At 42.2% G+C, this 288,358-nt stretch overlaps 3 protein-coding genes and 1 long non-coding RNA gene across 13 annotated transcripts in view; 2 read left to right on the top strand and 2 right to left on the bottom strand.

Annotated features, from left to right (window-relative positions):
• Positions 1-14,585: 14,585 nt before the first annotated feature.
• On the top strand, positions 14,586-15,439 carry LOC125326982. The gene is made up of 2 exons (XR_007204098.1): positions 14,586-14,771; positions 14,935-15,439. It is a non-coding gene; the product is annotated as an uncharacterized LOC125326982 (long non-coding RNA).
• A 30,566-nt stretch (positions 15,440-46,005) lies between these two features.
• On the bottom strand, positions 46,006-109,129 carry PARVA (parvin alpha). 2 transcript variants are annotated; one of them, XM_048307090.1, is made up of 13 exons: positions 108,841-109,129; positions 70,169-70,258; positions 69,999-70,069; positions 69,280-69,382; positions 67,241-67,381; positions 65,170-65,285; positions 59,712-59,770; positions 58,869-58,888; positions 57,586-57,647; positions 56,839-56,907; positions 55,008-55,109; positions 54,160-54,232; positions 46,006-50,845 (listed from the first exon to the last, which is right to left on the bottom strand). In XM_048307090.1, exons 1-13 carry the CDS (start codon positions 108,974-108,976, stop codon positions 50,769-50,771), a joined length of 1,119 nt encoding a protein of 372 aa, XP_048163047.1. In that variant the 5' UTR covers positions 108,977-109,129; the 3' UTR covers positions 46,006-50,768. The 2 variants fall into 2 exon arrangements, with proteins under 2 accessions (XP_048163047.1, XP_048163048.1); XM_048307091.1 differs by lacking the exon at positions 108,841-109,129 and adding an exon at positions 80,431-80,736.
• A 5,566-nt stretch (positions 109,130-114,695) lies between these two features.
• MICAL2 (microtubule associated monooxygenase, calponin and LIM domain containing 2) lies at positions 114,696-234,088 on the bottom strand. Of its 9 annotated transcripts, XM_048306547.1 has the most exons (37): positions 233,993-234,080; positions 210,742-211,099; positions 192,982-193,189; positions 192,223-192,339; positions 191,128-191,229; positions 189,140-189,295; positions 188,126-188,226; positions 186,265-186,522; positions 185,321-185,436; positions 184,128-184,254; positions 183,848-183,938; positions 183,609-183,756; positions 180,950-181,149; positions 180,356-180,468; positions 177,219-177,290; positions 176,485-176,634; positions 175,261-175,365; positions 173,821-174,039; positions 173,509-173,610; positions 172,784-172,912; positions 167,146-167,244; positions 166,649-166,729; positions 165,097-165,283; positions 163,954-164,042; positions 163,529-163,628; positions 146,649-146,841; positions 143,483-143,655; positions 142,358-142,432; positions 138,367-138,464; positions 135,329-136,658; positions 128,877-128,971; positions 126,897-126,989; positions 125,483-125,576; positions 120,007-120,106; positions 118,733-118,806; positions 118,376-118,499; positions 117,769-117,849 (listed from the first exon to the last, which is right to left on the bottom strand). In XM_048306547.1, the coding sequence occupies exons 2-36, from the start codon at positions 211,003-211,005 to the stop codon at positions 118,414-118,416; spliced, it is 5,745 nt and encodes a 1,914-aa protein (XP_048162504.1). In that variant the 5' UTR covers positions 211,006-211,099; positions 233,993-234,080; the 3' UTR covers positions 117,769-117,849; positions 118,376-118,413. The 9 variants fall into 9 exon arrangements, with proteins under 9 accessions (XP_048162501.1, XP_048162500.1, XP_048162503.1 ...); XM_048306544.1 differs by lacking the exon at positions 118,376-118,499 and having other exon boundaries at positions 114,696-117,849; positions 234,019-234,088; XM_048306543.1 differs by lacking the exon at positions 118,376-118,499 and having other exon boundaries at positions 114,696-117,849.
• Positions 234,089-271,393: 37,305 nt separating this feature from the next.
• Positions 271,394-288,358, top strand: part of DKK3 (dickkopf WNT signaling pathway inhibitor 3) — a 23,245-nt gene continuing 6,280 nt past the window's right edge. The window contains exons 1-3 of the mRNA XM_048307114.1: positions 271,394-271,579; positions 273,194-273,331; positions 273,834-273,917. Of these exons, the coding sequence (XP_048163071.1) occupies positions 271,409-271,579; positions 273,194-273,331; positions 273,834-273,917 (393 nt within the window). The 5' untranslated portion in view covers positions 271,394-271,408. The remainder of the gene's footprint in view (positions 271,580-273,193; positions 273,332-273,833; positions 273,918-288,358) is intronic.

Below are 288,358 nucleotides of genomic sequence, written 5' to 3'. Positions count from 1 at the left end.
GGGTTATGCAGTATGCTATTTAAAAGCTATTCACCAATGTCTTTTTCCTTTTAGTCAGAACTCTATGGTAGAAATTCAATTGAAGAAAGTCAATTAATTGAAATTGTGGTTCCACAACAGAGGGATTGGATGTGTAAGATGAAGCAGCTGAAGGAAAGAACTACATTTGCACACCTGACTTGGTCCTAGGCCCAGGTCTGCCACCTTGGAGTTACCTCTCTGCCAGTTTGCTGTTTTGAAGGGGCTACATCCTGCTTATGTCCTGCTGCTGTGGCTTAACCCCAGCTGACAAATCCAAAACACAGCCCCGCACCGAATACGATAAAGAAAATTAACTCTATCCCAGCCCAGAGCAGCACATCTGCCTTACTCCCTTCTTTTAACAAAATGCTGCCACTCAGCATATTTCTTCTAAGCTCAAGAGTCTCCTTGCTCCTTTCCAAACCAAAGGGTTCCCAAAATTATTACATGACTACTCTACTTTCAAACTGGCATGCTAATGTAAGTCAGGGCAAGGAGACTTTCTCCCTGGTTTCACGGGCTGCGCCCAGGATGAAATAACTCGTCACGCCCAGAATTCCAATGCCAGCTCCCAAGTTCCCAGGCTCAAGTGACCCAGTAGGACACAGCCACAAACCTCCACACTCACACTTCTGCACCTGCTGCAGACTCAGGGTGGGAAAGGGACAGTGCAGGAGGTGTCTTGGGCTTTGTGGAAGGTGTACACATGCACCAAGGAGCACCAAGACCGGCTGCTTTGATAGCTTGCACTGTCCTTGTGCACTTCCAAGGCATTATCCAAATTTCTTACAGGAGTGATTGATAGGCAGCAGGCTGGCAACACACCCATGCAGATGGTGAGGTAAAATACCCATCCCCTGAAGTCAAAACCCAAAGAATAGCAAGAGATAACTGTGGAGCTGGAGGTCACTACTTGATTTGCATCGCCCAAACACCTTGCTTGATTTTCCAGAAGAAATGAAAAATGCTTCCCACCATGACAAATTCCTCACATCTCGGGCAATGCATTTAATTTCACCAAAATGCAGTTACAGTTGGGTTTACCACATCGATCCAGTTTCACATCTTTTTTGGTTAAAAATTTGTAATCTATACTGCCAATGACAGTAAGATTACCTAGCAAACAAAGCTCATCAACAACAACGCTTTGCTTTGAAGAGTCACCTACACATGGCATGGATGATGTCTGCAAGGCAATTCAGGGCTCTGTGATGGTTGAGATTTTGTTGTGAGGGTTGTTTTTCTTTTCCCTAAGAAGTTCATTAAAATTTTTCAGTTGATATAATAGATTCTTCCGTCTCTTCAGTACAGCAGAGGAAATGAAGTGAAACTAGCTTCATTGTAATGGAAAAGTGATCTCATAATTTAATTCACTTTGCTCCCTAATCACAAATGCTCAGAGAGCACGAGCTAGGGAAGGAAGGTGTAAAGTGATGCTGCAGCGTAGCACCCACAATTAAAAATCTCCCTTCCTGAAGAAGTCTGGGTTACAAATCAGAATGAAGCACACATGTTATTGAGATTACTGAAAAGCTGTGGGCAAGGTTATGATTTAGAGGCAACAACCCTGCTCTTCTGAAACTAAATTCAAAATACCTGTCGATTTTGCTGACACCTTGGCCTAGATATTCTTGAGGCCTGATCACAGAGCATATTAATACACATACAGGTGCCTACAATGACTTGCTATACAGCCTGATGTGAAAAAGAAGTTACAAAATGAATGCAAAGATGACAGACAAGCCTCCCCTCTCCCAGCCAGGAAAGCTTTTATTGCCACCTCTTCAACACTTTCACTCCTGCCAGAAGTCCCCTCTGCCCACCTGGCCCCTCCAGCTGTCCGAAGTGTCTCCTCCAGACAGCACTGCTGAGCAGGCAGAGCATGGATTAAACAGTGTTACATGTTCTTTCTGTCATTTTTGGTTTCAGTAATTTAGAAAATCATTTTTCTCATTGTGGATATTTTTAAATAGGGTAAGGGAGGTGTTACAGAAAAAAAAAAAATCTCCAAGATCAGAATATATCAGAAACATGACAACACTTAACATGTCATTGTGACCATGAATATGTACAGAAACACACACACATACAATTAAAGTCAAGTATTTTGGAGGAGGTTTAAAAAAATAAAACATGCTCAACAGGAAGAGTCTGTTTAATGTAGGATTTAAGCAAGGCTCTCCCATTTGCATAGATCACTTACAGCAACAGCAAGTCATTAAATTCTCCCATAAAATCGTGCTATATTTTGTCAAAAGTGACACATTCCTTGCAGATCACAGTGCCTTTCTCATGCTGTTAATAAGATAATCTGTTACATGAGGTTTACAAATCCATTTAAATTGATTTTAATTAATGAATCAATCACTAGCCACTGATGACTTGGTCTACAGACAGCAAGCAATTCAAAGCCCCAGGCTTCTAATCCAAAACCAAAATCCACATTAGAGCAACAGGACATCTCTCTGATTGATAGCAACACAAAGATGTTCAGTTCATACACATTTAGAGTGTATGAACTTGATCAAAATGTATCTCCAGATCTTATGCATTACAATTCCCATATTCAGGACTGTTCAACTAGAAAAGCAATATTAAATCATTTACATTTCTTTGCAAGGGGAAAAAATTAAATCAAGCAGAACTATAACCTGTTCCTAAACTTTAGATGCTTATTCCACTTGAAGGTTTTTCCCTTTGTTCTTAAACAATCTGTTGTTTAACATTAATTAATAGAAAATTGCACTTCTTATGATCACAAACAGGAACAATGCTTTTTACATTTGCTTTGATGCCATGAAAAGCCACCGCTATTCTCCACTGCTCAAGTGTTTACATTTTCCCTTAAACAGAAAACAGGAAAGAAGCAAGATTTCTGCCCCAAAATCAGCAAGCAGAAGCAGCGGGAAGAACATCCTTGTTATTGTAGTAAGTTAATTATTATAATTATTGTTATTACAAGAAGTTAATTACAATGCAGTAAGTTAAATCCACAATGGGTGGTGTGATGCTGAGCACTGCAATCCCTGAAGCAGCAGCATCTGGCTCCCCGCGGCAGAGGGGACACACCTGAGTGAGGCTGCTTCTCCTGTGTGCACAAACAGCTGGTGCTCCCACACAGCATCTGGGACTCAAGCACCTCTTGAACTAGCCCAGAGAAAGGAAGGAATGATGCATGCCTCCCCAGGATCCTCCTTCAGGGATGCAAGCATCTTCCAGAGGAAGAGCTGCTCCTTCTTCGAAGGTGACAGGGAAGGAAGGGTGAGACGGGCCAGCCTGCCTCCAAAACAGTCTCATGTTTATACAGCTACACGGTGCCAAGCCCAGGCCACCCTGCTCACACAAGGCTCTGCACTGCTCAGGCCTCACAGCACAGATCTCTGCGTGTCTGGGATGTGACTCTGCACTGATTCCTCAGCCTCACACAAAACCTTACCCTCAGAAGCAGAGCAGGAGGCACTTGGAGATCACTACAAACTTCCTGTACCAGAGAAGCTGGTGCTGAAAATTGCAGTCATGGAGCAGTTATGCTGGTTTTGATTTCTTTAAACACTCTCTGCACCTTTATGGTCCACTAGCATCCCTTTAAATATTTTAAGAAAAAACCTGATCCCTCAGATTCCACAAAGCAGCTCGCTTGGATGCTCACTGTCATGCCAAAAGTCCCAGCAACCCAGCTCAGCACAGCACCATTATGATAAAACACTTGTAGTGGCCTCTCCCTGGAGGGATGCTACCAGCCCTGCTGTGGGGGAAAAGAGCAGTTGGCATGAGCTGCAGGAAAAGTGCTGTGAAAACAGTGCTGACACAAACCTGACAGTCAGGAGGGGACAGCCTCTGCCTCTCCCCTAAGGGCAACCTCACAAACAGCCCCTCCAAGGCTCCAATGTCATTGCCTGAGCAAGGCATTGACCCTCTCCAGGTCTTTCCCATGGACATGGAGTTGCACAGAGAGCGGGAAGAGGTGGCAAAAGTCTCTGTTTTGGGTACTAGTCTCCACATGAAAGGGCTCCCAGCACCCAGCTGCCTTCAAGGTGGTCTGTGTTCCCTCGTTTCTGCCCCCGTCCGATCCTCTTCTATCGTGCTGGACAAACACCTGACTCCAGCATGGACAGCAGCATGGGATCAGCTGTGCCAGCCCTTTGGCTCCAGAACCCTCCAAGCACCCACCATCACACCGAGGTCAACTCACCAGCACGGAACGGCACCAGTTAAGAGAGGACCCAACTTTTAGCTTGCTTTATTAAAGCAATTTCACATGTTATCTGATACAAAAGAAGGTGCTGCCTAATGTCCAGTAACCATTCTGCCTGCTTAAATGAAGAGCTCTGTATTTGTTTTAATCAATACTGCATACAGAGTTTAACTAACCCTGTCAAAATTAGACTCACTTTTTTTAATGCAGTATCTACTAATTTATCTCCCAATACTCTTGCTCTTCATGGTTTGTTAAAAACAAAGATGTTTTGGAGGGAAGAATAAAAAGAATAATTAAAGAAGGTGGGTTTGGCTTTTATATGCTGCTAATTAATTAGAGAGTTAAATTAACCAAATAATAAGTACAAGATACCAAACTATCTTTCATAATATTTAAGAAAAGCATAAAGGGTTGAACAGTTTCCAGGTGTAAACACATTAAGATCAACATTGTACCAAGCCTGAATCTGGCCCCATTAGCTCAAAAAGGTAAATAGTGCATCCCCTTGCACAGATGTCAGAGCATACAGGCACTCCAAGTTTAAAGGACAGATTCTGCAGCCAACAATGCTCCACTGACATAGAGACAATCAATGTGTCCTTGATTATGAGGAGGCAAACAGTTTTCACTGCAAAAAATGGAGACTGAAAAACAAATCATGTGTTTTTATTTTATAAGTTCCAAGTTTGGGTTGGGTTTTTTTCAAGCCCTTTTGGAACACTGAAACAGAACAAAAATAGTTTGTTGCACAAGCATAAAACAAAGTAACTGCTAAATAAACATTTTAAATTTACTCCTATGCGTTCAGTTCTCACTCCCATTAGCCTTCAGGAGTTGGATGATTTCACTAAAATATCTTCCTGGTTTCTGGAAAACTGATTATATGGGTTTTGTCCAAGAATTGTGCCATAATGTGTTCCCTTTATTTCACATGCTGAATATCACTGCTGGAAAACGTACTGCAGCACAGAACATAGTATATGCCAATGCATCCTGACATTCAAATCAAGACCACAAATTATAAACAGTTTCAGCAAATTGACTGGAGTGCCTTTGTTCCTCAGACATACATCTTCCTATTGCTTACAAAAGCAGCATATACTAACCACGAACGCTGCTATAGCCAGTACTGGGAAAGGAAGTTATTGAAGCCTGGATTTCCTGCTTTCAGCCCAAGCCAAGAACTGTGAGGCTTGTAGTGGTTTCAGGAACTGACTCATCTAATGATTCATGGATAAGATACTGGTTTTAATATATTTCTGATCATAAGACTCAAACTTCAAAACCAGTGATGCTTAATTTTTATTTTAAAGTAAAAAAAAAAAAACACAACAAAAAAGTACATAAATCAAGAAAACTAATATTGTCATGGGACAAACAGGCTAATAATTATAAATGTGTTTTACAGTGAACTCTGTTTGAATAAAAAAAAAAAAAAAAGGTGTGTTAAATGTCCTGGAAATTCATTTCAAGAGAATGTTGACATTGAATTAAAAATCCCCTGTCAAAAACTCGAGTACTTTCGTTGCAGTCCTGATACAGCTGAAATTCAAGTGGAGAGCAGCTGGGACAGCAGTGCATTTTTAGATGTGCCCTTAGGTACAGGTATGACTGCTCCACCCTAATCCATGAATCCTAGAGCTACCATTGTTAACGCACCTGGTTTATGTAGCTGCGTACAGAAAGGATCATCAAAGACTGGCTGGTAGCAAACACTGGGGCATTTGAAACAACAGGAAAGTTTTGTCTCAGGAGTGACTGAAACTGCAGTGGTCAATCCTAAAGCAATGACTAACACTGATTTTAAGTGCTCACACACACACCTGCATTTTGTGCTCATTCAGAATTCAAGCCCAGCCATCTTTATGCATTTAGTTCTTCCAGAGGGAAGCAGCCTTCCAGAGCATCCAAATGCTTTTTGCCCACAACACAAATCTCATCAGTATGCTGTAACTTGAACTGCCAGGCTCTTGCACCTAAAAAATAGCTGGTGATGGAAGCTGAGTTCTGCGAGGCTCATGTATGGAAAAGTACTGGTTTACTTTTTAATTTCTGAACTGCAAGCTGCAGCCACTCACACTCTCAGTGCAGCCTGGTGGGGACGGAGGGGGACGTTAGCATTTCTGTATTTCACCCTGTGCACAACTAGCACAAGGGAAAAAAAAAAAGAAAACAAAATGCATCTTGCTTGGAGGAAAAGAAAAAAGAAAAGCAAAGAAAAAACCAGCAGTTAAAACACTTGACAAGAAAAGGCCAAAGTGCACTCCGTGGCTGGCAGTCATTTTATGGCTATAGTCCTACAGCAGATTTACTTAGATGACGTCAGTGGCTCCAATCCAGCTTTTCTTTGGTAGCATTTACCACTTGCCTCTTGAAGCCTCCACTATGCTACAGAGCAGTAGACCATAATCAAAATTCCCTTTGTGAAATAGAGTTTACCTCAGGGCACAGAGGCATTGCAAGCTGAATTGCAGGCTCTTCACCCTTTACTGCATGCCCAGAAATAAATAACCTACAATACTGTACTCTCCTTAATACAGAAGAACCATTAAAAGCAGCCTGCTACCTAAAAAAGGGTTCTTTAATTTGTTTCCAAAATCTCAGAAGCCAGCATATTAGTTAATTTTCCAAGCAACCAAGAACTACAATAATTCTACTACCCTTTGGACTTCTTCGTATTGCTTTTAGAGATTTTGGATGATAAAGTTATTTATGGGTCACTGTTTTACCAGCAAAAATTATTACTAATGCTAGAGGCTAAAGTGAATCTGTATAGGAAGCTGCATATTTAAAACTGTCTTTCAAATGTGCCCCTTCAACTGCTTATCTACAGCTGCTCAGTAAGCATATAGTAAATATGCCAAGAAGCAGAGCAAGAAATTACTGTGCATAAGTGATGGTCAATTTAATGAGCAAAATGCACATTATTTGGAGCTGTGGATTTCCTATCACAAAGCAGTGGCTGAAACCAACAGAACACCAGTAAAGCCAAGTCAAGGAGATACCAAATAAAGTGAAACTTCACAGGCTCTGGAGTTTAACCAAAATAACCCCCACAACCATAAGAAATACGTATCTTATAGTACTAAACAAACATAGATTTGTTAGGTTTTAATGGACCCATCAATCCAAAGACAGCCATACTCATTATGAGTGGTAACTAGATACATTAGTGAACTGAAAATTGCCTCTCACAGTCAAGCACTCAGAAATAACTCACAGGGAAGATGCACACGTGCCTCAGAGAGCTGAAAGTCTCAATACCCTTCCTTTCCCAGGGTCTTTGCTTACCTTGCCCCTAATCACACCAGAATGAGAGATCACAGGTCTAGTCTGCAATGGGCCAGAGGCCAAAAAATGCTACTGTAACCCAACTGCATGAATCACATCATGGACCTGAACTCTAAATCTGAATTCAAAACAGATTTAAAATGTGGGGCAACCCCCAAACCAGCTGTAAGTGGACAGACACACACATTTCATGTCTGCAGAGAAACATGGCAGCCTCAGATGCCAAGGGCAGGAAGCCTTTCTCATTTTCTGCAGGTGCCCATGTCAGCTCAGGCAGAGCAGCAAGGTGGGAGCATCACTTCACTGCCCATCCAGCTGGCTCCTGGGTGCTGTGTCAGCTCCTGCCTCTTTCCAGGCAGTTCATCTGGGTGAACATCAGTGAAATGGCAAAGAATGGCCACTGTTCAGACTGTCCATATTTCTCTGTTCCAAATGGACAGGAGAAAAATTTACTTCTCTTTGACTTCTTTCCGTTGCTAAAAAAAGTGGTGTCAGCAAACAGATTCAGAAGATGATTGTAAATTTCTTTGAGAGAGAATCTAATCCTTTTCTTGGTCATTAAGGATCTGGACATGAAAGGCACGACAAGAACAAGTGGCCCTTTCTTTTCAATACCCAGGGCCAGGAAGGACTGGAAGCAGCAGAAACTGCGATGGGCAAAGGGACCCCACAGTGACACCATGTCCGTGAGCAGCAGCACAGGAGGCGGGATAAGGAGGACCTGCCAAGAGGGATTGCAAAAGGAGGGAAACAAAAAAATCACAGCGATCCAAAGGCAGGAGAGCTTAACCAAGTGCTGCCCAAGAGCAAGTATGTGTATTCCCAGGGAAAAGGAGGGTCCTGGCAACCAGGGACAGCTGTGGCGCCCTGCAAGGAACAGCAAGACTGAGCCTGTAGGGCAAGGGACAGAGGAATGTGCTGCAAGGTCAGAGAGCAGCACAGATCCAACCCTAAGGACACCACAGAGGCATTGAATGGAACACTGTAGTTATGGCTGGAGACCTCCTGCAACAAAATAATGACTCCCAAAGAAAGGCAGGGGTAGGGGGAAGATGAAGGAACTTCCACTGAATCTTCCAGTCTTCTCCAAGGCTTTCAGTTGATCGTGGAAAAAGCAGGGGAAAAAAAAAATCTTCAAAGATCAGCTGACAGCAGATGCAGGGACATGACTGGTTTTAAAGGTTAATTTTTTTGAAAGAATGAAGGTAAAACCAGGGATGTGGAAAATGAAACTGTTTACAGAGTTTTGCCTTTTTATTTTAAACTGTAAACCAGCTTCAGGACAAAAAAAAATATGTATGTACTCATAGTGGTGATAGATTAAGTGTGAATAAAATTTCCTTTCTCCCATTATTGTCCCACGTCACCATATTTTTTTAAATTGAGATACACATAACAAAAGCTTTAATCCCCTAAACCTCTATGAATTTACCTTTTCTTCCAACGTCTGTTCTGACATTTTCTCCCCTCAAAACCAAAATGTCACTCCTGAATTATAATCTCCCAACAGAAATACAACCGTAAAAAAACCAAAAAACCAAACAAACCATGCCAGCTAATTCCAAAAATAAGCACCACTGTTCACAGCACCATGAGGTGAATGAATGGTGAGAGATTCCACCAAGGGAATAATTGTGATCTCTATAATGTTAAGGAATAATTTGGCACCAAAAATACCCAAGGCCATACTGGTTGGCGATTCAAACACGAAGCATATCAAAACACTACTGATAAGCTAAATTAACAGATAGCTTATCTGAAGCATATACTGGCCATATGGTGCCACAACTTCTGTTGCCTGTTGCTGGCATAACAATAGGCTACTGCAGTCTTAGACTGGAAGCACTATTTGACAAACTGTCAACAGCATTTTTATTTTTTTTGCAGAGCTCTAGGGCAATGGCACACTCGCCTATTTGCATTTTTTTTTTTAAACAGGTGAACAAAGAGTAAACCAGATGTCGACTTTAGAAATCGAGCTGTCTGGATCAGGAGATTTAACAGAGGCAAGCATACTGCTACAGCTCAAATCTAGACAATGAGCTTTTCTAAAAACACTCTGGCCTAGGGGAGTGGCTATTTAAAACACTTGGCTTCTTTTATTTCAGCACTATGGAAGTGAATTCTACTCTTAAGTGCCAGCTCAAATGAAGTCATTTTGTTTCACTGGGGCTTTCTTTGCATTTCAGAAATGTAGCATGTACTGTAGTAACGGAAAAGACAAAAAAATCGGGGGGGGGAGTGTGTGATGTGGAAACCAGCAATTTGATCACATACAAAAAAAAAAAAAAATCTTTGAAAGGACAATTCAAGTGCAAGTTACATGAAATTTACTTTTCTCTCTTAGGAAAAAAAAAAAAACAAACAACACAACCAAAACAAAACTACCAACAAAAAATAAAGCCCAAACCACTTCTGAGTGCTTTAGAAAGACCTGGTATTTACAACCCCCTCAAGCTCCACAAAGACAAGGGAAACGGACCAGTAAGGACCATTTGCAATGGGACTTGAATATGTTACAGAAACACGTTCAGTTAATACCAAAAGTATAATGAAAGTTGTCTTCCTGCTTTATTTTAAAAAATTAAATCTTACTACTTGAGGACAAAAAAATCTTTTCATAACAACACAGCGATCTACTCAATCACTTTAAAAACTGACAAAATAAAAACTACTGTCAATCAATATAGAGTAGATCTGTCTATGAGATTCAATTATGAAAATGTGCTTTTAGCTGTGTTCCGTAGGAGTGTGAAAGACATAATGAGAAAAAGAGATAACTTTCTGTTCTAATAATCCGTTCTGCTTTGATAGGCAGTTATGGGAACATATTTATTTTCTGACTTATACCCAGCTAAGTATGTAGCATTTTTAGACTATCTTTCCAAATTGTTCTTGAACATTCTCAGTTAAAAAAAAACCAACTCCTTTCATGTTAAGTTGAGATTGCACTTGAACTCTTTCCAAAAGCCAGAGCTGTACTGAATTATGATAATTAGAAAGCTGTGCGCATAAAAGGCAGCATAGTTGATGCATTTAAAAAAGTTCATGCCAGAGAATATAAGTTCAATATGTTCTCACATAATTAACATTTCCCATCATTAGCAGCAGTTTTCAGTTCATGTATCTGTAAAAACAACAGCACTCGTCATTGTTTTAGATTCCCAGTCAATAGCATTTTAATAGTTTTACACATAATCCTAAACTTTCCTTCCCTTCCCCCTCCCCGCACATGGAGATTTCACATTCTACCTCCTGACCTGCTAGCAAATAAACTTGGATTCTGTGCTCATGTGCTCCTGCTGCCACACAGACTGACTCCAACCCGACACTTTAGGGAACACCTAACAAGGGCTAGAAACCCAAGAAGGCCGTTGCAAAGCTCCAGCAGGATGCAGGGGGAATAATCACGTTGTTCCAGTAAACAGTGAGGAGAAGACAAAGAACAAGAAGTTGTAGGTGATACCTTCAACTGGACAGGAGCCAAACTAAAACAGGCTGTCTCTGAGAAAGCAGGCACAGGCTGGAGGAAGCAGGAAATGGGGTCACAGCCCTGCACCAACCGGGCAAGTGTCTGCAAACCCTTCACACCCTCTGCGGATTTCCACCGCGTTCTGGACGTATGTACAGAAATTCATTGAACAAATGAGGGCATGAAGCACATGATGGGCTACTCTTTGAGACTTCCTGGGTAGAGTATCTCCAATTAGTTGTTAGGAGCTGGATTTTGACTTCAATTCCTGTATTTTGAAATTAATTTAATTCTGGTGGAACATTAATAACCTGATCCAGTATAAAAGTTGCTGAATCTGCATCAACACAGACAGAAATTTTGGCTTTACCAATAGCAAGATAAAACTCACAGTGATTGCAGTGGGATTAGGATTTCATACAAAAACGAGAGGTTTGTTGTATTAAATCAGAAAACAGCTGAATTTTGTGTGACAGATCTGAGGAGCAGACTTGAAGTTGCTGCCTCAAAGGACTTAAGTCTGCAACTTTTCACTCTCTTCTGTTTTGGAAGTGAGCAATCATTACAACCAAACACAAAATTATTCCAGGAAATATTATTCTATCCTTGTTCCACTTGCAAAAGTCAAAAGGAGTTTTGTCCAAGAACAGAGAGCAAGATACGGTCATAAAGTGAGAATTTATTGCAGAGATTTTTCTTCTAAAACTGTGTCTTCAGCATAGCTTAGAGTCAGTTGGCTTCACAATAAATAATGCCATTAATCTGTTCATATATCACAGGATGCAATTTAAATTATACAGCACTTTCACAAACTGCCACAAACCCTCTAACAGCCCTTGCTTTCAGAGAGATGATTTACCTCCTGAAAGTTCTAAAATTTTGTTGAGATTCCAATAATTTTTTAATAGTAAAGGGCTGCAGTTTAGGAACATAAAACACCCCTGCTCGCGGCAAGCGCTAATGGCAAAGTGCAACATGGCGACACAACAGTAATTAAACCTCAAATCCCAGAAACCAGGACTATTTCTCTCATGAAAAGGTAGGCCCCTCTGATGAGCTGGGGACTTCAAAATCATTTTTAAAGGGCCAGTTCACACCCTCATTCCAGCCAAAGTAATCCAGCAACAGGCTGTACGAAGTTGGTGGAATTAACCTGAGTTTAGACCAGATTTCTAAAAAGTCAGCCCTCACCTCATATTTGCACATGCTATGAATAAGAGCCCGAATGGAATGAATGATCAGCTGTTAATAGAAATTTGCCTTCAAGTCTTAGGCAGATTACAAGTTAAGCAGAACATAAGCCCCGTGCAGAAATTTGAATAAGTGTGTGTGTCAAATCGGTATTCTTTTAAATCAAAGATGTCCTTCTTTAGACATCAAATATCACACTAACCATGTACATAAAGCATATGCTGTAAATATCTTAGTATTTGATCCAGCAAATATTTATTCCTATGAGTCATCCTGGTCACTTTAACCTGAGTAAGGATTGGATCCAGCAAATATTTTCTTCCTAAATAAATGGAATCACTATAGAAAGACAGCTTTTAAACCATCTCTGGAGGGGTACAGGATTAATAGTAGTGACATGAAGGAATACCAGATAGAATGAGTGATGTATATATATGTATGGTGTATATCCAGTAAGAAACCAAGTGTTCATAACAGGTTTGAAGGAAACCTTCTCCCAAACACATTCAGAAGTGTACAGTAAATCTCCATGTTTTGGGCACCTTCTCATCAAACCAGATTACTTCTGGCGAAATTCTTCCAACAGTGTAACCATCCTAATTTACAGATTGAAAGCTGACAGCTGTATCATAATACACGACTGCATATTTTTACCTTCCCCTTTTTTTTGAAGTGAAAGACACCAGTATTTCTCTGTAGCTCCAGAAGTTTTTATTCCTGTATTGCCTGTATCTTACCTTGAAGGTTTGCTTACAATACTATCACAAAGGCGGCTTAAACAGAAAGAAGGCAGAAATGTTTTTTTCCTCTGCATGTGACTCAACTGAACTTTTTCAGGCATGGACAAACAAAGCCTAGAAACCACTTTAACGATATCCAAAGCCACTACAGCATCCAGCAGCAACAACAACAAAAAAACCCACTGGTTCCAAATGACACCAAACACGCTACACACATGCTCACACATCTCCACACATCACCATGCTCAGCTGGACACTCACGGCCGGGTCCACTTCGTAATTAAGTTTCTGCTGTTCTTTTCTAGCTGTTTAATTAAAACTCCTTTAAGCACACTCTGTCTTTACTAAGACTCCTGTCAAATCAACATTTTCCCTCTGCTTCACTGCTTGCATACACCCCACTCAGCACTGACTAAGAAACTGGAGAATATAAAACTATAATTTGAATCTCAAGAGCTGTTGTTACACTGCCCTGGCTGAAAAGGCCAATAATATTTACTTCACCAAAGCGGCGTACACAGAATTGATGCTCCAAATACACCGAACGTGTTTAGCGATAAAGTACTTTCCAAAGGTATTTCTAGATTGCTAAGAAGAAAAATTGAAAGAAATCCTTTGCATCCAAAATTTCTGCTTGGTCAGCTGATAAAAACCTGGAGCAAATAAAATGCAGAATTATCCCTACTGGTATAGAAAACGCCTTATGACCTAATTAAACACCAGTGCAGTGTGAAAAGACATGTTTTACCACAAAGGTGAAAAAATAAATGCACCTCTAAATGTTTACCCTCAATGAAAATAATTTCAAAAAGTTGATTTTAAAAACTTGCAACTTCAGAATGTGACCCAAACATAAAATCTTCAATTTTGTGTTTCAAGAACATCCACTGTATTAATTCTTGTATTTCTATTCCTAGATAAAGGATGCATGTGTGTGTATATAAAAATATATATATTCACATACAAACAAACATGCAAGCTTCCCTCCCACTCCCAGAAGTAATTTAATATACAGGTCTGTGTCATTTTTAATAGCACCATCTTACCATCAGTACAATCTAATATTCTGTAATGGTATTCCCCAACTATTTATAGAGATAGCATACATCATACATTACAGACACACATTCCCAATCTAGGCTTGTAAGAAGAATCCTACATAATTTTAAATTAATGTAATTATAACCATTTTTGTTTTCATATTCAATTGCAGGTAGCACTTAGTTATTTACATGAATTTTCCTGTTAGAGGCATTCCCACAGAGATTTCCATATTAGATGTGCTGCATAATAACCGAGCATGCAGCTAGGGAGAGCAGCATGTTATCCATACAGCTCCCAGCTTTGCCATTACCCAGGTCAGACAGCTCTGTAAAACCGCTAACTGCCAAAATTGCATTTCTAAACTTTATCAGCACGAAGAGAAAGCAAATATGCTTCTGCTAATACAGGAATACAGCTGCATATGTACTTTTTCTCCCTGAGGCTCTGCCATTTCGGCTTACCTTTCTTATAAATCCTATTTCAAGTGAGAAAACACCAGTACAATCTGATGCTTCTTGGCCTTTCTTGCCTAGATGGTGTTCAACACAGAACAGTTAAAAAATACTGGGAGCCATTTACATTCAGAGAGCGCAGGGCAGAACTGCTCCCTAACTTTCCAGCACTTCTGGAGGTCACTTTTCATTTCTTCATATCAAAGGCAGGCACTTGTTTCTAATAAGTTAACAACTCTCCTGAGAAACGTGGGTGGCTGGTATTTCATTGTTTCATAAATATTTTTATACTGGTAACACCATTCAACTTAAAACAGATTTCAAGAGGAGAAAAATCACGACTAGGACCGCGTTCAACAGAGGTAGGAGCGCAAACTTTTTTACTTGGTGAAAACAGACATTATTTCCCCCCTCTTCTCGCTTTATTTCGCCTCGCTGTTTTTGTTTGGTAGTGTGGAGGGGGCCGCTTTGTTTTAATTTGGGTACAAAAGCCGCACTGTATAACTTTTCCCTCCCCCTTGGAAGTGCACTTCCTTTGAAAGCGCTCCTCTGCGAACAAAGGCTGCCACCGGCCCTCCGCACCAGCGCCGGGGACAGCTGTGCGATGGAGCTCTTCAAAACCTCGCCGAGAGAAGAAAAAAAAAAAACCCTGCGGTTCCTACCGAAAGGAAGTTTTCCAGGGACAATCTCCTCGGTGTTGCTGTAACTGCGACTTTGTCTTTTTTGGATACAATGTTTCTGCTGACTCCCGAAAATTTTCCACTTGAATGTGCAATTAACCAGCAGCGGCGGCAGCAGCAGCTCTGGAGAAGGAGAAGAAGCAGCGAAAAAGGACATTCCTTCTTTCATCTTTCAGAGGAAAATAAAAGAGGGGAGGGAGGCAAAACTGGGGGCAGCGCGGCGAGCGGAGCTCCGCGCCAGGCCGGGCCGCCCGGGGATGGCTCCTGAGCGCTGCGAGCTCTGCGCCCAGCCCGGGGCTGCTCGCGGCTTTCCTGCTTCCCCGCGTTAAAAAAAAAAAAATGTGAAAAATGCCAAGGATCGGTGCGCGCGTGTGCGTGTGTGCGGGGGGAGCCCGTGTGTGTGTGTGTGTGCGTGTGTGAGTGCGAGCGGCGTGTGAGCGCGCCGGTGCCGGGCGGTGACTCAGGCGAGTAAGTGGAGCGGCGGCGCGGGGGAGCGGAGCGGGGCGGGCGGCAGCGCCTGTTGCAGCTCCGGCCGCGGCCCCGCAGCGGCACAACTCCGCGGGAAACTACTTCTGCCCCCGCCGCGGCCCCCGGCCCGCCTGCCCCGGCACCTGCGGGGGCGCCGGCCCCCCCCCGGGCCGCCCCCGGCCGGGACGGGCCCCCCGCCCCGCCGCACAAAGCGCCGGCGGCGTGCGCGCCCGCGGCCCCCTCTTACCTCCGCGCCGCGGCCCCCTCCGCGCACCGCCAGCGCGCCGCGCTCCGACGGCAAAACTTCGCCCGCCGCCCCCGGGCCGCCCTGGCTATTTATGGCCCCGCGCCTATTTTTAATCCGCCGCTTGCCTATTTATACCGCGGCCGTAGGTTGCCGCGGGCCGGCGGACGGAGCCCTCGGAGGATGAGTTGCTGCCCGGCCGGCGGCGGGGCGGGCCGGGCTCCCGGCCGGGCTGCGCGGCGCCAGCGATGCGAGGAATGCGCGGAATGAGGGGAGGAATGAAATGAACGCGGGAGCGGGGCGGCCGCGGGGCGGAGCGCGGCCCGCCGCCCCCTGCGGCCGCGGGCGGGCGGGCGGGGCGGCGGGCGGGGCCTCCGCGCCGCGCTGACCTCATAGGGGAGCCCGCGGGAGGGGACCGGGCCGGCCGAGCGGGGCGGCCGCGGGACCGCGCTCGGCGGAGCCGCGGGGCGATGCCGTCCTGCGCGCCCGGCGATGGACCGGCGGCGGGGTCCGCAACACGGCGTGCGGTGCCGTGAAACAGAGTTCCAAAGGATGCGCTGGACAGGGCTCTGCCATGGGGTCCAGCTGGGGAATGGATGGGGAGGCTCCCCTGGGAAGCTCAGTGTACCCGCACTCACATCCAACCCATGGGTGCCCTGTAAAGCCCTATGCAAACCCTCACGAATCCCTAAGAAACGCAGCTCTGTGTCCAAAAGGCCAGCACAGCACCCCAGGGCTCAACAGAGCCCCAGAGCATGGGATGAGAAGACATCGCACCCCAAGCTGACATGGACATAACACGGCCCAGGGGTCCACAGTCTTCACCCACAATCCAGATCCTGACCTTTCTCATAAAACTGTCCACAGATTCAGATTGTGCAATGCCAGTTTTGCACCACTCCAAATGAGTGAGCCTAAGTGCCACTGGACTGTCTATCTGTAGCCTTCTTGTACTTGTGCAACCCATCCCCCAGAAACACTCCCCAAGCACCATCACAGGCATATCTCCTTCAGTTAACAATCCACTACCTTATGGAAATAATTGCAGGGAAGGCACAGCTGTTGTGCTTGTGAAAATTCATATTTGCATAAGCAAAATGGATAACTGGACAACCTTGGTGTTTGTGAAATAAATTGCCTGTTTTGATGTGCAAACACACATTTCTACCCACCTTTGAAAGTTTGCCCAGCAGGGCTGTGGCGTTTGCAGCTATCAGGAAAATCATATTACAGCCTCAGAAGAACAAGGTGTCAGTGTCACCAAGCAGCATTTACATGTTCACACGGCATGTAAGTTCATGGCATGCTGGTGGAATCCTCAATAAATGCCCTGTGTATTACTCGGTGTGACACAGAGAAGGGATGCCCAGCGCGTCCTTCTGTGAATACCAGGAACACGCTTCTCCTGGTGCTTTCCCTGTACCAATCTTGTGAGACAGCCATGCTGTTAACAGACATCCTTGTAGCCTGTGACTGACCCGAGAGCCTCTTGAAAGGGAGCCACTTCAAGATGACATTGTGGTTTACAGGGAGGCTGCAGCTGGTTTTTACCTTTGTGGACCAGGCACGGAGTGTGTATGACAGGCAGTGCAAGCAGAAGGTGCAGGGTTCCCACTGGTCACACTCATGACACTGACTAAAACATTCCTGCAGGGAAGTGTGCAACAAGTAGCAATATCAAGGTAAGCCAAATTCTGAGCAGGTCTTGGTCAAAGGACTGTGAGAATGCAAAACCGAATGTATTTTAGGGTATTTTTTCCCCCACGCCATTCCATACTGGCTGAAAAATTTCTTCCCCAAAACAGGCTACAAGAAACCCCTTCACACACGCAGAATTTCTTTTCTCTTCCACTCCTTCTTTCCAAATAGTTCTAGTAATATTGTCTAATAAGTGTCTGAGTGCCTGCACAATTGGGAAAATTCAATCACTTTGCAGATGTCTGCACAAAAGCCATAGTCTCTTGAGTGCACTTAGAGTTTACCAACTCTTTTCCAAAGTTGGAACAGAAAAACAGGACAAAACATTGCCCCCTAACATCTATAACATAGATTTCTTCAGTCACTAGGCTTAAACTCCCTCATCTATCCTCGCTGCATGCGCAGAAATGTGAAATGTCTTTAAATTAATGTGGTTTTTTTTCCATAAAGCTTGCAGAGGAAGTACCAAGAATATTGACTCTTAAATTCTGTGCCTGTGCAGGGCCCAAAAGTTATCACAGCTCTGTACATGGGAAGGAAGAGTAGCAGATCTTTGGACGATGGATAAGTAGAGTTTGGAAACCTGTTACCTGTAGCAAATTCTCACAAATGAAAGGGATGAAAATTTTGCAGGATCATGCTCTCCTTGTGGAAAAGAAAAAAAAAGAAGACTGTTTCTGCAGCCATCATCGTGGATCAGACAAATCAGACTCAAACCAGGTTGTAGCTGTTTGCTGTATGTACAGACAGACAGTTCACTAGCTCTTTCGCAATTCAGAATTCAGAATTGTGGAAGAATAATTAAATTTACCTGATGCCTGCATATTTTTCTGTTAACTGCAAGCAGCAGGGAAGGCTCACACTATCCTATTTCCGAGGTTCTGAAGCTTTTTATGTTAGTGTCCTTCAGAGGAAGAAATGCTCCCATGGAAGAAAGGCAAAAACAAACATCTTGCGGAGGACTGGAAACGTTCCACTGGCACAATGTAAAAGTTCTTCCACAATCCACAGTTTTCAACTCAAGGCTGAGTCCTGACAATATCTTTCTCACAGACAACTGTACATACCAATTAAACCGCCAAAACTGAGGCCAGGATGAACAGCAAACCAGTGTGGTGACTAAACCACGGCCCTTGCTAAGCACAGCCAGCAAGCTCCAGACAAAACCAGTGTCCTCTGAACAATGAGGTAGGGAAAGTCTGTCAAGTATTGATCTCTCTTGCCTCCTGGCTCATATATCCTGGAGACTGTCATGTCATGCCATACCACATTGGCAGTCACTTCAAAAAATACGTACCTGGAATGCCTGTGAATATCTGACAGGAAAAAGTGGTATACTGGGGAGAGAGAGGTCTGTGCCTTTTGACAGATGGTAAAAACAGCCTCAGTATCAGCCAGCCTGTTCATCCAGCCACCCTCTCCATGCAAGGGGAGGCTCTGGAGGCCCTATGGATAAAGAAGGAAGGTACACTGGCAGCACATTCATAGACAGAACTTTGATAAATTGCCTGCCCTCTGTTTATTGATGAATGGCTTCTCCAGGCACACAGGTGTGCTGAGAATTACAAAAGCTGGAGAAAACGAAGGGACATGGGGACAAGCCCAGGCAGGGGCATTTCCTGGGGACAAATGCTTATCTCAGCTAGAAAGGAGACATACAAGTGGGGAATATGGGAAAATGTGTTAAGAAAGGGAAAGAATGAGATTCAAGAGACAGATGCCAATAAAAGGACTTCAGGGAGAGAGATTGGGGAAAGAGAAAAGACAGAGGAATTAGGAGAGAAAGTGAGAGAAATTTTTGAGACTACAGACAGAAGACAGGAAAAATGAAAAAAGTTTTAAAAAGGGTGATAAAAATGGAGAAAGGAAAAGCAGAAAAAGAAAAAGAATTGATGGGGCAGAAAGAACAGCTGAAAGGAAACCAGCTGGGAGAGCAAGGGAGACTGTAGCTTAGGAAAAGAAAAAATAGGAAGTAGTAGAAACAGGAGACAGCAGTGAGGAAAGGGAATTAACTTCACCATGAAAGGAGTAAGGTAAGGAAGGATAGAAAGAGCAAGCAAAAGAATTAGAGAATAAAGGTCTGCAGTAAAATCAAGTCTTGCGTTTGTCAGAGAAATATTATTTAGAGTGCAAGTCCTATTGAGTCTGGGGCAGAGGCAAGTGTGAACACACTTAGAGATAAGGTGGAGGCTGGGCTGTGCTTTACGTACAGAAACCACTTTTGTCTTTATTAATGAGACCGCTGATAGCAGGGGGCACTAGGTACAGGGACCATGGCTTACACATTTCAGCTCAGCCACCCAAAACCAGATGGTGCCTTTAGGTCTCCAAGAGATGAAACAGCACCCAAAGATACAGGGTTAACAGAATTCCTTGCTTACTCTAGGAATAAGTGAACTCTCATCTGTTTAGAGAGCACTGGCAGATGAAAACAAGACGGACTTTGCAAATTCTAGATCCAGAGCCCATTTTGGACTTGGAATGAACCTCAAAGCTCAACAACACTTGCAATCAGTGTTTTGGTTACAAACACTGAAAGAATTTTAAAACTTTGTATTTGGATTGCAGTTCAGATTAGGAAAACCGCTAATCCCAGGAAATGCTTAAAGCAGTGCATAGATTAGGGTTAATCTATAGTGTGCAAAGAATTAAATATCCAGATCAATGTGCTGCTGAACATGCCAACAAAAAAATGCTGTGGGGATGCTGTAATGTAATGGAACAGAGCTCTCCATATTACAAATCCAGCTGCTGAGCTTTGTAAAACAGCAGACAGCGTAAAGAATGAAAACAAATAACAATTTAATAATGAATTACAATAATTGAGTCGAGAGGAAGCCAGGACATGAACCACGGCCTCAGAGCCCAACTGAGTTAAAATAGTACAGAGAGTGGAAATGTATAATTTCAGACAATCCTGGGTGCTTATTTCTAAAGGTGAACTCAGAGCTTTTTAAAATGACACGACCAGAGTCCAGGGCTGTGTATTTCTCCCACTGATGAAATCACAAACACCAAAATGGTGTGGCTCTCGTCCTGCTTTAGAGCAAACAATATAGGCACAGCAGCCTATTCCTTCTCCTGACAGCAATAATTCCTAGTGCCACTGATTGAAATGAATTGCTATCAAAACCACTGGTGTGGCTGGGCTTTAATAAATATGTTTTGCACTACAAATTTTGTGATGTTCCCATCATTTTGTGCTGGCAGAAAAAAAAAGGAGAAAAAAATTCCCATTCAAATTCCCAAAGTATCTATTTGATTCATAAAAATATCAGGTTTTTGAGCATTTCTCAGCCTGCTTAATATGCAAATGGCATAATTTGTTCTCTCCCTTCACTTTGGCCCAGATTTCTAATGGTGTTTAGATGCTTGATGTTAGGTGCAGGTATTTTTAATCCTCTTCAGTATCTAAGTACCTAAGTTATTTTGGTTTCAATGGAGTTTAGGTGGGTACCTCTTCTGGGAATTCTTCATGCTTATCTAGACACATGAATAATAATAATATTATAATAATACAAATAGCAATAAAAATAACAGTAACAATAATAATGAAAGACACCTTAATGTTTATCTTAACCACCAAAGTACCGTTAGAGGCTTCCTTTGGCTCATGCTTGAAATCTACATCCAAAGAATATTTCAAAGCACTTAAAAGCACCATCTGCTGCGAGATCGGTTGCCCAAGGTCATTCCCAAGCATCCACTTATCTCACCAAAATGACTCCACAGGTGACTTCTGCAGGCAGAGGCATTCTGCCATCTCAAGAAATGGAAGATGTTTCACTAGAGAAAGTGCCAGGCAGCTTCACAGGGACATGATGCGATCCTGTCACACCAAGAGCAGCAGATACAGACTTCCCTGGCTGCCGCTTCACCTAATCCCTGGAAAGCCACATGCTAAGGGAGAGCTTGCCATACATGAGGAAAGGCTACCAAAACCAGTGAACCACAAGTGACAGTGTCTAAAGTGAAAACAAGCTGTCCCAGACATGGAAGAATTGTTTCACAGCCCTTACCCACACAAAACCCACAGTGTCACTGGAAGTTCTGATAAATACAAACCCAAACTTCATGCGCGTGGCAGGGGTACCCAATATGTGAGCAAGGCAGGTAGGACAGATTGCACACTAAAGGCCCAACTAGAATACAGTTATCCTTATTTTGCACTGATTTTTCCATTTCTCCACTCATAATGCATGCAGAATCACACGTTAAATAAAATTTAGAGAAAACAGAAGCGAGAAGGTCTGAGCTCTGCAGAGGCGCTAAGGGCAATGTTGCTAAGAGGGAAGAAGTCAGAAGATATCTGTCCTCTTGTCACACACTCTTCTATGTCATCCGCATAATGAGACTTGCAAAAAGTACCTGAGTTTCTCCTGCTGCATTATTTTCTCTTTTCTTCTGCTCTAATAGAATACACACCAGTTCCAGACAGCTGCAAAGCTCAGGGTTTGTTCAGAACAGAGCAGGGGAGCTGAGAGAGCACAGCACCAGTTCTCAGGCAGCACAAACCCAGTAGGATTCAATCTTTCTATTTTTGAATGGGAAAAGGGGGGTGGGGGGGTTGGAAAGAAAGGGACTCTTACAAGACTATATTCCTATTTCCCATTAAACTTGACTTTTTAGATGTTCAAATGAGTATAAAAGGAAATCTAAAGAGAGGTAATGCATTCCTTAGTGCGACTAATCCTTGAAGGCCAGGTTTACATGGTTTTTTGGTAGGAAAATTATGAAGACTAATTTGGAGTTGATTGGTAATGAAAGAAGAAAAAATTTCCAAAAGTTGCTGGGAAACCCTAATGGTGTATGGGTATGTAGTTAGATGGGCTCAGTTCACAGGGATGAGAACCACTGAACCAAGTTTCTGGAATGGCTATTACAGAATTTGTAGTAGTAAATATCACCATGTAAATCCCGACCTTTCCTCATCCTTCCCAGGGGGAACCACAAATGCTTTTCATCTAGCCGGTATTTCGGAAGACAGTTTAGAGACAGGGGTAAGAAAGAGCCAGCTGAAGATGTAGGAGCCACTGAGGCTGGGTGGTGCTCTACCCCATCAGAATAGGATCCCCACTTTTCATTTCAGCATCAGACTGTCTCTTCTCTCACTGCTTTTTCTGTCGTGTTCCAGAAATGACAAACACTAACTGGACTGACAGTGTTAAATGAAATTAAAACAACTGTTTAATGCATTTAAAATTCAGAGTTTTGCAGCTTTGCAAGCTCCAGTGGATAGAGTGGCTGCTATGAAGCTTAATCCTGATTGCAAATGCTCTCTTTGTTCTGCCTTTGTTGCTCCTATGCTCATGGTGTGTTACATCCCATCGAGAGCCAGTCAGGACACACTGCCAGTGCTTGGAGCGATCCATGCAAGTGGAGGACCATCCCAAACCAGTGTCCTGCAGGAGGAGCAATGCCTCCCAAACGTGGGGGAATAGCTGTCCAGTCTTCATGGCCAGGTTTTGTCAGAAGGAGGCCAGGGACGAGCACGAGTCCCACTGGTCAGTAAATGCTCCCAGCCTGGGGCCGTGTGCTCTGCTCACAGTGGTGTCACAGGTTCATGGGACACACACACCTGTGAGTCACAGGGCCTGTAAATGCTCATTAAAGAGCTGGGTAGAAGTGTCAAACAATGAGATGATGTAATGGACAAATGTTTATCACAAACATAGAGAATCCTGACCTCATTTCACATGTGATTTCATCTTAGCTGACCTCACAAGCCCAGTTACTCTACCACCTGCACAGCCTTGTCTGTTTTATGCTTCTTTTACCCTCTAGATCCTGAGGAAATGAATTAATTTGTTATTTTTCATAATCAGTCCCAGATGGATGATAACTGTCAGCATTTTCCAATTACATAACAGTTATCATTTTCAAAGCACTTTATACACATTGAGCAGTTGATCCTCACACCACCCCTGTGCCCTAAGCATTAGAATTTCCTTTTTACCAACTGAAAAATGTAGTGGGAGGTCAGAGCAATCCTCACAGTAGCTAAGGTAACAGCAAATCTCTGTACCATCCAAATACACCTGTAGCACCTCAGAATTTCCCAATGCAAGCACATACACCACACTGCCCTCGAGTAGTTCTTTTTTCTTTCTTATTTGCATATAAAAATCCTCTCTGGTAGTTCTTCCAACTTTTTGGTGTCTGGTAGAGCTGAAGAGCCAAGCTCCCAACCTGTTCCCAAGTCAGCTTCCAAAGTATTCTAAATGAGAACAGCTTCTTTGTGCCCTAAGATATTTTATCCCACATGTATTCCAGGTACAATCAATAGTTTTAAAAAGTTATCTTTCTAATTTATTCACTTACTACGAGGTCACAGAGTCATCTAAATTCCTTCTGGGTACAGAACTGAGGTTCACTGAAAACCAGGCCCCAGCTGAGCTTTAGTAAATTTTTAAAGTAAGCAATTAAATGGCTTGTAAAAGAGAGGTATTTCCAAACTGACATCAGTAACTCTTGGAAAGAACTGAAACTCAGAAGAGCTGTGTTCTCAGCTGCAGCAGAGCATTCAGCACGTTAAACTCCTTCCAAGCACATACAAAGGGAAGTAGTTTGATTTATTAATAATAATGGCCTTACATACATAGCTGTAGGCAAGTGAAGGCGTTTGAGTCACTTTTAACAGCCAAAGGCAAGTAAAGAAGAAACCCTGGGTAGTAGTTAGACAAAATTAGAAGCCTGTAACCCCTTCCTTGGGCACTGTTTCCTCCTCTAATCTTACTAATCCTCCTCTTGTCCATACTAGCAATGAGTAGTGGTACCTGGTTGAACTCTGCCTGAACACCACCACCTGCCACCCCTCAGCACAAAAAGGTTCTGTGAGCCAGCCCACTGCTTGTTTGAGTCATTCACACAAAAAAATCACCTGAATAAAACCTTAACAAAAGCACCATTTTTTCATGAGAATACTTCTTCCTTCACTCCTTTTTAAAATGTTTTCTCTGTACTGGCCTAAGTGACCCCAGACGTGATGCTCTTAAGGATAAACCTCCCCTACACTCAGTGTTGCAACCTTGACTGACGCATTTGCTTTCGTGTTTGACAATGCTTGGGAAAAGGCAGGTGCCTGAGAACGAGACTCAGCACAGGCAAATTAGAGGTACCAGTACCAGCTAAAAGGGAAATCCGTAGGAAACCAGTTAGAGGCCTGCCTTCTGTCAGCACAGACACTTGTTCAGTATAACAGGAGCTGCTCTCCTGCTGTGACTTGGACCCCAGTGACCTCTGCTGAGGGTGGGTGTCTCTGCTCTGCTTTTCAAACTGGCAGATGGCCTCTGTGCTTTACAGAGAGGAAGAAGGGGACATTGCCATTCACTCCCTTGCAGCAAAATAGTTAAGCTTCAGTCCACTCAACACTGAAGGAAACTTAAGTTTAATGTCCTCCTCTGCCTGAGATAAATCCACTCCTCCAAACCCCATGGAGGGATCACTGCCTAGCAGGAGGCTGCTCTGTGAGAGAATAGTAGGTTCTCCTTCAGAGATACTATTTGCATTTTACTGTGTTCCTTGCAGAAGAAAGCAGTGGGTTTCTTCTAGAATTCTCGGCAAGATTAGTGGATTATATCTGTTAGTGGATATTTCCCTCCAAACCGGGAACTGAAATGGGAAATAATCTCCCCTTTCCATGAGACCAGGAGCATGGCCACCAGTGTACCTCTCAAAAAGGTAAGAGGGCTCCATCAGTTGTGTGGCCTCAGCATAGCCCAGGAAAAATTCACTTGTTGGCTTCGTCTGGACGGGAATTAGACATTAATGTATCTCTGCATTGTAACTCCTGCTCACTCTGCTCCCTTTTGCAATAAAAGAATTAAAAGTTGAAAAAGGGCCAGAGGCAATGAGAAATCTAAAGCCAGTTGGAAGGAACAACTGCTCAGAAGGAGCACTCATTGACTTTACATTTTCAGTCCCTAGGCTGGACTCCTTCTGGCCATGTGTTACAGCAAAACAACAGGGAAAACAAACTTGCATGGGATCGAGTTGTTTTAGTAACACATCAATATAAACATCCTACATATGAAGCACTGCAATACCTCTTTGTTCTGTTTTCTTTTCTCTAGGTGACTGTTGTCTAACCTGCCTCATTAATTCAGGCCAGCGGAAAACAGTAAGTAAAAACTGTTTGTTTGAGACATGGGCTTGTTCTGCTGCCCAGGTTTGAAGGGTTTGTGGCTATTTCCCAACATCTCATGAGCATTGGCTCAGAAATGTGAGCCAGTTGCAGTGGCTTAGCAAGGCAATGCACATCAGCTGAACTATGGCTGCTCAGTTATGTCAGAGCTTTTCACGGCATCCATGTGAATCCTGCAAACAGGGTATAAATCTGGCATCCAGGCTGCAGGACTGGGGAGGGACTTCTATTTCTGCTTAATTTTTAATCTCCAAAAGCATGAAAAGATCAATTAAAGTGTGGCAAATGGATGACACATGCTGTGCTCTTCTACAGCACCACCATTAACAACTGATGGCTTATGTTATTGGAGAGGAGGGGAGTTAAGTGATTAAAAAGCTAATTTACGTCTCTTTCTTCAGCGTATGACTCAAACCGGTTTTGCAATCAGTTACAGGTTAACTAGCCAGGGTTAGGCAGGGTGGGGCCTGCAGCAGATTGCAGAACTGGTTTATTCCATTCACAGCGCGAGAAAACATCCTTAAGAATAGGCATTCGAGAAGAAGACCAGATACCTTGCTGTCAATTATGGCGCGTCATGCAACAAAACAGATTTTCAGGCCCCTCAGCTCTGGGTGCCTCGCTGGCTGAGGCGCTGCAGCTGCAGAGCTGCCGTGCCCGCAGCCCGGGGCTGTGCTCGGGGCACGCCCTCACCTGCAGCCTCCTGTGTGTGCCAGTGCAGCGGGTTAATACATCACCATCACCCATCACCCATCACACTTCGTCCCGGCCAGCCGCCTCGGCACACGGGCACGGAGCAGGGCAGCGCGGGGCTGCTCCGCAAACTCGCGGCGTGCGGGTCTGGAGCTGCCTGGACATCCACAGGTGATTCCAGGTAGGGAAAGAAATGGAAAAGACCTGTCCTGTTTTCAGCAAAACCAGAGAGGGACTGCAGTCTCTTGTCTCCTGCAGGGCAGGGCAGGCAGAAATGCAGGAGATGAGCTGCAGATTTACCCGTACAGCTCCATGTGGATGTGGGATGTGCTGCACAACAGGTAAAGCTCTCCTTCGGTGCTAAACTGAGCAAGACGCAATGCACAAAGCACGGGGGAAAAAAATTAAATTACTTCAAAAATCTATTGTGTATGTGTTAAAATACATGCCAGATGGTTTCAGAATCTTGCACCCTCTCTTGTTATCAAGGCAGTTCTTTTTATTATGTCCAGACAATACAAATGTTGGCATTGTACGTACAACACTCTAAGAGAAAAGTGAAGTATGTGATCTACTTTTCTTTATGCAGCCAATAACATCATTGTACTTAGAAGTTCTTCCAGTCTATAACCTTAGAAATGCCATCAGAAACTGAGAACCCTGCTATCACTTGCATTAGTGGGCCTTTCATATTGCTCCAGCAATGTAAAAAGGTCCTAAATTTTAAGTTAAAAATGCACTTTATCTAATTTCACAGCTATCACAGAGTATTCTGAGTTGGATGGGACCCACAAGGATCATCGAGTTCAACTTTTATGTGTAACATTATCATATTTGAACGTTTGTTCTAGTGAGACACCAGAACAGCCTGACTCGTGGGCCAGAGGAGCTTCCCTCACGGGAAGTTTTTGGGAAGTTAGGATGTGCGTGTGCCAGGGTGGTCTGGGAGTATTTGATCCTACCTCAGTGCAGGGCTAGACTGAGTGATTTTCTGAAATCCCTCACAGTCCTACAGTTCTAAAGGTTTCTGGTTTCTTAAGAGACAATTTCTTTGTGTGTCAGTCAGCGCAGTCTGGTTTTATCCCCAGGATACTGATCCATATTTTTGCACAGGCTATCAGCTTCCCCACTGCAGTAGTGAAAGTTAAAAACTGCGTTCCTGAAATTGGCCCATTTCCTAACAACATACCAAAGAAAAGTACACGGAAAAGGTATCACACATCATCTAATTAAGATTGCTTCTTCTGTGTTTGCTACGGTGTTAACACATTTTCACTTCTTGCTCCCCCAAACTGTCCAGCCCAGCTGAGTTGTGAGCTGTGATTCTAAGGACATCCCACTATTGTGCTTTAAAAAAATGTAATTAAAGATTTCTCCTTTCATCTATAAATTCCCCAAAACTGTTTGAAGCCCTGCTCTGTCTACATGGCAGGCTGTTTTCTTTTTCTCAGAAGATGTCAGTTTTAAAATGAGGCTGCTGCCTTTGGTTCTGAGCACAGTAGCCCCTATTTGTTTCAAGCAACAACTGTTGGGAAGGCACCTTCGCAATGACTCTTAGTGAAACTCCAGATTTAACAGTGTTAACATCTAGACCAAAATCAGTGAGATCAAGTTAAGTGTTAATCCACAGCTCTCCTGTCCCCTGCCCATGGAAGTGGGCAGTTTTAAACCAAAGGTGTTCAAATGTCCTCATGCTGCCCTACAGAAGAGGCATGAGAATACCCTCGCTGGAACCTACATTGCAGCAGAGAGAGCCAGGTGAGCAATCTGGCTTGGGAAATCCCTCAGTGGTGTCCCACAGAGCTGCTTTGCAGGGTAACCAGGCCATATGGTGGTCTGGGTTGCAGTATCAGGGACCTCTTCAGTGCCAGTGTAGCCCAGCTCCCAAGTTTCGACATTGAAGAAGAAACTTCAGTTTGTGTGGGCATTACTGCCAGCCTTTTGTAACGCCACATTCGTGCTAGAGGCATCAGTCCCTAGGGAATCAGAGCAGAGCTGGCATTTCCCCTCCCTGGAAGGGAAGTGGAGCAGCCCTTGGTCAGAGCTGCACTCTGGGTGACTGAAGTAATGAGGTTCTGCAGTCCATAGCTTTTCACTGTGCATTTCCTCCCCAAAGAGTCGCAGGCTGGTTTACTGCAATCACACACAAATAGGTCTCAGTGCATTTCTTAGTGGTAGATATTAGAAAAAACCCCTCAGATAATTGTGGAATTCTCTGGTGGAACCTGAAGAAGCGTGGCTTTATTCATGGCTTTGGGACTAGCTGGAGGCTTGACTTCAAAGGAATCTTTTAACCCCTTCGTGTTTCAGCTTCCCTCCACTGTAGAAGAGGGATACTCACCTGCTCTGTGCTACTCTCATGCCAGCATGGGCCGAGCTCCTTCTGGGAGCAAGGCTGGCCAAGCCTATGCTGGCCTCCCACACCTGTTCCCTGGACAACTGGACAGCTTCAGTTCCAGTGGCAGCCAGTACAAGACCTTTACCAGCATCCTATCCATGGAACAAGCATGTATTTTTATTGTTGTCATGACTGCAGCTGGCTGACAGAAATCCCATAAAGCCCGAGGCTGTAAAAAATAATAAGAACATTTAACATTACAACAAAGTTACTTTGATACTGTGTGCCAGGCTGGCATGGCCAGAAGTGAAGCATCACAAACACCAGCACTACTCATGCTCCTTCCACTCATGGAGAGGCTGAGGCCACTCTGGACAGATCCCTTGGTCCTGACACCACCTCAGCTCACACCTTCCCAGAGAAATCCTCAGCCAATCCTGCCCTTCCTCCACTCTCAACTCAGGCTACTTCAGTAGCTCAGAAGTGGCTCTGGGTTGTGCTGCTCAGCTCCAACTCAGAAACTGCACTTGGTGAGGCAAAAGATGCTTTGCCAAGACCTCATGCTCTGGACCCTCTACCCGTGTAATGGCCATATCTGATCATTTCATGGAAGCCAAGGTCCTAATTTTTAAACTGCTGCTCTACAGGTCATCATTAGATTTGATCTGCATGTCTTGTCTTGGGATTTTCTTTTACAGCATGTGAAGTATTATGAAAGTTAGCATTTTTCTAGGGCAATAAAATCTGCCTTTCAGAAAATTTATAATAAATATTTATGAAAAATAAATTAGGTAAAGTTTAGCTTATTTTAATTTTTATGACTCCTCTGGATGGCAGGACAGCTGTATTGGCTGCATAACATATTTTTTGGGGTTAGAAATATATAGCCATCTGTTCAGCTCATAACAAGTGTTAACAGGTATCTCAAGTTTCAGTTCAAGAAATAACCGTCTTAATAAATAACGTAATAGCAAGGAACTTGGGTTAACTGATGGAGACCTAGCTGTAGCAGTAGTGCATCTGTTTGAGTTACTCATCACAGAAATATCCAGGTACAAAGTACTTGGCTAAATGGGACCCTTCGCTAAGAAGCATTAAAAAACTGCATTTCCTGGAAGTTTGTGACTAAGAAAAAAGACCTGGCAAAAAGATTTCCAGCTTTATGTTGACACTTGGATACATTTTAGAGAGATGAGAGATTTTTACTAACCATTTACTTACCCAAGCTTCATCAATTTCTCCTAGGACTTGGTGGCACAGAGATGGCCCTTTAGAGAACTTCAGACCCAGTTGGAATTGCAGTTCAGACCCCTAACTCTAGTGAAAGAAAAAAGCCCTTGCAAAATACATGAGTTAAGACCACCATTAAATTAATCTCAAATCGTACAGCCCCTGTAGGACAATATCCTGCTTAAGTGGTCTCAGTGCAGACAGCAGTCAGCTCTGAACTTGTTCTGAAAGGTGAGTTAGCACTGGATGGTTGCACTGGATAACCTTGCACAGGTAAGCATGAAACAATAAAGTAAAAATGTGGTTTGGGGTTTTTTCTGTTTCAAAAGACTCTTTTTGCTGCACGGTAAAAAGAAGTGTAAAGAGCTGTAACTCCAGGTCTTTGGTTGCCAAGATGAAGAAAATGTCACTCTCAAGCAGATGGTGCTGCTGATGCAGAAGGTCAGGGACTTGGAAATTCATTTGAACAACCCATACCAAAAGCAAGGGAACGGTAGCAACAGTCCGTTATCATCTTTGAATATTAAAAACAGGGTTGAGGAATCACAGGAGAAAATGAAAGCCAGCCAGCTTATCCTTAGATCAGCTGCAGAAAATATATTTAACTTCCTTAATAAGAACTAGAGGGAATCATTAGGCACCAAAAGAAATCCTGATCAGATCCTCAGACCTATGGATGCGGATCATACCTGAGTATGGGGAACCACAGAGGACACGGCGTCACTATAATGAATGGTCTTTACAGCATGTTTCATTGCAGGGATGCATTCCACTTCCCCAGCAACCAGCTGGGTGCTGGAGGGGGCTAAGTGCCCTGGTTGATGCTGCTCCTGGCTCAACCCTTAATTTTAGGACTGAGAAGAACACAGAGCAGCTGATACCTTCTCCCATCCCCAGACAGCTTCCAGCTCAGCAGACGGGTGAATTCCAGTCCCTTGTGGCTAGTGTGGGGCAGATGTGATACTGGAGAAGTCACAAGAATATGACTTTATGATTTCATAAAGTACCTTCACAGGAACTAATTAGGGGGTAAGTTATTAACGGAGAAACCACCAAGTTATGAATGAACTGTCAGTTGCTGTGCCAAGTAGCTTGCATCAGCAATTACAGTCCTAAATGTTCTGGGTAAAAGCACACTTAATAGGACCCTTTCACGGGCTGTGCAGTCTCTGTCACAGGAACAATTTAGTGGTTCCTTTGTTTGTGCCAGCCACAGAAGGGCCTGGAAGATCTGTGATCTCTATTCAACTTCTGTGACATGAATTTGCACCCATCTTTGCTATTCATTAACCACTGCCCTCCCCTCCCCCAACTTTTTAGCTCTTCTGCCTGGGGAGAAAATGTGATTCAAACATATTTTGAAACAGCAAGTTCTCCCTGAGTCTGCAGAGAGCCTAATAAGATGCTTGGGAATATAAACTGCCCTATTCATATTGATCATACCTTCATTGGTCTCACAACCATAGAACTGCTAATTTTTCAGGAACGTACCAAAATTAATTGAATTCTTCATGTGGGCTTTGCCAGGGACACAGGACTTTACTCTTTGTTTCTCTACTCTGCTGCAATCTCCCAGCAGCAGTTCTTATTGCAGTGGTTTTCCTAGAAGCAGGGATCTGTGGGATTGTGGTCCATCACTCCCACTCTCTGCATTCAGTCAGGCAGCTGCATAACTCACCTCTGGCTCAGCCCCTGGTGGTGTGGCCACACTGAGGTGACACCAGGAGCCCACACCAAAGTTACAGCTCCTGGCACCCACGCCATGCCTTTGGATCTTCAAGATTGCTTATAAATGGGTATCACCCTGTGACAACCTGCCAGGCCACCTATCTACAAGAGGCAAAATCAAACAGTGTGCTGTATTTTTTCATGCTCTGCTTATCCCTAGAATAGCTTGTAAAACTCCAAGCAGCTTTTAACAGTTTCACAGTACAACACAAGCATCGACAAGCTTTTGCAAACGCACGGCTCCGAACAGAAATAATTCCCACACAAATTGCCTGTCATAGCTCAGCAGCACACACAGAGTTGGAAAACTCCTGCAAACAGAAAGAGATGTGGCATCTGACTGGAAAGAACAACTTTCTATCTTATTTTAAAATGGAGTAAAAAAAATTATCTTCCATTTTTATCTGTTCCTTAGTAAGAATCATATCAGAAAGAGAAATATTCATCGTAAAGTTTCCTAAGTAAGAAACTAGCTGTTGGTACAGTACTTCCTATGTGTTAGTATTCAAGTACTTCCAGATTATGATTAAAATATTATGAGCTGCTTTATGAGAACTGAAGTCATGTAAGGAGATTTATATAGGCTATTGCAACCTTCCTATCAACTGCAACTTTGCTTAAGGCTACTGTTTATGCTTTCAGAAAATACTGGAGATATCCAAGGTCTAAGGCACCAGAAAAAAGGAAAGGGAGACAAGCATCTGTCATGCTACATGGAAAATGAATCCTTCTGGCAACTCCTGCCCAGCCCTAGTTTAATATGGATTTACAATTAACATCATCAGTGAATCAAGCAGCATTGTAATTGTTTTTGCAGCTATTCCAAAACTTTCTTCTGCACAGACATAACCTAATTCCAACTTAGTGAGACAGAACAGCTTGACACATTTGTTATCTAAAGACCACTTCAGCCAAAGAACATAATGAAAAAGCATGGGAACTTGACTCAGAAGCAAAGGATCTTCTTTAATATTGGTTCTAAAAATAAAAAAGCCTCTCCCCCTTACAACTCTCATTATTTCTTATTCTTGAAGGTCTAATTTTGCCCCAAGGACTGCTTCAATAATACATTCTCTTTGATAGGATTGCTTAATACTGCTCAGTCAAGTGGGATTAGAGCCTTCTGAGGGAAAGAACGTATTTCTTACTCATTTTCTTGACTAATTAGTAAAGATTACTTTGGGAAACCTTAGTTATAGATGTATCACTCCCCTCTTTTTCACAGTGGGGATTAACAAGCAGTGGGCTCTTGCCCAAGAGCAGTGACAGGCATTTCTGTGACACCAGAGCCTCGTGGAGTCAGCGCTGTGGCTGCTGTCTTCCTGTAGCAGCTCTGGTTTCATCCATGTCAGGAGCAAATCTGTTATTCCCTCTCACAGGCACACTCCCACTGACTTACCAGTACAGTATCTAAGGGTTCTACAAAGGGGCACTAACCAAGCATAACCCCTTCTGGAGTTGTGCCTCCAACCAGTCTCCAGGGAGAATCAAATGAATTCTCATCTTATGTTGAGGGTAGGGAATATACTTGTGACCATAGCTCTGGAAATAAAGTGACAGGAAGATGAGGTGGAAAGAGCAGACACAATGACAGAATCAGTTTCATGTCCTTTCTTCTCTGTGCTGTGGCCAGACATATCTCACTTGTGAGAATTAACCATGTTCCTCCAAGTTTCTTTCCTTAACTAAGTTTCACTCCTTAAACTCAATGAATTCGTACAGACACACACAGTAAATAAAAAGAACGTGCCTGAGTTTGTTCAGCTATGAAGTCTGAGAAGAAAACAAGGACTCTCACTTTGTGCGGTGCTTTGTTTTCACTGTGCTTTACACCATCAATACATTAAGGTATTGACACTTGAAATAATTTCCAATAAGGCTGAGACAAGACAAAATCAGACCCATGGATCTGAGTCTACAGTTCTCATTAAATCAAAAGCAGGACTGTTGTTGACATTTATGCTAAATAATGACTCAGACCTTAAAAATCCATGATGTTGACTTACATTTGTGATTTTTTTTTTTAATATACCCAACTGTATTTAGAGTTCTATGCATGGGTCCAAGAAGAAGACCCAACCATTGCATTTCCTACAGTTGATTTGCTGGAGTGTTTTTGTAATCCAGTAGATAAAACTGTCAGGGTGTGAGGCAGAAAAAGAGGCTTTAGGAAAAAAGCATGAGACGAAGCTGAGACGAACTTCCCAGCACAAGGAGAAAGGGGTTTTTCCTGTTCCTCAGCACCACTGCCCACCAGCTGAGCTGAGACAGCCACACTACAAACAGCCACCTCAGATATTTGGTTGAGCCATGGCACTACATGGCACTACTCCTGACTTCCTCGGAAGGCTGTTGCTCTAAAATTTGTTGTCTGGCTTTCTGGGTGAACTGTGGATGTCAGACAGATGCTCAGAATTAAGAAGACAACACAGATCCTGCAAGAGGTATTAATCTTTTTTTCTGAGAGAGAAAAGTATTCTAGAACAAAACTCCCATTCTTTGTGGCACACTTCCACTCTGAATTTCTGAAGAAAGGATTTCTTCCCTTGTCTGGTCATTAGAAACACACTGACAAGTGGTCTTTTTGGTCTTTTTGTGTAGAACCACATGCACCAATCTAGGTAACATTAGGGTAACATGTTGGGAACTGTCACTTCCTTATGCCCAAACAGCATCGTTCACTTGCTGTCAGAGGTCAATAGATGAAAAAAAGAAAAGAAAAGAAAAGAAAAGAAAAGGAAAAGAAAAGAAAAGAAAAGAAAAGAAAAGAAAAGAAAAGAAAAGAAAAGAAAAGAAAAGAAAAGAAAAGAAAAGAAAAGAAAAGAAAAGAAAAGAGAAAAGAGAAAAAAGAAAAGAAAAGAAAAAAGAAAGAAAAGAAAAGAAAAGAAAAGAAAAGAAAAGAAAAGAAAAGAAAAGAAAAGAAAAGAAAAGAAAAGAAAAGAAAAAAGAACCAAAAGAATCCAAGAACACAATTCTTAATGCACTGTCAGAGCTTCCACTTAGACAAGAGCAGTTGGGTCTATTACAGCAGGTGATGAAATCCATTTCTCTTCACTTGACAAAATGGGACCTGATCATAGGATTTAACTTCTTGTTTCTCTTTCTTGAAGAAGTTCTGCCCTGAAAAATGGTTTCTGAGCTTGACAACATTAGTAATATTAATTCTTGTACTTGCTTGACAGTATTTTGGGACTTTCACAAGGACCCCTCAACTAGAGCTGAGCTGTAAAAAAATCCTATTTTTCCCTGAATGTAGCAGAATGTGATGTGTTGCCATGTCCACCAACTGCAGACATGATTTTTCAACAGCTACAGGGATTGATGTAATACAGCTGTAACCATGAAGCTTCTGGAAAGCCTCCCTGACACTTTGAGAGAGGGGTTCTATGTCCAGATTTCTCTCTTAGGACTAAAACCACCACATCAGGCAGAAAGGAATCTGTGAAGAGCTTCCAAGTCTGAAAGATTGCAATGTAACATTTTACCTTCCCCCAAAATATCAGAGCTAGTCTGAAGAGACTGCTGTGTAAACCCCTCACTAACACACCTGCACAATGCAAAAGAACATCCAGCAGGGCCAATTTGGGAAACACTCCAGCACAGGGCGTGTGATGTCCCTGCAGGAGCCAGCACCAGGGGGAATGTGGCACGTTTGGCTCTGTTCGGTTGTACGCTCACCGTGGATCACGCGAGTGGCTCCGAGTTCGCTGCTGTGGAAGCACAGCTGGCATCTCTGAAGCTTCTGCTGAACTCTGCACAAAGGAAGAGGGCAGCCCCTTTTCCTGACAAGCACCCCGTTGTCATGAGGCTGCTGGGGTGTTGTGCAGGCTGCTGGCAACACCTGGGTCTCTGTGTGTGCATGAACCAGGCTAACAGGAGTGGATCTGGGAGGAGGAGGAAAGGGAAAGGCTTTTGCTGAACATCCTGTGAAATTCCCGAGGAGTTAAAAGTTGGAAGATGTGGATTTTCATAGGGCTTGGCCTCCAAAGATGCTGAAGTAACAATCTAGAGGGCTATGAACAAGCAAAAGCCTAGCTCTTCAATGATATTTGGGCATCTAATTCCTATCAGTATTGACAGGCACTTGAAGGATGTAGCAGCTCAGATTTAATTAGGCCAGGAACCACCACAGTCCTATTGCTTCAAGCTTCTGCTTGACTCTGACTTGAAGCCAGACATTAAGGAATGCCTGACATTGGCAGTGAAGTGGGCATATCTGGAAAGTCCAAGAAAATCAGCCATGGTCTTGATGGAAACAGGGTGGCAGAGTAATGGAAGGAAATCACCTTATTGCTAGAGACATGGATCAATGCCTAAACGTCAGTATCTACTTCATTTCAGAAGTCATAAGCAGTCGTAACAGAAGAACAAAACCAATCAAAACCTTTTCAAAATGTTTCACTGATAATAATGTAACTGTCTGGTTCCTTGCTACAACCAGAAACAGATGTAAATAAGAATAGTAGTATGATAAATTGTTAATACAGAATGAAGTTAAAACAGTAATTAAAACCAAATCTCTATATAGCAATGTACATTTGGTTATTAATCTTGCTGGGATAACATTCCAGCTAGGAGGCAGTTAAACTTCTGTATTTTGAATTTGATCTTGTCTTGTCATGAAATGAATTTGAAAATTCTGTAGGTGGTATCTATTAAAAAACTTCCAGTCTGAAGCACATGATTAGCATAGGACACATGTTCTACATTGATATGCATGAAAGATTTTCTTTAAATCAGAGCACTTTAACAAGCAAATGTTCTCTACCCACACATTGGGAAGCAGGTCCTGTGGTCAGGTAGAGCACTCTGGGCTTTCTCACAGGGAAATTGTTCATGTGCATCACAACAGACTGCCATGCTTTAGGAAAACGCAGCTCTGCCATGGTGTGTTCTAAATTACAGGCAGGCCTCAAATGGTCTCCAGATGCCAACTCACCAGTTCAGATATCCCATCTGTCTGAATGTCTGTTGCATTTCTTCAGAAATTTGGGTACATAAAAAAAAGTATTTTTTTGGTTGCCTCTCTTCTCCCTCTCACCCTCCTCCACCAATATCACCTCCTTTAGGATGTTAAGCCTCCAAATGGCTTTGGGGGCAGCTTTTGCAAAGGAGTCCCATTTTGGATGCTGTTCTAACTCACCACAGGAAAAAAATAGTCTTTTCTCCTCCTCAGAAGAATGTAGTGTGCATTCTTAATTTTGCAATACAAAATCCATGATCCACAAACATCCCTAATGTAACTCTTCTGAAATTAATGACATGACCTCAAGAACTGGTTTGTCTGTTGATTTTAATACCAGAAAAGTGCCTCATCCAGCAAGAAAGCAGAAACTTAACACAAACTTCGGTGTGTTAGGCAGCCTCATCACCACAGCTCTGTATTTGCTTTTGAATGGGTTTATTATCCATATCCATAACTTCTAAATCTGGATATTGCATTTGTTACTCAAAAAAAAGAATTAGTTTTACTGCTCGAGACAGGGAGTGCTGAGACAGCTGAGTTCCAGCATATGTTAATAGTCTGACTGTCCTCATTTAAAGAGATATTCAGACCTCTAATAAAATCTTCGTTTTTAAAGGTTTCCTCGCCCAAAGTACACGTAACTACCATGTACCATTGCCATCTAGTGGAAAGGTAAGTAAGGACACAGGTTTTCTTGACTAATAGCTATCCACGATGATCACTGAGGATTATTTTAGCTAATTTGGGAAACCTCTAGAAAGTGTATTGCTGGAGTCCACACATATTTCAATGCCTGCCCTGCTCACAGGGAAATTGATACCTTCCCATTTTTCTTATCTTTTGTTGTGATAAAGAGAAGTGTTTGATTGCTGTTAGCCACCTACTGAAAAGAGGGGTTTTTTTCTGAAACAGAGGAAACTTAGCTTGTTTTCTTATCTTTGATTAAAAGTAACATTAAATAACTTAGCAGAAATACAGCATGTTAGTGGATACCCAGGGTCAATGAGGATGTATTTCAGGGACAACTGCTGTGAAAGGGGAGGTGGTGGAACAGCAGAAATAGAAATAACACTGCAGTAATGCAGTTTCTCCTTGGCTTGTCTAAAAGAATGGAATTAACGCCACTTTTTGCCATTAAAAGCATGCGGAAGTTTTGGGAAGGCTGGCAGATTAAGCAGTAAATTGAGGAGCTTCTATACAAAAACTCTAGTCAGGCTAGAAGACTCATTTCTTGTAGCCATTTGTTTAATGAGTTTACATCTGCTGTAACATTCAAAGAAGTCAGCAGAGCTCAAGTGTTTGACAGCTGCTCTTAAAAAACCCAAGGAGGGTGCACTTTGCTCATCTTCCTCACAGCCTTTAGATAAGGATGAGAAATGTTACAGAGATCCACTGGAAAGCCTCAAAGGCAAAATACACGATATCTAGTTTTACCAGATTCTTATCATTTACAGTTCACCCTAAAACTCCCACACATTTGTTTCTTAATGTCCCTCATGCTCCGTTAAACCTCACTACTGCAATGTTCCCATAGGAATGTGGCCACTTGCCAGACTCTCTCATGAACATTTCATTAATCTTCTTGGCTCTCATACAAACTACAAAACATTATTTGTTAGCAATTTAACTGTTTTGCTCCCAAATGTGCCAGAAATGTGATCCTTGCTGTGCTTCCATTGAAGAATACACGAGGATAATTACAGAGTAAATGAAAAGAGGTTTTTTACATTTAGCAAGATACAGTGCCAAGAAAGGTAAACTGATTATATCTTGTTTCTGGAATTAATTCTCATACTATCCTAGATGCAAAATCAATCTCAAATGTTAAGATCTAACTGAAACGTAGCAAAGCACATATTTAGATACAGTTTTATTTCATTGCATTACACAAATATCTCTGACTTTTTTGAATAATTCAGACCATACCATATAATCTACTTACTTCAAATAAAAAGAAAATATTATTTCTGTTTTCCGTAAGTCTGGCCTGACCTATGCCCAGTGGTGTTGAGAAAAGACAATTACTGGCTTTGCAGTAAGGAGGAAGAGTCTTGGAAAGCCTGCAAAGCTTTCCAAGCACACATGACTTGCTAAAGAGAAGGAAAGAAATTTAAAGGAGCTTCATCTTCTGCAGAGCAGGGGAATTAATTCTAGACATACAAATATACAACTTTTATTTCATAAAATGGGAAGCTTCAGAGTGGGATCAGTGGATAAAGCTGTCCTCAGGTGCATATGACACTGTTAACTAAAGAAGCAGGTTTTATCACTTAATTTCATCTGGGCTTAAAACCCAACAGTATCACAGACAGAAATGCAACTCAACTTCAAGTGAGAAGTGTAACATCTTCATTTCCTAACTTCCATAACCTTCATATGTGTAAACTCCATGGGGTTTGGTTTTTTTTTTTTTAACTAACCTATAAGAAATTCAGTTAATGCCTAAAATCCCATGTTCACTTTGTAACAATGGGACTGCTTTAAACAGTATATGTCCATGGCACTGAATGCACAGAAATGTGCATCAGCAATGGAGGGGTGAAGAAAAGAGTGAATTGAGACTACACCCATTTAAATGGACAGGAACAGAGAATTAAAGGGAAGGGGAAGAACAATAGCACTTTTATAGGCCTTTTTGTTTCTCTTCTGACTTCTGTAAGTGCACACAAGAAACCAAAACATTTGGGAGGTATCCAAACACAGGCTCTTTTGAGGTTTTCCCAGCACATTTCTGATTTAATATTGTACTGTAATGTAATGGGCAGAGACACGGAGCCACACTCTTCATGGTGTGCAGGCACTAAACTTCAGTCTATGTGAGCAGACACGTATTTGACCAGCACGGAATGAAGCAATGGCCACAGCCTGTTTGCTGGCTCAGAATTTGGATCTTTTCCTTGAAACAATCCTTAGGAGAAAAGAAGAAGGTATTGCAAATTATGTTGCAGGATGTGCTGGATTGTGGCAAGAAGGGATTGTTACAGTTCTTTCAATCCTGCCTTTTAAAATTATAGCAGGAGGATGAGTGAAAGATTGTCTTCAGTGTGTCTATAGAACATGAGAGGCTGATGATAGAAATAAGAAGCTCTATCAGTTGTTACACGCAGCCAGATAAAGAAACCATTCAAAGCCCCTAATGCGGCCTGGAGAAAAGAAACAGGAATGACATAGTGTTTAAGAACAGTTTGGAAAGAACGGGGGTTTGGTGAAACAATGGCACGCCCAGCTGCATGATTTTGATGGTTTGATGTTGGGTTAAGCAACTGCCTTAACCAGGGAGAAGGGACAGATAGAAAATGAGGTAGGTGGTAAGGTACCAACAGATGAAGGGGGCTTGGGGAGCTGGGAATTTTTGAAGGGTTACAGTAGTTAGGAAAAATTTGGTACAAAGGCTCATACAAGATCTCAGGAGAGTCAGTCAAGCAGGAGATAACCAGTGGCACTGAGGAAAGTTGCTCTTAGATGGTGACGGGAGAGCTGCCGCAGCTCTTTTAGCCCTGCACCAAGAGCACTCACCTGCAGCACTGCGAGGGTTAAAAGCAGAGACAAGTCCACAAGACCTCTGTCCATATGCACAAGCCCAGGGACAAGCACATATGTAACTTGCCACTCGGAATGAGCACTCCCAGTTCAGCTTTCAACCGGTGGCAAAGCCCAGTCAGAGCAGTGAGATGCCAAATACAAATTTAGGCAAAGCTATGCTGCTGTACACTCCTGAAAGCTGTAGGACCAGGAGTCAATAGAGTATAACTGACATAATTTCTTATTTTCATTTCATAGCTAAAAACAACTCCGGGGAACCCTGAGCACAGAGTCTTGCTCAACCCACACCATAATTGGGCTGGCTGACTGAACTAGCTGGTTGGCTAAAATTGTATTCTGATTAAATTGTAAGACTCTTTCTCCAAATGGCAAAGCTCTCCTCCCTGTAATTCCTCAGAGACCTATTGGAGAATTACAATCTAAAGAAGAGAGTGCAGTGTCAGGCAGCCTCTGTTGTTCCCCTCAACAAGTTATAAATAAATATAGAATACTTACACTGCTCAGTACTAGAGAAAGCCAGGATCAAGGCCAAGTGTCACAGTCCTCCCTGAAAATAATTGCAGCATGCAATATAATCCTACATGATCTAGCAATATGTAGTCTAAATAGAAATGAACTGCATAGAACTGGATTGTGGGTGGTGGAATTGTACCAGACCTTGGGAATTTTATGTTAATTAAGAAATGCTGATTAATAGAGAATGGTAAGTTTTAATAAGCCAGTAATAAAAGAGAAATTGCGTTTAAATAACAGGCGTGTCTTGGTTCCTTGGAACAAATCTTCTGATTTTTAATTGGGGGAATTCACCTAGTGGAAAATTTTGTCTGACTTAAGACAGCAGTTTTCTGTTGGTGTTCCTGTGGTTTCATTCCCCATCCTAGAGGTCTGCCTGGGTAACTGAGCCATTGGGAAAGAAGGCTTAGAAGCAGCAGAAGTTAACGGTCTTGACACCAAAATTACTGGGTGAGGTCGTGTCACACTAGAGAAGAGAACAGAGGATCACAAGCCTCCTGGGGTTAAAGTGTTGGAGACCCAGCAGCACAAGATAGTTCAGCTTAAATTCCTGGAAGTGCTCAGAAGGCAAGTTACAGGCTTGCTAGGAAATATTTTAATAAAGGCACTGGGACTGCTGTGCCCAGCAAGATCCATCCTCTTTCTCACATCAGGGTACAAATACTTCTGCCCCCTTCTAGTAGCACAACCACACATAATGTCCTTAAGTTCAAAGCAAAGGAGAGCCCTGGATCTTTTCCATTACTGAGCATGCATGGTGATGGGAACATCCTGAGTTTTGATGCAGATTTCCTCGTACAAATATCCCCAAAGGAGGGAGAGCTGACTCAGAGTAACTTGCCCATTAGTGTCAAATCACCACATCATCCTCTGCACCCTGGTGCAGATCTACAATGCTTTCTAGATTATATAAAGGAGCTCTGTCCAATAAAGGGACATTATTGTAAGCATAAAAAAGGAATCCAGACAGGTTTGGTAATCCAACCTCAATCAATGTTGGCATAAAAAATCCACTGTAGCAAAGGAAAAATTAAAAGCAAGGTCTAGTTATCAGCAATGGAATTTCAGAAGTTAATGCTCAAAACTTCCAACTGAGGAATACACATGTCCCAGAAAAGCAGCATAACTGTTCACAGTATCAGTAGATAAATCTGTGCCCTAAATCTGCCTCCTACCACCTCGGTAACTTTCTAGAGTGATTGGGAAGTGCACATTGTAACAATTCACTGCCAAACTGCCCTTTCTTGCATGGGAGGACAGTGTCCTCCAAGCCATAAAAATCTCTGGGTCTGGATGTGGAGCTCTGGCTAAATGAAGCTGAGTCTGCTACGTGCCCTTAATTTCCTTGCTTTGATGAAAGTGTTGATGTCACCACTTAGGCAACGAGAAGGTGAGTTAGGGCTTTATCAGGACTAACAGGCAGCAGGCAGAGCTGAAGGCAGATCTCCATTAACTGCTCTAAGCCACTGGAATTAAACTGTGGGACTGCAGAGTCTGGGAAGTAGTGGTCCCCATGCAAGTTTTCATTTCAGAGCCCCTCAAACTAAGCCTCTCTTAAACCTGACCTTTTCCCTCCAGCTCTCCTCTCCATGCTACAGGTAACCTGGAACCTGCCAAAGTAGAAGCCTCACTTATTAGTCACCAGACAGATGGTGGCACACAGAGCATACTCCTGATTAATTTATCACTCTGGGTTAGTTTATGTCCAGCTGGCCCACCCTTCTTGTGTTATATGAGCATGCTGCAAACTATAAAGTGATCACAGAAAGATACCTTTCTCTCTCTTCCCCTCAGTCTCTCTGCTTTTATTCTGTGCTTGGTTCTTCAGAGATTGTGGTGGGGTGGGATGGCTCCACCAATATCTGAATGCCTGCTTCTCATTTGCCTTAAGAATCTCTAAAGTGTCATGAAGAAAGGTTAGTGATAAGTAAGATTCATGCTTTGATTTCTGTCAGGATTAGAGAGGGGTGGTTTTGTTTCCTTGTTTTTCTTTTGATTCTTTTAAAATTGTGTAAATACAATTAGTATCGCTTCTGTTTTGACAGTATTCTCAACTCAGTGGCTCAGGTTACCCTCCCTGCAATTTATATTTGAGGAGTTTATTTGATTTTAGTATTGCTTTATGAAGAGAAGGCACAATGACCCAATTAGAAATACGGATACTGACCAAATAATTCTTTACATGTTATCTTAAAAAAGAATGAAAGAAAATAAAAGTTTTCAGGCAGCAAAATTATGAAAATCACAATGGGAAATGCCACTTAAGACTATACTTCTACTGAAGTTCTAACCACCACAAACTTGTTTTCCATTTATCTGAATCAAGACAAGGAATATTTTCCCAATGTATTAGAATTGTGAATTTCTTTTTTTTTGTTCTTCCAGTTTGCAAGGCAAACAAACCAACCAGATTAATTACAATACTTCAACAGTCTGTCAAATAAAGCACTTCTGTCACTTACCTTTTAGGCTAGTGCATTCATGGGAATCTGTTTTTTGCAGCATTATCTCATAAAAATACACATGTAAGTTTAGCACAAACCATAAAAATGTGTTGTACACTTCAGCTAATCTAGTATCTTTCATTTCTAAGGAGGATTTGGGTGGAGGCCAAGTTAATTAAAACCAGAATAGAAATGTGTTCTATTCACATGAGTCATAAACCTCTGACTCACAATAGAGTCTGTGCAGCTAATGGGTTAATTTGTCCTGATAACAGAAAAAATTGAAGCTGGAGGTTATGACTGTTTGGAGTGAGTGCTGGTTTCAGACAGTAGATGTACAAGGTTTTTATGCAATTGAGAATACAGACCTGCTCTAATGATGTCCTTTCTGTCTATTCAACTGCTGTAACAAACAGTTCAGAAAGATCTGGAGGTACAGAAGGCTCAGAAACCCAGGACTGACGCCTTCAAAACTTTATTATTGTAACCATATGCACATGGACGTGTTTCAGCTACTGTCACATAGCGGGAAGCCTAAGTCACATGCAAGCAGCTTGTAACGCTGGCAATATTCCCCCAAGCTGGTGGCCCTGCAGCACTTCAAGGGGATTAATTCCTCCCCCAGCCACCTAGGAAAACCACACACTTACTTACCTCAGTGGCCCAGTGCTGAGCACCTACATCTTCACCACAGAAATGTGGAAATCTTTTAAGCTAACAGCCTTCTTACCTCCTCTGGTTCCTTTGCCCCTGGGGACTGGTACCCACGCCAGCCTCACAGGTCACCTTCTAGCTCCTGGTTTTTACACCACAACTTAAAGGCAGAAAGATACAGAACGGGGAACTCCGTTCCTAATCCACACCTATTGTTCCTATCATGAGATAGAGAAGTTCACAGCTCTTCTCCTGCATTCCTGCAGGACTGTGAGCCTTTCAAGACAAGGGCTGTGTCATCATATCATCATTCATGTATTCAGTGTATCATTATATATGTATTTTCTATACAAGTAGGAAACAGTCTGTGCAGTCTGCCACACCATGGCAATGCCAGAAGAAGAAGATGCTCCTCCTGTTTTCCCTCCCCAGCCCACGTGAGTAATACTGCCCCAGGCAGATTTTCTGCTCTTTGCCCAGAATGTAGGCACCAAGGTTGCACCAGCTTCCCCTGAAGCCATCTAAATTCATCCTTGGTTTTCAGCTGTAAAGTCCCCGGCATGGTCTGCCTGCATATGTTCAAAGCTGACTAGTCTCAATGGGACTGAGTAGTTCTGGTTTTAATCTGGCTGGGATCCAAAAATAAGACACAGCACTTAGTCCAGTGCTGTGCTCAGAGAAGCTCCCAAGAAACCTCCACTGGCTTTACAAAGTGCAGTGGTGTTTGCCATTCTCCTAAAACACAGCTTGGAGATGATAGGGTGCTCACCTTCCCACCAGAGCTCACCTAATGGCCAGAGGACAGGTAGGAAGCAGGGGAGGAAACTATTATTTGTTCTGCCTGAGGAAATGCAAACCTAACTCAGGCTGCAGGCTGTGTGGGGTAGGAATACCTTCTCTTGGGGCTGCTTTGACAGCAGGCCTGGCAGAGAGGAGTGAAAGCAAAAGCTCAGCAGGAACTTTGCACTGAAACAGAGATGAGTAATGTTAGTCTGTTTTCTCTTCAAAATGTGTTTGGGACCTTTAACACCTTTTGATTGACTGAAATATAGAAGCAGGCCTTACAGGAGGCCCAGAAGACACATTCTTCCCCCAAATCCCTTTCCACCTTTTAACAGCTCAATCACCAGCTATGCTCTCTCTTGCGCTCCCCTTCTGTCTCAGTTAATGTGAAGTTACTCTACACACTGAGTTGCAGCTAAGGTGTCAACAGTGCCCCTCCAATACTAAAAACACTGTTTCACCTTCATTTCATGCCTCAGGTTTCTAAAAAGGAGGAGGAATAACTCCCAACGGCTGCAGAAGGGTATTACACCCCAATCTTTTACCTTCTGTGTGAACAGTGATGAAAAAATTGAGGTAGGCAGGCCGTGACCTTCGTGTTGTACTGCAATGTTTGAAGAGCAGCAAGTCTACTTCACTCTTCAAGACAAAATCCATAAAATTCAGGACAAAAGCTCCAAGTGCATATGGTGGGGGTTAAGAATGTGGATCCTAAGCAGGCAGGATTACTTCTATCCAGCCCTGAGGAACAGACTGGGATTGAAGACTAGCCTTAAAACTCACCCTGTCTTTAGTGTTCCCTGTTGATCAGGCAGCTCTGCTTGGTGGTTTCAGCTTTACAAGCAGACCTAAAGATCAAACACCTGCTTCTGGATTCAGTCCAGTAATTCAGAGCTATAAATGTCGATCTGGAGCACTTTAGACGTCTATATTTTGGACTGGTTCCAAGTTCTGCATTGAAGCTCCTGCATTAAAGGGTCACAAAAAAACCTAAGTTTATTAACAAAATAGATCTCAAAATCTTCCAAAATGCCATTATTTTCTGAAATGGACAATATAGTTTCAATCATTTTAATGTTTCACGAGCATTTTGTTAGATTTGAAATTAACAAAATTGCCCAGCAGAGAATTGCATTCTATCCAGCTGCGATATCACCACTGAAGTGCTCATCACAGCAATGTTAAAAGTAAAGGTAGACTTTGCTACTTTGAGTCAAAGATTGCATTTTCCTGACCTGCTGCTGTTAATCATTTCAAACATATGTTTACATGATTGCTTTTGCCAACCCACTTTCAGCTGTCGCCAGCCCCCACAGAACATAATAATAAACACCTTGCACACCCACAAAGGGGTTACTGGGAAAGGGCCGGATGCATGGAGAGGTCTGGAAGTTTCCAGAACACAAAACACACAGCCTCCCTAATTTTTTGTCAGACAACTCATCCTTTGACCGAACAACAACATGCTGTGTTGATTTTCAGGTGCAAATTTTATTGTGGATCATAACAAAAGGTTTCAGAAAAAGCACAGGAAAAAAAATCAGCAAGAGTGTGTCTTTTACTTACAGAGTACATATATTCTGTGAAAGCTACTAACTCTGCAGTTGAAGGCAACGCAGCTTAATTTCAACTAATAATTATTTTCGGATACATGTTCAGCAAATTTTGAAAATATTCTTTCTTCTCAGTTAGTGTGATATTGAAATTGAGGACCAAATGTTTCAAGGACTCTAGCATTGTTGCAGAGTGCATGGTATTAAACTGTTAGACAGAAAAGAAAATCTCATTATTGCAGAAAGAAATAGTCACACAAAATATTTTCAAAATACATAAAACTAGCCCTTGTAAATGTTGAATGACCCAAAACCTCTTCGGAAAATCTGTGGATGCTGAGGTATGCCTAATTTTAACATTTTGGTGATGGTATCTCAATTTTTCATGTGACAAATCAAAATAAAATATCTTAATGCAAACTAATTGTAACTTTTTACAAAGGATTTCTTCAGTCTGTAATTGTACTTTGACTGTAAAGAGAAAGCCCACACTAATTCTTACAGTAAAAAGACAGAAGTCTACTAGGTAATAGTGTAAAAATCTTGCAAGAGGTCTTCAAGGCACTGTTTTCTCTTTGGATGCTTGGCCATTGATGACAGTTGTTTTGGGAGGAAGACAAGAATAACAAAAACTAGACCTAAGGCTGGTATCTAGTATATTAAATACCATATATCTCTTTCTCAAATGAAATAAACTTCTAGAAGCCATTCTGCTTTACAACACTGTGGCTTGCAGTAAGGTGTCTGCTAAATTAATCTGAAACATGAATTTAAAACCAGAAAAAAAAGTAGGAACAAAAGTCAACCAAGTAGCATTTACCTCAGTCATCAAGGTCTGCTTGAATGCAACCATTCCCAAGCACTGCAACCCTCTGTAAAACAGAGGCTCTGTTGATTTCCTGCCACTGGTTCATATGGAGATGTGCCAGTGGGCAACTTTGTCCACAGTTCATTGAAGTGGATTAGGACCTTATCCAGCTCCTGCGGGTCCACTTGAATTCCTGAGCTGTGTAGCTGCAAGGGCTGCTATCCTCTGCAAGATGGAGATACTACTGACTAGGAAATGTAAAGAACTGGATATTCTACAGTCAGCTCATTTAACAGGAAACTTGGTTCGTCTGTACTCCATCAGAAATACAGAGCAATCCAATCCTGGGCTTTATGAGTGTGTCTTGGGTAAAATTATGCAAAGACTCCTTTTTACAGGGCCTGATCTTTATGGAAAATAACAGCCAGTCAGCTGAGAAAGAAATCTGAAAGGAGCTGACCTCAAGACATTAGGATTTTAGGTAACTATTTTGACAACACCTTATTGACACACTATGAAAAATCTGTAGCTCCTCTTTAAAAAAAAACCCAAACAATGTTTTGTGTGGTTGAAAGAGCACACCAGGACCCATTAACAGGGAAAGGATGCCCATCTCCAGCCACAAAAGAAGCCTAGATACCATATTGCTGGATGCAATGGATGAATTAGAAGTCACAGAAAATGGTTCTTTTGGTGGTTTCATAATGCCTCAGCAGCAGCAATGTTTACTGCTTGTTTGCTACTCAAGGCAGACCAAGAACTGGCCAGGTTTTGGTAGGCTCAGCTACCTGTGGGCCTTTATGTGACACAGCACAACAGACAGGCACATTGGTCTGGTGGATGGGATCCAAATACCACCACGAGATCTTCAGGCAGTGGCTTGGACTTACCCTACCTGGCTTTAGGATCCAGCCAAAGTGCTGAGATAGCAGCCTTGAGACCACAGGCTCTCTCTGGGACCACTAGAGGAACTGGCCTCTCCAGGTGGCTGCTCGTGTCTTACATGAGCTAAATCGGGTACATTTAATCATTTAAAGTAATTATAAATAAACCTGGGATTGACAAAAATTTAAACAACTTTTATCTTGATATAAGAGTGAGGAAAATTCTGCTTTCAGCAGTACATCAGGGGGCACTGCTGTGTATCAAGAATAAAAGCAATGCAGGTGGCAGAATTTGGCCCAGATAACTTTTCCCTTCCCTGAAGGAAAGGGCTGGCCTACACCAACTGCTGAAAAGCAAACTGTCCACAGTAGTATTCTATATTTCTATAATATTCTGAATCAAAGCAATAAATATTAGATATAATCTCTATATTAGATTTCATATTTATCTGATAGCTATTTAAATCTACACTGTCAAAAATATAAGCAGTGACCCACTCCTACATGGCAGCATGTACTATTTGTGTGTAAGTGTTAAAACTATCACACAGATCTATATTTACATAGGACACCGTTGTCTATATAGCAGATTTTAATTTACATAAATTCTTACCATAGGATAGATAATTCTGTAAAGGTTGGATATTGTTTAAATGTTTCTACAGTTCTGCATAATTGCACTTCAGCATGAGGATTTAATCATTCTGTCTCAGTTTGTGTTTTTTAAGGGTGGAAATGGAGTCTGACAGATAAATCTCCAATAATGTTATACCAATATCTCACAAGAAATACTTATTTTGAAGTCTAGGCAAAGAAAACAGTTTCACTGTTCACTTTATGCATATAAATCTCCTCTTTAAAGAAAATGCATTCATGAAAACAAAGGCAATCAAAATCTTTCGGCACTGTCGAAATGTAAAAAGCTGAGCAGGGTCTGCAGAAAAAACATCATACATTTTTTAATTAGCTATGACAATTACTATTAGGTGTGCAAATGAAGAAGTTGCATGTTAAACATTAAAATAAGCTGAAATTGCTGCTGCTATATACATGAGAAGTTCCGTCTCAGTTTGCTCAAAAATGTTTGGTTAATTCCTATTGTTTAGCTTCTCAGATATTAAAGATATAATGAAAATGTTCATTCTCACTGAGGTCAAAATGTCCAGTTATTTCTCCCTGTAAAAGGCAAATAACTGTTGTTTTCTGTACCTCTAATTTCAGAAACTCAGTTAAAAATACAGAGGTAAGAAAATATTTTAATAAAGATATTTAGAGTGCTTATAACAATCAGGTAATTTCTGAGTTCAGAGAACATTCAGATACTGTCCTTTGGATTGAATACTGACTTCCCCTTGAAAAAGTTCATATTATTTCTCAGAAAAATAATTTTGTAGCCCCCCAGCAGAAGTCAGTATCACCTTACATTACAAACATTAGTTGGTATTTACCAAGGACAAAGTAATTGCTGGAGTTCCCTCTGTGCTAATGTTGTACTGGAAAGCTCTACATAAAAAAAAAAAAAGCCCTGGAAAACTGAAAACTATGTAATGCTTTACATCATAAGTAACATCCAGCTGCTATTGACTGTTCTTGCCAGCACTGCCTTTCTCCTGACGAAAGACTGAAGAACTGACATTGCTTTTCCTTTTACCTAAGCCAGCTCTGCCATCATTGGACGGCTGTTAACAACTCTCCCTCCTGCACTCCAAAGATTTCTGAAGAGTTATCTAGGAATCTCTGCCTAAGGATTTTTTTCATGAGTGTGTAACCCAGGATCCCAAGAATTTGTGGCTGCAATGGAACGCTTTGTTTCGGAAGTGATCCAGGCAGTCTCTACCAGCTTCTTCTGGAAGCATAACTGGTGCTTGGTACCACTCTAAGGGAAGAATTAACTCCCATTTCCCTTTTGTGTCTTTGCTAAAGCTAAAACCAAACAGGTAACAGCTTAGAATTGGTGGTAATCAAATAAAAAAATCTTTGTAGACATGTAAAATCGCCAAATAACTTTACACTGTAATGGAATCTTTGCAGATGGGAGTAGTTTTGACCATTTCTAGAAAATGAATCTCATTTTTTTGTCTTGAAGATTATGCAGCAAAATACATTCATCATAAAATCAACCAAAGGGACAGTTCTAAGTTCTGTTTAGCAACCAATCTAAACTTGCAATCTGATAATTCTGTGATTAAGCTGCCAAAATAAAAACAAGCCATTCTTCTACTTTCTAATACTATGTAATAATAGAAATATTATAGAAAAACTATATTATACAGGTGTCTCTTCCTGAAAAGCGTTCCTTGCAAAAAAGATCTCTGCCTTGAACAAAAAGAAGTGACAAGCTGCAAAGTGTACTTCTGTGGAATGCTCAATTGCATATATTGAAAGCAAAGTATCACATTTTAATAAGTTTGAAGGAATGAGTAGCCACTTCAGTTTGTACCCAGAAAATGAAAGCCTAATAATAGCACTGGAACTATATATTCATCAGGCTAAGTTTCTTCTTTTTAGCTGTCATGTGAACAGGTGTATTTAGCTGTTTCTCCCTATGCACATTCCTCACAATTAGAATGGAACTGTCTTATCATGCATAGAAAATATTCTTCCCCTTCCCAGATTAAAAAAAGATATATGTAAAAATTATTAAAGTACTCACTACAGAATATTCCTATGATTGGCTCCAAAGGCTGATTTGAATTTAACTTACAAAAGTTTTTTTATTGTTGCTTCACCTATAAAAAACAGTGAAGACAACCGAGACATGAATTCTCCCAGAATATACCCAAATACCTTCCTCCAAACCTTTTTCCTTTATAAGTTGTACAGTTTTAAATCTACTATGAAAATAGTAATGCCAGAATAATCAATTAGAAGTTCTTCAGGTAAATGGTTTAGCTCCTTTCAGGATAGAGGTGCAGAGGAATACTGAGGAAAGATATGCTAGTTATGATGCTTTTTTTGTTAACACTCCTTTGTGACCCAAATCAATTCTTCACTCCACGTTCCTGTATTTGGAAAACAAATTGTACAGTACTCTCAGCGTAGACTTCAAGTCACAATTTACAATATCTAGAAAAAAGACAAGGGAAAACAAATTAGTAACTTCATTAGCTCCAAATGTTTTCCAGAAATAGTGCCTATTCTCTACTCCCTTCCCTTGCTCACATTAATGCCCATGAACATGAGATCACAAGGAAAGCAAAAAAGAGTAGAAATATCAATAAAATACAATTTTCAAACTGGCAACTCAAAACTTGGTGTTCTAACCACTTCTAGTTAGGGATACAAATAGCTACTGCTGCTGATGTTGACATGCAACCAAGCTCAGATGCTCCTAAGTCAAAGAGTGCCCAGGATTACATATACTTATATGACTTCATCTTCAGTCAGTTGTGGCTGAAAAGTAATGATTTTGAAAAAAATCATCAGGCAGGAACCAATGGAACCTTCCTCTTATGTAAGAATTGTAGGACTTGGCACATTCTGAGCTGCAACGTCCTTTACTAGGCCTAATTTCAGCAAGATATCTAGAGGCAAGTTTAAATTTTCCAGAGGACCTAAAGAAGCTAGGTGTACAAGTGCTCCTCGAACAAACATCTGAAAATTCTTGGAGTTAGCTGACATTCATGGCTGAAATCAGTCCTCAGAAACTCAACATCTAAAGTAAAGGATTTATATGAAACAAAAAGCTAATGAATACCTTCTGTTTCAAAGAGCAGTTCTTGAGAAAGTCAATATTATTTCACAAGAAAACTATAAAACAAACTGACAAGTACTACTGCAGCACTCTACACTAGTGCTTCAAGGAATAGCCAATCTCAAACACGGACTCAGAATTGCCCTCAGAAAGAGCAGAGGGGATTAGAATTGTCCTGTCTCTTTCTGTTGAATGCATTGGAACTCGAATTCCTAACTTTGGTTTTTGGAATTGGCCAAAACCTCCAAGTAAGTCCAGTAAATGGTGGATGTAATCATCATTAGCCATTATATTTATCTACACTGATGTTTCTCATAGATTGTGAAGGGGTCACACTTTGAATAATTAATCCAATCAAACCTATGCATGGTGTCCTGGCTACATGGCAAATTTACATCCGTGGACAAAGGGTGCAAACACTCAAGCCTAGATTTTATGCTGAGCCTATGCACGGTCATGAAACCACAGCCAGCATGGGTTTGTGGCTCTTTATAAATCAGATGAAAAATGCTTGGTATAAAATGAAGAGGAAATGCCAAAAGCTGCAGGAAGGGTGCATTGCACCCACAATATCCCGTTGCAATCTGCATTACTGTTTGCATGTAACGCCAGAAGTTTCCTCCTCCAGGCCAGCAGCAAGGTGCAGAACAACTTTTTTTCCAAATACAGAACTTCTATTAACAAAGAGGTAACTTTGTTAGGTCTTTGCAAAGATGCAAAGAGACTCCACCACCACCACAACAGAATTCCACAGAAGGGCTCAAAGTAAAAGAAGCATTCTCCCAAAGAAAGATGGGTTATTTCCATTGCTTCACAGGTTTGACCAACACGTGTAACATTTTACTGGTTGCAAGTTTCTAAAAGAGAAACTTGAGTTTGGCTTTGATGTACACATTCCAAGGAGTAATCTGAAAAAGCTCAAACTGCAAATGAATTCATTATAGACTCAGCAGATTAATGCTCCAGCCATTTTTAAAGTAAAAGGTCACGGAAAGCTTTTTAAGACCTTTTCAATTATATTGCAAATAACCCAAATAAACTGTTCACCCCATAAAAATCATCGGTTTTCATACTCATTTATTTAACTGCATTCTTTTTTTTTCCACTAAATATGTTTTTCATATTCTAAAGCACTTTTCAGCATATTTTTTCCTCAAGAACCTCAAAGAAACAGTGTAGGAATTTAAAGAGTATTTAGTGTACACATTTAGGGTAAGATCCTTTTCAATACTCTTTTGCTCACTGGAAATTTTAAGTACAGGCATTGTGCCCAATGTAACAACACATAAAACAGATGTGTTTTTCCATTCACATTGGGCAGGAAGTTTCATATTAAGCATTTCAATAATTGCACAAGAAATGTCTTATATATGCTGAAATATCCTTATGGCTTGATTTATACTGGAAAAATTAGCTGTCCCCTAGAGCAATAAATACCTGAAAAATTAAATGCCATAAGAATTTTAAACCTCCACAGGGAGTAAGGGATCACAGATACTCTGTGTTTTACTTGGATCCCTCGATTTCACTGTTTCCCCCTTCTCACTTTGACTATTTCAAACATAAAGGTTTGTGATACACTCACCAGCGGTTTAGTTAAGCATGACTGTGGATAAGAGTTCAAGCAATCAAAAGAAGTGGAAAAAATAGGCTGGGCAGGTCCAGGTTTAATGCACAGGCTCAATCCTGAGATGTACTATTTTGTGTGTGAGTGTCTCTGTGGCTGTTATAATCAGGAAGTTGGGAGGGATGGAAAAAATCCTGAATGGAGCAGAACCTGATTCAGCAATGAGTGCCTGAATCTCCAGGGAGTTCTTACTGTTAGAAGCAACACTCTGACATTAGCTTATGTCAACTCCTCAGGGAATGACAATCCAGTATTGTGGCAGGAAGAGACTGTGAGCACCACATAATGTGAGTCTGAAATTGGTCTTGGAAGACACAGCCACGTTGATTATTATGGTAGGTAACCAGCAGGAGCCCAGATATCATTCTTAGTAGGAAGAGTGGAGCTGCACATCCAGCTCCTGCATGGTAAGAAGTGGTAACTTCTCACAGGAGGAGCTACAAGAAGTACCCATTAACCTGGTGAATCAAGGGCTCTGTCTCCAGCCCGAAAAGCTGGATTTAAACACTGTATGTATATGAACAAAGAGGAGTGGAATCCTGATACTGCTAAGGTCACCAGCAAAACCTTTATCCTCCCTGAAGCACATTCTATTTCCAGCCCCCAGCTCTATATCTAATTTAAGTATGCATGATTAGGTCCTGCACTCAAAGGCAGTTATGTGAACATTTGAAATTCTTCTTCCACAACATCTCCCTCTTTTTTGAAAATCTTGTAAATTACACTGGAAGACTTGAAGTTTAGTGTGAAAATGTGAGATGGAGGAAAATGAAGCAATTGGAGCAATTCACTTCTGCCAGTGACACCAATCACAACGGTGTTCTCTTTCTTTCAGGGAATATTGGAGTATTACTGCATATGTTTGGCCAATGAAGAAAGGAAGCATTGCAACATCTGAAAAAGTGCATTTAAAATACAGAGTTCCTTGGCCACTACAAAATGAACCTTGCCTTTTGCTGTTGGATTAATTTATAATCTTCATCTAGCCATACCATAACCTTGTAAGATCTGGACCCAACACAAATTTTGAAGCAGATACAAAAAAGGTAGAATAGGTACCTTCTGGTCTTGGCTTTGGTTTTTCCAATCCACCATCCTGCATGAGCTCAAACGCAAAAGATACATTGACGACCTAGCAACACAATGAAGGCAGTCACTGTTGTGAACTCTGTATAGTACAAATAGTCAAAACAAGACATATTTAAAGCTGCAGACCCAGATATTCAGAAGGAAAAAATAGTTAGGGCTCTGTATATCTGGTCCATGGAATCCAGACAATCCATTGTTTTGCTGTTTCTGAGTGATGGTGGTTTTAGAAATATAAAGGTAATTGAAAGTTAACATGAACTAACGTAACCCATAATAAAATTACTTACAGGTAAGAATACCCCACCTCCTGCAAGCTCAAAAATTGGAACATGATGGCCCCTGAAGTGCTCTTGTCTTGAACAGACAGATGAATTGCCTGGATAGCTACAGACACTGATGTAATGTTGGTCTTAAATTGACACACTGTACATATATGCCTTTATGTTTCCAAAACCCATTAAACCTTTCCAGCGTTAAATTCTTGGATTTTGGACACACAAAAAATCAGTTCTGTCATCAATGCTTGTGTGTAATCCTATATACATTAATGAACAGTAGGTCTTGTTCAATGACAGCACCACACAATGGCTGCCAAAATCTGTTAACACTTGCTAACCACCCCATCATTAATACAATTTTCTGTTTTATTCTGGGTAAGTATTAATACTAATTTTTTAAAATACTTGGAAATGGTTACCAGTACAGTCCTTTCTTGATTTCAGCTATTAGCATCAAACTTATGTGGAAAAGTTGGTGTTATCCTTGTACAACTAGACATATTTATGTTTGTTTTTGACAGAAAAATGCAATCTAGTTACCTTTTGTTCAAAACTATCGGGAGTCAAGAAAAAGCTGTGCAGAGGAACAAAATAGCCTTCCAGGAGACCCATAAGCAGGACTAAGTACACTCCATCTGCAAACTGTGAAAAAAAAAGTTTCTCAGTACATTTTCTGAGAAATATCTCATTGCTCTTCTGATTGAACAAGGTATGTATTGTCTAATGCAGAACAGGCAACAAACTACTAAAAAAATATTTTAAATTGCAACTAAAAGATGCCATCCCACTTCTTTGATTTTATTTATTTAGTTAAATGCTATGTCTAATTTTAAGTGTCTGTAATTACAGTGGAAGGTATCAAATTGCTATAATATATGTTCATTTCTATGTGAAAAAACAGCGATGTCCATAAGAACGACATGGATCTCTTGGAGCGAGTCCAGAGGAGCGTGATGATGATGCTCAGAGGGCTGGAGCACCTCTGCTGCAGAGACAGGCTGAGAGAGCTGGGGTTGTTCAGCCTGGAGAAGGTTCCAGGGAGACCTTGTAGCACCCTCCAGTACCCAAAAGGGGTACAAGGGAGCTGGAGAGAGACTTTTTACAAGGGCACAGAGTGACAGGACAAGGGGGAATGGCCTTAAGCTGAAGGAGGGCAGGTTTAGATTGGATATTAGGAAGAAATTCATTACTGTGAGAGCAGGGCACAGTGGAACAGCTTACGGATGCCCCATCCCTGGAACTGACCAAGGCTGGATGAGGCTCTGAACAACCTGGTCTTGTGGAAGGTGTCCCTGCAGGAGGGGTGGCACTGGATGATCTTTAAAGTCCCTTCCAACCCAAACCATTCCATGTTTCTGTGGTTTTGTCACAGGCCTCTCACTCCTACCCCAGCGGCACCAGGTCTATTAGCAACCCATCACCTTCCTGAGCTAGGTAATTTTCTTTTAATTGATGGAAATACAACCTCTCATCTTAGGGAATACTGTTTCAGATAAATGCTTAAGGAGTTTCCAGGTACATTTGAATAATGTTTTCCCCCAAAGTAAACAATGCAATAAGCAGAAATAGGGAATGCCCTTTTGAAAGCCTTTACACATGATTTCCATCCAAATCTTAATTTTATCTTTGAAAAACCTGTATCAGATTGGTAGGTGTTTAAATAAAGCAGAGATTCTTAATAACATGAATCAAGACATAAAATAAAGCCTGACTTGAAGACACCTGGGGATTTTTGACAGTGCAGATCCCATCCCTTCCTGCCTGATCCCATAATTTTCTTATGATAACTGCTGCAATTGTTCACATGGGGAGGTATTAATACAGCAGGATTAAGCTTTTCTTTTAGCTTCTTTTCAGCCAATTTAGCAGACGAGAGCAAGAAAGAAGAGCATGTAGCACATTATTTCTGTGGTGCAATCAAGCCTGCAGCCCAGCTGTACAGCTGCCTATACACTTGAGTAGCTTTACTCTCCAGAATCCGTGAATTCTCCCTGAATAGAGCCATTGTAATCCCATGTGGCTGCGTGGCTGTGGAAAGGTAGGCAGGAAACAACTGCTCAGCCTGACGCTGGAGCAAACCAAGCGGACAGAATTCTTTCCTGACCAAAACAAGCAGGTTCTCCTTACAGCACTTGGCAGCACCCAGAACATAGCATTTGTTAATTAATTTTTAGGCTAATGAAAGTACGAAACTGTTATAGATGCTTAATTGGTAAGGACTTCTTCATAAAAACGTGTTTAGAAATGAAGGGTTTCCTGCTGAAATAACATCTTAGAGCTCATTCAATAAAATTTCTGGATAAAGCTGGGGACACAGTGCATAACGTAGTGCAGCTACCTCTCCCCTCTAAGAAAGGCTATAAAACTCTACCTGCGTGTCCAGTTCAGTCACCTCCAAATTCAGTTTATTCAGATGCTTGTTCACAAAGGTGATGAGAGTCTGAAATATGAAAACAGTGCAGTGAAGGCCTATTCAGCAGGGCAGAAGTTCAACACCAGCAGTATGAACTCCACTCAGAAGAGAATTTGCATGAGTGAAGAGACTGCAACACAACCTCCAAGTTTTAAAACTGAAATGTGACATTAAAAATTGTTCTTATTTTTTACAAGAATGAAGAACAGAAATAAAATGAATGTGATATATATATATATATATATATATATAAATACACTGTTATAACACAGAAAACCCCCAAACTTATAGCAGACTATGGGGAAGTAGGCAATTGGACTCCACTCAAATCTGACAACAGCCAAAATACTCTAGGGTCAGACCTCTGGCAGCTGTAAACTGGATATCTCTTTGGCATCAGTACAGCCAATGTACCAGCTGGGTTCTACTCAACATACATTTTGTGAGAACTTTTCTGATGAAAACTTTGATAACTATACGTTGTTTCGTGTTCCAAAGTTAAGTTCATGCTGCTAAACATTAAATAAAAAGTAACACTACAATCATGACTTTGTGTATTTAAGCATAAAGCTTAATTGTATTTAATGTATGCAAAGCACGCCAGTTATACATTATATCCACACACACTCACCACATACACACAATCTGATACACCAAGCATGCACATGCACAAATTATGTATTTTAAAAATAAAAACCTTCCAACCTTTTTCACTACATTGAGCTTGTCTGGAGCATGGTCAAATAAAGTGTCGAATGCATCTCTTTCTGAAAAACATTCAGTGCCATTAATATACTGAGCAGCAGTTGTTCCAGTGCAGAATAAACACTTACTGAGACACATACTCATTTGAGACAACACAGTCAGCAAAATGTTTCAATATACTCTCTGTATTCCAAGTACCAAGTAGTTTGCATATTTCTCTCTTGCTGCAAGCTGCTAGTAACTTATTCTCTATTATTCACAAAAAAGCATCATTTTCAGGCAGGATCTGGATTACCTAAAGACTCTGTTTCTCAAAAATGAGGAAAGAATAGTATCTTTACGCATAAAATCTTAAACAGACACCTAAGTAACCAAATCATTTTCTGCAGAAGAACATGTTTACATTAGTCACTACACCTACAGAGAAGGATTTTCCCCATGGGCCACTGACTGCATTATTAAGCATCTCAAGCAGGGTTGTGGTTACACATTTGCAGTACAATCCTTTGTATAGATGCTTCGGGCCATTCTCATATGCAATTTAGGGCACTGTCAGCAGGACAGGCAACCTAAGGTAGCGTGACTGGAGTGCTACTGTAGTCACCTTCTGAAGGAAACAGGAAAATACATATAAAAGGCACCAAAGCCTTTTCTGAGCAATATCTGTTTTGACAATCACCTGAATGACAGCAAATGACTCAACAAATATTCATATTCCTCAATTTAAAAAATCCCCAAAAGCTAGAGTAGATCCAAAGGCATTTGTAGAAGGCAGACTTCGTACAAAGCAAGACTCAGGTGAGTGTTTTCTGTTGGCCAGGCACTTGGCTATTCCCAGTCCTGGCAGTCAGACACACATGGCACAGGTCCTTGCATGGTGTGCAGGCCTGCTGAACAACAACTCAACATCTTTAAAGAATAAAGTAGGTAATGGATGTAAGAATATCAACACATTCACCAGCTGGTTCATGATAAGATACCACTTCACATCATGCTGGGAACTCACGACCATTAATACCACTGTTATGTTCTGGAGGTTAAACCACAAAGCACCTGCAAATTAACATGTGCTGAAAAGCAATGAAATGTGTTTAAAAGATGGGCAGAGTGATTTTAATGGTTTTTTCCCCTTTTATTAACTGCCACAACAGCCTGTGGTGCATATTTGCCAGGGCAATGTGAAATCCTCTACATTCTTGCAATTTGATCAAAGTGACCACCCACTGCAGAACTCATGTACACTTTGGCTGCCCCAGAAAGAGACAATAATCAAATGAACTTACCATGCCTGCCTGATAACGCCCTATGGAAAAAACAAAGGAAAAGAACAACACAGTTACATATCATTCACTTGCAGATATTGTGCTGCAAAAGAAAACAGCATACATGGTAAGATCTTCAGCTTGGTGAATACTGGAGTAGATTCATGGAATTAGGAAAACCTTCACCAACTTACTCCAGCTGAGGATCTGGGTCAGTCTGGAGGCCATCAGTATCACATCTCTTGGCTTCACTAAAGTCTCACAGGAGGCCAGATCTCATACTCCCTACTTTGAACCTAATCAACACATCTTGACTGAGTAAAGGCTTTTTCACGTTGATTTAGTGAAAACTTTTCCCTCTGCTTTGAAGATGCATCTATCACACCAACTACAATACAAATCCAGCCAAAACAAGACTTGGGCTGGGTTCTTAAGGACTGCAGCATTTTGCTCCAGTTGATCCTTCATATAACTACCACAAATAAATCCATACAGATTAATAGTAAGTCAACAGTGCAGCTTCTCTCCATTTAATTAGAAACCAGAATATTCTGTTAGTGTTCTCTTCTGGTTTGGAATAACTTTTCTCTTATAAAATGTTCAGTGAGATGGCACATACAAGGCTTACCTCATTTTACACCCCTAAAGTCCTGCTTTTAATTCCCCACCTCTCTATTTCTTCCCCCTTTTGTATTTTTAGATGCTTGTTTGCAGCTCTTGAAAAGGCTAAAATACAGTCACTGGCTGATGCATCATCTTCCCTGGAACCCCAATACTGAAATCTAAATATCAGCAAATGTTTGAATTTCTGAGACACATCTGTGTTCAATTACTGAACTGCTGGCAAAAGTGGTGTTGACATACTCAGTGTTACCAGTTATTTCCTCTTGGATTTGTCGAGACTGGAGGATTCCTTCTCGTTTCTGGAAAAAGTAAAAAAGTGACATTTTTCTCAGCAAATGCTTAGGGTACAGTAAAAATTTGTGATCTACAAACACAATTAGATAAGAAACCTGCAGAGTAAGAACTTTCCTTAAACAATTTTTCAGTAATATATTATTTTACCTTGCAAGTATTTCAGAGAACTCTTTTGTACATTAACAAGAAACCTGAAACTCCACCTGTAGAAGGAAGTATTTCTTTTCCTTTCTCCATTGTTCTTAATTTACTTTTCTTTTAAAGGCCCCAATTCAGCGAGACATTTGAAACACCCAAACACATATGTAAGTATTTTAGTAGAGGTATGTCTAGGTGTGCTGAATTAAGCCCTGTATTTCAATGAACAGCTTGGCAGATGGTGCCCATGCTTCTCTTTTGCAAAAATCTTGCTCCCAGGCTATTTGTTCTTTCTGCACTGTTCACACTCTATCTTTTTTTTTTTTGTCTCAGTGTTTCCTTTCTCTGCAGACAAAGAGCTCTATTGGCTTCTGACAAACCAAAATGGAGCTTCCATTCACATTCCCATCCTGCCTAAGCACTGACTCTGATGCTCTTCGGATGGGAGAAGCCCTTCGTTCCTGGTGCCTCTGTCCAGAGGCTGTGCCCAACGCAGCAGAAGCCAACTCCAATCACTGCTGTTTGAATCAGCTGCAAAATGAAGCACTTGAAGAGTTTGACATTGTTTCCAGTTTGCTGATCACAGTCATCTGGGGCCCCTGTAAATACCACACATATGTTTTGCCTCTCTTTGTGTTCTCTCTGCCAATTCTGTTCTCTGGTATTACCAAAATTTTGCAGTACAGAAAGTGAAGTCAGGCAAATGCTGACAACTCCATTTAAAGTCTAGACATTAGGCAATTATTCATGATTCTTCACTCTCTGCCATACAAAGAAATGAGAAAAGTAGATTTATGCTGATCCTAGACTTGTCTTCTATGTGGAAAAGAGAAAAAGGAAATAACCTATTAGAAAAGTCCTTCATGGCATGTGAATTGGGGCTGCTGCTTTTTCCTGCCTTGGAGAAGACAGCACATCCCTACCTGAGGCAGTCCTCAGTGTATGATGTGCTGAGGAGCTAGCCAGGCTTGAGCCTATTCCTTCTACACTGCATTACTAAAACATATCAAAAATGTATTTATATCTGCAAGAAAAGCTGAACACGGCCCTCTGGGTCACTCTAGACTGGCACTTGGAGCAATCTGAACTGTCCTTTCAGCTAGATGACAGTTTCAGGGGGTTTCCATGATATATTTTAAAGTCCTGTTTCTAAATATCTTGCACACGGTAAAAAATGCATTCAGGGAGGACCTCTGAGCGTTTAAAAGACAGAGGGGAGTCCAGGGTGTTACACACTGAGAGAGGGGGCACAGAACAGCTGCAGAGGCATTTCCTGTCACACACCTTGAAAGTCTGAAGAAAAATGACATAATTTAGGGCTATCTTCACTTTCAGCTTGTGTAGACAGCAGTTAAGTGCTGTCTTCAGTACTAACTGAAGTAACTTCAAATTACAATCTAGTTCATACTAGCTCAACTTGGAATTCCACTCTGTTTGGGATTTTTGTTTATCTTTCCCTTTGCTGCAGGGTGAAAGAAAACTTTTATTTCCTCCTCATGATGACTCTGACATGCCAATGATGCCTTCTGCAGCAAGAGCCCTGCTGCTCTCATCTCCTGGAGGGGCTGAGCATCACAGCAATGCCATCTGTAGTTTTCAGTGACCAGTCTGGGGATATGGCAGCAGAAACAGGTTTCTAATGCTCTACACCTTCTCTCTGCAAGCACACAAAAACTGCCTGAAACATACTCCAGTACTGATATAAAAAATATTTCCCTTTTTGATAAACTGCAGCTAATATATTAAAATTAAAAAATCTGCACCTTGATCTTGTTGTTGATACAATAACAACAAAAACAAACAAAAAACCCAAACCAAAATTATGCCAAGCCCTAGTCTTGTGTCTGGCACCTGACCACGAACATTTTTGGGACTTCCACACTGCCCAAATACAACATGCATCCCCATGACACTTATTTGACCTGCACATGTCAAGACAGACCTTCCTATACTTTCAATTTGTAAAAAGACTGGTGAATTCCCAACGGAACGGACCTTAAAACACTGGTCTAAGCACCTTCTCTGAAGGCTGCTCTCATACTTGCACTTTAAAAACTCTTCACCTCAAAACTGACCCTAACACTGATGTCACCTGTTGTGACCTGTTGTACTAGACAGAGAATGACACAATATTCCTAAAAATACAGAGAGGTGCTACTGAGGACTGAAAGACTGTCCAGCATGTTCCTTAAAGGCAACAGTGGCTAAAATTGAAACAACAAACTATAAAAATCAACATCAACTATTTGAAAGTCACTGTGAAAAGAGGCATGAATTAAGGTTCCCCATTAAAAAGAAAAGCTGGACATGCATTCCAGTGACAACAGAAGACCTTAGTGAACAGGCTTGGCATTTTCTTCCCTCACAGCTGAAAGACTTCACAGAAGGCCCTGAAGATATTCCTAATCACTTATCATTTAAAATTGGCAACTACCCTTAGAACAAAAAAAACCCCAAAAAACTGAAACTTGAGTAGTACATCTGGAAATCGAGATCTCTTCTTATCTCCTTTTGTGTCAGCATTTTTGTGTAACTGAGGGCCAACTACTTAATTTCCCCCACAAAGTCCCAGTCTGAAAAGCTTGCCATTATTTGGATGGCTTTTTGCCTATGCCTTGTTACAATCCATTGCACCTGGAGGATCATGTTTTATAATTGCCCCACCAAAGTGAAATGCTGAATTATTCCGGAGCTTGAAAGAACAAATATATTTGTCACACGTTCAGAGAAGACTTCTTGGGAACCTGGAGGCTGTGCTGCTCCAACACATTTCAGACCTTCCCAGGTAGTGGGACCAATGACCTCTGATTAAGGTTGTGATTTGCACACATCTAATCTCAGTAATTTCCTATCTTTGCCTAAGAGTAGTTTATGCACCCAAGAACTGCTGTCCCAGAACATGCTGAAGCCATTCTGGCTGCTCTGCCAATGCATTCTTACACTCTCTGACTTCCATCTCTTGGACACAAACAATCTGTCATCTAACTATTTGTGGATGGTATAAATACATAATTAAAAAAAAAAGGCAAATTGATGACAAGACCTAGCTCTCCAAAAAAGCTCTCAGTCATTTCAGCAGATACAATCAAACAAAGCCTGGGCTTTGTTCAAAGTTATTTATTCTACTGGTATGGCATGAAAAGAAAATAATATAACAGAGTAGCTACAAAAGGTCTTACTATCAGATTTTTTCCTAAATCAGCTTAAACCCAGATTTCATATTACTCTCGTTGCTAACAGCTTTTGTACAAAACAGCCAAAGGAAACAAGCTTCCATAAGAACTAGGCTGATTACCTGTTGGACATGAGCACATTTTTTGTTTCACAAATATCTTTTTTTCTATTTCAATAAACTACATCTAGCCAACACAGCAACCCTCACATTTTACGTGTTTCTATGCCTACCAAAATAATGAAATGAATTAAGGGAGTCTTCCTTAAAAGACTTCATAAAAGTACCTTGTTCTTTTACTTCTCTCTCTCCTGTTCCCTTTATCAAACCATACACAGCAGAATTTAAAAACAGCTACTGCATAGTCTGTTAAGCTTCCCTAGGCTTGATCTTTCTTTACAGAATGCATGAGTGTTTAGAACATGAGGTGTGCAAGTCTGACCACTAAATTAGGCTTTAGGATCTGCTGATTGTTGATTAAAACCCTCACGAGTTCAAAGGGTACATGATGCATGATACAGAATCAGTCCCATGGGGCACAAAAGAGACTTAAAAATTAAGACTAAAACACCCAGCCACCATAAAATAAAAATGAGAAGTGTCTCAAACAATTACAGTAAATATACTGGCCCCCACCCTCTGTTGATAGGAACCACCAGAGCTCTGGAGTTTCACTGACTGGCTTTCCCCAAGGTCAGGGTCTGCAGGACAAAATCTTCCTCAATATTACTTGGATTTTATTCTGGTGCAAACCACTGGCGCCTGAGCTACAGCTGTCTAACTAAGAGTGAGTCAGATTCTCCCACTACTTATTGTTTCAAATTGGTTTATCTGTACCGACTTCAGCAGATTTGCTGTTGAACCACATTAGCCTGTTTAACAAGAGGACAATTACGCCCACTGATTTAAACTGGAAATTTGTCTGGAGGTATGGAATGACAGCAGAGGTTCTGATTCTTCATTTTAGGACTGTGTTGTTTTCCTCATTTAGTTTCTCATCATAAAGATGCCCTGCTCACTGTACTCCAGATTTCTTAAGCTGGTTTTGGTGGAACTTTGAGATAAACCAGTGTAAATAATACATTTATAATAGCCAAAGGAACTTGTTTCTTTGACGCCTTAGACATATAAGTGCAGATTTTCAGGGATTCTCCTTCATGATCTGTAGAGAAACCCAGGAAGCAGAATCTGAGAATCAATGAGTCACTACCAGACATCAGAGATACATTTACCAGAGACTCTCCTTCATATTTCTCCCTAAGTTAAAAAACTTGTCCTATTTGAATTCTAGAAGAGAGAATGTTTACTTTCTCAGATTCGTCTTGCAGATTTTCAGCCACACAAAACTTGAGCAATAGCTCTTTCAACCCATTATTCCAGGGTAACATCAGTTAAAAGACATAAATAAAGACAGTTGCAGTGTGAAAAATAAAGGCAAAGTTAATTGGAGAGAAAGAAAAGCAGATTAAATGGGAAGAGGCCAAATAAGATAGAGCAAGCACAAGTTCAGCTGAAAGAAAAATGATGAACACAAAAACATGAAGAGTGAATGGATGAGGCTCTAATAAGGAGACTGACAAAAGATTCAGTTGATGGGGTTTTTTTTGCATGCTTTTGAGAAAACCAATACTGTAATCAGACTAAATTAGGATGCACAGGGCTGAAAAAGGATAGTTAGTCACCTAACATGAATCTGAGTGTAATAAACAGTGACAATCCGTCATTCTGTGCCAAGAATGATTTGAATCTCTACACAAGTGAAAAAAGCGTCAAAAAATGGGGAAAACAATAATTCTAGAGATCATACGGGGTGATAAACACATTCCAACAATAATAATGTTTCATATATTTTTAATGTCACAGTCTGGCCACTTCACAATCAAAGTAAGATAGTGTGAGCCACAGCTGAATCTGGGAAAGCACTTGTGCCTTCTTCTGGTTGAAGCAGTGTCGGCAGGGAAGGTGCATGCGTGTTTCTTGTCAGCCAAAGAGACACATACATGCCCGCCCAGCCAGAAACTCCAGATACATTTTTCAAGAAACCCCTCAATCAACTTCACAACACTACCACGAGCTGTGTAAGGCCCCTCTTACCTGCACAACAACCACCTGAATGGACACATGATCAGGGAGTCGGATCGGTGCTCGAAAATACTGAGATAATGCAACCAGAAGATGAAGTATCGCTACGAGACTTTTAGCATGAACAGCTGAAATAGATATCAAAAGCACAAGTTACAAACTGCAAAGTAACTAGGGCACATATTTTTACTTCTCCTGAGGATGTAGGGATTATGGGATTCTTTTCCTCTTGCCATGTGGAGCCAGGGGGCACCTTTAAGGCACCTTATCTTTAGCGGTGTCCTGCAAGATGCGTCAGCACCAACGCGCTACTCTTTGCAACACGTCTGGATGCCACAGGCTTGTGGAGATGGAAATCTAAAGCTAATCCAAAAGGCAGATTTTATGTACAACAGTTTAAGCGCTGTCTCTGCATCCTCCTTGCCTCTCTTTTATTCCCTTTATTTCAATAAGGATTTATGGGCTATCAGAAAGATATTTTTGTACTCATAACATGCACTTACTCATTTTTAAGTGTCACAATGTCTGCAGGATGATAAACGAGCCTGTTTTGGCACAAGCCTTATGCAATAACTTACTAAACTCAATGACTCAAACATTCCTCATGAAGTTGTTCTAGTTCTGGTATTGAAGCTTTTTTGCAGCAGGTTTCATATACGGGTAGTTAACACTAACACAACTTACAAGATACCAAAAGACAAACTGTAGGAAATCTTTGATCAAGTATCAAACCATTGGCATGAAAGTGGATAATTTCCAATCCTTTTTACTGCCTTTCTTCTTCTTCTATTTTGTTTTTGCATTCCCCAGAGTAGTATTCCTAAAAGATCTTTGTTAGCTACACTGCAGTGCACTTACGTTTTTTGTACTTGAACTAATCATTAAGTACTACCTTACTTCACTGCTGAAACACGATCAGATTCACTAAAATATCCTTCTTCATTATCTTCCAGTGCAAGTCTCAGCTATGCCACAGAGATACACATGCATATAAAATGTGGCATTGCTGGCAAATGGTGCTGGAGTGCCAGTGGTCAGGGCTGAGGTGCTTCAGCAGAACACTACAAAGGTGCCTGTCTGCCTACCACTGGTGTGTGCTGCAGCTGGGCCCAGCTGCTGCTCTCTATCTCTACTCCAGCTCTAAAACACATGTAAAACATTAAATTAAAACTAGAAGTTAAATTGTCAGGCAACTCCAAACACCCCGCCTCCAGCTGCATAACAGAGAATGGAAAGAAAACTCGGGGGAGGTTGAAAAGAGAAGGGGGCAAAAAATTCAGCAGGACCACAGAAAGGGGAAAGTCAAAATGCCTAATGTTCACTCTTCCTGCCTCGAGATATTCTCTCCTTCTCACTAATTTGTTGTGAATGGAACAGGATACAAAACTGCTCAGCACAAGACAGGTACAGGAGACAGGGAAAATGTGATGTACTGGTGAAGGTATTGAACAGCATGAAATGATTCTGAAAACCAAACTTAAAACAGATTAAGAGGCCTAATTTTCTAAAGCTGATAACCTGCTTTCTGTAATACACATCCACTGAAGTGTCTTGTGTTGGGCCACTGAAGGCATTTCTATTAGATACCACTATGTTCATTCTTAATATAATAAAACAGGAAAAAAATACAATAAAACTAGTCTTGAGAAGAGTTTTGTAATCAAAACTAGTGGTTCAGACTTAGCCTTAAATGATCAGAAACATGATTCATTTCTATGTTGCAAATTTCACACAGAGTTCTAGGACCTGACTCTCCTTCTGCCTATCCACTGCATTTCTGCAGGTACTTGCCTGTTTCAACAAACCAATTTAGCAACACAAAACTTAAGCTGGTATGCACATGGACCTCAGAGCAAAACCGCCACACTTGGACAGACTCTGAAAAGACACCTAACTGAACTGAAGGCTGAGTACCAGTAAAGAGGGTAGAGAGGCACATCTGGAAGTGCCCTTCAGAGCAGTTCCCACCATAAATCCCAGGTTTCAGCCCTCCCTCATCATTGGACATTTCAGATTTCCAGAGGGCACCTATGAACTCCCAGCTGTCAACAAATGAGAACAGTATAGCAAACACAAAACTTACAGTCAACATTCCACTTAATGCTTCTTGGAGGGAGTTTAAGGGTTTCATTGATCTTTTCAAGCACTGTCTGTAGCTTCTGTTTCTGAGCAATTTCAGACTGAGTAACTTCTGCAACATTCAGCTTCTCACTTTCAAGCTTCTCTGAAGAGATAGGAATAAAAATGGAGAAAAAACAATTTTGAGCTCCATGAACACAAAGACATTCCATACACCCAGAGGTACATTCAGGAGACATCAGACTTCCTAATTTTACATCAGTTGTTTTCCAGAGCCACTTTCTCTCCACACTTCTGAGCTCCTAAAGGTAAGTTCACATTTTCCCTTTAGTTACACACTGACAAGGGGAAGGCCAAGTATTGCTCTATGCCACACCACTGGCTAACAAATACTTGCTGCAATTCCTTTTAGGGAGCACCAGATGTGGAGGTAAGGCCCATTACTTCTATTGCTACTGGATAAAGGTTATTCTGCATGCAAGTGGCTTGTACAGCAGAGCATCAAACCTAGGAAACAGACACCAACTTGAGGATTTATTCCACCAGTCTCCTCCAGCTTCTACCTCAGACGCAGGAGATAAAAATTTTACTTGGCCTACTAGTGATAAAACTGAGTGATTCCATATTTATAGAGGCAGAGGATGCATCAAAGAAAGACAAACAAGTTTTCATGAAAACAACTAAAACCTCAGGCAATTTCTCCCTATGAGAAAATTTGCAGTAGATTTTAAAATACTTTATGAATTAGTTTGTTACTAATTAGTACAGATTGCTGTGTATATACATACATGGCTTAGTGTTTACCTTAAGCAAAGAAAGCATAGCAACTCCCAGCTGACAACATCAGAAACAAGATGCTTGGTCACTTACCAATTTACTTCTACAAAAGAGTATCTTGTCAAGAGATATCTTATTTGGTAAGAGCTGATCTTGTTCTCATCAAAGCCAACTATCTTCCCAAAGGGAGGGAGCCTAAACTACCAGCCTAAGAGACTGCTATCTCCTAATCCTGCTATATCCTAATCCTGTCTAACAGGCTGCTATCTCCATAGGTTTCTTAGGCCTCCTCAGAAATCAGTTTGTGCATAGTCTCACCACAAGACCAAAGGTTTAGTAAGCAGAGACCTGATCCACAAGGAATTAAGGGTAATGGAAAAGATTCCCCTGAAATCACTAAATGCTGGATCAGTATATGCATATTTAGAGTCAGGCTGCATCTGACACACATTTTTGGAATGTTGGGTGAAGTCACTGGAGGCTTGCCCATGACAATCAAATTGCTCAGTCTGGGCATATCCAGTCCATCACAATACATTCAATAGCTTAACCATTCATAGAAGAGAATAGTCTGTGAAGTCTTTATTAGAAGTGCTCACATGATGTTTTAAGATTCATTTAGGATACTGGAAAGAAATTTACTGGAGACTTTATGAGCTGTAATAACTAAGAAAATGGCTTTCAAGCCAACAGTGTAAAAAGCACATGCCAACTCTGCATTAGCAGTTTCTTTTCTCTATCTGTTTCTCAGCTGAAGCTCAGTTTGCAGCCCACTGGGCACCATTACCTCAGTCATGTTAAAAGCCAGACATCAAACCAGAAAGAAATTCCAACTTTCCAGAGGAACCTTGCAATGTGAATAAACTATAGTATGGAATGAGCAGAGATTAAAAACATCCACCGTGGTACTGAAAATGCCCTTGCCTTCAAACTGACTTTCCACTTGTAACATGGTGAAATTTGTGCAGCCCATATGCAGATAATAAATTTAATTGGAGTGAATACTGTTGCCAAGATGAGAGTCCCCTCTCTCCAGCAGCCCAGGTAGGATTTGTGCTGTTCTCATCAACTGCAGAGCACCACACATTGCACTGCAGCTATGAGGACTGTGCATACAGCCCGTTGCTCAGGGGTCTCATAACACACTGCTATTTTTGTATCACTTAGTGGCATAAATGTAAGATGATACCAAGGCTCCTGAGCAGGAACAAGAGATCCACTTATTGACAAAGTGCCTCAACAGCGTGCACGTGTATTTTTTCTTACCAAATAATTTCTGCAATACTTGTCCATCATACAGGTCTTCAGCCAAGTCTTTCACAATAATCCTCTCTCCTACCAACACATCATTAATCCAGTCAATTAATACCTATACAGGAAACACAAATTTGGCAGTATTATACACTATTCATTTGCAATTTAAAACACATGTCATTTTTCTTAGCAGAAAGAATACCAAAGCTGCAGTGGCTCAAAATACAGTCTGACATACCTTGAGGAGCAAACAGGAAAGACTCAGGAAGGACTCTTCTAAGGTGGCTGTGCCAATGCACTGCGAGGTCTAGACAAACACTAATTGACGCAGTGTCTTCTGGAGTGAAACCTTTCCCTTGCTTTCAGTAGCATTTTAACATCTTATTGTGAAGCAAAAGGTGCTGAAGTAGATTCTACAGAAGCATCCTGCTAAAGCTCTAACCCCAAGAATCACAAGGATGAGGGAAAGTCAGTGTGATCTTAAGACTGGAGGTGGGATGGTACTGAGACTCCGGACTCAGGACTTTAATAGAAATTCTTAAGTCTCCCTGTGCCACGTCTAGAGAAAGATACTGCAACAAATGACCTCCCCATTTCACTGGGATGTATGCACCACATGGTTCCAACTAATCAATATTTAACTCGTGCTTTGAAGTGTTCAAGTGAAAGAGGCAGGGATGGCATTAAAAAATAGTTCCACTTTCCTGAGAGGGTTTACATGCTTTCATTACCTTCATTAGTTCCTGTAATTTTGGATCATTTCTTGAATTTGGATCAACCATTGTTCGGACTTCATTTTCCTCTGGAAGGTTTAAAAGAAAAACATTAGAAGCTATCCCAGGCACACCACCTTATTTTACATCAGGCTTTCATGTTGAGGTGTAAAATTGTTCTGAATTACCTAGCATAGTGTCCTCGGGGTCTAGTTCAAATGGAATGGGACTGAGAGGTAAGTTAATGGCATTTATTCCTTCTTCCTGTAATTCAGACACTAGGAAATAAAAAAGAAAAACTTGGTCAAATTTCAATTTAATTTTACTTACAATTTCACTCTCACTAAAAGTAGCATTAATTGTCTTAATTTCTTTATAAGAACATGACTCTATTAGATAAGCCACTGGGTGTAATTACAGCAATAAAGGAAAGCTAACAAAAATGGGAGGTGCAGCCAACAAACCTTTACTTTTATGAGTACATTTTTCATGGATAATGGTGTTGGAACCAACGCAATTACCTGAAATCTTTTCCAGGATACGGCCCATTGTCCTCAAATTTTTAAAGGGCTCACTTGCATTTTAATGGTCCTGACATTTTAACACTAATGAATCATTTTAGCTGAGGGAAATGGTTATTGTTCTCACTATGTCACCATGGCTCTGGAGATGCTACAAGTTTAGCTGCTTGAGAAGAGCTGGTCTGGCTGGGTACCCACACAGGAGTTACCACAGTGAGGAACTATTCAGGACTGAAGGTGCAGCTGCAGCACACAGCACATTCCGTTGTCCAGGATGCTGATGTGTCTACACTGTCTAGCTAGGGCAGGCTCTAGGATGCTTCTGGCCTGTGTTCTTGGTCTTTCCTTAGCAGAAATCACAGCAGCAAGACACAGTGGAGGATGATGAACCCCCAGAAATATTGCCTTAGTGTGGAGTCCAGACATAGGCTGAGAAGGACAGACATAGGAATGGGGAAGTAATCCGATGTACTGAACCAGGAAAGGGGCTCGCTGTCTTGGCAATGTTGCTTTGACCACTCAATTTCCAGTGCAAAAACCTTTAACAGAACTGGTTGTTAGCTCATCTGTACCAATCAGAATTTAAACTTAAATAACTTAATCCAACAATCCTACATATGGCCTAAAGATTCAGGCAGCTGTCCACACCTTCTGACATGAACTGAAATATATGACTTATGTGCAGATGCAGATTCACCATCCAACTGTTCAGATTTACCAGCTGATGCTGTCCTCAGATTTTTCTGAAAATTACAGAGACAATTTGGTTTCTAAAAAAACAGAGAAGTACTCTAAAGATCATCTGTTTTGTCTCTGCCCTCATGGCTGCCTTGTAAGTTAGCTTTTGGAAGTTTTACCTCTGTGCCTTAACTTCCTCAGTGCAGTATGTATAGCTCAATTCACATGAACACTGTGATAATCAGTCAGTTGGTGTGATAACAGGACTTAGAAACTTCCAGGTATTTTCTACGCTTCATGAAATGTTTTGTGGTCTGCCAGATGAAATGTCTGTGCATGCTTCAAGAATCTGTGTAGCTGTATTCAAGCATCTATGTAAGACTCACAGCAATAATGGCTGCTAGAATGTTTATTACTTTTAACTGTACACAAATAACTGAAAAATCCACTACCTTCAACACTGAACCCATAACTTCACTCCATACACTCACCCTACTTATGTGTCTGTAAAATACAAATACTGAGCAGCTCTAGAGAGTCATAAAACAATGCTGACAATAATAGTTCCCTCGATTGTTGTACATTCTCTAAAACTAATGGCTGAAAGCAATGGACCAAATTAATCCCTCATGTAACTCCACTGAGTTCTGAGGAGTTACAGCAAGGATGAAGTTGGTCTAGCATGTACAATCTTGGGAACTGCTTGCACTTAATGGCAATTGTTGGAAATGCTAGCACTCCTTAGAGAAAATCACTGTTGGTTTTATTAACCTCTTTGATTTTTTTTTTCAGGTTTTTTTTTTTTATTTTTATTTTGGTTCAAAATGGTTATGGGCATAAAAATGTCAGTGGGTAGAAAACTTCCATGTGGAGGTCCTTCTGTTCCGAAATGTTTAGCTCATGGAGGGCTTCCGCACAAAGCTTCCTAGGCAGAAAATGTAGGGTTTTTTCACATCAGTCCCAAGGGGGAGCATAGAAAATAAAATCTATTCAAGCCAACTGCCTTCACTGAGCTCTCCTGTCCCAAAGGGCTGGATGCTCTGCTTGGGTGAGACACACTGGAGAAAGCAGTCCGCTCGTTTTCCGAGTGAAGGACAGTAATGAAAGCTTTTGGTTCCTCCCTCCAGGGAGCAACCCACTGGCAGAGCTTGCTGACAATTCTCCAAGGAGACTGAGTGCACCTTTCAAGGTTGAAGGTTATGTAAGGAATTCTTTACAAGGCCCACTGAACCTCCCCGTATCTGTCCTCTAACATGCACAACAGTCTACCTTTAATAACATGACCTCCAGCACATTCTCAGAGAAAATAAGAGAAAGTAAACAAAACCCTGCCACATCTTTGCATGAAAAGGGAACATAAAATGCAAATAAAATAATAATAAATATACACGGGGAACTAAAACATTGATGTGTACTCGAATGCAAGTGCTGTATTTACTGCACAGCGCTCTGCTTTCTGTACACTGCTGTAAGCACAGACATTTTGCACACCTGCCAGAGCCATTTGCAGAACCTACCCAACACACCTCTAGATGATCCAAAGATCCCAGAGGGATTCAGTTTTTAGAGAGGACAGCTCCTCTTCAGCCTCTTCATTCCGCAGTGCACAATCCCTGCCCCAGGTTGGTATTAGTCCCATAATAAAGGCTCCTCCTGCCCTCCTGTCCCCCACAAGCAGAAAACATTATGGAGAAACCCTGAGCCTGACAGTATCTTTTTCATTTCTTTCCCAATACTGAAGAGCAAAGATTTAACTACAGATTAGTAATGTTACTAAATGGAGCAGGTAAGCACATGCATTATATCAAGCTGTATGTAAACTAAGAGAAAATGTATTATGAAGTACAGCCTCACTTTCTAAGAATTTCCACCAAAAGAAATACCATGACAGATCACTGCTATACACTTAGGTGTTTATAGAGCAACCACAAATATGTGATTGAGGTTAAGAGTTTGCATGCCACAGTTTCAGTAGAGAAGTCCATTTTTCAGCTCCTTTTCATTAATTTGCTTTAATTCATTTTCATGGAAATCACTTCAGCAACTTAGTATTTTAATAAAAAGAAGGAACACAGTACTGGGGCAATTTTTGCAGCAGCTGAAATTAACATAAAATAATCTAATTTCTTTAAATACTTTGAGGAATGGCTTTGGAGCACCAGTAAGACCTGCACTTCGAGCCTTATAGTGTAAAGCCCAGGAAGGGAGGAGGGGATGGGATGTACCTGTAGCAGCTCATCTCTACCACACCAGCTGCCAGGAGACAGATCAGTGCACTGGGAGCAGTGGCAGCTCCTGTGAAGGACAGCATCCAGGGTTTTGTGCTGGACACAGGGCATTGCCTGGCCACTGGACAAGCCCAGCAATTAGAGCTAAGGCCCCTTTGTGTTCTCACCCTCTGCTGTGACCCAGATATAGCCCAGTTCATCAGCTACCATGGGGCTTATGCTCATCGTGCTTATATTGGGAAGATTAAGGACTTCATCCCTTTGGACATGAGAGCAAAATCCAGACCTTCAGGGTTTTTTTTCAGTCACCATGCTGAATGGAACTGCAGGAATGCACTTTTAAAGCAAGACCCTTAAAAGCAACAGCTACATATGGGCCAGACAAATCTCTGTGGATTGGCAAAGTCAAAGTCCCAGTTTTAACTCTGGATGAGGAATGGACATTTCTGCTCAGACTTCTGATTCAGCTCCACGTGCCAAATTTCTTATGATGTAATCAAGTGCAACTCCACTGCTATCAGCTGTCAACAGACTTCCTCCCATCATGCCAGCACCAAATTTGGCCCCAGAGCTGGGGAGCCCGCGAGCCTGTATCAACAGCAACTACAGCAGCTATTTTAAGCTGGATGGAATTCTTACTGTTTTAGATGCTCTAGGATTACAAGGTCATAAACCTATGCTATCAAATCCAGGCGTGTGCTCCGAGCCAGCCCTGCCCTGTGATGTGTGCATCCAACTGCCATTGGAGCTGCACATCTGAGAGTGGAGTGCTGCCCATACGGTTTAAATTGCCTTAATTCCTCCACTGCATGCAGCCTGTTGCTCCACATTGTATTTATTAGACAGTATCATCTGGGTTTTTTACTTGTTTATTTTGTGTGCTGAAGGCTTTTTGCTGCCCTATTTAGTATTCAGGGCTTAGAGTTATTCTGATTTGAATGAAACACATCTCATTATTTAACTGAGCTCGGCAATGCCACATCACCCAGTGCACTCTCTGTGGTTTAGATGTATTTTAGCATACCCATCTGAAGAATCATGAAACAAACACAGCAAGATGCAGTGTAAAACAGCCTCTCCTCTGAGTGCTACAGCCACATCTTCCCCAAGTAACTGGTTCAGTACTTAAAAAATTAAAATTACTCAAGTGCTACGACAGGAATGGATGAATTCTGAAAGTGTGGGATTAACTAGAACCAAACTATAAAGTTGGAGGAGCACAATGGCATGCTGCTTCTAATCTTGATCTTTCAAACCCAGGAGACTTAAATAGATGCACATACACCTACAGACATATATACATACATAACATTTATGCAGGTCTTTAATTGTCTTTCTTTCTCTAGCATGTGGGTTTTGCAGTCAAGGTCTTCACCATTTTTAAGGTTTCACGTACTTTGGGGTTGGGGTTTTTTATGTTTTGTTTTGGGTTTTTTGTGGAAGCTGAGATTTGCTGACATTCACATGGCTCCAAGAGTTTAAGCTTTCTATAAGAAAGTCAAAATCTACTCGATATTTTAAACCGCTATGGTAGGCAGTAGCTTTACATGTCATGTCTCTATCTTAAGCTATTTTTTCCTGGAAAAAGCACCATTTGGAAGGTCAGCTGCAGACATCACGTTGCCAGAATAGCAGTAGACATTTGTATGTATGCCCACATTCAAACATGCATGCCCATGCTACATACATTTAGACATGCAGCCAGAAAAAACAGCCAGTTTAGAAGAATGCAGATTTTCAGTAAGAAATGTCTTTTTACTGCTCTTGTATAAGACATACACTCAATTAGAACTGAGCCAAATTTAGATTAATTGGGTTTTGGTTTCATATTCCCTTTATTGGGTGTAAATTTCTGGTAAATGCCCATGACCTCGATGGTTTCCTTTTGTAACCACTCGTGCACAACAGCAGCTTTAGTTCTTCTACTGACTTGATAGCCTGTAATGCAGACTTGAGTGTAAATGACTCTATCCACACAGATCTCAGTGGATTTATGCTGATTTATACCAGCTCACTGGCTCAGTATGATTCCTGTTCCCTCTCACATACTCCAGTTCTATAAACTGATATAATTCCAGTGGGGTAGTTCTGGATTTGTACCGGTAAACGTGAAAACTGACCAAAATAACTTAAGATGGCTAGAGAATGAGAGAAAAAAACAGCAAAAATATTTTCAAAAAGTCATAGTTCGGGCTTTTATAAATGATACTATTTAGTCAAGCAAACTTATCTAATTGCTTTTTGGGCCACCTATCCAAAATGTTAATTTCTAATACCTGTGCATGTGCATTTTATAAGTCCACAAAGGGTAAAGAAAATACTAATCTAAAATAATACTGCCTAATTTTCTGGAATACATAATTCATTAAACATGGATTCTGGCAGCTCAGCTTTAACTCTGAAACAAAAGAAATCCACACAAAAGGCAATAAATCTGCATTACACATGGTACTAAAATGATCCAATGGATTTATAGATGTTTACAAGTTTGCAGAGTGTGACACAGCGTCCACCAGAAATTTGATACTCACAGCACAAAACATCATAAACATATGTCTGCAACTACAAAAGGGCCTTTTTATGTGGGGATCATTGTTAAAATTGTCTTCAGAACATAAACCTTAAGCTGTAAATGCTACTCCCCATTTATTCTCCAAGACATAACAAATGAGGGAAGAAAAGCAGAGATATGTTTGTAATTGAAAATGTGTCTCAGGAAATGATCTGTACAGGAACATCATTCTCATTCCATTAACTGCTGACTCCAAGCCAACCATTTGTAAAAGTAAATAAATATGCAAACTGGCTGACAACAATGTGCCTGCCTTTAATGTTTCTGCATTAGTACTCAGTCTCCAAAAAAGAATCTATTTTCTTTTCTCATTTCTCCATTAAACCAAACATGGCATGCACACAAAAGGAACAGGAGTAATACTGTTCACAAAAAAAGATGGGAGAAATGCTATGATTTGATTTTCATGTATGCAACACAAATTAAATGCCTTTTGCCTTGAACTTTCTTTAAAGTCCAAAGCCACTCTGAAGTACCTCAGTGACTAGTTTGCTGTTCCTTTCTTTCTTGCAATTAGCAGGGAAAAAAACCCTCCACAGACAGACAGATGTCTGGTCTGGGTAGGTAAAAAACAACAAATCAGGAAGCAAACTCAGTCCTTTTTTAAAAGAGTACATGTGATTCTCTTTCGCCATATCACAAGTAGCTTCATTAAGCCTTCCATGCTTTCACATTTCATTTGGGATGAAGGTTCGTTCTCAGAATTTCCCTGTAGTTTCTAAGAGGTAATAAGCAGCGAAGTGCCAAGCTAACACAGATGCTAGTCATTCCATTCATTCCTTCTACACATCCTCTCAACACATCTTTTAAAATACATAACCAGTATCTGCAGATGTTTTGAAAAACCTGTCACCCCACAGGAGTGTTTAAAACCCTACTGAAAAATCCCAAAAGGCAGTTTTGGGAACAAATACAGACAAGAGTTCAATTGATGCTGATTCTTATTCACACTGAAGAACAAACCATGCACATGAGAAAAGCTGTGACCATTCCAAGTTCTAATCAAAATGTGCTGTGTGGAATCTGATCCCAAAACAAACTCCAAAGACCCTCAGATACTTTGGTAGGGTCTTCGTGCAACAGACACATACAGGTTGTTAGCTGGTCTGCACATGGCATCCCTACATGCAAAACACTTCATTGAAACAAATCCTGGGACAGCAAAATACTTTATGGAAACAAACCCTCTGACAGTTAGGATTTTCAACTTATTGAGGTATGTACTGAGAGATCTCTGAGCTGATTTCTTGAGGCATCTCAGAATTGCACAGAGAACGTGGGGCCGTACAGAGACAGAAGGGAGAGCATCTGTATCCTCCTCAATGACACTGATATTTCTCAAGTTATAACAAATCTGCAGGTAGCAATATCCAGAAGAGAGGCAGACAGACCTCTTGGTGCAAGTGGAGGCAATTGTTCCTCTTACACGCTCACCAGCTTGCTGCAATAAATTTTTCCAAACATTGTGGAGTGGAGAAGCATATTTTATAGGGCTGACTTGCCTCATTTTGTGAATCACCAACCAGCTAAGAGCAGCTATTCCAACATCAACAAGAGGCGCTCATGCACAGAAGACAAAACCAAGGATCTGTTCCAAGAACTCTTTCCCAGCTCAACAAGTTCTAGCTATTCCTAAGAGAAAACCCAAAAATACTTCTTAGGAATGTGAGGGCACACTAGTGGCAAGCTGAGGATTTCCGGAATTTCTTGTTCTTTTCTTGTTTTCGAAGGAGAAAAAGTTAAGAGAGACCCACTGCATCTCAGTAATCTAGATGACCCCTTTTTCTTGAAAGAAATGGAAAAATGCCTACTTTTACTGGAAAGTTAAAGTTCCTTCTCAGAGACTGTAAACTGGTTTATGTCTCACACATGGTCCCCATTTTCAAACTGCAGTTCCTAGAACTACCTGTGTTTTGAGATAAGCATCTCATCATCTTCAGGAAAAGACTCTGTGACAGAGGATCAAAAGATTTGTAGTAAGAGGCCAAGCATTTCTGCATCCCAGAAGGAAAAAAAAAAACCAAAAAAGCTTCTCATGCTTCCAAGACTTTTCTTTAGTATCAAAGTCCACCAGGATGAAGTTTGGGGTTGACACCAAGGCTGGACAAGTAGCAAACACAAGAAAGGGGGGTAAGAGTCACCCAAAGAAATTAAAACAATAATGAATACAAATACGTAGATAAAATACTTATTTGCATAACTGGTAGTTTGCAGTCCATTCCTTGCTCCCTTGTCCATCAATCCTGAGCATCTAACCATGGTTCTCAGATTCAGGAGCAGAATTAACTTGCAACATCTAATTCTGTTTTCTCCCTGCTATGTTTAATATTTGTGCCTAACACACAGATGGTTTCTTAAAGTCTCTGCAATACGTCCTAGGGAACTGGAGTTTGTAGTCAAGGACAGAATCAGGATTTAATTTGGGAATTGGGATCTAAAGACAGGCCTTCAACATGGCAAAAATAGGCTGTGGCTTTGGCTGGATCAACAGAAACCCAGCTACATTCTGAAAGAAAAAGGGGTGGATTTGGTAAAAGTCAGCAAAATGAAACCTGAAAATGGAAGAAATATATCTTCCAGCATCCTGAAGACGAAACAGCCCTTCAGGGGTCTCTTGGCCAATGTGGAGGTTAACATGCATTTGACAGCAGACAAGCTTCAGGCTTTGACTGCTACAGCAAGGACCAGAGAAAAGGCAAACTTCCTTCCCCATCCTTATCTCCTATGAGTGTGCATTATCAAGATGCACATCTGATGTGTGGAAGCCCCTCTGCTTCCCAGCCATACAGCATTAAGGGCCAGTTCAGGGATGAAAAGGAACATATCAGGGCTGTCTGTGGAAATCCCTGGCTAGAAGAAGGACTTTGGTCAGCTGGCATAAATCACAGCATGGTATGATCAATATTGTGGCTGTGCTAGCCTCCTAAAACACATTTACACAAAAGTGTAAGATGATGATGCAACACAGGACTTTGGTAGCACAAACTAGAAACTGTGTTTGGCTTAGGAAAGCAGAATTTGTTCTCAATTTGCACAGGAAAAAAATCAACACTCCAGCCTAGGTTCTCAAATCCCTCAATCAGAATTAATTAATTTAACAGAAAAAAACAGCACTATCCTCATTCTGCAGCATAGAAAAAGGCACAATTCTAGTTTAAGGAATACATCTACATGTTTCCTTTCTGGAGACAAATTGCACTTGTAAAATGGAAGTCTGGCACTTCAAATACAGCCTTAAAAGCCTGTCTCTAATGTTACACTTAGCCTGACAGAGTGGACAGCAATACCTGTACCTCTTGCTTTCCAAACCCATGTCATGGCAAAGAAAACACCCTTCTTTCCATATAAACCAGTAGCAATGATTTTCATCCAGCCCTGTGCCTTGCCCTTCACAGGCCCCACCTGGTACCCTCCGTGCATTCCTAATTTTGCTTATTTCCTTATAAAACTCAAGCAGCTGCTCCAACTTCCAAATGCCCTGTCTAAAACAAACCACCTCACTGAACTGTTCATCTGATCGTGGCGTTTCTGTCAGGACCAGCATTGTAAGGGGAAAGCCCCAGCTCTGAACTGCACGTGCACTGCCACTGTCTCTTCCAAGAGATCTCAAACAAGCTGGAATTTTGGAGCAGCACTTGCTACACCTGTCAAGAGCTGTCAGACAAGGGAAACACCCCTGTGGGAACTCCTACCTGTTAAATGCATTTCCTGGGCTGCTGTCACTGCCAATACACCAATTTCATCATGAGGAACAATCACACCAACCATACCTGCGGCTGTATTTCCTACTTTGCAGGTGGACATACCTAAACCTGCAACTCAATCATCTAAGTAAATAACCTCAAATGGGTTTTACTTCATGGCACTAACACATCTGGAGTTTCCCATAAATAGTCTGCAGCCTTCAGCTTTGATGTCATAAATGAGTTTGTGTTACTGTTCCTCTTAGAAAGTGCATAGTATCATGAAGGTTTTATTTCAATAAGCATGAATAGTAAAATTTATCTACTGCATAACACATAGTCCATTTGAAAATTGCTATCCCAAGCATGTTTTTGACTACAAATGATAACTTGCACTGAGTGGAAATCAGCTGATAAAAAGCATTATTTTCACACTGGAGCCAGTGTTACACAAAGACTGAATTTGTACCAAGCTGAAGCTAATAGAAACACATAATCTTACGAAACATCACTAGGATGAAACAGCTAATTCTGTTTCATATTGCAGAAATATTTTCATGGAATAGCATTAAATATTAAAAGACTGCTGTATTTTCTTCTTCTTTTACCCAGGAAAAACAAAGTCTGACAGGAGAAAGAAGAAAATAAACTCCCATTCTTATCTTCAAAATATTACAAACCAAAAATAACTACCATTGTAAAAATACAGGATCAGAAAGCAATAACCAGAAAAGAAAAACAACCAGATGAGTCGGTCTAGTCTCCTACCTTTAGGGCAAAATGCTCCACAGCCCATCATAGGGTCGCTGGGCCACCCTCATAGTGCATCCCAGGGGGAACTGCAGTCCTTGAGGTGTTGGAAGCTCCTGGCAGGCCCCTCTGCTGCTGCTCTTCAGAGGAGCTGTTTTAGCTTTAGAGCCTGTTTTCCAACAGAATGGTCCAAGCACATCACAACTCTCGGCTCAGAGCATCGCTTCAGAACAAGCGACTGACTGCCTATATAATTTAATATGATGCCACATGAGACTCATAGACCATCTGCAAAAGAAACTAAATCTGCTTTTTGCAGCTTGGTGAGTTGCGTTCTGAAGGCTGGGATGCAGTTTTGATTGTGTGCTTTTGTTATCAGTCATACAACTAAACAAAGTGCTCAAAGGGCAAGTGTAAAACACACGTTTTTAGCGATCCCAGTCTGTTTCTGTTCTAGGCAACTTGTACCTTTTCCCCTTGTAACTGAATGAAGTCACAATTCCCCTCAAAGCATAGGAAAAGTCTATGCATAGACACTGCAACATTGGAAGGGAAATGTCTTTTTCTTTTTCCTTTTTTTTTTTTTTTTTAAATTTTTATTTTTTAGTTGTTGCGAAACAAAGTCTGATCAACAGGAGTTACTTGAATCCTTTGAATCCTGTTGTCTGAATTGAGATGCACGTGTGCTATTGCCAAATATTACCAAATTCAGATCCTGATCACAGTATTCTTTTCTCTACAAATACTTCCCTACTGAAATAATTAGCAACACTCACATGGAACAAGGATTAAGCCCTGAAACAGGCAAAAGCATATAAAAAGCTAAAAAGCAGAGGAAAGGAGAGGTATGAGCCATCAAAAGAATAATAAACTACTGGTAAGAAATAAACTAGTTTTATGGTCTATGGGTCCTTCCAAAGGGGGACAGTAATGAAAATATAATCTAAAGCAATTACTTACTTGGGCTAAAAATCAAATTCTTATGAAGTTTTCTACAGACTAAAACTTTTCAGAAGCTGTAAAATGTCTAAGTGTTTGTTTCAACTTGGAGCAGGAGGAGGAAAGTGACACATCCCTGGCTCATTTCTAAGTCATGGAAAGTAGTTACCTTTCTAATTTCCAATGGAACTTCATTTAAAATACCAGTGCCAAAAGACAAGTATGGAGAATGCAGTGGTATTTATTGTCTAGGGCTATTCAGCTGTGCTACTCAACATTCCTCGCCAGGTTTCATATCAGATGTGATTCCTTGCAGAGGAAGACTCAGAGCTCTCATCAGTTTTCTCACACCACATTCTTTGCCAGTTCTAAGGAGTCTCTGATACACACTGGTCTGCAGCTTTTGGGTCATTCCAAAAAGCAGCTTTCCAGGCAACATTTCTACTTCATGCTGCACTCACAAGTGGTAATGGGGCTCCCCACTCTGACTCCTGGAGTCCCATTGCCTTCTGGCACCGAAAACCTGCATTGCTGGACTGCTGAATAACAGCATTCAATTACAGGACAATACTGAGCTGGCAGTTCTTTTACCAAGCTTTCCTTTTCTTAACTTCTGAATAGAATCATAAGTGTCCCAGATACTTTATTATGGCAATCCTGTTTGGGACACAAGTACAGCTAAAGGAAAACAATGCTTCACTTGAAATATCAAGAAGGAGGCTGAAAATTATTATATATTAAGAAAATTCACCAAGTCTGAAGCCACAGCTACCTGCATTATCAACTTATTTTATAATTGATTATTTATATCTGTTTATAAAGTGATTTTTTTTTCCATGCACAAAAGTAGTTATTTTACAAAAATAGTAAATGAAATTTGTTTCTTTCACGCTGAGTTTTTACACCTACAGAGGTAGACAAAAGATCATGCTCAGGTAATAGGTGAGGTTATAGCAGATTAGCTAAAGCAGAGCTCTTTTCTCAGAGGGTATAAAACGGCAAGAAGTTGACAACAGCAGGTCTGAAGTGCATAGCTTGGGGACCCAGTAGAGGAATTTCTACTCATTCTCTCTGTAATCCATTTTCACTTGCCACTAACATAAACTCAAGCTGGGCTTGATTTCTAATTCCTGTAATGTAACAACAACAACATCATCTTTCCGAAAGCCTGTGCACTTCCCCCTTCCCTTAGCAGAGATCACTGCAGGGAAAAATCCCAGCACATTGGTAAGATGCTTTGGGCCTAGAGTTTCCCAAACTGTTCCTAAGGGCTCATTTTCAACCCTGCAATTTTCAGCTTTGTAAAAACAGAAGTATAGCCAGGGAGGACTAAAGTCTTATTCAAAGCCATTTTGGCCATCAATACAGGAAACAATTCAAAGGCAACATGACACTGATAGCTTAATTTGTGAAAATGGATAAATACTGGATCTGCCACATAGCACATTAACCCATGTAACAAATAAATACAGAAATAGCACTGCAATACTTGGTTAAAAGGTTTTGGTTCACAGAGGAGGAAATTAAATTAAAGCATGTAATGTCAATTACTGTCATTTGTAATTTTATTTTGCTTCCCCAGAAACAATACAGATGCAGGATTCTAAAGTTACCTGCATGTTTGATGCAAATGGGATAAAATTATCTAGGTTCTGAGAAAATCCAGATAGTAGTAGGGAAAAAACCCACAGTTTTACCTAACCTCACTCACGGATCTTCTTCAAAGTGCTGGTCACATGAGGACTGACAAGCCTTCAATTTAAACATATAAGCCAACAACCTGGACCTGAAACAAGACTTTCATGTATAAAAAATTATGTTAAGTCATCAGAAAGGCTGGGAGGAGAGCAACAGCTTAATTCTCAGCTACTGCAAATGGACACAGCCTTACTAAAGCCAACAGAAGAGCATTGACTGATATCAGAAGAGAATTTGGCTTATTGTTTATACTGATTGATTCCAATTGGAAAATTACAGGGTCAGGTCCTTAATGTTTCTGTCTCCTTTGCTCTGCTCTGTGTAAAAGTGACAGAGACTAAAAGCCATGTGGAAGACTCCAAGCATCTCACCAGCACAGTAACAAACACTGCCAAATCTCATCAGTCCTTTTCCCCTTGGCCACATGAAATGCACTGCAGCATCAGCACTCAGTTCTGCTTTCACACAAACAGCTGTGCAGCAGTAGAGCTCAGTGCTGCACAGAAGCATCCTACCTATAGCATATTCTGCTGAAGTCAGGAAATAACACCAAAAATGAATTAATTATACTTGGTGAAATAAATGCCAGACGTATTTCTACCTTGCAAACTATAATCTGAGCTACATCAGAATAAGCAGAAAATCTGCTGTAAAGACCTCCAAGCCATTTTCCTTTAAGTAGGAAAGGAAGGCAGGAAGCATCCTTCCTTTGAAAACCCATACTTTCCTCGATGGTGTAATGCTACAGTGAAATGATGATTAGAATTATAGGAAAGAGCTAACAAAAGAAAGACTAAATCAATCAGATGCTTTCTTTTGCCTCTAAATGATACACATAAATTGCGTCTATCAGGTTCCCCCAGGCTATTTCAGGAGCAAGCAGAACACAAAATGATGCAGATTCATTACAAAAAGTCTAAATCTAATCTACCTGAATTTAAAATGCCAGGAATCATGTAAATGGAAGAAGAGATGACAGACCTTGCATGTTATACATAAGCAGAAACAGCAGAAACAAGAGTCATATAAACTGGGAGTCACATAAAGTGCTCATTTACCAAGAAATTACAGGTTAGATCCCTGGCAGTGCCAACATCTACTGGTACACAAGTGCCGTGAGGAAAGAGGTGTCTCCAAACTGCCCTCAGGCCTTCCCTGCCCTCCAGAGGATGACATGAGCCTGGCACATGGGACTTCAGGGGTGGCACTGAGGGTATGGGTGACACTTAACCTCCCCTCCCCACTCACTAGGGCTACAATCCAAAAGTGAAGAATTGCAACACAGGCTGCGTGATGCAAAGGGAGAAGATAGACACCAGAGTTATGTTTTTAGACATGCAAATCATCAAATGGTGTCCTTCCCAAATAACACAGGTGAATGTTACCAGAAGTCATTTAAAAAGGGGAATTCCAACTAGATCTAGGTGGCAAATGCAAGAAAATTAGACTACTGAAAAAATAAAATACCACTGACATGACCCAGTTCACCTATAACTGACAAATGGCTAAAAATATGTTGACAAGAACCTGAGGAATTCCAGCTCTCCCAGAATGTTACCATTATTTGCAATGCACCTTGCAAAGTCCAAGTGTTCCTAAACACAGGCAGGCCCATTGCCTTTTTCCCTAAACACACAGGAGAAAGAGAATGATGTTATACCTATAAATACACACACTTTTTTTATGCCTCATATCATAAACAAAATCTTTACTACAACCATACATGCACACAAAATCGGATCATTTGGAACACTCAATAATACAGCCTCTCTCTCCTAACAAGCCAGCCTCATTCCTTGCCATTAAATCAAGACACATTCAGGTCTAAAACCTTCACCTGGAGCCAGACTTCTTGACTTGCTATGTGCTGACATTTTAAACTGAATGCTGGAATAACTCTCCTCTCATTTTCTAAGCTATGCTGGATCAAAATCTAAACATCAGCAACGCTACTGAAAATACAGAAACAACTTCAAAGTCAACAGAATCTCAGCAGCATAAAACCAGTATGCAGATCAGACTTAGATCATAACTCCTGCAGATTTCTCTCGCGGCACAAAAATATTACTCAGCAAAAGGCAACACAATTGATTAGCAGTGTTTACTCAGTGCTATGTCATTATTTCTCAAGTGGAAAAACTACAGTGTACCGACTTTCAGGGATGCACTAAACTGGCTCAAAGTTTGTGCAGGAGCAAGAGGAAAAACCCCTTGATTTATAGACCTGCACATTAACAAGTGCCTCTTTCTTGTTACCCTCTCTCTGCCTTCCATTTAGCGTTCCTGTTACTGGAGTTGGATTTCCTCTAGGCCTGGGCCCTATTCAGTGACTGCATTACTACCCCAATTCCACTTGAGATTCCATTTCCAGAATCCTGCCAAGCTGGCAATATGGTTCCTGAGAGACTACTTTCCCTGACATGCAGTAAGCTATTTATTGACACACCACTGTTCCCATTCAGTTCTGCACCTAAGCACTGAACTGGATAGCAGTTCCATATGTTGGATCTGTTACACTTCTCTGGAAAATTATATTACTTTGGGTAAATAAAAAGCTAAGAGCAGCAGGAAAAATATCATAAAAATGCAGCCGAATTTGTTTCATCCTGCCTCCATCAGCAAATTTGGTCTATGACCTCTGTATATGAGTCATGCAAGTGCTTTAAAACTTGCAGTGATTTATATTTTCAGGATAGGAAGTTCAAGGCTTATATTTCTGCTCCCCAACCATACATTATTTTCTTTATACACAATTTCTTGATAATTATCTATGAACTAAAATATATAGGCATCTTATTTTCCTACTTTGTGGTGCGCATTAACCAAAACCATTCATCTCAACAACCAGTCTCTGGGTTCTTGGCAGAGGAGAGCTGAATGTGTAGGTTATTCCTGGAACCACACTAGGCTGATGCTCTCATCATAGTTTTAGTCATGGAAACAGGCTTCTACCAAGGCAGGCATTGTTTGTTAAAAAGGAAATTCCCAGAATATCTGTCAGAAAAAAGGAGTAGTAGGACACCACTTAAAAATGTAATATTTGCATGGGGCTGTTCATCAGAAGGCTTTAGTCTGTTCTACAAATCAAGTGATGCTTTTTGGAGCTTTGGGCTTGTGTCCTGCTGAGAAACCACTCTCTGTATTCACAGTCCCTCTGCAGCACAGCTTCACTCCTTGAGACTTACCTTTATAAAAGAGCAACAAGTTACCTTCAAGCTTTGAAGAGAACTAGCAAAAGAGCTGACCAGTTTCTCTAAGCATTATTAGCAGGGCTTTTGGATCCACAAACCTGTTTTTCCTGTGGTCTGTTTGGCGTTTACCATAACACTTGCAAGGTTACGAGGAATGGAGGAACGTCTCACTGCCTTGAAAGGGACAATTTGTTTCCTTTGTGATTCAGGCCCATAAGAACCACAATGCAGCCCTGGCCACATCTGTGTTGACTTTACCATGTAGGGACCAACTCTGAATTGCTGCACTGGTGAGCTGCCACTGATTAAGCACTCTTTGCCTCATTCCTGTAAAATTTAACAGAGTCCCTTCATTGAATAAAGGTGTAAAAATCTGTCTTCACAGATAAATTCTTTGGGTCTCTGGGTCTTCAGCACTTGCCTCTGTAGGATATTTTATGACAGCAAAAGCAAAGTGTTTAGCTCATCAGTCTGAGGAGTTTGTGTGGCACTGGTGTTTATCCTGTTCGCTCTCTTGGACCGGTCCTGCCCAGGCAATGAAAACTTTTTCATCTTATTTCTCTAGAGTATTAAGAGAGATCAATAACTCTGCTTTATCTAATGGAAAATCTCTGGGGTCTTGTGAATCATGTTTTGGCAGCTTTATTTAGATGGAAATCTGTGCTCATCCCTGGGAAGTCTTGCTTTAAAACAATTTTCTGTAACATTCAGACTTCAGTTGATCTTTCAAATAATTTCTAGTCTGAATGAGTTAAAACACAGGTGAAGTTTCCCTGCTGAATGATCAGCTCAAGCACAAAACCTGACCTGACAGATCTGGATCAGTTTTAGAAGTCGGCTGCAAAATGTTACATCAGTGAGCAAGTTAATCCTAATCCAGGACCTGAAAGCTTCTGTTTTTCTTCAAATATTTCCATTTTCATTAGTACTACAGGGCATGTCAGGCGAATCCTGCCCTTTGTTACTTGTGCAGCCCGATTGTAATTAAGCTAACAAGCCTGCTGTAGTACAGGATGGTGTCCAAACCCTTTTCATAGCTGTGGTTGCTCAGGAAGAAGAAAGCAAACCCTTAATTTGTCACTGAGGTAAGCATTTATCAACTGTGGGCACAAAGGAAGGTCAACACATCTCTGCTGTTTCAGAACTACAATGGCACTTTAAGCCTCCTGATACCACTTTGATGCAGACAATGGTCATTATCACTATTTCATGAATATGAAAACAGACACAAAGAAAAAAAAAGAGAATTTGCATGCAGCCTCAGAACAGAACAAGATTAGTGCTCAAGGGCTGCTGGCTCCCAGGCACAGGCTCAGAGCACTTCAGCAGCAGTTCCCCACACACATCACTCTCACCCACATCCCTCCCCTCTCACCCACTTTCCTGATTAAAGCTGGTCACCTCCTCCTCAACACTACTCTCACCTTGTCCATCTCCCCTTCCAAGGCCCGTGTTTGTTACCAGCATTCCAACCTCCCACTCTGGTGCTGCTCCTGCCACTTCCTCCCAACGGCTTTCCCCTTCTCCACCCTACAGCTGCAGGCATGGAGCCAGAGCTGTTATGTCCAAGTGATCTTGTTTTCCAGATCCCATGGATAGGTAAATGATGAAAAACAGCGCCCATGTTGCCAATCTAATTTATCCTATTTTGAATGCAGGTATTAAAAATATGAAAATTATTATTGACTCTCTCTTGTCCCACTTAGTGGCACCTTAGACTGACTGTTTGAACTTTGCCTTAGAAATCTGTTTTCCAATGTTAACTGCTGATTTTACATGACATCCTAGATTGAGTATTTCTCACCATAATCTCCAGCCTTCTCTGTTCTCTGTAAAACATTTCTTCCTGTCAATTTCTGAAAAGTCTTTAAACAATATTAGGAAGAGAATCTGATAGTCTACGCTTCTAGAAACCGGTGTAGGCAGAACCAAGTTTAAAAGCACTGCATAGGCAAAAGAAACTATTTCCTGGATCAATCAAAGCTTAGTGCAAGAAAGGGAAGATGTTGCCTTTAACAGTCAAAGGAATCTACCACCTTGTGAAAGGGCACCAGGCAGCCCAGCCGTGCTGAAGAACAAACAGAGGTTGCCAGTGCCTGGCCCCTCGCACGGCAAACCTGTTGGTTTATAATTACAGCTCCCTGCCCTGCCAGGGCAGGGGAAAGGCCAGGCCAGAGCCGTGCCCCACCACAGCAGCACCTGCATGCAAATGCGGCAGTATCAGCTTAGGGGCTCCGAAGGGAACCACTTGCCATAAGTAAATGCACTTTGACAGCAGCTCCTAATAAGAGGAAGGAAATGAGTGAGAGAAAGAAAAGTGATAGGAGACAAAAGGACTTTATAAACCAGGGCTTTATTGCTTTCATTTGTAGCATTTTCCCTTTGTTCTGTTGAGCCCTCCAATTCCAGATACTAAACAAAGGAGATACCTGTCTAAAAAAGTTTATTTCAACCTGAAACTGACTTGTAAGATGCTTCACTAATTCAACAGCCCATTATCAGGAGTAACAATGAGCTACCTCTAATTAATTTGGTGCAGCCTTTGCTTCTGATACCAATCAAATCAATATTAATGGAGAGTTTGTGCTCTCTCATTACAGCACAAAATGGGTACCAATCTTCTCATGAAGACTTTTGGACCATAAACTGTGTTTGAGGTCAGCGTAGTTGGCTTCTTCCCACACCCTTTTTTTTTCAACCAGGATGGAAAAACATATATAATGATGTGCTATTTAGTACCTGGATAAAAATCTACATTCAGGCTGTCCTACACTGAAAGACTGAAACCAGTTCAATATGAAGAAATCTCAGTCTAAGAAAATAAAGATTTTAGTAGCTCGCAGAGCTCAAATTAAACACTTAAATAGGTAACATTAGATATTTCTCATGCTGCCTCACATTTCTCTATTTATTTTTATCTGCAGGATCAGGCGCGTTAGAGAGGGAGGCCTGGTAAGAATTGCCTCAGCCATCATTCTTGGTTACTTACATCTGTGGTCAATTTTCCACACTTTCTTCCATAAAAGGTAAACGAGGCACTGTACTTGCAACAGGATAATCTAAACAATATGAACAATGTTACTGTTGAAGACCATCTGGCTCATCAAGCACAGCTCCAGACTTTTAACTCCTTGAATAAAGTGCGGAACCCCGCAGTGTATTTTTTTTTTCCCCCAAAATTCATTTTTAAAATGGTAAAAGTAGAGGTCCTGGAATCATGAGGGATTCAGGCAGGGAGAAAATTCAGTTTCTGGTTTTATCCTTTCTGTATCTTATGTATGTTGCAATCCAGGCTACAGACAAACACTCAGACGTCAAATTTTTCTACAAAAAAAAGCCCTCCGTGCATAACTGGTATGTGTGGGGTTGGCGTTTCAGAGGAGAGACAAGAGGGTTAAGTATTTCATAATTCACTTCAACCTAATGGCCTGATTCTACCACTTCTTAAAAGGTAATAAAAGTCAAAGAAGGGTCACCAGGAATTAGAGGAAAATCGGGGGGAGGGATAAGGGTGAATGCGACCAAAGAAGGCTTTTGCTAATTGTACACACAATTTCTTATCTGTAGACAAATTAACAAGTGGCTGGTCCCTGGGAGAAAAATGTTAAAGCAGCGTAGGAACAAAATAACCTGGAAGAGGGCAAGCCAGTAGGGAGAAAGCAGTGATCCCGAAAGTCCAAAGAGCAAAGGAAGCACTGGAGCTGGCTGTGCTCTGGGCTCCAGAAGCCGGACCAAGCGTCTGTGCCTCAGTTTCCCCACCCACCCATTGCCAGGGGAATGGCAGCCCAGGGGAGCAGTGCCAGGATTCACCTCAGCTCCGCAAGGCGCTCTGGAATACAGAACGGCAGCAAGCTCATGGCTTACAGCAGGACAGCTCCACAGACATACAGGAGTTAAATATTCTTACTCCTCTAAAAGGCTACAGACTTCAAAACACACTTGTTTTTCAACTGAGCAACAGAAAGAATTGGATTTTGTCACGGGTCTTTGTTCAGTCTTCGCTCAGCTCTGTGATCTCTCAATTCTGTGATTTCTGTGCACTGAGCGGGTTAAAAAGCCCCGCAAGCGTTGGCTGTAACAGGACAGGGTTTTGGTCCTCAAGAGGGTTGTTATCCTCCAAAGAAGTTTTAATGGCATTATAAAAAAGAAAACAAAACAAAACAATAAAAACATCCAAAATAAAACCAAAAAACCCACAACCAACTGGTTGTTGAAATACTTCAATGCTTTTTATTTAATTTCTAAAAATATTTTTGGAAAGGAAAGCAAAGAAAATGAATTAGAGCATAGTTGGATTTTTTCTTTTTGTGTAAACATGAAAATTAATTCTCATATTCAGCGGTTCCTTGCTTTAAATTCTGCATCTTGCTTTAACTAGAAACATCACCCTATCTGGTTTCTAGGTAGAGCACACACAGGGCTGAACCTTCCCCTACAGTAAGTTCTTCCAGCCACTCCCAAAAACATGTGCCCACAACCCTTTTTCAAAGTCTACTCTAATTTAGATCTAATTTTCATTGAAGCTATTATATCATAAGCCCACTGCAATATGTACTGACATACATATGCTGAATTCTTAGCTTACAAAATCATTTTAACATGCAAGAAGGACTTTCTAAAAATTATTTTAAAGAAATAGTTTTTAATATATGCTCATGACTCATCAACTGAAAAAAAAGCAATGTTACAGTAAGCAAGATAGGTCAGGCAGTTTTATGATTAATGGGGTCAAAAAGTTAGAATTCATTTTTAAAACTTTGGTTGCTCACACTGAAACAATTAACCCTATCTACTGAGCACCAAGCCCCAAAAAACAATGCAAAATTTCAGAAAGAAGCAATACTGTGTTACAAAACACTTTTGATGTGTGTTCCTCCACTTCAAAAACAGAGCAAAAGATTTCACCCATTTATCAAGAGATTTTCTGGGTGTAACTCTTCCAAAACAAATTTGGCTTTGAAGTATGAGATGTTAGAGTACAATGTGTAAAGTAGGCATGCCCTAATGGCTATTTTGCTGCAAAAGCATCCTGTTTTCTGCTGTACCGAATGAAAGTCCCTTTCCTCCTACTTAAGCTAATATTAGGACCTGAAAGATGAAAACAGAAGTCATTTGATCAACAAGGAATCTGCTGCCGAAACCTCCCGTACGTTAATGACAACAGCAGTTACAAAAGCGTCTGCCAATTATACTGTAGCTCTGAGAAAAATCATTCCTTTAAATTTATTTTGCTGCTAACTCGACTGAGTGCTCATGAGAGCGAGCATCAAATGCACTGTAAGCAGCTCCTGGATTTTAATTAAGAGCATTCCACAGGAATAATGCTAACACTTGCTGAGTGATAAACATATAAGCACTAATACTGTTCTGCAAAGCCTTAAATTACACGCTCCAGTATGTTGGATTTAAATCCTAGAAGACACTGGCACCAATTGCTGGGATTACAACTTTCAATTAAACCTAGAACTAAATTACTGGATTTCAAACCATTTCTTTAAGCCACACCTGTCTGCTAAGCATTATACCACATTCACACTTAATAACCCTTAACATTTTTCATCAAGAAAGCTCAAAAGTTCTTCCAAATTTAATCCTCATCACCGCTCCATTTCACACATCTGGAAACTGAGGCACACAATAGTTAAATATCCCAAGCTAACACAGGAACCTGTGCCATGGCCACTGCTTTTGAAAGGGGCAACTGCACCTTGCTCCCAAACTTGTTGATCGTTCTCACTCCCACATGATCATCATCTCTTGTGCCAGTATTCCCATGGCCTTATGGTAAATTATGCCAGGGAAGAGCTTCAGATTAAAACTGAGGGGTAAAAGGAATGACATGCATACAAATTAACACACCTGAGTCTGTAGCCATTATTTATGAGGCACCTCTAGGTGGGCACCTTTCCAGACTTGGTAACTTGACTCAGCACAACAGAAGTCTACAGCTGCCTTTGAAAACCTCAGTCATGTTTCCATCTAATTGAAAAGTGATAAAAAAAGAAAGAAAAAAACCAAAATTATTTTTCCTCCTGATTCACGACTGCTCTCTATTTGAAAACGTGGTTCATTGCTTTTCTAAATAATGTTAGACTTACTCAGACTAAATCTCACCAAGAAGCATTTGGCCAACTTCATATGAATTTCATATAGCAAAATACTCAAACTTTCTTAAAACCAAACGTCCATACTCTTGTCCACACCACAGCTGAAGAGCTGCAGGGATGCTGTGCATGGTGGAAAACTGTGACACAGGGGAGAGCTCTGCACCTGCACTTCCACACCCAGAGTGCTGTGCCCAGTTCTGGGCTCTCCAGTGCAAGAGACACGTGGAGTTTCTGCAGAGAGTCCAGTGAAGGGCCACAAAGGTGCTTAGTGACCTGGAGCATCTCTCATGAGACCTAAAGTCCCAAAGCTCTGGTGCACTCAGTGATTCTCCAACTCAGAAATGCTCAGAAGGTTTGACTATTGAGAGAACTGGAGAACAGGAGCACAGAACAGGACAAAGAATCGACTCAGCCATGTGTACCCTCAACTACTCTCTACATGCACAGACATCAAAAACTAATTCAAATTAAAGAAATCTAAGCCACATGCATATACACAAACACCTCACTCCTTTCCTGCACTCCTACAAAGAGTTAGATTCCTTTAGTATCCTGGTAAAAAGTAGTCTATTGCACAAATATGCTCTGGGCATAAGATCTGTCACTGATCAAAATTATTGAGAATGATTCTTTTATCTAATGTTTGATATATTTCATTAAGTACATTGAAATTCTTGTACACACCAGGAAGTAAACGGCCTGAGTATTTTGAGAAGTGTGAAACTAACATGTATCACTTCTGAGGAAAAAAATGATCCTCTCCTTTTCTAGCAGTTGTCATTACAAAAGCAGGTAGTTGCTGCAGATGAAATCCCTGAAACTGCACATTCTGGTCCATACTCTGTAGTAACTGCTTCGAAGCAAAAATAAAAACGCTTGGGTTGCTGCTTCTTGTGCAAAGTTTCCATGTCAGTAACAACAATGTATGTAACGCTTCTAAAGCCTGATGAACTCAGGAGGACTCTGCTAAACATAAAATCCCTTACAGTGCCTGGATGAAACAACTCAAGTAAACTGCTGCAGCTGCTTGTACCGTCTCTAGGTTTTGGCATTCATTATTTAAGTTCAGTGGAAACTGTTCAGCCTTGAAGTAGACTGACTCATGCACTTTAACTTCCAATTTCCTGCAAACAATCCATTAGTTTTTGGCAAGTTTCATAGGGCACAGTACTTCCCTGAAAAGGGCAGCTCCCAAACTCTTCTGATTTCAACAGCGTTTTTTGAGTTTGATGAAAGTAGAATTTGTACTCGTGCCCTTACAAAACTGAGTGTGATCCCCACCTGAAAATGTCTGACACACTTACCAAAGGTACATGAATGACTTTGCTCAGAAAGATTCTCTCCAAATGTACTTGTTGGGACAAATCCTACTGGGCTGTACTATATGGGCATTTCTCAGAGAACACGAACTGACTTTAGACATGCACTGTCAAGTTTTACCTGACAAGGAAAGCAAAAAAAATATTTTCATACTACCTACACTTCCCCCAAAAGTACCCTACCTACTCCTACACTTCTCTGGTTTTATAGCAGCTGAAATGAGCTACTTGATAAGTAAATGCTAATTCTGTCATTTGTAACTACAATGGTTTTAAAATTTATCATTCCCTTCAAATATTTTTTGTCCCCAAGTGGTATCTGAAATATGTCAGTAACTCAGAATGGAAAATAACTGTGGTATCTCGATCACCACCAGTTGGTAACTGTAGATAAATGTGGTCTAGTAAACAGTGACTAGTAAAATAATTCTTCTTCCATCCCCAGGATGCAATTATTTAAAAATGAGAAAAGAGATGAAAGCATCAACATAAGTACATGTGCATACAGCTTTCAAAGTACTCAGTGGGATTCCAAATCTCCAGTTCAGCTGACACGGTAGAAGAGCTTTCCACATTAAAATTATTTTTTTTAATCTGTGCACCTTGCAGAGTGTGGTGCTGGAATCTTGTGTTTATCCACACTCTAAAAAAGCTACAGTAAACAGCAGCACAGATTTTCTCACCTCAGCATATCAAATCTCCATCTACACAAGGCAATCATAAATAAGTTGCACAGTTCTGTAGTTTTCATGTTCATTCAGGTCCTTAGCCCTCTCTCCAGGTACTGTCAGCAAGCACAATTTATTAACTGAGATCTGCAAAATACTCCACTCTTCACAAGAATTGACCCAATCTCATCCCAATGACTTCACTTAAGTGATACAACCACCAAATGGGCAGTGGCCACTAGGGGAAAGTTCACATGCAACAAACTAAACAAGAGGGTCTAGTGGCAAAAAAGTTTACAAAATTTAGAAGCAAACTCCAGGATGTTTTGAAAGGCTTGTTTAAAGTTTTTCAAAATACATTGTGACTACCAGGGGATTACACATTGTGGGAACTTAAGTGGCTATGGCAGTGGAATTAAGCACCTAGACCCACTGTGTATTCGGGTGTTCAAAAGACACCTACCAGCAGCTCTGCAGGTGCCTGCACTCCAGCTGGGAAAGTCCAACAGGTATTTAATTCCCTGCTGCTGTACATGAACACTGACATAAACCTGACTCCAACAGCAGGTGCTTATTTCCCAGCTTCCTTTCCCAAGCTAGACTGGGCACAGGTATTTCCACTATAAATAAGATGTATAAAGATGGCAGACCAAAGTTGTAATTATTTTTTTTTACTTTTTTTTTTTTTTAATTACTGCTGAGGGTACCTTATTTTCTGCATAATTATGTGATGTTTCGTAGCAATGCTAAGTTTGTATTAATTTCTTGGTAGGTGTGTTACTATTCTCCACCTCAGAAAGAACTCCTTCCTACCTTGCTGAAGCCCCTGTATCCCCGAAGACTGGTTAAATGTTCAAACAATTAGCATAATCCTAACCCTTTTCTTTCTTTCTTGTTTTTTTAATAGACTCTCATTTCCTCACTTTTAAATATGTGCAATTTCTTGCAGCTTTACTTAAGGTTCAATCTGACAGACCCATTCCCCCTTCCCACTACAATTCCAAGCCTTAACAGAGAATGTGCCTGATTTAGTCCTTAAGATCTGCTGTACTCTGACATGATCATGTATGCACCTCTTTGAGCACATGAATGGTTTCTTGACTTGTCTCCTTGACTTGCCTCCTTGCATGCTTATTGTTAAGCAGGGAATTAAGTGGTTTGTCAGACTGATCCCAAGTGCTTAGCATCTGAACAGCATGAAGTTTTACTCTGCTGAGTAAGAAAACATTTCCCAGAACTTCATCTCTCTATCCATGCTAACTGCCTACATACAACTCTACTTCCCTGACAAAAGAATAAAATTTACAGACATCCTTATCTCCCTGGGATAAGACATTTTTTAGTGAAACTGGAGACCAATGGTTTGAACCAGGGAAGCAAATGAAGCAGCGCTGGTACACTAGTCATCCAGGGGTTAAGCTAATTTGTTAGTGCCCTTGCTGTTTCTTGCTGTCAGCCACTGTGCATCCACTCTCTAAACTCTGAAAAGAACACTGACCTTTAATCTGTGGTATTAGTTCCTTTGACAAAATGGAAGATTATTTCTTTCTCCCACAAGCCTTCATGCGAAGCTTAGCCAGCTTCCATCTGGTCTGACTAATTAAATGTAAGTTAACATTAAGTTAAGAGCCAGCTCCAGCCCACAGACCTTCTATTCTGCAACAGCAGATTTATTAATTAGCTGAACTATTTGAGTATTTAATACCAATTTTTGATTACTTCTATTTTCTTCGCTGTCTCATGAAAACAGGGAAATGTTTTTGAAGATATATTTGCATGATTTCAGTTCAGAAACACAAAACACCAAGACGTGCTAATAAGATTCTGAGCAGCCATAAACTGTCAGGTTTTTTTCTTCTGTATTTGACATGTTAATAAAATACCATCATAACAGTGTGAAGGATCTGCCTATTATGCACAAGATGTGGAATCACTGGAGCTGTACACTTTAAGCTGGCCCTGACCCACAATCTGGCCCTATATGTACTAAAACTACAACCAGTTGTTGTATTCCTTATTCAGTCAAAACCTTCTTTGACCCTAATGGGCGTTCTGTCTGAATGAAGAACAAAGGGATTAGATCTAATATGGGGAGCTACTAATTAGAATCATGCCCGCAGCTAACTTTTGATAAAATTCATTTGTAAAAATGAAAATACAAAGAATTTACTAAGTCCAAATGGTGCTTTGCACTGTTTTAACATTAACTCTGTGTAGGTCTGGTACCTAATCTATTTCACTGTATTTAACAGTAGATGTTAGAGAAGAAAACTATACACTTTTAAAATAAATAATACAGCAAATTTAGATTTATAAATTTGTTTTAACATCTCACATTACTTTGAGAAAGACTGTTATATCAGGTAAAACATTTTAACCTCTTAACCAAACCTTCTTTCTTTGGGATAGAGGCAAAGATCACATTAAGAAATGCTTTTTCTTCATATATTTATTTAATATAATGCCTGCTACTGTACATAAAGTATATTTAAAACTTGAAACCCCAGGAAATGTCTACCTAGCTCACATACAAAAAAAAAACCCAAACCCAAACAAAAAAAAACCCCAAAGAAATCCGACCAATTAAAAGTCGTTTAATACAAAAACCGAAACTGTATCAAGACATGCATCAGAGAGTTACAAACCAACAAAAACTGTGAATGGCACAAAGCTGTCTAATGGAGCAAGACTAAACACAGAAATGAGGAGACCACAGCTCCCTTCTACTTCTCTGCCTGCAGAAGATCACATGAGTGAATCAATTCACCTTTTCTGCCTCAATTGCCCCAAGCAGATGGTGCAGGGAGAACAAACGTTTTTCCTTTTCTGATCTCACCTTAAAATTCTCAGGTGTTTCAGTCAGATGAAGATGCTCTGTGTAAGGGCAGACTGTTAGGAGCTAATATTATGTTGGAAATAGAAATGGACAAGCAATTCACTTCTAAGAGACTCTGAAATCAAAAATGCTGTTTTACAGGGTGCAAGACCAACAACAGACAAAAAGCATTTCTGATTGTTTATAATATGGGGTTTTCTTATCAATTTATTCTGTTCTCTCATTTTAATGACCTGTTTCAAAAAAAACCAAACCAAAACCAAACCAAAAAACCCAAACCCTTTCTCATTAAGCTTTCAATCTCTGTCCCATCTTCTGCCTAGCTTACTTTACATTTGTGTTCTCACTGTACACACCAACTCTTGTTTATTTCCACAGCTTACCCAGGGAATGCTGTTCTACACAGAATTGTTACCTTTTACCCAGGCAAAAGCAGAATGTCTGATAAAATCCACTGGGGTAACTCCTTCAAAAATGAAATACAAGACCCAAAATGCAATCTAAATGTACTAGTCTGACTCTAAGGCTAGCCACGGTTTTCCTCTAAAGGCCATTAAGATTCAGCCCATTTTCAGAATACCAGACGTGCGCAGAGAACTGCTGAGCTCCATTCTGACACAGCAGTAGCTGATTCCTCTGAACTCATTGCTGGCACTTGGGCTGCTCACGCCAGCTTTCCTCGTGAACTGGAGCCACCTTGTGCCCTACAGAGCACCTGCACCCTGAGGTCTGCTTAGGAAAAACCGAGTTTACATGCTGGCATTTTGTGTATGAGATAACAACTGAAAAATACTTATTCGGCTTCTATATAAATCGTTTCATTTGGGAGTAACTGTTTGAAATCAGTTAAAGATAATTTATTTGTGGGTAACTATTTCAAGTCAGTTAAAAATGAACAAATTAATAAAGCCGCAAATCAACTGGATGCTGATTATTTTTTTCCCAATTCAACCCACCACTGCAATAAGGTTTTACGAGTTATGCAAGACACTAAGTCACTTTGAACACTCGTGGTATAATGAGGAATACCACCACTATTTTCCAGTTTATTATGTGTTCTTATGTATGACTGAGAATTATAACAAAGCAGTGACAAGAATGCAAGACCATGAGCTGCTCTGCTGCATGTTTTACTTTGCAGTGAAACACTGAAGTCTCTTCCTCTGCAGTAATGAATTTGAGTGCACAGCATAAAAATGTTTAAAAATGCTGCAGTTCAGATTTGGCCTCTAGCCATAAAATTCAAATCCAGATTTCAAACATGCCTAAATTCAGAGTTGAATTTTTTTGGTCTCATTATAAAATAGGGGTCACATGAATCAAATAGGTCTGGACATACTTCCAGAGGCTACTGGGGCAAATTCTGACTCAGGGCCAAATCTACCATAGTCATGTTCTTTTGTTCTGACAGGATCAATATCAAATGTGTTGAGGGTACTGAGCCAATAGATATCTCCTTTCCTTCCCAAAGCAAGAGTGGTGTTCTTTATTCCAAGCACGTAGGACAGATGTGACCGCACCTTCTAATAAAATTAATACTTATCATTTAAACACATGAGACCTGACATTTCTTCTTAAGCCTGAAAGCATAGGCCACAAAAAACCCCAAACAAACCACAAAATCCAACCCCCTGAACTACATAGTTACAACAAAAAGTGTTCTGACCTTTTACCATTCTTCTTCTTCATGCACTCTGACGACAAGTTAGGCATATCATCTTTTGAATTCAGCTCTGCAATACATTATACTGCATTTACTCTGAGCACTCTGACACTCTGACATTATCATTATCTTCTTTTGTGCCCGACAGCAACTGCAGCTCCTATAATGCCATTATTGTAATTAAGAACAATCTGAACCATTGACAGCATTGCCTCGTTTGCTCTAGAATCCCTTGTGCATTAGTGTTCTTCTAAACCAATATTTCTCTATTAATAGTTTGCTACTTTAGAACTGCCTACGGTTAAAAAAAAAAAAATTAGGCCTCAGCCTAACTCAATGGCCAAAGAAAAAACTTGCTAAGAAAAAAATTAATGAAAGGCTGTGCACTGGCAAACCGTTACACTCTTCCTTACACTTGCTGAAAATGGATTCACACCCTGCCAACCTATTCAGGCCGTTACCCAGGTGAGGAAGCTAATTTTGGCTTCCTTCAAAAGGACCACCTGTACAGATACAAAAGAAAACATCTCTTCTCCCACTAAATGTACCCAAAGTACTTCTCTGTCTAAACTCTCCCTTTCATTAATCCAGCTCACAGTTGGATAAGCAGGGCACGGCAATTCAGACATTCTTGTCTGGGAAATTCTGACGTAAACTCCCAGCCCTGCAGCACACGTGCTGTGTAGGCTGCCTGCACCCCATCCATCTGTTTGCTAAGGGTGACACCTGCCTGTCCCTGAGCCAGGAATGTGGTCAGCCACAGCCCTGTGATCACCTAACACCCAGCCTTTCCCTACTGTAATTCCAGGGAAACAATCCACCGTGGGCTAAAGAACTGCAGGTGCAACTGGCAGGACAGGACTGACACATTAACATGGACCTCTTAGAATCCACAAAGCCCACGGCCAGGCCATCAGAAGCAACTTCAGTTTTTCCTCTGCAATAAATGAGAAGCTGGAGTACCAAGTCCTAACAGAAAAGAACCCAGCAATCATTACGTGCATGCTGTCGGAAAAGGGAGCATCGCTGGTCACATGGAGTTTTATGTATTTTTAGTAGATGTGAACACAGGAAAGCACCCTATGAAAATGACCAAAGAAACGTGGCCAGTGGAAAAGAGCTGGTATCTCCCAAGGCGATTTAGATAGATGTAGTGGCAGAGTTTTTTTTCTTGTGAACACATATCCCATTAAAAAATTATGAACCTTATGCTAAAGGAACATTCAGGAAATTATAATGTTTAGGCTACTTTTGGAATTTTTTATTCTTTCAAAGCTTCTGCAGTATGAGATTGTATTTTCATGTCTGGGACATCACTCTACCACACCCTTCAGTCTCTGCCCAGAGCTGAGGAAGGGGAACAGTGCTCAGTGACAACTGTTGCATCCCCTCTCCTCCTAAAGTCCCTTTTTTCAAGTGGGATTTCATAGGTTTCACTATGAATAAAGGCTAATATCACCCATCACTGGGTCAGTGCTACAGACTGCTCTACCACTCCACTGGAAGGGTAAAGAAAAGGAGCAGCTCTATGCTAAGCAGGAATCAGAGAAGCCAGGAGGACTTAACCATGACTACAACTACCAAGAATGACTCACAGAAATTCACACTCCAGGTGTTTTCTTTCACAAAAATAATTATCTAAGAAAAACGTATTGTCAACCATGGTACGCTATGTGCTGCTTGACACAAAGATGAATAAGAAGTCAGGAAGAGAAGTGCAAAGACTAAAAGGAAAGCAGTTTTGCTAAGTCATGACTTATGTCCTCTCTAATTTTGTATTAAAGCCACATAAATGATAAGAACATTTCATAGCACCACATGCAATTATTTCACATGGACTACTACAAAACTGAAAGGAAACCAGAGCATTTGGGAGACTGTAGAGCCTTGTTATTCAACCGTGCAATTCTTTAATATTTTGAGTAAGATCACTGCTTGATGAACAGTGGCACAGTCTAGAGCCAGGTGCAGGATTTGGGTGAACAGATGGTGGCTAATCTTCCTAATACTGCTCTGCGAGTACAACTCACTCTTGACCAGTCACATCCCTGGTTTTTTTCTGGCCCTTGGCTTTCTCTGGCCTGAGCACAGCTTTTCAAGGGGTAGTTGCAGAGTAGGCTAAAGATTCACAAAAGGCTGTTGATCTGATTTTGCTTTTGGTCCAAGATATCTTTTGTTTCTATTTCAGTTTGGTCACTAAAGTGAATTAACTCACTGGGGCACTCAACACACACATACACACCCAATTCCAACAGGGACAAAGGTATTCAAGCCAAATAATGTTATTTATTAGTAAGTATTAGCACACCAAACAGAAAATGCATGATGATACATGCAGAGAGCACAGCTCTGAGTGCTTTGCTACTCAGTGCTCCAACTACAGCCACACACTCCAAAGCAGCACAGGAACTACTACGGGCTGGAGAAGGCACACAGAACACACGGAGAGCAAGCTACGCCTTCAGCCCCACCCCAGCCCCACATTTGGAAGAGCTGCAAGTGAAAATGTGAAGCACTGGAAAACATCCTGCCTTCCAGCTCATCCTCCCTCACAAAAAAACGAAACCACACGGCTTCCAGCACAGCACTGACTGCACCACCTCAGTGGCAACTGTCCTTCCAGGATCATCTCCTTTTGGGTTGGCTGCAGTTTAGCTGATAAAACAGCTTAGGGATACAACATTATATTTGAATAGGAACTGGTGTGGGGAGGAGAAGGAAGAGGAAAGAAGAAGCAGATGGAAAAGCAACACAATTTTAGGTATACCTCAACCACTGGTTTTTTGAAGTTTCATTTCACAAAGAACTGTGTCCCTACAACTGCTGATTTCACCTTCAGCAACACCAGCATTTTGCTGAAAAAGACTGCAGAACTCTGGATTAAGTTATTAGGAAGCACTTGATCTTGGATACAGTGACATAACAAATAAACTGGACTGTCCTTAATCTCTGTGAGAAAGGCAGAGAGCCCAGTATTAAAGTATTTGGTCTGCTGGGAGGGCATCATTCAATGGTTGTGAAAGGCATTAAGAAAGAAAAATTAGGATACATCCCAGAGATCCTGTCCAAGGGAGATTTCCAGAAGCACAGACCTGTACTTACAGGAAGCTGCCTTTAAGGTGAGGGGTTTCAAAGATGTAGAGCCCACAAGCAGTAATCAAATCCAGTAAGAACTTTTCTCTCAGCCAGAATCTTGGTCCCTAGTCTTCTCTTACCTTCAGGGCAGATTCCTTCAAATGCTACAGGAAACATCAGAGTTCTAAAACCCCAGATTCTCTTGACAGCACACTCACTTCACTAAGGATGAAAACTTCATCCTCAGTTGAGTATCTCATATTTATTCTACAGCTTTACTTGGTTATATCCACATTCACTCTGCAAAGTGGATACGTGCTTTTATGAGGATGATATAAGGGAATGCATGTTTTAAATCTGGAGATGTAAAGAAAAAATTAGCACTGAAACAAAGGTGCATCAGTCTGAGCTGGTCTCTAGCTGGTTTGTTTTTTTTTTCTTTTCCATGGCTTCATCCTGTAATCTGAAAGCACTGGAGGCTCTTCAACCACTTGTTCAGTGCATGGTTAGTTTTAGCTGAAACCTCAGCTCAGAACACGAAGGAATTATTTAAATAGGAAAAACTCAGGAAATAAAAGGCATACTTCTGCAGCAGCTGACTTCCCCACGTAATTTAGGCTGCTTTTGCAAGTCAAATGCAAAGACGGAGTTCAGTGACTCTATTGCTGTCATGCAGGTAGTCAGAAAACAGTAGAATTCATGGCTGTTTTGGGTCAGAATAAGAGCTCAAAGCCCAAGGCCCTGGTCCCTGGTATAAATGCCTTCTTTACAATACAAACAGGGAAGGGCAAACCAACAGAATTTTGTATAAGTTTTGTAACAGCTTCATAATCCTAACAGATGCCACAAAAAGTATTTTATGATTTCTGAACACAAAATGTCTGTGAAGGCCTACATGATTCATAAGTAGGCCACTGGAGACACTGGAGATTTTGTGCATTTACGATCCACCCAGACCCACTTTTAGCCCCCACCCCCCACTCCCTTTAAAAAACATTTCTGGCATCCAAAGCATCCCACAGCAATAAGTTTCAGAAATTAATCATGCACAGCCTGGCTCTGTGCATGCAGGGGTCCTCCGGCCTCCAGTGAGACAGCGCCACAGGCTCCTTTGCCTCATCTCTGACACAGATGAGGTTGGCAGTGCTGTGCCTTGTCAATACTGTCAGCACACTTCCATATCCTGTGTGATCTAACCCCTTTGCACCTGCTAGGAGGCACTCGCAGAAAGCAGGCAGGGATACACTCGGCTCTACCATGATAACTCTGGATATTGACTCAATAAGCTGTCTGGCAAAAAAGCTGCACCTGGGACTCACACGTTCCTGCAGATTTGATTGCTGTAGGTGAAACACATGGACCAAGCATAACTGGACTGGTTGAAACAATAAACTTTTTAGAATAATTTTAGGATTATCTTTTACTTTTGAGATTCAGAAACGCATTCACAATATTTTCATGCCTTCGCCTGAACCAACTGGAGCCAGAGGCTATTAAAAAGAAGGGGGGTAAAAAAATGCTCCACCCCGGCAGAGCTCGGCTCGACAGATGCCGAACAGCATCAAGCAGGGCGGAGCTGTCATCTACATTTGTGCCCGGGAGCTGCATCTGCAGGGCGATCGCCATCCCATCTTGAGCAACAGTTGGGTGTTCAGCTACGCTTTCAGAGGCAATTATCTTCCTTCCCACCGAGCAATCCCTTCCTCCGCTGCCACACAGGCCTCCCCAGACATCCCCTGACAATTCGGCTTCAAAGCACGCAAACAAAACCCCCGTGCTGTCCTCCTGAGGAGTTCCTCTCCCACTGCAGATGTGCTCAGAAGGCTTGAAGCAGTGAAATGACAACAAACAAAGCAAGTGGACCTCCCCTGTATTTTTCTGGTTTTCCACGTTCCTTCCACAGAACAGAAGTATTTTATCTGCTTAACAGAACTTGCTCTAAGGCAATAATTACTTCAGTGGTGATGCTAACAGGTTCTGTCCAGCAGCAGCTCTGCAGCTGTCTTTAATGCGCCTGTGGCAGTACACCAGGGACACAGAAATATAGGGAAAAGATTATAAGCACATTCCAGTTGCTGTGCAGTGAGGTTCGTGGTAAAACACGTTCATGTCAGACAGCAAAACCGGCTGTTCAGCTACTCTGATGGCACTAGAAGGCCGAGGGGTGATGTACTGATAAGCTGCAGTGAAAGACAGAATGTGAAAAATATTGGTAAGAGTGACAATAAAGCCTTTCGCATGTCTTCCTTTTCGCAAGAGACACCACATGCCATCTCCTAAACACCAGTATGAAATTAGCATCCAGTGGTTCATTTTCATGCTACATTTTAATGCTACACATTAGCAAATATGATGGTAGGACACAGATCAGTTCTTCCCGCTTATGCTTTAAAATACCGCATCAGGGGAGAGCAGAAGAGAAGAAAAGCCTGCAGAGTGTTTCAGCCAGCCTAGAACCTCTCACACAAGAAACAGACAAGCACAAACATCTACTGACATAAAAACTAGTCATGTGCGTTAGTTGTGCAGTAAGTTGCAGAAACAGGTCCAAAGAAAATGAGTCAATTAAATATTAGCAGAACACTTCTTGTATACCATGAAATAGATTTATTTCATATAGGAAAAGGCCCAGAGCAAGACCAAGGCATGATCTTTCTGTCAGTGAGTCACACAGCAAAACATTTTACTCAGGGATTCCAGAAAGACAAACATTTTACTTAAAACACCTGAAAAGCTTTCATCACCCTACATTTACTGTTACGTTGTATTCTTAGATTTTTCCAATTTCATATTATTACATAAAATGCATGAAGTAAAGATTAAGAAAGTTAAGGTTATTATCAAAAACCACCAGAATCTACAGTATTTTACACTGTTAACATACTCTTCCCTGAGGCACTCAGAGAATACTGCCTACTGTGACCCCACATAAGAAAATTAAATCAAAACAAGACATACAACACAAAAAGAAGAAATATCCTAAGTGGAGAATGGCAGAAAATTCATTCTTTCTCCTGCACATCAACCCCAAATAAACTAAAGAGCAGTGAAATTATTAAAATTTATGTCACATCAATTGGGAAACTGACTGAGCCCATACAATTGCTCTCCACCAAATTCACGAGTCCAAGCTGTCTGTTTCCCATCTGCTCCTCTGCAATTTAAGCAATTCTGAACTTCACTCTCTGTTCCCAAATGTGTCACAGATTTATTAGCATGTCAGGGGCCAATTCTTTACATTCTCCACTAAGGTAAGCTATTAGGGGGAGCAAATTTTCTGTGTTTATAATTGCCAGCCCAGGAAAATTAAAGGAGGACAATCACACATGACCTTACTAAACCCACCATGAAAAATTCATTAGATAACACAACCCCCCCCACACACAGTTACTTTTTTTAAAAGGCCATTCTGTTCTCTTCTTACATGTGTTTAAAGACAAGTTTAGTACACAGTACAGACTACTACAAGGAGCTTACAAAAAATCTAATTTGTGTGGGGTTTTTTTGCTAATATGATGAGCTCCACCATACATCTGAACCCCTGACAGATAAGGACTGGGATCCTTCTCTAGCATATATGCGGTGGCCCAATCTTTAAATGCCTTTCAGCAATGAAGGGGGATGGAACCTTACTAAAATCTACAAATAACTTTTGCACACCACAGTTCAGTCTGCAGACAGGCCATCAAATATTCTAGTATTAGTTCACAATTCTCTCACCACCTAAAAAGCTGATTTAATTAATTCCAAACATACTTAATAATTTGGAATTTTGCTACCTTAACAGAACATATACACCATTTAAAGATGCAGCTTTAAATGGAAGGGAAGACTGAAGTACAATGTTCTCATCCTTGAATTACACCACTGGCAATGAGAGATTGTAAATGAAAACCAGACTAAGGCTCTACATGACAGATGACAACATAAACAAATCTGAGCTCTAAATTCCAGATTTTATCAAATATTCTCTAATATTTAATCTGTTTCCCATATTATCATATGTCTTCTGGTATGACTAATCCCTGCTTACATCATGTGTGATATCTCAAGTATCTCAGGTTACTCTTTGTTTTGGTCAATAACTCATGCTGTTATATTAGAGAATTCATTTCACTTCTCTAGACTGCCCTCACCTCTACCACTGGTGGACCTCTTACCATCGCCAAGAACATTGAAATTCATAAGCTAAGGTTTGCTATATTTTTTTTTATATATTTATACATATATATTAATGTCAATACTGAAATCCCATTTTATGTTGTATTATAAACTATTTTTGTGACATCTAAAACTACATAAACTTTACTCTCTTCATAAATCATCTGGATTACTCTTCATCATAATGTCACTTCAGATCCTAAAGGATTTTCATCCTTGGTATGGTGGAGCATTTTGGCAATAGCTCTATTGTTGTAATATATAAAAATGTAATTCTGACAATGATCAAAACGCTTGTTGCTGCCATAAATACAAAACTCACAGATGTGTAATCATGTATCACCTACAACAGTTAACTACACACATAGCAGAGACAGTACTGAAGTGGAACCAGCATCGTCCCTACAAGAGATAAAATATCTTTGCATTATTAAAACCCACCAGTTCTTAGCCCTTGTGGTAAAACACTGGAGTAAATCAGTAAGTTTCTGTCCTCTATGTAGCAGCCGAATTTACACCAACTGAAAGACATGGAAATTTCCAGTTGTCCCTCATTTATCCTGACTTATCCTGAACATTTTCCAATACATCCTTTGTGCTAACAGTTGAATAACCACATGCCCTCCTATGACCAAGACCCATCTCCATAGGAAACCTGCCACAGGTTGGTTAAAGCAGGAAAAAAACCCCAAAGAACAGAGCCTGGATGAACAAGCAATCTGACCTCTGAAATTCCCAGCTAGGCTTTAAAAACACCTGGAGCTCTACAAAAAAAAAAATCAGCACAGCTTAAGACAGAACCTATGTGTGCCACAGCCAGCAAGGAAGAATGCTCGTTAATAGTTTGCAAACTTGTATTTATTTTTAGTAGAGAAAAAATTAGGAAGTAAGAAGAGGACAGGCTTCACAGTAAGGCTGAAGCCATCAGAATGTGTTAAAACCAACAAATCAATAAACAGAAAGATAAGACAGAATACTATCAATCTCACCCCTACATAGACTTCCACCAGAGAAATGTCATAAACACACGCCCAAGTAAAAAGGATACTAAGGTGAATTTAAAACAATACTTGTTTGTCCATCAGTAAATAACAAAGTCCTTACTAAGTTAATAAGTAACCCCAAACTCTCTAAACCATTGTTATTTTTAGACAGAAAACTGGGAAACACAAAAGACAAGGACAATGCAGTTTCAAAATTTCAAATGGCTAGACAATGATAATCTGCAGGTGCAGATTTTAATCAATAAATGTAATACATTAAAGTAATTATAAGAAATATGATTTCACAGAATACATCTTTCTGTAAGATTACAAAGATTGTGGATAAAAGTAACTGCTGCCTCTAACAGTTTGCTGGAGATTTGTTGAGTTCAAACATCTGTCACTAAGGAAAATAGCATTTAATAGTAAAAACAATAATAACAACAATATAATGGACATAACCAAACTGCAACAAATAGGCTCACTTAAAGATCTCTAAACATACCTACAAAATGGACTCATCAAGGAGGAGTTACTAATAGTCACAAATACTCAAGCAGAATAATGTAAAAAACTTGGTAACTAATGACGTTTGTCATTCTTTACTATTTCATCAACATCTGATCCATCTGCAATGACCAGAAAAAGCCAAACAATGCGAGCACAATTGTGCAACATGGATTGAATTGAAAAGCAAGGCCATACATCACGGAATGATGATGTGATAGCTACAGAATGAGGGGCTGTACTCTCCCAAGTTGTGTCATCCTTGTTCACAGCACTGGTGCTACTCTGAAACACAGTGTGCCTGGCTTCAGTGCCCATGAGAAGCAAGGGGCTGCTGAGCACAGTACCCTTCTTCACAATTGCAAGCAATGAATATTGCTTGAAAAACCGTTTTGAAATGACTGATACTTTGGCTCTATTTGCATCACATTTAAATTAAAATCAGCTGCGAAAACGATGGGTGGGCGAGGTTAAATTCCAATTCCCTGTCTCACGGGATTTCATACAGGCATATTCAGCAGGGGGTGAGTATTAATTCACATGTACGGACAAAGACCCAGGCAACATGTTGTACACGTTTGGCGTTCTGTAAAGGTTCATTGTCGCAAGGCTAAAGTCTTTTGCTCAGCACCAGGACAACTGCGTTTCGAGCCCCTGAGGAACGATCACTGCTCTGAACATTACATCAGTCGTGCGCATTACGCAGGTTTCCCCGAGCGCTGTGTGCGGACCCCACCGCACACCAACACAACGCGTTATGAGTCACGGAGAGCTGGAGCACCGGGTTTTTGGATGTCCGCACCGCAACTGCGGAGGCAAAACCTGCTGAGGGAAAATCCCCGTGCGCTCCCAGGCCTGCGGGGCCCGCCTGGCCCGCTGCGGGCAGCGCTCCTTCCCCGGCCGGGCCCGCACAGGGAGCAGCGCTGCCCGGCCCCGCACATGGACCCCGGGAGCGGCCCCGCACACAGGCTCCGCACACAGAGCTCGGGAGCGGCCCCGCACACAGACCCCGCACACAGAGCCCGGGAGCGGCCCCGCACACAGAGCCCGCACACAGAGCCCGGGAGCGGCCCCGGAGCGGCCCCCGCGCGGTGCCGGCGGAGCGGCGGGGCCGGGGCGGCTCCTCCCTCGCCGCTCGCCTGCCCACCCCACCCCGCACGTCCTTCCCCGCCAGCCCCTTCCTCCCGCTCCCCAGAGCCTTTCCTCTCCTCCTGTCTCCTCCCTCCCTCCCCCCCATAGTAAGGTAACTCCCAGGAAATATGCAAACCTGTTAATTTTTACCTTCTTTGGCTTTTTTCCTCCTGGCCAGCGTGCCGCCGAGCTTGCCCAGGAAGGAGTCATCCTTCTTTCTGGAGGGGGGAGATTTCGGGGTGGGGGATTTGGGGGAAGAGGGGGATTTCTGCGGGGACGTTGCCATGCTGGGCCGGTCGCCGCCGGCGCTGGGGGACGGAGCAGACGGGTCCGAGGCCCCGGTGCCGTGGGAGGCTGTTCCCGGCTCTGAACGGAAGCGGAATTATTTCAAGCATTTGAGGCAGCTCCTGCTCCGCTCTCCCGGCTCTCCCGCTCCTTCCCTCCCTCCTCCCGCCCGCCCTCCCGCCGGGGAGGGCCCGCTCCCCTCGCACGGCTCCCGGTAGCCCCCGGGCGGTGCGAGAGCCGCGCTCCGCTGCCGGCTGGGGCACGCACCGCGTGTGGGGGCCCGGCCGTACCCGGGGGCGCGGGGCAGCGCCTCGCCCCGGGCTCCATCCTCCGCCCCTGCGGAGGAGCCAGGCGCTAACTGGGGCTGGGTGGGTAAGTTCCCCAGGGTGGGTGACCACGCAGAAGGGGGCCAGGTAACGTGGGTGCCGAAAGTCAAAGATAGACGTGGACACAGTGTCAGGGCTCACACAGCTCAGTTCGTCCACAGCTACTCCGAGGTGAAGGCCCTGAAGGATAGGAGGGTCCCTGCTGCCAGCAGATGTTTCTACATCCCGTGCTCAGCACTGATAGAAAAATAGAATCGTGGTCAGGGTTGGAAGGGACCTTAAAGATCACCTAGTTCCAACACTGCCATGGGCAGGGACACCTTCAATTAGACTTGATTGTTCAAAACCCCATCCAACCTGGCCTTGAACACTTCCAGGGATGGAGTGTCCAGAGCTTCTCTGGAGAGCTTGTTCCAGAGCCTCATCACCTTCCCAATAAAGAATTTCTTCCTAATATCTTGTCTAAACCTACACTTCTTCAGCTTAAGGCTGTTTCCCCTTGTCCTGTCACTACCTGCCCTTGCAAAAAGTCCCTCTCCAGCTTTCTTGTAACCACCCTTTAGGTACTGGAAGGTGCTAGAAGGTCTCCCTGAAGCATTCTCCAGGCTGAACAACACCAACTTTCTCAGCCTGTCTTCACAGGAGAGGTGCTGCAGCCCTCTGAGCACCTTGGTGGCCTCCTCTGGATGCGCTCCAACAAGTTCATCTCTCTCTTGTGTTGGGGCCCCCAGATCTGGACACACGAAAGAACTCATGAAGTAATAAAGTGTCACTGAATAGTTTGCTGCAAGTTAAAGTTCAAGCTTACTACATACATTTCAGTCTTGATAACATTTTGCAAAGCTCTTCTGCCTGCAGTTTTCAGCTATGTCTGTGGTGAGAAGCAGTGGGCATTGTCACATCCACTTCTACAAAACAAAACAACTGTTGTAGTCAGACCAGTATAAAAAGCCTGTGGAAGGAAAGGTGACTTAACACGATAGATTGCCTATACCAATGCTGCTTTGATTTGCAGATGAGCAGCTTAAGGGAGAAGTATGTTTAAAACAGATAATTTGCTGTGACTGGTTCAGGAGGCATCCAGGACTGGAACAGCATTAATGTCATCTGGATGCACTACTTTCACTTACCACTTAATCACTTGATTAACAATTCAGGCAAAAAGCCACACACACTTCATGCAAATATCTAGCTATCCATTAGGCATAATAAGTGAAATGAAATTACCATGAGGATATTTCTAAATCAGCTAATAATTGTTGTGTTTTTACAAGCCGGTAACATTGGTTAGCTGATGAGGGGTAGACATCAATGCCTATTTGTTGCATGCAGTTAGTATGTGCCCTGGAGAAAAACTTTATTCATCCATCCTGCCATTGGTTATAAGCAGGAATGAGCCCAAGCCTCAGCACAATCCTTTCCTTAATGTTTCCTCTCTGGTTCATAGCACCAGTTATGTTTAAGCTTCTTGTCTACGAATTTCAGCCTGAATTTCACATCTCATTCTCTTTTTACAGAAATGCTGCTTATACAGTCTATGTATTAGGAGATGAACAGTTTTGAATAATTTTTAAGAACATAATAAACGACAATTTCAAAAGAAGAAATACACACATCAAACCCTTTTAAAAATATGCCTGTAAATCTGGCATTTACAAACAGAGCAGTGACCCAACGAAATCTCCATTTGGAGCCAAATGACTATACTATATATGGATGTCAATATAGGATTTTGTGGGCATAGAAGAAGAGAGAGCATTTTGGCAAGCACGAGTGTGCTTGCCTTTGTACCCCTTTGTTTGCAGTAAATACAGAAGGAACAAGCCAGATACCTCCCAAAAACCAATGGGTACTGGGCTGTGCAAATACAGCATAGTCAGAATTCAACATGCATTTGCCAAGTCCCTCACAAAATAGTTGAAAAGACCCAGAATCTTTCCTATTTCTCAACACTCAGTATATGTAAATTAATGATAAATACAGTATTAATTATTTAATAGCCTCATGAACTATGGTAGTTTCACGTTGCAAGGGGAAAAAATTAAATGAAACCATGTGTTTAAGATGAACTTTATCAGATCTGGAAACTCGAATACTGTGTGCTTTAAGTAATGCTGCTAAAGCAGCAGCCAGACCTTAAGTTTACAGTTTTGATTTGGGGTTTTTTAATGGATTTCTTTCAGGATTTATGTGCAGTTCATTGTGTATAACATTATTGCAATGTTCTTCCAATTGTGATGTTTCTCTTTGAGGATAGTTACAACATTTTTCCCCTGTATCTTAAATTTAGAATTACGTATGCTACCTTTTTTTTTGTATTTATCTAGGAATATACCTGAACATATGGCCTTAAATTAATATTGCATTCATTACAAAAGGCTTTATAGATAAACACAAGGTCTAAGTTATAGTAGCTTTGGGGATGGGGTTTGCTCTGCTTTGTATTTGACAATGGAACACTTCCAGGATCATGCTCCACAATCCCAGCACAGGACACAGCAGTCAGCAGGCTGCTGTTCAGGCTGGCTCTGCTGCACCTGGTATAGAGAAATCCAGAGCAGACCATGAGAGCTCTCACCATGTTCCCTGTCAGCGTCTTGTTCAGACAGATGAGCCAAACATTACATCAAATTAATTGTATCCTGCTCACGTATGTACTCTTGCCAGGCAATAAAAGGTGGCTAAGTCCCCTCCCCACCACACTTCAAATATTTCTTGTTCACCTGCATATCTGTCCATGCACAGCTGGTTTTTATTTCTTTTAATATGAGGCTCAGAATGTTCAGGACCAGAGTTTTACTTTCCCAACAGAACAGAAGAGGCAAGGTATGTAATATCCCAACCACGGGCTAGGCTAGTAAGAAAGAGCAGCCAAGCTGGTTAAGACTGTGCAAGAAATCATTCACTTGCCTTAGAGTGTTCCCCTAGCATTTTTCTCCTAGGTGTAGCTCTGCTCCAGTCTTTTGACCATTTGGTCATTTAAAGAATGGAAGTGGAATTTTTAAAAGCGATTTATCAACTTACTGCTACTGCTTTGCTTGCCTACAGGAACACCCTTTGCTGACTTCAGGAAGAGGAGAACTAGACCAAAGTCTACACATTTTGTTTTCCTAAGTACCTGCAGTCAGCCCTGTACTATGCCAGCTCTGTGTGGTGAATTGCTCAATGTGCCCAGCCACCCCGAGTGATAAGTTAACAGCACAGTAAAGGAGCCTGCTGAGCAAAGAAGGTGTTTCCACACCATTTCAACGTGGCTGCATTTTAACAGTAGAAAGCATCGTATCAGGGATAAAAGGGCTCCAGATTTTCATTGCCAGCATCACCTAAAACTCATGCTTGAGGATAAATTTGTTTCCAGCTCACAAGGTGAGAATAAGATTGGGCATATGCATATGCCTGGATTTAATACACAGCTATGCTTTCTGCTTTAACTTCTTTGGTATAAGAATATTCTCTTTAAATAATATGACAAAATAACATAGTTTTATAAAAGTAACAGAGTATTTCCAACCAGATTGTTAAAAAGTACAATGAATTTTTATGGTACATTGAGGAGCAAAAAAGATAGACTAAGATGTGATGAGGAAAAATATGCATGAAAGACAAAAGATAACATGTTGTATACAGCCACAGACATTAATAATTTAAAAGCTTCAAAGGAAAGAAAGTGGGTTTAAAACTTTTTGGTAAAAGGGGAACATCATCCTGGTATTCACCACCTGGCAACACGTTGTTACATCAATTAGTTATTTACAGAAACTGGGACAAGTTGACTTGCATTTACAACTGTCCTTCTTGAGACAGTTTTAGGAAAAAACCCCAATATGTGATTTTTTTTTTTCCTTACTAAGCTTCACTTGTACCCTTCATTTGGGCCTGTAGTTATGTATAGGTGTGTTACATGAATATTCCAGCAGGCACAATACTGGCATGCAGGGCCATCAGGTCTCTTCATAGTTCATCAGAAGCAACAGAAGAAACCACAATTTTTTCATAAATATCAGGCAAAGAGATTTGGGTGAAATCCAGCAAATACCTTGCCCATCATGAAGTATTTGCCAGGATCCAGGTTCATGAGATGTGGCTGCGATGAAAACTGCAGGGATAATATTTCCATGCTACCACGGCAAGCCCATTGTGCTAAACGATGCCAAAGTGTACGGTCCAGGCAAAACCCAGCAGGGACAGCTCTAGATCTTAACAGAAGCAAAGTTTTGAACGATAAACAGAATCTCCAATCTGCTATGCCACATCCTGTTACTTGCTCAAGCAAGAAAGCAAACAGTGTATCTTTCTGGAAAAAGACTTCTAAACTAATGTGAAAATCCTAGTTGAAATGCATTGGGCTACAAAGCGGAAGTTTCAAGGCACAAGACCTCTAAATTTGTTTCCTATGCCCAGAGAAACCTGGTCAAACACACTAAAAGTCAGTGAGGTGTCCCTTTACCTTGGAGGCAGATGGATCGGTCTTCATTCAAACAGTGGTTTACAAAATCGTTTTCACAAACTTTTTATAGAATCACAGAACTGTTTAAGTTCGAAAAGACCTTTAAGATCAAGTCTAACCATTAACCCAGTACTGCCAAATCCACCACTAAACCATGTCCCTAAGCACCGAGTTTCTTTAGACCTGTGATCTTTTGAAGAGGGGACAAGGAGGGTGTGTGCATGCACTATGATTAGAAGAACTTCAGTAAATTCCTGTGGTGGCATTTCTACCCTGCTCCTGGGCCAGAAAATTCCACAAGATGGAAGGGAAAGGTCATGACAGTAAAAGGAAAATCTCAGTTCAAAGATGCCAAAAATTACCTTGACCTCTGTAGAGAAGGAGCTGTCCATCTGTCCTGTGAGGAGGAGAGACCTATCAATCAGTTCAGAGTCATTGAGCAGGGAACAGTCATGCTGGCCCCAGTCTTGCTTATCCTTGTCTCTCCTCTGGGCAGCACATTGTCTTGCCCTGTAAGACTCTCCCACTGGTAGAAAGCAACAAAACACAGTGACCTGACAGAGGTAAAGTTAGTTGCATTTGAAAATTGACAATTATTTGACAATTAAGATTTTGATCACCCTTTGATCAACACTTTTCCTTCGAGTCTTCAAGGAGCTGTTATAAATTGTGTGTCAAGCCTAAGGAAACCAGCTGGTGAATTCCTGGGTAAGCATGTGTGGAAGTTGGTCTCATGGGGTTTGTAATCTTTTCTGTTAAAGGTGCCCCCTAACTTCAGAGTGTTGTTATTTCTGAACTACAAAAGGAATCTGTGTGTGATTTACTTACCAGTATATGAGCTAAGAAGATGATTTAATTTCTTACCTGTAGATCTTTCCTCATCACACGTTATTACGCTGTAGGTGTCAGTGGAGAGAAATTTCTATGGAAATGATTCGGGGACTTCAAAGAGTGAGACAGAATTTTATTCTTTCCAATAGAAAATTTCTCACAACCAGCCAATTTAGACACACTCAGTACAGTCCAGCACATCACATTATACCCCGAAATGATAGTGCCATGAACTTAAAAATGAACAAATCTATTACAAATTAGTGAGCCAAGTTACAGAAAAAGACTGAGCAGCAAGAAAACTCATAACCAAACCAGTGTTTAAATACATTTCTAATACAAGCCAACCATATGAAATTGACCTGTGAACAGTGCACATAGCTTCTCTTTTTTTAACCCCCTTCTGTACTCTCACAATACACAAAGACCTGCTTTAAATGACTTACGAGTTTATGATTTTCTAAATCACTTGCACAGTTTATTTTTGGATCTAATCTTGTGAGGTACTTAATATCAGGCAGGGTAACAGTAGCCTGACAGGTTTTTCCACCCAGGAGCAGACAGTTTTGGGTGGGGCATGTGTAACAACCACAGGGCATCCAGAAAAGTGTTTCTTTAGCCAAGATAATTTTGTATGTCCATTAAGTTCTGATGGCCCTCAGCTTCTGTGGACTCTGATACTTCAGCTTTGGAGCTAAAGGGAAAGCACCCTTTGGAATTTGGTTTTATAGCTGAACAGGTATATGCTGTAAACTGAAATCTCAGGGCTTATTTGCAACAGCAACACAAATGTGAATGGACTTTTTAATTGTAAAATGAGGTGAAAAAACTAGTCTTTGATATAACTGGAGATTTCTGCAGAATTCCCCACCTGTGCAAAGCTTTAAGAATTTTGCTTTCAGACTTTTAAAAAATATCTTGAAAACATTATGACTCTCACAGAAAACTATGATAGATTTTCTAGATTGTCTTTTTCTACAGGACTTCATGAGGCAGTGATAAAACCCAGAATTTTTCTCCACAGAACTGGAAATACCAGCAGATCTCAACAGAGAAAATTAAAATATTTATTGCTTCTCTGCCTCTCCTACTTGTGTCAGTCTTAAGTAATAGATTTAGTTTAAAAAATCAATCACTGCAATCCATCATAGTAAAAATGTCATCTGAAGATCAGGTATGCTTAACCTATGAATGACAGGGGGAAAAAAGTCTGGTGGTTATTTTGGAACACATTTAAGGATTCTGCCCTATCTTCCCAGTATGATGAAAGACAAATTATATGTTAAAGCCCTGAATGCTGTGTTTTAAGGGTATCCCTTCAAGTTATGGTCACTGAGAACATTGTTTAAAATCTTAATTCATATTTTATTGCTAATTATTTACCAAACCTATAAAGCTGTCTACTCTACAATGCACAGCTTTGCTGTACACAGCTGTTAGAAATACACATTTATCAATCAAAATTAGAGACAACATCCAAACTGTAAAATGTAACCAGACACTCCTACCCTCTTTAAACAGTCTAATAAATAAATATGAATAAATACTGCAGAGCAATAGTATAAAGCTTGCACCAACAGAGGTATATTATTTATCTGTGGCCAATAGCAAAAACTTGCTTTTACCTTTAGAAAGGGTATTTCAAATTTCTTGCAAAACAGCAAAAAAACCCCAACCCTGAAGATAATTAATAAATTATTGTGACAGGATCCAGTGTGTCTGTTACTTTACCTGTACTCACCAAGAGGTTTTTCAGTTTAAAGCTTTTTTAACAGGAATGCTTCTCTCTTTGGCTGTACCATAGGCAGATGCTGCAAATTAGCACCATTCATGAAATAATGAGAACATCAAATCTTCTCAGAGCACGAGGTAAAATGATATTCAGAAAGAAACAGTCTTTCAGTTTTTTTCAGTTTGAAAATCTAGTGCATCACACATACAGTTGGGAATGTTACCAATCTTAAATTGCAGAATTATCTCAGATTTAAGAAGGTACTTAAATTAGGAGAATTTCTGCACTGTTTTGCCAATATCTACAAATGCATGTACCAAAAGGATAGGAGATGGTCCCTTTAAGCAAAAAAAGTGCATATATTCTCAAGCAGCAAGATAAATGTAATTTAAACATAGCACAGTATTTTCTATCAAATGTTGATATTAAAAACTCAACATTTTTTGCATTCATTTTAAGGGATTATTCTCGGGGAGGTCTTTAAATGCTATACCATTCATCACACTCAACAATACAACTTGAGATGTATGTTCTGAAGGAATTGTAAAGTCTGTCATAGTAAAGCCTGCCCTATAAATATCAATTGGGTGAATTACTATTTTAAAATTATCTTTTATCGTATTTTAAAGACTTTAATAATCTCTGATATACAGAAACTTCTTCGAGCATGTAACAGCTGAAAGGATAGTCATCCCTTTGATACTCCCTTACCATTTTACAAAATGCAGGGATTTAACATTGCTTTAACTTCTTGTTCAAAAATACACAGTGCAATAAAACTTATAAATACCTGAAAAATTAATTTCTGACATTGCATTTACAGTAGTTTTAGTAAGTGCTTATATGTAGTCATTAGTCAAATGACTCTTCCTCCACCAGAAATAAAGACTAACACTATTTTTATGAGATGCTTGTTTTCTGACGTTTCTATAGTTGACCATGGCTTGGCTGTGCCAAAATATTAACAAAGCCACACAGAGACTCAGACAAACAGATGGAAAGTAAGGCTGTCTCAGGAATACTAAATGATGTCATCATGTTCCTCAGAAACTCTACTCTGAGCATTAAAATAAAATTCCAAGAGAATAATAGAGCTCTGATTTCCCTTTCACAGACCCTGGTGCCCATCAGACAGGCAAATTCAGTCCAGATCTGTATCCCAGTGGTCCTTTGAGCTGACAGGGAAACGGCTGTCTCTGGTGTGAGCAAAAGAACGACTTTAAAGCTTTTGATAACAAAATGATGTGTTTCCCAAATAAGCTGATTTTAAATATGAATTCCTTCATTTGCCACAAGACTGTATCCCCGTGATAGGGAATACTGCTGAAAGGATGTTTATTTGCATGTGGCTGTTTAAATCCTGCTCAGATGATAACCTGTAGATAAGATAAAGCTTTCGAAGTGCTGGTCTTCTGCTCTTTCTTTCACTCTCTGCTCTTCTAAGGTACAGACGAGTCTGTCCCTTTCTTCAACAACTTTCATCATCTCAGTAAAAATTTCATCCTCCTCATTCAGATCCATCTCATCTTTAAGGCTGTCTAAAAGATCACAAAAAAGAGGTTAAAAACGAGATCACTGTTTGCATTTTAACTGTTAGTGCACAGCTTGAATTAACATTATAGTCAATGACTATAATGAAGTCAATAGTAGTTAGTATTTTTCAAATTAGAGTTCTGGGTTCAGGGAAATTTTCTCCTGGGTTTGGGCCATTTGAAGTTGACCACTAGGGCTCATAATGTCTAGGGTAGATCTTTTAACAAAAGTTAGACTGGAAGGGATAGGAAAAGCACTAGTTATTTATAAAAACTACTAAGCTGTAGTTTAAATTTAGTTTATAAGGCAAAAATCCCAACATGAAATGTAGTACCTGTAAGAAAATGGAAAGTATTTTTCAGAAAACGTACTGAAAGCTGCTGTCACTTGCAATCCACATGCCTAGAACACAGCAGGATATTTTGGGGTACTCAGTGCTATGGAGCCACTCTTCTCCCTGCATTCCTCCTCCCCATGCTCCCTTTTCAAATGCCACATGAAAGGACAAGCCCAAACTGTAATCCCAAATACCTCAAAGCAGTTCCAAAACACTGTGGTAACCAGCAATGCTACATAAGAGCAGATAATCTCCTTTGTTTAGGTGTCTGAAGAAGTTTCTTCCCATTGCTGCCCATCATCAGCTGGACATGGCTGCCTGGAGAGCACAATTAGTGTAATTACACGTGCAGTGCTTCTGATCCCGTTCAGTGTAGAACTGGGCAGGTCAGCTCAGCTGTCTTCACTAGGAGTCAGAGGAGATCTCACATTTTGCTGGCTGAGCTGCACTCAGAGGGAGCACAGGAGCCTTGGCCACCCTGGTCCTTTTTGGACAAGGGGTTGGCACGGTCTGTCCCTGCGGGCTGGAGCACACTGTCCCCTGTGACTTACCATCAATGGCCATTTTCTCTCTCAGCTTTTGTTCCAGCCTACTTTGGTGGTCCTCCAATTCTAGCTCTTGGGCTCTGGATGCAGCAAAAAATATGTTAAAGAAGAGGCTTTTTTCAGCGAAGACATACATGTTATTTCAATTACGAGATTCTGTGTTCTGCTTATCCAGTATTTTCTCCTCATGGGCTACCAAGGCTAAAAGGTTTGCCTGTGCCAACATCTCCGGAGCAGCTCCAGAAGTACCACTGCCACCTTTTACATTATGTATGGCATTAAACTCCCCCATACCCAGCAGTGCTTAAGGCTTTGAACCATCTGTGCTTTGTTGGTGGCACCCACAGTGTAACTCTGGATAGGGCTGAGCACTCCCACACGTGAGGGGCCTCACCAGGCCCTCTGCACAGGTCCTGAGGGAGAGGAATTAACACGTGAACACACCCAGACAACAACATTCTGTGTCCTGCGGTGCTAAAAGCAGCCCACTGTTGCTTTTTTAACTCCCAGTGTGAGAAGAAAGCATTGCTACCACAACACCGGATGACAAGGAGAGGGGCAAGAAAGGGTCGGCCCCCCGCAGCATCAGCACAGCCGGGGAGAAACTGGGGTGCAGCTGGAGCTCGTGGCTGGCCTGGGTGATATGGGAATGATAAATGGCAATGAGCAGCCTGCACAGGTGGGACGTCCAGGCGTGAGAGTAAGGACTGCTGAGGCTCCCATTGCCTTCCCACACTGCCCACAAACAGTGGAGAAAATACCCGAGAGTCACCTCGGCCTGTCTCCAGTGTGTTTGCAGGGAGGCGAGGTGAGGGAGCTACAGCAAACATTGTTTCCATCAACCACAACAGTGGCATCTGAGGTGGGGTTTATTTGCTTGTTGTGTTGCTGTACCTGCTTGTTTCATTGCTGTAGTGAATTTCTAGATCTTTTTTTCCTATGTCCAGTAAAACCAGATGAATTTGTCAGACTATTTTTCTTCCCAAGAGAAAGCGCCCCAGTGTTCATTAGACCCATATTATGTGAAGGCAGAGCTCTCTGTGCCACATTGGTTCAGAGTATCATATAGGATTGAAATATTTGAACCACTGAGAGAGGGAAGGACGAGGAGGCCCCAACTACAAATCTGTGTTCAAACAGGTTGTAGCTACTCTGGGTTTTATTCCACAACTGTCTGGAACTGCAGCACGCAGCAAGGTGTTCAGGTACATTGTGAGATGTGAGTACACTTTTTTCCTCTCCCCTCCCCATCTTTAATACTAATGCTTGTCCTTACTTACATAATCAGGAGCTCAGACTCATAACGCATTAATTTATTCTTCTCCATGACCAGCTCAAACCATTCATGTAGCATCTGATTTTCATCCTTTGTGCCTGAATCTGTGTAAAATAGGAGACTTCAGTGTGCTTTACCAGCTTTCTTTCCAATGCTTTTGCCAACTAAGTTCTCTTTCAGTAGTCCTCCTTGTAAGCCCACATTATTCAAATGGAGATGGTTTTGCTGTATGCAACTTCCACCAGTAATGGCTGGGTACAACAAGTATAACATTTTTTTGTCTCTTTTTTGTTGACTGTTGTGGCTAATTGCCGTTAAAGATGCACTGGATTTTAAAACACTTTTGTCTTAAAGATTTTCCTTTCAAATAATCACATAGACTTTAATAGGCACTATTTCTGTCTCTTAGCTCTGCCTTTGATAAGAGAGTTTTCTCTGTTGAAACTGGGCTTCAGAGCTGAGCTATGTCTAAGTGGATACTCCATTAACACAATCAGCCTTCAGGATGCACATGCTGGCAAGTATCAACTTAACCTCTGCTTCCAGTGGACATCAGACACACAACCAAATCCTCTTCAAATTTCCCTTCCCTTGTCAGCTGGCCTCTAAATCTGCAGCTGCTTTGAATGACAAATCTATGATTACTGGGTGGGTTTATAACGCTTTGGGCTGGGGCATCACTGGTAGACAGTCTTCCTCCCAAAGAGCTCACAGCTCAACTCTGCCTTGCTGAAGAAAATGATGGATCTCTTTCATCAAGTGAGGACCTTTACTCTCCTAAAATACCATCTGTACAAAACTCTTTGGCAAGGAAGAACCCCTGGGTGTTTTCAAATGGCAAGTCAGAGAACATACGTATTTCTTTTCCTTGCTGTCCTTTGTAACATCCTCATGACCTCACATTTTCCATTCATTTTTTTCCCAAAACAAAGCCACCCCACCTCCCTTTGTTGCAGAATTACAGTGGCAGTGATGGCACTGCCAACACACCTCCCACTTCTGTTCTGCCCATCCACTGCCTGCTGCCACAAAATGGTGATCACTTGTAGGAAGCAAGTATCTTTCACTGCTCCAGGTTGAGGCAACAATCTAAGTGACACACTGGCACCTTCAGAAGCATAAAGCCAACAGCCAGCCCATGCTCCTGCCCCAGTACATGGTATTTGCACTCCCCACCACACATGGAAGCAGGGATGGCCAGACTTAGGATGCAGCAAAAGGAGTACTGCCAGCAGGCAGGGGAACCAGTTCTTTGCTCCTCAGTCCTTACACCACAGTGCTAGATAAACAACAATAAAATCCCCACAAACCAGCCTGGCTGTTTTCTATGGATGGAAGCTTATATGATTTCTCGCACTTTAAGAGGACTGCACCTGTATTTTATGTGACTGAGAGCACTGAAACTTAACCCAAAATGTCTCAGGTTCAAGCTCCAGAGACATCAATTACAAGAGTATCACTAAACTAGATTACCAAGGGGAGAGACAGACAGAGTCCTGGGCAGTTCAGCAGTGTTTCTGATGCCTTTCTTTCTTGTCATTTTGAAATGTGCTTTATATTTTTTGCCCCAGGTATTACCCTCTTGTCTCTACAACTTAAGCTGCTCCTCACTCTTAGGTCAGAGCCAGGATTTGACTCCACTCAAAAGCAGCAGTTTAAAGCCCATATCCTTGGGGCAGCAACGATGTCACCCAGTGAAGCCCTTTAGCCATCTTCCTGAGCCAAGAGAAATTGCTGGGTGTTTGGGATCACCAGCCCATTTGCATGCCTTCACCAGACACCATCATCCCAGGGAACCCAGGTCACCTCCTGCCAGCACCGGAGGAGTTACCTGGGCCCATGCTGGTGTGGGTGCAGTTCTGCAGTTTGTCATCAGGACTTGACCCCAACTAGAAATTACCATGAAACAGGAGGATAAAACAGCAGGAGGAGGCAGAGCAATCCCTCTTCAATTTCTGCCTGATTCCATTAAAACTTGGCAGTAATGGATGTGTTCCTGTGGGATCTTCCAGGTCAGCAAGCGGTGATAAAAAGTGTCTTCTCAGAGTGACTGCAGGAGCAGTCCTTGCTGGAACATGCCAGTTTCTTACAGATCCAGTTCAAGGATGCAGCATCAGTATTCAGAGCCTTAGGTCTTTGTATGCCACCATAAGAAGTTATCATCAAACTTTGATTTATTTTACTGTCAGTAAAAACACTGCAATCGCTGTTATGCATTAAGTGTGGCACAGACACAAAACGTTACTGTTCCATTTTTGTTGTTTCCTTGTTTAGGCAAAAATAGTCTTAACTTTTACTCTTTACACGCTAAAATCACTGTATCTCTAATAAAAGACTGTGTATTGTAGGTTGATTGAGGTAAGCAAAGATAACACACTTTGCAGAAGAACATTCATTTTTGCAAAATCCTCAGTGCAAGATGAAATAAAAGTAGCCCTTGTTTTGCCTCCTCCTCCATCCCACAGAACGCCCCCTAAGTGTTCCCAGGGGCATTTTTTCCCTGAGCTTTTCAAATGTTTGTTACTACCAATGTTAATTGTTATTTAAGTCTGATGGAGTGCTCGATGCCTTCCAAGGGCAGACCAAACCAAAGAAGCATTTTGCATAATGCAGTTCGACAGATCTTTCTAAAGGTTAGAGGGAAAACAGTTTGTGAGTTTGTTTTGTGTTGGCCTTTCCCTACAGCATTGCTAAAGCAAACCTTTCCTCCTGGTTTATCCAAGTCTCGTTTGACTGAGATCCATTTGAAAGTCAGACATTCTTCTAATTACATCATAGGTGTTTCTATTTTCATCACTTTGGAAGGAATTGTACAGGCTGTGGAGGAGTATTTACTGAACACTCCTCTCAAAACCTGAACCTTCTGTTCTCCAGATTGATGCTCCACTGTCCTTCCTTACAGTCACCACACAGTAAAGGGGTCTTGGCCAGTTTGCACCATTATAGGTACAGTTAAACCTCATATTCCTTACTTCTACAGGTTTACAACTGATTTCTTTTGACTATGTTGAAAATTCCAAGACACCTTGGATCTGTTTTTCATGAAATCAAAAACTAGCTACAACATGTGCAGATATTTGTTCGCCTTCCGAAGCACCGAGACATTTCTTGATGTTCTCTCTCAACGTAGGTTTTCTTCTTTACCATCATTGTTCGTGATTTGTTTAGTCAACTGAGCCATTATGCTAATTTCAGTGGAAAACGTGTTTTGAGATTTTTATTTCTGTATTTTCTTGTAGGCAGAAGCTCTCCATAAGCCTTCACAAATGTCAGTGGAAAACAAAGCAACGGTACATCAGTGATTTATTATTTGGTATTTTGAAGTGGAATAAAGGAAATAACGAGCATGAAAAATTACTCATAGGACTGATACTATTTTTCTCAGGTTTTTTGGGGTGTTTTTTGGGGGCCTTGTTGTTTTTTTTTTAATGCATGAATTGTTGTCACTACAATTAGAAGATCATCAAAACCTCATTTTGCTCATCAGTCTTCATGGCAGTTGTTTCGCACCCACGCATGTTCTCTTCTAATTCAGTTGAGGAGCTAATGAATAACTCCCCCTAACAAAGGGGCCATTCATCCCAGGCTTACAGAATTATTAGAGGAGAGTTACGTAAATGTCACTGAAGACTGGTGTTTGCAGGCCTGCCTCTAAATTTGGTTATTCACAACCTTTGCAGCTCAATATTATTGCTGAACTGTGATCGTTTTCTAATTACCTTAATAATACCTATTAAATCACTTGAATTGCATAAGCGCAGACCTGCTTAAATACAACTTAACCTAATAAACACTGGTCATTCATTAAACAATAATGCTCATTATTTTTAGGAAGCTTGAACAGAATATTAAACTCACCAATTCCTGCATCATTACACATTTGTTATTACAAGCAACAAAGCACTCACATTTTGTCTGGGAAACTCACAGCTTCGTGCTTTTGCACCAGAAGAGTTATTGAGAGACAGTAACATCCTACGTTTCAGTATCTGCCCTATTTGTAACTGGCCACCTACACACAAACAATCAACAGGGAGAAAAAACCAGTACTTTCACCTTAATGAGGGCAATCCAATTACCAAGGATGGTAAGAGAATGAGAAGCATCGATCTCTTGGCAGACAGCCTTCTTTAGGAAATGCGATTGTCAAAACAGCAACAACAAGAAGTGGCTCTAGGCCATTTATCCTGGTATTCGGTGTCTATCCCAAGAGCTAGAAGATTCTTGTCCCTCTCTATTTTTGAGGTTTCCAAAAAACAACCACCTTTATACAAATCAGAAGAAAAAAGCTAACTCTCCAAATCCTCAAAGCATTTTTAGCAGACTTTCTCACGGGCAGTAAGGTGGGTGCTGTTTGATAAAGGGTTATGATTTCATTTAAGAAAAATAGATGCTAGCCTTTTAAATAAAATTTGGAATAGACTGACACGATCAATTCTAGGAAATTAGTTAATAAATATAAAAGGTTGGGCGAATGCTCTCTTGCCAAACTGATTAGTGCAGTGTCAGAATAGGGGTGAGAGCAGCTATGAAATATGGCATTAAAAAGGCCAGCATGTAGCGTTGGACTGGATTGCCTGGTTAAGACAACAACAAGATCAGGTGCCAAAATATATCTGGGTTTTCCGTGTTGTGCAACTGCCTGTCAGGAAAACACAAGGCTCAGTTTTCTACAGTGGAGGTAAAGACACATTTGCATTCAGGCTGTCAGTCCCTTCAGCACAGAACCCCCGCCCCCTCTGCAGTCCTTTACGTGCATGGTTCACACGCCCATCCCCATTTTGAGCCTGGCAGGAGCCCCAGGTGTCCTGTCCCTGTGCTTCACCCCGTGTGTGCTGGGGAGCAGTGCCAAGGCTGGGCCAGTGGCAGGATCCTACAACCCTCGGGGCTTGGGAGTGTCGGCTCACGTGAGGGAAAACCTTGCCTCTGGCTGGGGCCAGGGTGACATCCCTGTCATCTTCTGCCCACTGGGTGAAAAGCTGTGCTGCTGGGATCTCTGTGTGTGCCTGCATGCTGCTGTTGCTATAGCATGGCCACTGGCTCTAATCATATTAATGGCATTTCACACTCCAGGAAAGTCATTAAGGACTCTGTTACTAGGCATGGGCTGCTGCTGGCTTGGTAACTGAGATACAGCTCCTGGAAACCTCACTGGTTCCCTCCACAAGATGAAATTAAGCTCAGGATGGGACTTAAAAAAAAACAAGGGGGAGGTGAGGGGAAAAGTAAATTCAGGTTCAATAGCATTGTAAATCATTCCAAATCTGTGATAACCAACAGAAAATTTAAAGCCTTCAATGTAAAGGTACTTCAGCTAACAAAGAGTTGGAGAAAATGCTTAAAGAATTATTTTTGTCCTGCCAGTTATTGTTCCTTGTCAGATTTTGCATCAAACTATTTCCATGACAACCATTAAAACCCTCTGCTTTGAAACAGGTTGAAAAACCCACCACCAAACAAGCAAACACTGCTTTGTGTACCTGCTTCTCCTCTTAGTTCTCTCTCCAGTTCAACACCAAAAATCTCCAGAGCTCTTTGTCTTTCCTCCAGTTCTTCTAGTTGGCGCTGGACTGCCTGCAAAAATGTAATGATATAAAAGCTACAGACAGAGCTTCAAAATTCGGAGACAAAAGATGGTCTCAGTGCTTAGAGAAACAGCTTGGAAAGGTCTTGGAGGAGTCGTGGCTCTTACCAACTCATGGAGTGTTCCAAGCACCTAAGCAATTTAAATATGCCACTAGATGTTGATCACAATTTTATGGGGGTATCACAGGTACCAAAAGAACCTCAGTTTTTTCTGAGTTTTAGCTCTCCCATTGTAAAAAAGAGATCGTAATGTTTCTCTGTCTCACAAGGCGTAAAAAGTCAATACTTCCATATTCAGAGACATATATTCTGAGATATTACATTGATAAAGCTCATATAAATAGGGAAGGTTTACAGCTAGAAAGCTCTGCTAGCTATTTTATTGTCCATGGTTTTTTTTTGGTTTTCTTTCACATTTCACAAGCTTTTGACCCAGAAAGAAAAGGGTCTAATAGCTAAGATGTGACAATTCAGTGGCACTTCAGGAAGGATTTCTACATCCATTGTCCATTCCCTTTTAAATAAGATTTTCAGAGGTGTGGTGGGGATAAAAGGCGTGAAACACCTTAAAAGGTTGAAATGTCAAAGACAGATGCTCAGCAGTTCCCATTTCAGGCTGTGTTAGGGCATCCCAAGCCAAGCCCTCAGCAACAGCCTAATACGAAAGATCATTCAAAAAGTTTGGACTTGATTGTCTCCACAAAGCAGTAAAATAAGAGTAGTCTGAGATCAAATTGTGCAGAAGTGCATTTACAAATCTTAAACTGTAATTGGGAATAATAACACGTCAGTAGAGTCCAGAGCTTTCCTAGCATTTTCTGAGGAGCAGGGCCTGTATAAAATGAAGTGACTTTCCATCATTAAGGAAAAATATGGTTCACTTTCATTGTTATGGCAGGGAGAGAACAAAAGCCATCACTGTATTTTTGTATCCTCCTGTAATACACAGAGGTAATCGCCGAGTTTCTTACATTCTATGGGGTTGATGTTATTTCCCCTTTCTATCTCTTTCCCTCTTCAGTGTATTCTTATTGCCAGTCACTGTTCCCTCTTGTTCTTCATCCACAATTACAAAATTATGATGATAATTATGATGATCTCCAGGGACTGACATGGATTTGTCACTCAGAGAGATGCAGGGCCCTGCCACACGCACTTTCCTGCTCCTGGTGGTTGGGGGGATTTCAGCACAGAAGGCAGTGAGCCACAGTGAGGACTGAGGGGAGATGCAGAGCCCATTTTGGATACCCCCATCCTCACGAGTCACTCTTGGGAGACAAAGGGGACATCTGCGAGCTACATTTTCACCTGTGCTTTGTGAAGCCTCTTCAGCTCCTCTTGTTTAATCAACTGCTTTGTCTCCTTCTCCAGCTTCCTTCTCCTTCTGAGAGCCCTTTTTGCCTACAAAAGACACAGAGAGAAAGAAAAAGGCAATCAAAGCAGAAGTATGCTATTGCAGCTTTCCTCCAGCCTCCCCCAGAATCACGGAGCCGCTGAGGTTAGGTCTGCCCCGATCCCCTGCCCAAAGCAGGGTGAGCTACTGCAGGGTGCCCGGGGCAAAAGGGAAACATTCCTGCAGGAACATTTACATGCATTTGCTATGTTGGCTTGAAACCCCTACAAGCTCTTAACGCAACCATAAGTGAGTGGGAAGTGTGTCAATAAAAAGTGTCCAAATGACAAAGCTGACTGTATATAGCATCCCACTGCACATGGCCACGCACAGGCTGGGGAAAGCACCAGTTTAAGGAAACTCAACCCATTTCCATTGCTATAGCTATAAAGTAGTAAAATTTACATCATGGGACAGTACCTGAAGCCCTGTGAAACCCTGCCCAGTGCTATTTCTGTGCTGCATTACAGAGATTTTTGCTTTTCCCCAGGGCACTTGTTGCTGCTGCCAGGAGAGCAGGACAGCACATACTGCAAGGCTGGTCAGGGAATCACCTGCCATTGCTCCAGCTTGCCTTTAACCTAAGCTATCCTGATGTGCTTCAAGGCTGTGGTGTTCCCATTTTTCAGGAGACAGCATACATGAGCACCATAGGCCAGACAATTAAAAAATTAACCAGCCAGGAAGTCACTAAAATTTTTCCCACCAAGTTTTGCTAGATACCAGTGGTGGTACTGGCAAAATAGCAGCCAGAACTGGCATGAAAAGGGATGGGTAGGAGGCAGCTGAAAGAAACACACTGAGTGGGGAATGTGCATCAGAACTGAATCACTGCTAATGCCCATGTGCAACAGCTGATCCTTCTCCCCATTTCTGGCAGCTCCCCTGGAGCTCTGCCTTCTCCCTGCCTGGTCCTGCCCTCCCTGTGACTGCCTCAACTGCTGGGGGTTGCTTTTATCCAGTTTGCTCTCATGCCTCCCTTCTTTTCTCTATTTTATTTAAACCTTATTTAATTCACCATAACATTATCATACTATAGATTGGCTTTCCTGTAACAGGAAAGATGAATGAAGAATCCTGACATCTCAGTGCATCCTGACACAGGGCCACTGGTGACAAGTGCTGCTACACATTGCTGTGTTTTGGTTCCTCTGTTTCCATTCAAAGTCCCACTTAGCTTTCGTATTTTTCAGTGTTTTTCGGTACTTTGCTTTCCTTCCTCTTCCTCCCGCCCCCAAAGGCAACAAATCAAAAGGCCACCTCATACTGTTAACTCCGCTTACTGATATTCTCCACAGGAAAGAGAGAAACACAGTTCTGATGAGCTATTCAGACAAAAAAGCTGTGTTTCCTCACGTCAGAGCTGGGTATGGAGGGTTCAGGGTGCTGTAGCCCCCGGCTCCCACTCCTGCAGTCAGCTCTTTCAGGGTACAGGGCCTGAGTGTGATTTTGTGGCTCACACACTTGTGCTGATTAGGATAAACAGAGTGTTTTCCAGGCAACCTGCCTGCAGCACTTCTCAAATGAATCTGTATTCCCCCAAAGGAAATCTGCATCTGTTTGGTCTAATTTTTTCAATAGTTTGCTTGTTGGGCTACGTATTAAGGCCACTTAAGAATGAAGCTTCAAAGTGATTTCAGTGAAACATGTCTGTTTGTCAAATTAAGACCTCCTCTGTCAGCGCTGCTGTAACCTGGGGGAATTAAAGATCCAAAGAGGTAAAAGAAATGTTGATGTTCATCTGTCTTAATGTATTTTCTCTCCGTGACATGTAACCTCCAGCGTTCCAATCCCCACTTTGAGGAATCGCTGCGTGTTTTAGATCGGAATCATATGATGAATTCTAAATACAGCCCAGCTAAGGAAATACCTTTCTGTTTCCAAGTCAAGATTACCTTGTGTGTTAATGAAGGCTTGGATTCAAATTCCTCATCGGAGGATGAAGTAGAATACTCAGTAGCTTGGTTTCTGACAGATAGGTGTTCATATCCTAAAATGCAGGAACAAAATTGTCAGTGAAGCAAAGAATACTGTTCTTTAACTTAGACACTTTGCACCTGCCCTGAGTTCTAATCAGCAGCACCTAGAGCAATTTGGAAATTCAGCTGACAGCACTAATTAAATTTTTGATCCCTGTCAAAAAATGTCTGGTTATATATTTTATTTTTTTTCTAGGTACTACAAACAAATAAATTAATTCCTTGAGCACTCTGCATGTAGCACGTTGTTCTGAATGCACTCAACATTCATTAAAATGTATATCTGAAGTTAGCCATATTACCCAAATGATTGTATAAGGCTCACTATACAGTGTAATTGAATGCACAAAGTCTGAGCCAGCTCTTAAACAAATTACCCTTATGTGGCTTGTAGCATCTGGCACCCATTTTTACTACATGACATCTGCTCAGTGTAAAATAGTTGGCGTCAGAATGTCTGGTCATATAAAAAAATCACAAATGTAATCAGAAGCAAATGGACTAAGAGAACAGGGCTTTATCACACAGCCTCATGCAACATAAATATTTCATTAATTATGTCTAAACAAACGTCACTTATTTTTCTGCTTTAGGAATATTATCACATCATTGGGCTGTTGATTAAAATGCCATAAGAAGCCAGGAAAATCCATACATCACAACAGTACACTCCATAAGGAAAACTCAAAGGCTGCCTTTGGAAGAAGCGTGCTTTCAGAATTACAAATTGAATTAAATTTAATTGCAGCAATTTTATCACGCCTGTTTTTCCAGCATCTTGTTTCAACTGGGTGTAAATATTTGCATTTCTTCTTAATTTGTCTAATGCATAGCTTCATTCTCTTTGTTTCAGAAAATAAAACCGCTTTTGGAACATCTGTCTCTATGCTTCAACCTGCTACAGGGTTAATGGTTAACAGCTGGGCATCTTGGAAATGTACATTATTTAAAGCTCAGTGTTAGTTTTTCTTTGTATCTACAAGGTAACAGTTGGCTTTCTAGGTGCAAGCTGCATTCAGATTAAAATCACCTCCCCTTCTCCCAGTGTAAATGTTTCTTCTTTGCCTTGTTCTGGGTCCCACGGCTGAAGCAGGACTTTTGCCTCCAGCCCTAATTTAAACTCAGGATCCATGAAACATGTTCATCCCAGACAGTAAAGCAATAAAAGCAAATCCAAGTTAATTTGAGGCAGAAATTCTGAATATTTTTCTTTTCGGTCCTTGTGCTCAGTGAAGCTGCTAGCTCCGAGGGCTCAGAGCAGCAGACTTGGGTCCTGCCATCCTTTCTGGGATGCAGGTCCTTGAGCACGGAGGTGCAGTAGCGCTCCAGGTGGGTCTCCAGCCTCACAGGGGCCTCTGCTCCAGACCTGCCCAAGCTGCCAGCCCACACCTCCCTGCCCTGCAGTGCTTGGAGAAGGGACACAGCTCCTGCTCGGACCTGCCAGGGGCTGGTGGCTCACGAGTGCTGCAGCCACACCACTGCCACACGCTGCCCATGCTCTGCACAGGACTGCTGCACTCCACCTCTGTCCCCGGCAGGGACAGTCAGACACAGCCCTCCCCAGGTGTGGGGGCATCAGCCACTGCTTCTTTAATGAGGAAACTCACCCACCTTGCTTCTCCCTGTGCAACCAAAAGTTTGCAGTAACTACCCTGCGGTCTTGCCACTGGAGAAATCAAATTCCACAATATGCAAAGGGCAAACATTGCAGAAACACAAGCAATTACACACTCCCTTTCTTCTCTCAGCTGTGCTGGGAATAAGTGACCGCTTCCCCTGTCTGCCCCTTTGGGGGATATCAATAATTTAGGAGGCGTTACAAGGTCTGGAGGAGAAGCAGCCTGCTCCAACACAAGCGCACCTGCTTCCTCCCTTGGGCGTGTGCCTCGGGAACTCTCTGCCTTTCTGGAACAGAGAGAGGGTCAGTGACCTCCCCAAAGGCTTCCAAGGGCCGTCTCATGAGCACAAGGAATCTGATGCCTGTGTACAGAATAGATTCACAGCATTCCCAGTCCTCCCAATGCCTCGCTGCTGCAGAGAGCCAGGTATTTGCACCTTGCTCTGCAGAGAAAAGCCATTCAGATTGCTCCAAAACACCTCACCCTTTCAAGGGACCCCAATATCCAAATCCTGTTTTCTTCGGCTGTTTCTTTGTGAGAGAGACCAGAAATATGCTCTAAAGTGTACCCCAGATGCAAATTTCAACCTCAAGGCAACAAAACCAAGACAAACAAACAACAAAAAGCCCCAAACCAAAACCCAAAAAACCCCTCAAACTAAACAGGGTGGGATAGGCAGAACTTAGCCAACAGCTGTGAGAATTTTGACAAAACAAACATAAAAACATTCAAACTTAGGGACTTTTACTGAGTCATTAAAATCTGAAACTTAGAACTGCAATACTAAAGTTAGATGATAATAATTTGCCTCCAAATATGCCAAGCCTTAAAGCTCAACCTGCTACAGAACTGATCTCAAAAAAGCAGGTTCTTTTCCAAATATTAACTCAAGTCTTCTAACCTTGGATTTCCACTTTCCAGGCATCTCATTCCTTCAGCTTGGGAGTTATTTATTATGTATTTCTTATTTCCTAAGTACTCTAGCATCTCCTAATTTCCCAATTAGCATATGTTATACTAGAGCTTTCCCTCCCCATGTAACAAGGCCTCGGATGAAAGTGCAATGCTTTTGAGAACCTCTTCTTTAACATGAACATCCAAGGTATTCATTTTCCCAGGAAACCTGAGGTCCTCTGAAAAACGAGGGAGGTGTCACATGAAGAAGCTTATAAGGTGATCCCTTGTGTTAGATGTGGGAGCACTACTGATTGTCCTGGAGGTTTCTAGGGGAAACGACCACTGGTGTCAATCTGCCTGTCACAGCTCACTTCCCTTTCTTTCCTCGGGTGTTTTTGTGTCATGGTAGTGACTGCAGCCTAAATACACACGATGTTTTGGAGCAGGAACTGTTTTGATAACATAATGCTATATTAATCTGTTGGCTTCCTCTGTAACTGTCCAAGACTGCATATTTTTATAAAGTCATGGGAGTTAATCATGACCACTGTAAGAACTTCAGTGTTTTACAAAAGAGAGAGATAAAGTTACACATATCTCCAGGGGGACTGGTGTCCAAAACCAGATGGAAGCTGGCATGAGGTAGGAAATGAAAAGAATGTCCAGTAGAAATTCAGTAGAATGACCACTAGAAGGAGAGGACTTGGCTATTTGGTTTCACATCTTTGCTTCTCCACAGATTTCTCCTGTGGTCTTATGCATGCAATTAATCTTCTAGTGCCTCAGTTGCCCTTCTAAAATACAAAATCAGTGCAAGAGCAGTGTCCTCACTGAGCAGAACACTGCCAACACACAGACTTTCTGTGGCACAACGATGCAGCAATGGGAACCTGAAACATTTGTAGGCAATCCCTTCTCAGTCTAGGGGTGCACAAAATCAGCAAAGTGAGTTCATAGCACATTAAATTTTCTCATCAGCTGAATTGGTTATCCTGCTTAAAGTATCAGTAATTAAAATGGCACTTCGGCAATTTTTTGAATTTCAAAAGGGCAAGTAGGATTAGGGGGGAACAGTTATCCATGTAATTGAACAATTTTATTGATCAATTTTTTTTTAGTGAGGGAGTTTACTGCAGGTTGGAACACAAAGGAAGCATCAAAGGACAAAAGCCTTCAAGATATTTGTGCAGTAAATCAAAAATCTAGAACAGCACTTAGGAACCCCAGTGTGGTTATTTGTGGACAGCTGTATATTCTACAGGCAGACTTCGGATTTATTTTTTTTAAAACCAGTCTCTCCCTGAAAAGTGTGCATGAACCCCTCTTAACTCAGTAAGCTTTGTCTTTGTCCCACACAAGTTGTCTGTTGGATCTCTGCACAGCCCCAAATTTCCAAGTGGCTCTGAGGACGAACTCTTATGAAACAGAGGGAAAGTGTTAGGCAGAAAGCCTTAAAATTAGGTCTGGATATCAGAAACTAGAATGACCCATATGGGAGGTGCAACTGCAGGTGTTAAGTTTGCAACAGGCAATCTGCTGCTAAGATGCTTCATTTTTCTGAAGATTGCTTCTTCCTGCTGAGCTTCAGCTGGGGGCTGAGCACGTGGCAGGAAAGGACAGGAGGACAGAACATATTAAATATCAGAAGTGGTTTCCAAATATTTGCCTACTCCCCAGGGGATTTCTCTGCCATGAGCTAGCCCAGGCTCATCTCAAGCCCATGGACTTTCATCACCCAGCTCATCCTCTGGATCCACAAGCCACTGAGGGAGAAAACAGCAGTGTGATGTAATACCAACCATACCTGCACAGAACAAGTTTGGCCCCAAACAGGATAGGAAAGCCCTACTGCAAGGAGCCAAGAGGAGTATTAGAAGGAGTCTCATTAAATTGGCTTCTGCGAGGTGCTGGGAGTAATTGTTTTTTTCATTAAAGAAATTTTATGAAAGTTGTGGTAAATTTCAAGAGAGGAAAATAATAACAAGAAATGTGGGCTAGAGCTTGTCATCACTTCATGACTAAAGTTTGCCAAGCCTGGGCCTCTGACAAGGGCCTGTATGAGACACAAATGCCATTTTTGAGAGCCAAGAAGGACTCAGCTCTTTACCAGTTTGATTTACTCAAATATGAATGTTTTAAAAACTTCTGAGAGCTACAATGTTGAAACACTGAAGATAACAGACTACTGGGCAAATGGCTAGATTAGAGCTTCATTTTCCTTTTTTTCCTAAACAGACTTTGCATTTCCTATATTTAATAAGTGTAATAATTTAATAATTACTCTTCTGGCTTGCACAGCAGAGGAATGCAACATGTTACACCTGCATGTTTTTCCAAAATATTCTCAACATCAATAAGGCATAGCATTATTCAAACCTTACAAGAATTTTTTTCCATATTAGTTGGAGCACAACATACCAATTATTGTAATGCATTTAGTTAAGAGCAAGTCAGGTTGGCTCAGCTGATGGGCAGTGATGAGGCACAGACTCTGAAAAGGCCTCCCATTTAAGACCACAGGGAGAAGTGTGAACTAGCAACTCTCTGTGGCTTCAGTGCAGTCCTTAGCATCTTCTGGCTCAGTGGGAATGCCTGGTTTTGTGAGTTGTTAGATAAAGGATGCTCCAAGAATCCAATCCGAAAATTCAGGAGCGACAGCAGGAGTTGTTCTATCAGTTTTAATGAGCTCCAGATCAAGTGGCTTACACACTCTATCTTCCCCACAGTGTGTGGCAGTTCTGAAGCAGAAGGGCTGCAAAAGGATCTGGCAGCTCACTGGGAACATTACAGTGACTTTACGTTCTGCATACAGATTTTATTGCTGCTGTACAGCAGCAATTTTGGGGTTACAGTTTGGGCTGCAGTTTAATAAGGTAAGAAACAAACAGGTATGTTGACAAAACTCAGTAGTTATTTAGTTATATATGAGACTTTTTGCAGTGGAAAGATGGATCACAGAGAAAGACAGGTGGGTGCAGTCCTTATGCCTCATGTTTCATACCTGAATCTGTGCTGCACTTAATTCTTTCTGAGCCTATGCTCAGATTACTCAGATTGCTCTTGGTCTGACATCAATATTTCTTGGACTTGTCTGCAATTGTAATACCAACCTTGCTCTTGCAAGCAAACTTGAAAATTGATGCCTTTTAATCACTGCCCAGATAGACTCACAAATAGGTCAGAGGAGGTCAATAAGTTGCTCTCTCCTCTCAAATTAAAGGGGATATTAATGACACTGCAAAGCTCCCAAAAGTATGTCCACAGTTCAGTCACTCTGACAGCAGAGCTGAGGAGACACCTGCTGAGAAAGCACAAACAGAGCAAAGCTTCTTGCTGTTGCAACCACAGTGCTTCAGTCTCTGGTTCCTCACAGGAAGAAAAACAAATGTACCCTGCACGGCAGAAACTGGAGGTTTTGGTGCTCATCCTTCTGCTTGCCTGCTGTAGTCCTCTTTCCACCACTCAGTGTCACCACAGAAACTGCTCTGCCCAGCATCCCTTGCTGGGATGCCTTGCTACCCTTTCCACCTCTTGAGTAGAATTCCCTGATCCAAATGTGTCTGAACAGCAGAGAGCAGCAAACCAAACTTGGGTCCAGTGAGCTGCATTCTGCTTGCAAATCCACTCTGCTTCTTTAAATCTGTAGCAACTCCTAAACTCTAGCCAAGAAATGTATTTATTAAGTGTCCTTAAGTAGAAAGTACCTAGAAATCAAATATAATGCACAATAGATATGTGCTTGCATGATCACGCACAGGTCTTCTGAAGGTTAAGTGCAATTACACAATAATAATAGTAATAATAATAATCGTAACAGTAATAATAACAAAGTAATTCCACTCAGGTCCTCACCTGTGAAAGGATAACACAGCCTTTCTGGAGAATGGTCCTTCATGACAGGCAGAGATGACACCAAGGAATTCCGTTCCCTTTCAAGAGCTTTACTTCTCACTCTGTGGAAGAGTGACCCTTTTTGTGCAGAGTCATCCAGACTGTCCTTGAAGGAGTTCTTGGGCTCTGGAGATGAAAGAAACGTGGACTTTTCCTTACAGATACACATCTCATCCATGGGAGCCCCTAGAGGACGGTCTTCAAAGGTAAACCTTTCTAGGAGTCCTGGGACTTCCTCCATCCTAGTGCAAACTGATTTCTGAGGTATATGGGTTGTCTTGGAAGGTCTGCAGGGTGTGAAGGATACCTCTTCCTTGTAATCCCTTAGAGATATCTCTTCAGAGCCGAAAGAAGAATGAGATGGATTTGAGAAAGGGCTCCCATCTCCTGAATATTTTCCTGCCCACTCCCTTACTTTAGGATCCTGTGACTGAGTGTTGTTGTTGTTCCTGTTCCTTTGGCTTAGGGAATACCCAGGAGTGCTGGGGAAGCTGAAGAAAACTTGTTCTGAAGAGGCTTTGACTTTGCTCTCTGAGTCCTGCTTTAGTCCTTCTGGAGTCAAGGTTAGAGGCTCCCAAATGGATCTTTTGATAGCATTGGCTATGAGCCTCAGTGGGGATTTTGGCTGGCCGGCTGCATGCTCCCTGGAAACCACATCTGGAATCCTCAGAGCATCCTTTGTGTCGGCTGACAAAGTTGGTGGAGCACCATCTGCAGATAAGAGAAGCCCAGGACAACGGGATTGTTTGAACACTTCTTTTGTCCAGCCAGCATCCTTCTTCTCCAGGGTCCACGGGGCTCTGTTGTTTCCATACCCTGGACTGCTCCCACCCAAGTCTGTCCTGTTTGAGCCACACAAGGGTTGCTGTTGACTACAAAGCCCCAGCCTCTTTTTTGCCTCCTTTAACTCTTGCTCAAGCTTTTCTTCTGGGTGCCTGGTATTTTTGCAGTTTTTCTCTTTCAAATCCAGAGATGACAGCACTTTTGTCTTCCTGTTAAAATCCTCTGGTTCAGAGGTAGATTTCTGTGGTTTTTCCATCCAGTCCCAGGCTGAGTGTGTCCCAATGTTACTATCTGTGTCTTCAGGCTCATAAAAATCAGCAGCTGGTGTCCCATTCCCAAGAGGGGTCCATGGAGAACCTGTGGTGCTGCCCTGGAAAGGACAGTGGGGAACAGAGTGATGTGTGTCTTCAGGCATCATCTCCCTGGCTGCTTCTTTTCTTTGAAATACTGGGCTGCAGGGTTTGGAATGTCCTCTTGTAATTTCTGGTGGCTTCTTGCAAGAAAACAACTGTGAAGTGCATGAAAAAAAATTACTATTTTAGGGATATAAAAATACTGCTTTGTGTAGCTTCTATTTCATAAAATACTTTAATCCATTTTAATCTTAATAGTAATGAACATAATATTTAATTTGTACACAAATACATATGTAAATGATAATGTAAGAAAAGCTTTTCCCCCTAAAGGGCTAATATTTCTCTAGGAGTGGAAATCTAATACTACTGGAAATTTTAATAGTCTAAAAATAATGTTATCCATGCAAAGAATCTGTCATATCTTTATGAATTACCTTTAATATTTTCCTTAGAAAGAAACAGTCCTATCCCCAGGAAAACAGACAAGAGCAGATCTGCTCTATTCTCCTGTGTGTGTTCCAGTTGCATCACCTTAAGAGTTTTGAGCAAGCACAAGAGACCATTATCCATCCTCTCCAAATGTTTTTATAATATTGCATGTTTATGTAGCACAGGTAGGAACGAAAGAAGTGACCCAGAGAAGATTATAAAATGCAAGATGGTAGTTTTGAACAATTCAATTAGTTCCCTCTCATGATTATTTTTCCTTTGGTAAAGGTTTAAATTCATTACTCCAGCCACCAAAATCTTCTGCTGAAGATAGTAACAGGGATAAGTACCCATTTTATGTAGCCAGCAGACAAAACTAGAGTTCTTCATTCCGTCTTAAAAAGGAAGCATTTTATCATCAGTGCTGTGTGATAATGGATGGTGTGAAGATTGAATTCCTGCTTCCATTTATGTGCCAGATACCCAAATTCACATGGGTGAAGCCATTAATCTGACTTTTCATTTCCCAGAAGCATCAGAAGTAAGGCAATAATGATTCCACTCCGTTTCACACTTCTGTTTGATGACTAAAATTATTATTGGCCAGGACCTCAGATAGCAAAATGTAAGAAACACAATAAACAAATAAATACCCTCTTATTCCTCGCTTTTTAGAGTAAGAAAAAGGCCACTAAGCAGTGCTTGTAGAGCAGGAGCTGATGGAGTCCCCTCTCCTCATGCACAGCATGGCCAGGGAGCATTGTGCAGCTCTGCTCTCCTGGGACATTCCTTTCCTGGCCCCATTGTCCTGCACCGGATTTCAGCCACCACTGTGGATGTGGAAGAGCTGATTTTTTCCTAGCACAGGCCCTGAGGTCAAGCAATTCTAGCTATGTTTAACCCAAGGGTGAGGACAACTGTCCAGGGCATGGAGGATGTGGGCTGGTCCCTGCTCCACCTGGCTCCGGGAGCCCGGGAACGTGCTGCCCTTTGCTCGGGATGGTCAGTCATGACTCCTCCTGCTGCAGTGCTGCGCTGATGGCAGGCCCACCCTTCCTCATCCTTAAAAAAACCCCAACATTAAAAAAACCCAGAAAACACCATGGAAATCCTAGGTCCTGAAGGACACAGAAGATGCTCCTGAGCAGTGGGAGATGTGAAGCCCTTTTCTATTCTGTGATTTTGTGACTGGTGCAACAGATTAGTGGCTAACTCCTCATGTGATCAAGGCCTGAGTCTCTCAGCTGCTTGATTTGGGAATGATTACATCAAATCCAAGTCTCTTCCCTACTTGCAGCACAAGTATAACGCCAACCTCAGTGGTTACTGTGAGGACCAAAACTATCTAAGGGAGCAGAGGCAGCCTGCTGAGAGCAGACATGCCCTATCAGCAGCTACAATCATTCTGCCCTGCACAGTTCTCCTTCCTACCTGTGCTTGGGAGTGCTCCTCTTCAGCACCACTCTGACAGCTGGCTGAGCTCTCCTTCCAGCGGAGCCCAGGTTTCTTGCTCGACAGTAGAGGAAAGCCTGCAAGAGACACAACTTTTACCCTCACATTGGTATTGACTTTGTCTTAAGTGAAGTCTGCAATTAAAGAACAAGAGTAGAAGATTAAACAGCCGCCTGGATAGAGTTAAACCTGAAGAACTAACCTACAACATGGAAGTTTATGGCCTCGCTCACATGTGTGTGTGCATGCTGTGCCAAACACATGTGGATATTTTCAGCAGTGGACCTGAACTGCTTCCACTTTTTGGCTGGATGTAGTGAAGCAGCTTTTGAGTTCCAGGAAACTTTCTGGAAAACCAACCCTCTTTAGAGGGCCTTTGGGCCTCAGAAGCACAGGCAGTCAAAACAACCTGTGACTTTTGAACTTAGGGTAATTCCAAGAAATGAAGGAAATGGATGACTTCTGAAAGGGCTGTCCATCAGAATGGGAAAAAAAATGAGAAATGCATCCACCTGCAGGCAGTAAGGACAGAAAAAATGCTGCAGTCTCCCAAGCAGGGACAACAGGCAGCATGATGGGGGCTCCCCTAGGACAGGCAAGGTAAATAATTGCTAAAGGAGGCAACTTGCACCTGAAGGAAGTCAGGAGAACTTTCCGATATTTGTGCCTGTGGGAATTTTGCGTAATAAATAATCTTTGGACAAACAAAAGTATCCCTGATCCAAGATATTATCATGTCTAGCTATAACATGACAAGTATATTTACAGCTCAATTATTAACTCCCAAACCCAAGCATTAGTTCTGAAATCCATGCAGGTTCCCAAAGCAAACTTTGGGTCTTCTACATAGGGATTAAAAGCTGCGTAAGGACAAAAGCAACACTCCAGAGAGAGAGAGGACAGCTCCTGCATGTGGGCTTCAACAAAGGCAAGCCAGGCAGGGAGGCCGAGTTCCCTTTCCTCTCAGTGTCTCACCTCTTCATACCCAATCTTGATGCAACTTGTCATGTTGGATCAAGACTAGAGGGACACACTCTGCTGGAGCCTGTTAAGGAACTCCTGCAGGGATGGCAACCAGGGGCTGACCTTTATATCCTGTAACTGAGTTACAGGAAAACATGGCAATCCACAGTTAGGATAAAAAAGCCACCACCACCACCTGCATAAATGAGCCAGGTGGGTTCAGCCTGATCCACTAAGGCCCTGAGCCTCCTGACACGAGCAAATGTCATGGTTCAGGACACCGAGGGGAAATGCAAGTGCTGCAGCAGCAACAGCCAGAACACTGATGAGGGCATAAAACCCCCAGCCCAGGAGTCTGCTTGTGCCCATGGGGAGAACTGCTTCCCACCCCAGCTCTCGTGGGCGTGCTCACAAGGACAGGGCCTGCGCATGGGAGAACATTGCTCCACACAAAGCCATAGCCCACCATCTGTCACAGGGAAAACGGTTTCATTCCCACCAAGATGCTGAACCTGTATTTTCAGCTTTGCTTTCAAAACAGGATTTTAGAAAAAAAAAAAAAAGTTCCCTAGGGTACTATCATGATCTGCTTGGCCCAAATTCCCAAGATAAATTAAGAGCACGGCATTCCCTGTGGCCGTGTGATGGGGATTAAAGGTTTTGAAAGGTAATATCCTGCTCTGAGCCTCGCAGCCAATACAGCCGTGACACTGATTTCCTCTCCTTGGCTGCCTACCCCGTGCTGTTTATGAAACATATGTGTTTGGGGAAATATGTCTGAAAAGGAGACAGATTTTTTTTCATGTGACTGATGATCATATGAATTCCTGTAATCAAATTGGATTAAATATAGAAACTATGACTTACAGTCTTCCTCCAGAGAGTAAAAAAAGCCTTTATTCTGCTCCCAGTGTGTGCTGACTGTGCTTTACACCTCATTTTGACAGCATACTGGAGGTTCAGGCAGACTCACGCAGCACATTGCTCCCCTCTCAAAGGCTTTTAGCTCCCTCTAGAGCCCTTGAGGCACATGGAAGATTTTAACACCATGATGGGAAAATTAATTGGCAAACCATTAAGTGATGCCCTTGCTGAGAGCAAGCTGAAAATCAGTCAAAATTAAGAGTGACACCCCGTCCAGTCTTCTCTGCTTTCCTTTCTCACAGTCTGTCTTACGCCGCGCTCAAACCTGGATCAAGCATCATTATTGATTGATCTTTTAAAAACTGAGATCAATTAAGGCAAGACTTTAAATCCAAGCCTTTGGTGGAGCCAAACTCTGATGTCTATGCCAATTCCCCCATGCTTTACAGTTCTCAAGAGGCAGAGCCAAGGCTGACACAGATGCCATGAGACTTTGAGGACAGCCTGTTCCACCTTCTCATCCTCAGCATGGGGGAGCCTTCCCCTGGGTGAGACACCCCATGCAGCCTCTCAGAGCATGGCAAAGCCTCATGGCTCAGATGTGCAGGGAATCCCAGGGAATGCAGCCCTGTCCTGCCTGTCTGCCTGCCACAGCTGCAGACCCTCACAGGGGAGGAAGCTGAGCTTGGTGGGGGCCTCCTCTCAGGACCATGAAACAGCCCTGTGCATGCTCTACTGAGATTTACTGAGTTATTCCAGATGTGAGGCACTGGAGGCCTCCCAGAGACTGTGGGTGGGTAGCGACAGTGCTCATGTGCACCTGACTTGAAGGCAAGGCTGATGCCAGGAAGAGGAAATGCATCTTATCTCATTGTTTGAGATATAAAAATTCATCCCACAGTGGGTACTTGCAAATAACCTCAAAGCTTTCTTCAGGCATTCAAAGCAAGCAAGCCGAAAAGCTTCTGCTTGAGCACTGGTCCCATAATGGGCACAGGGATCCTACTTGTTTCAGAAGCAGAGCCATAACTTCTCTGAAAGCAACTGGGACCCTAAACAGCAGCAGAAATCCCCCTCGTTGCAGAGGGCAGCTTAGGGCAGGGCTAAAGAGCAGCTGTCACCAGCATTCCCCAAAACCTGCTGTCTCCATGCTCAGAAACCATGGCACTCGGTCACATGCGCAGATCCCACCCTCCTGCTGCTGCACATCCATGTTTTACACTCCAGCCTGCCAACACCCCAGTCTCCCAGGTACAACTGCACTTCTGGCAGAGCTTTGAGGGGCTCTGGGATGCTGGTAAGCTCACCCAGCCCCATACTGGTGAGGCCAATCCCAGCAGGAACCTGCCAGTCCCTAGGGGCTGGGAGGAAAGCACGTGCACTTGCTGAGGAGCTGTGCCAAGGCAGGAGGGCAACACAGCCCCAAGCAGCAGGGGTGAAACCGAGGGTGGCTGTCTTGTTTGGGGACTCCAGCCCAGGAGAAAGGTTACCTGGATGCAGCCTCAGCTGGGAGGGGTGACCAGAAGTGAACAGAGCACAGATCCAACCTCTGTCAAAATCACTGCCCTCCTGTGTGATTCCCACAGGTCAGCCCAAACCAAGGGAAACTGCTAGAGGACAAGGATCACTAACACTTACTTTCACCAGCTCATCTCTTGGGATTGGCTTTCTCCCTTTCACCAACCCAGAAATATCACCTGGGGTTTTTTTTCCAACAGAAAAGAGGTGACAGAGCACCTGTGGAAGTGTGTCAACAGGCACCTCCAGGAGCATTTCTAATGAGTGACACCAGGTTAGAGCCAGCATCCCACCTGATCAAAAGCAATCAGTGCAGGCAGGGCTAGAGACAAAATATGCAGCTCTGGGATAGGAGTGAGTGTTCTCATCTGGAGAATTAAAGTGGACACCACTTGCTGATGGGTATAGTTACACAGAGAACTGTGCACAGTCACACAGAAAGGGAATTTTTCTTTTGAGGGTAAGAAAATGGAAAAGAAACATTTGGTGTGTTTTAGATATCCGTTTTCTCAACTAGTGACACCAAAATATAAAAATCCTAAAGGAAAGGAGGGGAAACAGAAAACTAAAAAGGCAGGAAAACAGAATGAATAGAAAATACAATCACTTCTCAGGCTCTACTCACTCGTTTGGATTTTTCTCCTCCAATTCTGATACTTATTTAATGCCGTGGACTGAAAACTGTTGGCTCTCTGGAGTGCTGAGCAGAAACAGAAGGGACACAGGGTCAGCTAATGCAGCAAAAGCCAGAGGGCAGAAATGGAGCTGGGGAGAAAAGAAAAGCGGAGGAACAGAATCCCAAATCCCCGGCGGCGGGGGGTCAGCTTTCCAAGCAGCCTCCAGCCGGGAGAGGGCAGCGCGCACCCGCCGCGGGATACCGGGAGCAGCTCCCAGCGCGGAGCTCAGCAACCCTCGCACTTATCCCAAACCCACTCGGGGCTGGGGGCAGGGAAACGACCTCAGCAGCCAGGGATGGGGGACAGCGTGAAACTGGGGAAGAAAGAGGATAAAATTCTTTAGTGGCTACATGGAGTCACGTGCTGCTGGGCACATTTTGGGGTCCGCTGCTGTCCTTTTGCCTTAAACAAGGACTCCATTATTCAAGAGCTGATTTAAATTGCTGTATGAAATTCCCTCTTTTCTGCTTGGATTAAAAATGCATATATGGCTGCGGGGGTAGTGGGAGATGGGAAGAAACGAGTGCTGGTGGCCTTTTATTTTCTGCAGAACCATTTCTTTGGCTGTTTTTAGCACATCTTTTAGTTCTGACCAGCTCCAGACAAGAGTTTCCATTTGAAGGCAGATTGTTCCCATACCTCTCCCCACCTCCCTACTAGCTATATCCTTTCCTCCCTGTGCTTTCACTGGATACAAAAACCTTAAGCAGCTACTTGCAGAAACATAAATTTTCCCAAGCAGAGCTCTCTAGTGATTCCCAGCATCACCCTTGCCTAGGCAGTGCTGCAGATACTGCATTGACTAATAACATCCTAACATTTTACCAGTGGGAAAACATTCACCCCACCCCTGCAAGCCAAGCACGAGGCACAACTCCTCCAGGTTATCCTGCACCACGGAAATGGTGCTTCAGTTACAGCACCAAAAAGGCAGAAACCCCCCCAAAAGACACCATTAACAGGCACAACCTGGCCACACTGCAGGGAAAAGCCTCCACTTTGAAACATCTCCCCCAGTCCTGCCTGTCTCAGGAGAGGCTGCAGGAGCACCCCCAGGTCAGGATACTGCTTACCATCAGCCACTTTGGATGTTTTGGAGGTTTCCTCCGGCACCACAGGGCTCCTGATGAGCTGTGCCCACCTCTGGATGGGGCTGGAGCAGGCGGGGGGTTCCAGCAGCGAGGTCTGTCCTTCGCTCACCTCAGAGTTCGAGGAGTCACCGTTGAAATCAGACTCCAGCTCAGAGCTACAGGGGAAAAGGGCAAGATGGAAGTGGGACATTTCAGGGGGTGCAACAAGCCCTGGCATCAGCACTGACAGCAGTGTGGGTGTTTCAGAGGAAGAGGTGTTTTGGCACCCAGAGCTGATGTCCTCATTTTCCTGCTTTCATCACTGTTATTACAGGACTGTAATTTGCTGTAGGCACTCCACAGCTGAGCTACCCCCATTCCCATCAGACTCTGGATTCACACCTAGAGCCACTACGTTCAGCACCTGGAATCAAAGTGCTGCTGAGAGGGACTTGGGGTGAAAGCCCTCACTGCTTGGTCAGCAAGGCCAGGCCCTTCTGCCTCCAAGGCTGTACAGCAGGATGAAGTAAGGGAAACAGCATTTGCAACGCTGTAATTGGCCTGGAAACAAGGCACGAGGGGCAAAACTCTACACTTTCCACATTTTTCCTGCAGATTTTTGAAAATAAGAGGAGAAAGGAGTCTGGAGGAGAGGCATGAGGAGAGCCATGGGCCCAGCAAGCAAGGCAGAGTCCAGAAGGTGGAGAAAATTGTAAGCATTAGTCTAGAGAGGGAGGATTGAGTGAAGCTACCTAAGCAGCCTTCAAATGTGCAAAAGGTGTCTGCAGGGATCAAGGAAACAAACTCTCCTCTTTTGCAGGAGCCACTGGGCCAGCCCATGTAACACTGAGCAGCACAGGGAGGCACCTGAGCTGATCACAGAGGCAGATTGTGGCATCCCCTTGTGTAAATGTAATTAAAAATACACCACACAAACACACGTGTGGATGACATGCACATCATGACCTTGCCTCGGGGCAGAGCAACTGTTTGAGGTGATTATTAGCCCTTTTTCTAATAATCAGGCCATTTCTTTCATCTCTGAAGTCCAGACTATGGGGAACAGACACCGTCAGCCCTTCTGATGTGACCACATTCCCACTGCCATGCATGAGTGCAGCAGGATCCCACTCAGCCTCTTTTAAATGCAAACAATACTGCCAACCTAATTCTTAGATTTACTGTGATGATTAATAGCTGTGCCTCAAAAAACGAGGAGCTCACAGCACGAGCAGTCCTGTTGGCGTGGCAGGAGAACGCTGCTTCGTGTTTATACAGCAGAAAGCAAAGTTTTGTTGGGACAGCCCAGGGCATAGCCCAGGAGGAAGAAGAGGTAAAGGGAGGCTGCAGACCCTATAAAGCCATGCATTTGGGTAGTACCCACCAGTCCTGTGTCCCAGCTTCACCCAGAACAAACCAGCAGTACTGGGAGGCCAGGGCAGGCAAGACAGCAGGGAAGGGAGCACCTCTCCAGGTGTGCTGCTCTCTTGGCAGGCTGCATCAGAGTGGCCATCCATTTCATGCTAAAACATGCTTTTTAAGCTGACTTTCAAGCAGTGTCAACCAAATAGATAGATACAGATATATATATATGTAAAAATGTACGTATGTGAAGGCTTTGATAGCTGAGACTCTGCGTGGATGGAGAGATACCACACTGAGATCAGGCAGAGGGCCACACTAAAGGAAAAAAAAAGCCCTGCCATTAACATTGATTTATATCTTTCTGTTTTAAGGAGCAGAACGTGTATTTTCCTTGGCCAGCAAGGAGCTGAGTGCTATAGCATGAGGTTTCTCCTCTCATCTCTGCTGCAATGGGGGTCATTACTCACAGTACCTAAAGCCTGAACTGCAAAGCTGTGTCACCGAGCTGCTCGTTTTCCCAGTCCCACCGAGTTCCCTGCAGCCAGCTCAGCAGTGCCATTTGTCACTCGCTGTTTCTCTTGTCCCCCTTTCCAGGCAGGGGCAGTCCTGCCGGAGCAGCCTGAGCCGGAGGGTGCAGCGGGAGGTTGGCCTCGGAGCCCCTGGCACCCGCTGTGCTGGTGACAGATGTGCTGTCACCCCTTGTGCCACATCCTGCTGGCAGGGAGCCAGGGGCCCTGCTGTCCAGCCGCAGGAAAGGAGCTGATCCCTCAGATCAGGGGATTAGCCAGCTCTCATCACTGCCTGGATGCCACCAGGGCACCATGAGCCGGAGGGTGTTAGTGGAGGATGCAAGCACATGCTCTGCAGGGGAGCTGCTAAGCAGGCAGGAAACCCTTCCCTGTGTTCATCTCTTCCCCATGGATAGGTTCGTCCTTCCCTGTAAGAGCAGCCAGACCCACGCACAGAGCACAAACCCTGTTTCAAACCACCTCAGGGAATAGCAGAAAGTTGCTCAGAGTCCTCTGAGCAACCTCAGAGCCAGGTTGCTCTCCAAAACCTACACACAGCACCACAAACAGGTGTTTGGAGGGTGTCAGGAATCTGAACGAGCTTCCCCACAGAGCAGCAGTGCTTGCAACAGCTGGTCTTGGTTTGGGCTTTTTTTTATTTTTTTCACTCTCCCTCTTAATTTTTAGTTCTCAGTAAGGAAAGCTGCTTTAGTCAGGGGATACCAATCTAATCTTTAGATGGAACAAACTCCCACAGAATCCTGCCCAAAAGCAAATATATTCTAATGTGTATGTAGAAATTGGGCTTCCTCTGAGAGCTCCCCAAGGTTCATCAAATTTCAGATTTCTTACGGATGGGCAGGCTCTTAAAACCCAGGAGAGGCCCAGGGTGTGGAGCTGCAGGATGGTGCCCAAGGAGGGGAGGTGGCCAGGTCACAGGATGCACCTTTGGCCACAACACACCCACTGCCCAAATCCCTGTGCACCAAAAACCATCAGTTCCAAGAGCTGAACCCAAGCTGATCACAGCAATGTTTATCCCTCTGATTCAGGCCTCTGTGTGGGATGTGAATGTTTGAAGATTTCCTGCAAAGTGATTCATGTGCCTGGGGGGATTTGTGGCTGTGGTTAAGAACAATTGTTATCCTGACCATTTGTGGGGGATTTTTTGTTTGGTTCTTTTCCCCCACCCGCCCAGTTGTACATACATCCAGTTCTATATTTTGTTACGATTTTCTTTAGCATTCTAGAGAACACCAAACTGCTCTTAGAGGTTTACTTGTATTTTAAAGTACCTGCTAGCATCGCTGGTGACCATGACTCGAACAGCGAGGAGGTTGTGCTCAGTCATCTCCTCCTCAGGGATGACCCTCACGATGGCCCACTCGGGGGAAGGGGGTGAGAACCAGCTCTCCAGGTCGTGGTGTTTAGGGATGCTCTTCGCCTTCTTGGGGGAGGTGGGCTCGTGAGCCACGGGCAGGCAGCAGCCTGGGAAGGCACAAAGGTGACAGCAGGGTGTTAGGGGAGGAGGGAGTCCACGGGGGACCTCACCCCTGCACTTGAGTGGTCCTTGGCTGGTGGTTCCTGCGTGGGGTCTTGTGCTGTCCCCAGAGGCACAGGAAAGGTGCGTGCACAGACAGCCTGGCGTAGCAAAAACACCCCTCCAGCCCAGAACAGCCCTGTCAGAGCTCCTCAGCTTGGATCCAGAGAGAAGGAAACTTCAGGAGCAGCCTCAGCTTCGGCAGCTGCGGGTCTTTGCGCTGCTCAGTGGGATGGACATCAGCCTGGTGCCTGGTGGCAGCAGTGCCACACGTGCCAGCCACACAAGTAGGGATTTATGGCTCTTTTCCAGCCCCTTATGGACCTGTGTGTGTGGCAGGAGGCAGATGAACCAGCCTTGCTTGGGTGGCTGAACCTTCAGCCTCACACTGAAAGTTTAGGTCAGTTTAGGACAGAGGGAGTGAGCAAAATAAACGCAGACCCTTCAGGTTAGTTTTGATTGCATACAGCAAATACAGACCCTGATTTGTGAAAAGAAGCAGCATCCCAGCAGTTAAACAGCACTATCCCTGAACTTCACATTCAGACAGGGGGAATAAAGAATAAAGCCACGTTTCCCCGCTCACCCCAGGCGACTGAGACAGGAGTTCATCTCTCCCTGTGAAATCCTCAATTTCTGAGCAACCTCACCTATCCACAATCTCCCACCCAAGCAAATACAAACATATCAGCTGCAAAGCTTCCCTGGGGCTTGGTGCAGAACGGACAAATGACAAGCTCCAGGAGAGTGGCTCTGCTTGGTTCACTGCCCCTGTGGGGTGATTTTAGTGCATCCAATTCAACACTGGTGCTTCTAATTTACACCTGTATGAGCGGGGAAAAAAATCTAACTTGGTACATGGCTTATTTTCTCATCGACTGGAGTAAACCATCTAGTTAACATCAATTAAACTCCTATTTAACTTGCAGCGCCTCCATTTATTGCAGGAGTGCACTCACCCCATCCTTCTCCTTGCAAGAGCTTTTACCTAGAACATGCTCAGCCCCTACACCCAGCTCAAGAGCACCACAGCAGCCATGTGTTTCCTGACTGCAGGGGTTTCATTTCCTCTGGGAAATGGGAAGAAATTCATGCCTCTCTGATTTTTATGTCTGACTTCTACTTTGGCCTAGCCAGGCCACCCACCCAAAGATGCTGTGGGCTCCAGCAGCTGAGTAGAAACCAGTGTTGTGAGCCAATTTGTAAAACTCAAATCTTTCAACCCAACTTTCTCCTTAAAAGATGGTGCATTTTACATGCAAATCAGAGCAAGCAAACCCAAATAATAGTTTTCCAGCTCTTTCTGTAAATTCTGTACCCATGCTGGCAATAAGCACTGCCCAAAGTCACTTCAAGTGGCTGCTAAAGAAAGTCAGTTTTGCCATTTGCTTGCACCCTCAGCGTGTTCCCTTCCCACCCCACGCACTAATGCTTTCCCTGCCATGCTAACAGGAAAGAGGAGAAAACATGCTTATGACTAACAGACACACAGCTGGAGACCATCAAAACCACAGACAGACAGACAGACAGACAGACTACCTACAGTGATTCCCAGCATGGCTCCTGAATGTGATCGCATTTCCAGTCAACCCATCCCTCTGCAATAGCTTGCTACACATCCAATTTCCAATCACTAGGGACATGTAATAGTCAGAGCTGGTGAAGGACCTCAGGGTGTCATCCAGGACACCAGATGACAGTGATGGATGGCACCATTACCTCTCTGAAGAGGTAAATTTCTGTGCTTGCTTTTTTTCCATTGCATTCTTCTGGTTGTTTAAATTTCTTTCTGGCATCACAATCTCTCCCCTTCTTGAACTCCACAAGCTGACCCTCTCAGCAATCTGTTGGACAGCCGAGTCCTTTCTGAGCAAGCTAAGTTTACATCCACAGTGATACCAACCAGGATGAAGATCAGCATCCCGCAGCAGCATCCCTGCCCATGGCAGGGGGGTTGGACCAGTTCTCTGCAGGTCCCTCCCCACCCAAACCAGTCCAGGATTTGAAAGCAAACCCACTCCTTACTAACATATTTTATCAGTATTTGTATTGTGACATATAAATTGAATAAATTATGTTGCACTGAGCTCCACAAAAGCAGAGACTGGACCATCTTGGTGTTTTAGTGTGTGGGACACCCACATGAGCACATCAACACTGGCTCACACATTCTGCAGGGCACTTGGAAAGTTTAAAGTTAGTACTGCTGTCCCTCATCGCAGCGCTGTACCTCGGCTAACAGGCTCAAACAGAAAGCAGAGATGTCCCAGATGCCCCATCACCAGAGTTTTTGTGGGCTCTGAGGATGTTACACCATACAACTGGTCCCTCCTAAAAAGCAGTGGAGTTTCCAATCACCGAGGACAACAGGGGTCCGGACCGAGTTCAGGGCAGCAGGGATGTGCTGCTGCTGCTGCTGGCCTTGTGTAAGCACCGTGGGGGAAGAGTGTGGCCAACTCAAACAAAAAAAAACCTGGAGCTCCACAGGCCTGGATCCCACCTGGCAATCATTACCTGCTCCCCCACAGCAATGCAAACACATCCAGCCGGCCACCACTGCGGCTCTGCCGCGGGCCAGCGCTGCCGCTCGTGTTTGAGCAGTACCAAAAAAGAGAAGTTATGTTCTGATACAAACAAACTGTTCAGAAAGAAACCTGGGGCTTCTTTAAAGCTCTTATTTTGCACAGTTAGATAAGAAGGGCTGTGGGAACTGATTTCTGCTGAATCGGCCCAAAGGCTGAGTACTTACACAAAGGTGAGGCACACATTTATGCGCCTGAACTGATGTTAGGCTAAATTAGAAACAGGAGATTCAGAAAGTTCCAGCCTCGCAGCTCTCCCTGAATCCTGAACAGCCACCCATCCCTGCAGCACCAGCAAGGAACTCAGTGAGACGGCAGCACAGCAAGGCTGAGCAGCAGGACCCTGATTTTCTGGAATTCTGCCTTCAGGGTGGAAATCAGGCTCTAAACCTCAGTGCCCTGATTCCCATCATACTGCAGGCTGAGACTGCTAGGACCTCAGGCTGCTACTACTTGAGTCCTTCCCTAAGCCTGTGCCTGGCTGTACTTGATGGCTCTTGAGTATCTCCAGCAAGGGAGACTCCACACCCACTCTGGGCAACCCGTTCCTCTGCACAGCCACTGCACAGTAGAGAAGTTCTTCCTCGTGTTCAGGTGGAACTTCCTGTGCACCAATTTCTGCCCACTGCCTCTTGTCCCATTGCTCAGCATCACCAACAGAGCCTGGCTCTGCCCTCTTTTCACCCTCCCTTCGGATACTTAGAGATTTTGATGAGGTCCCCTCTCAGCTATCTGTCCTCAAGGCCCAAATCTCTCAGCCTGTCCTCATAAGAGAGATGTTCCAGTGCCCTAATCACTTCCTCCCCAGGACAGGAGATTTTCTATTAGAAGCCAAGAGACTGAGTCAGAGGAACTGAACTTTATAAAAAGTAAAGCTAAAGAGGTGTCCCGTGTGCAGGATGGAAAAGGCACAGCCCTGTTTCCTGCCTGTGCACACTGGTGCCATGCCACTGACCTCTGCAGCACGGGGCGTTATCAGAGGAACCCCAGCCCTCAGGAAGCAGTCCCTAAAATAGCATTTGCCTAAGGTCTGACTTCATTTCCATCGTGCTCACTTCACATTTCCTATTCCCTATGCCTCAGCATGTTAAAGACTTCCAGCAGGGGATTTGCCTGCTCCACAGCACGGTTTGGACAGGAGTCCCTGCCAATCCTTTGCCAAAACACTCACTTTACCCACGGAAGGGGGTTGGAGGAGCACGCACAAGCCATGGGAAGGTGTCACAGTCAGAGCAGGTCTGTCACACAAGCACGGCTGCAGGGACAGGCAGCACATGCCACGGGTGTCCCTGAGCAGCCAGGTAAAGGGAAACCTCCTGACGACGACTGACGTGCGCTCACTGGGTGCCGAAGCTCCCTGAGCCAGGCAAGGAGCCAATCTGCTAATTCCCAAATCCTGCCAGCGCTTTGGGGCTGTCCTGTGCAGGGGTGAGGGCAGCCCTTGGCTCTGCTTGGCCAGGAGCTGCAGGTCCTACAGCCACCACAACTCGGGGTGTTCCTGCTGCTTTAGGGTCTACACTTACACAGCTCCAGCTTGCTGTCCAAAGGGCTGATAGGATTAAGGGAATCCATGTTTTCCACTCCTTCCGCTGTTAACTTCCTCCTTACTCCACTGTCACCCACATATGATGATCCTTCTCATCCTGGTCTTTGACTGACTTGCAGTGAGGGCAAATAACATGGCTTTAGGCTTCATGAGGTTTTTTTGTTTGTTTGGTGGTTGGGGTTTTAAATTTTTCTTTAATGCAAGTGGTGAAGCTTAGCTGCCTTCAGCTACTTAAACAGCAGCAATACAGTCAGTGATTTGAACAGAACAATCATGTATTCATCTGGCCTTCCCACTCAAACATGATGAAAAATGTGGATAAAAACAACTTCTCCTTTGTCTGTATTTCAAAACTCACCTCATCCTCCTCACATGGGCAGAGAAACAACTGTTCCTTACAGGGCAAGGATTTAGCTAAACCCTGTGGGGACTGGGAAGTATTCCTAAGGTTTCAGCTTGCAGAGCTTATATCTGGGTTGGCTCTCACCCAGAGGTCAGGGCTGGTCAAAACTCACTGCAATCTATGGGCTTAGCCTAAGAGCCCCTGCAGACCCCAATGACAAACATAAACCCCTCCCCAGTAAAACAGTTTTTCTCTGCATTAAGTGTCATGCCAACTGTTTTAATTCAATATTCTGCCAGCTCACCTTTGCATTTGAGACAGCAATGTCTGCACCAGGCCTCGAGTGAGTCAGAGATGCAGCAGTGAGGGACAAAGACATTATGAAAGACCTTTCCCTGCCTGAGCCTTCAGGAAGCTCATGCTAACCAAAAGCAGGCAAATTCAGCACGGCTCCTCTGCTCACTCAAAGTTCAGTGCAACCCTGATTCTCTTAATGACAGGCTTGCAAAATTCACATGCTTACACAGCGATAATCCACCATAACCTAAAAAGCATTTTTGCCTTTTTTCTTCTTTAAATAACTTTCTGTAACAGCAACCTCAGTGGTCTGGATGCATTTCAGCATCCAGCAAGGCCTTCATGCAGCATCACTGTCCTGCAAAGGCTCTGTATCCAAGGCAGGAACATTGGCAGTGAAATCTTATGTCCCCACAGTGGGGAGAGCCAAAGTCATCCCAATGCCCAGAAACAGGAATGGAGAAATCTCCTGGGCTGTGGGATCGGGGACTCTGGGATCTCAAGAGGTTTTGCTAATGCATTGGTTTGCCTTTCTTCCTTGGGTATGAGGGCAGAGCTGACAGTCCACAGCTGTGGAGAGATCCTTCTTGTCTGTATTGTGCTGCCTGTTACAGACATGAGCTACATGAATATTCCTACAGCCTGAAAGCTTGCAATAATTTTGGAAGCAATTACTCACTCCTGGAGTGAGTTTAAGGCAGTTTATGCCCGCGGATACACAGGGCAGGTCTCCTGCGGGGCTCTCAGGCAGCTGTGCTGTTCTGGCTCAAGCCAAGCGGGAGAGGTGCAGCCATAGGGACCCTCCCTGTGCCATGAACCCCTCCCCACACCGCAGGCTGCCACTGCCCGTCCCTGTCGGGGCCGAGGGAGCGTTTGCAGGGGGCACTGAGCTGCACAGACCCAGATCCAGGACTGATGCTGCCTCATGGTCTTGCACCAGCTCTCCTAGACTGCTCTGCCAAAAATCTCCAGCGCAGGTTTTTGAAAGCCCAAACCTCTGAGCTGTTTACTGCCCCTCCGTGACTAACAAACTGCTGAACGCCGTCCACCAGCAGGCAAGCTCCCGCTGCTAATGCAAACCAGACAAATGCATCACCGCATCCCTCCTCCTGGTCCCAGAGGCTCTGCCATCGCACCAGCCCGGCTCAGGGACAGAGGGGTCCCCGTCTCGCACACGCCGTGCCCATTCGGCTGCACGGAGGAGCAGGATCGGTGTCAGATCCTTGTCACGCCAGGCTTGGAGGCGCAATTGCAATGGGTTCTGCTTAGCTGATGAGAACACCGCGATCCCACGGGAGCCCCTGGCACGGGTCCCCTTGAGAAACGCGCCCAGAAGCAGCGTGCCACCGCAGCCGCGGCAGAGGAGCGGCCCTTTCCGAAGGGCTTAGCGCCCACCCACGCGGGGCTTCGCGGGCGGCTCTGACACCTTCTCTGGTTACCATTTGTAAGGCGCTGATCGCTCCAGCATCTGAGCGCCCCGACCCCCAGCGCCAGGGCCACCAGCCAGAGGAGCAGGAGATGCTGTCCCTGCTGCGAGTCCTGCTTGACAGGGCAGCCTGGCTCCGTGCGGGCTCTGCTGCTGCTCCTGAGTCATCTGCCGAGCCAGCGCCGGGCAAAGCACACTGCTGTGACCTGGCAACGAGGTGACAAGGGCTTGGGACCCAGCCAGCTTCGGGCAGAGCCAAGCTCCTGCCGGGGCAGCTGGACCGGGTCAGGCGTTTCCTCCCCAGCGCAGGCAAAGCGCCTGCCGCCCACAATGGCACAAAGCCTGGACTCGGCCAAAAATCACTCCCCTCCCCACCAGGAGCGCCGTGCCAAGCGGCTCGGACACCAGCTGGCTCAGGGCAGCTGGCTTTGATCGGCTTTTCTCAGGAGCGGCTGCTCCCCACGTGCCTCTGTCCAGCATGGACAAAAATGGTCAAAGATGCTCCACTGAAAATCCCCAGCCAAGGCAGCTGCAGCCGTCTCCCCATTAAGCCAATGCTGCTGGGCCACAAACAGCCAGAAGTGTTCACATTTCTCCTCCCTCCTCCTCTATAGCTGGTTTTAAGTCATGTTAGGGGAATATATTTTTTAAGGAAATCCCGTGGGATTTCTTGGCTAAAGTGAGTCAGACCAAATGGGAACCCCACATTAAGAAGAAAAGGGGAGCGAACCTCACCGAGTCAACCAAAGTATGAAAACTCACACAAACCCAGAGAACATCCCTGAAGGCAGGTGAAAAGCACAAACAGAGCCAGCAAACAACAAATTTTAAAATTATATCTACTTTTCTTCCTTGGGCGACAACATGCTCAGGATACTGGTGGTCAGGAACAAAGTATTTGTGGGGAGGCTGGTCCTGAAAACAACTCCAAGAACTCCTGATCTGCCCAGGCTGGGGGTCCCCACACACCAAACCACAAGGTCTGGTGGCTGACCAGGTGGAGACCCCCTAGCAGGGCCCTCAGATGGGACAAGAAATTCTCTCTACCTGCTGCTGGCAGTGCAAGGGGACCCTGCCACAACTGCCCTGCCCCAAGAGCAGGCAGCTCCACCCCTGCCCCACAGCTATGGAAAAGCAGACAAGAAACAACCAATTCCTTGTGGGCCTTGTTTGGGGAATAGGGAGGAAAACTGAAACCTCCTGGAATCAGTTGTCCCAACCTGCAGTCGGAATGTGATGTTTTGACACCTCTGGCCCACCCTGAGGCCTGTGAAGCAGGAACAGTACAACAGTACTTACCCAAAACTGCCCCAGCCCATTCAGGACTGGCACAGGGCTTTCTGGTCCTCAGGTGAAAGGCAGCACCAAAACCCAGAGTGCTGCTCTGGTCAGCGGGGTGTGGGTGCCTGGCACCCAGCGCTGGCACAGGGCTCGCTTTCCCTGCTGTGCAGCTGGTCCCATCCAGCACAGTGCCCCCCATTAAAGACTCCAGCCTAACTTGCATCTTGCATTCCTGGCTGGCAATCCCAAGGCTCTTGGCCGGCCACTAAACTGTGTCACCTCATAACTCATTCACAGGGTAAGTGGACTCTGCCTGGCCTTGTATGGAGCTGATGACTAAGGCACTGACAGGAGTGGGCACTTCTAAAGTGGAGTTACTCACACACATGGGCAGCTCTGATGGTGAAAGCAAACACCAGCTGGCATCAAAACCTGGCTTTAAGAAATTCAGTCATCAGACCACAAACTGATCCATAGCACACCCAGCCCACTTTGCTGCCTGACTTCTTACTGTGCAATAAATCAAAAAATAATCTGAGTCCAGCTTACAAAACAGCAGTGCCTTAGGAAAGCTGTGGAGACACAAGGAAGGTGTCCTAACACCAGAGCTGTGCAAGCCCAGCTGAAATGAACCCAGTGAGCTCAGGGGCGACACCCCGAGCAGAAGGCACTCCCCTGGGAAGCACAGCCCACGTGGGACTGGGACAGTGGGAATGGGGAAACACCTCCAGCTTGGTTAGACCTTGGTGTTGCTGAAATACAGGGCTCAGCAGCCCACACGAGTGAAACCCAACCTCAAACCTGTCCGAGCTTCAGCTGCATCCTGTAACCTGAGCTCAAATCACACAAGGCTGCATGGGAGCGCTGCCTGTGTCAGAGCTGGAAACTGAAGCCATCCCACTGAGGTATTCCACAGATCTACCTTAGGAGACGACAAGGCTTCCAGCAGCATTCCCAAACTGATGTCCTGTCCCAACTTTGACTTTTCATCTCACCTGAGATACCACCAGGCAGGTTTTTACCCTTGAAAAAGGATTCTTACAAAAGGTATGATAGCTGACATTTCACAGATATCCGTTCTTGCCACATCTCCCCTTCTTTTTTTTCCCTCATACTTGATCCACACTTCTAACAGAAGTAATTCCACTTTATTGAGGCTAACACACAGCAAAGAATAAAGGGTACTGCTGCTCCCATTATCCACGGGGTGGCACTCAGCTTCCTGGGGCAGTGGGACCAGATCACCTGCCTGCCTTCCAACCACCAGTGCCTCACAAATGCTTTCCTGCACCCTCTCTGCGTCCATGATCCAGGGATGAGCCCCCTCCTCCTGTCCCCACACCAGGAGACCATCTCCCCCCACTCTCCTGTGAGCCCACACCAGACCTACACAAGTTCTTCAGCAGCAAAACACTTTTTCCAAATTTCCATCACCTACTTCATAAACAGACGCTTCTGAATTCTGGCACAAAATACAGCCAGGAATTTGAAGCTCTCAAAGCCAGACAGAGCCCCCCATGATTTTTTAATGCATGTGAGAGAACAGTGCACATTAGCGTGCTAATACAACTGAACAAAAATTAATAGAGATAAAAAAAAGAAACTTAGAAAGCCTATTAGATATACTGAATAAGTATCTTTAGGAAGAATTGATTCTCAAGCAAAACCTGCTATGATAGCACACTACTTCTATTATTTTAGAGTAAATAAATATTTAATCAGAGCAATCTGTGTTAGTCTGGTATATTAAGGCATGCATTAATTATGAATTTGGAGTGCAGCTGCAACACTTTCAGTTTCCAGTGTCCATCAAAATAGTATTTTTGGACATAGATTCAAAGCACCAAATACCTTAAAACAAAGACATGAATGAATGAATGAATGAATACCTGCAGAACAAATGCTAAAAGAGCAAATTCAATACTATAGCAACATGGAAATTTCTTCATCATTTCACATTTCAAAAAACCATTTCAGAAATTCCATCCATTTCAAACAGGTTTGGAGCCCACCACCTGATGAGATTAAAGCCTCCCTTCTTTTTATGTGAGCATACTTCATGAAGGAAAGGAAAGAGACTTGGGGAAATATTTACATGACTAATATGTATACTTGCACCAGGCATTAATACATAATGTCTTCTGATCTTCAGTGACATGATCTTTCAGGCAAAAAAAATCAAGTCATCTGCAAACATGTCATGTCTTCGAAAACATAAATATTAATGCAGAATTTAGTGCATTTCAAAACTCACTGTTTTGATTGGAATGTGAGGAATGAGTGAGCCAGAAGTGAATGAAAGCCAATCATAGTAACTAATTGCCATAATGCTGTGGAAAAATGCAGACCATAGTCTTTGCTTGTGGTTGGAAGACACATAGAAGCAACTTTCACTGGCATTTTACAGCTGTAGCAATTTAGAAGAACTCAGAGGAACAGAAATTACTCTTCATGGTAGAGTTAATGAAAGGCTGGTGTTTGAATCTGAGCAATTTTAAGAAGTTCTGTCTATATTCTTCTATTCAAATCAAGTATGTTTAAAACCAGCAAGATCTTTTTAATTTTAAAGGCTTAGCATAATTATAATAAAGGTGGGTTACCTTTAGTGAATCCTGACATGTTTGATTTTCATTAACAGACATCTGGGCAGTTAATGCTGCCTGGCTTTGAGAATGAAAGGTTAGCCTGGCTTTTCAAAAAAAGAAATTTAATAAAGAAAATAGGCACATCTCTGTACTTAGTTTCAACCCAAATGACCCTCGTGGCAACAGACAAGCTGAGAACCCATTTGAAGCAGTGTAAAGAGGAGGAAGGACAGAGCAGTTCCTGAGCCTGCCAGTGTCACCTCTGCCGTTCTCATGCTGCAATGGCATCTGTACCATCAGGTCTCCGAGAGCATTAACTGTGCAAAGAGGCATTAGTGCCCTCTGCTCCAAACCCACGGGTTTTGGGCTCACCCTGCCCTGGGACTGGGTGCAGGGTGAGCCCAGAGGAGCAGCCTGTCTGCCTCTCAAGTAACTCCAGCAAAGGGACACAGCTTTGGGGGGCACTGCTGACAGCACGTGGGGCTGGGAGCATCCCCAGCTTTGGAGAGAACTCCAGAGCAGAGCAATAGGAAGATCCAGCTCTCCTGCTCACAGGGAGCTCTGCTCACACACCAAGATGAGGACAGGAGTGCTGAACCAGCTCGTTAAATTCACACAGAACTTAACCCACCAGGCTCTCCCTTCAGCAGCATCACCAGGAGCAAACCAGGCAATATGTGGTTTTATTGTGTAATGGTTCTGACCAGGAGCGAGGGAACTAACACAAACTTCCTCCCCTTACTTGGATAATTTGGTCTGGTTTATTTCTTATCCATATACTGTGTCCTGTCTTGCCCACCAGTGCATGGGTTGTTTACTGCAAGGTATATCCCTCTGCTGACAGGATTGTCTAGTGATGTGACTGCTTGGGGCCTTCTGCATCTCTATGAGAAATAAATCCAGACTCTAACATTACCCCAATTCCAAGTCATTGTACTGATATTTTAGCAGGAATAAGTAAAACTTCATGAGAACAGCATGAACATCTATCTGATGCCTCTCAACGCTCCAGTGCCAAACAAATCATCACCTTCTGCAGGCAAAAACTCTTCTGATGTTTCCCTGCCACTGCCTCTGCCTAAAACTGTAAATTGTGCAAAGAGTAAATTCAGTTTTACCCGAATTGCTTCGTCCATTACAATTACAGAAGTGCCAGGTATTGTCCTCAGTGGCATTTGTTGCCCTGTGTTTTCATTATGGGTATCATCTCCCCCTTGGACAGCAAACTTTTTACTATGCATGGTGGCTTTTCCTTTGGCAGGGAAGATGGAATAGTTCACTGAGAACATTTGTTCTTCTCTGGCAATGTTGTCTTAAGCAACAATTTAAAAAAATTCATTTCTGTCATTCAAACAACCCCAGTGAGGCTTAGTTTTAATTCATTAAAAAAAAAAAAATCACACAATCTTTCCATTAAGCTCTTGGGACTATTCTTACTGAGATTTGTTTTTTTCTTAAAATGCAAGGGAAGAGAATTGCAGAGGAAGCAAAAGAAAGAAAATGAAGGGGAGGAAGACCTAGGAAAGCTCTTTTGGAGAGCCTGCTGTTTAAAAAGAATTCCACCACCAGCTTAAAATACAAAAATTAAAATTAAAAAAAAAATTAAATAAAGCAAAGTATCTGTTAACAGGAAATAGGTCACCACGAGCTGCAGCTTCCAGAAGATACTGGGAATAGCACTCCAGAGCAAGTAGCAAAGGCAAAGATTTATCCTGGATTACTACCTGCTTTTCCTGAACACAACATAAAATCTAAACACATTAACTTATTACCTTTATGACATATGTTAATATGTAAAATAATAGCATAAGGAAAGGTAGCTGAGGCCAAAGAGAAGAGGACAAGTGCTGTTTGTGTATGCAATACAAGCAACCCCCGTGCCCACCAACACCAGCTCATCGTTCCCAGGAAGGGTAAATCCCAACACCAGGCACCTTGGGTCTGCAGCGATGGGATAACTTGTCAGGGACCTTGATGTGTACCCTTCCAAAAGGGACACACATGCAATTACACCACCAGAGTGAAACTCTCGGGCCTTGGGCTCAGGCCACAAGCAGGACAACACCACAGCATCCACCACAAGAGGAATGTGCAAAACCAGCATGAAGTCACTGCTAAGTCTCTGTACCCAGGAAATTTTTATAAAAGGAAGAGATGAAACAAGGAGACTTATAAAGAACTACATTTATTTTTGTTTACAGCAGATATCATAAATAAAGCTAAAACAATGTTCACCGTGTGCAAAATACAGAATTTCCATGTGAAAATTCAAATACAGAGTTAAAAACTATTTAATAAAAATATTCAGTTAAGATTATAAAGTAATATGAAGACAGAAGATTTAGGAGGAGAAGGACAGAATCCTCACTGGGCAGGAGAGCAAGGAAGACTCTGCAACAGAGAGTAAAAAACACAGCAATAGGAAGTGGTTTGAAATGGCAGACCTTTATGTCATGATCTTCATATTAAAGCATGCAGAGCTTTCTAGCAACACACTGCAGCCCTGAAATACACAGGGAGTCACAGCCCAGCCATTTGTGCAGGAAGTGACATTTAAAATACAGAGAGATTTTGTGTGGGCACAGTGTGGGGACTTTCAAAGCCATCAAGTCATTTTAGGATACCCACATAAATAAATATTCTTGGCTGAGTCATGTGAACATACAGACCAGCAAGATAAGGAGCACAGGGCTCTGACCCTGCTGCCCTTCCACATTCCCTGCTGAGGTGTGTGAAATGGGGCAAATGGCAGAGGATGTTTGGCCCCTCCTAAAACTGCTCCTAAGATCAATTCCCAAAGGCCCTTCCCTTTGAAAGGGATCCTTGGCAGGGACAGCTGGGTTATGACAACATCAGCCAGACCCTCAGTGCACTTGCTGGTCAGCCTGAGCCCTTGGTTCTTGCTGGGATTCATTTCCCCTTCTACACTGTCACCCTGTGACTATACAAACTGGAACTTATGTTAAAAATACATACAAAATAATGGTGGAAGTTGGTCCTGGAGGAGGGGTGGCCAAGACAACCCCAGACATCAGAGTGCCAAATGAGGCCTAGTTAATGAAACCACTCAAACCAAAACACTCTGCTTATAGAAACCTGGCATGCTGATATTTCAGCCTGAGAACCACATGCACTTTTAGGCCCGTCTACGATGTCACTTGGGGTGGCAGACTAGAGTTTGCATCGTTTTGGCTACTTTTTCTACAGGACCTTTTTATACCATACTTTTCTAGTAGGAAAGCAGGGAAGTGCTCAGACACTGCTTGCTCATTTTGTGTTTGAGTTTGATGGAAATAGGCGCTCATGTTAACCAGGAGAATCAGCTGGGTAATCACACCCTGACCTTCTTTTAAATCTTTCCTTCAGTCCTTTGAAAGAAATAAGGCTTTGTAAATTCTTTCAAGAAACCCTTTACTTGCCTAACTTACCTTAAAGGCACAGGGAAGCGCACATGCACAGACACAGAGAGAAAAACATTCCCTACAAAGAGTACAGACGACACGTTTTCTAGAACTGTGGACTCAGCAACAGGTTAAATCATCATGCCAAAGCTCCATTAATATACCAGACACACAGATTGCTCCAACAGTTAAAAAACAACCCCAAAACACACAATGAAATGCTGTCAAACAACAGGGTTAGTCATGTAATTTTGGATCTGGAAAAAAAAAAGTCACCTGAGAGCAGAAAGGCTTCAGCCAGTGAGCGGGTGCAGCACCGGAATGTTGAATTGGACTAAAAGCAATGAGGGAGATTGCAGAGAAGACAGCAGGGAAGAAAACACAGAACTTCACTTGGTTATGTAGGAAAGCATCAGGAAGATTACACAGGTACAAAGAAGAACTGGCCAAAATGAAACTGCATTTTTCGTCACTCAATTATCAATGAGGACAAGTAGGTATGAATGTTACTAGCAGAACAGTAAGATGAAGAAGTGAAAAAATCAACCAGTTGGAGTGATACCAATGAAATAACCCTCCCAACAGAATCACCAGCAAAATCCCAGTGGAATACGCATGGTAATTAAGATTCCTCAGGAAAACATTGTCACTATGCAAGTTCCTGAATTCTGTTGTGGAAATGTAGGGATTTTATGCCCCATTATATAAATACATATAAAACCAATATTGGATTTTAAAGGTTTTTTTAAAAAACTTATCTTTACACTTTCTACTAGTAAGATTCATTTGCTTTAAGTTCATTGGCCTGAGATTTCCAAGTTTCTTACTACATCACCATTTTCTTTAAGTTTTCCATCATGCTCACTCTGCTGTAGTAAACAGCAGGAGAAAACTGTAGGAAAAAGCATTCCTAAACACTCTCCTACTGACAAACTGAAATCAAAACTGATGGCAGCCCAAATTTAAAAACTTTACCACTCAGCAGTTTGCTGTGTTGCAGGAGTAACATGGCAAATTGCACTGCAGATTGTCTCTTTTTTAGGGTGAAACAGTTACTATCATTAGCAAGTAATTAAAAATAATAGTGTTTCAAAGTCGGATTTTTTACATGCTTTAAGAAAGGTACAGATACCTTAGATATATATAGATGCCCATCATGTTACTGTAATTATTGCTGTGTCCAGTCAATGTAAAGTTTGGCTGAAATACATGTTTGAGCATTAATGGCAATTTATGTCAAAGGAATGCTACCTTATATCAAACAATTTTCTTCAAGCACTTTTTCAAGTTCTGTGCATAAAATGAACAATGTTTTTCTCCAAAATACATAACCACTCTAAAATGTGAAAAGCTCATCCTCATCGTTTAAAGAAAGTCAAACTATCTAGAAGAAAGATCCAGTTAGTCATTTATTTTAAACAGCAGACACATTTCCTTTTAATACCTAAGAGGCAAAACAATTCAAATCGTCTTTTCCCACACTATATTAAAACAAAACAAAACAAAAAACCAAACCCCACGACCTGCCAGCCCATAAGCAGCACAGTCATTTGGGACCACTGGATGGTGATCCTCAATTTTGGTACTAACTGAATGCAACAGTATTTCCTATTGTTCATGCCACATTCTTTTGGCTACAAATAAATGCTACAGGTGCTTTTCATTTTAGGCTACACATATTGCCATGTTTAAGTATTTACCCAGTTCCTGGTAAACTTCTGAATGTATATAATACTTGAAAGGCAGGGAGCATGCTTACCTCGCTGCCTAACTAGCCTGAAAGTAATCAGAATTGGGATGTCACTGTGTCCTTGCTGTTTAACAGATTAAGGCAGACCACCTGATTAAGGTAGACCTCGTTGAGGGACATCTGAAAGAATCTACTTATCTGCTGCTCCAGATAACAGAATTTCACCTTTCTGCCACTAACGTTGAAATGAATTACCCAAGTAAGAAGTTATCTCCTAAGAATACATTTATAGGCTTTTGATGTTTGTTCTAAACTTGTCTCTTTAAAAAATTCCAAAAGACACGGGGAGAAGTGCCTGCACAGAGGCACAACAGGAGTCACTTCAGATACAGAGGAGTGCTCCATAAATTGGTATTCCTTGTATAAGCCAAGGAAGTCTTGACTTGAAGAGTGTCTGGTCCACCTCTTTCTACCAGTTCTTTTGACTTAAAATTTCAATCAAGCCTTCACTCAACTAACATTTGCTATTCAAATTTATTCAAAAACCTTAAATAAATTAGTGGAACAGGTAACACCCACTATTAACAAAAGATATCTATCACATGTAAAGCAATGCAAAAGGCAGGACTAGGAGCAACGTGAATTATGTACATGATTTTTTAAAAAACATATTCATGCATGTTATAAACCTCATAACCCAGAGGAAAGCAAGGAAAAAAAAAAGCTGCGCGCCATACTCAGGTTTCAAAACCCAGTCATTTGTCAGAAATACTCCCTGAAAGAACATTTATTCTTTCTTGGTCTAACTGAAAAAAGAAAAAAAAAGCTGGGGACAGGAGGCAGGGAGAAAAATGGTTTCAAAACGTACCATCTTCCCCAATGGCCTGATCACAGAATAAAACAGGGAGGAAAATAATCTACAAAACATCCTTCATCTGTCTCCATGTTCTGGAAATGTGTCTGGACACTGTCCTTCATGTTCTAACATACAGTACATTTTATGTTGTAAATTTCGATTGTACCTCATTTCCATCAGAAGGGATCCACCGTTCAATGAAGTCATGCATGAAATTGCATGAAAAGCAAAAACAAATCCCTCCAAACCAAAAAAAAAAAAACCCTCAAGAAAATAATTAATTTTGAAATTAATTTTTTGAAAATCTGAAAGGCACAACTGAGCAGGACACGTAGAAGGATTCAAACCCTGCAGAATCTTTTCACCCCTTCAAGCACATTTTCAAGTGATAGCTCTGCTTCCCGGTACATGTGAGTGAGTACCTCTAGGAGAGCACAGAGGAGTGGCACACCAAGGCTCAGGAGTTCGTACAGGTAGGTATAGTTATATGCATTGTCCCTGAAATGGAGGTGGGTAGCGTGCAGGAAACCATGCATCCAGTTAGACAGGCGTCTGGGAATGTCAAGCAGATCCCTTGTCACCCGCAGGGGCCAGCTTAGCGTGCCCCTAAAGAAGGAAGTCAGGATACCTGGGGACCTGGCCTCTGGACTGCTAGCAGTGGACAAAGTGCTTTCTGTGGTGATCTCTGTGGGTTTGGCTTCCACTTTCTTCCACGCTTCTATCGCCTCCTTATAAAGAGCATTAAAAAATAAAAAGTGTTAAATATGCTTTTAAAGTATGTAAGTCCAGTTTCTGCTACTGTCTTCAGGTCTTTAGATACATTTTCATTTCCAGTTGCTCTTAAGTTCAACTTTACTTTGCATAGGAAAAGCTAAATTCCATTGAGAACCAGATTATAAACACCCCAAACTCACAGAACCAGGAAGTTTGTATTTTAGCACTGGTTTTACTGCACATTAGGCAGAAAACATCCACACAGACATGTAAGTAGTGCACCCTGCTCCAGATATAAAGCTGCCTCAACAGTGCATTAGCAATATAATCAATCCATACCTTTCCATGGACCTGTATTGTTGCCCTTCTCTTTCTGTGTTTCGTACTGATTTTGCAGTGTGTAAAGTGAGGTTTACAGTAAAATTTACCTACAAGAGGGAAACATCAGTTATAGGACATGTTATCTATACATATATGGAAAAAATCACTGTTGCATCTCTAAAAAAAATGAAGCCAGGATAATGAACAGTTGGCAGCAAAAGGAATGGGAAACCTGGCACTGACACTGCTAAACAGCTCTGAATAGGTTTCTTTTACAGATTTGCACATTAGTTCAATAACACAAGGTCATTTATCTACCTCTCAGGTATAACATTAATAAACAGCAAAAAAACAACATCCCATAAATACAAAGTCACAAACCAAAACAAGACATCAAGCAGAAAAAAAAAAGTCAAATAATCAGCTCAAAAAGACGACTTTGCAGATTCTCCAGACCAAAAAAGAACCACTTTGGCCTTGAATCTTTAATCCTTTTGCAGAGGGACATCAGGTTAATAATTGGATCTACTCAAATAATTTGGAAGGGGCAAAGGAATTTTAATTCAGTTCGATAATTCCATTCCAAACTAAAAAAAAAAAAAGAAAAAAAGAAGGCTCTAGATGGGATGGAGCACCCAAGATCTGAACCTCCTGTTCTACAGCAGGCTGGAGCCTGGAATAAATTACACTGTGCTGGGCCAGTCCTACTGCTCTCAACTCCTGACCATAACATCTTAAAAGAAATAACCTATATTCCCTGCATCCATGTAAATCTGCCACTACTATGGCTTGTTCTTATAGATCACATTATTTAACGGCCAGTTTTAAATGAGAGATAAGAATAACTTTGTACTATTAGAGAAACCTCACTCCCTCTGCCTCCCCTTACTTTGACCTGTGATTGGACAAAGTGCATTTTGGTCACTCCACTTATTTTCCACTGAGGATTTCTTCATTTAAAGCTCAGGCCTGTCATAACTCAGCTCTTTTGAAAGACTAGGACTGCAAGTACAAGGACTCAAAAGATCAGCACGGACACAAACACCACACTTGGCAGACCTCCTCCTGACCGTGCTACTGGGCCAGATTTTTTCCCCCAGTTCCACTAAAAGCACCAATACTTAGACATTTCAAAATACTCTTAAATAGCCCCTACATTACCTTCTTCAACATCAAAGGCATAAATTCCTAGGCGGAGTGTTGTAGAACATATTTCACACTTGAAGCACTCCCTGTGAAAGAAGTGGCCTTCTGCACTCAGCCTCTCCATGACATAGACCCGCTTCTTGCAGAAATAACAAATGTCACTCCCCCCGATAGACATGGGGAACTCTTTTCGCAGAGAACCCTGTTAAAAGATAAAAAGAGAACATAAGGCTGTGGCCCCACACCCAGATATAAATCCTGATGAAGGGGGCAGCTGCTTTAGCTGCTTGAAGCGTCGCACGGCACCCTCCAAGCACAATTACAGTAAGCATCAGGCAGCTTTTTTTATTACTTGTTATTGCAATTCTGTAGGTTTATGCAGCAATTAATAAATCTGACATCACGAGGACTTTAAAGGGGTGACTTTCATGCTGGCCTTGCATCCAGGTTCCCTCTGGGAGTTCACCAGCATTTTAGTTACTCAGGTCCAAGAGCAGCACCATCCCCGAGTGCTCCCTCGTCACCCTCCACCGCCCTGGGTCAGGGACTCGTGTCTCTCTCAGGAGGTGAAGGCACACTTCACCAGCCTCAAACAGATTTGCATCTGGAGCCAAGCAAACAGATGCCCTGAAGACTCAGTTCAGACACACTCTGGAGGAAAATGCAGGCTTGTGCTTTAAGGTCCAGGAGGAAAAGCAGACAGTCTTCAACGCTGCTGTCTGAAGCACCCTTCCCATCGCCACAGATGTGCCTCCCCTCTCAGCCGTGCTCCTCCTGAGACTACAGCCCAAGCTGGGGCTTGGTTAGCTTTAAAAATCAGTTTGTTTCCTACCACAGACATTCAGAACACTTTTAACACATTCAAAATATAATCCATATTAACAACGTGAAACTATTCTGAAAGTTTGTTGAAATTAGGCTGGCAATTAACGTTCTTTAATTGTCACAAACCTCACCCCCTCTTAGATATACATGCAAAGGGTACAGAAAAGTGAACTAGGAATTGATTAGATGCCACTGGACTTCCCTTTTCTTATCAGAGGCAGGTATGAGGATGTTACTTTGCATTACTGTATTATGGTTGGTACAGGTGAGCATGCTGTGTCAGCCACATCCACCACCACCTCCCTCCCCTTCCACCATCCCTGCTGCCACAGGAGAGGTACCACACGTGGGATGGAGGAGGAAAAGTCCAAGGCACATTCAAACAGCAGCACAGAGTCCACACAACTCATCTTTCATTTGCGAGCAGAAGGTGGCCTTGGAATCATTTTTAATGTTAAGTAGAACTCACAATTGTCATTGCCACGTTGTCCTGGGCTTAAAAGTTGAGAGTCCTATTCCAGATCTGCCATTAGCAGTCCGTTTTGCTCTGATGGATCATTTTAGAGCATCAATCTTTCCAACCAACCAACCATGCAAATGGAAAACCACACAGATGTGTTCTTAAAAACAAGGTGTTAATAGATCAGATAGTTACAACGAAGCTGAAACAACTGAGTTTAGTGCTGGCTGGTAAGTAAAGTGTCATCACCACAACACAACACCTTACTTAGCTTCCCAATACCTGACAGCTCTGAGCAGCGGAGGCAGCAGATGGAGAGTCAGGAATGGGGCAAGAACCTGCAGCTCTGTCCAGAGACCGCTTCTGAATTCAACACAGAACAGTGTCAGAGTTGAGAAACAGCCCTCTTCAAAAGGAGGCATGGTGATTCAGCACTTTTGTGTTAAAAATAACTGCATAAGCATGCACAAAACTTTCTTTAGAAGCCACCCTGAGTAATAATTGTCTTCTGTTACTAATTCTACAGTAATTACATTTAATAAAAGCCTCCTGAAGTTTTAATTCACACAGTCAAGTAATAAAAATATGAATAGAAGATGTGGTGAGCAACATTTCCATCAGCATATTGTGCCAATGCGCACTTGACTCTTTAGTAAGTGTTAGACTAAGACCCTTCATAAGGCTTCAAGTGCTCCACAACTGGGGTCTTAAGCAAGGATGGCATTCTGGGAACACCACTCTTAAGTGAAGTTACTGTTTCTTTGTGGGTTTAGTCTTACCAGTTCAAGCTGTGGCTTGGGCCTGTGATCATTCACATACAGATTTACAAGAACTTCAGCCACAGCTCCAATTGCACATGAGACCTTTCCTACAGTCGTCTAACCAGGAAAGGGGAGAAGATGAAGAATAGAAGGAAGAACTTTAGTTACCCTTGAAAGAGAATTTAAAGACAAAAAAGGACAAGAATGATTTGGACACGTGCAAACATCGATAAAGGGAGGCAGGAGAAAGAGCAGAAGGCAGGTCCAACAGAGCACAAGCACGTTCATGCGTGACCAGCATGGTCCAGGTGGGGCCACAGAAAGCTTCTGTGCAGCCCACATACTTTTCCCTGAGGCTGATGGAGAAATTCCTGATGGGAGCAAATGCTTCTCCTCAAGGCCTCCTGCTGTGTTCATGAAAGGCTGAGCTGGGAGCTACTGCCTGGCTATTTGAGCTGGACATTCTGACATTAAAAAACCCTATTGTTCACTTCAGCTTCTCTGGGACTTGGTTATTACATTTCAGAACAGGAGTGGGATTGAGCTCCACATTAACACTCACAAACTGTGACATTTCAGGGAACATTCTAGGAAAATGTGCAAGCCAAGTCCCACACAGAAATGTTTTGTTGATGCTCACAGGGCAACCATTCGCCCTCTCCCCAGTAACTCATTGTAATTCCAGGGAAAACTGAAGAAACTACACTCACGAGAGGGAAACATCTCCTTTAACCAGCTTCATCACACTGCTGCAGTCATGAAAGTTAGGCTGTTTTTAACCAAATTTATCAATCTGGCCTGCAAAGACACAGCAGTTGCTTAGGCTGTGGCTCCAAAAGCACAGTAGACAGACTGATAGTCATCAGCACGACCCATTCTTCCCTGCCAAAACACGTGCCTGGGCACTGGAAAAGGGGAAGGATGTGTGTGCAGGAGTGTGCGAGTGGTAGCAGGTAGGTAGGTAACTCTGGTCCTGAAAAAAAGACAGTAAACACTTCACAGATTTACAGAAATATTTTCTACCCTAAATCAAATTTCCTGTAGTGATTTAGATTTTTGCTTTCTAGTCAATGTAAGATCCCACAACCCCTCTGGTAGCAAATGCAGCCAGGGTCATCCTGGTCTGGCCAGGGATCTGGTACTCTGCTTCTGAAGCCAGGGCATTGCTTTTCCCGGGAGGATAAATACATGATATCATATCTTACACTCCATTTGCCTCTCACAGAGCCCAAATCTTAAGGAAGTCCCCCTCTTCTCAGTGAAATGATTTCTCTACTGCCACCACACCAAGTCCTGCTAATTGAAAGGTTTTAAAATACCAGAAAGTTACCATGAAGAAGGGAGAAAAATATAAATGCAATGGTATTTTCAGTACTTTAAAACTATTTTAAAGCATTTTCTATCAAGTTTAAAAACACCTATAATGCACTGTGGGTGGGTTTTCAAAAATTAATATGGATAAAAAAAATTCAAGGGAACATGTCCAACCCTTTACTGCTCCCTTTATCTTTTGGGAATTATCTCATAATTAACTTGATATCCAGGCAGGTACAAAATATACATGTTAAGAATACAAAGGCCTTTTAAGGAACAAGTTTCTGTACTGTTTGGTTTTGTTTAACATAAAAAGACTTTAAAATATTATTCAATATCTGGACAACTTGTGGGTAACCACTGCGAAGGAAAATGCTAATTACATACCACAATGCTGTCCTAAGTGGTACACCAAATTATAAACCAATACAAGAAGTGCTACTTGCTGCTACAGGAAAACTACATTCCTTTCATTTGTTTAAGAACATGGAACAAAAAAATTTTCCTCCCCAAATTCTGCACCTCTGAATATGCTGAGCAATCTCTAGGCCACGTACAAGTTCTTGTCCACAAGCTCCAAGGTAAAAGAAAGTGCTCAAAGTCAGGTGAAGCAGAAAGTTTTCCTTGAACTAGATAAATGCTGGAGCAGTCAGTTAAATAACAAGGCTGTGCATAAAGTGCAAGCAGCTGAATTTCAGGAAAAGTATCCTTGAGCCCAAACTACACCTTGAAATTAATCAGGTTGCCTGATTGCTGTTCTCCACCCATTGGAACAATCTATGTCAACATTAAAGCAGTCAAAACAAGAAAATTGCATGTTTATACATACTTCAAAAATGTTATTAAAAGGAAATGTTCCTGTAATGAATGTGAATTCACATTCCAAGTAAAAGCAAATGGGATTTCAATTTAATTTAGTGTCAATGCCCTCAAAACCATGCTTTAACTTTTGGTCAGCCCTGAACTGGTCAAGAGATGCTCGTTGTACATCCCCTCCAACAGAACTATTCTGTTGTGTCCTGTTCAAGTGCCACTCAATCACCAACAAGAAATAATCAGGGCAGGATGAGGCTCCACCAGGGCAGCCCCAAGGGCAGCTGGCAGCCTCAGAGACATGCAGAGAATGTCCTTACAGCCCCTGAGGCTACTGCTGTACGTGAAGTCACACACACAGCTTTGCCATGCTGAGGTCACTGTCTGCATGGAACAGGCCACTGCTCACAGTTCAGGCAGGTTTATGCCAGCAGCTTTAAAGCCTTTATGAACAGGAATCCTAAAGAGTTACCTTACATGGCAAATTTCAGAGAACAACCAGAAAACACTTAAAAATCCCAGGTGTTGGCGATTTACTCAGACTGCTGACCTGTCCGTGGCACGCCGCTTTTCAGCAGGTTGATCAGGGTGGCTATTCTGTATTTCCTTGTGCTATTATTCAGAACTGCACAGCCAGCCAAGTAAACCTCAGTAGCATTCTCATAAAACAAAGGAAACATGCTCTCTGTCTCCAAAAGCATACAATGCTTTCCCTTTGTTCTTTCATATCCTTAATGATTTTCCTGGTCTTATTTTGCTTTGAGGGTGATTTATTTACTTTTGGTACAACCTGCTACGTCTATTTTCCCTCTGAGATAAACAACATTTGAGTAATAAGTTACTGTGTGTAGGAAACACCCAAGCCCTGCTTACTGCTGGTAATTAAGAGTCACGTCACTGAAGGAAAGTAGTTGGTCCAAACTCTGCAGGGAGCACACTGATTGCAGGAACTTCTCAGTTCTTACGACACACTGTGTGGATTCACTCATGCAAAGCTCAGATGAACAGAGTTTTATGAAGGTCAATCCAACCTCAAGCAAAAACAGGAATAACCAAAGCCCAGCCTGTAATCGAACATAGGCTGAGTCACAATTCTAGCTATGTGAATTTTGACAGCTGATTGAAGCTAGAAGGTACTTTTGATTATTACTGGCATATTGCACATAAAAGGCAATTCTTAATAAGTTGTAATGACTGCATGGCCTGAAAGAAACAATACAGTCCCACAGTCTTCTTTTCAAGTGTTCCTTTCAGGACTTACACTTAATAGCAAGTGTCTGTAATTAGAGAGTATGATTTCATAGCCACCCTTTTCAATAACTGCATCACCAAAACTAATACTGTTTCAATGAAAACTCAACAGGTGCAACGGATCATCATGTCTGGTAACAACCTCAGAACTCACCTGAAATTAAAATGACAGCACTAGCTATTTAAAACCATGGGAGGGTGCTGATATTTATAGGTCTTATACCATGAAGCCTTATAGAACTCAAAACACTTCTATTACCTTCTGGTTTTCTGCTGGGGAAAAAGCAGAAACACTGACAGCAACACACAGGAGCTCTTCCTGTTGGGTTATCAATCCAAACCACGTTCTGATACTGAAGTCTAGTCTTACCTAGTGATAATTCTCAAAACAGAGACTAGAAATACACATTCTGAGACCTATAACCCCCCTCAAGATAACACAGACACAGGCAATTCCTGGTACACATTCACAGCAGAGAGGTCCAAACGTATTGTTGAATTATCATGCACAGCACTTGAAAATGCACACTGCATCTGAAATACTGCTGGATTTTTATTTATATAGCACTGCACATTTAGTCAGTGTTTTATAGAGTAGGATAAAATTTTCACATTCTGAAAAGTGTGCAATCGATAAGGATAACACACAGGGACAACAATTTGACCATGAAAGGGCATGGACAGATTCTATTAGCACAGCTGTCCCACACAGAAGGAGTAAAAAATCACCTGATCATTACCAGACCTGCTGTTTAAAAGTTCTCCAAAATGCCACACAAAATGCACCATATGTACACCTATGAAACACATACAGTGCACAAGAGGCCCTGAGCTGTACAACCTATGGAGCTGTGTATGCAGGCATCAAGATGCTCATGCATGTAGATCTGCCAAAGCGTAAATGCAGTCCTACTTAACCAGCCAAATATTTACCCAGTGAGATGAACATGTATTTACTGTGCTGGTGACAGAACTAGATTTTCTTGCTTCAGCTGTGCTGCATTCTGCCAGTATCTCTAGAGAGAGCACTTTTCAACTGAAGTAAACTCAGCCTAAGTGAAACCAAGTCACAGCAAACTATTAGTTTACTGTTGTTTAAATACAACAGTAAACTAATAAAGGCTGTCCGAGCACTTAAAACAAAATGCAGGTTTTAAAATATCCAAAAAAAAAAAAAAAAAGAAAGATTGCACAGGACAAAGGCTTTCCAAGAAAAGATGTTAAAATCCCAATGAAATTACTGCTCACAGAGTTTCCATATGATTAAAAGCCTAGTTCTCATATTCTAAAGGGCTTTTCAGATAGCTTGGGTTTGGGGTGGGTTTTTTTTTTTTATTCTCTTTGCAGAGTCACAATAGCTCTCCAAATCAAATGAGCATCAGCCCCCAGTCTTTTGGAAACCATGACTTAGCTTAAAACCCATCACATGCATTACCTCTTAGGTCATAAAAAGTAAGAGGTAAATCCAGGCAAAGGAATTATTTGGAAGCTGAAGGGAATTAGAGGATTACTGCAGCAAGGCACCTGCTGAGTTTGCAGTGTCCTTGGAGGGCCGTGTACACTGCATTTCCCTGGGGATTGAGAGCCAGGCAGTCATTTCAACACAGCCCATTAACATCAGCCTAAGTAGGAAGAACTGAGGATCTCTGACTCAAGTGTCATCTCTTTCATTCAGAATATGCATGTTTCCTTTCCATAAGGTCTGCTGTTACAAAGAACTGAATTCTAGCTGTTAGTATGCAGAAGCAAGCTTAAAGTACAAATCACTGAACAACCAACAATAAAATGTCTGCACTGGTAAGTGCTCATACAATTCTAAGACATCTTCTGGTTAAAATAACCATTATTGTGCAGGTTTTCCCCTGCAGACGAGACAGATATTCTTAAGGAAAGAAACACAAATGCCACCCAAGAACAACTAACCAACCCCACAGCATCCTGTTTGCTTTATAGTGTGAAACTTTCTTCAGCATGCCTGTGGTATTATCCAACAGCAGACCATTTAAAATAAGCAGCAACGAAGAGTGTTCAGAATTGAAGTAAAAAAATGTTAACTATTTGCATTGTTCTTCAGCTTTTACCTGAGCCATTTCTGATGACGACATTTCTCTTACAAACATGCAGAACTAACAACAGTAAACAAAATTAAGTTTGATTTAAACGTGAATTACAACCTATACAAGAGGTCTGCTGGCAGCACCTTCCATCCAAGCCATTTCTCAAGCAGCTTGAGTACAAGTTTGGGTTTTACATGAAAAATCTCTTTATAATAGAGTACCTGTTGAGAAGAAACAGCAGAGGAAGCTGAACCAACAGATGATGAAGCAGCAACAGCTGAATGATGAGGTGGAGAGCAAGAGGGAGTTGGGGGCTGAGAATAGGATAAGCCTTTAGTAGGTAGCTTATTCTGTATAGAGCAGAAACAGGAGAGTTATCCAAGAGACAGTGACATCAACACAGGTTAAGTTCACAATCAGGCATCAAAAAAACCAGGAAGGTAACAATGACACAGTTCTACCCCTCTCTCTACTTCTGCACAGTAAGGAACCATGGAAATCATCATGGCATCTTCATGGTAAATGATATTATTGTACTGATTTTTTAATAGAAATATTCACAGTGCACAGTAAGATAGTGCTGGGAGAAAGCATAATGAAATCCAGGAAAAACCAGAGTGTGCCAAGTACCACTGCTCACCAACTGATTAGGAACTGTGAGCCAGCAGTGTGTGCTTAAGCACAAGACAGTTTATTTGAACACACTTCTCTCCAGCCAAAGCACTCTGATTAGCTTTGTGATTCAGACTGTTTTACCTCAATTAAATTATGCAATAATATTTAAACAACGCTTTTTTACTAGTTTCAGTGGAATCCACGTTACTTTTCAGATCCACACAGAATGAAAGGAAAGTTAAAACCAAAACCACTGAAATTTTTTTCCCTTCATGAATTCTTATACGTCTTCCAATTCAGCAGTTCTTCAGGTGCAAAACTTAAAATTCACCTTCGGAAACTCCATGTATCCAAACATTGAGGCGAGATGTGCTGCTTTCTCTTTAATGTTCTTTTTATGGAATTCCCTATTTGCTATGGTCTGAGCTCTTTTCTGCAGTGACAGCCAGGGAAGGACAGCCAAGAAAAGAAAGAGAGAGATTTCAGTTAAAACCACATCCATCAACACAGCATAGAGGTTTGTAGAAAGACTTCTTAACTGTCTTAATACAACCTACAGTCAACAGAGAAAAAGCCACCAAAAACAGTACACAGAATATCACAGGCAGTTAAGAGACAGAAAGGAAAAGAATTTGCTTGTCACCTGTTTCAGTTTTTCCTCCAGGTGCTGAAGACGCTCAAGCACTCCAGAAAGTACAAATGCAGCAGAACAGGCAGATGCGAGATTTTCAGAGGTTTCTGACAGACTGGGCTGGGGATCTGTTTTTTGCACAGTCTTTGCTCTCCTGGCCATATGATCAGAACCATTTAAAGACTGTTTGGGTTCCCTGACCTCGTGTTCACTCCTAGCTACCACCTGAAACTGGGAAACACTGGAAGTGAAAAAAACTCTGCTTTCTGCACTCCCATGCAGCATATGCAGCTTTTAAGGATGCTTCCGAAAGCGCGGCACAGTCATGCACATAACTAGAAGTAAAATGTTCTCACAACACTCTTTGCACACTATCTACTGCACCTCTGGTGCTTGTGCATATGCACTGAAATAAATCACAACTTACGCAGGCCTTGACATCCTTCCCTAGGTTTGTGAGTTTTTGTGAATAACCTCAGACAGCATCAGTGCAGAAGAACTACATCTCCTTCTAGGGCTTATAGAAAAGGTTTTGGGTTGGTTTTTTTTAGCATCACATCTGCCCAAAACTAAGCTTATAATCAAATTATATGTATGAGGATTTCAGCAGTATTTCTTGCCATAGTTCTAGATCTAGTCTGACACAAGTCAAGATATACCCTATTTCAGATTTAAGGCATTTTCTGAGGAGTTCAGAACACATATCTGAATTTGACTTTTCATATAAAAGAGCTTCTGACCTGCAGATTTCCACATGCAATACAGATCTCATTTCACTGCAGACTGCTCTTGAAATGCCACTACAGGATGTTTACTTCGATTTAAAACTCTGATGTAAAGTGAATATCAATACTGTTTGAGATGAGATTGCTTTCATTGAAAATACTAAGAGAAAAATTTAGATTACGTCTTCAAAAAATTTTCCCCATATGTGTGATGCTGCAAAAGAGCTTTCAGCAGAAATTCTTATCACAAGTTCTGCTTACAGAAATAAAACACCTGGGCATCAATATCAGCTTTTCAATGCTCAAGATTTTATCTTAGACATTTTTGCCAGGTTTCTGTCTTAGCCTTATCATTACAATAGCCCAAAGCATCGAGTACATGCACAAATTTTCAGGTACTGCTGTAGTTTTCTCACATGTTCAATGTAGCTGTGTAATTACATTTATACAATTTGAAGCCTAGATGTGATAACATAGAAATCAACACTTATGTTTTCAGGGTATTTCCACACTTTCAGAGAGTTTTCTCATCTGGAGAAGCAGGCGTAAAACAGCCTTAAACTTTTAATGTGCTTTTCACAATTCTCAGCTCAATGTGTCTGTGAACTCTGTGCAGACCCCATCCAAACATGGCTTTGTATACTGTGTAGCTCTGCAATGACAGTGAGTTCCCAGCAGTAAGAGAAATGCTGTGCTTGCCAGGTGTTACCCATTTTGAGCTTCCTACCTGCCTTTTTGGTTGAGGTGGAAGAAGGCTCGGATCCAAGGGTTTAGCAAAGCGAGGATTAACAGGAGGCTCAGAAGAGAGCAGGGCTGGTCTATCTGTTAGCTCCTTGTAAAGCATTTTTAAAATTGCAAAGACAGAGTGAAGGAAAAAAAAAAAGGAAGACAGTAAATAGGATTCAAAGAGTTTTTGAGGCAGAAAGAAATAAAAGCTGCTTTTAAAGACACAACTATGAAGCTTAACAACACGTTCTGCAGATTTTTGCCACCCACCCATTTTATTAGCAACTTCTACCATCAAATATATCCTTGAACACGTTCAGTATTCTTTAAAAGAATTTTTCATCAAAATAGCTTCCTTCAGCATGGCCAAGGAACTCTCTGGCCACTTATACCACACAGAAAGCTCAGAGCATTGAAAGGAACCAGGTAGTGTGCAAACAACTTTGGTTCAAGGACAGAGAAAGTCACTGGACATCTATAAAGCCTACACTACTGGAGGACCTAAATATTTAAATAAACAAATGGATACAAGGAAAAAGAATTAAGCCACCATCTTTGTCAAAACATCAACACCTCGCTCATCTCCTTCCTTCAGATCTTTCAGGTGACAGATCCAAACTCTACTGATTCAAACTATTTCTGGCTGAAGTGTGATTTTTAGCTTCTCATCCCTACCTTTGCAGCATGGGATTGTTTTTAAAACACCTCTAGTCACACTAGAAACAAACCATGAAAACACTGCACAATGCACAAGTGCGTTCCACTCTGCCTAGTTTTGCAATGGAAATGGCAGCCAGACGTTATCTTGCAAAAGATTAGGTTCCCTTTTAACGCTTCCTAGATTTTCCACAAAGAAAGAGTCCACAGGATATGCAGTGTCCTTTATTTTAAGAATATAGGCAACAACAGGCCTTCTTGCAATACTGTGTGCAGCCAGCTTAGACTTCCAAATAACACAAATTCTACAGGCTGACTTACATGAGATTTCTAGACACTGTAACACACAATAATACATCATATTTATACACATTAGTCAATCTATATGAGTTGTATTTGTTCACCAAGAATTGAGAGAAATACTTTTAATTTGCATGAAGTATTAAAAAAGGCAGCCCATTTGAACACCTAACAAATCCCTTTCTTCCCTTGGAAATCTGCATCACTTTCACAAGGAGGGACTACAGTTTAATTCCAGAGATGACTTTCATGTTCATCCATGACCTACCTGTCTCCGCAAAATTGTATTTGAAGAGCTCTCTTCAAACTTTGCCAACAGCTGAGTTGCCATTGATTTCACTTTGTTCTGGTTCGTTCCTTCTCTGCCATCACTCTGTTCTTTCCCAGCATTTGTCCCTTGGCTTGGAAAACCCGAAGTCTGCAAGGAAACAACAAACTGTGTTTTTCTTAGGTTTCCTACAACACTCATGAAGAGAGAGGAGGAGAGAGATAACATCCTTATCAGCAAAGGGTGAAAGGAAATACAGTCTACAGTATACTAAAAATGACATGTTTAGCGTGCAAAAGTCACCAAAAATATTTTCTTGGGTCCCAGAGTACAGTAAAAGGGAACATTAATCAGTGCTGCTATTCATAAAACAGAGTCACAAAGGTAACTAATCAGAGAAGGGATAGAAACCAAGCTGCAATGCAAACTCTTCAAATTAAAAATTGTCTAAATAGCTGAGTTAGGAAAAGGAAAAAAAACCCAATACCTTAAATGTTCTTGTGTCAGAACAAAAACTAGTGTAATTCAGTTAATGCTCTACTCCCTACCAAATGATTTCAACTAATTTAGCTCTTCTTTAGTGCGTGCCACAGTAAATTCAAGGTTTTAGGGGAGAGGCTTTTTGTTCCTGCCAAGCTCCAAAGGCCAAGCCTTGGCCCCCCAATTCCCACTGCTTCCTCAGCTCTGGTGCCCATCAAGGAGCTGGACACAGGTGGGCACCACTGAACACGCACCTCCTCGAAGACACCGAAGAGTCCTTTCCGACGCCTTTTGTTCGTCTCATTTTCTTCCGTTTTCCCTTCAGCCTGAAAGGGCAAAGCCAAAACAAGTTCCTTGGATTACTGCAGCAGCTTCCAAGTTTACCCCAGCAGCTCCTCCCAGGATAACAAGTTCCATCACCAGCCAGGTGAGGTCTGGCCTGTGCTCAACCAGGCACACACAGGTGAGCAGTGCCAGCATAAGGGGTCTCGCTGCCCCGCCAGACCCCCCAGCTCAGCAGGATTGCTCCTCATGGCTGGTATCAGGTCAGTAAAGGCTGTCCCATAGCCCCTGGCCGTCCCAGAGCTCTCACTGGACTCTAATGGGTGAGAACACATGCTTGTACACTTTGCTGAACACAAGCCCTACAACTCGGGTGTTTATCGTTCCCTCTTTCAGTACTGGAGAGTTTATAATTCATAAAGCACTAACACATCCTTGGAGAAAAGGGTTTTACAGCATCAGTTATTCTGTGAATTTTCAGCTAGACTGCACTGTTTTCCAGAGAAGTAACAAAATCCAGAAGTAACAAAACCCCTCACTCTTTCACTATAACCCCCAAATCTCTCTTAACCCAGCTATCTGCACGCAGATCATGAATTCACAGCACAGTCATACTTCCTTTTTGGAGCAATTACTGACTGTCTTAAAGGTCTGTCTCCCTTCTAAGTTTCACCTCCCTGATTATGGCTGAACATTACAATACTTAAGCAACCAAACTGCTTCTTTTGTGCTCGAACTATGCACATATTTCATTATTTTACTCAACTAGACATTACACAAATCAATAATATTTCATACTCAGTCTGCACAAACTTGAAGAACAGTCAATGCTTGGAAATTTTTATCACTTCTTATAACATTCAGTCGTGAAGATTTCATACAGTGATAATTTATGAACAACAAACTACATTCCAATTATTTGCATTTGCCCACGCTGTAACTCAGTGCCTGCTCAGTCAACTTAAAAAAACCCAAAAAGGAATAAAGAGAGAAAGATCAAAGAATGCAGGCTTCCTTTTTACATATAGACTGTTTGCAATAAATCATTATGCAGTGAGTACGAGTAATCCCAAACAACTTCTGGGCAAACACCAAAAGAATCAGATTACAATATTTTGATTACTTTGTCTGCTTTGCTACACTGTCTTTCAAGCAGCAGCTCAGTATAACCCAGCTCTGCACCACCTATAGTCTTCAGTCTACCCAGAAAGGGTGAACACAGAGCAGCACAATGTATTCTGCATAATAGCCTGTGCCACATAAAAGCAGAATTTGCCTGAGTGAATGCAGCAAGCAAGATGCTGCCTTTCAGAAACCTGCCATAAAGGACTCTCAGTAACATGCTGACAAAGAAGTGAAAGACAAAGCAATTTAATTGCCGAGCAGGACTCCAAAAGGACTGCACCCCGTATTGTGTAAACACCTCCATTCATTTATTAGTCTGGAGCACAGGAAATCTCAGTTCCTCTCCAGCCGGGCTGACACTCAGAGGAGAATGGAAAACATGATCCAGCTCAGCACAGGCTGCCAGAACAGCTACAGCCAAACCAGCTCCAGGCCCCGCTTCCTGGTCTCTCACAGCCTGTGCCCAGATAAGGATCCCTCCTCCAGCCAAATCAAAGGACAAACTACAAGCCATGGAAAGTTCAGTTAGCAACACTCTGTGCTTTCCTAAAGCCTGGATAGAACATTTAATAGATATACACCTGGATAATGCTCAGCACCACTTTTTGCAGGGGAAAGAACCGTAAAACTGAAGCCACAGCCAAACTCTGAACTCAAGCAGGTGCTTTACAAGGAGCTTCATTTCCCAGCTAGATGGTTGTGGCACTCCCAAGGCTGTCCTAACCCAAGCACCCTAACCCATGTTGCTTGGTTTCACACCCTATCCATGACAGAGCTGCAAAACCTCACACAGAATGCCTTGTTTCCCAAGCTGATTGGAGAAATACCACTTCCACTTCTCATTTCCAACGAGCCCCTGTAGCGTGAAACCAGAGGGGCCCTTCAAGCAAATCACCTCGTGCTTTCATGTACTGCCAAGAACTACAGCTCCTGCTAGGACAGGAGGCTTATTTCATGACAGGAGGTTAATCAGAGGCTGTATGGCTTTGTAATGGAAAGCTCTCCCCACTGCTAAAAGTCTATTTACTTCTGCAAACAACTCATTGAAAAACAACACTGTGGTCATGATAAAGGTTTTTTTTCTAAAGAAGTCACCCACAAGAAAAAGCGAAGTTTATTTTGCCTGTTTGGTTTCTCACTGCTTGACTATCTGGGAACCATGTCACTTGGTTTCGTGTGTATGTGGGTGGCAGGGAAAAATAATTTCCTAACAAGGATATATGAAGTTACTGGACAATTGACTGTCCACAGGTTTTGAGAAAGTGTTTGTGGATGGAAAATATTCAAGACAAAAGTCAGCACAGGAAGTATCTGGAAATTCTGGAGTAATTCTTCAGGTGAAAAAAGAAATCACATTTTTACAAGACAAGAGAGCAACAAATTTAAAAAGCAGTATATTAAAATACTGAGAAATGCAGTAGATGTGTACATGTGTTAACTCAGGCCTCTGTAAAGCTTCAAGGTTCTGAAGTCTTTAATCATAGCATGTATGGGCATAGATTTTTTTATAAGATAGGGACATAACGGGGCCTGTCAGTAAGTTTTCATTAATAAGTGACCAAGAGAGAAAAGTATACAGGCATGACTAAGAGATTGTTATCCCAGAGCTGCTGATCAATCTGCCCACTGTTTGTTACCATTACAGGACTCTTCTGTAAGAGCTGGAAAGCTTTCCTTCAGAACCTTGACAGCATCCACAAACCATGCAGCAAATCACTGCTTTTTTGAAAAAGCAGCACTACCTCCCAATCAATAAACAGTCTAGCCCAGGATGATTATTTGAACTGGTATATAATAGAATGGCTGTATATTTAACTCCAGGAATACAGAGCTACAGGAATCTTTTTCTTACAGGTAGAAATAGCCCAGAAAATTATAGCAGTGTATATATAAACCCCTTATTTCTGAGCCTGAAAGTTTATTTTCATCTTTCCAAAAAAAAAAAAAAAAAAAATCAGAGGGCAAGTCTTCCTTCACAACTTACCTTTGGTACTCGTTTTCTTGGTAGAGTTAAATTGATATAGTTATTAAAGATGAAATTCGATGATTTTGCTGAACCAAGATCATTATTTTCTCCATTTTGCTTCTCAGCAGCATCTGTCCAAAAAACAACTGCTTAGGATATTTACTTAGATTTGGTTTTAAATTATTTTGACTAACCCAAAGCTTTCCAGTCGAGTGCTGGCAGCAATTATATATAAGAAACACAGGCAAATAAAAGTAAATACATAGAATGTAGGGTGACTTTTTTAAAAAAAGAAAGATTAAAACGCAAGCATGAATGTGCTGTGTGCAGTCATCCCTACCAGGAAATCACACCAACAACTTGATACACAACCTTCATGATGTCAAGCAGCAGTTTTCCAGCTGCTCCTGTTCCCTGAAACCACCAAGGACCCACAAAACCTTGGTCTTCAATCAAGTTTTTCCCCCTTTCCTTTGTTAAGCCCAAGGTAACTCTTGCAGACAGGCATGCCAGAAAGGCTCAGCTGGGAAAGGACTCTTGGCTCCGGAGCAGTGCTCGTCAGCAGCCTGGATGAAGTGCTTCCCAAACCTGCAGGGACTGGGCGTGCCTTACCCACTGCCTGCAGAGGGGTGCCCCGGAACAGCTCGTAGAACTTGGACAGGTACAGGACCATGCTGAGCTTGTCGGGCTCCCCGGCCGAGCCCAGCTCCTGGCCCGTGGTCACAGGGGGGATCCCGAACTCCTGCTCGGCCACGTTGAACGCCAGCTGGTTGTTCTTGACCACGTCCTCTTCGTTCAGCGCGTCGAAGTCGCTGCGGGCACAACACGGGGGCATCGTTTGTTCTCTGTCCCTTTGGGAACACACAGCGCTCGCCTGCCCGTGGCAGAGGGGCAGGGCAGCACCAGGAATGAGGGCACAGGCACCTCCCAGATCAAAGCTATAGAGTCCACACAATGCCAAAGGTACGAGCTCACACAAATCCCATTATGAGAAATGCTGGCTTTGCCAGAAATGTAATTTAAAAGCTTTTTCACTGAACTGGAACTTGACACAGTCCCACAAAAAAAGATCCTCTAATTTATGGAGAAATGCAATTCTTCCTCAGAAGCGCTAAGAAACCTTTTCCTTCTCCAAATACAGCTGAACTACTACAGACTTCATCCATTAGGAACGGATTACTTAGGTTCAATTAGTTCTATAAATCATCAAAGCCAGGAGGACTAAATTTAGGATAGCACTCTATGGAAGCAGCATGTTATATGTGCGTGTGCACACACATGCACAGGCACCACCTTTCCTTTTTTAAGGTGTTTACACACACAGTTTGAGCAGGGACCTCCTGTCCAGGCCATAACCGAATTTAGCAGTGCACTAAATAAGTACATCACACATCTGGAACTCTGTTATCCACTCTCTAATCCCTTTTTCTATGGGACCTATTCTAAGACTCTGATCTTTTGAACAGCTTCCAAAATTCATGATTAAAATAAACATGTAAATAAATTACAAAGCTCCAGGCAGGGTAGTTTCTTTCTCCTCACAACGGAATGTGAGTTTTTGATTCTCCAAAGAATTTCTTCTCTCACCCACCCACTGCCCATTTCTGGAGCTGGGGGCTGGCCCTGGCAGCCACCTCTCTTGCCTGCCTGGCTTTTATCTGGCCAAGTCCTACAGCAGGCTCACTGGATACAAAAAGCCAACAAAACCCAAACACAATGTTAATTAAACAGCAGGAGGTCTGTTAGCTCAGGAAGATAAATTTATCAACTTTGTAGAGAGCAGTGTAGAGAACACGTTTTCCACAGGCAGCAAAGATAGGATATATATAGATATATATATATATATAGATATAGATACTCTGCTTTCTACACCCTTTCCCCCAAAAACATCCATAATTCTAATTGTTTTAAACTAACCCAAGGCAAAAAAAAATATCCTACTCTTAAAATCTCAGTTCCTCCTCTGGCAAAACTGTACAAACAAGCACCCTAGGTACTGCTCCTATTTTTTCCAATTTATCACACCTCATAAAAGAGCTCAGTCATTCCTTTCGTTTATCCACAATAAAGGGAGGTTGACAGTAATCCATGTGTGACTCCTAAAGCTCTGTAGGAAGACAAGAGAATGCATCCACTGCATTTTGGAGACAGGTGAGGAGAGAGAGTCACCCCACTGACTGCACCCAGCAGTGCTGGCAATTGCCATTTCCTGACACTGTTACACACTGACCCCCTTGTATCTAAGGGACATTACAAAATATTCAGATGCATGAAGTTTGGTCATGCAGCACTAGGGCCCCAGAAGCACTGCTAAAAGGGGAATGCTGGCTTACACTCAGTCCCTAGGGCAGTTAATTTTCAAGGGCCAGCCCTTGTTGTGCCCACGTGAAAGGGCTCTGCGCTCTCCTGGACAGAGAGCTGTGCAAAACCTCCACCTCCATGGTCACACAGAATCACAGATTCACAGAATGAACTAGGCTGGAAAAGACCTTTAAGATCATCTAGTCCAACCTCTGACCTAACTCCTCCTCATCAACTAAACCACGGCACCGAGTGACACATCCAGTCTTTTTTTAAACACGTTCAGGCACGGTGACTCCACCACCTCCCTGGGCAGACGATTCCAGCACGCAATACTTTTTCAGTGAAGAATTTTTTTCTGACGTCTAACCTAAACTTCCCTTGGCACAGCTTAAGACTGTGTCCTCTTGTTCTGTCAGTTGTTGCCTGGGAGAAGAGACCAACCCCAACCTGGCCACAATCACCTTTCGGGAAGTTGGAGAGAGGCAGTTGTCCAGCACTTCCCTACTTGAATGTCACAGCAACCAGTTCAACACATGGAGGATGGCTCACTCCAGGTTCACCCAGTATTTCTGTAACACATGACTGGGCCTTATGGCTGTGGTTTCAAAAGGACACTGAAAACCTGTCTCCAGGGATCCAGGAACACAGCTCTACACATTCCCCCGGCACTGCAAATTTCATTTGAAATAGACACGACTCCCACAAACAAGATCAGTCATAGGGTTCAAAGCCTTCCTAGCTCCTTGAAAGCATTTATATTTCATTTTAAATGGTATGCAAGGACATAAAGAAGAAACAAAGCAAAACCAACCCCACCCCCTCCACCCCTCAAACCCAGCTGTGGTGTGCACCTCCTTGCAGAAAGCAGCCATAGAAGGGGACTGTGGAGTGTCAGGGTTGTTCTGGCTGGTCTTACACTACACTTTGGTAAATGCCTCACCCAACACGCTCCACAGATGTCACTTACATGAGGTCAGGCCTGAAGCGATGGATGATTGCACACAGAGCGAGGCCACTTTTCCAGGAGGTGGTCAGGTCAGTGACATTAACATTTCGGTATCCCTCTGTCTGCTTCTGGCACCACGTCAAAAGCTTGTTAGGCCGAATATCTGACTCTGCAGAAACAGGAGAGCAAACATTTCAGTCGGTTTTTGCATGCCCAGAAGGCCACAAATGTCTCCACAGCAAACAGGAGATGCCACTTACCTTGTCTTGTGAGATTCACTGATCTTCTAATGGAGCTCACTCTTGCAAGAGGACACTGCTGTAGCTCATTGGTAACATATAACTGTCTCACCTACAAGGAAAAGCAATTACCAGCATAACGTCAGACAAAAAAACCAGTTTTGTGTCCAGGTTAACTTTATCAGCAGCTGGTTCTAAATTAAGGAGTCTCCTGAAGATTTTGTTTACACACTCCTCACAGCTCTATTTATCCTAGACAAAAAAAGAACTGATTTCACAAGCAAGCCTTTTAAGTACTGACCTGGTGAGGTCGAACACAGCTCGAGTTCAAGTTCGGGTATCTTGTTCCCGGGTCAATGGTGTACTGGTCAAAGTTCTTATTAATATTTTCAGGGGTTGTCTGAGGCAAGAGTCGATAAATGCTCTCTCTTACAGAGGAAAAAGATGCAAGAATTATGTATTAAAATAAATATTTATTATATAAAGAGGTTGGGGGCTTTTTGCAGCTGCCTGAACCTCATTTTGGTTCTGCCAGGACAAGTGTTACAGACTAAATGCATAATGCATCCATCCCATTTCTTATCCCCACTCAACAGAAGGATGCCAGACAGAAAAAGGACAGCAAGACACACACTTAGAGCTTATGGCCGTATTTTCCTGAGGCAGGAAGTGAGCAAGAAAAAGAAGGAAGAAAAAAAAAAAAGGAGGTTACATCATCCAGTCATCTGGTTTTGCTTTAACATCCACTCAAGGAGTAACTTCTTTACCACATAACAGCACTAAATCCTGTCATCCTGCAATTCCTATAACCACCACAGCTTTTTTTACTATGCTGTTCAATTTTCCATTTGGGACTAGGCCATGTTTGAGTCATCCCACAGGCTTCTATCTTAAAACTTCTCAAAGTGCTGTAGTTAGTAAAGCTCCTGCTTGCATTACCACAACCATGACTATTCCTATTACATATCTGCCCCAGAACAGCCTGGGCAGCTGTAGCAGAGCAGGGTGGCTGCCAGCAGGACCAGAGTCAGCAACTTCAACCATCAGACCATGGTGACACCAGGACTGCTGCTGTACTTAACAACAGATTTTTTGCTCCAGTCAAAAAAAGCTTCTGGTGCAGCATTATAACAATTCTCCTTTGCCACATTTTATCAGCCTAAAGAAAGCACCACTAAGCCAAACTGCAGAGTTAAAATCACAGAGACCAACTTTGAAAGCTGTTAGTGTTGAAGAATTTATTTAGAGTTCTTTCAGGATTTTTTTTTATTTTTATGATAAAAAACCAGGTGTTGAGATGGTTGGAGGTTTGTTTTTTTGATACAAGGTCTCTTTGGTTTATTTCCTTAAGGATCACATTTAATTAAGTGATACAAATCAGTGATTTAAACCCTAGTAATATTTCTCCTGATAGCATTCTGAAATCCACTGCCTTCCACCACTGCTGTGGCTCTCTGAAACACTGGAAATGCTGGAGACCAAAGCAGCACTCACCGTTCGGCCAGGATCTCTAACGGGGGCTTCCCCTGAGCCCAGCTCCGCACCATCCACGCAGTATCAAAGGCAGCCAAGAAGCCTCTTGCACAGCCAGTACCCATTGGCCAGAAGGGCTGTAAGAAGCATTTACACTTTAACTCCTTGTATTTCTTAACTTCTTATTACAAAGGTAATTTTCAATGCGAATTTGGAGTCTAGGATTTCATACTGTCTTGGAAAAATAGCCCAGAAAGAGTCGAAATGCAACACAGGCAACACTTGCAGGTTTGAAATGTGTCTCTCCTCTAAGTCTTAGGTAAGGAAAAAAGATTACTTCTTTCAGTTTTTCCTTTTTTTTAACTTCTATATTTAAAAACAAATTTCTTAGCCTCAAAAGGTAAAGGCCAAGAAAAAAAAAAAGCCTCAAGATTTATTCAAGGAAAAAAAGGGAAAAAAAAAAAGGTGCCCTTCTCATCTAAATTTGCTTTGGAGTGTTTTTTTCAAATGCCTCAAGCTGCCAGCATGAGATAAAAAAAAAAAAAAAAAAAGTTGCAGAATACAGTTTTCAGTCCAGGAAGAAAAAAAGGGAACATACTAGGGCAAAGAGACTGCAATAATAATTTGGATCAAGTTTTTGTCTATGATGGAATTCAGGAAAATTATGCCATGCACCCAAGCTGAGGACACAGAGCTCACGGTTTTCAGACAGAAACACAACTTGCATAAAGCAAAATGGGATCTCAGCCAGAGGCTGCCAGCCAAGCATTAGCTATGACAAACTATGGCATAAAAAAAAAGAGAAAGGAATAAAAGAAAAAAAAAAGTCTATTCCAAAGAAGGTACCACTGTTTCAGGAGATATAGAAGAGGACATTTTATATTGGAGGGTAGACTGAATGGTTGGATAAAGGAAATAAAATTTAAAAATTAAAAATACTACTTGGAAGGCATTCCAAAATATACCTCAAGCAAACTATCTCCAACGAGAGCCACCAGGAGCTGATGTCTGTGCCTCTCTCTCACCAGCGCAGCGTTTTCAGATGCATACATGGAAGTAAAATCAAACATTGCTACATCTGGTTGGCCATAGTGATTAATTGCAAAATCCAAGGAAGGCAGCTGGTAGTTGGTTGCAAAGTCAGCAGCTTCTCTGGCGTAGGACAGCAAATTGCTCTGGTTCACGTTTTCCCCACAGAGCAGCAGCTCAGTATCAATGGAGTCCTGCAAGGAGAAAAGGATGCGGGATGAGACACCCCACTATCCTCTCTGAATTGGAACACTGAGTCTCACAGCACGACTGGGAGCCATACAGCAACAAGAAACAAGCAAGACTTGTCATCTCCTCCAAAAAGCCAATGCACAAACACAGGTACCACCCCAAGCAGGAACTGTCCTTGCCGACACTGAACAAGCAGCTTTCTTTGCAACAGAAGATTATAGCTTCTCCCAGTTCCTTCATTATGTGTTACCTTCAGGATATTACTTCCCTCACATCAAAAAATGTTATCAACATCACTGCAACGCTTTTCTGCACACGTGCACCCCATGTCTGAAACGACAGACGTGGTTACTGATGCTGTAACATGTGGGGCTCAGCCTCAAGGCTTGACTCGACATCTCAGTAACACCACCACATACAAATTTGGATCGCAGCAGCTTTTCTGTTGCTCCCTTTTGGGTTGGGGTTTTTTTTTGGCCAGAGTGGTGAAGGACCCTGCCTTTACAGGTCATCCTACTTAAAGCCAGTGGTTATTAATAAGGCAGGTTCTATTTCCAGCCTAATCGTGGATGAGACCCCTAATCACAGATGATACCACAGAACCGCTATTAGCCCAGTTGTTCCAGACAGACTGGGGTGGTTTTTTTTTTCCACTCAGACCTGAGTAGGTCAGGAAAACAGCTCTGATGAGCCACAGCTGCTGCTCCTCTGCTCCAAACCCCACACAACCCCTAGGACTGCCCCCACCTACATACACCAGCCCCACAACCCCAGGGCCCACCACCCACTCCCTCCCAAGGGATTCCGCCCTTCCTCTCTTGCCCTGGCTGGTCATGGACAGCAGCTCTGCCCTGGGAGCCCCTGGCCTCCAAAAGGGCAGGGAATCACAGCACTGAGCTAAGTGGTCCCATCAGAAAGCCAAGAGGCCTTCTGAAAGTTCCCCACAAGTACTTCCTTCAGGAAATTACACTTGGCTGTTTTGGCACTGTCTTACTTTGCAAGAAAAATTGACCTCTCTAGGGTTTCCAGGAAGGGAAATTTAAGTGGTGCCATAACACTTTCTAGAAACAAATGAAAAGAAACCCCTACATTTTACAGAAGAAGAAAAAAGAAAAAAAGAGAAAAATACCTCAAAATCCCAAGTACCCCTGAAAGTTCAGGCCATCAAGTTTATAGCCTTCTTCTATCATGTTTCACCCACTTTAGAGAATTTGCAATTTAGCCTAGGGTAGGTTTTTATGCTTCCTTATTTTTTTCCTGATAAAACTGGACATAGCTGTGCTAAGTTCACCCTTAAATAATTGAGGTTTTTACTTACTGGTGTCATGATCCCACCACGTATTTCCAAGGTGAGTCAAGATCCCACTTCAGCCAGTTTCAGAACTGATAAATTTAGGAAGCATTGTTTTCAGTTCTCTATAGAAACTTTGAGCTGACTGAAAGCAAATTCTAAAAATATCAAAGTAAGATCCAAGTGACCTGAGCTTGAATGAAGTGATTAAGTCTGTAGACACCCTCTTTACCATGCAACAACATTTATGCAGATGTTCACACTTATTCTGCACCAAGTAAATAAAATAGGGTTTAACCAGCATTTTTACATACGTTAATAATCACTCCTTTGTCCAGAAGACTCTGCTTTTTTGCTGTCATCACAAAATAATGAGTGCTGTCTTTATAGTAAACAATATTCTCCAGGTCAATCCCTGAAAAGAGATATACATTTGTTACCAAGTGCAGTGCCATGTCTGGGTCATTTACTAACAACATGTGATTGATCCTGACAGGTGCCTTTCCTTCTTGGGATGCACTCACTTTCCCAGCTGGGAGGAAGGATTAGTGGACAAAATGCTATGGAACAAAACAAGAGAGGGGATTGGTCTCACCCAACAAGAGCTTTTCTCAGCACAGTTTAAAGTTATTCAGCATTCTTCCAGGGACCCAGTTAACTCAGCATTAACAGTTTCTGAGGTAGAACTGGGTGCCAAGGCAACAAAGTGTTTTTCGGGTTGCTACGGCTCTGGCATTGGGTCTAACCAGGGGGTTTGGTTTCAATTGTAACAGTAATTTAAAAAGAATCAGCTGTAAATCAAGAATAGAATTGATTGTACTGACAGTGAACACACAGATGTACTTCACAGTTTATATTTTTAGTATTTGTGGCAGATTCTAGTTCTTCTCAGTTTATCAGCTCCACACATCAAAAAGCAAGAATAAACTCCTCCCAGAAGGGCACAGACTTTTTCAAAGGGTTTAAGCTGTTCAGCATGTGAACAGATAGAAACAAAACAAATCACATCTTAAGGGAAAATCTCTGGGCCCTTAAAATGCTCTTCCAAATTTGTTCAACATAGCAGACATTTTTGCAGCTGAGAAAAATTTAAACATTAAAACAAGCCATGATGTGGCAACACCCAAGCTAAAAAAATATCCCACTGTACCATAAATGGATACCTCTATCTGCAAGCTTCTGACATCAACAGCATTTTATCACTTGGAAATTTTTTATACAGATTATTCAAAACTGATGTTACCAGCAACAAGCAGGTGGCCTGGCACATAAAGAGCTCCTCTCCTGCCTCTTGTATTTGGTAGTGGAAAAAATGAGGATGCACCCACCCGTTTCCTCTTTGAGGTCCTGGAAGAACTTCTGATTGAAGATGAAAGCAACCCCACTAATTTCTTCTACCTTGGCTTCTGCAGTTGTATTTCTGTTTATAAAATTGGCAGTGATTGCTATAGCCAGCTTTCCACGAAATTCCTTCCTCCTGAAGCCTGGTGAGCAAAGAAAAGAATGAAAACCACTGGAAACTTCAGACTGGACTTCCAGGGACGGTCAGCTCAAGGCAGCTCAGTATCTTTCCTACACTTCACCAAACAGCACATCATCAGTAGATTCTACCATTACTTCAAAATTCCCTTGAATGTAAAGAGTCTTTTCTGCCCATTTTCAGCTGCAAAACTGGAGCTGTGCTGCATTCAAGATAAAGTCTCATAAAAAAAAAATGGTTGGGTGGGGAACTAAGGGAAGAAGTTAAGGAAAAATTATGACTAAAGAAAAACATGGAAATTTTTTGGGACATGTCTGGGAATAGAACAGGTCAAATTCAGTGGAGGGAGACATTTTTAACATGCTAAATGGCAAATTAGATATTTGTTATATAGGCAGTAAACAGCTCATGAAAAAAGACACAAGAGATCAGCAGTCAAAAGCAGCAGAGAATGATGTGAAAAATAGAAACCTCTGCAGGAGTGCTTAGGTGCACACACTACCAGCTAATCAGATTTTTCAAAGATATTCGGGGTTGAAAAATATTCAGTGGCTTAACTGTTATATTCCCAAGGTGAGACTGACTGAGAAGCTCTGTGCTCTATCCTTGCTTCCACTTTTCACAGAAAAAAGCCCACTAAGCCACAATCTTGCAATCACACATTGAAGTTTTTCCATCTGTATGTTCCCCTCATCCGTAATTGAATTATGAAGTAGGACAGAGGATCCTTAGAGTATTTTTAGCCCATTGCAGATGACTTCAGAGAATATGTGTATTTTATAACAAGAAATAAATTGGTTATGAATTTTTGTCTCTGTGCTTCTTGATATGCTCTCCTTATTTCACTGGCAAAGATTTGATATGACAACACCAGCTTCTGTACATATCTTCAGTGCACCAAATACTCCCCTAGAACCTGGTATGATGGTAAACATTAACCTCTTGATGGAGTCTGCAGGTGAAGTAAGAATAATTAGGTTTTGCTGGTACCTGACTATTTAAACAGTCTTTTATGGGGGACAGCTCAACAACAATGTAGGGAAATTTCCAGTACAGCATTGTAAGGTATTAACTGTAAGTGCATTGTGGTTGGCAGATAAAAAAATCAGCAGACAAACTACGAAGCTAATAAAAAAAAGGACGAAGTGTACCTAGTGAACGGAAACTAACATGGATATAATTAGAGTTAAAAGGGAAATACATCATTAAGCAACAGGTTTGTTGGTGTGATGCAGGAGCAGCTTAGCCAGGGTCTCTCTAAGAACCACAGCTCAGATGGTCTGAATTCTCAGCAGTGACTCAAGCTCAGGAAACATTTACCCCCTTCTCCTCCCACACACCTTAGAGCTATTTATTATCTTCTGCTATTGTTTTTAAAGGAATTACTTCTGAAGCTCATTCTCATGTACAAAGAAGCAATGCCTATGTTGCCTTCATTAAATACCTGGCAGCCACCTTTTGGTCATTAGTTCAAGCACACAGGGCAAATGCACAGCACAGCAGCAAAGGCCATGCAATTCCTGACACCTATCTTGTCAGCCTCCTTCAAGTTAAATCATCATGTAATTCCTTAACCCTGAAGCAAGCTCAATGGCACCATGATGCACTCTGTAGGCAGTGCAGATACACAGAGCTCAGAAGTAGTAATGACATTAAATGTCTTTTATTTTGAGCTACAACTTAACAACAAAACCAAAAGGTACCACAAAAAATAATAGCTTCCACACAGACTTCAGTGGATTGAAAACTGACCTGCTGCTTTGTGTTCTCTGACTTTCAGGTCTTTCAAGACACTGTAAAGACCACTCATAAGTCTAAAAACACACATTCACCCACCTTCTAACGTGTTCCTGCGGCCATCCGCACCAATGATAACATCAAATTCATACTCTGACAAAGGGTGATCCATGGGGAGAAATTCAGCCCTCCAACCTGTCTCTGAAAACACAAGTAATATTTATTCATTCTTCAGTATTACAATGCAGAAGCGATTTCAGAGTCTGAGGAAAGGGCACTAAGATAAAGGGTACATTTCTCATCCTCTGGATCACCTCACGCAGTAACTCCCTCTCAGACCCACACCACAAGAAGATGCTCAAGCACTTCATTCTCACAGAAATAACCCCACAGCCACCTTACCAGGACAGTACATACATGTGGTTACAGCAAGGAAGAGCTGGCTCTTAAAAGAAAAACAGCATTCCATCAACAATGCTTTTAATTGTCTTTTAAATAGAAATTCAATGGAAGCATAGTCACAAAGATAAATTTGATCTTTTTACAAAGCTGATTATGTGAAGGTGTTTGTACTGTCCATATTTTAAAATTATATATACTTCAGCTACTTAAACCAATATACTTGTTCTACTGTCATTATATGACCCTTTGAAGAGATACCATATTATTTTAATTAAAGTAAAACTTTAAAATATTTTAGTGATGCTACATCCTAAATACTAATATTAAAAAATATATAGAAAACGAGAAATCTTCTTCTATTGTTTAAAAATCTTGCATAAGAATGCTGATAAGACTCTGTGTGCCAGTGGGAGTTATACCAAATGTGAAAGCAAAACAAGGCCCTGGGTGCTTAATCCATCCTCAATATTTATATTATCAATCAAAATCTGTTTTTGCAAGAAGATCCCAAGAAGCCACACCAGACTCCCTACAAAGCCTCAAACACATGCCAGAAGGCATAGTGCAAAACCTCAGCTTCTCAGCCTGGGTTGTATTTTAAGATTTATCAGTGCTCTGTCACACTGATACTTATCATGCCTGTAACTGCAGAGAGCAGAGCTGGCTGAGGAACAAGGGCAAAAAACTCTTACTCTTTTTAAACAGAGTTCAACTGCCTTGGAGGACTTCACATAACACCTGACACAAAAAAAGAAGTTGCTGTGAACAGAACTATATTATGATAAATAATACTTTGGTTTTCTTGATCTTCAGGAGGCTCCAGGACTTTAACGAATTCCAGGTTCACGTGGATTTCGACTCCCAGGATAAGCGCAACTTTGAAGAGGATGAGCTGAAGCTGTCGAATACCTGTGGACAGCAAGTGACAATGATGTGTTTGATAAGTGAGCAATCACAGCTGCCACCAGCCTGCTGGAGAACTGAAATTCATTGTTAACACCAGCATGTAGCATTTCTATTTCCCATATTGTAATGAAAGCAAACTTTGCAACCACCACAGGATGTTGTTCTCTTCCGCCTCCTTTTCCTCTTGCAGCACAATCTTGTGGGCAAACTCATTTGAGTTTCTTAGAATACTTTTGTAGAGGTTAGCCTCTTAATGATATTTAAAGGATCTGCTAACCAGCATATTTTAGAATACAAAGTTTTACAGTACATTTCCTTGGAAAATAGCCGACTTTTGTGTATTTTCTCATTAGATCAGGGTTTTATCTACCTTCAGTGTACTGGAATGAGTATCAGTACTGTTCATACTTCATAATCAAAATTTACTGTTTAACAAGTCCAGCCAGACTAATAAAAAATCTGCTCCATAAGACTTGTTCTATTGTCACTTTGCTTAAATGAGGCCATTTTTTCCTCTCTGTTGCACACATGCACTTGCACATGTTTAAGGCAGATGAACTTTCTGCCAAACCAAGAAAGTCTCCATTAATGTTCTGATCCTGGTAACCTCTTCTCCAAACAGTGCCCATGCCCTCAGATACTTACTGATGTGATCAATAGATCCTGCACAGAATTTTCCATAGAATTTCTTTGCTCCCAGTCCCCGGAGGTCGTGGATGGTAAACGGCCAGAGGTGCAGCACATTGTTCCTTGAGAAAGTGTCCCGCTTCTCCACAACAACAACTTTGGCTCCCAGGAAGGCAAGTTCTATGGCAGTCCGCAAGCCACAAGGGCCACCTCCAATAATTAAACACTGGCAGAGAAAAGGAGGAGTGTGACACAGGGTTTTGTATTACTTCCACAGAGTTTCCAACTTACTCTATTGGTATGACTTGAAATTCAACTGGACTTGCACTACTGAGAGCGCACACAAATCATTTATTTAAATCAATGAAAATGAAAATTTTTTTTGCATGTGGTGTTCAGCCTATTTAAAAAAGGGGATAAACTGTGCTTAATGCAGACACAAAAGACTCTGGGGAAGAGAAGTAACAGAAGAAACAGCAAAAAGCCAAACACTTCTGAGAATCTGCTCGCGCATCTAACCCCGTTTAGCGTTTCTCAAGTGCTTGCAGTAAACAGCACTACAGCTGTGTAAAAGGGAGGGGAAAGGAAGTAAGCGGTCTCAGTGTAGGCTTTTTTTATTTTACAGAGGACATGGGTGTACATTTTCTAGATTTGTTAGACAAACCTACAATAAGCCAGTAGCCTTACGGGATTAGTTACTCTCTTTCAAGCAAGGGTGGATGTAACAGCCTGGTTCACTTACTGATGTAAAGCAGGACATGCCAAGGGAACTCAGCAGACTTGTCCTGGCTTCGGCAGGGCACTCATCCTGCCCTATTCCATTTCACCCAGTGATAAACATCCTCACTCTTAGGACAATCACATTTTAGGAGCTTATGCTTCTGAGCATCCTCGGAAAAACCACTTCCAAAATGATTACAGAGGATTCCTGCCCAAATTTTAGTTGACAGCTGTAATTTTTCACGGACTAACAGAAAAAGGATTTCCAGAATGCAAACTAATTAAACCCCAAGCATATCTCATGCTTACATTTCCTTGACTGATTACTAAAAACTGATTAGAAACAGTCTTATAGCTGGACAATGCTGTTGCTCCCTACCTCCTACAAACTCCCTCTACTCCTCCAAACCCCCACAGGCTTCACAAAATCCATGCCGTGAGTTCCAGCTCTGCAGTGGCTGGAGCAGGGAGATCTGAGGTGGGTCTGGGAGGATGGGAGAGCTCCAGCACAGCCATGCTGCAAATCCAAGCCCATGATGTCAGAGGCCAGACACGCTCCTGTGCATCCCGCACACAGAGCCAGACAGTGACTGCAGCTTCAAAGCAAGCACAGCCTCTATCTGCAGCTCGCTGGATTCCAGTCTGGTTCCCATTACATTGCAATTTCAGAAAATAGAGTCATTATTTATTTTGGTTTGGCCATCATTTGTTTTCAGATTTAACAACTTAAGCAAAAAGTATCTGGTGCTGACTTTTGTCCAATCCAAATCATAAAAGTGCAAAAATGTCTTTTTTAAATTTAATAAATAATTTGAATAAATTCCCACTGAAAGAAGAACTCCTGTGAGGTGCTTTGGCTTCGCTTTAGGCAAGTGTTTTGTTAACCAGAGATATTAAAGTTAGGTTGTTGCATTAGCCACTTGGCTTTGATCCTCTTAAAAGAACATATTTAATTCACAATTTCAGAAGAACACTCCTCACTGCATGATGAATATTAAAGAAAAAAACCAACAAAACAACAGATGTAACAATATAAAGGAAGACCACAGAGTGCAGTTGTAGCCCAGCTGAAAAGGATCACCGGTGGATCTGGGTCAGACTCTTTTGCTCATGCTCCTTGTGATTAACATGGGGACTCTGGGCTCTGATAAGTGAACGACTCCATTGAGCCTTCACAGCTATGGGCTTTTCCAGGCATGTTGAGCAGGCAGTTGGAAACACATCACAAATAAAGCCCCTACATGGTCTGATAAGGCGAGGTTGGTTTTTTCACTTACAAACTGTATTATATATAAATAAATGCAACTTCAAAGAAAATTAAAAATAAAAAGAAACTGCAGTCTTCGGAGATTTAGTCATAGTGGATCCTGCCAAGTAACAAAACCCACACAGAAAACCCTTCCCTCCTCCTGGTGCTTTGCAACACAGTATGTTAGAATTTTAAGGAGGATTCTGCCCTCTCCCCTCCTCCTGTCACCACTGACAAAGTAACTTCATAATTGCCTGGAGACACCAGGAAAAATGGTTATATGTTTGCCATCATCCATGGTTACCTCCAGAAACATATTTATCTACATCACAGAGCTATTTGTTCTTTGATTTATTGAGGACACTAACTGCTGGTGTAGGACTTACTCTTGGCACTTTTTCATCTAATTTTGAAACGTCTGGGGTCAAAACCAGCACAAAACCCTTGCAAAAGTAATTCTTACTATATTTGTGTTCCTATCTTTACTAAGTAAGGGAAGGGCCCTTGCCGCTCCCCAGCGGTCTGCTTGCCAACAAAGTCCCGGAAGAAACCTTCCTGCAGCCGGTCTAGAACAAACTTTGAATGGCATCTTATTTTCCTCTCCTGTTATCCCAGTCTCCTGGCTCATCAGGGCCTGCTTTTGAAACTAATTTCTTGCAATTTAACACAGATCGTGACAGCTGGCATCACATAAGGGAATCTCAAAACAATCAGTCCTGAATGAACAAATGCCAACAGCTTCTTGACATCCACATCACCATTCACACATCAACTGCCTTTTAACAGTGCCAGATCATCCCCTACAAAGCTAAAGGGCAACTTGACTTTTCAAAGCATCTCCTACAAATTATTCCAAGTAACAGTTGCTGAACAGAACAGACAAAGAGCTTTTGCATATTTCTTGCTCAAGCTGGAAATGAAGAGTCTTGTATAGTTTTACAGGGCAGCTTATGAAAGAATAAGATCATGGCGAGACTTCTGCGACCTGCCTGAAGAATCAGTATCATGTTGGATGTTACATCTTGTTTTACTACTGCGAGTACACCGTGTCAGTGCAAGATAATAATATTGAGAGAAGACAATTTTCTTGGTGAAAACCTCTTAGTACAAATGGCTGATCTTCTGCCTGCAGATGTATGTGAATATTTTCTGTCAAATGAGACGCTTCATTGAATTTAACACATTCCTCAAGAATAGCACCTACGTTAAGGCAAAATTACAGAAAGAATGTGGGTTCAAAAATTCCCATTGAACGAGACTAATGCAAGTTTCCAGGCCAATAACAGTTGCCTAGTGACTAACTTATGACTATTTCAGCTTAAATTCATACTTAGTAAGTAAAGCATGGACATTGTTGCACTTCACAATAAAACACTAATTAATCTCTGCATATTTTATAAAAGTTGTTTACTCAAGTTGCTGAGTACATACTATGTTTCTATAATACTGTTAAAAAGTATTTTACTATGCCCTAAAAGATAATTGTTTCTGTATGAATCTTGTCCCACGCTATAACCAAGCACAGTACACAATGCATTATTTATCTTCAGACTGAAATAGAGCAGAACTTCATGGATTTCTTCCTGCTACAGTTAAAATGTATCAGAAATTTTCCCTTGTACTAACAAACACACACAGCATTTGGTAAGTCCCATAAGCTTGATTCCACTCAGGGGTTAGTCTGACTCTAAGAGATGCTACTTTCTCTCTATGAGTGGGTTTAGGAATGGCCGTGCCTTGAAAATCTCCAGGAAATATTCCTAGTGCTGAGCTAAATGGCAGCACAAGTTACCTCTCCAACAGCACAATGGCTTCTGCGCCAGGCACAGGATTTTGAGATGACCTCCCGTATATAATGTACAAATATATGACTCAAAATAGGAGGCGAGGAAAGGGAGAGGGATACAATGTAGAGGCCTCTTGCAATCCCTCCTTTCCCCCACTATTAAACTGGCAGCCTGTGAATCCAGGCACCTGCATCCCATTCTGGAAAAACCATATGCAGTTTAACAGCTGAGAATTTGCAGAATGCCTCTGTTGGTTCTCACACAGTAAAGTAAGCTTGCAGAAACAAGGGAGGGCTTGGAAGAAAGGAGTGAAAGGGCAAAAATACCACCACTGTGTTTCACAAAAAAATCCCAACAAACCCCAAACCAACAAACCAAAAAAACCCCCCAAACAAACAAACAAATCCCCACAACAACAAACACACAAAAAAAAAACCCTCAAAATAACGCTCAACAACAACCTAGTCACAAAAATCTCATCCACTATAACTGCACAGCAGAATCTACTCATTGACCTTGAAAAAAGTAAAAAAAATTAGCTGTCGGCATTTACATGCTCAAGGAATCTACCAGTTGGTAGTAGCATGGGGCTGGGGGGATACAACAAACAGCATCTCTTTGCATAGTTAAGAACAGACAAATCCTGTTGTAGCCCAGTGCATTATCCCACTGTTGTCATCCCACTCTAAATCCCTCACTCCTCTCCTGCCCAAGGTACCCAAACATTAAATTAATCCTGGAAAATAAGAGGGTGTTAAATAATGATCCACTCCCTGTATTTTCTTGGGATGAAGACAGAAGCTTCAATCACTCCAGGAATCCAAGACTTCCTCATTTCTGCCTTTCAGTTGTTTTGGAGGTGAAAAAGAGGATATTATTTTTAGCCTCGAGCTCAACAATAGCTGCATAGACACACACACCCCCCCCTTTGTTGTCCTATGGCATGCCAGGTGAGAAGCACCACTGCTACTCTTCAGTGAAAATGCACACAGAGAGTGGTAAAAAAACCAGCAAAAACCATCCACCCAGCTTATTTAACTGCCTTTAGCTCATACGCAATTTTCAGCCAAACCACCAACTGGAAGCCAACCTACAGGCATGGATCACACTCCCAGAAAGGAGCACCAAGGGGTGGCTTTCCCCACATGCTTCCAAGCCCCCTGACCCTCGAGGCTGCACTGTCCTCGGCAGCTGTCGGCCCCCCCACCCAGTAACAGGAGGCTCTGCCTGTAGGATGCAGAGGGACAAGGCTTTGCTTTCCCATGGCAAACCCTCTTCCATCACTTGCTCTGTGCCTCAGGCACCTTCATTTCCACAGTTAGCAGATCTGGGACTATGACAGAAGACAATTTTCACACCGGCCCTGGCCTTTGTGCAACACCCAAAGTGACAGGGGCGCACCAAGGACGAATTTGGCTGATTCCAGAGGGTCACATCCTACATGGATTTGGACAAGTGTTTATTAGTGATAGGGCTTAATGTGCTGCAACATGAGACAGGCACAAAATGTAATGAAACAACACATTTTCTGGAACAGCAGCGACTGTTCCCCTGGAAAGGCTCCAGAGAAAAACAGCTGCATAAGCAGCTAAGGCAGACGGCTACCAGAAGCTTTCTCCACCACAATGCCTTTCAGTCCATCCCCTTTACTAGATACGAAAACGCTTCTGGCAAAAATAGGATGGCTCAGTGGGACATTCCTGACTTACTGACTTACAGTTCATCTCCCATTCGCAGCCTCAGATTTTATCACACAACTTCACTGACAGCCACCGGATACAACACTGCAGCCAAATGTGCCCTGAACCCACCGAATAATCAATTTAAAGTTTGAAACATCATCATGGAAGACACTGAAAAATGAAAATTTATATGCCACTTCAGACAACATTAAAAATGTCACAGGCCGAAGCTTTATTTTTAATAAAAATTAAGTCTTCAATCTTCCACCCCAAGAAAGGGGGGAGAAGGCCCAGAAGCTAACTAAACTTGCACTACAAAGATTATGTAATCTTTAAAAGGGTATTTTTCTCTGTTGTACTATTTTATGAGCTCCTCATAGAATTAGTGTGTCATTTGACAAAAATAATATTCACTTAGATGTATTTTAATGAGAGATCCTAACTCTCCAAAGAGTTATGTGGACACTCCTTAAATACACTACAGATAGTTCTGAAAATCTACTTTAAAATATTATTAAGACTAGCTGGATCTTGCTGAATGGGCATTTTTGGAGAGTGAACACCATATAAATACCACTGTTGGGGAAGTTCAAAGGCAGCTGGGAACAGCGAGGCTCACACACCCCTAATTGCAACAAAACCCTGCGTCAGGGCATGAATTCAGTGCATCACTACGAGTCCACTTCCACTTTCAATCCCACCAGTATTTTACCCTTTGTACCCCCAGCTGAGCACCTCAGAAATGTGCAGTTTTATCCTCTCCCAGATCAGTGACTGGCATAAAAGAAGTCCCAGCTTTATTTTTTTTCTCCTTCTAAGACTCTAACATGTATCCAAGGCCACCTAACACAGGGTGACTTTAGCCAGAGTTCTGTCCCCTGCTCTGTGCCCTGCAGCTGCTGTGCTCACAGCTGGATGCAGCACAATCCAGGGATCAGAGGATCTATCTTTATTGCCCTCCTGTTTTATTGAGTCAAAATGCCAGAAGTGAAACATTAGTACATTTATTGCATTCATTTGGCTCATCTTTACTGGGATTTTTTTATCTTTTTTGGAAGATAAGCTTCTGCATGGAAAAAAGCATGTGCCTTCATTTTTCCTGGATGTATTTGGACACACTTGTCCATCCATCCTCTCTGTCACATGGATATAGGTTCTAATATTAGATCTGTGTATTAAAAAAAACCCCTTTCCATAGTTTGAAATTAAAACAATGGTATGCAAGACATCCGAAATTTATATTCTGCTATGTCACACATTAAAGAGGGGCTGTGTGCACTGCGGGTGTTGGAAGGTCAAGAGTACCTTCCATGATGCAGCAGAGCTGTCAGGACTTTGGAGGTTTTCTGAAGAGCTCTCTCAGGTGGCATTGGTTGTATTTAAATATGGTAACTTGATCTCAGATCTTTTAGAACAATTTGCAAAAATACATCTTTAAAAAATTGCAACTGATAATCATAACACAGGAAAGTATTCCCAGAAACTTTCTGTTCCCCTGCACCAGTTACAGTTATCCAAAAAACCTAGACCTTACTAACAAGAAATGTTCTACTAATTTCAGTAAACATATCCACCAGAAACCAGGCAACTGCTTTAACCCCAAAATCTCCTTAAATAAAGCACAAAATAAGCCCTCTAACATCCTTTGGAATTAAGTGTGTTTGCTGTTTTCTTACCTGCCTTTCATTGTAACCAAAACACAAGGAAGAAAAAAAAAAAACAAACAAGCCCACACCCAAAACCCAGAAGAGATTGCTTTCTTTTCTTTTTTTGGCCAGTTGCTTAAACAATCAAAATGAAAACAAGATAAACCTTGCAGAAAGAATGTTGCCTGACTATCCCAGCCATGAACATGGTTGGCAGCATGTAAGTACCTGGCCTGTTTTTTGTAGGCTTACGCCTGTCACGCTGAGATAGTGCTCCAAGGCTATACTTAAAAACTTAGTGTAGAAAACCCAAAACAAAACCATGAGACAAAATAATTCATCCAGAAACGAAGAACTGATGAAGAGAGATAAAGGAATAAAGGCATCAAGAGCCTCAGCTCTGAGCACAGCAGAGGCCAAGCCTTGAGTCTTGGGAACTTTGTGAGTAGTGACTGAGAGAAAATGGTTAATTCTCTGCATGGTTTTCAGGGGCAGGGGCTGGCCAGCCAGCAAAGGACTTGTCTATGTACCCAGAGGAAAGGATTTCTCATGCTCTATGGCATCTAAAGCATGCAGGCAGGTTGGTCAACAACCATGGCTTTGCTACAGCAAGAGGTTGGTAACACACTTTAAAAATACACCCCCGTTGCTCCAGCCTGGCCCTGGAAATTTTAGCCAAACCTCACAACAATCTAATAAATGAGCTGAGCTTCCACTTGGAAACTGGCTTTTTCAAGTGAGTGGGGAGTCAAGTTACTTTGAGGGTATTTCACAGAGTATTTTAAAATATGATCTAAAATACATTCTCCTATTCGATGAATCATTAACCAACACCCATTTAAGACGTGGCTTTTAGAAGCCAGTCCTGGGTAAATGAGCTCATATAGAACTAGACATCAGGTCTGAGTCAGAATCCAGATTTTTAAATTATATTTATTTTTAAAGATCTTAATCATTTAATCTCATCATTCCTAGGGCTCCTAAGCAGAATGACTGTACAACAGTGTACATCAGCTTATAGGTGAGCTCAAAATGCAATACTGTACAAGAAGGCAGCAATTCTGGGCTCCTGGGGTCTTTTTTTTTTCCAGCTCATCATGCAGCTATCAAAGTCAGTGCATTTCCACTGCTAGCACTCATAGACACTTAACTAGGAAATCTAAATACAGCTCCAGAAAGAGTGATAATCTGGGTTTTTTTTTCCAGTTTAACTGGTCGCTTGCACAAACCAATTTACCATGGGTACACAATACCTTTACTTTTTAAGTTTTTCATACAACTTGAGAAGACTATGAATTATCAACCAGCACTTCTTAGTAACATAGCATCCCAGCAGTGCCAGCAAGCAAGATGGACTTGAATTTTTCAAACAACCAGAATTAAAAATATTTACCTTTAGCATAACATTTTTTACGAAGGTTTCTGATAGCGGAGAAAGTTAACAGCACTCACAGAACCCACAAACCAGGCTGCTGGCAGCATGTCACACAGTGAAAGTTAAATTTCAGCACCTCTAGTTCTTATTTCCAAAACCTTTCCTGGCTGAAAACAAAGGTGGTACATAATAACCCTTATTACTGAGGGAGAGAGACTTGAAAAAATAAAATTAAATACAAAATGGTGAAAAAACATAAAAAGAAGCATGCTTCAAAAAGAGGGGCAGAGAGCTGAGGACATAAAATTTGGCAGCAAATTACACATCATGAGGTGTAATCGTCTCTTTTACACAAACATCCGACACAATAGAAGGGAGATAAACATACAGAGAAGACCAGCGTTTATTTACACGTACTAATGAGTCTGTTTTCACATTCCAGGCAGGCAGAAATTCAGATGGAGGCACCTGCCTCAACAACACCGGCTGTGCTTGTTCTGCCACTATCAGGGCTGTATCTGGGCTGGCAGGCAGTGAACTTCCTACCCCAGGTGCCTCCAGCCAGGCAGGACACGCAGAACCATGGCTGGCCAAGCAGGGAGCAGACCCTGCAGCAGCCCCAGCAGCCAGGAACGGCTTCCTACTCTATGCCATTATTTCCTACCTTGCTAAAGCACAAATAAGAGAAAAAGTGGGGGAGAAGAAACCTGAGAGAAATGCCTTTGCCTTCCACTGAGCCCTTGCTGATGTGCTTAACTTGTTATTACTGCTCTGGGTGTGCAGGCCTTGGCAGGAAGCTCAGCACCATCTCCTGCAACTGTTTTCTAATCCGAGTTGCAATTCACCCCGGAGCAGTGGTTTTATCTGAATTGTAAATCCTGCAAGGATGGCAGAGTGCAGCTGGGACAGGACCAGGAGGAAGGAGCGCTTGCTGTTGCACAGGTCCTTTCAGAGCTGCTCTCGTAAATCTTTCAAAGGGGGAGGAGAACGAAACAACACAAGGCTAACTCACAGCGTGGCAGAACCACATGGTTCCTGCTCAGACAGTATCTCAGTCAGATGAACAAATCCAGAGAGTGATGCAAGACAAGTCAGGCAGTATCTCTGGCTTGGTTTGTCAAGTAGAAACAGTGCACCCTTGGAAGAACACGAGCTATTCTTCAGGAGTAGCAAAGTCCAGGGCAAAACGCAAACTTTGGAAAGCTGATCAGAACTTGATCTATCAGCATCAGCAAGACTACAAGAGACAGAAGGTGAAATGCCACAGCAGTTCTGGTTGTGCTCCAAGTAACTCTGTGGTGTTCCCCTTGGGGCCTTATTGAAGCCTCTCCTGGAGGTCACATTCTCCAAAGCTCTGACCATTCCTGCTGCTCTGCTCTGGACTTGCTCCAGTTTATCTGCCAGACTATTTTAGCTGGAGTTTCACCTGCACCAAGAAGGTGGCTGGATTTGTGGGTCCTTACAAGCACCAGATCATTTTCTGCAGCATATTCCAAATCTTCTCCAGGTATTACACTCCTCTGTTGGAAGGTTCATAATCTTCTAGTAGGTTTTGGCAATTTTACCCTGTTTTTCTCAGGTTAAGACACACATAATCCAGAGATGACAAACGGTTTGCAGAAACCTGGCTGTTTGTAGACACAAACAAATTTTGTAAGTGCAGACTTGTTAGGGAAGGTGGGAATTTCAAGAACTGTCTGACAAAAATAATCCACCTTTAAACAGTGTCGCAAAGAAAGTAAAGCAAATTAAACTAATTTCAGGTGCATTAAAAAGGAATTTCTACTTTTTCTTTTCAACATACACCAGCTAAACTTCTTTTTTTCACCGTGAACACCATCACTGTTACGGCTTTTTAGAGAGAAAACGCAAATAGAAATATTCTTGTTTGCTTAAGATAATATATATTTTCTGTTCTTATACAGCACCTTAGAACTGTGGTATTTTACATTCTATGAAAAGTGTATTAAAAGCTATCTGCACTAAGACCTAAACAGCAGATAATGTAGAATTACATTTGTCAGCAGAAAGACAGCAACCACATCCCAAAACCCCCTGTTCTCAGGGCAGACATGGGAACCTCGGGAAGGACCTCAGCTGCAGGAGACAGGAAATTGCCTTATTGTCTGAAATCTGGGGTTTAGCAGCCAAGTGTTTAATCACTTCTTGGTAGCAAAAGTTATGTATTTCCTTACTTATCAGTACACAAACATTACCAGAGCGAAGCTGGAAGTGTAGCTAACAACAAACCCCTAACGACCACATCTGGCACCGACCCTGTAACATCCACATGGGTCTCTTGGAAGGCAGGAGAAAGACCTGATCCGAGCAAAGCATCCCGCCCTGGAGCCCCCCTTGCCCCCCACACCAGCCTGCCTGGTGGATAGACACGGCCCAGCTGCCTCAAAGAACCAAACCCCAAAGCCCTACAAAGCCAGGGTCAGGGGAACACACCCTGTCATAGCCTTTTGTTTCATTCAGACCTAGTTAAGCCACTTGCGGTGACAATAGTGGTGGTTTGTGTGAAAGTAACTGCATGTCACTCCCTGTGGGAATCTTTATAAAATATCTAGGAAATCAGGTCAGGGTGGGACAGTTCCCTTCTCTCGATTACTAGCAAAGCCATTACGTGAGGGACAGAAACAGCACAGTTCTGTCAAAATACAGATGCAAAGCTACTGTTACCTTCCAAGCCAAAAAAAATTTACATTCCAAATGCCTAAAAAGTCTTATCTAGACTGTCTGATTACTCTGCTTTGGCCAGGCTTCATTGCTTTTCATGACTGATAAAGCTGAAAAAACTGTATGTTTGTGGAAGTGTCTCCAAGATAATGAAAATAAAGTGATTTCATTACCAAATCACATGCCAAACATTTGCTTTTGCTGATGTAATTTGGCCTAATCTCACTATAAAACACATCACAAAGAGTCAAATACTTTGTTTTGTTTTCAAAGAACTGTCTGCTGTGTGTCCTGTCATCACCCCAACTTCTCCCTATCCCCTCTCTAAAAATCCTTCGAGAAATGAACACGGATGCAGTGTTCAACAGTTGTGGTTTCCCTGCATGTTCATATGTAATTTACTGCTTCTCCACTCATCTCAAGCAAATCTTCCTTGCCACTCATCCTCATTAGTCCCATATTTTCTCCAGCTTTGAAATAGAAGTTGCTTATTAAAATCCTTTAAAAGAAATCTACAATGGAAATCCAGTGCAATGCTTTAGAAGCCAAACAGGCAAAAACAAAGGAGCACCAATATCAAGATAAACAGCTTGTATTTCAAGTACACCAAACACACCTAGGTGCCACTTAAAAAGTCAATAGAACATGTGGCCTTTAATATTCCCAAAAACCTTGACAGCTTCTGGACTCTACTACTCAAGCACTGTTTGTTTCGTTTTTTTTTTTTTTAAACGAACAAACACACACACAAAAAAAAAGCAGCTGAATGTCTCTTTGTAAAAAGCCACAACCTTTCATTCACTCAACTTCCTAAACTTGGCAGTCATCTTCTAGCCGACTAGTTCAAGTCTTGTGGACTTCACAGAGAACGCCTTTCTATAAAGATAAGCAAGATAGCAACACTATCTAACAAATCTGCAACAAGTTTGGTGTGTTCATTATAAACCCTGGTTGTCAGGTTCGGAAATCTCCCCATTCCAATAATTATTTTGAAGAAATTAGTAAATCTAGAAAAAGGGATGGGTTTACTCTTTATGGAGTAAAGAGGTAAAAGTTTTCATTATAATATGGATATTTTTCCATTGGAGCATAACTGGCTTTCCTTTTTTTCATCTTACAATTCAATTACTCAATTAAAAACCAAATGTTTGTCTTGAGGGATGCAATCAGTCAGGTCAGCTGAACACTCAAACTCAGTGGCTTCTGTACTGGTATGTGCAGCACTGGAGAAACCTGGCTGAAAATCTCAGTTGCCTCTGAAGGATCAACAAGTGTCAGCCCTTGGAGAGGAAATTTGGCCACCTTACCTGCAGGTTTATACACGCTGGATGATTTGCTTAATTAAGAGACAAGTATTTGTCTAGCACGACAGAGGAAGGTGGGAAGACTCGTGGAAAACAGCCTCCCTGATTTACCACAAGGGGCAAGGCTGCAGAATAGGATGTTTGTAAACAAGTGAGGACTGGTAGGAAGCCAGTTTCTACCTCACAACAAGCAGAGAGACCTGGCACCCACTGCTCGTCCTGTGATCACCCTGCGGCTACGGAACACGGCAGCACCCGGCACAGACCAGGAGCTCCTTTCCCTTTCTCAGCTCTGTGGGAAGGAGAGCACCAGCAAAGTAGGTTTGTTAACTCCCAAGGCATTCATTTGGCCATCTTTAGAAATGGAGACAATGTGAAAAGGAGTGGAAGGGGTTTGCAGATAAAGACCATCCCCCATTTTATCACTCATGGGTACACCAGTGTGGTTAGGACGGGGGGGCACGGCTCAGGTTCAGCCACAAAACCTCCAACCCCAATTCTGACCCAGGGCTCCTCCTCTGCTGACTCACCCTGGCCCAACTCCCCTGAAACCGCAAGCTCTCTGTAATGCTGCGTTGGCTAAAGCATCACCGTGGAGCCCTCTGTGCAGCAGGGACACCGATGCCACCGAGTCCCGGTCAGACTGACAGCACATGACAGTGCCAAAAAGAGCCACTCCCTTCTTATGTAAGTCCTGGAAACACGGTTAAAAATAATTTTAGAGTCATTCTCCTGCAAAAAGTCTCCCAACAGGAGTTTTCGGAAGGAAAATTCATCTATTGTAAAATAAGATTTGAAAGGCCAAGTTCAGGAGTGGGTAAAACAAGAGAGGCATTTGGGGACCTGGTTTAGTGGTGAATACAGGTGGTACTGGGTTAACCAGTTGGACTCAATCCTAGAGGCCTTTCCCAACCTTAATGATTCTATGATAGACTTCAAGATCATTGAATTTGTTTTTCAGGATTTTATATGATTCCATATACACATATACCTACAAATGCATATATGTGTATTTTTAAATGCACAGCTGTCAAAACTTCTTAGCTTAATTTTATTTCCTTGCTTTATGCTAATATTGTTCAGCCTTGAAACAGCAGCTCAGACTGTACAAGTCCCCTGCCCAGAAACTGTGCCCAAGGTGGGGTCTAAAATACAGACAATGCTCAGAAGACCAAAGCTGTGCCCAGGAATTTGTCCCTCCTCCACTGATCCAAAACTTGTCCATCCAGAGAGAAATGCCAGAGTCTACCAAAGCAGCTGATAATTATGCAAAGTTTCCTTAGTTCTCTGGTGTAAGCATGTGTTTTGCAAAAACAGCATGGACCTTTGAAGGGGAAGGCAACACTACGTATTTGCATGCTTTAGAGAACCAACACCTCCTCTCAGAGTAAGCCTGGGATGTTTCCATGTGCAGAAATCTCTGCTCTCTTGAAGCATGGGAGTGACAGAATTTCAGGTGCACAGCATGAGCCAGGTCCTACCCCCTGATACATATTTATACCTATCTCAAACATCAGAGGGAGTCTCATTTATATGTGCATGCACATATTGGTATCATTTACACAGGTAAACTGAAAGTAAACGTAAATCAAGTGCAAGTAATGAATCTGCTCCATACAGAGAGGAAACGCTCCCAGATGTCTTTAAAAGGCTAATGAATATACTAACACTAGCTGGATGAATTCTTGGTCATCACTGCATCATGTTTTGCACGTTCGGAAATTCAGCCTAACATTCAAACTGCTAGCATAGGGAACAACATGCATTAAACCTTTAACGTTCTTCAATTGTCCACTTCAGAGTCCAACTGTGCTCCTCTGCATTAATTAGTAAAAGATGAAAACTAGAGAGAAATTTTGTCAGCATAAAAAATTTGTGCTTTTTATGGACATATTTGCAAAAAGCACAGTGTGGTATCTACACTTTTGCCTGATTAGTACAAACTTCTGTTTCTCTCTAATACTGGTGAACTGGGTAAGTACCAGCTCCAGAAACAGATTTTGAACAGGACTCATTCTCAGCTTACAAGCTCAAGAGTGAAGGAAGCTCATGTTTTGTACAGATTTAACACTCATAACAGGTGGACTCCTACAGTTTCAGAAATTTCATTTCTGCCCCAATTCTGTGCATGTCTTTTTACAGGACTCTGGTTTTATTTTGGGGCGTTTGTGGGGTTTTTTTCTTCTACAAAGAATTCAAGGCAAAATAATGCCCCCAGTAAGACAACTCTGAAAGAGCAGTGGGTTTGAACTTCTTAAAAATTGCTCAACTGGTTTTATTCATCCAGCTTAAAATTGTATCATTGTAGAAACTTTGAGAGCCATATTTGGCAATGCTCTTCAAGAGCAGTTAAGACACAGGATTATTGTTATTTAGCCAGAGCGGAACGTTCTGTATGTATAAAACTTGTGTATATTGCAATGAGTAACTTAAGTGTGGCTGAAGAGTTTATAAGCACAAAAATCAACAAGTACAGCATTCAGCTCTTAAATACCATGCAAAAAAAAAAAAACCCACCCAAACAGTTTTGGGATGAAGCAGCAGATTTTCATTTTGTTTAAAAAAACCCAAAAAAACAAAAACAAAACAAAACAAAAAAAAACCAAACAAAAAAAACCCACAAAAAAACAATCAAAAACCTCCTCTGAGTAATTTAGAACCCAATTACATTATATCTCCCATATCTCCTCCAAAGATTAGGAAGATTGCAAAGTCGTATCTAAGAACCATGAGCTGCAGGCTCAGCTTGAGCGTCCAAGGCCACAACCTCATTTAAAGCCTTCAAGTCATGTATTTTTTTTTTTTTAAATGATGCCTACTAGCAACCTTGGCTCTGTTTACAGAGCTGCAGTTGCAAAAATCCACTTAGCTCATTGCTCCAGTTGTGATCCTGCTTTAACAAGTAGGATTTTTACTCTGGGCTGATCTACTTCAAGCAGTCCCCAGGCAGTCCCACAGAGGTGAGTGCTGGGCACCACCGCCAGGATTTAGCTGTGAACTCCTGTTTCACGGCTGAAAACAGCACCTGGCACAGCACACAGGTAAGACAGAGCTAAAATCACCAGTTGCACTGGAGAGAAAGGGTGCTATGCATGCTGCAGCCTAATCTCTCTGCACTGGCTGGGGCGCCAGCATTTCTGAGAATCTCTTATCTGTAACAGGGGCTGTCAGAGCCCACCACCACAATGATCAGGGGGTCCACACTCCTCTCCCAGCATATCAGGCCTCCTCTCCCCAGGGAAAGGCACAGATAGGCTTTGCAGCAGCCTGTGATTCACACCCGAGGAATGTTTGGTAGATATCCCCACCGAGCCCGCAGACTGTGGTTGCTGCTCTCCTTCCCAGCAATCTGAAGATTCATGTTTCTCTCGTTAAATCAGCGATGACACAGTGAAGTGCAGGTCTGGGCACGGTCCAGGTTCATGATGAACCTCTCCAAGTATTTCACGGAATATCTATACCCACACTCTTCACATACAGACATTCTATATCCATTTGCAAGTTGGTCTTGTGCATCATTGAAATGTCCATTAATTTCTGCAAGTACTCATTACACCATGCCACTAAAAATAAATCTTTAATCTCAAGGGGCAGTAATACCATAATTTCAACACTGTGGAAGGTGTTGATTAGCATTCTTCTTGGCAACCTTGTAAAGCATTACTTACACAGGCTATACATTTTATGTACCAACCCATTTCCACAAGACTTCTCACAAAATAAAAATTAATCGCTTTGCTTAGAAAGTTTACAGAACAAAGCCTTGGCTTTGTAATGTCACCCTGAGAGAAGACTTAGATTTTATATTTCACATGGGTCTTAAAACTGCTTTTTTGCTTTGCAAATACTTCCTCAAACTCATGACCATGGAAATTTGGACCTGGGGCTGTATGTGTATGGCGAGGTACATGTGGAATATTTCCTGTAATTGGTTGATCATCAGACACTTTCTCATTCCTTCCCTTTCCTGTCTGTTTTCATCACAAAGATGCTCCATGACATATGTTCAAGGACTTTTCCAAAGAACAAAAAGGGAGGAAGGAAGCACAGGTCAAAAAGGGAAATGAAGGGAAAAAGGAAAGGAGAAAAACAGAGCCTGCCAGGAAAACAGTGTAGATAGCTGCAGTGATACTCCTTTACTAAATAAAACTATATTAAGGACCCTTATGACCTTAGAAAACATTAATAATCATTGGGAGCTTATGAAAAATGAATAAAAGCAGAGGACTCTACATGTACTGAAGGTAACTTGGTGTCCTTCTCCCTTCTGCTTTTGAGACTTTTCGGTCAATGATGCAAACCAGAAGAAAGAGACCTTCAAAACTGCCTATCTACTGAGTCCATGAAAGAACACTTCAGTGACAGTTTTAATTAAAAAGTCCTCCACATTTTGGTGTCTAGTTATCCCTCAGTATGTCCCTCCTCTCTGTTCTGTCTCTATACAGTTGAGTAGCTTCTTACAAAGTTACCCTTCTTGGGCAACATTTAGCCATCACTTGGCAGTAAATAAGTGAATTGCTCTTGGGACAAAGCTAGTAGAAATACTCTATGATAGCCAGATGAAACAACTGGCAGGAAGTAGAGTATTTTGTACAGTTTTGTCAGCAAGATTTATACCAGTGTTCAGTAGTGCTCTCTATCAAAACATGTATGGCATTCTCTGTGAAAAGAAGATAATTTCCTGTCCTCTCCACAACCAAGCCTCCTTCAGTAACTACCACAGAGCAATCAGCCACATTCCGCTTGCAAAAAGCACTGCCAGGAAAGGACTTCATCAATAGTGCAGGATTTTCTTTTGTTGTTTTTTAGCAACTAGAGCCAATGCCAGGTGACAAAGACAAATCCCCACACCTCCAAGCAGCACTTTCAGAGAGCAGCTTAGGAACTGCTGCTGGAAGACATTTGGCCAGGCCTGATCTCTTACGGCACGCACAAAGCTGAGGAGCCTGCTGAATATGTTACAGTCTGTACCTTGCAAAGCCCTGTTTAATAAAGTAAGTAGTTCTTGAGAGCCTGGAATGAATGCAGCCTACTTCTTCAGAAGTTTGCATCTCATGCCTGTTTGGTGATGATGTATAAAAAGGACAGAATATCTGAGACAGACCGGAAAGCAGGACACTTTAAGGCCCACTCTTTCATATAGTGTTTCCACAGAACTTTCAGAAAAAAAACCCCTTAAAATTCGACCAAATCAGTTGATAACCAGTTTCAGCATATTAAAGGAAGGGCTACATGAACAGAGACACTGTATGTGATGGTAGAAACCTTGCTTCTGCAGAAAAACAAGCTTAAAAGTTTCCAAGCTATGAAATCCAAAACTGAACTCCACTTACCTTAGTGTTCATACAAGACTTTCCACGTTTATATTCTTTGTGACTCGCTCTTTTATCAAGCTTGTTCCACAAAGCTTTGGCCTTCCACGTGGTCACCCTCGATTTCAGTTTGGTGTAAAAGTTTCTATTGTCCAAAGGGTCTAACTCAAGTTGGCGAGTGAGAATATTGAAGGCTTGAATGGTGCCTTTGCATGTTGATGCTTGTACGAAGTTTTCAAATATCTGGCCAGCCTGATTGTATTTTTCATCATCATTTTCCCCCATGTTCTAAGAGAAGAGTTTGAAGAGGATTAAGCTGGAGCTCTTGTGCCGGGGTACAGGTGATCAGCAATAGCAAGTACTTCCATACATATTATCCCTAGAAAAGACCAATGCAGGTCACATTAGAGCAGGTTCTGCATGATAAAATTAAACACACAAACTGCACATACAATATGAACATAAAAACCCAGCATACAATGAATAGACAAGCAGGCACAAAAAGTCTAAGTAGTGACACCCAAGTGTTACAAACATAACATACTCGTGCTGTCACGACTTGCACTCACAAAGACTGTTATAAAAACCCTGCTAACTCAAGCCTACTGCTTCTAGAAAAACCAGCTTCACTGAGAGCCTGAGCATTTCTTTAATTTTCTTTTTTTTTTTTTCAGTCCTAGATTACTGATGAAGAAACCCCAAATGTCCAGATTCTTTCCCCAAGCAGAATTTATGTATCAGCAAGTGACATTTTGGTCTTAAGAACTCATGAAAACCTGCAGCCAAAAGTCAATGCTGTTTGATTGATTTTTTTATGCTGTTGCACAAGTTAGGGCCAAGAGTGCAGCTGACCCCGAGCAATTTAGTATTGGCACAATCACTTGCCACAAGCAAATGCACAAAACAGGCGAAGCAGAAACATCATCACAAGTTACACCAGAACTGAAGAAACCAGAAAACAAGTAATCACAGAGAGCCCCCCTTTTCCTAACACTCTTGCCAAAATGAGAAAGGGTTTGGTGCTCCGGTGCATAGAAAGGAATTTTATCTCCACGTTTCCACATGTTCAGTGCTGAAGTTATGTGTTTGGAGTCTTACCTTGTCATGTGCTGATGATATAAAGTAATGATGTTTGGCCTGCTAAGCCCCACTGGCTTTTCCTAGTAACATGATCACTGTCAAACTGTGCCTGATACTCCAGATAAATACCCTTACATTCTGCAAGAGCAATGCTATTCTAAATTAACACAAGTTTCAAACAACTAAAATACTTTCATTGCGGCACTCCCTTATCCTTCTTTAACCTTGTTCTCCATCTCTAATGGGGAGCATATTAGAGTCAGCCAAGGTCCACAGAAAATATCCAAGTGGCTTTCACATTTTCCAAGAAAATTGTTACAGGTTATGTATAAACTTGTCCTCAGAAGAAGCTTTACCTGGACTCAAGCTCAGAAATTTAAGTCATGTATTCTTTTTCTTGCTATTAAAGAATTATCTGCCAGTCCAAGAAACCAAAAATTAAATCAATGCTTGCTTAACTTCCTACATAATTAGTTATTTTACTTGGAACATCATCTGTTGGCTGATAGTTTTAGAATAAATTGTTAGAAAGGCCTTTGAAGTCATGCTTTTCAGTTTAATACTGTTCACAAACTATTCATTCTCTGCTTGCATTTCTTTCAGAGAAGAAAAGAGAAAACATAACCAGTGTATTTAAGTAGAGAAGAGACCCACCATGTCTATCTTACCATCCTCTAATACAGAAAAAATATTATGCACTTATTAAAGAAATCCCACGGAGAGATATAAGGAAGCATTTGGAATACTCACATTCCCTGTCTGAGCTCAAAATAAATAACCTTTGTATGCACATCATCAGTCTGTTGTGGGTTTGTGGGTAAAATAAATGGGCAATGTTTAGAGTTTGTACATTTTCTTAGACCAAATGTCATGATTAAATACTTGGTGCCAAGAATAAGTCAGGAAATTTTTGTTTTCCCCTCTGAATACTTCATTTATAGTACATTTCATGCCCTTTTCTGAAGAGCCTTGTGGCTTTGTGAGGCAAAAGCACAAATGTTTTGTGTGCCACGCCTTTCAGAAGATCTAACTTTTCAAGCAGCTGAGTGCCATGAACTCCCATTGACTCAAAAGGAGTTTAGGACATCCTGCACCTTCCCAGGTTCGAGCCCTCGAAGATTAATGAGCAAACCCCTCCAAGAACTATGTGCCAGCAAGAGGGAGCCTGGCTTTGCCACCGTGGTGCGGGTGCGAGGGAGGCCCAGCATTCCCCTCACCGGTGTTGGCTTTGAGAATGCAGAGCTACACAATGGGTTTAGGTCACTCCAAAAAGGACCAACAGATCCAAAAGTTCCATGGGAAGGACAGGGAACAACTGTGCAACACAATGCAAGACGCTACGATGAGGTTTGAACAGCTTGATATACATGAACCTCAGGACGTGAGGGCTCATTTAAAAAAAAAACACTTAAAATCACAGCTAAACACTTACTTCACCTGACTTTTATACTTGCCTGAGCTATTTTTATAACAGAGAAGTCAAAGTATTTTCCTTTTCTCTCAAAGTAATTATGAGCAGCTCCTTGGGGAGCAGGGAAGAGTCAGTGAAATGTCCCACCGCGGACATGTTGGCTGAGGGATTGGCAACCAGATACTCTCTCCTGTGTCACCATAAACTCACATTATGCTGCCTCACTCGGAGCTATGAGAGACTTTGACCAACACAGGAGCTATAAAACAGTGCTTCCTCTCCACTGTTCTATTAGCTCACCCCAAGACTGTGGTCGTGCTCATAAAACACAAGTATCTTTGAACGTTAACTCTTGGCACAACTGATAAGCGAGTGTGATCACAAGCTCTTTGACTCAGTGCTTTTTTCTGCTCACAGAGACAAGAGTTTTATGGCCTCAGCTGTTGCCATCCAGCAAGGAAGTGGGGGAAGAGCAAAGCTAAGAGATGAGAGCAGTATCTGAACCAACCAAAGAAGAAAAGAAGCGTGTGACAGTGCTGATAACAGCGAGGACAAGGCAGGAGCTGCTGTAGGCAAAGGGAAAGGGACAAAAGCATTTTTAGCATGGAGTGGAAGTAGGTGTTGCACACATACAGGCCTGGCCTGGCCCTCCTCTGCCTTTCCACTGGGGAGGACAGTCAGGACACCTTCTCCAGCCTTAAAACCTCCCTTCTCCAACACCACAAAGCCAAAAATTAGACTATTTTTTTCTGGGCACAAAATCTTCTCCTCATGAACTTCCAATACACTCCCATCTTGTCCATACTGAAAAACTGAGGAGTGGCATCTCAGTAGAGACATTTGCTCACTAGTGAAGCATTTCTCCTTGCTGTGTCAGAGGTCATACTCTCCAAAAAACTCACAATTTTGTGGTTAAAAAAGCAGGGTAAGACAGGAGACTTTGGTTACTAAGGTTTCTGGATTGCTGGAAACACCACTTATTTTCTTCTCTTTTTTTTTTTTTTTGGCATGAACAATGTGTTGACAGATGACAGAGCTGAAGATGGTGCTGTAAGTATATGCAGCTGATGGAAAAGTATGCATTTTTTTGTGAGGAGTCACTGATATTTCACTGCAGTATTGTATATAAGTCACCAGAAACAATGCAATAAGGATAAGAAGTTCAGCAGAGTCATTCTTGACTATAATTAAAGTTTCCTGTCCTGTAACAGTCTCTGAGACTTAAGAGGCAATGCATTAACTGCTTACCTGCAGTAGAAAAATTAACAGTGTTTGCCAAAGTACAGGAATTCTTAGAATATTATAATTTATCCTTTTACTCCATCATATAAATCACTCTAGGGATGAAATACAGAGCCAAAAACTTCATCAAGGTGAGTACTGATGCTGAAACTGCAAACTATGCTTTTTTAAGTGACTATTGAGCTTCCTCTAGAAGCACAATCCAAAAATAAAATGCATTTTATTTGAAACTTCACTGAAGTGCTACAGAGCCCAATAAAAATTTGGGTCAGTGAAAGGAAAAGAACAAGAGAGCAGGAAATAGTCTGGACAAAAAGTTCTTTTAAGTCAGAACTGAAGCATCCGTGGGTTAGGCACAAGAATTGCCATTTTTGGTCCCATGCATGATGCATTAAACACATACAAGAACTTGGCCTTCCACACAGCTTCCCATGGGATTACAGGAGTCTCTGGAGGGCTCCAGGGCACAAAACACACTGGGAAGAAGGGTTCCGTTTCGATGGCCCCCTCCACTGTCAGAAGTTACCCCTGCCTCCTTTCTGCCTCCAGCAGGGCAAACAGGAATGTCAGATAAGGAAAGCTGAGAAGTGCTGCTCATGCCTGGTGGCTGCCCAAGAGAAAGTGAAGATCTTGTTACAACTAAAAGGAAAGCAGTGCCAAAGGGGCAGAGAGAAAGCAGAAATTAAAGCAGTGGTGCATGTACAGATGTATACACAGGAAAGCTAATGTCTCCAGTCCTGGCTGATATTTCCTGACAGAAAAAAAACCCAAGCTCTGCTACTGCAGACAATTTTGAGAACACTGAAAAAAGCAGCTCCGCTGTCAGGGCAATTCCACTAAATATCTCTAGTCAGATGGATGTATGGAGCTGGTTCACATCTGCACATGGAGTCTGTCAGCAGCCAGCAGTAAAGCTGACACATATGAGTCGTTACAGGAAAATAATAAAACTTTTTGACAGCAGCACCACGCAAATTGCTTGTCAGCAAGGTCTTGAGGTACTGTCTGCAAAAATTAAAAACCTCTTTTGGCTTATTTGTCCCACTGGAATGAGAGCAAGCCTAATTTAATTCAAACTTGAAGCACTTAAGTTCTTCCTTAGTCCCTTAAAGCGCTGTTTCTAATACTTGAGAACATGGTCCTCGGGGAGATCGGGAAAAGATTAAATTCCTTGCATTTCAATACTACTAATCCTGATTCCATTTTCAATACAGCCCTAATTCTGTCATGTTTACCAAGAATAAATTCTTTTATTAAGACTCCAGTTTGGCATGCAGGATACAATACATTTATTGTTTGCTTAAGGTTAGAAACAACAACAGAAACAAAAGGCTGGGTTCTGCAATGTCTGTGGAAATCATAGTACTCATCTACTTGGGCCCTTCCTCATCATCAGTTATAACCACAATATTTCTGCTGCCTCTTTCCCTGGCTGAACTGTCTAACAGATCAATACCACCACAAAAAATGAAGTTTGCAAGTGAAACTGGCCATGTTGCAGGACCTTCTGAGTTTTTCAGCTTAGTTTCTACTGTGATGCACTTTTTTTTGGTGGAGACTATTTTAAATGTAAACATTTCTATCTGGAGGAAACACAGCTTTTTGATGGTTTGGTTTCTTTGCATGTTTTCCTAAAAATGACATAAAAGGAAAAAAAAAATTATATGTGATTCTGGTGACAAGTAAAGCTCTCATTTGCTTTGCTCATAAAACTACTTTAAAAGCACGTTGGTCTGAAATACTTGTTTAGTGCTGGCGACAGACAGACAACACATTCCTTAAGATGCACAGTCCTACCAGAAACATCAGTGAAGGGAAGCTGCCTCTGAACAAAGCCTCTCCAACTGTCTCTGTAAACAGCCAGATTACTCTTCTGTATTTTTATAAAAAGCTGACTTCCACAGAACTCCTGCAAAATAACTTTTCGGGCCAAGTATGGAATTCAAAACAGCTCCTACTGCGACACTCTGTGCCTATGAACTTACAAGGTTACCGTGCATGCTATCAGCTTGTTTTGCAGTGGTTATATGAGACATTTCAAACACAGGCCTTCCAACCAGGGCTGCTGTGCCCATTTAACCTGCTGCAGCTGCAAGCATCCATGATAAAATACAGCTGGAAACATGTGCACGAGTACACTGAGGCTTGGCAGTGAATATTTTAGATATGTTCACAGGAAGCATAAAATAAAATGACCTATCTGTAGGATTTTATCTGCCACACAGACTGAGTCACATTCCACACATTTTAAAGCTGGAAGCTTTAAAAATAGTCCAGTTTGTTTCTGGATGTTCCTGATCGGAGCTTTACTGTGGGAATGCACTAAGACACTGACAAGTAAAATGAGATCAGCCCCGTAAGCCAGCAGCTTGCATGTGTCGCCATTCACAGAAATATACAGTGCTGGCATGGGGAAAGCATGGGGTGCTGCCCCAGGGTCCACATGTGCAATCCCAGGGATGGAGGCTCAGGCCTCTGCCCCAGCTACTGGTGGGCCCAAGGACACAGCACTTCCGAGGTTTCAGATAAATCCCAACAGAAAACTGGCAGCCACAGGGGTGACACCCCTCCCCTGCCTGCACAAGAAGTCCTGTCCTGTGAGCATCACTAAAACCCTTCGATGCTCATTTTGCAAAGCAAAGGCACAGGTTTTTCAAATGAATGACAATACGTAGCTTTTCAGGCGTTTTTGTGCAGTATATACTCAAACTACTCATCAGAAACACCATAATTTCTGAAGAATGAGCTGTAAAATAAAGAAATTTTCTTTTTTATTTTAAAGCAATGTTGTTGTACCCACACCAGTAGAAATTATAATTCTAAACCTTCAAATCAAATGGTTTTAAGGAGAAATGTCTGTAGCTCTATTATTCTGTGCATGGATTACAGTAAGTACTTAAAAATCTTTTTTTTACAGGGCTGCTAAAAGCTCTGCTGCAAAGTCCCAAGTTTTCATATAGTCTACATCTTCAAAGGTAACTGTAGATGATTATGCCACAGTCATTTGGGGTTAATGCTATGCATAAACAAGATATTAAAACCTGACTCTTGTTTAGACTGGTTACAAGGAAGAACATTTTTCAGCTCTGTTGTAGTAGATCAGAAACACAATATAAACAACAGTATAAAGTTTATGCTGATGTTTTCCTAGGTTAGGATCACAAGAACAAAGGAAGAAAGTATACCATAAGGGTAACATCAGCCTACAAGGAAGCATACCTCTTAAGAAAAAGCACCTGTTATTTAAGCTAGAAAGATGTTATGAAGTAGTCTCAGTGAAAACAATTAAAAGGACAATCTTTTAGCCCTTTGAAACTCCTGCCTTTCTTTTCCTATAGTGACACTTATAATTTCAAGCTCACAAGTTGGAACAGCGTAGATATTAAAGTTAATCACAGAATAGGCAGTGCTGGTTGTCTTTTGATCAGCACAAGATTTTCTACTTTCAATAGGAATGTAGCCACTAAGCCAGACTAATTTGGAGGGCAAGTAATACCCTATTTTCCATTCCCAAAATCACAGGAGCAGGGAGATGGCAGGGCCAGACACATTGATAAGGGATGGATACCACGAGGGGATGATGGAGAGGGAATTCTGGCACCATTCCTGCCCAGCTGCCAGTGGGAACTTCAACATCCCACTTCTTCTCACAGCCCTGTGTCCTCCTCTCTGTTCCTCACCCTCAGGTCACAGAGAAAACTTGGATGGCACAACGGTGACCATGAGGAACACCAAAAAAAGTGTACCCTCTAGCTGACAGAGCTCTGTCAGCAAAACCCCTGGTATATATATGCAGCTATACCAACAAAACCGAGCCACATTTGGCAGCAGCTCCTCTAGTACAGCTTTCCCTTTGTATGCATGGGGACATAATTACAGATGTAAATACACCATAAAAGAAAACAAACATATGAAGCAGTAAAAAGCAGACTCTCTTAGTCAGCAATCATGGGAATAATGTTGGTTTATGGCACTCTGAGAATAGGAATAATCCAGAAGGATGGGGCAGTGAGATAGGCCATGGACTGACACAGCAACGTGGGACTGCCAATGCCTCCGGGAGCGCCCTGGAGGAGCCATCACATTTCTGGCGGACCTCAGCAGGGAGCAAGCGACAAAGAGTGCCACCAGTGTTGATTCCTTGAAGCCACCCAATGCCCAGATACAGCCTGTCTGTCCCCTTACTGTGATCACTCCCAACCCAGAGAGCAAAGAAGAGCAGCAATGCTGCTTTTCTAACTGAGAGCTGCCCAAAAACGTCAGCTGGAGACACTGGAAAGTGCCCTCAGAGAACACTGGATGCCAAAGCAAGACTGTCTTTTGTTACTCCCCAGGATTTCTGTGAGAAAGGAAATTAATATTTGTTCAGGGTTTTTTGAAGCAAAAATATGAAATTATGGCTGTGCTGAAGCAAACACTCCAGGTTATGTTTTGGGGGAGAAAAAGAACAGCACCAGTGTTAGTTTTCACAGATATGTGCCAAGAGCTCTCAAGAGTATGTTTCAGATCATCTTTCCCAGCATGGATCTGTAGATCTCTGCTCTCCAGCATGTGTCCCTCTGGTTACTAGGGCTGTGGCAATTACCCAAGAGGAATAAACAGCCAGCACTGGGGCTGCAAGACCCTGAGGGCTCCAGTCCACAATAATTCATTTGGCAGAGCTGCCCTCATCTGCAGACATCAGACTTCCAGATCAGTAGTAAGGATTAATCCATTGAAAACACAGACAGGATTGCTTTGCCAATGATCAAAGAAACAAAACGTTCTGGGCAATATTTCATATGCATACACACACATTTTTAGGAATCAACACACTCCATTACTATTTTTTTTTTTTTTTAACACAAGGTAGCACACAGTTCTTCCTGTGTTTTATTGGGACATTAATGTTATCAGTCACACTGAAATCCATGGGAATCACAAAGTTAAAAAATCAAAGAAACCCAAAAGCAGTTCTGAGTCGTAAATGATAGGTTCCTTGGTTGCAGCAATGCCAATTCACCACCAAAAAACGGCCATTGAATGACAGTGGAGAACTGAGAAGCCGCACCCAGACAAGTCAGCCAGAGGGTGATGGGAAACCAGAAGATTAGCTTAAACACCAAACTCTGCTCCAAGGAGAATTTACATGAAAAGACAAAAACAGAAAGAAAGCTACTGTGTTAGTTTTGTATCTGTGTTATGTTTTTTGTCCTTGTAAACTGGACCCACAGTTACCAGAAGAGATTGGAAAAGACATAGTTTCTGAAAGTAGAAACAGTATTTTTGGAAGAAAATGTGCAGGCCAATTTCTACCCTCCCTCTGCCCAGACTTCCCAAAAAATGAAGAAAAACAAAGTATAAAAAAAAAAACAAAAAACAAATAAAGATGCCAAGAGAGTTACAAAAACATGATCCATTTCTGCTGCAGAAAAATCCACACAGTCAAATTATAGAATACATCCTGAAACATTAGTTTTGGGATATCCACCAGAAAAAGAAAAAAAAAATTTAAAAAAGACCCATGGGAGCAATACGTTAGGAAGCAGTCCCATCAAGGAACAAAAAAAAAATCCAAACGAGGGCAGAATATCATTAACCAACAACAGGAGGGATGACACATGAATCACTGTTTTCATAAGGCAAGCTGAGATATAGTCAGGATTAAATTATGATTCATCGTCTCCAGCACAGCGAAGTTTACCAGAATCTGTGAAATACCAAAAAAAACCACTTCTTGATAGTAATTGTCCATCACACAGCCTGGCTCCAGAAGCCTAAGGTTTAAATTCTCTGTGTAAGTCCTGTCAACAGAGGTGGTTGCACCTTCTCTATTGAAGGTTTTATGCAACAATGTCCATTTGCTTCCAGTCATCAACCAAACTGGATGACCTGCGCTGTAATATGTAGATGTTATCATCATGCTCTTCATTAGTCATCCATTCATTTGGAAAACTTATTTTATCAGGTACCTGTATTTCATAGCATGTAAGGGGGCAGACACTGTAGGAATGCAAGCACTTTTGAAGTGTCACGACAAAGGAAAATGTCAATTTTTTTGTAAAAAGCTAATTTTTATCACTGTCATCTAGTCCTAACATCCATTTTACTGTACATAAGAGTCAAAATTTCTTAGTGAAATCATGCATCTGTGGCAAGCATCAACACACATACCTGAAAGGCAACGTGAACAGTGCATTTAAAGAGTTGAGCCTGTGTAAGTGCAAAAACATCACAGGTATGTTACACAGACCCAGGAAGTTTTAAGGCAGTGATGCCGGTTCATTCCCATATATTGACATGAGGTTATGTGGAGCAGCCACAGCTGTTTGGGGATCCTGAAATGCTGCCATGTGTGACTACATGGTGCTTACTTGAGCGTGGTGTTTTCAGGACAGAGTAGATAAGGGGCATCACATTTCTTCCTACAGCAAGACAGAGCTAAAGCTGCTTTGGTGCCCCAACTCTCAAACAGCCTGTAAATTTCAGAAAGGGAAGGGATTAACTGGTTCTGGGTTCACAGAGTGCCCAGTGCCCAAGGTGCTGTTTAGAACTGGCTTTGTTAGAGAACCAACAATTTAGGAAGGCAAGTGGTTTGCAGGAACATCTTGGGTCAAGTTGGTGTTGCTTTAGCTGAGCCTGCACCACTGATCCCCTGGGCACCATGCTCCTCCCGCACTGTGCCTGCTCTGCCAAGAGCAGGGACTGGGGAATGGGAACTGTCAGAATACTGGAAGTTTTTATCCAACTGCTGATCAGGAGACCCAAAATCCATCCATCCAATGTGCCTACACAAAGCAGATCAACTGAAGATATGAAGATGTATTTCACTATTACAGTTCCTTAATGTATAGTTCCAACAGCTTTAGTATTCCCCAATTTAGAGACACCAAGAAGGAAAACAGAGAACTGACCTTCACAAAAAGGACGGAGAGAAAAATGTGTGAATCTAAACTATTAAAAAAGAAATACTGCTTAGTTCTCCACTTTACAAATACGATTTTTTTTTAAAAAAAAACCATTTTGTTACTGAGCCCAAGACCTAATGCTGGCTTGGAATTAATTCTGTTTCCATATTAGCAGAGGTTTCTCCCTCTTCTGCATACAGGTAAACAGTACTGCTTTTATTTCACTGAAATGTGTAACCAGATCTTTATCTGTGCTCCAGTTATCAAGGTTTAGCTTACTAGGAATAAGGAGCTGGCTAACGTCCTAATACTGTATTAGCACTGTGATTAAATACCAATACAACCAGTGCCCCAAAAGCCATATGCACAGAACAGGCTTTGTTGCAGCATCTTTCAAAAGTAAGACATCCTTGGAGCTCACTAAACAGGCTCTGAGCGGTCATAAACCCATGAAAACAGCACAGAAACTCACCTTTTCTACCAAGACAGGGATTTTTTTAATATATTTTATTCCCCACCTCCCCCCCCAGCTGCTTGGAACTGCTACTTGGATTACCAAAGAGATCAAGCAAGCGATACACTGCATAAAAAAAGTTTTGGACATCTGGCACACCAGGTCCAGAAGGATACAATTTGCATGTTATGAGCTCACCCCCATCAAGGGGGAAAAAAGAAAATTGAGTCAACATAAAAACTAAATCTCAGGTGAAGTTTAAAGGGTACTTATATCAGCTCTGGAAGCAAAAATTTCAAGAAACAGTGCTTTCTTTTGTGTGCAAGTCATACTACAGCCAGGTACTACTAAAAGAAAACTCTCAAACCAGTAGCCAGACAAAAAAAAAGAGAAGAAGAAAAAAAGGCACAGCAACATAAAAAAAAAGCTCATATGCCAGGCCAGGTATTTCCACAATGCATTTCTAAATCAGAAAACCTTATGAAAGAAGTCTGGAAGTGACTGCAACTACCACTGAGTGAGTCCCTTTCCTTAAGGTACAACCTGTGAGGTTTTACCCCTGCCAGCACAGGGCACTGTGAAGTACATTAAGTTCAAATCCTCCAGCAACTCCCATGTGCAGCACAGATTATCCCAGCACAGGCTGGGAACATCCCAGTCCCTTTGGTGCTGCTCCTGGTGCCTGGTGCAGCTGGGCAGGGCTCTCATGTTCGTACCAAAGCCAGACTGAGCAGACTTCTTCACTGATGCTATCAACTTCAGGGAACTCCTTTTAAACGGGGCCCATCAGACAGACCACAGTCTGTGACTGGGGAAAATGGGCTCCTCTCTAGCCAGATCAACCTGCTACCTCAAACTGCCGTATTTAAAACCACACACACAGATCCAGGGAAGATTACAGGGATTTGCCTTGTGAGCACATATCCCAGCGCTCCTGCTGCCACCAATGATGTGCAGCCTTCCATGAGAAACTTTTGCTGTATTTTGTTTGATGGTTTATCTGTCCTCCATGATCAGAATTCCTCCTCCCTCCACCACACACAGCAGGGGCTCTTCCACCTCTGCCCTTTGCTGACCACCAGTCCTGCCAGAGACCACAACCAGTACCCTGCCTGGGGGAGCAACACAAGAGAACACTGAGAAAAACATGAAAAGCCTTGGTAACGAAGGGTTTTCTTACCAGATGCCTTAATGTATAAGTCAGTGACATCCAGAGTAGTTTATTCCTAGTTTTCTGTGATTGACAGGACAAGCTAATAGTTCTAGAATCCTGTTTTCCTCACTGGACAAAAGATGCCATAGGTTTGCATAACAGAAGACTGAAAAATTGTGAAAAGGTACAAGTTAGAGATGTTGAGTTGGCCGCTACAAACCCTCCTTATGTTGCCAATGAATATATAAACAGAGTTTAAGAGAGGTTGCTAGGAAAAAAGTGCACTGGATTCCTAATATCCAGCATATCAGCTAATTATGAATCAACTTTTGCAGAGCCCATTTCCTCAAGGCATCTTGGCAGGCAGCGTATGGCAACACACGAACAGTTCACCTCAGTATCTTCAGGTCAGTGCAGCACCAGGCAGAGAGCACCCTTGCTTTCCAAAAACAGAAGCTGACAGCTCTGCACAAGCCCCTTCCAGCCCATCTTCTGGCTGCTGGGGCAGCTGCTCTTACGTGCCTGCTCCTTTTACCTTTCCTGGCAGGGCCGCTCCGGAGTCACCCCGTCTCGTCTGGCAGCTCTTTGGCAGAGGTCTGATCATCTCCAGCGGGTTAAGAGGTCAGGTGAGTAAATCTGCTTAAGGCAGAGCCCGGCAGGCAGGGGCAAGGATCACAACAAGGACGCTCAGCACGGCCACTGCTATAACGTGGCTTCACTGCTCCGGGTCTGCAAAGCGCTGGAGTGGGGAGAGAAAACACCCCGTGCTCACAGGCACTACAGGCACAGAGGGAAGAGTCCACCCAGCTCTGCCAGACTGTATGACTGCACAAGCACAGGCACTTCTGGTGTTAAATACAGTAAATACAACCTCCTTGTACTCCCAGACAGAAAGCCCAGATTTTAGCAACAGCTACCAGCACAATTACCAGGTGGCTTTCTCCCCTTTCTTGCCTACGCCCTATTTTTCTGATCCCTCTGAGGTTGCACACACCAATGCATCTCACAGCTCAAAGATGACAATTTTACTGCTGGAATTTTAATCAAAAGTGATAAAAACATAATCTAGAATACAGGCCTGGAGGAGAGAAGAAACAGGTAAAGGCAAAGAAACTGAATGAACAATCAAAATACAATTTTGGTGGAAGAAAGAAGAAGCTTTAGCCCAACTCTCGCTGCCACTCCAATACTTTCTGACAGAAGTTCACAACAGTCTTGTAAGTGACACTGACCAAAACATTCAAGTCACAGTATCTTGAGTGAAATTTTTAAACGTGCTATACAAGCAAAAAGTTCAGCTGTCTCCACCTCCCCTGAGCGTTGGCAAGGTTATCATTACACTGTCACTGCTGTAAAACAAACCCAGTCATCTACAATTGCACCACGGAGAGATGGCTCTGCAGAAAACAGGGGAGGGACTGCACCTGCCAGGGTGTGCCAAGCGAAACTCGCCATCAGCACAGCACATGACTAAGCACGTATTGGGTATGCCAGAACCCAGCCACTCATCTGAAAATAAAGGCAATTTCTCCTTATCTCCTGCCCTCCCACTAATCTGTGAATACGGGAAAGACAGAGCATTGCAAATGAAGTTTGAGAGCCTTTAAGAAGAAAAAAACCCCAACATGCAAAACACACAGGACAATGACTACAAATACTCTTTGTAAGATTAAATTTTATTAAGTAAGAAATATCAGAAATGTGGATCCCATTTCCAAAAATAGGAGAGGGAATGCAGATACACTTAACAGAGACTCTTCATGTGTATACTGATCTGTTAGGTAATTAAATAAATAATGTAAATGTTATCTTTTTTTGCTTCATTCTAATTGTGAGAAGTAATATTTATGTCGCCAATATTATTTTCTAGCGATGAGGTCCAAAATAATCTATTAGTTTTCATTTTAAATTCCCCAGACCTGGCAAAAAAGAGAAAAGCTCTCACTCATCTGCATATTTTTCCCAAAGAAATCAGAATCATCATTAAAATCATAATAGAAGGATTTCAGCCAAAAGGAAGAAAACACTGTTTGACTTCATCTCCTCCTCCAAAATTAAAAAACACATTTATTTCAGCCCTGTGACTGGCACAATATCCCAGCTAAATATTATTCAACAGACAAAACCCAAAAGAAATGTAGAAAATTTGGATTCCAAACACAAGCTGCTCCTTAGTATGAAAAAAAAGGTGTATTTTTTTTTTTCATTACAGAAACAGTCATTAAAAACAAATGTAGTGAAGGCTTCCATGAACTCATCAGAAGCACTGATCACAACCTTACAATGCCTCTTGGTACCTAGCAGGAAAGTCAGATAAAGTCATGAACTAACCTGGCTTTGTTGAAGTCCCAGTAACTCTCTCTTGCCCACACTTTCAGTAAATTTTACATGTGGGTTGGCCTACTGGCTGGATAACAACTGATTAGGCAGAGAGGCAAGGAAAACCTTGCCATCCTTTGCTACTTCAGTAGAGCCAATAAAGCTGAAAACTAGTGGTTCACATTCTTTGTTCACTAGAACTACTAAAGCAAAAAAACTTGTGATACATCTGCATTAATATTTACCTCTACATTAAATCTCATGTGCAAATGCAAATCTGCTGTACTATATATGTCATTCCTGGATTTATCTTGCAAATTAACGAACTAAGAGAGATACTTAGATAATTATACAGTTGTTTTCCAGAAGCCAGTGTTCACAGATCTACTGGCTTGCGATTTCAAACGAGCCAAATTGCCTCACAAACATGTATCCTATCGAGTTCTGGGTCAGAATCCACAAAGCTTCACCAGAAAGGGCAGGAGTTTCATATTGAAACTTTGCAGAACCACCTGACCATCCAAAGGGTGCATACAAATGCTCCCTTAGAAAAAGCTGAGTCAAGAAACTCTGTCAAACACAGCATTACATCATTCAAGTATTTTATTGAGCATCAGGTAGAACCTTGGACTTACCTTTGGAAGGGAAAAGCATTGTGAACAACACAAAAATATCTCACCTTGCTCTGAAACAGCCATGTAATTATTTTTGGTCCCTATTAATGCCTGATAAACAAAGTAATTGGGAGACATGTTTTGATTCCATAACTGAGTTTGAAGATGCTTCTACACACAAGTTACTAATACCATCAATCATTAAGCCAGGTTAGTAGCTGACAAAGTAGCTATAGACAGGTGCGGTGGTCTATATCTAAATGCATGTGTAAATAAGGCCTTAAGATGTCAAGCTTCTGCATTTGTGATGAAATAGCATCAGAAATACTGCTGGAGCCCTCTGTGTGCATGCATTCAGCAATGCTGGAGTCCTCTGTGTGGATGTGTTCAGCAAACAATCACAACTCCTTCCTCAGCCAAAAGAAAACGGAGAGAAAGAAAATAACACTGCCCCTTTGCATTTTTGCATAGGTAAGTGTGAGATAAAAACCTTGTGGCTCTCCTTTCCCACATAAACACACAGAGGTGAATGCTCCACTGTGACTTTTCATTCCCAGGTGGGAAGGAAACCCAGAAAGAAACCCTTTTCTCTTAGTGAGGCGCCAGCACCCAGCTCTGCCAAGCTCCCAGTGCCTGACACTGCTCCTCCTGCTCATGCCAGCACCTACTGCACCACATCTCCCAAAGCCACATCTCCCTCCCAGGGCTGTCAGCCCCAGGACACCCTAACTCTGCTCTGAAGCACAAACCTGCACTGGCCGCAGTCAGCATCCCACTGAGATGCCGGGAGAGAGCAGCAGGGGAGAGCCAATGCTGCCAAAGGAATAACCCTGCTCCCCTCTGTTCTATTCTATCTTTAACCTGAAAATTGATATGTGAAGTAGTCATCAGAATTACTCCACAGGGGATACTAAAGGCAGTTTTTTCCGCACGACATGCACAAAGCTGGCCTGGTGCACATTAACCTATTTTCCTGTCTGCTTATCTAAGCATCACAGCTACAAATAAGATGTGGCTGACCTGTGGCACTGCATGGTTGTGCCTTCCTGTTCAGTGCAGAGCAGCTCTCCACCCATCACCCCTGTGCTGCAGCTTCAGCTCGGACACCTGCTCCCAAATAAAGCCCAGGTGCCCAGGACAAGGCCCAGCACATCAGTAAATATTTGGCACAATTCCCTTTTTTGTCTCCAATTCCCCTTGCCACACAGGGTTATTTATACATCGAGGCACGAGGCGTGCCTCTGCGACAGGGCAGCATCACACAGTGCTGCATGTCAGCAGTGCAGCAACAGATTCAAACCAATCCCTGTCCCACGACACTTCTACGAGGAAGCAGGTCACAAACTGAGTAATATCCGCTCTGTGCACTGAAAAATGTATGCTATTCATTTCCAGGAAATAAAGTTAACCACCCTAACCCTTCTTCCCTCTCACACACATCCCCCCAACAACAACAGAAAGATGGTTTCTTTGGTCTGAACAGGTTCACTGGGATGTATTTAGCTCTTTAAACAAGTCTTACTCTTCCTAATGCATTTGCTGGGACACCTAATGTTGACTCAGTGCAAGGGCAGAGTTTCAGAGAGTAAGTACAGCAAGAGGTATTTGATTACATCCACAAATTCAGTTTTTGAATGGATCAAAAGTTCGTATTTATGGAGCTTGTGTCCAAGCTTTAACCATGTGCATGTTTCTAACATTCATTCAACCACGTTAATGTTCTGAACACAAATACTGTACAGAGGGGTGGCAGCTGTTACTTCTAAAAATCACTAGATTGAAATGGGAGGAACCTACACTCTGCATTCACTTTGAAATCTTAAAAGAGGCTCCAGACTTCAATATTCTTCTGTCCCTACAGCCATGTAATTACTGAAACAATTTTCTGAACTGACAGAAACAGCTGGTTGCATAGGTGGTAACCATAGGAATTTGTAGCACTCAGTGAAAGGGGAAAATCAAATACCAAGCAGAAGGCCAGGAGATCAGATCTGAATGAGAACTCGCTCACATAAATTATCCAAGCCCAAATATCACATTCCATCAGAAGTTCTTTCAGTTCACCTAGGATGGAAATGAGACATGGAGAAGTAAGCTCTTGTGTCAGGATGCTCACTCGTTTACTGCCTCTAAAAGGAGAGGAGCAATGGCAATTCAAGTGCACAAGCAGATCCTGTGTCTGACCCACAGCTGGGGTGAATGATGACATGGGGGTGATTAGCACTGACTACATATTTACTACCAAGAAGTCAAGCCCAACACAAGCCCTCTATTTTCTTCTCATCAGCTCAGATTGCTACTTAAAATTACTCCCCAGATCAGCTCAAGGTGCCATAAAGACAATCCATAAAAAGCAGCCTGATAACAAGCACATACAATAGGTAAACCCGTATGAAAGGAAGTCAAACTCACAAATAAGCAGAAACCAAAAAATACCCAGTATCTTGTAAAGTTCTTGTTTAACCAGAGGGTTTCTTCAGCTAGAAAGGGTGTCAGCAAGGAACATTGCATTCCATTATGAATTCCTCCCTTTGCTTTTAGCAACTGCCTTCAGAGCCTGCATTTGTTTCTGTAAATCCTTCTGTGCTGCTCCCTGCATGCATGAGTCTAGAGGGCAAGGGTACTGCACATCCCTAGCACCACTGACAGATGGGGCTCACCTCAGCCAGTAACACAGATTAAGGTCTTTGCAATACACTCTTATCTGATCACACGGGAAAAAGAATTCCACTATCTGCCAAACACGAGTCTTCTCAGAGCGAGAGGAAAATTTGTCTTCTGCTGCACCTTCTGCTTTGCTGTTTACAAAACCGTTTGTATTTTTTTTGCTGGACTCCATCATATATGATTTGCACATTATAGGCTAGGAAAAGAAATCTTGGAAGATTTCAAAGCCTTCCAGATAGCTATGGGAGTCACCTATTCAGGTAAGAAAATGACAAAATATGTTATCTGAACCAGGTATTTTAATGTTCTTAGTCTTCTAAAAGAAACACTATATAACAAAAATATCATAGTTCCAGTGTCTCACCACCCCCACAGCAAAGAATTTCTTCCTGACAGCTAATCTAATCCTGCCCTCTTTCAGTTTAAAGCCATTACCCCTTGTCCTATCGCTACCTGCCCTTGTAAAAGGTCCTCTCCAGCTCTCTTGTAGCCCCTTTTGGTAGTGGAAGGGTGGTCTAAGGTCTGTTGAGTTACCACTAAGAATACTTAAAGTTGATTACAAAACATCCCGGTTTATTCCCAACAAAAATTTCACATGGCTTCGGAAATTCTATTTTGATGCTTGGCGATGGCAGCAATACAGGATGGTGAACTGCACCACCCCTTTGGGCATTACTGCAGTCTAAACAGGCAATAAGCTGCAAGCTTAAAAGGTCTGAGAAGGATTTATCGTGGACTAACGGATCCAAAGAAACTGCTTTTTAGGAAGCCAAAACTCCACAACACACACTTACAATGCCAGGCACAGTCATTTTAAAAGCTGAATTGGTAATGTCCCCTTGGCTGAATGCAGCCATTGGAGAAACTGCTGCCATTATTTCTCCAGGCCACGGCGGAGGAGATGCCAGAGCCAAGAACAAAAGCTTAAATCTAGTCCACATACTTCCATCACACAGTTCCTTAAACCAACTGCCTCACCAGGTTTTGCCATCACAGTTCTAAGAGGCCAAAAGCAAGAAGAAACAAACCCAAGTTTCCTCCTAGTTACATCAGTGCTACTGGGACATTGAAATAAGGACAATCAGAATTTGAACTGAATATAAGCTAGGGCAGCAGCGTCTTCTAATTTGTGTTGTGGTACCACCTACCTTTCCCAACACAGATGGGGTTGCTATTGTTCCTCTCCCCACAGCAAACTGCCCACAGAAATTTGGAGGAGATAATAAAACCCCTGAAAACATAACCCCCACCAAACACAGGGTTATCAACTCAGAGCAGGAAGAGGGCTCAATGGCACACACAGCTCAGATTTAAGGACAAGTCTGAAGTTTTTTCCTTTCATGGAACTAGGAATCTGAAGATAATTTTGGGGAAGTTTTTACTTGCTTGTAAATGTAACTATGCATAGATGAAAGAGTTAGTCATCTTGTCCATGTCAAAAATAAACACAGCAATTTCCAGAATGTGTCACAATACGATATTAACTGTGTGTCTGCACAGTCACTGAATCAGTGGACACTTAATAGCCTTAATTTAGAATATCTGTATTTTCTGGAATCAGTCTAATGTACTCTGAACTACTAATACCACTTCTGAAAGAGTCAGTTTGCTGTATAAACACCTCTAAAACTGCTCCCAGTGACAAGAGCCAGTGTGCCCTCCCTGCACAGCTGAGCTGCCCAACACAGAGCAGAGGCTGCGCTTTACAAATTCACGGGCTCCTCACACAGAAGGAGCTTGAACAGGAAAGGTGCAGCCAAGAATTTGCTCACACACAAAATGCAGATGGCAAGTTCCTATTATACAGGTACACATCTATTATAAAGATGCATGCAAGCAAGGCTGCCAGCAGCCCAACACATCAACCCCTCAGTGTTTCTGTAGCTCCTTTACTCCGGATCCAACACGTGAGCAAGCTGAGAAAACAGGACCATTGGGAGGCAGATCTGAATTTCTGTCACCTGAAATTGTCTTCATTTTAAGGGAATCAAAACACACCATGCCCCTAAGAAGCAAAGCCTCTTCCACTAAGAAAGAGAGCTTTTCTGCTGACACCAGGGGAATCAAAGTGAGGTGAAGGAACAGATACAGGTTACCAAGGACTCACAACAAATGTCACAGCCATGTGGAAGAGTCCGGATGGGAAATATATAGCATTTGAAAGTTTTCCCTTGAGTTTTCAAGATACTAATTATACAATACCAGAGCAGTGAGACAGCTGGAGCAGATACAAGGTATGTGCTAAAAGAGGTGAAAGACTTAAAGCATACTCATGGAGAAACTGGATAGCAATCACCTCTCCTATTTTATGGTTTCTTACACTTAAAGAACATCTCCACCAAACACATAGGCTCTCTCATCTCCACGAGAAATGGGATGTCGACACAAGACTAGAAAACCCTGCTTCAGCATATCTTAGTAAAGACAAAACCTTTTCAGATCATACTTACTTCTAGATTCTAGATGAAACTGAAGGAAAACTGATCTCCCCACAAAGAGCAGGACCCTGATGTCAGGGATGTGGTACTGCTATACAACTTCAGAACAACGTTAAGGCAATTAAGAACAAACAAACAAAAAAGCAATTCAGAGTGAAACAGAGATAACTTCCCATTTCTGTATACTTCTCTTTACACTTGTTGGTTAAGAATTCACCTGATTTTACAGACAGGGCAGGAAAAGTAACATCACTTGCTGCAGACCACATGGCAAGAGGAAGCGGAATGCAGCATGCTTCAGTTTCCCTTCAGAACTTCATTTCTCCACCACACACTCTAAGATACAATATTTTTTCCTAGTACTATGAATAGAACAGCACTAAGAAATGTCGAACAGCATTTTAAAAGCTGTATTTGTCAGGTATCAACACTAAAGGTCTGTTTAGCACAGGAAAGGACATATTGCAGCAACAGTGCTGAAAAGGAGAACTGAATCAAACATATGAGTCAAATGCCGCGTCACAAAGCAGCCTCCCAGCACACAGACCTGCAGTACACAGGAACCAAGATGTAGGAAAAGGACTGAGAATTTAGCAACCCAAAGTTTTAGGTGAAAAAGACCCTTGTGCCTGTGCTGTAAGGCAGCGTGTCCACTCACAGCAGCTGATCTATGGAATACTGGTGTCTTTTGGCGTGTGTTGTAGGTGACCCCATCATCCCAGCCCTGTGCTATTGCCACCGCAGTCTCTTCTATCTGCCCGAGGGGGAGGCAGCAATGATAAGGAGGAGGTGGGGCAAGATTCAAGTCAGGGGAGTAAAATGGCCAATTACTCCTTTGAGCAGCAAGCAAAATGGTTAAAAAGATACATTTTATATTCTAAAGCTTGTATTTTCAAGCAGAGAACTGTAAAATTGTATGTTTTCCCTATTTCTAGAGAAGTGAAACATGACAAAAACTGAGACTGCCGTAAGATTCAGGCAGAGTAAGACTTAAGATCAGGGACATGCTGAGAGTTGAGTCAACACAGTTTTAATTCTTAAAACCTTTACTGACCTCATAATACACAGAGGAAAGATGTGTAGTATCTCTAGAGTCAGGAGCAAAAGTCTATTGATGCTTCAATGCGGTACTTTAGGAGCAAATTTTTCAAATGCATCCTCTAGAAAGGATAAACCCCGCTGTTTTTAGAGAAACATCCAGACACCTCAAACTAAGCATAAGTGGGCATACACTTTAACTTAGAGCGCCTGTGCCAATGATAACAGACACGAATTCCAGTTCTGTTGTCAGATAATCTGTTTTCCACCCCTGTAATATAATTAGCACCCAACATAAAGTGGCAAAATGAGGGAAGCAAGATGCCCTCTTTTCTCCCAGATCAGGGCAGTTCATGAGCATCAATTAGATGTTAATGTCCCTGGAGGCAAGCGTGACAAGTCTTATTAAGCCATTTTAAAGATTAGGACACTGAGTCATAGGGAGATTAAGAACTTCCTCAAAACCAAAAGGAGAGTCAGAGAGGGGGCAGCTACACCCCAGCAGAGGACTGCGCTGCTCCACCTTACTGCAAGGTTTAGAGTCTCTAAAGCAAAAAAAAATTAAAAAAAATAAATTAAAATAAATTTAAAAAAAAAATAAAAAGAAGGCCACGCTCCCATGAAGCCTCCTGGCCATGCCAACATGCCTCCGTTTTGACCTGCAAGAGACCATCCCTAGGTACAAGAACGCAGTCCCGTTTCCGCGCTCAGATCTCTTTTTGGCTGAAGGTACCAACAAGGCTGCCAATTGTAAACAGTTTTTAAAGTCGACAGAGACCTCCAGATATTTCCCAATTAAGACTTTTTGATACTGGTTCAACTTTACAGGCATAGGGGCAAATAAATCTACAATCACCAGTCCACGAGCCAGCTATCTGAATTCAAGTCACATGCTGAATTTACACATGAAAAACGGAATGAACGTGACAAGACAATCACTATCACAGGTTAACAAACACTTCAAAGCGCGAAGAGAAACTCAGCAGATGCCATCCTCAATTAGCCCAAAAGGTGAGCAGAGAAGGATGTTATGCTGATTAACACACTCATTAGGACGCGTCCACACTAATAGCCCGCTCCAGTGCTGTAACACATTTGGAAAGCACTCGGCTGCCTTAATCGCAAGGTACTCACGGTGCGAAAAGATTATTTTGACTTTTCCTGCGTGGCCGTCCGGGACGCGCGGGGCAGGTACAGCCCTGGGCTCGGACAGCGCTCCGGGAGGGCTCCGGGAGGGCTCGGGGAGCCCCGCGTCCGGACCCGCCAGTGGGGCACTGCCCGGCACGGCTCGGCACAGCCCGGCTCCGCGCTGCCCGGCACAGCCCGGCACAGCCCGGCTCCGCGCTGCCCGGCACGGCCCGGCACAGCCCGGCTCCGCGCTGCCCGGCACAGCCCGGCACAGCCCGGCTCCGCGCTGCCCGGCACAGCCCGGCACAGCCCGGCTCCGCGCTGCCCGGCACGGCTCGGCACAGCCCGGCTCCGCGCTGCCCGGCACAGCCCGGCACAGCCCGGCTCCGCGCTGCCCGGCACGGCTCGGCACAGCCCGGCTCCGCGCTGCCCGGCACGGCTCGGCACAGCCCGGCTCCGCGCTGCCCGGCACGGCTCGGCACAGCCCGGCTCCGCGCTGCCCGGCACAGCCCGGCACAGCCCGGCTCCGCGCTGCCCGGCACGGCCCGGCTCCGCGCTGCCCGGCACGGCCCGGCTCCGCGCTGCCCGGCACGGCTCGGCACAGCCCGGCTCCGCGCTGCCCGGCACGGCCCGGCTCCGCGCTGCCCGGCACGGCTCGGCACAGCCCGGCTCCGCGCTGCCCGGCACGGCTCGGCACAGACCGCCCGGCCCCGAGCGCCGCCGCCCGCGGAGCAGAGCCCGGCTCGGGGCGCTCCCGGCAGCCCGCGGAGGGACCGCCGTGCCCGGCGCCAGCCCGCGGGTCCCGCTCCCGGCCCCGCTGCCCCTCCCGGCCCCGCCGCACCTGCTCCGCCTCTACCCCGGACCCACCGGCTGCGGCGCCGCCGCTCCTCATGCTGCCGGCGCGGGCTCAGCGCGGCTCGCCGGGCTCGGGGCGGGGCCCGCGGCCTCCCCGCCCGCCCCGGCCCCAGCCCCAGCCCCAGCCCCAGCCCCAGCCCGGCCCCGGCCCGCCCCGGCCCCAGCGCCGGCCCCGTGCGAGCCCCGCCGGGCGCGGTGTGCCCGCGCAAGGTGCGCGTCCCCCGCTGTCCCCATCGGGGCTGGTGTGTGGCTTTGCCGCGGCCGCGCCTGTGTTTGCGGGCCCCGAGGGTCTGGCCCCAGCGGGACGGAGCAGCCGCCACCTGCCACGGGACAGCGCGGCATGGGGAGCTCGGGGCGCTGGCTGTCGGCTGCTTCAGTTCTGTGTTTGGGGAAGCGTAAATGTTGTCACATATTCGGCAGGTTCAGAAAGGTTTCGGTCAGCAGGCAAATAGAAAAGCGCTGGGGAGAAAGTTTCAAGATCAGCTCACAGCACTGACGCTGACTCCCCGACTCCCATCAACAGGAACATCTTGCTGGCGGCAGAAGTGAAGTTGCATGAAAAGAAACAGAGCAAAACAATCAGGAATCACTTGAAGTGCTGCAACAGGGAGGGCAAATGAGCTAAAGCTCATATCTGCTAATCTAAAGGCTTGACGAAAGCCCCAGCAGGCCCAATTTATCGGTAACCTCAACCGGTCATACCTATTTTGACATGTGCCACACAGTCACTACACTTAAGCGACGCTGCAGAAGGCTGTGGCAGAACAAAGGAGCGGGACCCTGGGCTGCCACGACATGAGCTCTGACCCTTTTCACACTTGAGCCAAATTTGAAGCGGCTTGGGATAAGGTGGAGAGAAAACAAGTGTGAATGTGGCCCTTTTCATCCATGCACAGCTGAATGTAACATAATCTCCAATGACCCAAGTGGCTTAGCCAACTCTCTAAAATAATTTGTTGATCTTAAGGAAGGAATTTTGTTGTAGAAAATACTTCTCATTTGGGTTGAAATTTGTCTTCCAGTTTTTTGCATCATGCTTGGCTGAACCCAAGTTTTACTCAATCATTAACTTTGAATTGCAGTATGTTTGTCTGCTTATTTAACTTCAGGAGATTAACTGTACTTTTTCCTCAAAGTGATAAAAGCAAGAATATAGAAATAGTGGTGCATACAATTTCCCTGTTATCTAAAAGACTTATCATCTTTAGCAGCCTTGGGGAAGGCAAAAACAAGGAATGAGAAAATCCTCTTGGCAAACTTCCAGGAAAAAAATGATCTGTAGTTAGCAAAGGGGGATGTGTGTACAAAAGAAATCATATTTATATGATTTTTACAAAGTCTTGCTAGTTTCAGTCCACCACTGAGAGCCAGAGAACCCAAAAAATATGAAGTCTAAAGAATTTAGCCCCTACTGGGAAATATTCCAAGACTTCAGTCTTTAGGATAGATGGTCCTTTTTGGTTAGGAAAGATGGTTACAGCACTGGTCTCCCACATGTCTGTTCACCTTCCCAACTGTCCTCTTCCCTCCATGACTCTCAGAAAAAGTTAATAAAAGTTAATAACCAAAATTTATCTGCATCATCGGGGGCTGCATGAAGACCACCAGGAACCTTGCTCTTTATTAACTATAATTAGTGTATTTACTCATCGTCCTTAACTATTTGATCTTTGAAAGTGGCTGAAAGATGAATGTATAATTCACACTAATCTTAACTATTATCACAACCATCTTTAAAAATTATGTTTCATTAGATGTTACTTAACCAGAATTAAGAAATTCTTTATTCACAGTCACACCTACCTCCAAAGGAAAACATAACTGAGATACAGTCTAGTCACTCTGGGCTAAGATGAACACACATCAGTTAAAGATTAGGTTAAAAACATTCATCAGGAACCACCAATCTGGCATTACTTGGGGCTCTGTGGGATATCCTAGCCCACCCTTCCTTCTTTGAGGTGTGGGACCCACAAGCATAAAGGGAAATAGCAACTTCCCCGGGTGCTGCACAGCCTCCCCTTCCCCTGAGAACAAGTTCCTAACCCTTGTTTTTAACAGTGCAGCTGCTTTGTAATTTTTTTGTTCAATCCTATCCATTGAAAGGATAGGAAAAAGGAATAAGAATAGTCCTTACAAAAACCATCCAGCCTTATCAAGTGGTATAAAGCCATGCCTGCTAACTCTGCTGTAGGATGTTGATCCCTCTCTGTGGCTGGCGATGTGCAGCGCTCCCTTTCCTGATGTGTGCAAGCCTATCTATTCAAATTCTTGTAAATGGAATCCTATCTACATATCCAGCACAACAAAAGCCCTTCTTGTGGTATTCAAACAACTTGTCTGATCCTTTCTGAGGAACTGTGGATGTCTTCAAAGTTAACTGATTTTTTCATACAAAAGAGGTGGCCTGGCTCTCAGGAGACCATGCTGAGCTCCCTCTTCACTTATTTATTTCCTTTATGACTTTGAGAATTCATCGTGTATCAGTTTGTGGTCTATAGGGTGCAGGTAATAGGAATTCCTTCCCTTGTGGAGGTTATGAGGGTGAAACGTTGACATTCTGCTGCATCATATGAAAGGCCACTATGGGTGGCTTGGTATTTTCCTGCTCTTGGTTTGAAGTTGCTCATCATACTCATCTCTGGTGAGGATGTGTAGTTAAATACAAATTTTCATGTTCTCTTCCTTCATTAATGCTTTTTGGTTTACATCAACATAGAAAGCCATTAGAGTGGTTCTTTTAAAGGAATTTTGCTTTAGCGTGAGGAAAAGAAAACAGATCTAAGGAAAAGAAGCTGGATTCTTTATGTGGGAGCATATACTTTTCCTGGAGCTTGGAATAGCTGGATTTTCTTACCACATGTGCAGGAAATAGCTCTTCCTACCCAATCCTGGGTGTATCAGATAATACCCTTAGCATATAAAGGAACTATTCTATTGTGAGACACCTTCTGAACAACATTTCTGTTCAAGTTTCCAAGCACATTAACAGATTTACACAGGTCTATTGCAGAAGAGTTCAAAACACTTTGGTTCATTAGAAAAAGCAGACAGAAGTACCTCTGAAGCCTGCACAGCTAATTTTCTAGCCTTCTTCCCACGGGAGACTCCAAGTTCATTTGTTAGGGAAGTTTGGGGATGGGTCCTTCATCATCCCACCTTCCTCCTGTGAGCAGCTTCTCACACACTCAGTGCTTCTGCTGCAGAAACAGGAGGGAGCTTCTCCCACGCTGCCAGGGTTTGTGTTTGCCCTGTGTTGTCTCTGTCCTTTAAGAGCTTTAACAAACCATCCCTCAGCACACCTGGTCAGTAACACACCCCTGAGCTGGTAGCATTAGTCCTTCTTCCCTCAATGTGAAGATTGATGTTTGGGGTTTGGGCATGTGTGTGGGTGGTTTTAGTTTTTCCATGTGTATTTTCTCTGCCTTTTTAACAAACAGGAGCTAGAGCTTCTGTGATGCAGATTACTGACACAAATCTAGGAAATTTCACTCCTTGGGTCACATGCCTTTGCTGGCTAAATCTCCCTGAGGCTAAGAAGGATTTTACAGTTGTGAAATTTCTAATAATACACCAAATATGGGCACAGGATGATATCTTGCCCCTCGTATTGTTCAACATTAATTGATTCATTCCCTAAGACACTTTGCTAAATGCAATTTCACAGAGAGAGGCCAGCTAGCCAGCACCAGCCCCTTCAAAATCTTCAGCTCAAGAATCAAAAAAATTCCTGATTTTGAACACAGAAGAAATGAGCCTCTCAATCTCTAGGATAACTCTAATTTCAGTAAGGCATGGAATTATGGTCCCATATTTATTCCTATAATGGAGTCACATCTCAGTGTCATTTATTTCATTAAGGGATAATGTCAGCGCTGGTGATGTTGTAATTACAAATCATGGAAACATTTTTAGAGTTCTGGAAAGCAACAGTCACAACCTTAAGAAGTTTCAAACCTCTCATGGGGCACATATCGTCTTGTAAGGTGTGTTTGAATTTTGAGAAGATTTGACAGATAATCAAAAGAGGTGGACATTATGAAGGGTGGAATAAACCATTCTTACAAAGGGTTGCATCTTTTTCTTTCCTTCTTGTAGCCAGTCTTTTAGTCAGCTGTTAAAAGATTAAGTCTTTCATAAGGGTATGTTTTCATTGTTACCCTTAGGAATACCACTAAAAGCCTTTATTTTATTCATGTTGAGTCATCAGAGTTTACTCCACAGATATTTTATATTTTCATTTCTGACACTTGGGTTTGTGTGCTCAAAAGAATAAAAAAAGAAGCTTTTGATTCTTTGATTTGCAGAAGTCGGTAGTCTGAGAAATACATGAGAGATATCAAAGCCATGGAGCTGCTTCTGTTGAAATAAATGTCAACATCTCACTGACTTCAGAGAGAAAAGGATCAAGTAATTAAGTGTTGTTTTGCATGGATTCCAATAGGCTTTGGATCAGGCCTCATTTCCCCAGCCAGTGCTTGCAGCTTTGCTGCTTTGGATTGTGCTGACAAACGACTCTCTGTAAAACTAACCCACCGAGCTCAGCAAAGCTGATAAGATTTCCTTCCTGCACTGCTGTGCTAACACCTTCCCTGAAAATGTGCTCTGACTTTGGTCATACTTGATTTCAGATTAAGACTTTGCAGAGAAAAATGAAACTTCAATGTGATAAAGTGATAAAGGAATTTAAGTTAATGTTCACTCTTCCAAGCCAAGTGGTTCCATGCTGTGTGCAGCCGGGAAATAGATTCTGCTTTGTTGGGGTGCTAAAACATCTGCATGAGCCAGTAACTGCCAGCTGCTTGAAGAATTGTCATAGATTGTATCAGGAGAAAAATACAGGAAATTTTGTGAAAAAAGGAAAAAAACCCCAAACACACAAACAATAGAAATAACTCACACACCTGCATGGAAACAGTTCCTAGAATGTGACTGCCAGTGAGTAAGGGGAACATTCTGTAAACATATTCTTAATACAAATTAACTTTTCTGTATGTGTTGTCAGCAAGAACCTGAGATTATTTCTTGTCTGTGGGAAACCTTCTGTCAGAGACAAAGATCACTTTCCACATGCTTTGATCTTAGCATATTAAATCTTAGCAGAGACTTTATTTAATTAAATGTTATTTATGTTTTGTGGGTGTTACTGAACAAAGACTTCCCTGAGTGTCATTAATGGAAGAATGACAGAGAGTTTGAACCAGGGAGGACCATCACAATAAGTCTGAATGCAGAGATATTTTAGGGAAATCCCTGTTTCTCAGACAGCTGAACACAGACATATTTGCCTAACTCAAGATGAAACCACAACACTTCTAAGTGCCATCCTTCCAGTCTCAGATTCTCATCCTTCATTTTTAAGTTATACGCTTGTAGTTAGTCTGTGCTGCTGAAATTTTTTCTTTAATGACTGTGACTCCATACACGTGAGCAAACCCACGTTAGAAGGTCAGTGCTAAATCTTGGGGAAGGAGGTACTTTCCTTGGCAATGCCAGAGTTTACTTTGGGAGATTCTGGTGACTGATCATTTGCTGTGCTATATTACACTGTATTAGAGGAGAGGTGACCTCACTTCTCATGCTCAGCCAGGAAGGAATGGCTAGGAAGAAGATACAGTCCTTTTTAAAAATTATCTAGCACAAATGTTTCTGACTTGCTCTATGGAGATAATAGAAAACAACCAGCAACTGCTGGGCATGAGCTTTGTCTGTTATACATTACTATCTGTCCTGACAGCATAAAATTAATAAATTATATGTATTCAAACCCCCTTTGTTTAAAAAATAAGGTTGCTAAGAAACAAGAGTTATGCACGTTTAATGCCATTTATGGATTTTCAAAGGATCCTGTCAATAGGAGGGGAATAACTGAGGACCTACAGGTTGCACATAAGTTTTGCTCATTATAGTTAAAGTACTTCAGCAAGAAGTGTTGATAATTATAAAAAATGGGTTTACCTATAGGTTTGCATTTCAGTATGATTTATATATGTTACAGATATTGTATTTGTAAACTTTGTTCAAAACTGAGCAGTTGTCATGGTCCAGGAGTTAAGAGGGTATGCCCAGTGAAATGTGTATATTGATATTTTTCACTACTATTCTTATTGTTGACAGAGAAAATTCATCCAGCCCCATACATTTCACTGCAGTCAACTCTATGCCCATTTAAACCAGTAACCAACTTTTCTTCTGAACTTGCTCAACTACCAAAAAAAAGAGGAAAAACAAAAGAAGAAAAAGAAAAAAAGAAAAAAGTATGACACATGGCAGCACAGCGACACAACTGCTAAGCCTGAAGGTGTTCCTGGCACTGGCAGGCTGCCCACAGTACAGACACACAAGAGACTTTCCCCTAAACCTGGTGTTACAAAGTTGAGAGCTATAGGTCTCTAATCACTACCTTAAACTTAGGAAAATTATCCTCAAAAGATTGCACTTCTTGCTGGGTGAAAATACGACCGTGTTCTCAACCTGCTACTCAGGAATACGCTCTTCAAAGTTTAATTGCTTTTTAACTACTCACCGCAACTCTAGGGGTTTTCTTTAAATTTTGTATCCATCTACAGCAGCCCTGAAGATTTCTCTTTCTTATCTGATCACAGAAAAAAAAAAAAAGCCGCTTATTCCTGTTTCCAGCCTTTCATCCCTGGTTTCTTAAATGGAGCCTAAAGCCATTTACCTGTTTAACCTTGTGGGATAATTAAGTTGTTCAAGCTTGGTCAACTTCAGTTTTCCCAGTTAAACTGGCCCCGTGCCAGCATTGTCAGTTTTCCATAAACCTGTAGGGAAGGTTTACATAACATCTCTGCTCCCAGGGAAGCTCAGCGCTGCCTCACTGATGCAGGCCACGCACGTTCATCGGTGCTGCCAAAACCCCTCTGCCGCGTTCAGAGTGGCTCAGGAGGGTACAATCCTCTTCAGCACTGCTTATGAGAGGGAAAGCCTGTGCTACAGCCCACCTGGCACAGCAAAACAAGGTTTTTAGCAAGCATTTGACAACGTTGAGACCATGTGTGGAATAAGGCCATGGTCATTCTCCTCCCTGCTGTAGTTTTGGGGACGTCAAGGATGCTGCAGCTGCTGCCTCCCCTGGGATGCCAGGCTCTGCAGCACCACGTCTCCTGCTACCGCTTGGCCATTAGCTTAGTGCTTGGCAAGGAGGTGCCACCAGCTCCCAGGGTAACAGCAGGGCTTGTTGAACAGCCTCCTTTCCCTTCCCTGGCTTTCCTCAGCTCACGCCATCTCACCGGATCACAGCACAAGCAATATTGCTCCTGACAACCTGCAAAATATTTTTATGAACTTCATCGTTTAGTGTTTAAACATGTCACGTTAGCAACTTCAAACAAACAAGCATAGCTTGCAGGGAGACCTTTTCAGACTTGCACCATCTGCCAGTAGATTTCCTGTGTCAGTGCCAGCATTAAAAAAAAGTGTTCTCTAATTTAAAAAAAAAGGTCCCGTGCATCTGCAAATGTGTCAGCAGGGCAGATGGCATCCCTTCCTGCTCCTCTACACCCAGAGTTTGAAACAACAGCTCTCAGCTAGTGGAGGAAGAGCCTGAATACACCGAGAGCAAAACCACTTAGACCTGTCTGGGATGGCAACAGGAGCGCTTGGGGAGAAAACAAAGCCTGGGCACAAGAGCGTTTCCTCAACAGCTGAAATGAAGATTAACAACGCCACATTCCCAGGGGAAATCCTGTTGAGCAGAAACTTAGTCCATCAGCTCGCTGCAGGATTGTTCCGCGTTGCTCACAGAACTGGCGTTTCTTTTAAGTGCCCTTCATCTGGCAGTATTTGCAATTCACACATGGGGTGGACCTGTGAAACTCAGCGCAGCTCATAAGTCTTCTTTTGCCGTTCAGCCTTCCTGATTTGCAAGCGCTTCCTTCTGCATGTGAAGTGCTCCTTTTAGCTCCCTATACTGCATCCTTGCAATTTCTTAATGAGCAGCAATTATGCTGCTCTTTCAAGATAAGCATCTGCCATCACCCATTCACCAACACACTGTTTAGCAATGTATAAGATAAAGACTAAAAGGCATTTTCAGAATTAAAAAAAAAAGTCAGTTTGAAATGTTTCCACGGGATTTAAATGGTTTATTTACTTCCTGGTGATCAAGAGATCACTGGCCTTTTACTTTTACCCACAGAGACAAATATTTGTTATCAGATCGTAAGCAAAAGTTCAGTTGTACATGGATAATTCATATTAAATTTCAATACAATATGAATGCTATCCAAAACTGTTTCAGAGAATGGTTTATTGTGAAACTTCACAGATGAAACTTCCTTATTAAAAAAAAAAAAAGTTCTGCATTTCGAGCAGATTCCCATTTTAATGAATTGAGTTAAAGAGCTTGGTTTCCTTCATGCCACTTCTCTTGTCATGTACTCCAGGCAGTGACAGAGCAAGGCTTTTTTCGTAGTGCACAGTATTAGGATTTTTAGCAAGCACGTACATTTCGCTGTGTGCTCGTGGAGAGAAAGTTTATATTTTTGTATTTTTTATTTCACAACATATCCAGACTTTGGAAATTTGCCCACTCTTGCCTTCTGTTTTGCTTAAAACATTAGTCTACAAAGCACCAATAAGCATCTTAAACTAAACTAATGTTTGCATGTCATTATTTATAAATGTGTAGGTGCTTGCCCGGAGGCAAAGGAGCCCATGATCCTGCTACCATGTACTGTTATTTATATGTAGCCTTTTATGGTTTGGAGTGGGTCTTTCCGCAGTATTTTTGTGTCCCAGAATTTCACTTTGCCTGCCCCTGGTACTGTGTGTAGCACCACTCTCACCCTAACAGCTCTGGCCAAAGGGGGTCAGCTGAGAACAAGGGCTTGGAGCATCTCCCAGGGCCTGGCTGGGCTCTATTACCAGCACTTCTGAGGACGAATATGCAAAGTTTGATGAAGTCAGTGGAAAGACTCCTACTGGCTTTGGGTTAGCTTTGGATCCAGCTGTAAATTATGGGAGTCTGATTTTATTTCCATTATTTGTCCACAATATTTTTTGCCTGTGTTAACAACATAGCTCCTTTTTAAACAATGACAGAACTGCTCTTTCCAGTCAAGTGATCCATTTGTCAGTAAATTACACTGTAATAGGACCAGATAGGCATCCTAAGATTGCTGCTAGATGGAAAAGGGAAAAAAGAGGCTCTTTCTAGGTTTGTGGACAATCATTGGCTTCAGGGGAATCACACAGTATCCTATTATTCTCTGTATTCAGTGTTCTTAAATGGGGGAATAGAGGTTATCCTACCTTTCCAGAAGAGCAAAGTGAAGATAAATCACAGCTCTAGGAAATTATAGGGAAATTATAAGAAAATGGGTCTAATGTGACTCCCTAGTTTGACAGTGGCAGAAGTAATACCAACAGAGGAATTCCCAGCTGATGCCCCATTCCTTTCTCTCCCTGTACGAGTGACATGTGGCATACACAGACTGTGTCACAGAAGAGAGCACATAGGAAGTGCACAGGAAATCAGGATTTTGACAGTTTAACAAGTTTAATGAAATATGTGTTCTTGGAATCAAAAGTATAGGCCCTGAAAACAAAAGGACAGCTATTGAGGCAGTTTATTTTGAAGTTATAAAGTGATTACTCTCCCTATGCATTCATCTAAATAAAATAAAGAAATAGTATTAAGTATTAAAGGGATTTCAGTTAGAGAAATAAAAGGAAAGTTTTCATTAAAATACTGGTGGTGTACAGCAGACAAGGTCTGTGCAGTCATATATCAACAGATTTTGCTCTCTGAGTAACAATTTTCCCTCAGAACATGTTCTATTTATAACCCCCCTAAGCCTTTTGCAGTATGTTTCCTGTTCAGACACCAGAAAATGACTCAGCCAATCAGTCCAGTCACTTCCCAAACATGGGATTCAAAACTAGGGAGAAAATCATGAGCATGCTCAAAACTTGACTGATGAGTCAAAACACTGTTTAAACTGATTCTTTTTTTTTGGTTCTAAAGGTACATGTTAGAAATTGTTCACCTTCTCATTGGGAGCACTTAGGTACTTGTTCACCAAGAATGGTAATATTTTGCTTGTTCATTCGCTGTGAAATGCTTTCTGTCTCTGTAATTACTCTACCACAATATTTTATTACAAAAGCAATGGCCAAAAACTGTGACATGGACAAGTCTCCCACTGCTCTTCTTTGGTCTGGGGTGGGCATTATTATGAAGAAGTACTTGATCCTTTTAGCTTGCATAAGAAACTGTCTTGGAATTACAGACATAACTGGCTAAAATTGTAATTTTCAGCTTATTTACTAACTCACTACTTTTTTTTCCAGCTCTAGAATATGAGAGATGTTGCTACATTTCCTATGCACAAAAATGAACACTATTTAAATAATCATCCATAAACCTCCTCCAGCACATTCATCTGCAAAAAAATTAAGAGATGGAACTGGAACACAGAGCAGAAGCATTCTCAATTGCCCTTTCAAGAGCAGAGGGATTATCAAAAATTAAGGATGGAGTTCCATCCTAAAACAGAAACTCATGTATAACTACGATCTGCATGGTTCATCATGGCTACAACCGCAGAAATTCTTCCACACTCCACAGCTGAAAAAAGAGAAATATTTCCTTTTGTCCAGATGTAAAAGCACCACATTTCTGGCATTTCAGCCATTTAGCTTAAAGACAGCCTCACCTGCATGTCTTGTCCTAATGTGTTTGCACTAACAAAACCCCAGAATATTCCTGACCCTTTGGAACCTGCATAATGCCTTGGAGTTTATGAGGCCGTGGTCTATTGAGCAGAAGAATACCTGTGATTCACAGCAAAGGAATTACCTTCATTTGCTATCTATTTCAATTTATTTAGGATTTTTTTCAGAGAGACTAAACAGCCTTTCTCGAATCCCACTGGCTTTCTTTCATGCAGGTCCTTAAAACGGGTTGGAAGTGGCAGAGGAACATGGTAAATATCTATACATGAGAGAGAGCTTTTGAAATTAAACCTTTTCCACATTAACTAAGCTAAATTCATATTGAGAATCTTCACAGGCCATTTATGGCCATATGCATGGCATGGCAATAGATGCCCCCATCCTGCCCTGCCTTGATTTCGTGCCAGAAGTGGTCGGCAGAACAAGGATGCGGCATGGCCTGACTGACAATGTCACTGTGATAAACGGCCGAGGTCGCATTCCAGCACTATCACTGCTGCTCTTTCCTCTGCAGGAGCTGCTCTCTCACTGCCACAGCCAGCACTGCAGCAGGGGCTCCAGAGCAGATGGAAAGCATGCAAGGATAACTACCATAGAAACATCAGGGGCAAAGTCAAAATACCGGCGTGTTTTGAGCTACAAGTGCAGTTTCTAATGTGTTAACATCTATCTCTGCTCCAAGTTTTGTCCCAAGTACCAACTTTTCTGCATCACTGCAGGCTCACTGGGAGTTCAGGATGGAAAACTGACAGGTGTGAGCAGTGAACTTGCACTTACAAAAGCTTTGTATATCTCAGTATCTTCAAAATGCTGTGGTTTCTCCCATCTCTCCTTGGCATTTCATCTTCCAGTTTTCTGCCTCAGATACTGAGTGATATTATTATGGTAATAGTGAAACTGCTCGTTAACTCTGCAAAATCTAGACATGCTTTGCTAAGTCTTTGCTCTTAATCAGGAAAAATTATGTTTCTTAGGTAAAATATACCTACCTTCCCTCTTTTTTCCAAGGCAGAGATCTTTCAACTGGTCCTATATGGGACAAGGTGACCTTGACTTCTTTTGAAAAATAACATTTTTATAGCTTTACATTATGCACGTATTTACTGGGAGCGGACAGAGAGATGGGCCTGCAATGTCTTCACAAGTTTTCCTGCTGACCCAGGGCAAGCACACGTGACCCTTGCCCTATAGCTGCAAGAAGTTTTGATTTTAAATTTTGTTTTAAAATAGATTTGGACAACTGCCTAAGTCTGAATGCCTGTGCTGCATTCTGCAACAGAGAAGAAAGAGGCAAAGAAGAAGGAAAGAGGGAAAGAGGGGGGAAATTGGATTAAAAATAAAAGTCTCCAAGTAAACATAGGTGAAATAATTAAAGAGGGACCTTGGAAAACTCATCTGCTTTAAAGTTCTTAGGAAATAAGGATTTGGAAATACATGCAAGTCAGCCAAAGTATAATTAAACTGTTTGACAGTGTACCTTTTATTTAACAAAAAGTCATTATACAACTGCATTTTTTAGATTAGATGGAGCAAAATAAGTTGTGTACAGAACAAAAAGTAACACTGGGCACCAGTGTTACTTTCCAAGGCCCTTGTTTCTCTTGTGTTCTTAAAAAGTCCTTCACTCTCTTCTGTGCAGGGTAACTTGTTTAGTTTCTCCTTTGCACTTTCCCCATGCCCTGATATGGTAGGTTTGGATGTGGATGCAAAGAGCAAAACTGCTTGAGTTCAGCTTGGCTACATCCCATCCACAGTTAATTCCATGTACCTTTCCTGGGAAACCACAGCAGCAAACTTCATTGAGACAAGACAAATTAAGATACACAACAAACTGCTGTGTGTATAAAAAATATAAATATTTCCTGTCAGATAGAACAATGAAACCCCTCACCAAGGAGCAATAGATCCAGTGGTCTTTGGTTAAGAAATGCTTAGGAAGCAAGAATCTGTGAATTGTGCCAGAAATAGTGCCAAAAGAAGCACCAATACCACAGGAGAAGAGGCAGACAAGTCAGATTAAAGCTTCTTCCCTGACTTGCCCTGGAAGATCCTCGCTGTCCCCTGAGGGAACTCTGTCCCCTAACCTGCAGGGATGCAGCCTGAGCACATTTTTGCACACACAAAATGTTCACAAGACTAATTAACACCCGTTTAGCCTCATCCCACTTCCACATGCTTCACTGCTGCAGGATCAGCTTTGCATCTGGGTGATGAGAAAATAGCTTATTTTCTTACAACAAATTATAACCATATTCTTCAATGCTCTTTGGGGAACTGGTCACATATGACAAAAAGGACGGGCTGTAGATAGCACAGGTTAAGCGATTTCTGAACTCAGTTATGTCCTGTTGGCTGGGGGTTGCTACTGCCCCAGATGAAGCACCTCATCCGACAATAATGCCATTGTCAGGCAAAGTTAATGGATCATCTTAAGTCATGCTCTAATGAAACTGGACATTAAAACACTCAAAGTATTGAGTTCTTTTAAAACTATTCACTACTTCACTGGTCCTGGTAAAGTTCTGTGTGAATTGTTTTATGTGTGTGTGGAGATAGCAGGAATGGAGCCATGTCTTTTACCACTTCAATTCATGTTGAATATACCCCTGGCAGCAGAGATTAGTAATAGTCAGAAGGAAAATAGAACTCAAAGGAAGATACATACATAAATGAATATCTGAGGAATCTTAATTTAATTTGATTTCCTATCTAATGTGGGTTGTTAATTTTTAACCATACACTTTCTGTATATAGCATTATAGTACCCCTTTTAGAAGTCTTTTAGCCTTAATTAAAAAGGCTGAAGTGTTAAAGAAGCTTCTGAATACCAAAGAAAACTGCACCAAGAGCTAGTGTGCCTCAGAATAAAAAAACCCCCGCTGCTGCAGGTTATTTGTAGCTTGAACGTATCTAGTTTCTACTTCCAAATTTAGGGTGTTTCTTCTGCTGCATTATGGAGCTGACCGTCACCTTTCCTTTACTATCACTTAACCAGGTATTGAACATTGCATTTCTCTCTCCCCTTTTTTTTTTTTTTATCAGAATGTCCAGTGTTCTTGGGACAATTGAATCATGTATTCAATCAACACAGGTGTGTTTATACAGCACACTTACAAATACACAGTTCATGTCTGTTGTCAAGCTCTATCACCCATAAAACTTTGTCAACTGATATTGTTTATGTTACCATCAATTATTTATTTTCCTCTTGCAAACTATCTCGGGTTTTGTCTGATTTTGCGTCTGGCAGTCTTCAAATAACTATTCTGAAGTTCCTTATCCATACCTTTTCCCAGTTTAAATACTTATTTGTCATCTATTTTTATCCTACAATTTGGTAAAAATGCTGCTTGATCAAACAATTCTTTAATCATTCCAGCTATATGCCTGAATTATTAGACTACAATCAAAGCTGAAAACGTGTTTTTGTGTATAAAATAATATACAAGAGGGACATATGTCATCCCACAATGCAAAGAATCAATAAAAAAGTGACTTGAAAACTAAAAAAGATTATAAATTTCTGCTCTCACTATGTTGACTATAGTAAAACCTTCTAACAGCAGTGTCTGAGCAGGAAGTTTGGCAGGGCTCACAGTAATCCAGTCTGAAGTAAATAAAGGTGTGGGCAAGTTTCAAAACATCTCGGGTGGTGACAGGGTCAAAGCCTAAGACTCTCCTAGAAGCGGTGAAAAGAAAAATGTTCAAATGCTTGAAATACTGTTCTTCAGTGGGAAGATTAAAAAATAGCACAACAGCCTGAACCCAAAAGGGTACAGTAGCTGAAAAGTAATTCCATATAAAGAAAAAAAATAGAATCAGTAAATTCAGTAAGTGGTTATATTTAGAAGGCCTCAGTGCCACATGGTTTTCTGGCAATGAATTGTTGCCAATCCTATTCCTTCTAGAGATAAATAATATCAAAGAGGCAGTTTTTGGTCATGAGAAACAAACAACAAGGATGGTCAAGACTTTGCAGAAGCAGATAGTGAAAGGCTGCACTAGATCACACACAGTAGCTATGCAAGGGATCAAAACCTGGTATTATGGATTTGTGTAGCAGAGTTACGCATTTCTTCCATCAGAAGAAATAACTTCATTTACAGGCTTGACACTCTTGGCTCTCAGACACTAAGTCCACTTTTACACTGGCCCTAAACCCATTCACCCTTGTGCATACAAGTATGACACTAAAAACCAGGGCAAAATCAGCACACAGAACATGACAAATAGTGCTTGACTTTTCAAAGTCACAGCAGTATTTTATCTTTTATGAAGAATTTAAATCTTCCAGTAACTTGCAGTTAATATTCTGAAAGCTTTTTCTGAGTTAAGCTCTGTTCCTGTCCCATTGATAGATTTTGTTTGTATGCTTTGTACAGAATGATTGAGTGGATTAAGAGTCACTGATTATTCACATGGGAGAGGATTCTTCATCTGGTTAAGTATTATTCTTGTTCCAAACACTGCTAGACTGATATGCCAGAACTGGTAATGCATACTGAACAAACTCCAGCTTGTGAAGAAAGCTGTTTGTGGAACAAGCAAACAAGACAGCTGTGACGACACACGTGACACAACAGAATTATTTCTCTGCAGAGCAACAGAACTGTGTCAGCTGGAGATCCTAAATTTAAATCCAGCAGCATCAAGTTTCAGATATGCACCAAAACCACCTACATGTCAATATTTATTTGGTCTTTTGGATCTGTAGATACATTTGAAAGGAAGAAAGATGCTCAAGGACAGCAGATGGACCGAGTTTTAATCCCAGTTCCTGTCTGGGTAAACTTGGCTTCTCCTCTCATCTTCAACAGGATGTAAAAGTATTTAGAAATGTTTCTTCTCTTTGCGGAAGACTTTTCTCATGTGATTAGTGGGTTAAGAGGTAAAGATTAATGACTGTAAAGTGCTTTGAAATCCAAGATGAAAGGTAAAGGTATTATGCAAGAATGGTTATTTTACACCATTTAATATCATTTGTTCATGATGATGTAACATAATGAGAAAGGAAATATTCCTAAACTAGACACTGAGATCTGGCAAGGGAGCTTGTATTCTGGCTGCCACAAAATTTTCATGCCCATATGCTACACAGCTACACCACAGACCCTCACCACAAAAGAGAAGTGATAAAAGGGTTTTTTTCCCTTAGTGTTCTTAGCAGAACTAATGTGTGTTTGTGATGGGTGCAAAACTGCTTGGATACACATACACACCATATAACACATCATAACTGGGCTGTTATCACATCAGAAAAGACAACATCGTTTCTGTAGGTCTGAAATAAGTGGCAAATCACATGGGAAAAAAAAAATACCCTTTCTTTCTGCACATGAAGTTTTTCAGTCTGGCATGTTGCTTTCCTTTTCTGGGCCTCCAGCCTTTCTGCTGCAATAGCAGATTTACAACACACAGAAAAAGAACTCACCACAAGAAAACAAGAGATTTTGGGGGGTTTTTTGCCTACTCTTCAGTCACCTGGACATTCAGGGCATTGCTCTCCCACTGTAGGATATCTTGTATCTCCTGCCAGCTGGTGAAAGAAAAAAGAGCCAAATCTCTCCCTGTATCGTTTCCCCCCTTCTGCTTGCCACACCTGTGAAACAAAGGGACACCAGGAAGGCAGAGAGGTAAAGTGAAAGGATACAAGTGGATGGAGGTGGTGACCTCCCTGTCACTGCAGCCGGTGACCCACTTGTGTCAGACAGACACTGGCAAAGCCCTGATACTTCTCCAGGACACGGCTTCACACACTATATAAGTAAATCCATCACTCCTTGTGGAGCCACACAGAGGAAATATTTACACTGCTAAGCATTTGGATTATGAAAGCATAAATAAAGAGAAAGCTACTGGAGCCACTGCATCCCATCAGAGGGGTGCCAGCCTGGGCAGGGTGAGCTGCTCCGTGTGATGTGCCCTGGGTGTGGCAGTGCCAGGACACTGGACTGTGCTTTTAGTCAAACCATATCTTCAGTAAGCACTGGCAGCATCTTAATCCCGTTAGTATGGCTCTGATACACTGATCACCAAAATCTAGGGCAGGCCTCTGAAGTAGCTGGATCAGGCTCTAATACTCCTTTAGATCATAATCCTGCAAAGATTTAACATTTGCAAATAACTTCATCATGTGAGTGGTTAAATGGGATGTTGGAGGACCAGCATCAGAACTGGAACATTCAACAAATTCCAACTTTGGTTATATCTATCAAAGACAGAGCAGAAGCAAGAAAAAAGTTAGGGTGGCTGTGGAGAGAACCTGGCTCTTAGGAATATGCAGCATTTCAGGACTTAGATATCAGCTTAAAGTCACCCACAACTATTCAGTCCTATCAGCCTCAAAGGATTTTAATCAGAATGCAAAGCTAAGTAAATCTGCAAAAGATAGGGACTGGACTCTAGCAGTCTTTCTTCTGACACAAATATTCTGGACTCTGCCCTGACCCAATGCCTATTTTAGTGTTTTACCACTTTTGTTTCTAAGCCTCCTTTTTGCTTAACCTTCATCCTCCAAACTGGATACCTCAGCATGCAAATGCTGTGAGGCTTTTACCTCTAACAACCATCAAGATAATGCAAGAAACAGGAGAGCTGAAAGGGAGAAGCTGCTCTTTAATTTAAAAGCTGAGCAATGAGTGTTTGCAGCCCTCAGCTTAGTTAGGCTACCCTGCCCTTGCCACCTGAACAATTTTGGCTGTGGATTTGCCCTCTTATCTTCTGTGTAGAGCACTGGAAGTTTAATTTCAGGGAAAATAGTTGCATTTCTTGAACAAGTTTTGTGTGGTTATGTGGGGGTGGGGAGAAGAAACTGAGCAGGAAAAGGTGTCCAAACAAAATATATTCTAAAAAATTGGGCAGATTATGGATGTACCAGGTGAAAATTGTTTTCTTGGTCACTGCTAAGTTTGATATTGGATAATGAAAAAAGGTTATCTAATTTTCCATGACTATTTCTGCTACAGACTTGCTGTGTTTAGGCTGGTGTTTGTCATTAAAAAGCCTCTGCCCTGTTGCTTACACATCTTCTCTCACTGAGAGAATAAACACTCACAGAAAAATTTAAAGTATTCTGGAAATAAAAGAGGAAGAAAACAATGACTTGGACCTGGAATCTGGTTTATTCAATTTATGCACGAAGGATGAATGCCAGTTATTATAAATATTTTTTTTACTTTTTCATTGTAATAAAAATGAGACCAGAAACAAACCCCAACAGCAATTAATGCTGGTTTTGTAGATCAGTGTACAATGAAGATTCAGATGCTATTGGAAGAAAAACTAGGCAAGACCAGAGAATGAATGGTAAGTTCATAAATTCCTGCCTGTCTGAAAACTACATGTAATTGTTCAATTACTGAACAGTGCAGCATAAAGGAACAATCTTTAGCATGTAATTAAGAATCAAACTTTGTTCCGAATCTGTCCTTTATTTATAAAATAAATCCATCTATTTTATAAATCACAAGTCAAACATGCTTGCCCTGGTGAGGGAAACATTTGATACAGATGTTTCTTTAGAAGTCATCACTTCCTGTTGTTCCTCTTAGTTCATTTCCAATAGTTGCATAATGAGTCAACTCTTGTTGATAGGCTGCAGTGATACAGGGCTTGTAAAACTGAGGTTATGAAATGAAAACTGTTTTACAACAGCATGGCCCTGCTCCCACAGCAGATTCACAGATAAATGTGTCTTCTGTGCTTGTGTATTGATTTCAGTCCTGATAAACAAATAAAATTCCCCCTCCCTCATTACACGAGGTTTGATGCAAAATTCAAGGTTTTGAACAAACCTTCACATTAAAGTAATTCATTAAAAGCTTCAATCCTAAGGTCTTGAAAAGCTGCACAAGTCAGAAATACAGGAGTGTTGGCTAAGAGCAAAAATGTCACAGTATAATGAAAGAACTGACCTTGCTGAATTACATCATTATAGTCCATCAAGGTCCCATAGGTACTTAAATCCCTGCAGGCTGAAGGTCTGTAGTAATACTTTTCCAGTGCTTCAAACAAGTTTCTAAAACTTAGTTTAGATAAATGAAAAATCAAGGCACTAATTGAAGTATCTTTCTATACTTTCTATCTGAAGAGAAGGAGATGCAACCATTATTTACTGCACAAAACTCTGTGTTAATTAGGTTAGAACTGAAAACTTGAGTGCAAAGTTATTTGTTTAAAATAAATGTGACAGGGTATAAAAATAGGTTGCTGTTTTCAAGCCACGCAATAGCTTTGGAAGAAAAAAACACCCTCATCCAAGCAAAAACTTGAATGTTGAGGGGTGTTTTTTACAATTCAATATCTAATAAAAATTTTTATTTTCAAAAAGTTATACAAACCCTATTTTTTCTAGTCATTCTTTAAAATACAGTGTTCATTGTAGGTGTTTCCCAGTAACTACAGGCCACGCTCATTAAGTAGCTCAGATATTCCTGGTTTAAAAAAACTCCTAAACAAGAGATCATCTGACCAGCCCATAAATACATTTAATTTTTATAGTAATTGGCTAAATTACTAGTCACATTTCTAGATATGCTGAAAACTACCATGTGCCTGAGACAGCACAGTCAGTAAGTATGTCTAAATGGTCATTAAATTCCTAATCCAAAATTTCCCAGTAGTCCTGTCTTGTTGCTTGCCTGCTCACAAACAACAAACAACTGTGAGTGAAATATCATTGATCCCAAGCATTTTATAATCATGGCCCTAGTCTGAAGCTTTCTCGCAAGAAATATGCCTGTAATTTGCTTTTCTCATAAAACTGAGCAGGTTATTCAGTCCTTTTCAGCAACCACAACAGCTTGATATGTAAGCTCTTTTCATGTTTATTTTAAGGTAAAAAATCCAGAAGCTGGAGCTCCACAAAAAAATCCCCTCCAAAAATCATGACACTCCCGTGATGTTGTGAAAATCTATTGATGAGACTTATGGAAAAATGAACTGATCCAAGGTGTAAAAAGCTGCTTATTTAGTTTCGTCCTGGCATGGAAAATAGACCTATCCAACAATTTTAGGAGGCATGATAAAAGGCTCTTTTATCAAAAGGAATTAAGGTAAGGCAGGCAGGCTGAAAAACAGAGTCCTGAGACATCAAAAGGAAAAGGGAAACTATTTGCTGGCCTGCAGGAAAAGGAAAACCTCATTTAACTAAACACCCAGGGGAAAAGGCAGCACGTACAGAGCTTGAGATCTTCCATCCATGGCACAATTTATCCTCTTGATTTCATCAAATGGTGGCTGGTGACTGACTGGACATGCACATGAGGACAGGCAGCCACACTCTGCTCCCTGCTGCAGCTGTGCAGCCTGGGCCTGAGCAGCTCAAGCAGAATCAGAGCTCCACCAGCCACGGCTGTTTTACCTCCCTGCGCTCAAACACGCTCACTGTTTATGTGGGTGTAAAAGTTGGCACTGCTTGTTCCTTGCTGCATCTCAGGCCATTGCTGTAAGACAGGCTCAGGGCTCTGTGGAGAGAAGAGCAAGTGATACCCCCCAGTTCCCTGGAGAGATGCTGGAAAGGTGAGCTGTAAGTGCTCATCCAGCTGTGCTCCAGCCCCGTCCTCACACGCAGCCTCCCTTCTCCACAGCTGCGTTTCGCAAGAGCCACTGGGGCAGAGTGCAGCCGTTGGGTTGCAAAACATTTGCAGAATGTTTGGGTCTAATTCTTTGAGGAGGATTTAATTTTCTTAATGAGTCTGAGTAAAATCATTAGCTTCCAGAGTGGCACAGGGAATACTTTGGGAGATTTTACGAGGTATGCTTCACCAGAGCAAAACAACACAGACAAAGTCATGCTTGCTGGACACATGATCTCAGAACAGAGTGAGCTGTTCCTCTAATACTTCTACTGCACAGTGTGTTTTTAAAATACTAAACAAACCAATCACACTGATTGATTTTACTGCACCAGAATCTATACATAAATTTTTTCTTTACTATATAATTGCTATACCTTTTCACGTCATGTTACCATAAACACCCATAACTGAAGTGCCTTCATCCCTGGAATCAAGTAAGGAATTACTTTGGTAAATGGAAAAATGGCAATCTTATGCCTTTGGAGCCAGGTCCTTCTTAGTGTTCAAACATTTTCTTGCTCTGTTTCAGTGGCCAAAGATATGGAAACTACTCTTTGGAAAATGACTGTCGCAGTGCCTGCATGAACCGTATCGGCCACGAGTCCAGCAGTTCTGGAGTCCAAGCATGGCTTGGCTGTGTCATTCTCCACGTCACTCTGCCTGACTCACCTTTCTGACACTTTCCCTGCCCTGACTGCTCGTACTCTGCCACCTGCTTGGCTGCTGTCAGCAGAACACCACTTGTGCAAGCAGCAGGCTCTTGCAATCTCTCAGCGAGAAGCAGGAGGCCCATGGGAACAGTGGCACCCTGCAGAACAGGGCAAAACACTCTCTAAAATAACCATGTGTATGACCTGCTGTAAAAGGTGACCCTCCTGGGGTTTGTTCCTCATTGCCTCGTGCCTGGCAGCAAAGAACACGACCCTTTCCAATCAGCACTGACTTAGGTGGCAGGGAGCCGCAGGAAAGGTGGCACTTCAGGCTAGCACTCCCTTTCCCCTGCTCTAACCCTTATAATCAAATATCAGAAAGAATGAAAACAAACTGTGGCCGCAGCCAATGGTGCATTACATTTTCTGTTCTCACCAGCACATTTTATAGGTCACTGTTTGGCCAATGAAACATAACACATAAAGTGGTGTTCCTTCACCACTTCCCCCTTGCCCCCCCTTTTAAATTTGAAAACAGGTGTCTTCTTCCAAGCTAAATACTTTAAACTACTGAACTTCACAGGAAAAGAAGTTCACAAGCTGACTCATCAGCAGCCTGGACTCATAAAGAGCCTGGACAGGCCACAAGGGCACGTAAGTTGTAAGTGCCAGGTACAGAGCTACTCACCACCCAAGGAAACAGGTGTATGTGTTCTTAAGGTTTCCTGTGATTTATGAAGTAATAAACATATTATGCCAGGCCAAAATGTCCTGGGCCTGATCTTCCACTGCTTATGATCATGTACATGTATGTACATCTTCTACAACCCGTGCACAGAATGAGCTGTCAAATAAATCGGAGCAGAAGGGGTCATATCCCTTGGTGTGAGGCATAAACACACAACAGTTGACTTTTAGAAGCTGACCTGCTAAGTTCACTGAGAGTGAGAAGGACAGTTGCTAAAAAGAGTCTAAGTTGTTTATCCAAACAACTTGTATTCCAAGCATTCAAAATACAGAAAAAATGACCTTTGCAGTTACTATTTGGCACCACCAGCTGGATGCTCTAAGGAACTAAAATCGAGATTTTGTTTTACTACTTCAAACTGGAAATACCAGCAGCGTGATCCCATGGTTTACACTCCTGTACTTTATTTTGTCTTGCTGGTAATGTATAAATACCTGGTCCCTGCTTCACAAGAGGGGGACCCTGCTGAATTTCATGTGTGTTGAGCAGCAGTGAGGTGGGTTGGCACAAGGTGCCCACCAAAGCTGCTCTGTCACTGCCATCTGAAGCTGGATAAGGCAGAGAACACACCAATTACCATCACAGGTAGAGTAGACTCGACTTGGGGAAAACCCAGCAGTAGGTCCTGGGCAGGCAGCTGAGCCCTTGGTGTCAGGGCAGATGCCCAGTGCTGAGGGTGTTTCACCTGGGCAGATCTCTGCTGCACATGGTTGTTTCCTGCAGGGCTGTTTGTGACATCAGAGCTGGCAGGGGGCTGCTGAGAGTGACACCGGGAAAGCAAGAGAAAAACTGTTGGAAATCAGCATAACAGCTCACACGGTTTTATACAAAGGCCAAACTTGTACTTTGTTACTGTTAAGAGTACTTGGCATATTTCACTTCTTCGGTGTAATATGCAACCTGAGCAAAGTGGGAGCAAAACATGTCATTCAATTTCTTTCTTGTAAGAGGCTGTGCTAGGAGTGTGTAAGCTGAGGGATGCACAAACCTCAGTTCTCAGTGCAGAGCAGTACGAACCCATCAGTTGCCCAGCAGCGTTCTGCTGCCCTTATCCCTCTGCCACGGGTGATGAATGCCATGAAAGGAAATAAAAGTGACCTCCTGCGGATTCAGAATAGATGTGGTGGTGGCAGGAGATTGTATCTCTACTCCCAGTCCTGGGGGCAAAACTCCTGTACCCAAACGTCCATTTTTTCTGAAACTGGATCCTCCTCTCTGCTCGAAAGGTGAAGTTCTGCTGCAAGCACAGGAACAGAGGGGTGAGCACCTGCATGATACCATATTTTACGTCCAGGGAGCTCGAAGGCACCATCCCTCCCCCCAGTGACTTTTGGTGTGAGCAGCTGGCCCCTGAAGTTTTCCAGAGCAGTTTCCCCTCCTCAGACTGAAGCGCTGTGCAATGTGAGGCAGGCACAGAGTGCAGCCCTGAGGAAGCAGGTCAAGTGGCACCGTGACAAGGACTGAGGGTGGAAAAGGATTAGAGAGGCTGAGTCAGTCATCATAAGCAATGATTAACTTCGGGGTTCTCTGCTTTTGGCATTCAGATCATGTAAAATCATGGGATTAGTGCAGTGCCAGTCAGCCTCGTGTCTGGGCCCTTCCCTTCATAGCAGGCACCGTGGAGGAGACAGATCCAACCAGCAGAGGAAGAAGTGAAAGCAGAAAATGCACAAAAGGTATTCACAATAACTTCTGCTTCACTGTAAACGCTGCCATAGCTGTAAACAAATAAACTATAAAATTTGGCACAAGAGGGGCCCAGGATTGGCTTAGCAGGAATGCCGCAGATCAAGATTAATGTGCATTGGCAGAGCTACCCAGAGAAACACGCATGGCACCCGTCCCCACGGAGCCTGCCTTGAGCTAACGACAGTACTCTCCTGCTTTCACAACCCCAGCCTTCAAACCTGCAGTTTAAAACAATGCCTTGGGGATTGTGAACCATTTTGAGGGAGATTTTGCTGAAAAGGAAAAACATGGCATACATGGGACAAGCCAGAAAGCAATACGTATTTGTAAATGTGTTTGTAGAGGAAGGATCTTATCTATTCTTAGGAATATATATGTATATGTGTGTATAAAACTAGGTATGTTCCATGTACTGATAACAGGATAAGCATTAAAAGGTGGGACAAGAGAGATGAGGATATTTCACAATTCCAGCCACCTGATGTGCTTCATATGTCCTCTTGGAAAACCTTCTCAATTTCTACCTAGAGTGTGCTGCTGGATGAATGGCAGAAATTCCTAGCCTGGATGGGATGATGGAGGATCTGAAGCCTTGCTGACAAATATCAGCAGTAGGCATCTGATTAGTTAGATGCCATTATGTTGTTCAACCATCCTTAAATAACTATTACACCATTGCAGCCACTAATCCTTTCTGAGAAAGACAAGTAAGAAAGCATTAACAGGGTGACCATTGCATGAGTACTGAACTTTCTTTGGGACTGAATGTTCTGCAGTTTTTGCTGTGCTGTATTCCTTCCTGAAATATTCCTCACTAAGCCCTAACTCTATTAATGTCAAAACTCCTACTAATTTTAGTGGGTCTAGGAAAAAACCTTTTTTATTTTTTTCCCATCAGCTAAGAACAACTCCCTCAAAAGATAGGGGAGAGAGTAGATATAGGATTTTGTAGCCATGTTTCACATTAGAATAATACTATATTTTCACATTAATTTGTCTTGAAGACAGTAAGTACAAACATACCAGCTCTCAAGCCTTAATAAACTCCTTCTTATGTAAAACATATTCTGAGAAAAGCAAAACCTTTACTTGTGGGGAGGATGAGTCAAGCCCGAAAACTTTTCAGTGTTCTTCATTTCTTTTAAAACTCATTCAGAAAATTTCTGGACAAACCATCAGAGATACTTTTGTGGGTTTTAGGCATAATGGGCTCTACAGTGAAAAAAGCAGAGCAGTCTGTAATGGAAAGTCCATACTAACTATCGTTTGCTGTTTTGGAATGCCCATGTAAAACTGGAAATAATTTTACAGACAGTACAAGGTTCCTAATTTCGTTTTCCTTGAGGAAAATAATAGATGTGCAACTGCTCTAAAAACAGTGAGCAGGCAACGTCCTGGTGTGTCCCTAGCCCGGGGACACCCACTAGATGGGGATATTTCCATAGGACACTCCTGGCTCCCGGCAGAGCTCGGTGTGCCGCGGCTGTACCAACACCAGCTCATTCACGTTTCAGATTCTCGAGTTTTAACCAGCGTTAATTTGTTATAAATACTAATTCAGGGCAGTAGCAGGCAGTTTGGGGCAGGCTTTCTCTTTAAAGAGCAGCCAATCCAAGTAATGTTTTCACATGAGAAAGAGCAGATGAGCATGGGCCTGTGCACACACACACACACACACACACAAGCACACACACTTGCACATGTAGATGTATTCAAGAGCCTGACTGGAGCAAAAATCCTACTGCTCCTTAGCTGGAGTGAGTTCTTCTACAGCCTTTGAAAGTCAGGCAACTCAGACATGCAGGACTTTGGGCACAGACTAGTTTTTCAATGGCCTTCTGGTTTTTGTCAAAATTTGAACTCAGTTACACTTTTTAGAAGTATTTGCTGAATGCTTCTAGAAGGTTTTCTTGCGAATCAGAAACTTCCATTTTGTTTATGTGCAGGATCCTTTTCCGCAGCCCGGTGTTTTTCAGTCTGCAAGAATCTGGTCTCTATGCAATGGGAATAAGGCCTATGTGGGGTAGTCACTTTTGCCAAGAGTAAGAAACTTACCAAAATGCTGAGATTTATGAGGTCCTGTTTTCTTTATAGGTGCTAACATTAGAACATGGAAATATGCCTTATTTTCACCCTGTGTGGCACAGTTTTGGGGATCTGCTAGACCCACTCACCTTCTGTTTGCAAGATTCACAGAGCCACTTAGGTTGGAAAAGATGTCTAAGATCTTCATTCTGTTAACCCAGCACCGGCAAATCCCACTAAACCATGTCTCCAAGTGCCACATCTACACATCTTCTAAATACCTTCATGGATGATGATTCCACCACTTGCCTGGGCAGCCTGACCATCCCTTCAGTGAAGAAAGGTTTCCCAATATCCAATCTAAACCTGAGGCAACTTGAGGCCATTTCCTCTCTTCCTATCACTCGTTGCCTGGGGGAAGAGGCCGATCCCCACCTGGTTACATCCTCCCTTTCAGGCAGTTCTAGAGAGTGATAAGGTCACCCCTGAGCCTCCTTTTCTCCAGCTTAAACACACAGTCATGATTTTAAAAGATTTCTATCTTCTTTACAAGTATTTAATCTGTGCTCTCTCTGCCTCTCTGTGTTCCTAATGTGTCATACCCCAAATAACTTAAAAATGCATGTATTTCTTGAAATCACTTACAATTAAAATTATCTTTTTTTCTGTGAGCCTCAGGGAAACCAGGTCATACATGAGCTCCACAGGTCCTGCATGAACTTCACACACTCCACAGCACAAAACAGATTCCAGAGACCTAGGAAGTCATCACAAATACCACTGAGCTGAATCACTGCATAAACGTTGTCTTTGTTAACTATTTATTCCCTAAATGTTATCTTTGTTAACTATTTATTATTCCCTCACACCTAAAACCTGGATAAGAGTACAGGAACCCACACCTCACTATCAACAGGGACACACTGCTCTTTTTTTTTTGTCTCACCTCTTTTCCATTGCACTGATAACTGTGGATTTTTGCCAGCTGCAAGTAGTTCTTGGCTGGCATTTGAGAAATAACTCAGCTGGTGGCTGGGAAAAGTATGTAGGGATGATCCACCAGAACAAATTAACTCCTTGGTCTCTGCTGTATTTCTTTGACACAGCCAGCTTTCCTTTAATGATCAGGTGCTGTTCAAATTCTCTGAAGTGCCTTCTTTTGTCCCCCTCCTAATTTGTTTAATCAGAAGTATTTCAAATGGCAAACTAGAGGCATAATTTAAGCTGGAGTGTATAATATGTGGAAAAAACCCCCCAACTTAAAACCCTCTCTCCTTACTTGTACGCAGCATGAGTAAGAAATCTGACCGTGTATCCACAGGCTGCAGCTTTTCGGAAATAAACCATCAGTCAGTAAACAATGCAAGTTTGATTCTGGACAACTTTCCAGCATCAGTGATATAACCCAGTGGAACTGCCAGAAAACATTGTCCAAGACAAGCCAAATAAAATGTTTATTATAAAGCAAGGTGCTCTCTGAAACATCTCATTTTCAGAGAAGTATTTGCGCGGTCTCTTTTTGTTTTTATCAGCAAATTGCTACTTCTTCAAACTGTAATGTCCCATTAAGTTAAAAACACAAGTGTTGTGGGGAGCATCTTATGTCTCAGTTTGACTACACACCATTGGAAGAGAAGAATCAGAAGCTCTGTTTTAAAGGCTTTTCTTGATACTTACATGTTCTGTTAAAAGAAAATACCTAAATTAACTTCATGCATGTGCAATGCTGAGGTCCCTTCTCCAATATGTAGAGTGAAAGACTCCCAGAGACCAAAATAGCATGGGCGAAAGCCTGCTATGAAGTAGACAGAGAGTATGAGATACAAACTACAGAAGGGAACACCATAATCACAGCCCAGCAGCTGTGACCAAAGGAAAAAAAGGTCAGCACGGTGGGAGAGGCAGGATGGCAGTGATGCCTTGATGGGGCTACCTAAAAACAGAGGCTAGACAAAATTAAGAGAATAAAAGGGGTTATATTTATTGAAGGGCCTTCAGGTACATTCAGGGCAGTCAAAGCCCCTGGGGGCTACAGCCAAAAGGAACAACGAGTCACGAGTTTTTAATACTTTTGTAAGTTTGATCCATTTGCATATGGGGGATTAATCCTCCAATTACAGCTTCAGGTAATGAAGTCATTACCCCAAGTTTGCTTCCCCCCCAACTCACTGTTGTTTACATTTGTCAGGGCCTGAGACAGTAAGGTGTCCTTGAGCTTCAGGCCTAGAGAGGAATTGTTTTGTCTGACCAAAATGGGAGAGCAGCAGCTAACAGTCTATATGGAGTTTAGAATTATACACTAAAGAATTACAGGATATGAAAAATATAAAAGCTAAAATCCTAAAGCATCAGCAGCACCAGGGACACAGTTCAGCAGCCTTTGCATCAAAGCAGGGATGAGTCTGTGATGGTGCAGACTCCCAGGGACCGTGACACCCTCTGGGGCATTCTCAGGCATCAGGGAGCTCAGCCCTGCAGTTCAACAGAGGTTACAGAATCCCTCAGATTAAAAACCACTTTTGTTTTCTAGCCCTGCAGAGCTGATAAGAGAGTGGTGCACAGCAGTTGAGAACTAGCCCAAAGCAGCATGTGAATTATAGAGACGAGAGTCAAGACAGTAATTTATAATGATTCACTTTTAACACTGGCATTTACAAAAAAAATATTACTCACTAGAGAATGCTTTTGTTACAGCTTTGTTGTGTTCCACACTGCAAGTATGACCCTCTCTTATCTTTTTATAAAAATGCTACCAGCATCATGATTTGTGCTGTTCAATAGCAAGTCTCATTCTCACAGCTCCTTATCACACAAGCACATCTTTATGCTTCCACGTCATTCCCACCATGGGAGAGGGAAACAGTTTTAATCAAACTCCACAGAGCCTACAACTGTTTTGAATGTCATTTAAAAGCCATTCTCACCAGCTGAATAGCTGTAGAGATACCAAATGTATCAGACCAATCTGACCCAGTTCTGACCAGGCTTAGGCCCAGCAACAAGCCTGGTGTGTTGCATGGATCAGCCTTCAGCCCAATCCTCCTACCTAATTCCAAAATCCCCAAAGAAACAAGAGGGAGGCTGTGACTGAAATGGAAAAAAATCAGAATGGATTAAACATTACATAGCTGCAAAAGTAGATAATTTAGGGTGATACCCTTTTTCTTCCATGACCGACCCAATGCATGCAGCCAATACATCCAAATCCACCCACTTCTGTGAATTATGCTGGAAAGAAACATGTGTATCTTAAACATAAAATATCATAGGAAAACCTGTGCTTTGAATAGCTTATAATTTTGCTAATAAAACCTTGTGATAGATGGCTTATTAAACTATCTTTTGCCCCAAATGATGACAATACTGTAGCCTTTTGGGAAATGAGACACAAATGTGTCTGTCCCTTGCTACTTCTGTACCACACGTACATCCCAGAGGGATGAAGGATACATCAGGATCAGAAATTGGGCTTTGCTTTTGCAGGACTTGACAGATCAGTAATGGTGAAAGTATTTGACTGGAGGCTTGGAAGCAGTCAATGAGAGATAGCAGCAAGGCTGCAGTCTCGTGAAACGGAGAAGCTGAAGTATTAAATGTTTTATTCCAGCTAAGTGACAGTGACATGTCCCCAGCCAGCTCCTGGCACAGGGCTGCCTGCGTGAGGCTGTGTCAGCCTAGAAAGAGAGTGAGGACTCAGCTCGCAAATCACGAGCCTTCAAATATGGAAGGCTGTAAAAATCAAAGATTCCTTGCATGCTCAGAGTACTTTTTGTTCTGATAAGGAGAAAACAGAAACTTCTGGCTGCGGCATTTACTTTATTATTCATTTATTTCTGCAGCAAGATGTGTTTTCATGACACAGATACAACAGAATTGTCAAGTGATATAGTCCAGCTTAAAGATTACCAAAACCCGAATAAATGAAACTTCTTTTTATTTCCTTCCCCAATTTTGTTCCAGAGTAGAGATGTTAGCAAAAAAAAAAAAAAAAAGTAGTTCTTAACATAGAAAATAATTAACTTATATTTCTACAATGTTTTGCCCTTATTGTTTAATATGGCACTGCAGGAATTGTTTCCTGCCACCACCACCTTACAGGTCAGTCAGCTTATAGGGATCTGTGGTGCTGTCAGCCCCTGTTGCTGGTACCAAACTCCTTGTTGGGAGTCAGGACAGGCTCTGCACAGTCAGTGTTCCATGCTGTAATTGCAGGGGCAGCTAAAACCTGAAGTATTCACTGCAGCAAGCACAAAACCTTGTGGTGAATGCAAAGGTTTAAGACAAGTACAGGAATCTGTTCCATCAGCAGATGAAGCTGATCCACTCCACAAGGGACAAGGGTAGAACCTGTACCCTGTTGATGCTCAGAAGCCCAGAAAGATGTTCAAAGATGCTGAAATAAAAAGTAGGCTCTTGGAAGACTAACACACCTCCAAAGGCCAGGGAAGTCACACTATTAAAAAATGGAAAGGCTTCGTAGGTGAAAAAAAATGTGCTTTGTGTCACTGGCCCAGAAAATGACTCAGTCACCCTGGGCAAACACACAGTGGGATCAGTCCTTCCTTGCACTGTCCCTGAGTAGTTCTCACACCTGATCTGCACCTCTTATCTCATCTCCAGAAAGTTGCCACGACTGATTTTGCTGCAGGCTGACAACCATGTTGATTCATTAGTTTATTTCGAAGTATGACTGTGTTTGAATCAGTCACTGATTGTCTGGCTGTGTCAGACACATCATGTTCCCTCAGTTCCCCCAGGTTCTCTCTCTTTTGAACAAATTGTGATTTCTTTTACCCCTGTTTTCATTTTGGGCAAATCATGGGTGTTTCTTCCTCTCTGGAATAAGCCCATAATAAAGTGTCCATTATTAATGCTTGTGAGAAATTCTTGATGAACTTTCTTCTCTGATTGATTGCTTTCTCTCCACAACTTGTACTTTTCCTCCCAATTATTCCCTACAGCTAATGAACATTCTGCTTTTCAGCAGGCATTGTGATTCTAGTGGTTTTTTCTTTGTTTAAAGCTTAGTCACATCATCAGCCTTTCTTTTATTCTTTCTGACAGCCTGTTTCTATGTGACAAATCTGGTGCTATGATGCAAACTTCTTCCAGTTATCCTTCCTTTTCCTATGCTTGCACAAGCATAAGATCAGCATCAGGAATATATCTTCAGGGCTTGCAGCTTCCTGGCCAGCCCAATCTCTGTAGCTAAATGCTTGTCAATAACACTGTGTAGCAGCCTGTGATCCTCTTCAGCTGTTGCCGTGCAGCCACACACGTTCTGATAACATTTATGGCAAATCCCTCCTTCCCTGCCCGAGCCTCTCCCGTGTCACTACTGTCACTCCTTCCAGCTGCAGAGCTGCACCATCTGCTGCTGCTAAAGCCTCTCCCATTAGTGCTTATTTGTAGTTTCCCGATGATCAGTTTTAACAGCATTTTAGGGTCGATGACAACCTCCATGTTCCAGGAGGCTTGACTGGATTGCTTTCATGGTGTCTCTTGTTTGTTTTCACAGCTCGTGCAGCAATACGGCAGTCCTTGTTGCCACTGCCACCCACATGCCACACCTCTAGCACGTTTTATCCAGCACATTTTATCTCTCCTTTGTGCCATTTGTGAAGTCAGCGTCACCCAGATTTTGTTTTGCGTGGGGATGGCAGCCCCTGTTCCTTTAATGTGACCACAAAAATTCACTCCCCAGTAGCACTTTGGCCCACTCACACCCAAGTATTTCTAAATAACTTGCAAAGCAAAGTACTTGCTGTAATTTTCATCTTTTCACTCATTGCCTCTGCCCCAGATCCTTTCTGATTCTTAAACGCAGGACTCCATCAAAAGTGGTATCCTCCCTTGTATTGAACTATGCAGACATATTTGATTTTTTAAAAATTCAGAATACTTATGAAAACCTTCCCCTGCAGATGATTCAGTCTCAGTTTTGTTATTTTAGTAGATTTATGGAGTTTTTTATATAAACAATATAAGTTTAGTTTCAGAAACTACAAAGGATACCACAGCCCATTACTTTCAATTTTAAAATATCCTGAATTTATAAGAAAATTTAAAAAAAATATTTTTTGTGCAGAATAAACTTGTGTTAAAGCTAAAGAAGAATAATAGTTCCAACAGGTTGCAGATAATGTGAATTTACAGAGGCATGTGCTTCGGGGGTTTTTGTTGCAGATGATATTCCATATGGATTATGCACTTTGCCCTCCATATTTCAATAGGAATTTATGTAAGCATCTTGCCAGGAAAATACTGGGGAAAAAAAGCTGGAAAATGGCAGCCAAATACACAGTGAAGTGCTAAAGTAAAAAACCATACTAATGAAAAAAAAAGGATTATATAATGATTCACAAACTCAAGAAAGTCAAGATGGACGAGGCACCTGTATTTCCTTAATGAAATGCTTTTCTTTGTTCTGAATCATTCACTTTTCTTGTGTACTTTAACAAAGACCATGTGCAAGTTAAATATCAGTGTGGCAATGACTTTGTACTGGCTCTTGCAGCTCTGAAGATACACAGTCAGCTGAGAACACCAGCTAGTCCTGGCTTGAGCAAAGGGATTAGAGCATCTTTGATTTATGGATTTTAAAAGTCAGATCTTTCCAAATGAAGGATTCGTGTGTTTTTGTAGCCTCGGGGAAGCAGCCAGCTGTGAATGGCTAACCTTTTTTGTGGGATTTCTGTTCTCTTTCATTTAAGACACAAACTTTTTCACCATAACAACCACTAAAAACTGTGTGGCATGAAACAGTAAAAAAAATAAAGGCAGCAGTACCCATCCTTGAAGGAATGCTAATTCAAGCCAGCTTCAATTCCTCAATAGAAAGATGTACAAAATACCATAATTCAGAATGGCAGGCAATTTTAAACTGGAAATGTTGGAGCTGTTCCTCTTACGTGGGTATAAATAATGATAAATCTGCTAAAATCTATGAAAGTAAAATGCCTAATTTTGGCCTAGATTCTGTTCTGAATTCTGTGAAATTAATAATGTGATGTTAGATACACAGGTGAAATATGATCAAAACATTTGGAATATCAAATGGAAAATCAGAGTATATGAATGATGGACTTTTTTACAAGGTTTTATCACATTGTTTGCATTTTTCTTTCTTTTGAAATGATGATATTAAACTAAGTTTTGACTATGTAATAAACCAGAAAATTTGAATAATAACACTCACAATGTATTAATTAGAAAGATCTATTTTGTTAGGTCTTAATGAATTATGGTTTTGATAATATTTTAATATACAGTTTTGTGTTCCTCCTAACTTCATAAATGTTTATGATATTGCTGAACATCAGGAGGTGCAGCTTCTGTATTTCACTCCCAGTTTTCTTAACCACAAAGTCTTAAGAGCATGAAATACTGCCACAGTCCTCATGAGGGTGTTTGTAGCTGTGGATTGTCTCCCCCTCTCCAGTAAAAACGTGTGCACACTTCTGTAAAAAGAACTGACGTTTCCATTTATCAGACAATATTGTACTTCCTGAGAAGTTAGAAAAAAATGGCATGCGGGAGTTTTAAAGTGTAAACTGATTGTATGGAATCATAGAACCATTTGTAAGGGAAAAGATCTTTAAGGCCATCAAGTCTAACTGTTAACCTAACGCTGCCAAACCCACCACTGAATCACGTCCCCAAGTGCCACACCTACACATCTAAATGCAGATGGGCAATATATTTGAGAATCAAAAAGATTCCCATCCACTGCCATGGGCTTATGCATTACAAATAAAAATAAATAAATACTTTCTTATAACTTTTAGAGCCTTATTGCCACGTGATATTATTTTTAAAAGGAGGCAAAGTCTTGGAGAGGCATTTGAAGTGTCTAGGACAGGTACTAGAGTACAGCTGTTTGCCTGTGGACATTGCACTTGTGACAGTAGAAGAGTCCTTACCAGGCTTTGCAGTCTGTGTTAGTCAGAGCAAACACAATATTCTGTATTTCTGTGGTCTGGAAAGCAGATCCAGTTTAGAGGTTTCATCTGGTTTCCTGTTGTCACAGCTCTGATAAGGTCAGGTAGGTGACTCACTGCTCCATCTGCTCTGGTCATGACGAGCTGACACAATGCAAGGCACACTAAAAAAAAGCATTGTGGATTAGTTAGGTCTTCACCAGTTAAAACCTGGAGTACCTTACAAAGAAAATGCAGTCTACAAAGCAATAAAAATGAGATCAAAGTATGTTCATATTTCAGGTGTATAGCTGCTATCTGGCTAAATAGCGAGCCATTAAAAGTGAACAATATTTGTATTTGCATTTTCCTAAGTACAGCTGCCACATGAGGTCTGGGTTTGAGGAAACTGTCAAAGACATACTGTGTGCTGGTAGGTCAATGTTTGATGGCTCCCTGACATATAATAACCTAACGACTAGAAGATTTTACAGTAATCCAGCAGCTTTAAGTTATTGTCCCAACATTTACAAGTTTCCATACTGTAAAACCCCATGTGAGTAAAAAAGTATCCTTATTACATCTGGCTGGTCTGTTTTTCTGCAGCTGACCAATTGATTGATTGCCCACAGTACAACTGCTGGAGAGGGAAGAGCACTATTAATTAAATTGGTAAATGGACATGCAAAAACCCAGATGTTTGAAACACGGAAAACAGAATATAATACACTGCGTCTAAATGAATAAACAATGTGTGGGAAAAAAATAAATCAAAGTTGCACAACTCCCTACCCTGCTGCTTTCAGGAACATGGTCCTTTGTCTCCGAGCTCATCCAACCAGAAGGTGATTTCTATTCTCCAGAATCACTGATTCAGATGATGCCTTTGACAAGAGTGCATTCCCCGTGACGGGGGGCTGGTTTTGCCTCAAATCCACCTTAAGGGGCTTGTTTTGACACTGATCTAAGTCTTACAAATTCCTTTTATGTAAGAGCTCTGAAATGTGCTTTTCCTAACTATGTGTGTATATATTCTAAGATTATTCTGGCTCATTATGTCCTTTCTAAATTAATAAATTAAGGCCTAAGAATAAATTATGTCTTATTTTTGGGTGATGTATCTTTTTTGTGCTATATATGAGATGCTTTTTAGCTGTGTTAGCTTGCCTCAGAAAAAGGTCAGCTCTCTGGGCTGAACCTTAGTTATAGAAATTTGCTATAGTCCAAAATACATTCTCTGACATCCTTTACCTAACATCATTTTGGACGAGGCTTTTCTGCAGTCCAACATAAGAACATACAATTCGTAGTTTGCTTTTAAACAGAAGCAGCGTTTTCAATAGACCTGACTTTCTTCCTTCTGTAAAAAAAACAGCAGAGAGAACCTGATTATGAGGGTTCCTTTACATTAAATACAGATGATTTTTTTTTATTGGATAGATTGTCTCTGTTGCTTTAATCATACAAGATAAAAACAGTAGAACAAATGACAAGAAGAGGTGATCAATACTACAAACTCCTTCTGATCCTCAGTTATTCTGTTTAAAGATAGAGTGTAAGTCCCTCTGGAATTTTTGGGAATTTTCCCACTAATCTCAGCAGGAGATTATTATACATAATAATAATAATAATAATAATATTTTTTCAGTACAAGTAATTAAATAAGCAATTAAATTTCCTAAGGCCCTGATCCAGGTTGTATCTCAGTATAATATACAAGTGTAGCTATTTTCTGTACCATTGTACACACAGCTAGAGTGGTGCAACTTTCTACCTGAGCATTCAAATTCTGCTGAAAGAAAAATAAACCTGTAGCAACTCTCCTGCTAGCTGCATGCTTTGCTATAATTTTAATGTAAATTTAAAAGTGCCTGGGTAGTTGAATAGGAGCAGAGATTTTGGGGCTTATAGCAATGCAACAATATTAGCATAAATGTGCACCACCGAAATTGTAGATAAATGGTGTTGTAGAGGCATTCTGGACTAAGCCAAGAAGGAAGGTAAAGGCTGATCCTTACAAATCCCAATTTTTGGGTGCACTACCATCTATAACAATTTTTCCCTCTCAGCTGGCAACATCCCTGTGCCCAGCAGATCAGGTGATACCGAGGGGAAAAGCACCAGCCTCTGAGCAAGGCACGTCACCCCCATGGCGTGGCTGTCCTCGCTTGGTGCAGTTCTGGGTGCAGGGGACTTCAGCAGCTCCAGGGTGAAGTGCAAATCTAGGCAGGCACTCGAAGTTCAGCTTTAAGACACCACTTGTCTCACCTGGACACAGTCCTAGTCGGTCTAAAGCCTCGTGTGCACAGGGGAGTTATTGTGAAGCAAACCAAGGTGAGAGAGGAAAGCCAGGAGAGGTGCTCTGCACTGACTTCAGGGGCAGATCTTCCTCTCTGGGACACAAACTCATCCTCACCACTCAACTGAGTTCCTGTCCAAAGAAAGCTCATCTGAAGGAGTTGGAAAAACTGAGTTCAAACCCATTAAAGCTGTCAGAGCAAAAACAGTGCACGACTTCACATCCTATCAGCCATGTCACTGTCAGAGCAGGTTTTCTTAAACCACATCCATTGAAGGCAGTATGGGATGGTCTTGTGAAGGCAGGGTTTGGGACTCTGGTCCTTGTCTCACCACAAGAGAGGGAGGCCATAGCTCTTTACACCTGCCTCTTCTAAACTATTTAGGCAATTAACACTTACATGTGTTTAGATTGTTGGGAGAATTGGTTTGAGGCCCAAATTCACAAAGATACTACAAAGAAGTATCTAGATTCTAATCCATTTCCTTGGAGTCTGATCACCTTTGGGAATTTGGGCCTCAGGCATTTTTTTTTAATGCCTTAATTGTACCTGATCTAACATTCAGTTGCTTCTCAGAGCTAAGTTAAAATTCTAGATGTTACCTAAGTGTCACCTGTACACTACCAATATTATTAAGCTGATTTGAGGCAGTGGATGAATTGGAAACCTAACCATAAAGGCAGAGGTGGAAAAGAGGAGTACCTTGTCTAAACATTTCTCTGCTACTACAGGGTTGTTTCATATGCCGTACCTTCTGCAATGTGAGGGAACACAGTTAAACTCTTCATTGATGCCTGGCAACTGCTAACATTCTTTATTCTTTACATTGTGTAGTCCAAGAGGTTTGCATCTAAATAAAGAAAAATCAAACTGTTGTACCAATAAACTAAGATTCATGGTGTGTCCAGAATGAAACCTGCTGTGGCACTGAACAGAAGCACGATGTGTGGTGGCTGGGAGACTGAGGGAAGGGTTTCCCTATGGAGAAACAGGCATTCCCAGCTCTGCTGCCTTCTACTGCATTTCTGCCGGCATCCAGAGCTGCCTGAAGCTGCCTTAGCCTGCCACGAGCACTGGGTTTAGCCTGATGATTATTGTAATAATGCACTTGCAGGAAATTTTCAGGACTTTAATAGTTTACTCACCATTACCTCTCACCCAGGCTGCAAAATAAAATGAGACTTATAGGACAGTGCTATCCCGGCACAATAGTGTTGTCCTGGAGCTGCGAGCTGACTGCAGCAAAAAATGTCCGTGAAATTCTTGGGGTACAGCACAAAGAGGAAAAACAATGTGGAAATTGGGGAAGAGACACACAGTTACAAAATTATGATGCTGCCTGAATATTTTTTAGAAGAAGTTTGAGGGGAATCAATCAGGCGCAGCGGGGTGCAGGACGCGTCACCCCTGTGAGCTGAGAGCATCTTTTGAGAACCTTCGCTGGGAAGCAAAGCTCATAATGGAGGTGCCGCGCAGCTCGCACCTTCCTCTTCCCATCAAACCTGTTCAAAACACCGAGAGAGCGAAAGGTCTCGGGTCTGAACGGGAAACTCGCGCTGCTCCTTTGCCTCGGCACCTCCCCGCCTCTCTCAGCATCCTTCCCCTCCCGTTCTCCCCGCTCCCAGGGCGGGGGCTCCGGCGGGGGCCGAGGGTCCGCCCGCCCCGCTCCGCCCCGCCCCGGCCGCGTCCCGCCCGCCGGCGCTGAGCGCGGAGGGGCCGCGGCAGCGGAGGGGCAGCGGAGGGGCAGCGGAGGGCCAGCGGAGGGCCAGCGGAGGGCCAGCGGAGGGCCAGCGGGATGCGGCGATGGGCGCTGGTGGCCGCGCTGGGGGCCGCGCTGGCGGCCGCGCTGTGCCTGCCCGCGGCGGGCGGCGGGCGGCGGCGGGCGGCCAGCCTGGGCGAGATGCTGCGGGAGGTGGAGGCGCTGATGGAGGACACGCAGCACAAGCTGCGCAACGCCGTGCAGGAGGTGCGGGGGCGGCGGGGGGCGCGGGGGGTTCCCTCCTCACGTATTCCCCGGGCGGGCCGCACCTGCGGGCAGCGCCGGCAGCATCCCGGCCGCGCTCCGCATCCCCGCCGGCCGCAAAGGAGCCGGGGCCGGCCCCGCCGGGAGCAGCCGCGGCCGGACCCGAGCTCCGGGCTGGGCAGCGCGGGGCCCCCCGGCTCGGTGTCCGCCGGCCCCTCGGGGCTCGCCCTGTGTGCGCATCCCGGGGTGGCCCGGGCCAGCGAGGCGATGGTGCGGCTGGATGCCGGAGAGAGAAAGGAACAGGACGTGGCGAGGGGAGGAGGGAAGGGAAGAGTTACTTGATTGTCTCTGTGCAGCAGGAGCTAAGGCGCACGAGGGTATCCCAAACCAGGATTCAGAGCTGTACGTGTCCTGAAAATGTGTGGAGGAGCAGCTTGCTTGTGATGTAATTGCGTGTCTTGATCTCAAATTGCTGGCCCAGAATCGCACAGGTTTCAAAGCCAGGAACTGAGACCAATCCCTAAGCCATTGTTTTATATGGCTGTCAAAACACCTTGTCCCAGCACTGCCCTTTCTTGTGTGCTTTTTATTCCCCTTCCTGTTAAGGATCTTCCTTTCAAGTTCTCTTTTCCCCTCATTCAAAAATACATAGTCTACAAAAACCTTTAACTGACTGCCTGCTTGAGAAACAGACCTTGCTTTACTGTAATTAGAGAATTTCTGAACTTTTACAGTCATCTGGACGGTTGCTGAAATCTACCTCTGTCATCCACTTCATTTAGACTGCAAACACACTGAGACAAACCATTCTTTACAATGCTGCAAAGATGCTTAAGGATGTAATCAACATTTCTGCCTGTTTTACTCTTTCTGTAGTCAGCTCTGGATTGAGGAATGGTCTGTGTACAGCACAAAGTGTGAATTGTTTGAGCAGAGTCTTAGGAGGTAAATGGTTTGGACTCAGAGGGATTTGCAACTGTTGTTTAAAATAAACAGACACACCAAGAAGAGACATTTTGTCTTTGGAAAAATCCTGTTGTTCATCCTGGTTGAACTTGAGGCCTCCTAGCTCTGTTACAGTGGTTGCAAATAACAAAAGGGCATGATTTATTCTTGTGTGTTTACAAGATTCACGCCCTTCTTCATCCCACAAACAAAGACAGTAGGAACTGAAAGAGAGAATGAAATTCTGGATGTGTGCACCCTCATCTATAGGGCTGCTTCTGTTGACTTCAAGGGGCTTTGTAGATGTTTCTCTCTCTTTCCAGAATATTTTCTCTTCTTTGTCAGATCGGAAAGTCTGTGTGAAGTCTTCAGTGGTTTTCTGTGAAGAACAGAAAAGCTGGGCTCTTGACTGGCATCAGCCTTTGCAGATACCAAATTGCCATTACCCTGCATGCTTTTTCCCCTCACAGGGACTGACTTGGGCTTAAACAGCCCAGAGCTCAAGGGTTCAGCTCAGCCCTGCTTTTCTGGCCCATTCAAGAGCTGCTGCAGGCAGGGTCTGGAGCAGGCAGCGTCCGTCACCGGGGCCTGCGCGGGAGGCATGGCTCGGTCTCTTTTGTGACATTTCTGCTAATTTTCAGTTGTTTGGGGTTTTTTTTCTAAATTTGGCAGATGGAAGCTGAAGAGGAAGGGGCAAAAAAGCTGTCAGAAGTCAGCTTTGAAAGCTTACCTCCCAACTACCATAACGAGTCCAACACGGAAACCAGAGTGGGCAACAGAACTGTTCAGACTCATCAAGAAATTGATAAGGTATGAGAAAACTTATATGTGGTGAGCTCTCCATTCTTTCACACCTTTTCTTCAAAAAAAAGACCCCAATTTTACATGTTTATTCACACAATAATTTGGAATGTAAACTTCCCTGATGATAAGGACTTTGGGGTTTTATTGTATCTCCTGTGCTTGCCTAATCACAGTGTTTAGGACACATCATGAAAGGTTAGTGTGAAATAATAATTTATTTTGGAAAAAGTGCCTGCTAAAAATAGGACACAGATACAGCTATGGCATGGGGAATAAAACCCCAACCATCTCCTGCTCAGTTAGCTTCTTTACAGTGTCATTTTAAATAGGAAAGGAGGTAGCCCTGTCATCTATTTTTCCCCCTCAGATTAGGGTTTATTAAGAGTGACAGCAAAATGGGAATAAAAGAGGGGATGGGAGCGGGTTAATTATTGCAGAATGTAGGACGGAGAGTCACAAAGGACTCATAAAAACTGTAGTTTGATGTTTTGTTCTTTTCCTGTATCAGGTTACAGATAACAAAACTGGATCAACAGTTTTTTCTGAGACAGTTATTACATCTATAAGAGATGGAGAAAACAAGAGAAATCATGTAAGTGAGCACTTTTCTTTCCTTTTGAAAATCAAACAAATACTTTGGGTTCCTTGTTCAGAAGACTGTGACAGAGTTCACCTAACAAAATTTTGGAATCTTTTAAAACACACAAAACCATTGGAGTAAGCAGTCAAAAATGTTTGTGTTTTTTAATTAGTTTAACTTAGAAATATTATGAACTGGAAACAGAGTTTCAGTGTTGTGGTTAGTTGACCTGTTTGAACATTCAATTTGTCTGTTAAATACAAATGTTAATTATAAAAAGATAGTTACACTGCCCTTTCCAGTGAGTGTGGATAAACCCTTAGTATAACAGTGACCTTGTCTTCCACAAAAAAAAATTGCTTTATAGACTTTTAACAATTGAAAATAACCCCAAATCATCTATTTATGGGGAATCTGTGGAACAACATATGGCTCTATTTGCTTTTTAGCCTAACACAGTGATGGACAACTGGTTATGGAATGTCACTTTGAGGAGAAGGGAGAGAGACGGGACAATAAATCCCCTCCGCTCTCAAAATATGGTTTAAGGACTCTCAAAGAAGTTTAAAAAGCAAGAATATTCTTTACCTGAGTCTTGCAAGCACAAGTCCATTTGCTAAACATCAGTAGTCACATGAGACATTCAGCACATACTACTACTTAAAAAAATTGGGTTTTCTTTGGTTACAGTCTTACCAAAATGGACTCTTTTTTGTGCTCTTAGTAAGACTGGCCTTGCCAGGTTTCCTCTGATAGCTGGCTTCATCTGACTAATAGTTTGTGGTTTGACTTACTTTAACATGTCCTGGCTTTTTTTAGAGTAACTTACCTCCAGATCTTTCAGAGAAGCAGCTCTGTAACTATTTTATAAAACACTGAAAAAAGAAAAACTTATGGCAGTAGTTTCTAGTTTTAATGAGCACAGAACCTGAAATTAGTGCCTCTTTTCTGAAGTTTTCCCTCTTTCAGCTCATATTTTTATACTGCTGTTTAAGTTTGAATATGGCAAGTAGCAAAATACAGCATACACAAGCAACTTTACTTTTTTTTTACTATTTGGCAAAGCTTGTGGCTAAGTGAAAAGTCAAGGTGTAAAATAAATTGTAGCTATTCTAAATTACATCTGCTTTTATACAAAGTGTTAACATCCTACACAGTGCTTTTTAATAATGAGATTATATGCAATGAAGACAATCCAAATGGGTTTTTTTCCAAGCAAACGTGATAATCATCTTCAAATCCAGTGTACAAAGGCAAACTTTTTAACCTTCTTAGCACTGGAACACAACACTAGTGATGTTTCATAATGTATTTGGCTTGCCTGTGGTGTCTAATCATTCTTCACAGCTGTAAAAAGTATTTCTAAATTAACTTCCTCCAAGGTTCATACACAGTTCCTTAGAAGCTTCATGTATCAAGGTACAGCTGCATTTTCCATATGGGAAGTTTGCCTTGCTTACCAAGCCAGTGCTGCATCCAGAACTCATACCGTTCTTAGTGCTCCAGCTGAAGAGTTTGAGGGCTGAACACACATTTTTGCCAGGCTTTGTGGTGGCAGCCTTTATGCAGCTCTGAACCAAGAACAACCAGGGCTGATCCTGTCAGCTCCTCATCGCTTCCACCCCGCGGAGCGTTGCTCGCCAGCATCCCCACTGCAGCAGCTGCTGAAACAGAACTGCAGTTGTTAATGTTTATTTCCCCCACACACACTCATTTTGAACTTTCAGCATGCCCCTGGTACAAACACCTTATTTAGAGGTTGCCAACTTAAATGAAAAGCAGCCTACGGATGGACTTGGTCCTTATTTAAGGAGAGCCTGAAATTAATTTTGACTGAGAGATGCCTAGCAGAAGTAAATCTGAAGATGCTTGCAGACTTTAAACATTAAGGAGGAATATGAATCACTTTTGGTACTGCAAGGGCACAGAAATGTTGTAGGAGTAATGCAATTAAAAATTGGAAGATTTGTGTTACAGCAAGGAAAAAGGTGCTGCTGAGGAGAGATCTATGAAGTAGAAGAAAATTTTTGCCCAAATTAAAAGGCACTGTTCCTTAGATCTGTAAACTTAAGGTAAAAGAATTGGGAAATGAGCTGCAGAAAACTTTGCACTGGGCCCTTAGGTCATTTTTATGCACACAAATTTTCATACCTGAAGTTTTGTGTGGCATTGTGACGTGTGCCAGTCACTCTCCAGGCCACAGGCTTCACAGACCAATAGGTGGTGGAGGAGTGATTCCACTGGTTTCATAGATTGAGTTTATGGGCTTGCCTTATAAAAGTTAAGGATTCCCACAGCTCCTGCACTTTAGGTACAAATTTGGGTGGTAAAAAGAAGAATTTTCCAAGCACCTTCCTAAACCACCTGTTTTGAAATTCAAACTCTGTGTAATTTATTACTGCAGTAATTTGTGATAACTGGAACCCTACACCTCCTCAGTTTACATTTATTTTCTGTGCTGAGTTACAAGCCTCTGAAATCACTGGAAGTTTTTCATGTGACCTTTATGGGCTTTGAGAGATGACACAAAAGCCTCACAAGAAGGCAAAGATGTGTCCACTTATTGGCTGGAATGAAATCCAGCACTGGAGAAGCAGCTTTGTGGGAAACAGGTTGTGCCTGCCTTTTAAATCACAGTGCTTGTCCTCCTGAAGCAGGTACCAATACATACACAAATAGTGCATATAAATATAAGTGTGTACAGGTACATGAAGTGCAGATACATCAGGGAACACCCTCCACACACAGACTTTTCCTTTCAGAGTATTTCTTCCTGGCTCTGCCTCACAGAAGCATTCTCCTTAGACTGCTCTTTGTTACTGATGGCTCGTTTGGCAGTGCTTTTATGGCCAGGAGGCTATCGGTGTTTTAAGTCTCCAGAAGGGGGATTGGGCTCTTTGCCACTTCTGGCAATGCAGTCCAGTTCCTCAGAGGTGCTGCATTATTGGGAGGCCCCATTTACATTCCCAGACTCACATTCACTTTCTCGGATATCACTGAGGGCTGGCAGTCACCCCTACTGATGTCAGGCTTCAATCCAGCAGACTCGTGTTTTTATAGAGGCCAAACACAGGCAAGAGGTAGCTGGATGGGCATAAAGTCTGTGGAGGGCCTGGCATCCATTTATTCCTGGATTTAAGGCTCAAATACTCTGTAATTTACTTCTCCAGGGAGCACTGGTTAGCTTGCAAATTAATACAGTATTTTCAGTCAAAAGTTCAAGCACAGAGCACAGCAAAAATAATAGCATTCCCCATTATCCTCTGAAAATCAAAACCTTCTCTAGCTTGTTGGCTAGACCTGTTTCAGTTGTGATACATTAGCCTGACCAAGGGAAAGCAAGGATGAAAAATAAAAGGAAACAAAATTGGTACTAGTAAGGTTTGCTACACAAAGATTTAGTTGCATTTCTTCTCACTTCCATTCAGAGTAGTATTTTACATAAGCTCTCTCTTCCAATTCAAAGCTAGTGTACCTGAGCTTTTTTCTTGTCTCCAGTAATTTGAGAAATAATTTTAAAAAGCAGTATCTTCTTTTTAGCAAGGTTGATTTTTGTGTTGTTTTGGGTTTTTCTTTTTCAAAGCTTAATGGAAGTATATCTGGTTGGTTTCAATTCTCTTTTTTGAAAGAGATTTTTAAAGATGCTGGTATCTAGGGCGAGTGAACCAGGCAACTGGAGGGATATAATGCATTTCTCATTTCACTTTGGCGCTGTGGAGCAGATTCCTTTCTTTTGCTTGTCCCTGGTGGCAGAGGCTGTTGAGGGCATGGCTGTGCCTTCTCTTTAGTTGTGCAGCACAGGTCAAAGTTCCTTTGTGGGAGGGTGAGGAGAGCTGCCCTCGGTGCGATTCTGTGCGAGGTGCTTGCCCTTCCTCCACCATGCGGGTGTGTGCCTGTGTGCACACTTGTTATTTGGGACACACCTTCTGCAAACACAGCAGCTGCTCAGAGAGGGACTTCAAACACCAGCACGTCCTTAGGAGGAGATCCTGTGACGCCCAGGCCTTTATCTCCATAAGAAAGGCTGCTGCTGGCACCCCTGGAGCTCTGGGCAGGGAGGTATCACTGTGAAACTGGGTTTACAAGCTGAGCTGGCAGGTCCTGGTTTATCTGTACAGACAGAATGGGTGGCATCCCTTTTATAACAGCCTCATTTAAACCTTTTCTCAGCCTTTATTCCAGCAGTAAAAAGAAAGAAAATAGCTCAATTTCCCCCTTTTCTAGAGAAAAATAGTGGTTTAAATGGTTAAGCTGCAGGTCTTCAAGCTCCCACTTCTCTGCTGATGTCCAGAACTGCCAAAGTAACCACTTGGTTCCTGTTGGGGCAACTTGTATATGATTTCACCAAACATGTTCTCAGCCACACGTACTGGAGTTGCTCTCCTTGAGGCCCATACTGCTCCAGGAGAGGAGTTCCTACCAGTGCTGTAGAGAAAGGAAGCTTTGGAAATTGAGAAGGAACAATCAATGGAATGGAAATTGCAATTTTTCCATCAGCATCACTGCAGGAGAGGAGTCAATGGCAGAAATTTGAAAATGCAGCATCTTGGTGTTGATTTCTGCTCCCTTATGTCTCAGGGAGGACTCTTGTTTTGGACAGTCTTATATTTGGGTCCAATTTTTTTGTTTAATTTTTCACAGCACTTTTAGTCCCTGGTGACTTGCACTCAGCAACCTCAAACTATCAATAGACACAGTAAGTGCATTCCTGAGTTGGAATCCTGGTCTCAGTCTAGCCAAAAATCACGTAATATCTAAATCTGGTAGGTTTTGTGTGTTTAATAATTTAATTCCTTGGTACTCTAAGTTTGCTTTTCTGTTAGCTGTCCAGCCTGCTGTGCTCCAATAATCACTGGACCAGTGCAGTTCTTTGCACAACACCCCCTCTTTAGGTAATCCTTGCTGTAGGAGTAGATAAGGCAAATTGTACTTGTTTTAGAGAGCCATGGCTCCTCAGACAGGCTGGGTTAGACATCCTTAACCAATTCTTACCATTTTACTGAACCCCCTTTTTTTGTTCCCTTTTCAGTTTCAGTCTTGACAATGTAGAACACAAAGCTTTGGGGCAAGTGTGAATAGCTCTTGAGGACAAGTAGCTTGTGTTTGTTAGAGTAGAAAATGACGTGGAGAAGGGTGCAAAGGGAAACAGGATTTAGCCAAAGATGAGAAGAATTGCTCAATTAGCATTTTGAGTTGCTCTAGTTAATCTGGAGTACTTTCAGGCTGTGAATCTTTTTGTAGAGAGGGACATATTCTTCTTGTATGAAAGGTGTGATGGACTGTGTGCATATGTGAGACTTCATAGCTGACTCCATAAGCAGCAAATGCTCCTTAGTGATGCAAAAGATATTAAGAGATTTAATTTAGGTCATGGATGATAGGATGGCCTTATTGTCAGTCACAGTGTATCTAAACCCAGTGTTTTTGACTATCATCTGATGTTCACTGGGCCATGGCCAAAAAAAATATCTGAATGTTAGCCTCAGTGAATGGAAAGACCTGCCAGAAGGAGTTTGAAATACAAGTGTCAAGTCCGATCCTGTACAAAGAGGAAGGTGGGAAATCTCTGTAATTGCCAGCTGCCTGACACACTCCTCAGTGTCCACATCTTTGCTTGCTAAACTCAGTCCATCCTGAGCTGGTTTTCTCTCAGAGAACGCTGTGTGGAAAGTCATGGGTGCACACAGAGGAGCAGGAGTGGCCAGTGGGCACAAACATCAGTGCTTTTGTAACGCTGTGGAGGTGCAGTGGCCACGGTGTGAGAAGTGAGGCTGCGGTTTCCATGCACTCACTCGGCTCTCGGGCTCGATGGCCCTGAGCAAACAAGCAGCTGGGAGCAGCTGCTAGACCTTATCAGAGGCAGGAGAAGCAAGGTGCCTTTTGCTGAGAGGTGAGGCAAGCCAGGCAGGTGTTTTGGCTGAAAACACAACCAGCAAAGGTTTGAGAACACAGATCAGTATCACTGGGTTTTTTTTGCTCTTAAATGGCAGCTTAGATTTCCAGGCAAGTAACTGATGCAACAGCAAAAGGGTTACTCCAAATTAAAGGTATCAAATCCTGCTCTCATTTGTATCAGTGGGAGTCTGAAGCAGCTCGATAGCTTTAGTAAGTTTACTTTGTTAGTACGGAAAAAAACTATTAAGAGAGTGACAAGGATTCCTTTAATATTTCCTGTTAGTCTAGTTTAGTGTAAGTTGGTTTTTTTCTGTCAAGTTAGGGAAACAAAACTGTGTAGTACTAACAAATATTCCAAAAGTCTTCATTAGCAATTCCAGTCTATGCCTGTATTTAGAATTGTTAAAAAATTTGCCACATCCTCCTGTGCTACAATGTGGTATTTCTGTTCCAGCTAAACCCCAAAGAAAAAGAATATTTTAATGCAAAATCAAGTTGGCTGAAGAGCCACCTCACCGTTTTTCTCTCTTTGCACTATTGCCCTTTGAGTAGCTAAATACTGAAGAGGGAAAGCTTTTCCTGTGCTGAATTTCTCCTTGCCAAAAATAAGCTATTGCTGTAACACAGTGACAGTGCCTAGAACTGATTCAATGTTCTCAGCATGGTTAGTAAGAACAGACTGGTAAACCAGTGAGTTCCTCTGAAGGGTCCAAAACTTTCTCTTCTAGCCAGTGCTTCACCAGTGTCCATGCACCACTTCTAAAGCTGACAGCATTCTTGTTAGCTGTGGGTACAAATCCTGCCTTGTCTGAAGTTTTCCATGGGCAGGGAGGAATGAAGCTTCCCGCTTCTCCCTTGTTTGCACATTGGTTGCCACATCTCTTCTGCCAACAAGCCGTGATAAGGGAGTAGTGAGAGTCAAAGGGAGGTTGTTTACCTTTTCCCTGGTTTTGGTTCAGTTTTCCTGCTCATAACATGCTGGGTTTGGGTATCCAAGCCTGTGTGATTGTCTTTTACAGATCGTGTCCGAGTTGTAGGGAGATACAAAAACAAACCACCATGAATGATTTTACTTTCTGCCTCTCCTAGATCAACATATTTATTCTCAGAGAAATGGGGCTTTTTAGTCTTCTCTTTAAGGTAACATACAGTCAGGAGAGTGACTCTTTCGTGTGGGCTGGTGGCAATTTTGTGACATCTGTTAAGAGATCACAGTATGGATTATCTTTATTGAAGGTTCATCAGCAGTGTTTCTTTCCTCTTGCCATACACATGTAGCAAATTACTCATGAGAGGAAAAGCTTTAAGGCAAATGAGAATTTTTTTCCACTGGTTTTGATTACATGACTTAATCCATTGGCTCCAGCAGCTGCTTATTTGAGATTTTAGCTGAAACCATATTATCTAATTAAACAGCAAGCCTTGGCTGGCAGGGTAACAACAGTAGCTAAAGCTACAGGAAATACAGGCTACAGCACTGGATGTATAGCATAGGTATTTTGTCTTTTTATCTTTTATTTGCATCTGTTATAATCTTAGATTGGTTGAGATAGATACAAAGGATGCAAATAAGTGGGTGAAATCTGCAGCTGGTTCCATCTGTGTTGTCACAGGTAAGGTGGCAGAATTTGCAGTGGCCGGGAGGTTGGCCCTGTGACACATATATGATGAGCCTAAGTCTTATCTAACCTTCACCTGGACTTTAGGAGGGTTAGATTCTACAAAATCTGTAGGATGGGACTGGTTTTATACCAGTGAGTAGGAGGAGAGAGAATGAGTGTGATCGGTGATTCCTCGGCCTTCTGTGCAGTTGTTTGGAGTCAGGAAGAGGTGTGAGATGCTACCGGTCCAGCTTGATGGTGTTTTGTACTATGATTTATTAAGCTAAACCATGGAAGTTGAAGGAAAGTGGTGAAGTTGTTTCTGTTTAGTTCTGTTTCATCAAAGGTTTGGCGAAAGAAAGGACAGAAAGAGAAAGAAAGGGAGAGAAAGAGAGAAAGGAAGGAAGGAAGAAAGGAAGGAAAGAAGCACTGTAGAATGGTGGCTTCAAATGCAATGCCTTGAGAAATGCATTTCTGTGTCAGCTGAGTGAGTCTCAACTTTGTTCTTCCTCCCATGTGATTCACAAAAGAGCATTTTGGCATCTTTTGTGCAGTGGGTGTCTGCCTGGCCTTTGCAGGGGCTGGGTCACTGCTAGCACTGAGGGACACCACTGGTGAGTGCATCAGCTGCCAACTCGTGGTTCTTCACCTCTGCAGCTTACAGAGAACCCCCCTCCACCTGTCCCACCTGTCCTGGTTCTTTCCTTCCTAACAAGTCCACTCTCCCTTCCAGTTAGTAATATATTGTAATGCAGCATGGTTGTACAAAAGGTATACAGGGTGGGGTGGGAATTCTGGATCTGTTTACTCATTATTCTGTCTGGAAATGACTCAGAGCCTGCTTGTGAATTTATATCATATGAGGAATCCCTCAAACTTCTTCCCTTAGGAAGTCCAGGGGGAGAAGCAGTATCTTACAGCACACAGAGAGTTTGACATCATGGTGTCAGGCAAAGGGGAGCCTCAGTGGGTTTTCTGGGTCCAAGAGAGCTCACAGCTGTCAGCAAGGGAAAGTTTTGGTCCCCTGGTAGGTGTTTGTCTTGGACTTCATACGTGGTGGAAATCTGTAACACGCTCATACTCTCATGTCCCTTTTGGAAAAGGAGTGTGCTGAAGACCCCTTTCCCCTTCTTCCTCATTGGTGTTTTTTTAGGAAATGGAATGAATATTCATGAATAGTTGTCATCTCATGTTGCTGATATCCTCTAGGCACATGATTTCAGTTGAAAAATTAAATTAAGGGAATAAAAAAGGCTTTTGTAATCCCAAGAAATGCCCCACAGAGGAGGTCTTGAAGAAGCTTCGAAGAGTCAACATCTATGAACCAGATGCCTGTTCCATCCTTAGGCAGACATGGATTCCGTGTCCCCAAAATCCTTGAGTGCTGGAGATGATTTATTCCAGTGCTATTGCTTTAATTCAAACCCCTTCTTCTTCCACCTACAGCTCATGGAAAATAAACTATTTGATTTCTTCTACAGTAACAGCAGTGTCTTATGCTGTCAACTCTGCCATGGGCAAAATCCATTGAATGTGAATCCTTACCAGTGTACTTCTGTTCCAGTATTATTATCCTTGGCTGGCACCTTAAGCACAATTAATAAGTCTGTTCCAACTGTAGACTACCAAAAAAAGTATATAGGAACAAATCCCATAAAATTCAGGGTTTGAAATCAGTTCTGTGAGGGATGGGGCACAGGTCAGCATCTTACTCTCAGTGTGCTACTCGTAGTTTAGTGATTTAAGGTTAGCCAGCAGCTACTAAGTACAGAAATCTTGTTTTCAAAGGCTTTCCTTTTCACCCAGCTGTTTCACATCCTCACTGTGTACAGCTACTCTGTGTTGTTTTGCTTGTACAAATTTGCAAAATTGACATAGTTCAGTAGTGAATCATGGAAAGTTTGTAGCTGCCAATTGTAGAGACAAGAGCGGCCGGCATTAAAATTCAGCTCCCAGGGAACATCATTGCATCAAAGCTGTGTCTTTGTGTGATTACTGCTACTTACAAATAATGGCACTTTGGAGCTTTGTGGCACTGCTCTACAGTGGCTCCACAACTGCTACTGGAGCTCAGGACATTTGGAATAAAACCCAGGATGTCTCAGACCACGAGTGTTTAGACACAGCTTCTGCTTATCAAAGATTAAAGAATTGTTGTTCTCCAGTTAACAGATCCACAGGTAGATGCATTTCTCTGTTAAGACCATTAATTGCAAACTTATTAGGAAAACTTTGTTTATAAACATGCATCAGTATTTTGACCTCACATATACACACATATATATAGATATAGATATAGATATATACATATACGCACACATAGACACAGTTCTTTTATTCTTTCTACGCTGGATAGCTATTAGTTTCCAGACTAAGTTAATTACCTGTCAGATATATAATTTATGGGGGTTTTATACCAAATCAGAATAGTTCTTCTCATGTGCCCACTTTGATACCATTGCAAAATAGATTGAAATGAGTACTTGGCACTGTGTTTCCTACATGGGAGCGTTTGCAGAAGCTGTAGTCCTGCCAGGATCAGGTTATTATTACTGAGAAAAAAAAGGGTGAGGGAAGAAAATGAAGTGGTTGCTTCTGCAGAATGATCTGCTATTAAATTATTGCAAGGCTTACAGAGAGATTTTGACCAAGAGTGAACAGAGCATGTTCTGAGAGAGCATCCAGGCACCATTTTCCTCATTATTCTGAGGCATTTGTGAGGAATTTTTTTTAGTTTTGTTTTTTTGGGTGTAGTTTCTTCTTTCATTGGAGTCAGCTCCTTGAAGCTGTGGATAAGATGATATTTTCTTTATTTCCTCTTTTGACACTGAGCATTAACTGCATAAGGGTCTGATCAGTGACAGGATCACTGTTTGTGTGGTGGGAATAAGCAGGTGGTGTAGAAAGGGATGCTTTGGTGGTGAGCAGTTTATTGGGGGCCACAGACTGCCTCAATTCCCTCAGCTTTTTAACAGCATTTTAAAGCTAATATAGCTGTGTTTCTTTGGGTACCTAAAGCCAAGCTGAACTGCCTTTAGGCCACCTTCAGTTATGTCATGAAGACATATTTTGCATCCATTTATATTGTGTCATGTGGAGAACCAGAAATGAAATTTTCCCAATTAAAATGCTTCTGGGAAACAGGGGAAAGGAATCAGATGAGATTAGCTCCATGGAGAAGTTCATGACAAAACCAAGGGACTTGTGTTTTGTTGTTTGTTAGTTTTGAGCTCAGAAGTCACATTCCTTTTGAAGAGCCACCCAAAGAGCTGGCTTCCCCTCATAGCACTGGGATGTGACCCCTACCATGGTTTGCAGCTCATGTCTGCTCTTTTCAGGACGTCTTTTTTTAACAGAAGTTCCTAATTTTACGAGTGCTGTGTACTTGGCAGGACAGCAGTGAGAGGTTTGCACTGCTGGAAAGTATTACAGAGGTTTTGAGGTATTTCAAGGCAAATTAATTCATATCTCATTAAAGACAACTGTGTTACATGCCCTGTCTAGACAACTGAGAGATTAGGAACTGGAATGCTACTGCATTTCAAATTAAAGTAGTAGTTTCCATAAAACAATATTCCTTGCTATGTAATTCTGCCTTTTTTTTTAATACATGTAGGATATAAAACAGGTTTTATGCTTCTTTTTTTTCCTTACTACTCAGCAGTTTTTGCCATCTGCTGCAGTGACGGAGACCAGTCCTACGTGAAACAACTTGCAGAAATTGAAACAAAACCTAGAAGGGGATTTGTAAACACAGAAATGTTAACTCTTAGAAGGACTATTTGCTAAGAGATGTCAGTTCCAATGTGAACATGGCACTTCAGCCATGGCTGGAATTATTGTTGTCTCATGGGTGCAGTCGGGTGAGCGCTGGCACTGTTTGGGAAGGATCTGTAGCTATGGTTCATGGAGGTTAACACTGAGTTCTACCTGAGTTAAAGGTTTTTGAAATGGGAATTTCATTGTCTGGGGAGTTTTTAATAGACATGTAAAGGGGCTTTTGTTCAGAGAAGCTTTTGGAGCACAGTTATCCCTGAATACTGCCGAGATGCCCCCATGCATTTCCAAGGTTGTTACTAAAACTCATTTTCTAATTGTCACACGACTTGCTTTAGTAGCATTGCTTCCTGTGCTGTGTTTCTGCTGGCAGAACTTCCTTACCTCTCCAGAATAATTGATTTTTGCCTCTCTACTTCATGGCTTGGAAACCTGAAATCCATAGAGGGTTAGGAATGAACACTTTGGAAGGGCTGTTCTGGCTTACCAGCTGTGCAGAAAACAATCCTGCCTCTCCCTTCAGCTCCTTCAGAAGTTTGTAGGCACAAACTGTAACGGGATCACAGTAAGCCAGCAAACTGGGCCATCACACAAGGAGGGGAGAAGGGGTTCTCCTGCTTGAATCCCATTGTTCTCATGCCAGAGAACCACAGAAAAGTTGTATATTAAGTCATGACAGTGCCTTCCTCTGCTTTCTTGTGTTCTAAACTAAAGAAGGAGAGAAAGTCTCACTTAAGACAGTCCCTGACAAGTATTGGCTGAAGATATGAGTAGTGAAGAGAGAGTTTTGTTTAAAGTTATCTTTGAAGAAGAACTTTCTGAGAATGGAGGCAGGGTGAGTGTGAGTGGGGAGAGGGAACAGACAAATCAAATGCCAGTTATGAATTTAAAATCAGTGAGTCCATTTTGAAGGTTAGACATAATCAGAGTATTTTTTAGTCTACTCTTAGGGTTTTAATTAAGGATTAAGGGGAAGAAGAGCAAAGAAAGTGAGTGTTATTTCAGTACATACTGTATCACCAGCAAAACAGAGTATTAAAAATACTGCCATAGTGAGGTACAGAAACCAGGTGAACACTGCCAAAGAAAGTGGGTTCTGTGTGAAATTAGGTTAACTCTGGCCATGTTGCTCTGCTTTCATAACTTGAAATGAGAAATTCTTTGCTTGTCCCTCTATCCTCCTTGGTGTGCTGTATGGGCAGAGGGTGACATGGTGCACAGCACAGTGGGATACATCCCACCAGCCAGTGCAGTCTGCCAGAACAGCCTGTGGCACCTGCCAGGCCCTGGGGGCTGCAGATTGACACATCACACTGGAAGAAAACTCCTTTCTTTTGTGCCTTTCCATGTGTGCAAAGGCCTGAGGGAAAGCACTCCTGTGAAAGCTTGTCCCAGCAGCTCTGACCTGCACAGTCCTGCACCAGTTGTTTCGGTGGTCTGGGAGCTGCCGTATTTGACTATCACCAGCATCACTCACTGTTTTATTCTCAAATAAAATGGACACTAAACATTCTTTAGGAAAGCAAGAATCTTTGGCATAATCTACCAAAGACAAGAAACCTGAAGTTTCTTTCAGCAGCAGTTGTTTCAGCAGACTTAGGAATCTTTTCCATGATTTTCATTCTCTTGTTGAGTGGGTTTTTCGTTGGTTTTTTCCTTTTTTTTTCCCCCTGTTGGTTTTGGAACAAATCCTAATGCCCAAATTGCTTCCAGGTGCTGCAGGATATTCACTGCAGAGCACAATATTATAATAAGAGTCCACAGGATGCTGAGCAAGTCCTTACAGGTACATAGCATGGGATTCTCCATCCTGGCCTCTGTTGTTTATGGCTCCCAGTACTCCTATTAATAAACAGGCAATGCTGCTTTCACTCTGTATTATTCTTTAGCACTTCCCAAACAGCATATTCCTTTTCCACAGCATTAAATTAACTGGTATAACACAAAAATGGATTTCAGGGGGATGTACATCATTATCACTGTGGCTGGCTGATTCTGCCTTTAAGTTATCTGCCCAACTTGTATGCTCTGCTGCACATCAGAACCCAACACTCCCTCTCCTCAGTTTATGCAGTAGCTCCTGCAAAGACAAAATATTCTGAGAAATAACTTAGTTTGCACAGTTCCAGGAAAAAATGGATTGTTCAGAATCTGTTGCAGCTGATGAAGATGTTCAGATTTGCTCCTTGTCCAGCAACTATTCTGTGTTAAGGTAGCTGAATTATAAAAGGTCTGTTGCCTGATTAAAGAAAGAAAAATAAATAATAATAAAAATGTATATGGTTACACATCTGCATGTAAGCATTACTGAGTTCTGCATTGACTATGGATATCTGGGTGAAGTAAATTGGTTTGGAGTGTGGCACACTATTTCCCAGAGATCATGTGAAAGGAAGCCTTTTACAGGCCAGGAAAGAAACCCACAAAGGGATTTTTTTTTTCCCTGACTGGAAACGCTCATAAAACTGAACGTCTGAACTGGTGGGACACAATTCAGTAAGAGGAAAAAGTTTTTTGGTGTGGGACTCATTAATTCAGGAGAAAGCAGCAACTGGAGAATTGCAACTTTGGTGTTAGGTGGTTTTAGAGCTGGAGAGAGAGTTATTCCATGAGCTTAAAAACTATTATGGCAAGATTTCTCCTTTATGGAGAAGGACAGTTGGAAAACCTGAGTACAGCGAGACCTGGCTGTTTGCCTGAGAATGGATGGAACAGGAGTGGAACAGTGGGGTCTATTCTGGGTATGGTTTATACAGGGGATTCATCAAAGCAGCCAACAAAGCTACCAACAGCTACACAAGTTGGCCTAGAAGAGCACGGCTGCTGAAGAGATGTGGCTGCCTGCTCACTGGGAACCACAAAACCGCCAACATACTCTATAACATTTGGATATTTGGATTCTGATCCACCTGGTTATGTAGCTCTCAGTCCTCCACTCCTGCCCCAGTCTACTGCCACCAGCTGATCAACATTTTTCACATTAACAGAATTTTTATCATAACAGGAAAGAAAAAAAAAAAAGTGGAACACACACACTACTGGGATAATGAAGTTGAAAAACGTTGTGGTAATTTATAGCAGCCTAGACCTGGTGATACTAATTCCTTAAAACAGCTAAAATGACTTCTTCTGAATTATAAACATGTCACTTGAATGTCGAGTCATTGACTTGGAAAGAGT

This window comes from Corvus hawaiiensis, chromosome 6 (assembly GCF_020740725.1).
Source record: "Corvus hawaiiensis isolate bCorHaw1 chromosome 6, bCorHaw1.pri.cur, whole genome shotgun sequence".
Lineage (NCBI taxonomy): Eukaryota > Metazoa > Chordata > Aves > Passeriformes > Corvidae > Corvus > Corvus hawaiiensis.
The sequence above is the reverse complement of the archived record's forward strand: the minus strand, read 5'-3'. Positions and strand labels throughout refer to the sequence as shown.

What these genes read in the sequence shown, in the direction of transcription:
- PARVA (XM_048307090.1), bottom strand. Translation starts at nt 108,976, where the DNA reads ATGGCAACGTCCCCGCAGAAATCCCCCTCTTCCCCCAAATCCCCCACC. An exon ending in AATTACAGGAACTAATGAAG is followed by an intron (nt 69,383 to 69,998) that starts GTAATGAAAGCA and finishes TTTCCTGTATAG; the next exon opens with GTATTAATTGACTGGATTAA. An exon ending in CATTAAGTGGAATGTTGACT is followed by an intron (nt 65,286 to 67,240) that starts GTAAGTTTTGTG and finishes TATCTATTTCAG; the next exon opens with CTGTTCATGCTAAAAGTCTC.
- MICAL2 (XM_048306544.1), bottom strand. Translation starts at nt 211,005, where the DNA reads ATGGGGGAAAATGATGATGAAAAATACAATCAGGCTGGCCAGATATTT. An exon ending in CGCTTCAGGCCTGACCTCAT is followed by an intron (nt 181,150 to 183,608) that starts GTAAGTGACATC and finishes TTGTGCCCGCAG; the next exon opens with CGACTTCGACGCGCTGAACG. An exon ending in CACCCCTCTGCAGGCAGTGG is followed by an intron (nt 180,469 to 180,949) that starts GTAAGGCACGCC and finishes TTTTTTGGACAG; the next exon opens with ATGCTGCTGAGAAGCAAAAT.